This window comes from Leguminivora glycinivorella, chromosome 21 (genome assembly GCF_023078275.1).
Source record: "Leguminivora glycinivorella isolate SPB_JAAS2020 chromosome 21, LegGlyc_1.1, whole genome shotgun sequence".
Lineage (NCBI taxonomy): Eukaryota > Metazoa > Arthropoda > Insecta > Lepidoptera > Tortricidae > Leguminivora > Leguminivora glycinivorella.
In genome coordinates this window covers 3,355,491-3,643,848 of record NC_062991.1, presented here as the reverse complement: position 1 = coordinate 3,643,848, position 288,358 = coordinate 3,355,491, and the positions used below count along the sequence as shown (strand labels likewise).

General features: G+C 37.6%; 4 protein-coding genes, 2 long non-coding RNA genes, 2 other non-coding genes and 1 pseudogene across 11 annotated transcripts; 7 read left to right on the top strand and 2 right to left on the bottom strand.

Annotated features, from left to right (window-relative positions):
• The first annotated feature begins 21,778 nt into the window (after positions 1 to 21,778).
• Positions 21,779 to 22,251, top strand: LOC125237553. Its single transcript, XR_007178345.1, has 3 exons — positions 21,779 to 21,823; positions 21,901 to 21,986; positions 22,078 to 22,251. It is a non-coding gene; the product is annotated as an uncharacterized LOC125237553 (long non-coding RNA).
• A 2,574-nt stretch (positions 22,252 to 24,825) lies between these two features.
• Positions 24,826 to 25,297, top strand: LOC125237552. The gene is made up of 3 exons (XR_007178344.1): positions 24,826 to 24,870; positions 24,948 to 25,033; positions 25,124 to 25,297. It is a non-coding gene; the product is annotated as an uncharacterized LOC125237552 (long non-coding RNA).
• An 18,117-nt stretch (positions 25,298 to 43,414) lies between these two features.
• On the top strand, positions 43,415 to 75,074 carry LOC125237547 (annotated as a pseudogene).
• A 15,099-nt stretch (positions 75,075 to 90,173) lies between these two features.
• LOC125237497 (beta-1,3-galactosyltransferase 5-like) lies at positions 90,174 to 91,993 on the bottom strand. Its single transcript, XM_048144611.1, is given in 3 exon segments — positions 90,174 to 90,456; positions 91,087 to 91,611; positions 91,614 to 91,993. Coding segments are annotated over 3 exon segments (1,017 nt in total). The 5' UTR covers positions 91,831 to 91,993; the 3' UTR covers positions 90,174 to 90,181.
• Positions 91,994 to 96,307: 4,314 nt separating this feature from the next.
• LOC125237501 (glycine receptor subunit alpha-2-like) lies at positions 96,308 to 117,871 on the top strand. The gene is made up of 10 exons (XM_048144621.1): positions 96,308 to 96,416; positions 101,443 to 101,590; positions 102,431 to 102,513; positions 103,581 to 103,719; positions 104,696 to 104,783; positions 113,091 to 113,225; positions 114,293 to 114,393; positions 114,918 to 115,078; positions 116,292 to 116,364; positions 117,462 to 117,871. Exons 1-10 carry the CDS (start codon positions 96,340 to 96,342, stop codon positions 117,588 to 117,590), a joined length of 1,134 nt encoding a protein of 377 aa, XP_048000578.1. The 5' UTR covers positions 96,308 to 96,339; the 3' UTR covers positions 117,591 to 117,871.
• A 5,436-nt stretch (positions 117,872 to 123,307) lies between these two features.
• Positions 123,308 to 252,362, top strand: LOC125237376 (chloride channel protein 2). Of its 4 annotated transcripts, none has more exons than XM_048144389.1 (24): positions 123,308 to 123,868; positions 217,645 to 217,807; positions 218,325 to 218,447; positions 220,549 to 220,677; positions 221,288 to 221,421; positions 222,826 to 222,982; positions 223,686 to 223,774; positions 223,975 to 224,096; positions 224,418 to 224,516; positions 225,853 to 225,955; positions 228,825 to 228,953; positions 230,938 to 231,100; positions 232,066 to 232,157; positions 235,227 to 235,365; positions 238,579 to 238,682; positions 241,917 to 242,117; positions 242,900 to 243,002; positions 244,028 to 244,166; positions 245,199 to 245,328; positions 246,984 to 247,100; positions 248,324 to 248,422; positions 250,743 to 250,829; positions 251,756 to 252,017; positions 252,204 to 252,362. In XM_048144389.1, the coding sequence occupies exons 1-23, from the start codon at positions 123,800 to 123,802 to the stop codon at positions 251,915 to 251,917; spliced, it is 2,853 nt and encodes a 950-aa protein (XP_048000346.1). In that variant the 5' UTR covers positions 123,308 to 123,799; the 3' UTR covers positions 251,918 to 252,017; positions 252,204 to 252,362. The 4 variants fall into 4 exon arrangements, with proteins under 4 accessions (XP_048000346.1, XP_048000343.1, XP_048000344.1 ...); XM_048144386.1 differs by lacking the exon at positions 123,308 to 123,868 and adding an exon at positions 160,764 to 160,964; XM_048144390.1 differs by lacking the exon at positions 123,308 to 123,868 and adding an exon at positions 209,048 to 209,125.
• Trnan-auu lies at positions 201,292 to 201,364 on the top strand. Its single transcript has one exon. It is a non-coding gene; the product is annotated as a tRNA-Asn (tRNA).
• Trnas-gcu lies at positions 238,368 to 238,449 on the top strand. Its single transcript has one exon. It is a non-coding gene; the product is annotated as a tRNA-Ser (tRNA).
• Positions 252,363 to 258,145: 5,783 nt separating the features above from the next.
• On the bottom strand, positions 258,146 to 287,931 carry LOC125237377 (inhibin beta B chain). Its single transcript, XM_048144391.1, has 6 exons — positions 287,455 to 287,931; positions 261,960 to 262,066; positions 261,302 to 261,520; positions 260,160 to 260,319; positions 259,475 to 259,590; positions 258,146 to 258,389 (listed from the first exon to the last, which is right to left on the bottom strand). Exons 1-6 carry the CDS (start codon positions 287,741 to 287,743, stop codon positions 258,237 to 258,239), a joined length of 1,044 nt encoding a protein of 347 aa, XP_048000348.1. The 5' UTR covers positions 287,744 to 287,931; the 3' UTR covers positions 258,146 to 258,236.
• Between the last annotated feature and the right edge of the window lie 427 nt (positions 287,932 to 288,358).

Below are 288,358 nucleotides of genomic sequence, written 5' to 3'. Positions count from 1 at the left end.
TCTGTGTAAGGTGCCCCAATATTTATTTATTTAAACACTGACTGCAAGTGCAAGTAAACTGCAGAACTTTCAAATATCAAATTAACTACTAGGCCGATAGTCCATTATCATATGTTTATCATAGAAATATGATCATAGGTTTGTATGCCTCCCTTTTCCTCCAACGTGAAGAAAACGGACTTAGGTCGATAGTACACTATCATAATATGATCATATTTCTATTATGTTTATCATAGAAATATGATCAATTGATCATAGGCATAGCTGGGCACCGAACACTTTCGCAACCAGACTAAATTTCGAACAATACCCCAGAAACCGACAGTACCCGATAGTCGGGCAACGACGTGCAACTCAATGCCGGACGCCGCGAACCCGATAGTCGGGCAAGCGGCGGACGCTCAGGGCTGTGCCAAGTAACTTTCGTATACGTGCATAAAATGAAAGAGTGCGTAGCACAATGTCGAAAATCAAATGTTCTAAGTACGAAATTCCGAAAGACATGACATCGAAAATCAAAATTGCTAGTGTACGAAATTCCTAAATTCAACAGTGAAGTTAACTCCTCTTCGCGTAATTGTGGCTGAGAGTTGTGCTCATCAACTACTGCATCCTCGCCGAATATATTTATTAAGTCTCGCTCATTGTCATCAGGACCACGAGCATTCGCCATCGTCGTAGTAGAAACAACCAAATTAATTATCAATTCCAATCAGAGGCAAAACCACAAAGTCCAGTAAGAAAGCAGAAGTCACAGTTGTCCAGAAACAAGCCGATAGTCGTCAAAATAAAAATTAAGAGTCCGTCAATGTCAAAAAGTAGAAAATCGCAAAATTGGTAGTTTTCTACGTCTGGTTTTAGTCTCAGTATATACTTATTGATAAGAACAGTACTTGTTTTAAATAGCGCGTCTTCTTATCTACAAAATCAGTAGTTGACATCAAGGAAAAGTTACTCCCTGAATTAATTATGAGTGTTTTCCTGACGCTCGTTTAAGAAAACCCGCAAATAGTGGTCACGTCTGAGTGAGCTCAGCTCAATTCTGTATGCTTTAGACTGCTAGAATTGATGTCGTCGCATTATTTATATCCTAAACTAAAAATTCAGTAGTTTACATGTGTATTATTATGCTACTAAAATACAGTAAATGGAAGTTAAACGAAATCAATTTCTGTCTGAAAATACTTCGAATCAAATGGCAATTACTTCGAAAACTTTTTAGGCAAACAAAAGGCTTTCTTGATAATTATAAACTTTAAGTATGTGTATGCAAAATAGTGTGTAATATAAATCAGGAAACACTTCCAATTTTAGATATATACTTACTTAAAATTGTAACTAAAATGCGGTTGGCTGCTGTCGGCATCTTGATAAATTTGAATATGTACGACCGTCTTTTAGTTTTAAAATAATGTTATTCTATAAGCTACATAACTGGACTACAGAATTATTACCTTTTCATATTTTTTCCTCACAAAGAGAACGAATAAAATCAATGTTGAATATAAACTTTCGTAAATTTTCCATACAAACGTCAAAACTGCGAACAGATTCTATGGACTCAGACGCTCGATCGAGCTCGTTCAGAGCAGACGTGTCGCCAAATTTGCTCCAATGACATTTGTTTTTGACACTAGAAGTCATATACGGATACAAAAAGATTGCCAGTGCTATGAATGTGTTCAAAAGTAATAAGGTAAATAAATATTGTGACGTGTGAAAGAGTCTCGATTTAAAATTGTCTTTTTTTGTTGTTTACGACTTATTATTGTTGAGAAATTAAAAAATATATGTTACTTTGATAGAATTATAAGCAATTTAGGTATTTTTTTGTCTTCTAAACTTTATTAAAATGAAAAAGTTTTAAAATTAATTTTAACTCGTTGGACTTTATTTTCATTATACTGGTCACACTATTTAGTGTGTCAGTGTATGCGTGACACATTTTCTTCCGCGAAGAGACATTCAGTGTGGCGTATGAAAAAACTAACAGAATTAATCATTATAATTATATTCTATAAACGATTATTTACGTAAATGGCGATTTTATTAATTGTTCTGCCATTCTCTTATCACAAAATTGTTCTGTCAAGTAGTAATAAATGCTTTCGTTTGATATTTTTTTTTAATTGATGTTTAATTGTTTAGATTTTCTGTTCGAGTAATTATTTTATATCATATATCTCTGCTTTGACAGACATGCATTAAAAAAGTAATGCATTAAATAAGTGTATTACATTTTTCTTATGTTCAATATATTTTTTAAATGGTGTTTGCACACGATGCACGTAACCTTAGATTCAGACAACTTTAACTAAATTTCGAAAATTATTATTTTAATTCATGCGGAATAGGCTTTATAATTAGAATAAACGAAGCACTTTTTTTAGACCAGAGTTATACTCTGTCAAACAAGTCTGTCAGTAAATAAGAACAAAGAAAACTATAGGTATCCTTTTCTCTAGCACCCTAAAGAAAAGGACGCATATAGTTTTCTTTGTTCTTATTTACTGACAGACTTGTTGGACAGAATACATTTTGATTTTATATGGTGTTTGCACAAATAAATTTTGAAAAATAATCGGAGTGAATTCGTGTGATATGGTAACACTAGATTGACACTGTTCGCAGTCTAAACACGCGGCAGCGTATCAAGCCAAGTTCAAGTAACCGAACTGGCAGACAGCATCGTGTGATTCGTGTGTAATATTACACGAACCATTTGGAGCCTCTTTGGGCGCCCTCACAACTCAAAAACTATTTCACATAAACGTCTTAAATTTGGCTCTTATATTGATATTTGCGACATACATAATTATTATGTGCATATATAACATTAGGTGAATATAAAGGAAACAATCTGATATTTTTTTATAACTTTAGTTCTACTAAAAAAACTTTTTCACTTAACTGGTTCTATTAGGACATTTTACTTATACTTTGTGCCTGTAACGGGTCCATATCGGGTCGCATACCTATGTTTTAGTTATATCTTCCAATCGCATACCAACTTGCGGCATAGTCATTAGTGCGCACTGCGAATACATATGGAAAATCATATTTTTTTAGCCCTAGTAATTGGTTTCATACTCAATAGATGTCATTTGGAAAATGCATGTGCGCGCTACTGTTTCAATATTCCATCGAGAGCCCACGTGACTCCCTTCCTTAACCAGCATAATTTACTCAAAATGCTGCATCGTCGTAAGCTTCATTTGGCTTGTCTACTCTTCGGAGTCTTGAAGTATAAATCGCCTGCATATCTTTTTAATAAGTTATCTTGTATTAAGCTTCGCGACCGCCGTCAATGTTGAATCCATTTGCTGACGCCACGCCACGCTTCGGCAGCTTTCTGAGGAAGTTATAAATACCAAAGTTCGAAGTGTTGGAATAACATTCCGCCGCCCTTGAGGAATCTGCAAAGTATTCACACTTTCAAAACAAAGCTTATAGAATACTTGCACAGCCACCAACTTAACCAGGAAACCTGTATACATGACACAAGTTGCCTGTAGATTACCTATATAATATATAAATACTTATATACATAGAAAACATCCATGACTCAGGAACAAATATCTGTGTTCATCACACAAATAAATGCCCTTACCGGGATTCGAAACCGGGACCGCGGCGCAGCAGGCAGGGTCACTAGTAGTGACTAGTGACTCACTACCAACTGCCCTATGTAGCTATGCTGCTCCTATGTAGTTAAATGTATAATTTTGTGTGTAATTTGATAAAAATCCATTTTAGTTTTGCAAGAATTTCACCACCTCCTTTCTTCCCGTGTGTGTTGTAGAAGTCGACTGTGGGATACGGGTTAAATTGTGGCGTAGGCGAGAGGCTGGCAACCTGTCACTGAAATGTCACAATTTTCGTTGTCTTTCAACCCCTTTTTGCCTTGGCACTGAAATTTGAGTAGCACTGAAATTTGAGCAGAGTGGCACTGAAATTTGAGTAGTTCATGTGCTCTGCCTACCCCTTTATGGGATACAGGCGTGATTTGCAGTTCTTTCGACTTGTTTTGTTTGTCACGTTAATGCACGTAGCGTAGCATTACACTGTGGCGCAGCACGGGAAACATGGTCGCGCGATAAATGATAAAACATCTGGCCGTCCCTATCGCACTTACTAATAGTGCGATAGGGACGGCCTGATATTTTATCGTCTATCGCGCGACCATGCTTCCCGTGCTGGTTGCAATAGCTGGTTTAATGTTCAGCCAAGCGGTGTCTGACCCGATATGATGGTACGATACAAGTGGTAATATTTTTAATACCAGTTTTAGGTTAAAAATCCTGTAGTACTAGTATAATTTGTGTTTTTTTTTTATATAATGTAACTTGCTTCTATAATCTATATGCTTCTGTAATTTTCTATAATGTATGTTTTCTATAATTTTTGTGACCTATCGTGATTGTTTCACCGGATGGTCTGATCGGAAGATTAGACCATTTCGTAGCATCGTCTTCTTGTTTACGTCTTCTTATTTGTAACGTTTATTTTGTGTGTGTGTGTTAACGAATGAATGCATAAGAAATGATATTTTATGTTATCAATTGTTATAAAAAAAAATGAGGACTGGCCATTGAACTTGGCACCCTTTCGATCTCAATGATTTTGTCGTTTACGTCAACATTGTCAACAACCAAGGCATACTTATATAATATTGAACTTGGCTCACATTTCACATTAATGTTTTTGATGGGATTGTAACGTTACAACTGATCTTCAGTAAAACTATAGACCTGTCTTAAGTTCCTCTATGAGGGTCACTGACCTCTTCCAATAAATTGCGGTAGTGTGCGAAAAGTATGTTGGTGAGTGTGACGTGCGTTAGTGTGTGTAAATGGGGTAATTTGACAGATACTGAATTTTTACCCATCGAACCGGCCTCTTAACACAACACAACAACGTCCAAAGCACATCACAAACCATTACGGAATGGCTCGGATTGCAAATTTTACACCGTGACCGGTGTGAAAAACCCGAGTCGCAAACTTCAAATAGATAAGGGATGGTAAACAACATCTCCAGGGTTAAGTGTATGATCACAGTAACTACATTCTTTTGTCAAAGAAATTGCGACCTTATGGTATGTGTACTAGCGTACTAATTATCGTAACTATTCAAAGCTACTTGTTACGTTTTGCTTCCACGCAGTTGCAGTGCAGTGCTGTTTTATGACTGACCTATTGTCTTTTTCTGAGAACTGCCACTTAGAAATTAGAATGTTGTTAGGTTCTTAGTTGAATTTCTTGGTTTATTTTTCTCCGAATTTTGTTTCACTAAAATCATCCTATGAGTACCTACTCTATCACTCTTAAATATTCGTAAACACAAATTTAGGTTGTACGATTTACGAAAATTCTAACTCCTATTGATACATACCCGTGTATGCGATTTAACGTAACCAACTAATAAGAATTATTATTTTGTAATCGCATTAGGTAAAGTAAATAAAAATACAAAGTGAATTAATAAATATAATAATCAACTGTACCAACTTTTCGACCACATAAGTACATTATAATCAGAAGACAGTCAGTGGCAGCCCTGAGGTAGCGAAGATGCAAAGCTTGCCCGACTATCGGGTACGTTGGCGTCGCGTGAAGGTTTATAGCTCTTGCTCGACTATCGGGTATGCCGGCATCTGAGTAAAGTTTACGAGTACCCGATTGTCGGGTACGCGGTGTCCAATGTGTTAATCAAATAGTTAACTTAGTTAATCGCTAATCCGTTACTAAAAAAGTTAACTTCGTTAATCGTTAAAGCGATACATTTCGACAAATTTAACGTAAGTTAAAGTTAATCGTTAATCCGTTAACACGTGAAACAAAATTAACTTTTTTTTAAATATTTAGTTGCATCAGCGTATCCACTATAACGTATTATATTTCTGTAAAAGGCCGAAGTACAGCTAGCCTATTGAACTCTAGGCTGCACGTGGAAGGCAGTGATCGCCTGAGCTACTGCCAAGAGCTGTGTCAGGAGAGATGCTGGCGGTGACGGGACTGCTGTGGCACTTTGGGCGGTAGAGGCTAGGGAAGCGAATATGGTCGTAAATAGGGCTCGAATTTGCTGCCCTATCACTACAACAGTCGCCATGGTAAAGCTTAGGATTCACCGAATCAAAGTTAGTAAAAGCAAGTCCACGTGAAGAATACTTTTTTAGGTAATATTTCGGACTTTTAGCAATCGACATCGGTAAAACATAGGATTTACCGGCAAATCATAGGATTTTCCGTACTTCGGGCTTTTATAGTAGCGTTCAGAAGGTGTTTTTCGCAGCGCAGATGGCGCCTGTGCCCTACTAGATTAACGATTAACGGACTCGGAGAAATTTAACGGAAGTTAACGAGTCCGTTAACATTTTTTCAAGTTAACTTAAAAGTTAATCCGTTAATTGAAATGTTAACTTCGTTAATTAACGATTAACGGATTAACGAGTTAATGCCCAGCTATGATCATAGGAAGCATACGGTAAGTGTTATTCCTGCTTGAAAGAAAAAAACAAGACTTGTTTCATGCCATGCTAGTCTAGACGATTAAAATATGAATTTTTAAACATCAAACAGTTTAATTCAATTACTAAACAGGAATAGGTCGTGATATATGTTTATATGTCATAAATGTTAATGCATATATATTTTTAGGGGTCTTCGCATAACATAGTAAAACCAATTCCAATGGGCCTACCCTATCGCAAACACCTAAATTCGCAAAATATTCAAGAAAAGAGCGTAAGTACTCACATCTCAAAGGCCGGTAAATCACATACCATCCTTGCCACGGTTGTCCATGGGAGGCGGTGATTGCTTAAATACTTAAGCATCAGATGATCCGTCTGCGTTTCTATGGGGCCGAAACGATTTGTCCGTGCATCACTGTTAATTTATGTTTTCGTAGAAGTTTATTTATTCCTGCAGTGACCTGTGTGGTGATGGGTTAAGAATTTCACCACCCCCTTTTTAGAGTCCCATAGTCAACTAGGAACCCCTGATAGTTTCGCCGTGTTTGTCCGTCCGCGGATAATCTCATCTCAGTGACCGTTAGCACTAGAAAGCTGAAATTTGGTACCAATATGTATATAAATCACGCCGACAAAGTGCAAAAATAAAAAGTGGAAAAAATATGTTTTATTAGGGTATCCCCCCTACAAGTAAAGTGGGGAGTGTTTTTTTTTTTTTCATTTCAACCCTAGCTTGTGGTATAATTGTTGAATAGGGATTTACTAGTCATTTTTTGATAATGTTAATATTTTCGGAAATAATCGCTCCAGAAGAAAAATGTGCCACCCAAAAAAAGGGGAGGGGCCTCTAACTTATGAACCATAAGTTTCAAAAATATGAAAAAATCTCAAGTAATCAAGTAATAAAAAAAATCAAAAGTAGAACTTTATAAAGACTTCCTAGGAAAATTATTATGAACTTGATAGGTAGAACAGTTTTTGAAATAAATATGGGAAACTACGGAACCCTACACTGAGCGTGGACCGACATGCTATTGGCCGGTTTTTTTTAAATAATAATAGATGCAACCTGTTACTGCAATGTCACAGTTTCGTTTTCTTTTAACCCCTTATTTGCAAAGAGTGGCACTGAAGCTTTAGTAGTTTCATGTGCTCTGCCTACCCTTTTTTGGGATACAGGCGTGATTGTATGTATGTATGTATTTCCTGCTGGTAGGTAAAATACCATCATATTTCCAAAAAACGAAACGACAAAATAACGCATACTTCGTAGATTGAACCCCAAAATTATTTTTTTTTTTTTTTTTTTTTTTTTTTTTTTTTTTTATTATAAACTGGCCAGTGATTGACCTTAGTCGCACCTGATGGAAAGTGACGACAAGGCCGAGGTTGTAGCTCACTGGTTCAGTAACAGCCTATTCACTCTTGACTTGAATTCACCCAGATTGTATTCGCCCGGGAATACAGATGAGGGGAGCATGTTCCATTCCTTAGCAGTTCGCATTAGGAAAGAAGAGGCAAACCTCTTCGTGCGAATGAAAGGTAGGTCGACAACGTAAGGGTGAAACCGCTCCCCGCGCCTGGTTGTCCGGTGATGGAACGGGGAAGGAGGAACCAGGTCATGCAGTTCCTGTGCACACTCTCCAGAATGTATCCGGTAGAAGACGGACAAGGACGCAACTCGACGGCGATGCTCGAGGCTTTGTAATCCTGCCTTGCCTGCCGGAACGTCGCCAATGAGTCTTCGAGCTCGACGTTCTATTGAGTCCAAGGCTGCCAACTGGTATTTGGCAGAGCCGTCCCACAAGTGGCAGCAGTATTCCATACACGAGCGAACTTGCGCCTTGTATAAGGAGAGAAGTTGCTCCGACGAGAAATACCGCCTCACTTTAAAAAGGATGCCAAGTTTTTTTGCTGCAGTTTTAGCCTTGGACTCAATAGCAGAACCGAAGTTCAGGTTTGAGTTGAGCGTTAGCCCGAGTAACTCTAGGCGGTCCGTTACTGCCACGGATACATTCCGGAAAGTAGGAGCCAGGGTGAACTGACTCCGTTTGGCGGAGAAGAGACACGCCTGCGTTTTTGAGGCATTGAACTCGACTAAGTTGGCCTGGCCCCAATCGGATACAGCTTTCAGAGTCGAGTTCGTTTCCTCCAACATACCTTCTCTAAGGGATTGGGTTACGCTGGCACTGGCCCGTGCATCGGACAAATATCTCACCGTGACTGTGCTGTCGTCTGCATACCCCAAGATACCGGGCTTGAGCAGATCATTGATATGCAGCAAGAAGAGAGTCGCGGAGAGAACTGACCCCTGAGGAACCCCGGCAGTAATCTCCATAAGATCGGACGAGCAGCCGTCAACGACTACTCGAATGGATCGGTTCCTCAGAAAATCAGTGATCCAAGCGCGCAGGCCAGGAGGGAGCCCGTATGCGGAAAGCTTGGCAATAAGGCTGTCATGCCAAACCCTATCGAAGGCCTTGGAAATGTCGAGGGACACAGCCAAAGCCTCACCATGCCTTTCGATGGCTTCACCCCAAAGGTGGGTGGCGTAAATCAGAAGGTCCCCGGTGGAGCGGTTACGACGAAACCCGTACTGCTGGTCACTGAGGAGATCGTTACCTTCGAGATACGCCAGAAGCTTGGTGTTCAATACACGCTCCATAATCTTACAGAGTATGGAGGTGATTGCGATGGGCCTATAATTCGATGGGTCGGCACGACTCCCTTTCTTAGGGACTGGTTGCACATTGGCAAGCTTCCACGTCTCGGGAACAAAACCCGTATTGAGAGAAAGCCTAAACAGGCGCGTCAAAACAGGTGACAACTCTGGGGCACATGTTTTGAGCACGATAGCTGGAATACCGTCTGGGCCACTAGCTTTTTTGACGTCTAGGCAGCGCATCGCTTTCAACACCTCTTTTTGGTGTATTTTGATGTAATTATATTTTGGTGTAATTATATTTTAAAAGGTTTTTTTTTTTTTTTAAACACGCGTTGAGAGACTTGAGAGCAGAATGACAAAAAACAAGCGTGAACTAAGTACTTAATCTGCATCGATGATTGGCGTGACCTTGTAGTATCGATAATATGACTTTTCCGCATGTGTAGGTACCTTTGTTTAGTTTTGGTGCGTTTATGAAATGAAATATTTGAAATGAAATATTTGAAATGAAATATTTGAAATGAAATATTTTATTTAACATAACCATTTACAGACAATTAGTTCTATGGTCCCAAGCTCTGCTAACTAGAAGCGCTGGTAGCCTAGCGGCACAGTATAATGAAGAGTAGGTACTATCGTACAGTATGGCCACTCCCGCTCCCCGCTGAAAGTGCCGCCCACCCCCTCTCGGTTACTTCACAGTTACCGCCTGTCGAAACCGTGTGTGTCGACCTGTCATATTTCACTCATACAAGCATAGTACGCGTTCACCTACACGAGCGCCGCTTAGACTGTGTGCTAGGAACGCCCCTCTTTCATATAATTGTTTGATCGCCAGTGTCCGAGATAGCGGTAAGTACGTGCGACTTTCGTTCCGGAGGTCGCGGGTTCGAACACCGGCTCGCACCAATGAATTTTTCGGTATTTATGTGCGAAATGTCATTTGTTATTTGCCAGTCGCTTTTCGGTGAAGGAAAACATCGTGAGGAAACCGGACTAATTCCAATAAGGTCTAGTTTACCCTTCGGGTTGGAAGGTCAAATGGCAGTCACTTTAGTAAAAACTAGTGACTACGCCAAATCTTGGGATTAGTTGTCAAAGCGGACCCCAGGCTCCCATGAGCCGTGGAAAATGCCGGGATAACGCAAGGAGGATGAGTTCTATGGTCCCACACTTAGTCCCGTGGAAACGAAGCAATTATCAGGATGAGTAAGAAGCGCCTGGCAGCTGGCATCCCTTGGCTCGTTGGGTCGACCTCTGGATGAGACTAGCCCAGACGGCTTAGCTGAAATGTCAATATTTGACGCTAGATGCCGCGCCGATCGACCCAGTAGCACCAATACCACACACCTCGGACAGTGGCGATCAAATATATGAAAGAGGCGCGTTCCTAGCACAGAGTCTAAGCTTGTGTAGGTGAACGCGTACTATGCTTGTATGAGTGAGATATGACAGGTCGACTGTTCGCATTTTTGACAGGCGGTAACTGTGAGGTAACCGAGAGGGGGTGGGCGGCACTTTCAGCGGGGAGCGGAAGTGGCCATACTGTACGATTGTACTCTTTATTATACTGTGCCAATACGGAAGAGCGATAGAGATAGCGTAACGATAGCGATACTGTCGTAAGCGTGTGTACATTTGGCTACGTACCCCAAGCCCGGGATAAGTGCACAAAGGGAGGATAACTTTAACTTTGACATGTAAAATTGTTAATTTTATGAATAAATGAATATGAATATGAATATAGAGTCAGCAGTGGACGATTAACGGCTGAAATGATGATGATGATGATGATATACCGGGCCCTTGAGTTCGAGTCAAGCGCGGATCCAGCTTCGTGCCCAGGGGGGGTCATGTGGTAAAGGCCCAGGCCCCCCGAGGGGGGGGTCACGTGGATTTGTATGGCCAGCCTAGGCTCCAGGGGGGGGTCATGACCCCCATGACCCCCCCCCCCTGGATCCGCGCATGGTTCGAGTCCTTCTCTCCCTCACACTGAGCGTATGAGACGGGAGTGAGACGGGAAGACATTTTTGAATGACTGTATTGTTTTGACGATGGGGTACGGGTTCCTTGCTGACGAGACACGAGCCTAACGAGACTTACTACTAGAAACTAGAACCAAAAATTACATTGGTACATTTCCGTGACGAAAAACAGTCAAGGCAGAGGCTCATAAAGCTCTGCTCCCTGAACCTGGGTCATTTTTAACCGTCGCCTCATATCTCTCAAATAGGACGGTTAACAAGTCGTCTGTATGTTTTTTTTTTTTAATGTTTGTTCCTCGATTTTTGATTGAATTTCTGATGATGGGATCCTGGAGAAATCGAGGGAACTCCTCGAATCTGAAAGGCATACATATGGTGATTTTTATGTTTTTAAAGGAACAGCATGCATTTAGGTACGGAACAGTGACATTTGGTGCAGTGGAACTGCTGATGATGGCCGGAACGGAACTCCTCAAATCTGAACGGCACGCTTATAGTGACTTTGGTATTTTTATAAGAACAGCATGCTCTTTCGTCCAGAACAGTGACGTTTGGTGCAGTGGAACTGCTGATGATGGTCAGAACCAAACTCCTCAAATCTGAACGGCACGCTTATAGTGACTTTGCCATCTTTATAAGAACAGCATGCGCTTACGTCTAGAACAGTGACATTTGGTACAGTGGAACTTCTGATGATGGTCAGAACCGAACACCTCAAATCTGAACGGCACGCTTATAGTGACTTTGGTATTTTTATAAGAACAGCATGCACTTACGTCCAGAACAGTGACATTTGGTGCAGTGGAACTGCTGATGATATAGTCAGAACCGAACTCCTCAAATCTGAACGGCACACTCATAGTGACTTTGGTATTTTTGTAAGAAAAGCATGCATTTAAGTTGTAACAGTGACATTTATTTAGTTATTGTAACAGTCAAAAGGTGACCTACCTACCCTAGCCTATACTCTACCATAAGCACCCTATATATTTAACAACCCAAGAACCCATTAAGCTTAAGAACTACCCCTAAATTTAATCCCAATTTATTTTGTTTGTTTTGTTCTGCATTTAAAACGTTTGGCCATAAGAAAAATAATAAAATGTGATCGTTTAGTAAAGGTAGGAAGCCTAAGCTGTACGAAGTAACCACAAATCCTTTTCTCAAGTGTAGGAAGTTTCAACACACTGGATATTCCCCTAACATTCAGAAATTCTACCTCCTAGGTAATAATAGTCTCCGCTATTCTGATATTCCCTATAGATGAGTACCGATACATAATTTATTTTATAGAGCAATTACAACCAACATGTTCATTCAATTCTCAAAGTCAAATATACACCTTGTGAAGTAGAAAGAAATAAAATACAATAATTAAGGTGAAAATTTCAATTTATTTGTCAAATTTTTTAGGAATTTTATTTTTAAAGGTGTTTTATCCCCAACGCGTCCTAGTATGAATTACAATACATAGTCGGTAATACATACTAAGCTCTGACCATCAACGTAGAGCTATTTGCCAGTTCAATTCTTTCTTTGAATCGAAAATAAAATTGGAACGCTATTTCTATTGTTTCTATGTTAAATTATCAGTGAGAATCAGCGAAAATGAGAATACAACTTCACTATTAATACTATTCAAAGATAATTAAAGGAAAACTCTCAGCAATTCAAGAATTCCAAGAACCCTTTGTTTTATTTTGTATTTAGGGCTTTATTTAGGCAAATACCCCCTGGTTTGCGCATGAGGTATGGTCGCCTATTCTGTCATCTAAAATGCCAGGCCTTGGATCCTTTCCTAGAATCATCTTTTCTGGAATGTGAACCTATCAACCGGTTCTCTCAAAAATTTTGAACTTTATAAACCATAGAACCCCAGACTCTCCTCCAACATATCGACAAATGAAAATTACAATTACTGTATTTGAACAAGACAATTCCATTTAATGGCCATCATTGTATGTGGTAAGCTCGTACGCATTGCTATACAAGACTTGCCTCAACTGTCACGTTACGCTTAGCTGATATACTCAAGCCTGGACCTCCTGCCCAAACAAGCATCATAACTTCAATGCCAAGTAGCAAGAGAAAAGACCCGAGTCTCTTTAATTTATCAAAAACAAATCCGAAATAAAAATATTTAATTCAAACTGGCATTCCCGACAGAACCTAGTCCCTAAGCTCTTTAACTTTATTGACAAAATAAGTAAGAATTGTACCAGGAATTATTCAATCAAAATAATAAAAATAATTTTAAAACCAAACTGTAATATCTTCTTGTCTCATTATTTTTATTCTCAAAACCCAGCTATCCCATAAACTTTAGCAATTAAATTTCCATAAATATAGTCCCCATTAGCAGCTCTTTCTATAGATATAATAAAAATATAATATCACAATATTATCAAATATCCAGAAATAAAATAATCTTTTATTTCTGATTAATAAATAAAATATAAATTGCTTCAGTATTTTCTGAAGTTGATTAAGAACCTTAGTTCATTTAAAAGCAAAAGCTTGTACAGAATAACCATATAATTAACACATAAAATATCATTTAGTTTGCTTCAGAACTCCTTGGAATTAATATAAGACCCTTGGATCTCAAACACAAAAGCATGCAGTTAAGCATTGTTCTTCTGAAGTTGTTTAGAACCTTAGTCCATTTAAAGCAAAAGCTTGTACAGATAACCATATAATTAACATTGTAATAAGTTCTCATATAAAATAATTTAGTTAGCTTCAGCATTCCTTGGAATTAATGTAATACCCTTGGATCTCAAACACAGCAAATATGCAGTTAAGCATTGTAATAAAATTATAATATAATATGCTCTAGAATATCAGAGAATTATTTAAAATCCATAGATTATTCTAAGTGTATAATAAAAACCCCTAATAAATCAGTTATGTTTCAAAGTACCACAAAATAGTCATATAACAAAGCACAATAGAACATCATAATGAAATCACAAAGAAAAACAGTGATAAATATTAAAGAACTCACATGACTCCTTCTTATCTTTGGAGAGATCTCCCCGTGGCTGCCTCGACCCGCGACTCGTTCCTGAATCCCCCCCTGCGCCCCGTGTACTGGCTTATATAGCCCGCTCGGGTGACGGCCCCGCCCGAACCTGCCACGCTAGCGTCCCCCCGGAGCCCCGACGGCATTGCTCGCTTGTATTACCATATATGGGCATCCGAAGCGCACCCTCCAGCGCCGACGCGCTCATCTCGATCGTGATTGGTTGCGCACCATCGCCTGACGCCAAGTCGAGTTTCGACCTGTTTCCTAGAACTTTTGCTACCGATGTTTTGAATGATGTTTCTATTTGGAATGAAAATAATATTATATTTATGCATGCATAGGTTTGTACGAAACGAGATTATCGGATCGTCACAATTGCCCCCAACATTTGTCACAGAGGAAAGGTTTCGTAACCCTTGACTCGGAGCACAAATGTTCCCACTCTAAATCAGATATTGTTATTTAACCCCTTGATGTAAATGTGGTGTGTAAAGTGACCATTACTAGAAAGGAAACAAATTATCCGGCATGAAATTATAAACCCACAGAATTATGACCCATGAGTCCAATTGCTTTCAGACAGAATTTCCACCCTCCATGCGACACTTGGTTGTGAGGCAAGTGAGCCCTATGTAGCAAAGTCCTCGCGTTTCATCCGGAATCTACGACCGTAGCCATTGAGATTCCACCACCTACATTGCCCAGATGTCCAGAAACAACGAAAACCTCCTCATAAAGAATGGAAAAACCTTTGCGGTAACCTCCAACACTTTTTCCCAGTGGCAATAACTCCAGTCAATAACCCACACAGGACAACCGGTTCCTTTCTTTCTTGGCGTGATGTAGTACTCTATTTCCAAGCAAGAAAGCTAGAAGTATTTTGAATTCATATATATTACGTTATGGCTCAAATGATTTCCACTCGATTTTTTTTTTTTTTTATTCGTGTGGAACCCAAACGAACTCTAGATTCCTTATCTGAGGTTAGCGTCAGGATAGATGGACACGAAGTAATTCAAACATGTGTTTTAATTCACATGCTTGACCACCCCACATCACGTAAGCTCAGGAGTCAGCCAAATGGTCAGTTAAGAATGTAGAAGACATCCTTAAAAGTATTTGAAAGTCTCGACCGAGTTACTGGTACTACAAATGGACAGGAAGGAACTCCTGGACAGCATCAGCCTTGCTATTATATTAATAATAACTTTATTTTATTTTGTGGAAGTTATTATTATCATAATCCTACTTATGATGAAAAATTACTATAAAAATTATACATATCTGGATGTATATCGGCTGCAAAATGCCATACTAATCTACAATGCAATTGATTAAAAAAAAAATCATTTCTATTGAAAGCTTTTCAGTTAAATAGCAATAACCAAAACTGTCTATCAGAGGCACACATTTCTCTCCAAAGGTAGGACCGCCACGTCACTGCAGTTCAAACACATGGTTCTTTTTTTTTCCACGTGCTTGCTGTGCAGCCCGGTACCCCGGATCCCCTAAGATAGGTTAAGCAAACTAAATCAAAACACTCCTTCTGCAAACCCACTCGTTCATAGAGAGTGTGACGGACGAATAGTGATAGCTTCTTGTAGAGTATTGTGTTATCAAAAAGAATTTACCTATAAAAGGTATGACCTTAACCTAACACCAATATTCTCTTGATAACACATCTTTGTTCCCCTTTTCCCCGTTTGCAAATAACAATAACTGTTGTCAATATTTGATGATAAACAACTCTTAATAAACTCTCTCATACAAAATCATACTTCAATTCTTTCATCCATCCTCTCTTACATCTACACATAACATACATCATCTGAGTCGTACACACATATCATACATGTTCCATTCAATCATCTTTTATTCTTCCTCACTCGCTCTTTCATACAGTTTAATACAAAGTTGCAAACAATCAAAATATTGACAGCAAAAAAAGTTAATCCCATTTCCTTTTGAATAAAATATATATTGCATTGTGCTTTATATTGAAAAAATCTACATATTATACTATACTACAAAACATAACTTATAATTAAAGTTTACGCTTACGCTTAATGTTTAACGTAATTGGTTGAGACAAATTACGCTAAAAATAAATATAGTCAGAGCAACGTTAGAATTAATTCCTGATAGTCATGAATAAACCCTTACACATACGAAACCATGACTTGCTGTTCAACAAAAAGCCATAGCCCCGCACATGCACTGGCCATCCACAACCACCAAAAACCAATCCCACATCACTTCAACCATAAAAGTTACGCCTTATATGCTCTAAAAATTACGCTTGGTTACGCCTTATATGCTCTAAAAATTACGCTTAATCATTTACGCCAAATTGCAATTAAATATACGCCAAATGTATTTTACTTTACGCCAAATTAGTTACGCCAATTGCTTTAATCAAAATTACTACGCGCTATGCCACTTAACTTAGGTATTCTAACTACAAAATGGTAACATGCCCAACTAGCAAAAAAGTCTTGGATTACGCACTTTATAAGAGTGGTGGGCTTATATCACTCTTATAATTGTTTTGGAACATGTTACTGCTCTTATATTAGCCTTAGACAAGCTAGTACGGACTCTAGAACACTCTGTCTCATTACTTAGTCTCATATATGTATATAAGCGCATTTTATAATACTATTATAAGCCTCTTACTCCTACAATAACATTTACGTAGATTTATTGTTCTTGAGAGTAACTGTTCTTATAGTCCTCTTCTCTAAGTTTATTTGATTTTATAATGGTCCTGATAAATGCTCTTGTAAGAATGTCAGACTAATATCAGCATAACATAAAAACACTATAAGTACATACTTTTTTCATCTTATTTAAAACTATTATAAGGTCAATAGCAGTAGTTAAGTAAGATATTAGAGTGATATTGGATAATTTGATGTTATAATGGTCTTAATAAATGCTTATGTAAGAATTTCAGACTAATATCAGCATAACATAAAAATACAATAGTGCATCTTTTTGTGACCTTATTTAAAGCTATTATGAGATTAATAGCAGTAATTTAGTTATATATTAGAGTGATATAGGATAAACATACTTAAATAAACAATAGATGATATCAATATAAAGTGGTTTGACCTTAAATCAATTTTGGGAACACAGTTGTAAGTATACAACCATTTCACATCACCAACTTTGTCATTTAAATAAAAAGTAAAAACAATAAGTATACTTGTATTTATATGGTCAAGTGATATAAAATCAGGTCAAGATTAAGAAAATGAGGTTTTATATAGTTAAAGCAAGGAATCCTAAATTAATTAAACATGGCCGTATCATTGGTATTTAAGAACGCTAATATTATAGCAAATGATCTTATAATAATCTAATAGCGCACTGAGAAAATGCAACTATAACAATGGCGTCTTTTTACTGCAAATAAAGAAATAAAATAATTAACGAGGATACAAAATACTATTATTTGAGTGGGCGCATGAAATTTGAAGTGTAAATAAGGGTCTATTTTACAGTAAATAATATTTTCCAAATACTTACCGCGCAATATGAAGAAGCACCAAGGATAAGAAACACGTTATTATAAGTTTATAAATATTACTAAATGGTAATACTTAATTACCTTTAGTGTTTATTTTGTCACAACGTAGCCGTAGAATGTTTCAAATAATTATCGTGTTGTCGTACAAAAATCAAAATAAGCTTGTTTAGGCTCACAAGAGTCTAATGTTGGACCAAAATAAGCCTATGCAGGCTTATAAAATACTTACGTGAAAGCGATATTAGCCTAAGAAAGCTTAAATTAGTTTTGGCAAGATTACTGTAAAAGCGAACAGTATGCAATAAAAGTGATGTTAGAACGATATTAAAATAAATATGCTTATAATTGTGCCCAAATCCAGGCTTCTACGATGATATAGAATCAATATAAAACCAAAAAAATTTTGTCTTGAGATCGTTGTAAGCGCGACTTTTGCTAGTTGGGTGTTCATCTTACATTTGACCAGCCACAAATATCCTGAACCAAACGATTACCCACGTCTCATTCTTCATTATCCAGATCCTCTTCAGATGTTTTTGAACTTGTTTATTCTGCCGAAGTAGTAGATCCTACTGACTGCACAAATATTTTCTTGGAGGGGCTTCAGGCGAAGACAGCCACTTCAAATCGTAAATTTCCTACTGCAACTGCTGGCCCGTACTACTACTGCTGTCCCGTACAACTACTGCTGGCTCTGTAACTCAAAAGCTCGAAGCACGAAACGCGTCGAGTTAGCGTAATTACAAACAAAATATGAACTTTGGATTATCCTTTATTTTTTAGTTTCCCCAACACAACATTGCAAAATTAATACTGTTACAGTTACACGATATTTTTAGCTAGGTGGAGGATAAAACGACGGCTTATAAATGGATAACCCTTATTTATAATCAGTTTTACTTGGGAATAGAAAAACATGACTAAATCTATGCTTGATAAACAAAATAATAAATTTTAGTGTAAGTAGCTAATTGGTTCATCAAGCTAAGGTCTAATTAATAGGTTCTCGTACAACTTTCCAAATAGCGAGACTCGCACATAGTCATTACATTGTAGTTCATGGTTGTTAGGTCCTTGAATAAAATATTTCTATTCATTTCCCATCCACATGATAAGAAACATACTTTAAAGAACAATATTGTCATGTAACGATGCGTGAATAGATACTACTACGCTACCATAACTAGATATCCTAACACTAAACTTGCCCCCATGTCATTGCAAGTTTTATGCTATTGACTAACTCTGTAAATGTAAAACTATTAGATACTGGCTTCTAACCTTTGCCGAATTATGATGATGATGAGCACCCTCAGTTATTAATTAAGTTAATCGGAAACAAAAGTAACATACACATACACTTACAATTTAATTCATCTGTTGCTTACTCAAACTAATTACAATTTTACATGCTGGCACACGTGCCCCCCTGCGAACTAAACTTTTACATACTCAGTTGTGATAACCAAACACGGAATAACTCACAACAAACGTCCTCTTTAACACACGTCGTAATAATTACAACTCTCTTTACTCGCTGGCATACATGCCCCCGTGACAACTAAAATTTAGCGTATTCTAAAGGGTTCAAATTGTGAGAAGCTAAATAAAGGAAACAATTGACCAAAGTTTAATCACAAATGGATAACCTTGAACAATAAGATTAAAACAAAACTAAAATAAATATAGAGGAAGAACCTTAAAACTAAACTAAAACAAATTAAAAGGAAAAAACTCAAACAATAAAATACACAAAAATATTTCATTGCCGGGGTTCGAACCAGCAACCTGTCGCTTCGTAGCCACTATCCACTAAACTAAGTATGCTACGGCGACTATGGTGAGATAGGCAACGTATATCGACGAAGACAGATTGCCTTGATGTTTAATTTTCTTTCATTTATCTTTTCTGATTATTTTACCACCGTAGGAACAATTGCGTTACCAAAAGTTGCGGACAAAAAGTCGCACGATAAACATAAACGGACACTAAGCACATTTAGACCTAGTACTGTAATTACACGATCAGCTGCATAACACTTACCCCGCGACAATAACACACTCGCACGTACCGCTTGTACATATGATTACGGTATACACCGTCCTTTTCACGTACGTAAAACAATTAAACTTCCCAGTTTACATTTCTAAAATGACGGAATTTCTCATTGACCTCTCATCTTCTTGACGGTCCACTTCATTCTTCTCGCAACACCCTACATTTTAAAATAAAAAAATGTATGTTGTCACCAATCTACCCATTACCCTCTAAAGACAACAAATTGAAACTAGATGGCGTTATTAGGATCATATAATGTGATGTTATGCTAAAACATCATGTTTCAACCACAAACATTACCGTATCACTTGAAACAAGCGAATACTAAAATAACATACATACACATACCTACAATTACATTTAAAATACAAAAGTGTTCCTTTACATACTTGTTGGCCTACTTCAGGTCCTCTTTGCGAAATTAACTTCTCTTCATCTGTCACAAATTACACAGAAAAATTCTAAGATTTAGGTTTTGGTGATGAAAATGAATAGTGATTAATACGCTGAGTTTATTTCTCTTACTTTAGGATTTATTTACGTCAAACATTTTGGAAAAAGTTAATAAATGGACAGCCCTTAATTGAAAATTAATAACTTCTAAATAGTTTCGTAACAAACATACATTACATACCTACATTCAAAAACAAAACTATACATACCTACATTCAAACACACAACTACAGGTACATACATTCAAACACAACTATGAAAATTGAAATTAAACTTTAAGTGTGTTCTCAGTTCTCACACTATCCGATCCGACCGATATCGAATGCGAAAACTCCCTGAGTAGAGTGCACCTTTAACCTCTTAATGTAAGTTTATCTATGTATAATGATGGTAATGACAAACTACTTACGTCTTATTTCGTTAATCTGCTTATAATTAGAATACCTATTGATAATAGTTAGCTTATACATCACGCAAAATACGCGCAAGAAATCGGTTGCGGAAAATCGCCCGTACTACAATACAGTACAATACAATACAATAGTAAGTACATACTCTTACCCTCTGCTGACCATTACATTGAGTTGAAATTCGACGTACCTAACTTTTACTATTTCTAAAAATCACGTCTATGTTTTCAAAATCAAAATCAAACAACTAGGAGGTATAAATAGGTATATCTATGTTTATGAAAAACGTGATGAACTATCCCTTATTTACTGAATCGATACTATAGAATTGGAATGTAAAATTGGATTTAAACAATTGAATATAATAGACGCAGATTTTACTGAGTAGGTATGAAAAATAATTTTCCTTTGACATGCAATATTATGAATACCTACTTACATACCTACTTCCACAGAATATATAATAGAACAAATACTTACTACTTACTTGGTACTTACTTATAACTATTACTTACTACTTACTTGGCTGACACGATAACCCAAAATGAGTTTCGTCCTTCAACACAAGAACACACCGTTTCGTTCGGTTTTGAGCGGTATCGTTACCTCACATTCGCCTTGAGAGCATGGGAGAACGCCGTCCTGCTAGTCTCCCTAAATATCGTTGAGCGGATAGAGTGAACGTAGACCTCCGTGAGCTCGGCGTCGACGAAAGCAATACTATGAATACCCGACGATAATGGTAATCTACTAATATATTGTAACAATATTTTTTCAAACCTCGTAGGTATATTTTTATTTAGCTGATATTATACTCAAGTAACTATTGGTTTCGTACAGGCAGAGCCATCTATCGGCAGGATTGTATTGATAACCCAGTTTGCTGTTAGCTAGAATGACAAAAGATGGCGTGTCGATCGTCGTTAATTTATTTCCTTCCAAAATCCCTTTTGAATTTTCATTTATTAAAAATAAAACTCAATTTATTATTGTATTGTTAGTTTTCGTTCCTTTTTGGAAATATTTTATTACCCTCTTTAAGACAGAAGTTAAAGTTGTTGTCTATAGGCGAATGCATCTCGTCACGTATCTGTGGGCCGAGCTGTCAGCCGACACTTTGCATATTGGAAAGGATGTAGACGGGTGGTTTTCAAATTCTTCAGGGCCTATGCGCCACATTCTAATTTTTAAATCGCGAATTAATCGCATAATCGTAAGTATTTTCTTCCATATTCGAATGCAGTTTGTTGTGTTACGTTCAGTGCTAATTCTTGTGCCCATTATTTTCAGATGATTTTATTTTTATAAAATTACTGAGGACCCCTTCCATTGACATGATTGCACGGAACCACAAGCCGGCTTCTTTTCTGGAATGGGTACGTTTCACATTCGTTCGAGTAATATTTTAACCCTCGCTAAGGGTTGGTGGAAGCCTCAGGGTCATTGTTTTTTTTAAACCTATTTCAGGTCCTCAGATTTGGAGGTTAACGTTCGAAGACAGAGCAGAGCTGATGCTTCCCGAGCCTGGACCGGTGGACAGGAGGCTGTGACGATCGGTATGGAAGAGCTCCCATTCCGTGGCTGCAGCGGCCACCTCTCCTCAACTCGGTTAGACGTCCCCAAGGTCAGAGCGTTCCTCGTTTTTTTTAAAGGCGCCCAACATAAATAAATTTTTTAATTAATTAATAATTTACCTTTTACCCGGTCTTCCAGTACCAGAACTACTGACTCACCCCTATGCTCTAAATTTTAGGTATTTGTTTTTTTTTTAAGTAAATAGACTGAGCTAGCGATATAATTTATAATAAGGGTAGTTTCATTGCCTACCAGTTAGGCGTTACTAAGTAGTGTATTATTACGTTCGAAATTGTTTTCAGAAAGACAGTTAATTAAAAAGTTATTTTCTATATAAATACTTAGTTTACTTTATTTACCCTTAGGTAATCCCCAAAATTGTAACAGTGGCGCCCAACGTGGGGCTTTAGAGAGTTCAGACTGGAAGACCGTTGGTTGCGTAGGTACCTATTTATAAATTTTCTTAAACATAGTATTGGTGATTATTTACATACCTACCTAAGATTGTTGGCAAAATCAATTCCTTACTAAAAATAAAGGAAAGGTTTCCGTATTACTTTCTTTGTGTGTTAAATGTATAGTACCATATAAATAGATAATTATTACCTCTTGTTAGTTGGTGGGTACCAAATCTGGTTATTTTTATTCATTGCCAACAGTACTATATCTACCTACAAAACCATTTTGTCTCTTTATATTAGTGAAAAGTAAGAAAAATTTGCTTGTATTTAATTCTGAATAGTACCAAACGCTTGGTACCTACTGCATTTTGTAATTCGTAAATCAGGATTTTTTTTTACATTTTGATGTGAAAGGTGTGACTAGCAAATTAACTTTATTTTATATTGTATTTAACTAGACTACATATTTTTCTAGAAGGTGGTTAATTTTAATTGTTCATAGTTCTTACCTAATGATAATAGTTGAAGTAATTTAAAGTACCTACAGCCAGTCGTAATAATTGGTGTCTTGTTTTTCTAAATTACCTATTTTATTCTTCCTACCTTAACGATATTGAAGTTGGTGTTGTAAATTTAGTACAAATATTTATGTAGGTATTTTAATTGAGTTTTACTACATAAAGTTAAACATGTAAAGAGCATACAGGGTGATTAGAAAAAAAAAAATTAATAATAATAATTTAACCTAACTTTTATATTTAAATAATTGGGTGATTGTTTGGACCTTTTATTATTTAAATTAGTCCAGCGTGCACATTTAATATTTTTCGTGGGTTTCCTTTGTGGTTGAAAATACTTTAGAATAAATATTTTGTTGTGAAAGTGTTCGTGATCTAAGTTGTTTACGAGGCGTTATCTTTATTACCTACTTTCCGGTGGGTTAGATTTAACACAAGTTTTTCCATATTGTTGTTACGTTAAGGAGTAGGTATTCATTTATTAGCAGTTATCGGTGATAGGTAGTTTTTTTGTTTTGATGTATAGTAGGCGTTTTCTTTATGTGTTTGAAGTGGGAGTTAAGTACATTGTGTCCGGATGGTACTAATACGTCCGTACACAAGTATTACCTTTTCGATGTTTGGTGGTGAGTGGACGATTTAAAAGTTCTCTTCACGTAGTTTTCTGGGTGCTGGCGTTTTAAACCAGCATTTCAGCTTCACTGGCTGGTCGGATTCTTGCGGATTTAAACGGAGAATTCTTAATAGCAGTGTTGTACCCTTGTTGATGCTTTGCGATATGACTTAAATCATATGCGTGAACGTTGGCGTTCTTTTGTGTTGTCGGACCGACAGACTTGCGTCGCCTGAGACGCGGTCTGTACAGTCAACCCTTGTACTTATGTCTAATGTTGTGTCGAAACGTTCCGTCTTGTGTCGTACATAGACGCAGCCGGTATATACGCTTCGTTGTTCTGGTGTTATTGTCTGTTCTTTGTATTCTTAGCTGTCACCGATATTTGTTAGGGAAATTTCATTTAGCTATAAGCCGTCTTCCGTTATATCGCTTGGACGTACAGCCCGCTGTCTGGTATAGCTCGCTGTGCCGCCAAGAAATATAGACGATGCGACGTAATGTAGTAATTTACCTAAAAAAAAAAAAGGGGCTATTCTTATCTGGTTTAGTGCGTGGGTTCGATTTGGATGGTTTTTTTGTTATCGATTATAGATTTCGAGTTGTAGCTGTTATATTACCCATATTTCCTGTAGTTTGGAGCTGGGGACCAGCTCAAAATTTTGCCTGCGTCAAAATTTTCTCTGGGGAGGGGAGTACTGTAACAATATTTTTTCAAACCTCGTAGGTATATTTTTATTTAGCTGATATTATACTCAAGTAACTATTGGTTTCGTACAGGCAGAGCCATCTATCGGCAGGATTGTATTGATAACCCAGTTTGCTGTTAGCTAGAATGACAAAAGATGGCGTGTCGATCGTCGTTAATTTATTTCCTTCCAAAATCCCTTTTGAATTTTCATTTATTAAAAATAAAACTCAATTTATTATTGTATTGTTAGTTTTCGTTCCTTTTTGGAAATATTTTATTACCCTCTTTAAGACAGAAGTTAAAGTTGTTGTCTATAGGCGAATGCATCTCGTCACGTATCTGTGGGCCGAGCTGTCAGCCGACACTTTGCATATTGGAAAGGATGTAGACGGGTGGTTTTCAAATTCTTCAGGGCCTATGCGCCACATTCTAATTTTTAAATCGCGAATTAATCGCATAATCGTAAGTATTTTCTTCCATATTCGAATGCAGTTTGTTGTGTTACGTTCAGTGCTAATTCTTGTGCCCATTATTTTCAGATGATTTTATTTTTATAAAATTACTGAGGACCCCTTCCATTGACATGATTGCACGGAACCACAAGCCGGCTTCTTTTCTGGAATGGGTACGTTTCACATTCGTTCGAGTAATATTTTAACCCTCGCTAAGGGTTGGTGGAAGCCTCAGGGTCATTGTTTTTTTAAACCTATTTCAGGTCCTCAGATTTGGAGGTTAACGTTCGAAGACAGAGCAGAGCTGATGCTTCCCGAGCCTGGACCGGTGGACAGGAGGCTGTGACGATCGGTATGGAAGAGCTCCCATTCCGTGGCTGCAGCGGCCACCTCTCCTCAACTCGGTTAGACGTCCCCAAGGTCAGAGCGTTCCTCGTTTTTTTTAAAGGCGCCCAACATAAATAAATTTTTTAATTAATTAATAATTTACCTTTTACCCGGTCTTCCAGTACCAGAACTACTGACTCACCCCTATGCTCTAAATTTTAGGTATTTGTTTTTTTTTTAAGTAAATAGACTGAGCTAGCGATATAATTTATAATAAGGGTAGTTTCATTGCCTACCAGTTAGGCGTTACTAAGTAGTGTATTATTACGTTCGAAATTGTTTTCAGAAAGACAGTTAATTAAAAAGTTATTTTCTATATAAATACTTAGTTTACTTTATTTACCCTTAGGTAATCCCCAAAATTGTAACAATATCTAGTAAAACAAGTACTTACCAGTTACCTTGGTTTAAGAAACTAGTTAAAGTTAAGAGTGAAACGTTTCATAATACTACTTGACTCTATTTGACCTTACTTGAACCTAATATTAATCTGAAAGTTCTAATTTTAAATAAACGGAGTAATGTTAAAACTGACAATTACGGAGCAACATAATCTACAATAAAACTCAATGAAACTACGGTTGCACTCACGTTGTAATATCGCTACTGTTGCAACATGTCTCGGCCAATAAAAATAATCACTCAAGAAGATTCCAATTTAATTGAATGCATTAAGATTTATCTCGTCGAATCTATAAAGTTACATAGATAAAACACGAAGATTATAATATTTCAGACATGCTCACTTACCTCGACATAATATGAAACTGCTAACTGACTCTAACTAGTCTGACTTCATTTACCATTTTACTAATTTCTTCTACCACGTCGGTGACAAACAGGTAATTATACGGCCCGCCTGATGGAAAGCGGTCCCCGCAACAATTTTTTGAAACCTTTTAATATCTTCTGACTGATATGTATTCCACTGTACCTTGAGTCAATTCACATAAACTTCTAAGTTTACTAAGCTATAAATGGGAAAACAAAACAATGGAAATCATAACAGTACATAACAAAGGTAAATAGGATTAGTATAAAATAATAAAAAGGTAAATAAACATGTCAAATATGTCTCGCTTGACTTGTGAATCTTCATTCCTTCAATCTTGCTTACTTAAGTTTCCTAAGCTACAAATGAAAAAAACAAACAATAGAAAAACATAACAGTACATAACAAAAGTAAATAGGGTTGGTAAAAACAACAAAAGAGTAATTAAACATCTCAAATATATCCCGTTAATTTGTGAATCTTGGTTTCTTCCAACTTCGAACTTCCTGCATCTTCACGTGCCCCCCCTTATAGTAAAGTCTTGACCCACCATTATACAAGAACAAGATAAGTAATGTAGACCTAAAAATATAAAAACACAATGTTATAAGAAAAATAAAAATTATGCAACTATCGTCTACTTTTACTCTGATTGCAAACTTTACTGAAAGACTTGGTTGGACAAAAACCCGCCTTCAACAGAAGTTTCAGCCTAAACGTGCTTACATAATATCTACACATTATGTGACTATGTTTGGTAAAACATATAACTTTTTTATGGGGTAGGAGGCAAACAAGCAGACAGGTCGCCTACTGTTAATCGATCACTGTCACCCATGGACACCGGAAACACCAAAAGTGTTGGAGGTGCGTTGCCGGCCTTTAAGATAGGTGTACACTTTGAAGATTTCAAAGTAGTATCGGTCCGGTCCGGAAATATCACCGATGATGATTCATTCTACAGTTTAGCTGTATGGAGCAGACATAACAATCGAAGACATTTAAAACCAAGTTCGGCTTTGCGAGCCATACTTATACATATTCATAAAAGAAAGTTGTAAAAGTCGCTGACTTAGACTATATTTTATTCGCTTTTTAGTGATAAGACTGCCTACTGTTACCTATTTATACTCTCACTCAACATTATGTATACATAAATGTAATGTGTAATATGGTGCAATAAAGTATGTTTACATACTTTTAAGTGATGATGTTTAATGATATGTACTTAAAGTGTTAGTTCCTTATAACAATCCCTACAAAAACGTTCCTTCAATGTTGTTCTTGAAACCCTTTCATATTTCTACTCATACATACATATAATCACGGCTATATCCCATAAAGAGGTAGGCAGAGCACATGAACTACCAAGTTTCAGTGCCACTATTCATACGAAGAAAGCTGAAGTAATCTTTGCTTTAGTTGCTAACACTAAAACCTGACGTCATATGAACATTTTATAAACTATAATATGCTCTTCACAAAATCTGAAGGATTAAAACGAGCTTTGAGACTAAATAAGAACTAATATTTGTTAAATATTAAAATAAAGACTACATGAAACTTTACACTAGCCGTGTATATAAACAATGATATCCTAAATGTTGAGGACGACAATCGTTCACTACGTAGAATTGCTATTACAAAATGATAGGCGTTAAGTTTGTGCCATACTAACTAACAAAATCCAACTCACTAGACTATCCTGTTTGCCGTTGGTAAACACAAATCTATTCTATTTTAACCATCTATCAAATTATAGAACTTCCTACTCTAATGTTGATAACCATACAATAGACCTATACATATCAACACTAAGATTAAGTAAAGATAAAAGTAAATTAAGTAAAGGTAAGTTAAGAACATGTTAAGTTTTAAGTGAGAACCCTTATTCTATAGGATAAAGTCCTGCTCCTAGGTTTTCCAGAGCTCTCTATCTGAAGCTGTCGTCAACCAGTTGAGACTAGTCGGCGACGGCGGGCGGCGGCGGCGAGGCGGCGGCGCGAGGCGGACGCGAGGCGGCGGCAAGGCGGCGGCGACGGTAGGCAAGGCGGTGACGGCAGGCAAGGCGGCGACGGTAAGCGGTCTGACTAGCCCATGGCGTGTGACTAGGCGAGGCGGTGCATGAGGCAGCGGCGACGATGAAGCGAACTGACAGCGCGTGGCGCGTGACGACACGGTGAGGTGAGGCGGCGGCGCGGGTGCGAGCCCGGCCGTCCCTCTTCTCGTTTGAATCTCAAGATTTGGCGTAGGCACTAGTTTTACGAAAGCGACTATCGACTGATCTTACTACACGTAAAATACTAAATAAATGCTAAACAAGTAGGTATGCTGAAGTCATTGAAACTAACCTATTGCGGCTATGTACTTACAAAGTAAAACTTACAGAAATAAACTAAAACTACCTAGAAATAATATTTAACCTAGAAATAAAACTTAAAACAAGAAACTTAAGCTACCTAGAAATAGGTGAATATGATGTATTCTTTTTGAAATCTCCCTTTTTATTCTAAGTACTTAAGTAGTTTTTTTTTTCCCGCTGATCCAACAAAATCTATAATGGTCGTTAGAACTTTAAACTGAATCATTCATTACGTATCGAAACGTAGGCGTAACAATAAAACGGCGACAACTTTACAAACAATAGCATAACAGTATATTCATAAATTCTATAGATAATCAAAATCAAAAAATCAAAAATATAACTGTATATAAATATAAATTACCCAAATATCCTAGAAAAACAGGAAAAGTAAAAAACAGAAAAATTTGATTATCCCATCGGAGGTTCGAACTCTGGACCCTCGAATCACATGTCCGACGTACTGCCGCTGAGCCACTTACGCTGTTAGCATAAATACGAATTTGTTGACCACTATCCACCCGTGTGACATAGTTTGAAAACCCCACAATCCCTAAAGCTTTGATCAATTTTACCTATAAAAGATTTTAGCTTAAAATTAGCTCGCTAACATTACTAAACACTAAAACTAACTTTCCAACGCTTTCTTATGAAACATGACTAAGAACACTCCCGACTAATTCAGTTTTCAAACAAAAAATAAATATGTATAAGTTGGTTCCTGCGTTCGGGAGCTACGATAGCACAGACAAACACACACACAGACAGACAGACAGTCGAACAGACAGACAGACATACTTACATACAGACAGACAGACAGACATACGTACAGACAGACAGACAGACACACGGACAGTCGAACAGACAGACAGACGTACAGACAGACAGTCAGACATACATACATACATACAGACAGACAGACAGACACACGGACAGTCGAACAGACAGACAGACGTACAGACAGACAGTCAGACATACATACATACATACAGACAGACAGACAGACAGACGAACAGACAGACAGACGTACAGACAGACAGTCAGACATACATACATACATACAGACAGACAGACATACATACAGACTTATAGCACTCCGTAGCGCGTCGTTTTTACTCGCTACGCTCGTGGTTCAATACCCTACTATCAACTTTGGCATGACCGGTCAAACAACAAACCACTCGCTACGCTCGCGGTTCAATGCTGAAATTCCCCGCTAGATATTAAAATATCATCATTGGCACGACTGGTCAAACAACAAACCACTCGCTACGCTCGCGGTTCAATACTAGAATCTCTCGCTTACGCGAATATCAACATTGGCAAGTACGGTTAAACAACAACTTTGCCCCCTTATAAAATAAATAACTATGTATCTATTATTATTTATCTAATCCTAGTGACAATACAATAATACTAACTTAACCTACCAAACCCCTGTTTACAGTATAATATTGAACAATTTTGTCGAAAAAAGACAAAAAACCCTCTAAAAATCAAAATCCGTTTTGTGATGAAATTTTGAATCCCTCGTATATTTTCAACCTGAGCGCACCGTCTAGTAACTACATAACCCACCAGACTATACTCGCTCTGTCAGTGTTGCCCGCTAAAATTTATTGACAGTGACGTGACACTTTTTCTCAGTAGTAACAATAATCCCATCCCATAGTTTGTCAAAAAAAGCAAACAACTTTTTCCGTGTTTTCACTTGTTTATCAAGTTTTTAAAGTAATATTTATTCTATTATCAAGTGGAAATATATTCGCATACATAACAATCAATGAGGTAAAACCCCCGTACAAAAATAAGTGATAATTTAACCGCAATTCCACGACTATTGAAGCCGGCAAAACAACTTAACCTATCAGTGAAATTCATCATTTACTGTGAAACGAAATATAACAAATCTAGTTAAAATGTGTAATGTGTTAGATATTCAGTAACTACCACATGTTGTGTAAGTGATTTGTGGAATAGTGTTAAGTGATATGTGGAAAGAAAATGGTCAATCACCATTTATTGTCTTCAAACCCGTTGAATGCTGTAAGGTTAGTAATCAATTTATAGTTACACTGTATATAAATAAGATGCGTATAATCAAAACTACTCAAACTTAATACAATGAGTTGAAACTACAACTTGAGTCCTTTTTCACTGCAACAAATTGTGACATTAAAACATGTCACTTGCAAAACAAAACAAATACACTCTTAAATAAAACAAAGACATGAACAAATGTAAACAAATGAAGCTAACAACATTCTAATGTGGCAAACAACCACAACATGGCATACAAATGCCCATCCTGATCACAAATAGCCCGTGCTGGTCACGGCACCAAATTGTAACAGTCAAAAGGTGACCTACCTACCCTAGCCTATACTCTACCATAAGCACCCTATATATTTAACAACCCAAGAACCCATTAAGCTTAAGAACTACCCCTAAATTTAATCCCAATTTATTTTGTTTGTTTTGTTCTGCATTTAAAACGTTTGGCCATAAGAAAAATTAATAGTTTAAAAAACACTATAAAACACGCTTTTATAAATGCACGTAAAAGCCAAAAATAAATTATGGATCGTTCAAGTTGTCTCTATTTGTGAGCTGAAGTTTAAAAACTATGTGCTTTTAATTATAATATTTGATTGTAAAAGCGTGGGGCGCTGGAACAGGAAAGACTTTTTGTATAACTTGCTGATAAATCAAATTATGCTATGTTACGGGAAGGAGGTTACCACAGATTGACGCGCTAACTGGAGTTGCAGCATGACTAGTAGGTTCTACATTAAACAGTCAAATCAATTAAAAGTCAGTGTTCAAAGTAGGTACCAGTTTGTCGAACTCAGACAAAATATGCGCTAGTAGCGAGGAGAGTCGACAGTCACCGACACTTAGAACGCCGCTTTTTTCCGGTAATCAAAGTGCAAAAGGGGAAAGTGACAGGATGCACAGTTCTTGTTCATGGACGAGATATCTTTGGTTCTCTTTGCCCTTTCTTACATGGACGAGATATCTTGTCTTTGCTCTAACCCTTAGGCGGCATAATTATGTAAACGTTATGTTCTTATGCAACTTCATTCGCCAGGAAGTTCGGATTAGTATTTGTTTACAAGAAAGTCTTTCCTGTTCCAGCGCCCCACGCTTTTACAATCAAATATTATAATTAAAAGCACATAGTTTTTAAACTTCAGCTCACAAATAGAGACAACTTGAACGATCCATAATTTATTTTTGGCTTTTACGTGCATTTATAAAAGCGTGTTTTATAGTGTTTTTTAAACTATTAATTTATTTTATACTTTTTAGTCATTAATAATGAAATACTTTTAAGATTTATACATAAATTTATTTCAAGTAGACGGATTTTACATGCCATTTGTGGCTTAACGTGTACTTATTGCTAATTGCTACTTAATAATAACTAGCGGCTACCTTCTTATTACGGTATTATCATAAAAATATTTATACCAAGTAAGTTATCCGTAAAATATAGACAATATAGACATGTGCCATCGCGGACTTTTTGAAGACATTAGAGAGACATACTTTCGCCATACATTGTTTTGAAGCTCTCAGCTAGTGGGATTTTGTTTGACTCGATTAGAAAATATTGTCACATTTCAACTAATTCAAACAAAATTTAAGTATTTCTTTTTGCCGAGCCCCCTTATTTGCTCTTAAGGGTCACAGGAAAACCATTACCCAACTTATTTTAAATACAACGTTGATCTTTCTTTTATGCCCCCGGGGCTTCGCCCCCCGAGCCCCCCTTTGTTTGCTCTTAAAGGTCACAAGAAAACGCTAACCCAACTTATTTTAAATACTACGTTAATCTTTCTTTTATGCGGGGGGCTTCGCCCCCCGAGCCCCCCTTTTCGTTACTCTTAAGGGTAACAAGAAAACCCTAACCCAACTTATTTTAAATACAACGTTTATCTTTCTTTTATGCGGGGGGCTTCGCCCCCCGAGCCCCCCTTTGTTTGCTCTTAAAGGTCACAAGAAAACGCTAACCCAACTTATCTTAAATACCACGTTGATCTTTCTTTCATGCGGGGGCTTCGCCCCCCGAGCCCCCCTTTGTTTGCTCTAAAAGGTCACAAGAAAACGCTAACCCAACTTATTTAAAATACTACGTTGATCTTTCTTTTATGCGGGGGGCTTCGCCCTCTGAGCCCCCCTTTTCGTTACTCTTAAGGGTCACAAGAAAACCCTAACCCAACTTATTTTAAATACTACGTTGATCTTTCTTTTATGCGGGGGGCTTCGCCCCCCGAGCCCCCCTTTTCGTTGCTCTTAAGGGTCACAAGAAAACCCTAAACCAACTTATTTTAAATACAACGTTGATCTTTCTTTCTTGCGGGGGGCTTCGCCCCCCGAGCCCCCCTTTGTTTGCTCTTAAAGGTCACAAGAAAACGCTAACCCAACTTATTTTAAATACAACGTTGATCTTTCTTTTATGCGGGGGGCTTCGCCCCCGAGCCCCCTTTGTTTGCTCTTAAAGGTCACAAGAAAACGCTAACCCAACTTATTCTAAATACTACGTTGATCTTTCTTTCATGCGGGGGCTTCGCCCCCGAGCCCCCTTTTCTTTACTCTTAAGGATCACAAGAAAACCTTATCCCAACTTATTTTAAATACAACGTTGATCTTTCTTTTATGAGGGGGCTTCGCCCCCGAGCCCCCCTTTGTTTGCTCTGAAAGGTCACAAGAAAACGCTAACCCAACTTATTTTAAATACTACGTTAATTTTTCTTTTATGAGGGGCTTCGCCCCCGAGCCCCCCTTTGTTTGCTCTTAAAGGTCACAAGAAAACGCTAACCCAACTTATCTTAAATACTACGTTAATCTTTCTTTCATGCGGGGGGCTTCGCCCCCCCGAGCCCCCCTTTTTTTGCTCTTAAAGATCACAAGAATACGCTAACCCAACTTATTCTAAATACTACGTTGATCTTTCTTTCATGCGGGGGGCTTGGCCCCCCGAGCCCCCCTTTTATTTACTCCTAAGGATCACAAGAAAACCTCAACCCAACTTATTTTAAATACAACGTTTATCTTTCTTTTATGCGGGGGGCTTCGCCCCCCGATCCCCCCTTTGTTTGCTCTTAAAGGTCACAAGAAAACCCTAACCCAACTTATCTTAAATACTACGTTGATCTTTCTTTCATGCGGGGGGCTTCGCCCCCCGAGCCCCCCTTTATTTGCTCTTAAAGGTCACAAGAAAACGCTAACCCCACTTATTCTAAATACTACGTTGATCTTTCTTTCATGCGGGGGGCTTTGCCCCCCGAGCCCCCCTTTTCTTTACTCTTAAGGATCACAAGAAAACCTTAACCCAACTTATTTTAAATACAACGTTGATCTTTCTTTTATGCGGGGGGCTTCGCCCCCCGAGCCCCCCTTTGTTTGCTCTTAAGGGTCACAAGAAAACGCTAACCCAACTTATTCTAAATACTACGTTGATCTTTCTTTCATGCGGGGGGCTTCGCCCCCGAGCCCCCCTTTTCTTTACTCTTAAGGATCACAAGAAAACCTTAACCCAACTTATTTTAAATACTACGTTGATCTTTCTTTCATGCTTCCCCCCTCGAGCCCCCCCCCCCTTTTTAGGGTTCCGTAGTCAACTAGGAACCCTTATAGTTTCGCCATGTCTGTCTGTCCGTCCGTCCGTCCGTCCGTCCGTCCGTCCGTCCGTCCGTCCGTCCGTCCGCGGATAATCTCAGTAACCGTTAGCACTAGAAAGCTGAAATTTGGTACCAATATGTATATCAATCACGCCAACAAAGTGCAAAAATAAAAAATGGGAAAAAATGTTTTATTAGGGTACCACCCCTACATGTAAAGTGGGGGCTGATATTTTTTTTCATTCCAACCCCAACGTGTGATATATTGTTGGATAGGTATTTAAAAATGAATAAGGGTTTACTAAAATCATGTTTTGATAATGTTAATAGTTTCGGAAATAATCGCTCGGAAATAAGACTTTCTAGGAAAATTGTTTTGAACTTGATGGGTTTAGTAGTTTTTGAGCAAAATACGAAAAACTACGGAACCCTACACTGAGCGTGGCCCGACACGCTCTTGGCCGGTTTTTTTTTCTGTTCTTATCTTCCGGCACCATCATCAGGCCTTGAAACCTAATCGTAGTCATAGTTCATTACAAGACTTTTCTAAGAAGCCCAAAAACAGCTATGATACGAGATGTTCCATCATGTAGTTCCAGTTCATATCTTCCGGCTCCATCATCAGACCTTGAAACCTAATTGTAGTCAAAGTTCATTACAAGACTTTCCTAAGAAGCCCAAAAACAGCTATGATACGATGTTCCATCATGTAGTTCCAGTTCATATCTTCCGGCTCCATCATCAGACCTTGAAACCTAATCGTAGTCAAAGTTCATTACAAGACTTTTCTAAGAAACCCAAAAACAGCTATGATACGATGTTCCATCATGTAGTTCCAGTTCATATCTTTCGGCTTCATCATCAGACCTTGAAACCTAATTGTAGTCAAAGTTCATTACAAGACTTTTCTAAGAAACCCAAAAACGGCTATGATACGATGTTCCATCATGTAGTTCCAGTTCATATCTTCCGACTCCATCATCAGATCAGCTCAACAGTACCATATTATTGTATTGTCATCGGAACTACATATAGCTGCCAATTTTCATTACGCTACGACTCCTGGAAGATGGTTAAATTAGCTTCCTTAGATTCCATTACATACATAGTTACATACACGACGACCTAATAAAAGCGTGTTAAAAATAATAAAATGTGATCGTTTAGTAAAGGTAGGAAGCCTAAGCTGTACGAAGTAACCACAAATCCTTTTCTCAAGTGTAGGAAGTTTCAACACACTGGATATTCCCCTAACATTCAGAAATTCTACCTCCTAGGTAATAATAGTCTCCGCTATTCTGATATTCCCTATAGATGAGTACCGATACATAATTTATTTTATAGAGCAATTACAACCAACATGTTCATTCAATTCTCAAAGTCAAATATACACCTTGTGAAGTAGAAAGAAATAAAATACAATAATTAAGGTGAAAATTTCAATTTATTTGTCAAATTTTTTAGGAATTTTATTTTTAAAGGTGTTTTATCCCCAACGCGTCCTAGTATGAATTACAATACATAGTCGGTAATACATACTAAGCTCTGACCATCAACGTAGAGCTATTTGCCAGTTCAATTCTTTCTTTGAATCGAAAATAAAATTGGAACGCTATTTCTATTGTTTCTATGTTAAATTATCAGTGAGAATCAGCGAAAATGAGAATACAACTTCACTATTAATACTATTCAAAGATAATTAAAGGAAAACTCTCAGCAATTCAAGAATTCCAAGAACCCTTTGTTTTATTTTGTATTTAGGGCTTTATTTAGGCAAATACCCCTGGTTTGCGCATGAGGTATGGTCGCCTATTCTGTCATCTAAAATGCCAGGCCTTGGATCCTTTCCTAGAATCATCTTTTCTGGAATGTGAACCTATCAACCGGTTCTCTCAAAAATTTTGAACTTTATAAACCATAGAACCCCAGACTCTCCTCCAACATATCGACAAATGAAAATTACAATTACTGTATTTGAACAAGACAATTCCATTTAATGGCCATCATTGTATGTGGTAAGCTCGTACGCATTGCTATACAAGACTTGCCTCAACTGTCACGTTACGCTTAGCTGATATACTCAAGCCTGGACCTCCTGCCCAAACAAGCATCATAACTTCAATGCCAAGTAGCAAGAGAAAAGACCCGAGTCTCTTTAATTTATCAAAAACAAATCCGAAATAAAAATATTTAATTCAAACTGGCATTCCCGACAGAACCTAGTCCCTAAGCTCTTTAACTTTATTGACAAAATAAGTAAGAATTGTACCAGGAATTATTCAATCAAAATAATAAAAATAATTTTAAAACCAAACTGTAATATCTTCTTGTCTCATTATTTTTATTCTCAAAACCCAGCTATCCCATAAACTTTAGCAATTAAATTTCCATAAATATAGTCCCCATTAGCAGCTCTTTCTATAGATATAATAAAAATATAATATCACAATATTATCAAATATCCAGAAATAAAATAATCTTTTATTTCTGATTAATAAATAAAATATAAATTGCTTCAGTATTTTCTGAAGTTGATTAAGAACCTTAGTTCATTTAAAAGCAAAAGCTTGTACAGAATAACCATATAATTAACACATAAAATATCATTTAGTTTGCTTCAGAACTCCTTGGAATTAATATAAGACCCTTGGATCTCAAACACAAAAGCATGCAGTTAAGCATTGTTCTTCTGAAGTTGTTTAGAACCTTAGTCCATTTAAAGCAAAAGCTTGTACAGATAACCATATAATTAACATTGTAATAAGTTCTCATATAAAATAATTTAGTTAGCTTCAGCATTCCTTGGAATTAATGTAATACCCTTGGATCTCAAACACAGCAAATATGCAGTTAAGCATTGTAATAAAATTATAATATAATATGCTCTAGAATATCAGAGAATTATTTAAAATCCATAGATTATTCTAAGTGTATAATAAAAACCCCTAATAAATCAGTTATGTTTCAAAGTACCACAAAATAGTCATATAACAAAGCACAATAGAACATCATAATGAAATCACAAAGAAAAACAGTGATAAATATTAAAGAACTCACATGACTCCTTCTTATCTTTGGAGAGATCTCCCCGTGGCTGCCTCGACCCGCGACTCGTTCCTGAATCCCCCCCTGCGCCCCGTGTACTGGCTTATATAGCCCGCTCGGGTGACGGCCCCGCCCGAACCTGCCACGCTAGCGTCCCCCCGGAGCCCCGACGGCATTGCTCGCTTGTATTACCATATATGGGCATCCGAAGCGCACCCTCCAGCGCCGACGCGCTCATCTCGATCGTGATTGGTTGCGCACCATCGCCTGACGCCAAGTCGAGTTTCGACCTGTTTCCTAGAACTTTTGCTACCGATGTTTTGAATGATGTTTCTATTTGGAATGAAAATAATATTATATTTATGCATGCATAGGTTTGTACGAAACGAGATTATCGGATCGTCACATTATGTTTTCAAATAATCGATGGAGAGATCGAGTTCTAGTTTACGATTAGTTATGTTTGTTAAACATATTGAGTTTTCAAGTCAAAGTTTGTCAAGCTTCGATTTCTTATACAGTGAAACCTGGATAAGTGAGACTTCAAGGGACGACAAAATTTATCTCACTTAAAGAGGTATTCCACTTATTCAGGGTCTCAGTTAGATAGGTATAATACAAAGTTTGTCTCACTTACAAAGGGTATCACTAATAGAGGCCAGAATAGGGGGATGTGTCAGTAATAGAGGTGATAAGGTGTTTTTCATATAGTTATTATTAGTTGCATGCTAAATTATTTTTTCAAAGTTGTCCACCCCATTTTTTTTTTAATTTGGAAATTTTTATGTGGTTTCCAGTCAGGATCGCCGAGCTCTTTCAATTCTAATTCCATTTTTTCATACATTTTGTATGGCGGTAACGGAATGGAAGGAACGACAAAATGTATGGAATTCTTGGGACATTTTTTTTTCTTATCAGGATCGAAAGAGCTCTCGATTGAATATGAATCGATCGTAAAAAATACCCATGTTACAAAAAAAGTGGGGTGGACATGGACAACTTTGAAAAAAATGGCCTACCTACCTCAAGAATGGACTTCCATTTCTTCCGTAAATACTGTCACAATCAGAGATGGCACGGGCAGTCAAGCGTAGCGGACAGCGACCGACAGCCTTCGTACCATTTAGTTCGTAACTTCAGATATCTTTCGCTTCCGTTGTTGTCACGAGTTAGATCTACATGTATCCTTCTATTCGTCTAGTTGCCTCCCACTTGCCTCCCTCAGTCAGCGTCAATGTTTTGTAAAAAGTCGAGACGTCACAAGGGCGGATCCAGCTTTTGGCTCAGGGGTCTCGTGGTCATTGTCTGTGCCCAGCCCAGGTCCCAGGTCTCGTGGTCAATTTGCATGGCAATGCAACCTAGGCTCCAGGAGGGAAATAAGTCATGACCCTCATAACCCATGGATCCGTGCTTGAGACGCCAACGTTGACCTAATAATAATGGATAGAATTAGTAGGTAATTATAGGCAATTGAATCGAAGGCATGGAATTTATTGAAAAACAAACGATATTTATTTATCTAAACTTAATTGCACAAATTAACAATAAAAAGTACAAACGGCGTACTTAACGCCTTAAGGCATTCTCTACCAGTCAACCACTGGGCAAAACAGAGATAGTTTGGTGCACAAGATTATAAAGCCAGTACGAGATTAATATCGCATAACTTTGAACTTAGAAATAATCATAAATAAATCAGTTTTGCTACTCACATCAATATAATAGGGATGTACCGTTACGAATTTTCAGTAATAATCTCACAGGCAATATTTCCGGGAGAAATCGGGAGAATCAATATTGCCGATTTGTGAATATGAAAATATTGGTGTTGCAATGTAACACGATGCACGCTGGATTTTCGTGATGTAACAAAAAACAAATTATACAAGTTTTGAACCTAATATTGATTTTGCAGTGTTACGAATTTTTAAAACAGTCGAATAATGTTTATTAAATGACTCATTATCATGAGTCACGAGGGCTTTTTGATTGATTTCCAGACAGCAACTAGTTGCGAACTGCGGAAACGTAAACCTGTATTTTTAATTCTTTACAAGTGTTGTTCTTGACCGACTTTTTGACTGACGCGCCCATAAAGCAGTCGATACATGTCTCGGGCCATCCATAGACAAAGTTATGTTTTCTGTTCTTTTTGTCGCCGTCAACCGTAATTGGTAATTTTGTTACGTACTTTGAAGCCTTATTTATTAACAACAAAAAATTTTTAGTACTTTTATGTATATAGGTTAAATTGCTATGTAAAATAAACGGATAATGACTTAATTTACTTACTGTAAAAATATAAAAGGAACAAGAAATAGATATACCAACAGCTTTTATAAGTTTGCGCATCTAAAGAAGCAGTATTTCATAGTTCTGTTATATCACTAGTGTCGTTGCAGAAATTATGACGTTACCAGTTGCACAATGCAATGACGTGACGTGCCGGATAAACAAAATGTGCATAATAGATCTGTAGTGATGGGAAAACGGATTAATTGCATGTAATCGATAGATTTATGAAGATATTGATGTTGTATTGTTATTACTGCTTTATTTCTCTTTTACCTAATTCATTACCCATTAAAAAGTAATTGAAGCAATATCATTTCAACGTAAAATAGGTAGTAAGTAATTCCATTTCTTAAAAAAAAAGTGTAATAGTAAATACATACTTGTCATACATACATAAAAAAGTACATAAAAAAAGTGTAATAGTAAATACATCTTCTCATATAGAGCATTTATGTAGTAAATTAAGAGTCCTACTCGGTAGATTTTATCACCTTAGCTATAGAATACCAGCAAGCACCCTAAAATGTATCTATATATCTTTAGTGGAATCAATCATAAGTTACTCTCTGGACTGCTATGGCCTGACTTTTAAAACAAATTTGGAAAAAGTTGAAAAATTGCAAATTAGATTTCTCAAATTATTAGTGAGCAGTAAAATTAAGAATAAATATAAAAATGATTATTATAAGTTATTTAAATTATGTAAAATTCTTCCAGCCACTCTTAAACACAAGTATCTATTATTAGTTAATCAGCATGGCAATCAAGAGAGTAACTTATCTGAAATGAGCCAACAATATAACACCAGATCTGTAGCTGCAGGTAAATATGCTGTCCCCAGAGTAAGCAATTACTATGGGGATAGGCTCATTAAAAAACGCTTACCTTATTTACTCAACTCTTTACCTGTGGCTATTAGAACAGAGAAAAACAAAAATAGATTTAAGAGGGCTTTGTTCAAACACTACCTAGACAAAATTTAGATGCCTCATTTATTTGTGAACTACCTAACCATCTTTGGCAATATACTTATGTAGATCTGTATTCATTACCATGACAACTAATTATAATTATGTACCTTTAGACTCACCCAGATCCCACAGTCAAACTGTGTAAACAGTTTTGGGGGACATTGTATTTACATTTAAGTTCCTATGTAAGATGTTTTATTAAATAAATAAATAAAAAAATATTGTAATTTGCAGAAAATTAAAGGATTTATGGACATTTGAAGGGAATGTATTTCCTGACTGTAAAGTGTGTACCTACCTGTCCTATTGTTAGGATCAACTTTGGTAATGGTGTAAGAAATACTAAGTACCTACCTACTTAATGAAAGAGAGGCCAGTTAGCCAAAGAAGTGGTTTTCGACCTTATTTGTTAAAAATAAAATCTAAAAGTGGTAAACCACTTTCTACGCTGACCGTACAAGTACATACCTAAATAATTAAAAACGATCTTTGCGTCTTATGAGTCATCAAAAAAATGATTCTTAGGTAAGTTTTCTAAATATAACTGACCTAGTACCTAATCCATTTACTGTTGTAACATAAACGCCTATTATAACACTGCCTAAGGCTACAGAAGATGTAAGGCTACTATACTTCACATTTTATAAGCATGTTATAATTGATGAAACCTCTAGAAATTATCGCTTCGAGGCAACATAGCAAACAATATGAAACAAGACATAACAACTTAAGCCATTTTCACATTATATGCAGATCCGCACGCCGCTACGGTGTGCGAGCAGGACACCGCCGTATACATGAATAACTCTCTCTCGCTTACTCATCTAAACTGCAGGCGGGTCCCATAAGTGTGACAACTGCATTATGGTGACATAATGTTTGCGCAAGAAATGTTTAGAAGACCAAATTTGATGTACCAGTCTTCGTGTGTTTACTTTTTTCAAGTGGGTTGTTGGCGGTCAAATAAGGATAGTGCTAGGTTGGTAGAAATAAATATTAGACGTTTATATAAGCTTTTATCCTCTCAACTAACGAATGAATATGCATTAACCTAACTGATATTCGTTTCTTTTCATTACTTATTAAGAATGCCATTACTCCAATAAGAGCCTACAGAAAATTCGCGTAATTTTTTGGAAAACTTAAGTTCATAACTAAACTCATCCTTAACCATTGAATACATTTAATCCTTGTATACTTAATTGGCGTGGTATTGCAACGTCTATAGCCTGCTGTAGCTCCTTCCTTGCTGTATTAAGGCCAATCTCCTCTGACCTGTGTTAAAGCACCTACTGGCTAGTAGTTCGTCGTATAACCTGACAATTGGACAGTGTTATGGAATAAGCGATCAAGCGACAGTTAGTTGAAATCGAGAAAATGAGCTAGAAATATTTGAAATTTGAATCAGTTGTTGTAAGTTCATTTATAAAGTAAAAAAGTTAATTTTGACATTGAACCTATAAAAGTGTTCATAATTATAATAGATAAAAAAAATAACACCATACCTATTCAAGTTTCGAAGTTATTAACGTTTTTCCCTGATTATTTATTGAACTAATACTGGGATGAGGTTAATTTATTTCGTCGTAGCGTACTATGAGACATATTTTGTCGCTTGATTCTTTAATGCAAATTGTTAGAGGTAAAGTGAATACTGGAATAAAATAAAATTCCATATATTTGAGTAAATAGTGCTATTGTAAATAAATTCAACAATGTTTTTCCACAGGACTAATCCGTCTAACAATTTAGTTTTGTTCTCCAATCAACTTTTTTTAATAAATGTCAAATAAATCAGCATATATGGCAAAATTGGCATTGTAACTAATAATAATTCATTAGTATTAGCGGGAGATGGCACATAAGATATTATGATATAACAAAACCTCTTGATATTTATATTGAAATATCCTGCAATTTCAAATATGTGAATTAAACGACACTATTGGCGGATAAATCGATATTGCGTTTATAAATCATCAAAACTTTAAACCAAAACGAATTAATAACATTTTTATGGCGTTTAACTCGATTTTGCTATTTAGAATATACGCTTATTATAATTTGTAAAAGTAAATTTAGTTCAATTCGTTTTTACGTAACGATGCCATACAAATTTTAACGTGTCGCTTGATTCTACCCCTTAAAATAAGGCTGTAAGCATGATTTTTCAACAAAGAAATAGTCAATACTATAGATTATCACATTTATATCCGAACTGCATTCATAACTTTTTTTTCGGATTTTGGCGCTTAGTTCGCTATTCCATAACACCGTCCAATTCGCACCTTCTCTTTTACTTCTAACATCCGGTCCGATAATCAGTGGGCGCTTTACTTTTGTTGTATAGGTATATAGTACCCGATCATCTAGTGGATTATCTAACTGTCTAAACACCAATACCTATCCACTTACCACCAGTATGTCTTGTCCAATCCCATTCCCATCGGTCTTTCTCGCCAAGTGACTGGCCGACCTCCAGTTCAACTGTTTGCTTACCGTCGTCGCGACCGTCGCCCACGCAAGACACGGCGTTACGTCGTCCGACAGGTAGTGTTGGTAGTAACTATGAGTCTTTTGAGTCTGAATTTAAAGAAACAAGACTTGTTTTTTCTAGGTGTCGCGCTAAAATAATGTAAAAGACTTAAGTTCTAAGTAGAGTTCTTTGATATTGAGTCTACAAGTAAAGTTGTAAGTCTCCAAACAGTATCCGACAAAAAGTTTGTGTGGTGCATCAATACACTAGTGCAGTGAAAATATAAGTTATTGTAAGTATTGTGTGGTGCACTTGACGGATGGATTTTACATAAATATTTGTAAATCATAAGATGTTTATGATAAAGATCCGGCTACAAAATGGGAATCAAGATTCCCTGTAGCCGGTTACGAAATTTTGGCTACCAAACGGTATTAAGCCACAAAAAGCTCAACTGCGCCAACTCTATAACTTTGATAGTAAATGAAAAGACCTTGGAAAAAAAAGAAAGTGAACGAAGAAAGAACACGTGACACATTACCGCGTAAGTCACATCACTAGCGTTACGTAACCGCCATCGATGCACCGGCTCAGTCTACAGTATGCCGGGGAGAAATCGACCGACTCGATTACTTTCCCCTCACTATTTTGGCGCGAATTCGAAGTTTTGTCTGTGGTTGTAATTTTAAATTAATTCATTTTATTAATCAATACAGTGGCTTTAAATGTGAAATAAAATTTTTTTTGTGACTAAATATGTAGTTTGGTGTGCAAAATGGATTACTTGTGTATGAATACGTGAATTTTTGTAAGCATTAAAAAAAAGAAGAACAAGAGTATGTTGCAAATTTCTCCGAATAAAATAGTTTATTTTATTTTACTATTTAAGTAACATAGACAGTATAGCGTCGCTTCTTTCGGCAATATTTTCGCCAGCAGTATTACCGGAAAAAAATAATTAATAAGTGTCCCCCTAAAACGGTGTGTCGGTGGTAAAGAAACTTAGACCAAAATTATAACATTAAACAATTTTTTCTTGTCTTACGCTCTACCAATGCCATTTTAATCCAACATTTGTTTGGGTGAAACAAGTTTTAATTATTATTAAGAAACAGAGTGAATTCAACTGAATGTCTTTCTAGATCTAGAATGTAAGATAAATAAAATAAATAAATATTGGGGGACACCTACACAAATCAACCTAGTCCCAAAATAAGCAAAGCTTGTATTATTATAAATTAAAAAGTACCTACATTCAGTTACATGATCTTACTTTCGAAAACATACCAATAATAATCTCATTAAAATCTCTTCTGGCCTTACTCTAACTCAGCGGTTCTCAAACTTATTTTCCCATGGAACCCTTTTGGAAAGCAAAATATCTGACGGAACCCTTAAATTAAATAAATTAAAAACAATAGTTTATTGCGAACTTTACTTTACTACGTCTTAATCATAATAGTAAAATCTAATCACTAGATTCTAATGTGATGCAACTGTTTTTAGGGTTCCGTAGTCAACAAGGAACCCTTATAGTTTCGCCATGTCTGTCTGTCCGTCCGTCCGTCCGTCCGTCCGTCCGTCCGTCCGTCCGTCCGTCCGTCCGTCCGTCCGCGGATAATCTCAGTAACCGTAAGCACTAGAAAGCTGAAATTTGGTACCAATATGTACATCAATCACGCCAACAAAGTGCAAAAATAAAAAATGAAAAAAAATGTTTTATTAGGGTACTCCCCCTACATGTAAAGTGGGGGCTGATATTTTTTTTCTTTCCAACCCCAACGTGTGATATATTGTTGGATAGGTATTTAAAAATGAATAAGGGTTTACTAAGATCGTTTTTTGATAATATTAATATTTTCGGAAATAATCGCTCCTAAAGGAAAAAAAAGTGCGTCCCCCCCCTCTAACTTTTGAACCATATGTTTAAAAAATATGAAAAAAATCACAAAAGTGTAGCGCAGCTTTCTGAGTACGCAATGGTTAAATAACACGAGACTGTTTAGGTATAATTAAGATATATTAAGAAACGTGCATCCTAAAGTAAACAAACAAATCAAGTGACATGATATTGTCATGCAGACAAAAATAAGAACAGGCGAAATATAAAATTCAAATACTATGTAACATAGACATGCTTGCTTAACAGTAACATAATAGGTAACATGCAAATAGTAAGATTATAATAATACAATTACATTTAAATCTAACAAAAAGTAGAACTTTATAAAGACTTTCTAGGAAAATTGTTTTGAACTTGATAGGAGAGTTTTTGAAAAATAGAAAAACTACGGAACCCTACACTGAGCGTGGCCCGACATCAGTTTTTATTTTTACAATTGGCCTTTGGTTTTATGGAAGAGAGTTGAAGTCGCATATCAGTCAACCAAAATTCACACGGAGCCCCTAGAGAGGATTTGCGGAGCCCTAGGGCTCCGCGGAGCACACTTTGAGTATGGCTGCTCTAACTATTACTCTGAGAAGATCCTTCCCTTACCCTTCGGGTTGGAAGGTCAGATGGCAGTCGCTTTCGTAAAAACTAGTTCCTACGCCAAATCTTGGGATTAGTTGTCAAAGCGGACCCCAGGTTCCCATGAGCCGCAAATGGCGAGGAGGAAATGCCGAGGATAACAGCGAGGAGGATGATGACATCATAGAGAAGATACTCATCACCTGATCGAAATGTAGACGTATTCTTTGATGTTCTAGAAAAACTGTTAAATAGAATAAAAGCAAAAAGTTACAAGCATATTGTTATCGCCGGTGATTTTAATTTCAATAAATTTCAAAATTCACCAAACTACGAAAGGCTTAGTAATAATATGCTTGAGTTTAATCTTCACCAACACATAGATGTACCCACTAGAACAACAACGAATACAGCTTCCTGTATTGATTTTATATTTTCTAACTACAATAACTGTAATGTGTATGTAGAAGACGAGGGTCTCTCCGACCATAAATGCCTGATATATAAATTTAAGCTAAACACGATAACCTTTAACAACACCTACATTGTTAAACGTATTTTCAACACAAATAACATTCAAAAATTTAAAGCTGCACTAAATATAAACTGGGAAAATATTTTAATCCACCATGAAAACATTAACGCCAATTATAACATCTTCCATTATCACTTAACAAAATTACTGAATGAGTCATTTCCACTGAAAAAAACTAAATTAAATAGTTGCAAAAAAACTTGGCTTACTAAAGGGCTGAAAATATCATGTCTTCATAAAAGACAGCTTAAAATAATTGTAAACCAAAGCAATGACCATGTATTAAAATCCCATTTTAAATCATACTCCAAAATACTCCAAAAATGTATAAAAATGGCAAAGAAACTAAATTACATACAAAAAATAGAAAAAGCTGAAAACAAAACTAAGACCATGTGGAATGTAATCAAAAATATTACTGGAAAAAATGTTCAAACGCGTCACAAAAATATTGAATTAAAATTTCAAAATGATAAAGTTGAATGCCCACAAACTATAGCCAACACGTTTAACGAATACTTTGCAACAGTAGGACAAAATGATGGGACACGCGACCACAGCGGTCGCCATGGCCCAAACCCTGCCGTGAACTCCATCTTTCTTCACCCGGTAACCGAGCAAGAAGTCCACAACATCATTCAAAACCTCCCTAATAAACACAGTTGCGGGTTTGACGAAATCCCCCCCATCCTAATCAAGGCTTGCAACCATGAGTTAACCCCACCCATAACGTCGTTAATCAACCAGTCTTTTAACGAATGTTGTTTCCCTGATAAACTAAAAATAGCCTCCATCAAACCTATCCCTAAAAAAGGTGGCAAATTATATGATCTCACCAATTATAGACCCATTGCCCTTCTACCAACCATATCAAAAATATTTGAGAGATGCATGGCAGATCGGATCAATGCATTTCTAGAAAAATATAACCTACTAGACAAAAATCAATTCGGATTCCGAAAGAAACGATCGACCACTCTAGCCATTTACAACTACATACAACATATAACTAGAAAATATAAAAAACAAAAACTATTCCATAGGCCTACTGTTAGATATTTCCAAAGCGTACGATCGAGTATCGCACCCAATCTTATTAAAAAAACTATATGAAATTGGCATCCGAGGCAACGCGTACAAGTGGTTCCAATCTTATCTTAAAAATAGACAGCAATTCGTACAAATCGAACACCAATGTAAAAACTCAGGTCATCTGCAAAAAGTAAAATCTAAATGGCTAACTGTCAATACTTCCATTCCACAAGGCAGCGTACTGGGCTGTGTGTTATTTTTAATTTATATAAACGATCTCCCAAAGATTACCAACAGTAAATGCATAGTATTCGCGGATGACATCTCCCTCTTATTTAGTCATGATAATAACTCGAATAATTACTCTCATATTATACACACTTTTTATAACATATCAGACTGGCTTTTAGATCACAATTTGATCATAAATCGAGCAAAAACAAAAATTATACAATTTAGACCTCATCAAAAACGACCAACCGACATGACAACACTTTTACAGGACCTAAACATCAAAGAAGAATCAGAATGTAATCTACTTGGAATCACAATTGACAATCACCTTGACTGGAAAAAACATGTAGCTATAGTAAAATCTAAATTATCGTCCTTCCTTTTTGCATTCAGCATTTTAAAGTCCAATACACACACCCAGTGCGCTCTGTCAGCATATTACGCTTATGCACAATCCTGGTTAAGATATGGACTATTATTGTGGGGTCATAGCAGCAACGCACATGAGTTATTTATAACACAAAAAAAATGCATCCGTATTCTTAGTAATATTCCCCAGGAACCGATTTTAGATATATACAGAAGAGGTCCTTACTATAGAGCTATACAGATATATAACAAGCTACCTCACCAGATAAAATGTGTAGATAAAACTTCCCTATTTACTACTAAGCTCAAGAATTTACTATTGAACAAGGCATATTACTCTATCCAAGAGTATATGGAAGATACACACTTATAATAAGCCTAATTAGTAATTAAGTTTAAATAGTATGTATTAAAAATTGCCATACCCCAGCAGGGTGCCATGTGATCCTATGTACCTATATGCAAACAACTTTGTAACCATGGTTCGCAATAAATGATTATCTTATCTTATCTAATTCCAAATAATATTTACCTTAGCATAATCCCTATTAGCTGAATTGAAACACTTAGCACAATCCCTATTAGTTGAATTGAAACAAACAGAATATTGGCTTCGGTTACCGCGACAATATTCGATAGTTTTATTTCATGAAACAGATAGGTTTTCCTAAACAGATCCCGTTCACGAATAGGACGGTATCTTAGCCATCCAATTTATTAAGAACAATTAAACGAAAAAAGCAACTACCAAGTCTCAGTCATACCTAACACATTTAAAGATGTAACAGGAAAGAGGTAAGTTGTCCATACAAACGTAAGCAAATATGCCGCCAAAATAGGTATGATATTCAAAATTTATAGCAATTAGAAAAAGAAACTAAAGAGTCTGACACAGATTAGGTATGTCAGAGTTGTTATTCAGATTCTCAAATTTCGTTAAATTTTGGAGGAAAAAGATCTTTTTGCAATATGTTGACGTGACTTCAAATCTCAGACGAGTTAGTATTTTTTCCACTTTTAAATAAATATAATTATGCTACTTAATTTATGAAAATCATAATATACCTAGGTATGACATGGTGTGTACGCCCATTGACGTTCGTTTGTGACAGTTATGACATCACGCCAGTAAATGACGACTTTGAATAAAAAAAGTCCCTAAAGTCAATTTTTTGCAACACTCACAGGATAAGACAAAATACACTCTTTTTTGGACAGTCGAGTAAAATAAAATACAATGAATTCATGGCGTTTAAATAAAAAGTTATTAAATCCACCTAGATTTCAATGTACCAAATTGAATGACTTTGAATACTCTGGAGTTGTAGCTTGTAGGTATCCATGGACGACAGAATCGAGGAAAGGTAAGTTGACAACAATTTCGATAGCACTGCATCTGTAAGGTTAAGTAATCGTCATAATTTCATCGGACGTTTAAAATAACATCTCCACCGGCGATGCTATCAAAATATATCTTAAGCTGACTGTAGTTTTTTACCATCAATCGACATAAAGGCCATTTTTCCAATAATTATTACTATATTACAATATTTAATATTATAAAGATGGGCTTTTATCCTTATATAAAGTCCTAATTTATTAGATGCAGATATTTTTACAGCTGATAGTACCTACTCGGTCTCTGAGTATATTAAACCGTGAAACATTATAGTTTTTACGATGTTTTTTTGGAGAAAACGGAAAAACAAATTTGCTACGTAAAAACACCCTGTTTATGTGATTATTAAATGAAAACTCATTGAACAGATTCTAGTACCTCTTTTACGTACCACTTAACTGTAACTGGCCACTTCAATGACATGTGCAGTTTTCCCGCCGAACCTTTACGACATTTACAACAAACAATTGTTGACATGACAGACAGTGTTATTGTGACATGTGATAATGCACATGATGATTTTTTTTAGACGAAATTATAATTAATTTTTTTGTTAGGAAAATGAAATCAAAAAAGTTACATGAAAAGATTTCTTAATTTATATTTAAAGTTAATTATTTTAATGTAAAGTATCATGTGTTAAAATATCTGCAACTAATAAATTAGGACCGTAAGTATATAGACAAGGCAAGCAAGGTAAAAAAAAAGTATAATTATTTTCATTTATCATTATCAATATTGAAAGTTCCTTTATTATATACCTAGTTGAATGCAATAGTTAGTATTATACACTAAACAGATTACTCGTAATTAAGTCAAACAATTTAGTCACAAAGAAAAGGAGCAATACACAAATAAATATCGGTCGCTAACTCCGATTCGTCCGTCCAAAGAGCTCAAATATTTGCCGCTTTTTTTTCTAGTGACGGAAGTAATTTAATAGAAAATAATTGTCACCTTTTTGCAATAAAACCTTTCCTGCTTTAACACTTATAATAATTATTTCCTTAAAAAACATAAAAGACTTTCTTGATTTCCCATAATCACTACGTGATTCTATTTGCAGAAAACAACCAGGAAATCTAGGTCCTTTTTCAAGTTCAAAGTGTTCGTTAAGAAAGGCTAAGATACCATTGTCACGGTTGTTGAACTTAACAGTCTACCACCAGACTGCTTAGAGCTTTCTTCGCTTGCAAATGATTGGTAGACAAAGGTCATTATAAGATGGCTAAATAACTAGCACCCAAGGTCAAGATCGGCTGAAGTTTATAACAGAAACGATCTGTTTGTTCTGGTTTAGTAGTGCAGTGGTGTCCAGTGAGTGATGTGGGTCAGATGAGATTATTTGTGAGTGATGTTATTTTTCACTTGGCAATATTTCCGGGAATGGGAAAATAATTAACCATTGGCAATATTTCCCGTTTTTATTGGGTGATTTTGATTATTGCACAGGAAAATTAATAAAGTATCTCAAGTAAATAAATACCTACTTATGTAGGGTAAAGAAATTCCTTTTTTTTTCGAAAAATAAACATAAATTGAAGATTTAAATAATAAACGCACTATCGTGAAATTCTCGAAACGGCTACCTATAAGTAACTTTTCAAGAAGGTTGATATTGTAAACAAAATATGTGTTTATTTGTTTAGTTAATCCTACTTGCACAATACTCTATTAAATGTTCTCTACTAGTCAACTGAAGGACTAAAAAAATCAGAATTAAAAATAGTTGAAATTTAAAATGCACTAAGAATAATAATTAAATGTATAGGTAATTTATTAAGTAACAAGTGTACGGAATGAAAGTGAGTGATTGAGACATAGTGTATTATATATAAGTATATTAGTATGTATATCAAAAAGTGTGCTATAAGTGCGAACACCGAAATCACCGAATTGATCAATTTGCGGCCATCTTTTTCCGCCACTAACTTTATAGCAAAGATAACTCGGAAACTACGGAAACCTCGGTAAGCAGCTCTCAAAAAAGTGGCTGTTGCTTGAATTGTTTTACGATTACGACGAATTCTTTAAATTGCCGTTGACACTTTAATAGTACGATAAATATGTGATAAATATAAATAAATATACATAAATATAAATAATTATAACTGTATACTATAATTATAATATAGTTTAACATAGGTATTGTTTAGTTTATACCAAATGAAATAAATATATTTTGAGTTTAATTATACACAATAATAACATAATATACTATTTAGTACTGACATGTAACGATCTGTTATGAAATAAATTTCATTTCATTTCATTTCATTTCATTTCTGCAAACGTAGCAAGCACACGTAGTGTGCAGCCCGCTGGTAAATTAGTCCATGTGGATCACGAACCAAATTTGATTTCTTTCTTAGGAGTTTGGAGTGACATAGTCTACAATAACCTAACCACAAAATTGAAATTTTGAAAAAACCCCGACCGCGACATAGTGGATCGATTTTCATAAAACATGGCTAAGAACACTCCCGACTAACAGCTTTCAAACAAAAAAAAGGAAATCGAAATCGGTTAATTCGTTCGGGAGCTACTGTGCCACAGATAGACACACAGACAGACAGACAGACAAACAAACAGACAGACAGACAGACAGACATACAGACAGACATACACACAGAGACGAATAGACACACACACAGACAGACACGTCAAACTTGTAACACCCCGTCGTTTTTGAGTCGGGGGTTAAAAATAGTTATTTGTTATACAAGGGGGCAAAGTTGTATTTTAACGCCGAGTGTGGAATTGAAAAAAGAACAAGTGAAAGGATTCTATAGTTGAACCACGAGCGAAGCGAGTGGTTCGAGAATAGAATCCTGAACTTGCGAGTTTTTTAACACACGAGAAGTAAAACCTACTGCACCTACTTAATCTTTCGGTTTAGCCCATGGTTGACTGGTAGAGAATGCCATCTGGCATTAAGTCCGCCAGTTGTACTTTTTTATATTGTGCAATAAAGTTTAAATAAATAAATAATAAATAAAATACATTTGCACCCGAGTGTAACACAACACTTTTCCCCTCACTATAGCGAGGACACTACAACGCAAAAAATGCGTTTATCACTGCTTCCAGTAGTTCCGCAGGTGGTAAATCATCTTTATTACTAGATTCACCTACTTTAATCAATTTCAAAGCAGTTAATTTGACTTTATTCAAGGTCAAATTACTTTACCCACTAGTGGATAAAATGCGTTTTTACCCGCTGGTATTAAAGGACAAAACATGTGTTTCCGAGCTAGTGAGGGGAAAATATGTTTCTTTGCGTAGTGACTGTATTGTCTGTATTTCTTTCATACAGGGAATGGCAATGTTTTGACTCCAGAGTGCAGCACTATCACAGATACTAATCCATAGAGTAACTTATAAATTAAACTTACTAACTAAACTTAAACTTAACGTAACTTGTAAATTATTTAATAAATATAAATATTGGGGGACACCTTACACAGATCAACCTAACCCCAAACTAATCAAAGCTTGTACTACGGGTGCTAGGCGACGATATACTTAATTACATAAATAAATACATACTTATATGCACAGAAAACCTCCATGACCCAGGAACAAATATCTGCTCATCACACATATAAATGCCCTTACCGGGTTTCGAACCCGGGATCTCGGCTTAGCAGGCAGGGTCACTACGCACTAGGCCAGACCGGTCTGGTTTAGGAAATATTTCACTCTGAAATTTTATCCATCATTTGTTTTCCCGCATGAACTAGCCGTAACCGAGTTCGATGTGTTGCTTTCCTGTCACACTTATGTGCGAATTTACAAGTGCGATAAGGGGGCAACAGTCGAACGAATATGGTTCGCTGTAGACGCTGTAGTCCCTCAGTTATGTGCTAGAGGCGACCTCTGAACGAAGTTTTGTTTAATATCTCTTGAATCTCTTCTCTGTAGGTCTAACACGCTACACCGTTTTCTCAGATTGCTTGTTAATCCTTGCTATTGGATTTCCATTCATAATTTTATATATCTTAGTAACTATCTTAGCCCTTGTGAAATCATTTAATTGTTCTTGTCTAATGATAAAGTACAAAGCTGTTTGAACTTCAAGATGACATAAAGTGGTCAAGAGCAGGTCAAATTACTTTTAATTAGCTAAGATAACTTCGACAGATAAAATCTAAAAAAAACGCACCTAAGAACCATAAAGAAAAGTTTATGCCCATTTAGATGGCGCCACACTACTCCTTTTAGTCGATGCTCCATTAGATCAATTTAAACACATACTCGTATGTCTCGTATCAAACAACGGACGTAAATTATCAAAACGAGGGTTCTAAATGTGATGACAGATAGCAGTCAATGTAATTAACAAATTTTACTTATTTTATGGTGGCGGGATAAGAATTTCACCACCCCCTTTCTTCCCGTGGGTGTCGTAGGAATCGACTGTGGGATATGGGTTAAATTGTGGCGTAGGCGAGAGGCTGGCAACCTGTCACTGCAATGTCACAATTTGGATTTCTTTCAACCCCTTTTTGCCAAGAGTGGCACTGAAACTTGTGCTCTGCCTACCCCTTTATGGGATACAGGTGTGATTATATGTATATGTATGTATGTGTACTTATTTTATGCGGTTGAAAGCAAACGAGCAAACAGGTCCTGGTGGTAAGCGATCACTGCCGCCCTTGACATCCGAAACACCAGAAGGGTTGGACGAGCGTTGCCGGCCTTTAAAACTTAGGAACTTAGGCAGCATTTTATCTAACCGATCACCAGTCTTCTGTTTGTACAGTCAACCAATTGGTAGTGACGTTATAAATCAGATTGTAAGAAACCTCTTACTGCTTGTCATTTTGACATGATTGTAGAGTGGCCTAGCGTTCCAATTGGTTGACTGTACATTGTACAATCTAAACTATCGGCAAACAGGCAGCCTTATCCAAGTGAAAATGTCCAACGATTTCTGTCTCATTCACGATGCTACTAATGCTAGTCGCGTGGATAAATCTGCCTATAGGAATACATGAATGGTAGACAATGCTATAATTGTTTGATTACATTTTCACAATCTCGCGCACCGGCCACTGCGAAGCATCATTCTATTGTTATTTAATCGCGGCAGTTATTAGTGATTTAATAATCATTGTAGAGGCAGCAGACAAGACAACCTTTATGCTAATGCTTCTCGAACCTAGATCCAGGTTAGTAGCACAGATAGCTGAGAAGTGACTCTGGAGATCGAAAATGTTCTTGACCTGACATTTGTCTAACCCGAATAACAGGCAGTTGTAATAAAGTTGTATTAAACTCTATTCACAGCAGTCAAATTTAAATAAATGATTTTTATGATATGCACTACTTACGGATTTTCTATGTATTATATTTTTCCCCTCACTAGCTCGGAAACACGTGTTTTGTCCTTTAATACCAGCGGGTAAAAACGCATTTTATCCACTAGTGGGTAAAGTAATTTGACCTTGAATATAATCAAATTAACTGCTTTAAAATTGATAAAAGTAGGTGAATCTAGTAATAAAGATGATTTACCAGGTTTGGAACTACTGGAAGGAGTGATAAACGCATTTTTTGCGTTGTAGTTTCCTCGTTATATAGTGAGGGGAAAAGTTTTGTGTTACAATCGGGTGCAAATGTATTTTACTTCTCGTATGTTAAAAAACTCGCAAGTTCAGGATTCTATTCTCGAACCACTCGCTTCGCTCGTGGTTCAACTATAGAATCCTTTCACTTGCTCGTTTTTCAATTCCACACTCGGCGTTAAAATACAACTTTGCCCCCTTGTATAACAAATAACTATTATTTTATTCATTATCCTTACAGGTAAACCTGCCTATTCATAGATTTATAGTAATTTAAAAAATAATTATCAGTAATATCTACACATTATAATAATTATATCTAGTTATAACCAAAGGTAACATTAACTTTTAACACCAAGTAGTTCTCGAGATATTAAGCAATACGGAGAGACAGACCGACGGACAGAAATACGCCGAAGAGTTTCTGCTGTACTATCAGCTGCAAAAGTGCATGTAGAAATTATGAATTAATTTATTGATAAATTCGTCATGTAGGTATGGAATCACCAAACTAAATGAAAATACGTTTCGGAATCATCCTGCGGAAACTCACGTGAATATTACCATTTTCATTTAAGTTTTATTAGAACTCAGAGACTGTCGTTTTATTAGTAGGTAACCTTTAATAAGTTTTTTTTTATTCAAACACAAATTGATTGCCATTTTGGTTAGGTCCTAAAGGTATATTGTAGCGAATATTACAAGAAAACAAACAAGCGCTTGTAGCCTAGCGGTAAGTACGTGCAACTTCCGCAGGTCGCGGGTTCGAACCCCGGCTCGCCCCAATGAGTTTTTCGGAATTTATGTGCGAAATGTCATTTGATATTTGCCGGTCGCTTTTCGGTGAAGGAAAACATCGTGAGGAAACCGGACTAATTCCAATAAGGTCTAGTTTACCCTTCGGGTTGGAAGGTCAGATGGCAGTCGCTTTCGTAAAAACTAGTGCCTTAGGCTCCCATGAACCGCGGCAAATGCTGGGATAACGCAAGGAGGATAATGATGATTACAAGAAAACAAACAAGAGGGTGGTAAGAATACCTACTAGACAATAGGGATCATTAAATTGGCGTTTCTATTGATCATTACTATAACTTGAATACGGAAAGAGTTGAACTCTCATAACATTATGTCAGGAAACGGAGTTAACAAAGTTGATTGTTTACCAAACCGATCGAAACAAAAAACGTTTGTAACCTTTTTTATAACTAAGCAAAATCTTATTGTGCTCTCTTTAATCGATACGCTAAAAAACTTTTCGATATACTGTGCCTATTGAGGCCTATCACTTTTTATATTACATGTGTTAGTATATTTTTCTAACACGCATTTCGGCATGACCTTCAAACTCCTTTGTTCCCATATTAAATTCCGGGTACGCACTTGTGACTACTCTGGCAATGCAGGTTAAATCTCAAAACAGTAACTAGTTAATAATGTACATATATTGGATCAACTATCCATAGGAATAAAATTTAGTCATAGCTACATTATGCACACATTTTTTTCAAAGATATATTCCCAGCAATATTTCCCAATAAATTTAGAATTACTCCTGACAAGGCAATATTTCCCATTTAACTCGGGAATATTCTTTGTATTGGCGCAGCACTATTTTTGTCATCAATTTAGCACCTAATGGCACGGTGTTCAAAATTATGCATTTTATCGTGAGTCTCTCCATAATTATCTTATATCTAAATTACATTAGTTATTTGTTTTACAAGGGGGCAAAGTAGTTGTTGCGAGGGTTTCAAGGTACGAAGGTTAAACAAACTTTGCCACCGAGTGAAACAAAAACATTTTCACCACACCAACACGAACAAAATACTGACTATAAAACATGAAACTAAATCAAATCCATTAAATAATTCAATATTTATGATTCAAAATCATCATTTATAAGTAAAAACTACCAGCCCGCTTAAGACCTGAAGTTAAAATTTGTATGAAATTACTTTGCACTCTTGTGGATAAAATGCGGTTTTGCTATCTGTTTTCCAATAGCAAAGAAAGCCTTTATCGGTTGGGGTGGCGAAAAATACATTTTATATTTATAAAAAACTCTTTATTTACATGAACATATTTACATAATTTTATTATGGGGTCATTAGCTAGCTTTTAAGTTTAGTCTTAGTTTCTTATATATAATTACATTAATTATATAGAAATAGCTCTTTAATTATAATAAATTAATTAACATTTGCTCAAATTGCCCAAAAATATTCGATGCCAACTTTAGCTTGGTGTGAACAGACATCTTTTGGGCGAGCTCCCATAAGCCACGTCTTCGCCTTGGCTAGTCTCTTGCAGTGGACTTTACTATTTATACAAAATATAATTTTTAAGAAAAAAAAAACCGTGGCCTTTCGGGTTCTGGTGAAAGCTACTTGCGAATGTTGGATTATGTAGAAATGTGTAAGTATTTTTTAAAACTGCTTTTAATGCTTTAATTATTAGATGGAAACACGTATAACGTTAAGGTTTGAGGAGTTTCCTCAATTCCTCATGAATCCGATTATATTATAAGAAATCGAAGCTTGACAAACTTTGACTTCAAAACATATGCTTAACAAACATAACTAAATAAATGTCACTGTTCTGAACTTAAATGCATGCTTTTCTTACAAAAATACCAAAGTCACTATGAGTGTGCCGTTCAGGTTTGAGGAGTTTGGTTCTGGCCATCATCAGCAGTTCCACTGCACCAAATGTCACTGTTCTGGACGAAAGTGCATGCTGTTCTTATAAAAATACCAAAGTCACTATAAATATGCCGTTCAGATTTGAGGAGTTCGGTTCTGACCATCATCAGAAATTCCACTGCACCAAATGTCACTGTTCTGGATGAAAGTGCATGCTGTTCTTATAAAAATGGCAAAGTCACTATAAGCGTGCCGTTCAGATTTGAGGAGTTTGGTTCTGGCCATCATCAGCAGTTCCACTGCACCAAATGTCACTGTTCTGAACGAAAGTGCATGATGTTCTTATAAAAATACCAAAGTCACTATAAGCGTGCCGTTCAGATTTGAGGAGTTCGGTTCTGACCATCATCAGAAATTCCACTGCACCAAATGTCACTGTTCTGGACGAAAGTGCATGCTGTTCTTATAAAAATGGCAAAGTCACTATAAGCGTGCCGTTCAGATTTGAGGAGTTTGGTTCTGGCCATCATCAGCAGTTCCACTGCACCAAATGTCACTGTTCTGGACGAAAGTGCATGCTGTTCTTATAAAAATACCAAAGTCACTATAAGCGTGCCGTTCAGATTTGAGGAGTTCGGTTCTGACCATCATCAGAAATTCCACTGCACCAAATGTCACTGTTCTGTACGAAAGTGCATGCTGTTCGTATAAAAATACCCAAGTCACTATAAGCGTGCCGTTCAGATTTGAAGAGTTCCGTTCTGGCCATTATCAGCAGTTCCACTGCACCAAATGTCACTGTTCCGTACCTAAATGCATGCTGTTCCTTTATTAACACAAAAATCACCATATGTATGCCTTTCAGATTTGAGGAGTTCCCTCGATTTCTCCAGGATCCCATCATCAGAACTGGGTTCTGAGAAAAATGGGACCAATCTGTATGTATATACATTCAATCAAAAAAAAATTTTCAAAATCGGTCCAGGAACGACGGAGATATCGAGGAACAAACATAAAAAATAAAAAAAAAAAACATACAGACGACTTGATAACCGTCCTTCTTGAGATATGAGGCGACGGTTAAAAAACAAAACAATAATGAATCTCGTCACTACTTTGAACAAATCTCGTATCTCACGCTGCTCCTCAAAGTTAAAACGCAGTAAGTTGTCTATATGCATTCCATACATACTTACTACAATTTTCTTTTCATTGACAGACGAAGATACAAGTTTTTTTTAAAGTAGTGACGATATGCGTCTCTTAACAGATATACCTAATAGCGAAAAATTAAGTGCAATGTTATAACTTATTAAGTCTAATGGCGTCGTTTTACTTGGCCTGTTTGCCTAAATAATATATCGGTATTTACTCCGCCGAGCTTGACATCACGACGACGCTGTGTGCAAATTTTGTCTTAAAAACAGTGATCCGATTTTTTTAAACTAGTCTTTTTAAAGTCTCTCCACAGGGGCGGCTCACTCCGCGATACCTATATGCCGGGGGCCGCGAGTGCGCGGCCCATTCAGTGGTGACGACATTCGCGCCGGGCAATAGAAATCAATGTCTTGTTAATGTACCTAGGTAAGAATTTAGAATGGCGGCATTTTGTGAACATCAAAGGAGTGAGCCTTCTGTACTTGTACTATTATATATGTATTCTGTGGTTGAGGTTGAGACAGACATGACAAGGGGCAACCTTGAACTTGTTGGTATTGCTACAATAAATGTTATGTTCATTAAAGTTTTTCTTTGTCTATGTTATGTAATTGGTACTAATTAAACTGTAGGGATGTGCTAGAAGGATATAGACTACGAGTACCTTATATCTAGCCGATGTGTTATGCAACAAAGCAGTGAACTCAGTGAACACAAGTGAACTCACGTCTATCGGCGAAAAAACAATCGTTGACGCTAGACGCCAATCGAAACGCAGTCTGTCTCTGTCGCGCCAATACGGAAGAGTGATAGAAATTGCTAGTTACGATAACGTATCGAGGATTCGTAAGCGATTACTATCAGGGCTCGGATACCGGTAAAATTTTCAAACGGTTATCATGTACTTTGCAAAACCTTTATATTTCGTTTTCGCTCGAAAAACCGCTATTTTTAAACCGGTTTTTAGGGGAACGCTTTCATAAAGGTACATACATACATACATACAATCACGCCTGTATCCATAAAGGGGTAGGCAGAGCACATAAATTACTCAAGTTTCAGTGCCACTCTTGGCAAAAAGAGTTTCATAAAGGTTTCGTTCGATTAACCGTTTAGAACAAAATAAACCGGTCTATTCCGCAATATGATAGGTAATACTGTTCTAACCAAACAAAAAAAGTCGCTGCGTGAACGTAGGTATTTACGCGGCGTCGAATAAACCGGTTTATTTCGGTTAAAATAAAGTTCTCATAACGTTCGCGTTCTTTACAAAGTTCGGAGTAAAATCGAAATAAACCGGTTTTAACCGGTAAAAAATAAACCGGTTCCGAGCCTTGATTACTATACTTACATTTGACTACGTACCCTGAAGCTTCTACGATTTCTAAATTTGAAATGCGAGGTAATCGTTTGTCCCTTTGAACCCTCCTTACCACATTCATGAACACGTGTATGCTATAGCCTGCTCGAGCAGGCCTCTAACCCCCGCCCATCTGGGGGAGCATACACCTGCCGTGTGTGCGGACGAGGGATCCTCTCTCGAATTGGGCTGTACAGCCACGAACGTAAGTGTCGCAAAGATGCTGCTTGAATCATCTGTTATAATTCAAAAGCCTGTTATTATGCTATAGCATACGCGTAGTCATCTGTTTCCTTTGGCATATGACAGATGACGTCACTAGCCGTCCTTGAACGTGTTAACCTATAAACCTTCATGAAAGGGGTAAAACTTCAAAAAGTTATGACAGAGAGGTACAACTGCACTTTGTACTGACTGTGTTTTGTACTTCTGACGAGACATTTTTATGTATATAAAGTATTAAACTTTAATATAAATAAGTATTTGAATCGGCGGAAAAAATATAAATTAAATGCGTAGACACTTATCTATACAAAAATCTTGACAAAAGAAGTACAGATCGCTGAAATTAATGTTGATAGTAACATTAATGACGACTAATAATTATTTAATTTATAAATGACAATTCTATTTTATTTACACAAAATATACATTTAAATAATAAAAATAAATTAAAACTAAACTAAACCTAACTTAACCTAGGGGGACTACATTGTATCTACAAATGTCTCCCAAGTCGCTGCCAGTACCACCTAGTGTGCCCATAAGGCTGGCCGCGTTTCCTCGCTGGATAGCGATGCCAATGCGCTGAGCGAGGAACGAGCCAGCCCTACGGTCACCAGTTGACTTGATTAGGAGATATTTCAGCCTTTGGAATAATTTTAAGGCCTCCGGCCCCCATGGACCTAAGGTTTCCACAGCGAAGGCTGCAAAAACGTAACCGTCGCCAAGACATGCGTATTTTCGACGTTTTGCAGCCACCGCTGTAGCGGCAGCACTGCCTGCCTTCACTGACGTCGTGCCGAGGTGGGACGGCGCGAGGGTGTCTACGCAGGTTGCATCCCATATGAGAGGCCGTCCCTGTTCCCACGGCACGAGGGTCAACCCGTCGGGCCTCTTGCCGTCGTCGTATTAATACTTTACAAACATAAAAATTTAGCTTTCGCCCGCATGCTCCATACTCCATACAAACTTCCACCCCCATTTCAAGGACTTGGGGGTTTAGAAAGAGACAAAAATTAGTCTAAGTATGTCACTCTCCATCTCTTTGACTATGTCCACTTAATAAAATCATGTCATTTCGTCGCTCCGTTTTGCCGTGAAAGACGGACAAACAAACTGTGTCTGTTTGTTCACTTCAGTGTTTGCACACTTTCCCATTTATATTTAATATTGGTATGTAAGTAAGTATATATTAATCTATATTTCGATAACGGTTCCCGCTAAAGTTTTAAATTATCACTGATCCCAATAACCAGTTTTTTTTTTTTTTTTTTTTATACTACGTCGGTGGCAAACAAGTATACGGCCCGCCTGATGTAAAGCGGTCACCGTAACCTATGGACGCCTGCAACTCACATGCGCGTTGCCACCCCATTAGAAACTTGTACATTCCCTTTTGCTGTGTTAAGTACACAGTAAAAAGGAGTGTACAAGTTCTAAGGAGGGTTCGGGTTGCCGACGACTCAAAGGACAATAAACGGAACAAGTTTCGGTACAAGTTTCTATACTAAGTAAAGGAAAAACGAACAAACATACTGAAGTGAATACGATTACTAAGTGGTTCAGGTACACTCAAGCAAATAAGTAGTTCGTTCTAGATTTCCAAGTCATCACTGTGTAAAAATATCCTTTTCCCCTCACTAGCTCGGAAACACGTGTTTTGTCCTTTAATACCAGCGGGTAAAAACGCATTTTATCCACTAGTGGATAAAGTAATTTGACCTTGAATAAAGTCAAATTAACTGCTTTAAAATTGATAAAAGTAGGTGAATCTAGTAACAAAGATGATTTACCACCTGTGGAACTACTGGAAGCAGTGATAAACGCATTTTTTGCGTTGTAGTTTCCTCGCTATAGTGAGGAGAAAAGTTTTGTGTTACACTCGGGTGCAAATGTATTTTACTTATCGTGTGTTAAAAAACTCGCAAGTTCAGGATTATATTCTCGTACCACTCGCTTCGCTCGTGGTTCAACAATCGTTTCACGTGCTCGTTTTTCAATTCCACACTCGGCGTTAACATACAACTTTGCCCCCTTGTCTTGTATAACAAATAACTATTAATATTAAAAACCGGCCAAGAGCGTGTCGGGCCACGCTCAGTGTAGGGTTCCGTAGTTTTTCGTATTTTTCTCAAAAACTACTGAACCTATCAAGTTCAAAATAATTTTCCTAGAAAGTATTTGTAAAGTTCTACTTTTGTGATTTTTTTCATATTTTTTAAACATATGGTTCAAAAGTTAGAGGGGGGGGACGCACTTTTTTTTCCTTTAGGAGCGATTATTTCCGAAAATATTAATATTACCAAAAAACGACCTTAGTAAACCCTTATTCATTTTTAAATACCTATCCAACAATATATCACACGTTGGGGTTGGAATGAAAAAAAAAATCAGCCCCCACTATACATGTAGGGGGAGTACCCTAATAAAACATTTTTTTTCATTTTTTATTTTTGCACTTTGTTGGCATGATTGATATACATATTGGTACCAAATTTCAGCTTTCTAGTGCTAACGGTTACTGAGATTATCCGCGGACGGACGGACGGACGGACGGACGGACAGACAGACATGGCGAAACTATAAGGGTTCCTAGTTGACTACGGAACCCTAAAAAGACATCATCCTCCTTGCGTTATTCCGGCATTCGTCACGGCTCCTGGAAGCCTGAAATCCGTTTTGGCAACTAAACCCAGGAAAACCTGTAGCCACCAGTTTTAAGAAAGCGATTGCCGTCTGACCTTCCAACCCGAACCCCTTATTGGGATTACTCCGGTTTCCCGTGGTTTTCCTTCATCGAAAAGCGACTGGTATACCTAAATATCAAATGACATTTGGCTCACACTCATTGGTCGAGCCGGGGTTCAAACCCGAGTTACTCAGAGCATTTGAAGATCGTGCTTCGGCATCGCTCCAACGATACCTGGGTCGTCCACTCGGCCTCCGTCCTGCTGAGAAACCTAGGTATGTCCTGAGAGTTTTGAAAGATTCACGGTTATTTTCATTAGATGCATGCAACGTGTCGAAATATCGGGAGCTCGACAAAAATCAAAAAGGGAATCACCCTCTATATCCCCTTCAATATACTTAAGTATCCTAGTGTTGCCTGTGTGGTGACGGGTTAAGAATTTCACCACCCCCTTTCTTCCCGTGGGTGTCGTAGAAGGCGACTATGGGATATGGGTTAAATTATGGTGTAAGCGAGAGACTGGCAACCTGTCACTGCAATGTCACAGTTTCGTTTTCTTTCAACCCCTTATTTGCCAAGAGTGGCACTGAAGCTTTAGTAGTTTCATGTGTTCTGCCTACCCCTTTATGGGATACAGGCGTGATTGTATGTATGTATGTATATACTTAAGTCTAGGTCTACTCTAATATATGCCCTTTTTGCGCCGCGATCATCCTCCATTCTGAAACGTGAAGGCTAGTCAGTTGTGGGATGCGTAGTGATATCTCCCACGGGTTCCACTTACTTGCAGTAGGTATAGCTCCAGGCGTAGAAAGCAAACAAGCAGGATACGTTTTGAAGCTTTATTCTTGAGCACACACATGCGTAAGCGAACAGTTTAAATTTACAGAAGGGGAAATGCAAGATAGGCAAAGCAAAAGCACTTAAATGTATAAAGCGCGAGCGAGTGCACAAAGGAATGCGATTGGAATGCGACCGAGCAGCGCGGTGGCGTGCGCCGTGCGTCAGAGAGGCAGATAGACTGGTGAGCGCGGCGCGCGGGGGAACATGCGCGGGCGCAGGGCGGCCGGCTGGGAACCGGTCACGCCGCGACGTTATCAGCTGTGTGCAGTCGCTCCGCGCGCTAAACTATCTACTAATAACAAGAATCTGTTTGTCCGCTTCAACATACAAAACATTTTACATTTTATTTTCACATAATTCATAGTGCAGATTAATTAATTCATAGTAATGAATAAAAGGTTAAAAGGGTAAAATTCATTAAATGCTAATCAACAATTAAAATTACTGTACATAATCGTTAATTGAATAATTAGGATATAAAATAAATTCATTTGACATAATTAAATTCATTGTAAATAAATAAAATTAAAATGATTTGATATAAATAATTAATTTGAATTGATTGATGAATAAAAATTGTAAAAAGTAAAACTGTAAAATGTAAAACAATAAAAACATTAAAATTAATAAAATACATAAAATCTGTGGCAGAACGCCCACATCACCCCCTCCAGAGACCTGCTAAGGGCGATAATAGTCAGGGAAACGTACTACACGACCTGAACGCGTACGCTTGACGACATCTTCCTCATTCAAAGCTGAACTGGTGGTGGTTGTTTTATGTGAGTTGTTCTGTGTTTTATGTGTAGTGTGAGTGGTGTGTGTGTCGTGAAGTATGTAGGCTGGCTTTATCCGGTCTACTGATACCGTCACAGACTTACCATTAATGAGTACGGTATACACCTTCGGTTCTCTCTTCAGAACCTCATAGGGTCCCGTGTACGCTGGTTTTAGCGACTTGCATAGGGTATCGTCCCTCAGAAACACATGCGAAGACGTTGCCAGGTCATTGAAAACAAACGTACGACGCTGACCTACATGACGGGAAGCTGGTGTCGGGTGCAGGTTCCTTGTGAACGTGCGAAGCCGAGACAAGTAATCCGTCACATCTGGTAATGGATCAGCCCCTGGGTTGAAAAATTCACCAGGCATACGCAAGGGCTGACCGTAGACCAGCTCAGCAGAAGTTGCTTGGAGATCCTCCTTAAACGCGTTCCTCATGCCCAACAACACCAATGGGAGTGATTCAACCCAGGTGGAGGTGGCGTGACACGTGATGGCAGATTTCAAATGGCGGTGCATACGCTCCACCATCCCATTGCACGCTGGGTGATAAGCGGTGGTACGCTTATGTACAAACCCTGCCAGCTCGGACAGCTTCTTGAAGAGCGCAGACTCGAACTGACGACCTCTGTCGGTGACAATATCCACCGGGCACCCGAAGCGAGCTATCCAGCCATGCAGCAGAGCTTGTACGACGGTATCGGCAGACATGTCCTGTATTGGGATTGCCTCAGGCCATCTCTTAAAACGGTCAATAGCAGTGAGGCAGTACCTAAAACCTTGGCAAAGTGGAAGTGGCCCAATTAGGTCAATGTGGATATTCAAGAACCTGCCCTTAGGGATGGCAAACGATGACAGTGGTGCGGAGACATGCCGAGTGACCTTCGAACGCTGGCAAGCCAGACAGTTCCGGGTCCATTCGCGACAGTCTCTTCTCATCCCAGGCCAGACGTACCTGTCTGCCACGAGCTTCACAGACGCGTTCGCCCCTGGATGGCTAAAGGAATGCAGGCTTTCAAAGACCTGACGCCTCAACTCTGCTGGAATGTAAGGTCTGGCAGTTGAGGAGCTCTCATCGCAGTACAGCTCAGCATCAGACCCAGGCACTTGGACTTTAGTCAGGCGCAACGAGGTGTCTTCCTTGAGTAGCTGCTCCAACTCCGGATCGTTGCGTTGAGCTGCAGCCAGCTTGCTCAAGTCCACGGGCTGCGTGATCTCCTCGATCCTAGAGAGAGTGTCAGCTACGACATTGTCCTTACCCGAGATGTGCCTGATGTCTGTGCTGAACTGCGATATGAAATCCAGGTGACGGAATTGCCTGGGCGAGCAATTCTCCTTGCGAGAATGAAACGCAAAGCATAACGGCTTGTGGTCAGTGTAGATGGTGAAGTCACGGGCTTCGACCATGTGCCGGAAATACTTAATCGCCTCATAAATCGCAAGGAGTTCGCGATCGTACGGCGAGTATTTCTGCTGGGCAGGACTCAGCTTGCGCGAGAAGAAAGCCAGCGGCTCCCAGCCCCTCTCCTCGTTGAACTGCTGCAACACTGCCCCCATGGCCACATCTGATGCATCTGTGACGATGCTGAGCTTCGCCTGCGCATCCGGATGAGCCAAAAGAGCAGCTCGACTTAAGTCCTGCTTACAGCGAACGAATGCGTCCTGCTCCGCCGACGTGAAGTGAACCGGGTGCGAAGCCTTCACCGAACCCGCCAACAGAGCGTTCAGAGGAGCCTGGTTCTGAGCAGCATTGGGTATGAACCTGCGATAAAAGTTCAACATACCCAGAAAACGCCTGAGCTCCCGCACGTTCTTGGGTGGCGGAAAGTCCTTGATTGCGTCGACCTTGGACGGGAGAGGCCTTGTGCCTTCGGCAGAGATGCGGTAACCTAAGAATGTTACCTCTGAGGCTCCGAAGACGCACTTGGCAGTATTCACCACCATGCCATACTCCCGCAAACGGACGAACAGCTGACGAAGATGGGCTTCATGGGTCTTCTCGTTCTTTGAGAAGACTAAGAAGTCGTCCAGGTAGCTATAACAAAAGTCAAGTCCCCGCAACATTTCATCCACGAAGCGCTGGAACGTCTGCCCGGCATTTCGAAGTCCGAACGACATTGTACGGAAATTCGAAAAGACCGAACGGCGTGGTAATGGCGGTCTTCGGGATGTCGTCAGGGTTAACGGGGATCTGATTATATGCCTTAACAAGGTCAATGGTTGAAAACACGCGACAGCCTGTGATACTCTGCGCGAAATCCTGGATATGGCGAATAGGATACCTATCAGGTACTGTTCGCGCGTTGAGCATCCTATAATCGCCACAGGGTCTCCAACCACAACGTCGTGAAGGCGATCGGCGAGCTCTGCCAAGTCCTCCAGGGATGATTTTAACTGTGACGCGACAATATCTTGCGTCCGTTGTGGTAGCCGATTAACCCAGATGGAACGTAGAAAGTCCTCAGGTAGCCCAGGTCCCGCCAAGTTCTGAAGATGCCGAAGAAACTGTGAAGGCTTCCTGTCTCCCAGCTCTTCCAGGTTGAGGACCTGCTGGACCTTCCTCTCACGCGACGCAGAAAGTCGTTTAATGAGCTCCGTCTTGAGCTTTTCAAATTTGTTCTCCTCCGGTGGTGACGTAATGATGTCCTCTACCTCCGCCGCATATTGAGGCTCAAGTTGTGCCATGGCGTAATAAAATTTGGTCTCGTCCGTTGTAACACGAGACAACCGAAATTGCCCTTCCAGCTGCGCAAACCATAGCGCCGGTTTCTCTGGATAAAACGGGGGAATCTTGACACCAACCCGAAATGACTCAGCCGTTAACGGCTCGGCGCCATTTTGTAACGGTACTTCTTTGTCTTGCTCAGTGCCTTTGCCGTCTGTCATGCTGAAGTGATCACGTCGGGGTCACCAATGTGGGATGCGTAGTGATATCTCCCACGGGTTCCACTTACTTGCAGTAGGTATAGCTCCAGGCGTAGAAAGCAAACAAGCAGGATACGTTTTGAAGCTTTATTCTTGAGCACACACATGCGTAAGCGAACAGTTTAAATTTACAGAAGGGGAAATGCAAGATAGGCAAAGCAAAAGCACTTAAATGTATAAAGCGCGAGCGAGTGCACAAAGGAATGCGATTGGAATGCGACCGAGCAGCGCGGTGGCGTGCGCCGTGCGTCAGAGAGGCAGATAGACTGGTGAGCGCGGCGCGCGGGGGAACATGCGCGGGCGCAGGGCGGCCGGCTGGGAACCGGTCACGCCGCGACGTTATCAGCTGTGTGCAGTCGCTCCGCGCGCTAAACTATCTACTAATAACAAGAATCTGTTTGTCCGCTTCAACATACAAAACATTTTACATTTTATTTTCACATAATTCATAGTGCAGATTAATTAATTCATAGTAATGAATAAAAGGTTAAAAGGGTAAAATTCATTAAATGCTAATCAACAATTAAAATTACTGTACATAATCGTTAATTGAATAATTAGGATATAAAATAAATTCATTTGACATAATTAAATTCATTGTAAATAAATAAAATTAAAATGATTTGATATAAATAATTAATTTGAATTGATTGATGAATAAAAATTGTAAAAAGTAAAACTGTAAAATGTAAAACAATAAAAACATTAAAATTAATAAAATACATAAAATCTGTGGCAGAACGCCCACACAGTGATATAAATTGTGACTGAGTGTAGGTGCCAACTTAAAGGTCAACTTAATTATTTAGTCATAATTCTTTTAGTGTTAATGCATCGGTACAGTAGAACTAACTATAGCCGGTCAAACTACTTTGTCAGTAGAAAAGGCGAGGCTTACTTCGCTGTTCGAGAACAGATAGCAAAATTGCATTTATCCACAAGAGTGCAAAGTACATACAAATTTGAACTTGATGTCTTAAGCTGGCTGGTAGAATTTACCTCTAAATGATGATTTTGGATCATACATATTGAATAGATTGAGGGATTTGATTTAGTTCAATGTTTTATAGTCAATATTTTGTTCGTGTTGGTGTGGTGAAAGAATTTGTGTTTCACTCGGTGGCAAAGTTCTTTGCCCATATTATTAAACTAAAACGGGACTTAATCGCGTAAAACTTACGTTTTATATTTAACCCGACGTTTCGGACATGACATTACGTCCGTGGTCACGAGTAGACTGGCTGGGAGTTGTATCAACATCTTCTAGCTGTACGAGTTTTTCGAACTACCCGCACTTGATTGTCATCAGTCACTTTTACGCTAGTGACCACGGACGTAATGTCATGTCCGAAACGTCGGGTTAAATATAAAACGTAAGTTTTACGCGATTAAGTCCCGTTTTAGTTTAATAATATGAGTGAAGATCGTGTTAGTTTAAATCAATATAAAGTTCTTTGCCCCCTTGCAAAACAAATAACTATTACAATTTTTGACTAAGAAAAGAAGCTTCTTTTATTCTTAAAAAAACTATCGTCCGAAAACTATAACTGTTATAGAACTTTCAGGCAGTATATGTATGAAACTCATACTTCCTTCGAAATTGTAAAAGTTTGTATAATAATTATACATATTAAGTAATACACTTATCCATACTAATATTATCAATGGGAAAGAGTGTGTGTCTGTTTGTTGGTCCGTCTTTCACGGCAAATGCGACGAATTGACGTGATTTTTTAAGGGGAGATAGTTGAAGGTATGGAGAGTAACATAGGCTTCTTTTTCTCTTTCTAACGCGAGCGAAGCCGCGGGCAAAAGTTATTATATTATTATTATGAGTGACAAAGACATTCCACTCTATGCATCAGACGCACCAAAATAGCGTTCTCTAGTTTGAATTACATAAATATTTGCAATATTTACTTTACCAGTAGGCCTAGCACATGATTGCCGCGGGAGTATGTCGCCGCGAGATAGATCACACGTCTCCTTCTAACTGTATTAATGACATAAGGACGGGTAGTCTATCTCGCGGCGACATACTCCCGCGGCAATCATGTGCTAGGCCTACTGGTGGTTCTATAAGCTATGCAATATGTATACAATGTATGTAATGACGCTAATTGAGCATTTCTTTTTTTTTTTTGCCAATAAAAAATTTTTGATTGTTTTAGGGAATTTTAGGTCAATTGTACTCAGAATCACGAGTACTTTCAATCTCGATCACTGGGAGACAAAAAGTGTCCCAGAATTTCCATACATTTTTGTTACTTTCCTCTTTTGTTACCCCATTATAACATGTACGGAAAATGGTAACAAAATAAGAATCAATTGCGATATTTCAAGGTTGATTACAGATTCATATACAGTGAAACCTGGTTAAGTGGGACCTGGATAAGTGAGAAACCTCTTTAGTTGGGACCCAAGCTGCGGTCCCGACACTTTCGCACCGATTTACCTCTATTAGTGAGATAAAACAGACCTCTATAACTGAGATCAGCCTCTTCGATTTCATACTCACATTTCCCTCTATTAGTGAGACAGAGTGTGTATTTTACCATTTTTACCTCTGTTACTGAGACTATATTTCAAAGTTTAACTTCTGATTAGCAGAAACGTCTGCAATCGATGCCGTTAGGCTTAGAATAAATTTAAAAGTGGAAAATGTCTGCCTTGGGTGGGTCTCACCCAAGGCAGACATTTTCCACTTTTAAATTTATATTTTAAATGTATATTAACTTAATTGTTTTTTAAGAATTTTATAGGAATTTACCTCTGTACCTGAGATACAGTCAATCTATGACCTCTGTAACTTGGACTTTATTGAAAATCTATTTCCATATTTTTAATAATGCTTAGCCTATCTTTAAATTACGTGATTGATTCTCGTATTCTAGTGAGTTTGAGGGTTTTCTTGGTTATTTTAAGTAATTAAAGCTAAAATCTCGATAAGTAACATAAAAATAAAAAATAAAAATATTTTCATAATATACCTACCTATAAAATTTCTAAGACACCATGACGTCTTATACGAATAAGTCTTAAATTTGATTTAAATGCAAGGTCTATTTAAGTACCTTTTCTTTTAAGTAGTATGCAACAAATAATAACTACTACATATATGCAAAACACCTTATTTATCACCTCTATAACTGGCATATCCCCTATTCTGGCCTCTATTAGTGATACCCTCTGTAAATGAGCCAAAAATTTTATTATGCCTGTCTAACTGAGACCCTGAATAAGTGGAATACCTCTTTAAGTGAGATAAATTTTGTTGTCCCTTGAAGTCTCACTTATCCAGGTTTCACTGTATTACTTATTATACCTACGATTGTAACTTTTTCAGGGTTCCGTGTCTCGAAACGAAAAAATGGAACCCTTGGTCCGTTTTCACGTTATCCGATCCGATATCGGATGTCGGAAGGATTTCAATGAAAAAAATCCAAGATGGCGCCTGTAATGTATGGGATATCGGGAAAACGCACTTATAGGATGCACGTCCGTCTGTCACAGCCCATTTTCTCTGAAAACACTAACCCAATAGTTTCACGAAAGCGGGAACGATTGGAATGAACAAAACTTTGATTGTAAGTTTTAATATGTTAATTTTACATACATACATATAATCACGCTTGTATCCCATAAAAGGGTTGGCAGAGCACATGAACTACTAAGTTTCAGTGCCAAAAAGGGGTTGAAAGAAAATAAAGAAATCCAAAGTGTGACATTACAGTGACAGGTTGCCAGCCTCTCGCCTACGCCACAATTTAACCCATATCCCAAAGTCTGTTTTCTACGACACCCACGGGAAGAAAGGGGGTGGTGAAATTCTTAACCCGTCACCACACGGAGGATGTTATTTTTCTATTGTAAATACCTGAATGCTTAGGTACTAATTTCGAACTTTCTTTTCAGATCCCTTCATGACACTGTGGGACACTGGTAAAAATGAAACAATTCATCAAACAGGTATGTTATTATCTTAATTTAATATCTTCGCCTCGTCTCAATGCGCACAAAGAATAAATAATATATTTTTCACCACACTAACTGGTAAAGGCTTACTTTGCTATTCGAAAACAGACAGCAAAATTGAATTTTCTACACAAGAGTGCAAAGTACCTAATTTCATACAAATTTTAATTTGATGTCTTAAGTAGGCTGGTAGAATTTACCTATAAATGTGAGTGTGTACGGGAAAACGTCCCACTTTGTCGATTGCTATAAAGCCGCTTTGTCAGTTTATTCGTATTAAGATACACGTAAATCTTGCCTTAATGGTAACCGACAAAGTGGGACGTTTTACTAAACACACTCACAAATGATGATTTTGAATCATAAATATTGAATGGCTTTGATTTATCTGATGTTTTATAGTCAGTATTTGGTTCGTGTTGGTGTGGTGAAAAATTTTGTTTCACTCGGTGGCAAAGTTTGTTTAATCTTCGCGCCTTGAAACCCTCGCAACGCTCAAGATTCCAGTTTTTGATTCAATATTGGAATCTTTCGCTTGCTCGGGTGTCAATATTGGCACGTGCGGTTAAAATCACAATTGTAAAACAAATAACTATTAGGACATTGTGAACTGAGTCTTTTCTACTCTACTTACATAGAAGACACCCATGACTCAGGAACAAATATCCGTCACATAAATAAATGCCCTTACCTGTATCAAGATTTCAATAAAACAGACTTATAGATATTTTGTTTCTCATTTATACGCTAGGTATATTTAGTGTATAAATACATACATAGGTACATACATACAATCACGCCTGTATCCCATGAAGGGGTAGGCAGAGCACATGAAACTACTCGTTTTAGTGCCACTCTTGGCAAATAAGGGGTTGAAAGAAAACGAAATTGTGACATTGTAGTGACAGGTTGCCAGCCTCTCGCCTACGCCACAATTTAACCCATATCCCACAGTCGCCTTCTACGACACCCACGGGAAGAAAGGGGGTGGTGAAATTCTTAACCCGTCACCACACGGGCGTATAAATACTTACGACAAAATCTCCCTCACGGCATTTGAAAGTTCCACTGTCGATATAGTTTCTTACAATTCCCTATCCTCGTGGCACCCAACGTACTTTCTAAAGTACATAATAGTTTCAATGGAATTTTAATTTCATGTACAAATGAAATATAATTTCTTTTGTTTATAAATTTTTTCGAACAAATTAAAATGAATTCAAGCTCAAGTACAATATTAAGAATCAAAATTCCCTAGCAAACGTTTTGTATGGTGGGCGCTACGAGGCTGTGGCATTAATTCTATCGTCTTTTATTATCTACAGTGGTCTTTATATACATAATATATTGAGTTAATTTTAATAATCCTGCTTTTTCCAGGCATTCGTAGTAAGTGGAGCAGCGCTGAACATCGCCGGTCATGGCTGCGCGCACGGCTATCCGGCTGTCCTGTTCGCGCAACTCAGCGACACGCGACAACCACTGCACCTGACCGCACACGACATGTCGTGGATAGGTCAGTATCATCTATCGCAGGTGTATGGCTTTCACAACAATACGCACTGAACATCTATCGCAGCTGCATGATTTTTGCGCTCACGGCATATAGCTGTCCTATTGGCGCAACTCAGCGACACGCGACAACCACTGCAGCTGACCGCACACGACATGTCGTGGATAGGTCAGTAACTTCTATCGCAGGTGTATGGCTTTCTGCGCTCACGGCATAGAGCTGTCCTCTTCGCGCAACTCAGTGACACGCGACAACCATTGCAGCTGACCGCACACGACATGTCGTGGATAGGTCAGTAACTTCTATCGCAGGTGTATGGCTTTCACAAATATACGCACTGATCATCTATCGCAGCTGCATGGGTTCTGCGCTCACGGCATAGAGCTGTCTTGTTCGCGCAACTCAGTGACACGCAACAACCACTGCATCTGACCGCACACGGTATGTCGTGGATAGGTCGGTATCTTCTATCGTGTTTATTACGTATTTAGAATAGAACTATGCGTGGCGGCAGTGTTGCTGTTGAACATCTAACGCAGTCATATGGCTTTCTATCTAATCTCGCAGACAGCCAATCGTCACGACACTGACGAGCACACATGACGTGGATAGGTCAGTATCATTTATTACTGCCATATGATTTTCAGGACTAGTGATGTTAGGGCTACACAGTATTTGAATATCTATCGCAGTCATATGGCTTTCTGTCTGATCTCGCAAAAACCATTCGTCACGAACACAATACATGTCGTGAATAGGTCAGTATCTTCTATTGCAACCATATGATTTTCAGGACAATGACGTGAAGCGCTGCATAGTATTAACACTTTCGAAACCGGGCTCTACGCGGCGCTACGACATTTTCGCTACATACGGGGAAACCCATGTAATCGGCTACGCTTCTACGAGCGGTGTGCCCGACAGTCGGGTTCTTGGTAGCGAAAGTGTTAAACATCTTTCGCAGTCATATGACTTTCTATCTGATCTCGCTAGGCCGACAATTACTTACATGTAATCTGAGTTATCTGAGGCTTGTACTTTTCTATTCGACCGAGCCTTGAGCTTCGTTTACCGTAATGGCCGAAATTTGACGATTCCCAGACTGAGAACAGAAAAATCTACTTACCTCTAACCGAGTCGACATTGTCATTAACACAAAACCTTTTCAATTCCAGGGTCAGCAGTAGGGGCTATGGGTATCGTCGGCAACTTCATATCACCAGTGTTGATGTCTCGCTTCGGCCGCCAGAAGGCGAACCTGATCTCCATCGCACCCGCCCTCCTCGGCTGGGTAGTCTTCGTCGTAGCCAACAGTGTCCCCATGTTTCTAATAGCCAGGCTTCTACATGGCCTAGCACTAGGCCTACGAACCCCTCTAGCAGCCATCCTAGTAGCAGAATACACAGACCCTAAATACAGAGGCGCTTTCTTGGGACCTTGCCATATCTTTAGGTCTAGGAATATTCCTGTCACATATTTTGGGAGCTCATTTGACGTGGAAAGTCACTGCTATGGTGTGTGCCGTTTTCCCAGTTATAGCTTTAGCAATCATCAGTCATGTCACCAGAGTCACCGAGCTGGTTGGTGTCGAAAGGCAAATTTGATGAGGCTAAGAAAGCTTTCAGATGGTTGAGAGGCAATGGGGTGGAGCAACAAGCAGAACTAGAAGCTATGATAGAAGCACAGAAAAGAGAAGCACTAGTTTCGGAAGAGAAACGTGTGGAGAAACGGTTTTCAAAGAGATTCGTCGATTCTATAAAAGAGGTGTTGAAGATCTTCAGAAAAGTGGAGTTTTATAAACCTTCAATAATAGCTATAAGCATGTTGATTGTCTTTGAGTTTGGAGGAGCACATATGGTCCCAGCTTATGGAAATGAGATCTTGAAAGCTGTTTTAGATAAGGAAGACGCTAGCGAGGTGGTCTGGCAATTCACTGTTATTGATTTACTTAGAACAGTATGTGCGTTTTTAGCTATATTCCTTTTGAAAATCTTTAAACGAAGAACTATTCTTTTCACCAGCGGGATTACGACCGTGTTGTCTTTAACTTTAATATCAATATTTGTATATTTAAGAGAGGCTGATATCTTCTCGAATTCTATGATTTTAGATGCAGCTCCAATGACATTAATGATTCTTTATACTTTATCTTTTTGTTTAGGTTTAGTACCGTTAACTTGGGTTATATGTGGTGAGGTATTTCCGTTAGCATATAGAAGTTTAGGATCTACTTTATCTACGTCTTTCTTGACTCCATCTTTTGTGGTATCTATGAAGACAGCTCCACATTTATATTCCTCAATTGGAGTTCAAGGAGCTTTCTTAGTATATTCAGCTCTGTTGTCCGTGTGCCTCGGTATAATTTATGCCTTATTGCCAGAAACGAAAGATCGGACTTTGCAGGAGATTGAAGATAGCTTTAAGGGTAAGCGGAAGAAGGATGTTGAATCTGAAATGAGTCTTATGGGCAAAGATATGATCAAGTGAAACTATAAAAATATTGAGTAACAAAAAGACTACAAATGCCTTTCCCGTATAAGACATTTCTATTGATAAGTAACAAGTAAGCGATTTAACTACAGGGTGGCTAGCCGAATGGCACAATCGCTCACGAAACGCTCACGAAACGAAGCGCTAGTAGATATCTATCTCTATCGCGCTTGCGTATTGGCGCGACAGAGCCAGCGGCGTATCGCTTTCGTTTGGCGTCGGAGAAATGCCATTCGGCTACGGGGCCAGTTGATGCTTACTTTAGTTGTAACAGAAAAACTCAGCAAGATTATGCATGTACATAATATTGGTATGTTTAATGATATACTGATTTAGATGAACGAAAAAAAAAACAATTTTTGAGGAGTGTTTGTAGAATAAGTAAGTACATGAAACTTGAGTAAGATAAAATAAGAGAGTAGGTAGTGAAAGTCTCAAGATATTAAGATATCTACTAGAGGATAAGTCTTTTATACTCGTTTAACTTAAATATTTGTGAGTGTGCGCGTGTTTAGTAAAACGCCCCACTTTGCCGGTTACCATTGAGGCGAGATTTACTTGTATCTTTATATGAATAAGCTGAGAAATCGGGTTTATAGCAATCGATAAAGTGGGACGTTTCCCCGTGCACACTCACATTTTCCGAGCCTTATATGCTGGTAAAGTGATAATTAATAAACTTACTTAATGTAATAAATTTACAATTATAGGAACGAATAATTACCATTTTTAAGTACCTATCCAGTTAAATTAGTTACCAATTTTAGTTATAATATGAGGAACAGGAAGTTTGTCACATACAAATAAGGTGCCAAAGTTCTTAAGCAAGAAACAACATTAATAAACTTGCAGTCACATTTCAGAATAAATATAAATAAAAATAAATATTATATAGGACATTCTTACACAGATTGACTGAGGCTCACGTTAAGCTCAAGAAGGCTTGTGTAGTGGGTACTCAGACAACGATATATATACAAGGTGCTCGCGAGGAACCCATATAACTTTAACGGCATATTCTTGGTCACATTTTAAGACTAAAATGTCATATAAACTTTTCTAGATTTCGTCTAGTTTCAGAGTTATTGCCAATTTAAAAAAAAACATTTCCGTATTGTTACTCAGTAGAAAAGGTTTCTTAACGGCGCTGATGCGCAATTGTGGAGCATGGGCGGCGGTGATCGCTTACCATCAGGCGACCTGTCTGCTCGTTTGCCTCCTATCCCATAAAAAAAAAAAAAAAAAGTCTCACAGTAGTCATTGATAGATGTCAAAATGTGACAAAAACTTCCAAAAATTCCAAATAATTTGGTTTTTAAAATTCATATAACATTTTTTCTTTCTTTTTGCCTCAGAAACGCGTGGTTCAAGTTATGCGGGTTCCTCGCGAGCACCTTGTATAATATACAAATACTTACATAGAAAACATCCATGACTCGGGAGCAAATATCTGTGCTCATCACACAAATAAATGCCCTTACCGGGATTCGAACCCAAAATAAGTCCTAAAAATCTGCACTGAACCATAGATTAAATATAAAGATCATACCATCCCATACATTCAAATGCGACCGCCTAAGTACGCGCATACACTACACCACACATAGATGGCGCAACAAAAAATGTCTTGTAGTTTTCGATTATACTTGTAGATGGCGTTAAGTGTCACTTTTGACATCGTTTTATGGCTCGAAAGTGACACTTAACGCCAATCTACAAGTAATCGATGGCAACAAGGGATTTTTTTGTGGCGCCATTTGTGTGGTGTAGTGTATGCGCATCCTTAGTACGTTTTCACATTATCCGATCCGATATCGGAAGTCGGAAGGATTTCAATGGAAAAAATCCAAGATGGCGCCTGTAATGTATGGGACATCCGATACCGGATCGGATAATGTGAAAACGCACTTAGGCGGTCGCATTTTAATGTGTGGGATGGTATGATTTTATTATATTTAATCTATGACTGAACGTAGATCTTATCGAACAACCTTCGAATAAAGGGTGAACAGGCATCTTCTGGGCGAGCTCACTCCATTCTTTCTACGTCCAGTTCTTCGAACGACCACTGTGAAAATTCTTTGTTGGCTCCATTCCCCGAACGACCACCATGCAAATTCCTATATGGGCCATTTCTTGGTTCGGCCGTTTCCTTGTCCGACCATTTCCCCGATAGACCACTGTTGGAATTCTTTCTACGTCCAGTTCTCCGAATGGCCACTGTGAAAATTCTTTGTGGGGCCACCCATTTCCGGAACGACCATCGTTAAAATTACCAGTTTGTCTAATTCCTCGATCGGCCACTACAACATTTACTAGTTTGTCCTATTCCCCGATTGGCTACTTTTTAACCGCCGCCTCAAATCTCTTAAGGAAGGACGGTTCTCAATTCGTCTGTATGTTTTTTTTTAATTTTTTTTAAATGTTTGTCCTACGATATCTCCATCGTTATTGGACCGATTTTGAAAATTTTTTTCGATTGAATGTATATGCATACAGATTGGTCCCATTTTTCTCAGGACCCAGTTCTTATGATGGGATCCTGGAGAAATCGAGGGAACTCCTCAAATCTGAAAGGCATACATATGGTGATTTTTGTGTTTTTAAAGGAACAGCATGCATTTACGTACGGAACAGTGACATTTGGTGCAGTGGAACTGCTGATGATGGTCAGAACGGAACTCCTCAAATTTCTTCCAATTCAATAATTTTGTTTGCATTGTTATACAAATATATATTTTTTTAATTAATTCGTTTTGAGCTTCAAAATGAAACTGTGAATTTCAATTGAAGCCATTAGTTTGTTATATTTTTAGGATTCCGTAGTCAACTAGGAACCCTTATAGTTTCGCCATGTCTGTCTGTCCGTCCGTCCGTCCGTCCGTCCGTTAGCACTAGAAAGCTGAAATGTGGTACCAATATGTATGTCAATCACGCCAACAAAGTGCAAAAATAAAAAATGGAAATAAATGTTTTATTAGGGTACCCCCCCTACATGTAAAGTGGGGGCTGATATTTTTTTTTCATTCCAACCCCAACGTGTGATATATTGTTGTATAGGTATTTAAAAATGAATTAGGGTTTACTAAGATTGTTTTTTGATATTATTAATATTTTCGGAAATAATCGCTCCTAAAGGAAAAAAAAGTGCGTCCCCCCCCCTCTAACTTTTGAACCATAAGTTTAAAAAATATGAAAAAAATCACAAAAGTAGAACGTTATAAAGACTTTCTAGGAAAATTGTTTTGAACTTGATAGGTTCAGTAGTTTTTGAGAAAAATACGGAAAACTACGGAACCCTACACTGAGCGTGGCCCGACACGCTCTTGGCCGGTTTTTTACCACTAAAATTGAATAAAAAAAATTGAATTGAAAAAACAATTAAATTAAAAAAAATTAATTGAAAAAATAATTGAATTGACTTATAGCATGAAGTCCGCTTTTTTACTATAACACTTTTCCTCTTGAGCAAAAATGAATCCAAATTGTAAAGAAATCAATTATTTTTGTAGTCGGTACCAGCCCTGTTCCTCGCATAGGCAGGAAGTCAGTTTTTTTTTATGATAAAGAGTTAAAGTAAGTAAGTAAGTAAGTAAATATTCTTTATTGCACCACAAGGATAACAGATTACAAATAGCAGACATTAAACATAGGTAGCAACAGGCGGTCTTATCGCTGTAAGCGATCTCTACCAGACAACCATAGGGTAGCAGGAAATAAAGAATAGACATTTTGAAAATGGTAGTGCAAGAAATAATTAAAGGAATAGGAAAATTACACATACACTAAGTTAAATTAGTGGTGGTGGTCATTAAAAAGCCTGTTGAGAATGAGTTTACGAGGAAGGTTTTCAGATACATAAGTTCCTATTAGAGAAAGTGGGCATAAGAGGAACAGGCCGTTTGAGGAAGTGGCCATCGGAGGAAAAGGCCATGAGAGGAAGTGGCCATAAGAGTAACACTCAGGCCGTTTGAGGAAGTAGCCATCATAGGAAAAGGCCATGAGAGGAAGTGGCCATAAGAGGAACAGGCCGTTAAAGGAATTGGCCATAATAAGAAGTGGCCTTTAGATAAATGTGGCCCTTCGGGGAACGTTGTCACTAAGTGGCCCTTTAAGGAAGTGGCCTATCGGAGAAGTGGCCGTTCATAAAACTTGGCCTAAAAATAAAAGTGGCCCTAAGTGACCGGATCCCACTCCATCGTAGGCCACGGCTTTGCCTTTGGCTAGTCTGTGGCCAAGAGTAAGCCCATTTATAATAATAATAAAAAAATGGATACATAAATTCACGCTAGTATTCCCAAAAGGGGTAAAAGAATATGAAACTGCTTAAGTTACAGTGCTACTCTAAGCAATTAATGGATTAAATGAAACAGACGTTGTGATATTGCAGTGACTGGTTGCTAGCCCATCGCCTACGTCACAATCACAATTGAACACAAATCCCACAGTCGACTTCTACTGCACCACAGTATAATAGAGTACTATCGTACAGTTGACCAATTAGAATCCTATGCCATTCTAGAACCCTGTCGTATTGACACCGTGCTTTATTTGCTGTAGAATTCAGTTTTACTTTTACTGTGAAAGGGTTCTCCATGGGCCTAGGATTCAGATTAGTTGACTGTTACGGCACCCACGAGAGGAAAGGGGGTGGTGAAATTGGGCACGATTCTCCATATTTTTTGGTTATTGTAAAAATTTGAAGCAAAATAGAGATTTTTATACAAATTTTGATATGTTCTTGTTTTAATTTATACCTAATACCTATTACCTAAACTAGTAATCCGTCACAAAATCCGATATGCGTCATTTAATATTGTAATCGAATCTATAAAACATACATAACTCGGTCAAAGTCAATAACAATTACAGAAAAAACTCATTATCTGTTACTTCATACTAATTCTATTCGGAACAAAAACGTCTATGTACTTACATAACGTAACATTTGTGATGAAGTTTTTTTCTAAGAAAAACGGGGTCGCTTTTTACCGTCCCTTGTAAGGTCTGAGTGGACGCTAGGAGCGGAGCGTTTGGCGGGCGTGCAGCGTGGCGGGCAAGCGTGCGTCCACCCTATGCAGCGTCGACTCAGGACACCTGTATGAGCTTCAATTGTTTGAAATGCACGCTGCACGCCGCGCCTCGCTGCACGTCCAATATTAGCGCGCAGTCGGGCCTTACGTTTAGGAATAAACAATAAAAAAATTGTTCTGTTTTGCTCATTTATTTAATACAATGAAGGCACATCGATTATAACACTTTTAGCTACTTTTGTTAAAGCGCCCTCCACAAAGTTCCACGCCCGCCGAGCGCGAGTGTGGAACTTTCTGCGTATCGAATCCACACTCGCGTTCGGGGCGTCGCGCCGTGATTCGCGCGCATAGTCTGGAGCGGGCTTACATACCTGACCAAAATAAATATACTTTGGCAAAAATATGCTTCAACTATATCAGAGAAAGTGACGTGTCCATATTAGGTATAATGAGGAGGCACATTGACATTTTATCCCGCTAGGCGGCGCCTGTGCCTGTGCAAGGCATGTCACTGTCATTCATATGTGAGAGAGAGAAAAAGCATATCATGTTCTCGCTCTCAAGTATGGACTAATAGGGTGGCGCCATCTGTCATAACCTTTGAGTGTGCCTCCTCATTATGATACTTATAATAAAACACTAAGATCATTAAATGCTTAAGCTCAAAATGCCCGAACATAGTGTAGACTGATGTAGACACACAGTGATCATTCCTTCACTGAGAGAAAATACAACCAGTTTTCATGTTCGTTCAACAAGTTTTTTGGTTAAAATAGCGCCTACATGCTCTTTGGTTCAAACAACAAGCTACTTGTCATTTGAATCGGCAATATATTTGAATCAAGTCGATTTTATAAAAACAACCTGACACATATTGTTTTAAAAACATACGTTTGGCTGATTCAAACGGATAAACCGCAACAAGTCGAACTTGTTAAATTCACAATGCAAATTTCTCTCAGTGTTAGTTTAAAACGGCAGCAAAAGTTTCCGGTCAAACGGAGGGTTCAATAATATCCACACATAGCCATTTCTGCATAACAACGATATAATAGTACATTACGATACAAGTGCGTAAAAAAGTTCGAAACGAGTGGCGATAAATTAAAACACGACCAAAGGGAGTGTTTTAAATCGACACGTCACACGAGTTACGAATTTCCTTTTCGCACGTGTATCGTACGACGTATTTCAGTACAGATGGCCCTCCGAAGTTTCGACCTGGCATATAATGAACCACTTCTCGCACTAGTGCGTAAAAAAACACCATCTGTACTGAAAAAATACATATGTCAAATAAACGATAATCGATAACGATATCACACTAAAATAAATTTTATAACGGTACTTGTAATTTCATAACTCCCTCGGGAGAAAAACTTTTCTATAACTCCACACTTACTGAGCGAATGTGATGTAACTGATGAAAATAAGTTTAACATATCTATTATTTACCTTAAGGTTAGGTCTAGTAGAGATCGCTTACAGCGATAAGACCGCCTGTTGCATAAATATGTTTAATGTAATTCTGAAATCTGTTATCTTTGTGGTACAATAATAGTTATTTGTTTTTTTACAAGGGGGCAAAGTTTTTGTTTAACCGCACGTGCCAATATTGATACCCGAGCAAGCGAAAGATTCCAATATCCCGCTACGCTCGCGGTTCAGAAAGTGGAATCATGAGCTTTGCGAGGGTTTCAAGACACGAAGGTTAATCGAACTTGACTAAAAACATCAAACTATAATCAAATATATCAATTTATTCAATAGTTATGATTCAAAATCATACCCGAAGGGGTCCCACATATTTATTTTAAGTTAATTTTATTTTTACTCTTATTGTCAATTATTTCTCATTTATGTTTTAAGTATGTGTGGAACAAATAAAGCTTTTTTTATTTTTATTTTTTTTATTTTTTTATTTATGATTCAAAATCATCATTATTATTTTTAAAATCGGGACTTAAGTAATCGCGTATAACTACATATTAAACTGACCTGATGATGTGTAATAATCGTGAAAGTTTTAATCAAAATCATCATTTATAGGTAAAATCTACCAGCCAGCTAAAGACATCAAGTTAAAATTTGTATGAAATTACTTTGCACTCTTGAGGATAAAATGCAATTTTGCTATCTGTTCTCGAATAGCAAAGACTGGTATAGGTTTACCAGTTTGTGTAGTGAAAAGGATATTTACTTACTTACTTATTTTGATAAATTTATTTGTTCTTTGGTTTATACACTTAATATAATGACTGATTAAAATAGACAAGGCACTACTTTTTCACAAAAGTACGTACAGTCAGCCGAATAGTTAAAGTAAAGCAAATAAGTTGCAAAGAAAATACTACCTGTTGCTAACTGTACCTAGAGAAATCAATGTATTTATGAACTTGACAGTACACATCTTTTTAAAATTAGTAATTTTTGGAATGACCACAAACATATTCTCATCACACATCTTTTTAAAATTAGTAATTTTTGGAATGACCACAAACATATTACTGTTTTTGAGTAAAGTGAATTACTTAAGGTGGCTCGCTTTCCATACAAAAAACATCTACCATTTATTTAGTCACCGCACACTACAACTAAATAAAAATATGCGCATACATCTATTATACATTATCCGTCGTCGCGGTAGTGAATGAAATACATTGTTTCATACAGAAATCATGGACAAATCCTTGTGAATTTTTTATTAATTTTACGTAAATGTGCGTGCCAAATTTTGTGTACAGACACAGAGCCGTCATATTTCGCGCATTTTTAGTTGACATTGTCATCAGTGACATTTGGCTCTTGACAAGTAATTATTTAAAGATATTGGTTTAGTTAACTCAAGCAGACTCAGAAATAATGACGCATTTTGTCAACAAAGATACATATCGTGTATTTCGACACTGCTAATGTAAATCGAAATGGCGTCTCGGTCAAACGACTGACTATGATGCAGAAGATCGTGGGTTCGAATCCGAAGTTTTTTTTAATCATTTGAACTTTTATGGATTTATTAAGTATTTTTTATTTTTTTAATGGAATATTTGACTATTACTATATTGCTTTCCTATTTTTTATTTTCATACAAAAATACAATACAATCCTTTATTATGCCTTTGTTGATAAAATAAAATATTACATGTCTGGTATAATACATTATACATAGGTCATAGTGTGGGCATAGTATTAGTAAAGTATTGCATTTACTGAGCTGGTTGACCTATGTTATTGTTGTGTGAATGTTTTTCTTCAACAACTAAATGGTTATACACCGTGTTTCCGGTATCACTCAAAACCTCAGACACCCCAACTGATTTTTAATTTTTTAAACGTATCTACAATGTTAATTTTTTAATCTGATGATTATTATTTTTTTAAATTGAATTTTTAATTTTCTGTGCAGCTCTACTCGGCTTTTAACTCTACACTCAATAAAATAATTGCTAGCTACCATCATAAACCTTCAAACTGTTTAATTGTGTATGTTACTGCAACGACATAAGGTTTACCAATAGACAGCTATGTCACTGTAAAGCACTTTAACCTGTGTCACAGTAAACTTCAAATTGGACAGGTGACGCAGTAAGCAAATTTAAACCTAACATTCAAAATGACAAGGTTGTAATTAGGTACGAGTTCAATTTGTTATGACTTATGATAAACTTTAAAATTAAACTGACGCACAACGTCTATCTCGTAGCGGAAAAAATAATCGTCCAAGTAACCAGCCAGTATTAATACCCTTAAATACTGAAAAAGGTATACAACCTCTAACAATATGATATGCACAATGTAATGATATGTATTACGAATTTGTAGAATGGGCACGTAAACAATAACTAATAATACAAATTAAAACAAAAAATATTACCCCCATCAAGATATAGCTCAATCGATTCTACTCTCGATTCTGAACAAACAGTTTTCAGGTTTTTAGTGTTAAGTGAAACACGGTGTATACAAGAATATGGGTAGCTTTTGCACATTGTAATTTTTCCTCAGTCACCCGTTGACCACGAACGCTGTAAAGTGTTTGAAACATCGGGATGAATTTTAAACTCATTATACGCGATTTAATCCGTTTTCATAGTTTTTATTTCATGAGTAACTATCGCGGTAACTGAAGACAATATTAACTAAATGGTTACAAATAATAATTATCATCAATATAATCTGGTCAGGCCAGGGACCGGAACCGCTTACCATAACCGGGGTTTTTCATAGGCTTATTTTAGAAGTTGTTTTAAAAACCCCAACCATAATGGTAACCTTTTGTAAGGGTGACTGTTTGATAGGGTAAGCCTATCTGATACAGTTAACTTAATTAACCTCTAACGAAAACAAAACCCAGTCTTAAAGGTTACCCTATCATTTTAGTTATTAAACCGTTTAAGCAACTTTAATCTCTGCGCACATTGAAATTCAACTTATTATTGAATAACCATAGCGAGTACAAGCTCATACGTATCGTCTCTAAACAAGTTTATGTCGATTCAAATAACGTAGTTTTATGTCGATTCAAACAATATTGGACTTTAAAACCTTACACTAAAATTTAAAACATAACTGACCTGAATTATCATAGTGTGTTTTGGTATTGAATGCATTCGTAGCGCGCGCCGGGTCGTTCTATTGTTTATCTATCTTACCTGTGCGTTTCCAAACAATTCTAGTTTTAGCTTTTTAAAGATCAACCTTTTGTTTGGCCGTCGGACCATCTCAGCAAAGACGCTCATACTCGAGAGCAAATTTTAGTAAAGAACTAACTAAAAAAAATATTGTGAAAGAACAAAGCAAATAATTATATCGATATCTTACGATTAGATAATTGAAAACATCTTCTCAAATGGGCTTTGTTAAAAATGTCAAAATAGCTACTTATGCAACAAGTGCGGAAAGTAGGTGATTTCTGATGAGTGTCATATAAGCCGATACGAGTCGGAATTTCGGAAATCATCTTTGCGCACATGTTTCAAAGTTTTCAAACAATGCTTTACTTTGCATTGTGCGAGTAAATAAAAAAACATAATAAGACAAAATACTTTAGTAATTATTAAAATTAAAAGTTATGTTAGTACAATTTTCGAATTTGAAAGACATTGGTTTTATGGGACTTATAATAGTAAAGTTCAAAATAAAATAAAAAAAATGAAAATTAAAAAGCACTAGTTCGGAAAAGTATTACTTTCCACACGATTTTTATGGGACTGATAGTGACGTTAAAGTTAAGTTTAACTTCACTATCAGTCCCAGTCATCAGTTAAGTTAAAAACACCAGTGAATATTGTGGAAAAGTACCTACTTCTTTCCGCACAATTTTGCTTCATAGAAAACGCACTTTTCGAGCACATACATTCTAATAGCTATTTTTATGGGACTAATAGTGAAGTTCAAAATTTAAAGAAAAATGAAAAGTAAAAAGCACTAGTGCGGAAAAGTACTTTCCGCACGATTTTGCTTCATAGAAAACGCACTTTTCAAGCACATACAATGCTATTTTTATGGGACTGATAGAGAAGTAACAAATTAAAAAAAAAGTAAAAAGCACTAGTACGGAAAAGTACTACTTTCCGCACGATTTTTCTGGGATAGACAGTGAAGTTCAAAATTAAAAAAAAAATTAAAAGTAAAAAGCACTAGTGACTAGTGCGGAAAAGTAGGTACTACTATCCGCACAATTTTGCTTCATAGAATACGCACTTTTCGAGCACATACATTGTAATAGCTATTTTTATGGGACAGTGAAGTCCAAAATAAAATAAAAAAATAAAAGTAAAAAGTACCAGTGCCGAAAAGTACTCTACTTTCCGCACGATCTATAAAGTAATAGAAAACGCACTTTTGTAATAGCTATTTTTATGGAACTGATAGTGAAGTTCAAAATTAAAAGTAAAAAACACTAGTGCGGAAAAGTACTACTTTCCGCACGATTTTCCGGGGACGGATAGTGAAGTTCAAAATGTAAAAAAAAAGAAAAGTAAAAAGCACTAGTGTGGAAAAGTATTACTTTCCGCACGATTTTGTTTCATAGGAAACGCACTTCTCGAGCACACATTCATTATAATAGCTATTTTTATGAGACTCATAGCGAAGTTCATAATAATAAAAAAATTAAAGTAAAAAGCACTAGTTTGAAAAAGTACTACTTTCCACACGATTTTTCTGGGACGTATAGTGAAGTTCAAAATTTAAAAACATTTGAAAAGTAAAAAGCGCTGGTGCGGAAAAGTACTACTTTCCGCACAATTTTGCTACATAGAAATCGCACTTTCCGAGCACATACATTATAATAGCTATTTTTACGGGACTGATAGCGAAGTTCATAATTAAAAAAAAAAAGTAAAAAACCCTAGTGCGAAAATGTACAACTTTCCGAACGATTTTTCTGGGACGGATGGTGGCCTTCAAAATTTAAATAAAATTGGAATGTAAAAAACACTAGTGCGGAAAAGTACTACTTTCCGCATGATTTTGTTTTATAGAAAACGCACTTTTCGAGCACATACATTGTTATAGCTATTTTTATGGAGTGATAGTGAAGTTCAAAATTTAAAGTAAAAAGAACTAGTGTGGAAAAGTACTACTTTAAAAGTACCTACTACTTGCTGCACGATTTTGCTTCGTAAAAAACGTACTTTTCGAGCACATGCATTGTAAACGCACTTTTTGAGCACATGCATTGTTATAGTTATTTTTATGAGACTGATAGTGAAGTTCAAAATAAATAAAAATTAAAAGTAAAAAACCGGCCAAGAGCGTGTCGGGCCACGCTCAGTGTAGGGTTCCGTAGTTTTCCGTATTTTTCTCAAAAACTACTGAACCTATCAAGTTCAAAACAATTTTCCTAGAAAGTCTTTATAAAGTTCTACATTTGTGATTTTTTTCATATTTTTTAAACATATGGTTCAAAAGTTAGAGGGGGGGGGACGCATTTTTTTTTCCTTTAGGAGCGATTATTTCCAAAAATATTAATATTATCAAAAAACGATCTTAGTAAATCCTTATTCATTTTTAAATACCTATCCAAAAATATATCATACGTTGGGGTTGGAATAAAAAAAAAATTCAGCCCCCACTTTATAAAATCATTTATTCAGCAAATAGGCCACGGGGGCACTTTTACATGTCAACATTACAGAGTATTTATTAAAGTTAAACAAATGAAATTAATAGAAATATTAACTAAAAATATTAATCATACATGTACCTAGGGGGAGTACCCCAATAAAACATTTTTTTCCATTTTTTATTTTTGAACTTTGTTGGCGTGATTAATATACATATTGGTACCAAATTTCAGCTGTCTAGTGCTAACGGTTACTGAGATTATCCGCGGACGGACGGACGGACGGACGGACGGACGGACGGACGGACGGACGGACGGACGGACGGACGGACGGACGGACGGACGGACGGACGGACGGACAGACAGACATGGCGAAACTATAAGGGTTCCTAGTTGACTACGGAACCCTAAAAGTAGGTACAAAACCTTGCTTGCTGTAAAAACCTACTTCATTTTATTCCCTTATAATATACTGATGAGTACGAGTAGGTCAATAATTGTACTATCAAATACAGAAACTAAATGACGTACATGTCAAATGGTAATAACTACGCAAATTCGAGTGCATGCGTCTGAGACAAGCTCTATCTATAGCAAACCAGTTTAAATGTAGGAAGACAACAAGGAACGGATAAAGCTTACCATAACTCAATGAAAACAGGTTTTAAAAACCCTATCGCGATAGGGTTTCGGAGTTAACTTAGTTAGTAGTTATGGTAACCTCATAGTAACAGATTCAATAAGCTTACCGTTTTAAAAGGTTACCTTTAAAAAAGCTTACCATTTTATTTAGTAAGAAAATTGATTGGGTAAGCAAATTGATGAAGTTAAGCCTAAAAAGGGGTTTTCCGGTCCCTGGTCCAGGCAGGCAATTATGGTCGCGCGATAAATGATAAAACATCTGGCCGTCCCTATAATCGCACTTACTAATAGTGTGACAGGGACGGCCTGATATTTTATCGTCTATCGCGCGACCATGCTACCCGTGCTGTACTAGCTTTTGACCGCGGCTTCGCTCACGTAAGAAAGAGACAAAAAGTAGCCTATGTCACTCTCCATCCCTTCAACTAAATCCCCTTAAATAATCACGTCAATTCGTCGCTCCGGTTTTGCCGTGAAAGACGGACAAACAAACAGACACACACCCTTTCCCATTTGTAATATTAGTATGGATTTGACATTATTATTTATATTTAATTAATTATATATATGTATAGCCCAATTTCGTCGGGAACAGCGTGTTATGTAATGGCGTCGTTGGTGTACAGTCGTCTGTCACGCCGTGAAGGTGCGTTCGATTCCCAGGATTCTATAAACTTTTTGTATTTTTTTGGATATAAATTTCGTATTTTTTATTGACCGAGCAAGAATGGAGAGCTGAAGGTATCAATTTTATCTTAGAGAACCTATTGGTATTTTTATTGTCATTTTGATTTTCTATTTATTAAGTTGAGATATAAAACACAACTTTTAATACCCTCGCTAAATATAATATTTTATCGAAATTACTCCTTAGATAAAAAAAGTCCACTTGAGTTTTTAAAGCATTACGTTACTCAGTTAACTATTGCATTTTCATTTACTAATTTAAGATTTCAAAAGCGATTTGAATACCCTTGCTCCATCGAAAATAAACAATTAGAAAAAAAAATCATTCGAATCGTAGTTTAGACTCTAAAATTTATCTATACTTTTTTGGAATTCTTAAAAATATCAGATTAGGATAATTATGTTAGAAATTCTGAGTTCGACGAACCCAAAAATTATTACCATGTAAGAGAATAGGTTTTTAATCTTTTTTGTGGAAAACGCTCAGTAACTACTGTACGAGTACATATACATTTATGTATAATAATAAAACAAAAAATAGTGTCTCATAGTGTTGTGTTGTGTTCCTGCCGGTGAGTAAGGCTGCCAGAGCTCAACGAGGGTGTGGGGTGCTGACGACGGGAGGACTTACGGAACTAATTTGTTCCGTCTATTGTCCTTTGAGTCGTCGGCAACCCAAACCCTCCTTTGAACTTGTACACTCCTTTTTGCTGTGCACACGCAGCAAAGGGGAGTGTACAAGTTTCTAATGGGGCGGCAACGCGCATGCGACACTCTTTGAGTTGCAGGCGTCCATAGGTTACGGTGACCGCTTTCCATTAAGCGGACCGTATGCTTATTTGCCACCGACGTAGTATTAAAAAAAAAAGAAAAAAAGTCCTGGATTCGAACCCAGTACTTCCATGCAAATCATGCGATGGCACGTATTTACCGCAAGGCTATTTAAACAAGCTGTCGCCGCGTGAAATTATAGAAGGAATACAAAAACACTGTTTGTATGTGTGAGTGGTACTTAGAAATAGTGTAAAATAGTAAATTTATCTACATTAAGGGGATTAACGTTACAATGAGAAGTTGAATGTTTGTTATAATACGTCAATTTTAATATTAAATGTTCGCGAAGCATAATTGAAAGTATATAAATGCCTGTACGACTCCACAAAAAAAATAAGACTGGTAATTTGAAGATTAACGCCATCTAACGCAGCCTGAGCTTCGGGTAACCTAAGCGAGCCACCTTAATCTTAAACAGATACTTACTAGAACTATTCTAATTTAATACATATTCTTTGGTAAAATACATCTATGTGACCTTCAAACAACAAGCAATAAGGTTCCTTTTTATCAGAATTTCAGTTGGACCTTCAAATGAACATTCAGATGTACTGCGAAACGCTTTTCTTTCGTATTTTTCCGGAAACGTTCGTATTTGATATGCTACTTCAAAAGCGTGTCAGTATGTCTTGTACTGAGACTGACTGAAATAGCATGACTTATTTGTTTCCGTAAAACTACGAAGGAAAATCTTTTTGCACTACATCTGTACAGAAAAAGAAATATCATGCAAAAGGGACACAAATCTTGGGACAACAATATTATTCAGAACATGAATATAAGCTAAAAAGTACCTAGCATATACTTAGAATGACAAGGATACTTACAATCAGATTTATAACGTCACATGACAATAATAAAAGCGTGTCTTATGAGGACATAAAATTTACAGGAACAATGAACCGTTAAAAATTATTCCGGAATAGCTTTCCATATCTGTGAGATCTTACTGACACTAATATCTGGCGGTCCAAACAGAAACTTCCCAGCGTAGTCAGCTCCAAGCGAGGTGAGCATCGTGGCCCGGTTCCGAGAGAGTACCAGACTGGCCAGCGGAGTGCGAGCCACACCGATCTGCTGGGCGACCACTCCGGTGACGTGGACATCATCGATCCAGAAGTATGGAGTGGATTGGGCGGACTTTAGAAGCCTGGGAACTACGTCTTGAGAGTAGAGGATGGCCCAGCCTAAAAAAATTTGAAAAGGTCTTGTAATTTCTTTGGAAAAAAAAATTTATGTACACAGTTATCATGTTTTACATAATCTATAATAAAGTCTAGGTAAATTGGCTATTTGTATAATAGTAGTAACTTTTTATTTTAGTCAGTAAGGAGGCCTGCTTCAAAAAAGTTTGGGAACCCTTACATTAGAGTAATAACATGGAATATTTTTTGGAATACTTTTTTTCTACCAGGAGCTCTTTAAACCTACCAATTTTGCACTGTGACAGTAAAATAAAAGTAGCTCATGTGCAGAATGAAACCTTTTACAGTACATACAACAAGGACATTAAAACTATAACAAATTGGATGTAGGGTATGTTCAGAGTATTCTGAACAACCCTACATCTGACGCAACCTTGTACTTGTGTAGTTTAGTGGAGTGCCGCCAGTAGATGTTTGTAGTTTTAGTAATACTGTTTTTTTGCATATTGTGTAGTTTTAAGTTTATTACGAATAAATATTTTGATTGATTGATTGATTGATAGATACACAAGTATAGGGGCTTCTAAATATTATATTATTGGAGCTGCCATGTCAAAAAGACAAAAGCTCCTAAATAAATAAAGATAAAAAAAAAAAAAAACTATAACAAACCTGCACAATATGTTGGATAGTAATGTGGCTTATACTCAGCCGGAGACACTCTCCACTTGGACCGATGTGACCGTTGCACCAATGCATGCTCCAGCACCTGACATGTAATCAAGTCCTTCGCTCCCCACGGTGACAGCTCCCTCGCCAAAAACTGCCTCAGCGCATGAGAGTTCACCACAACATCATCATCCGTCTTCAAAATGTACTTCGCCATCGGACAATGATGAGACACCCACTTTAAACCCATCACGTGCTTATAAGTCATATTACGGTAAGCATCCGTAAAAATACCTTGCACAATATCCCCAAATATGGACGATTCATTCTGAATCTTTTGAGATATAGTCGCATTCTCTGACTCTCCCATTAAAAACACCACTTTAGTCGAATCTACGGAACGACCCCAAGTATTTCGAATAACCATTCTGTTATCATAGTTACTCGGATTCGATGATATTATTATGACCAGTAGTAGGCCAGCGGCGTAGTTTTGACAAGGCTGAGGATTCACTTTGAAAGAGAAATTTTTAAATCAATAAGTTGATCATACAGATCATCTACAGTCAGGTTTGGTTCTGTAGTATTGTATGGGCCTAGTAAAGCGAACTGTGGGTTCTGAATGCGTATTTCTATAGGCGTAGAGCTGTTATAGTAGTCGTATATCAGCAGAGCGCTGACGATGAGAATCGCTAGTTTGTGTAAGAACATCATTTCGCATTTTTCACCGTTTTGCCTTTCGAACATAGTAAGCCCTCGATTTTTTACACGAGATGAAACGAAAACACTACACTCGATCACGGTTGCAACATTTTGGTAATAATGTGGTTAAACGTTAAAAACGAGCGCCATATACTTTTAATTATTGGAATTAGAAGATTCCGACGGTCAATAAATTTCAATAACAGTACGCAAATGACGTCCTGCCACTCCTGTCAGATTGAATTGACATTGACAGCTAGGGCAAGGGCATAGAAGTATTTGTTAAACTTCCGTGGTATTTGCGGTGCGTTCTCTGTAGGATAAAAAAAAACATATAGACGGTAAATAAAACAAATCTTGTCACTAAAAAAAGGCGCGAAATTCAAAATGTCTATGGGATAAGAAACCTTCTCCAAATACATTTTTTGCCCCCTTTTTAGTGACAAAATTTGTTTGACCGTATATATTAGGGGATTCCCCGCGCCAATCCGAATATGCACAATAAATGAAATTATAACATAGGTAGGTAAATAAAACTAAAATCACGTCCGCACTTTCTATTGTTACTTTACGTCGCGAGGTTTTTTAAGCGATGTCCGCGTGTGGAATGGCTAATAATACTTAGTTAAATAGACATATTGAATAAAATAAATACCATAAGACATTCTTACACAGATCTACTATTGATTAAGTCCCACGGAAAAGTTCAATAAGACTTTGTGATGTTGGAACTTGAACAAAAATATATAAATACATTAAATATATGTCGCAGGGATTTAGTCAAAGACGTTATATTATAATTTCACTAGTGAAATTATAATTACACTGATTATTGTCAATCGTTTGCATTTCTCACAATTTAACGGGCTAGTTTCAGTGACATTATGATTTCACTAGACCGATACAGTGAAATTGTAAGACGGTGATAAATTGACAATAGCACTGGTTTGAGAAAGCCGTGAACCTAGGTTTATTATAATATCACTTATGCGGTCCAGTGACATTACAATATCACTGAAATAAGCCCGTGAAATTATGCGAATCTTTCGTTATTGACAATAATCAGTGTAATTAAAATTTCACTAGTGTAATTATAATATAACGTCTTTGACTAAATCCCTGCGACTGTCGCAGGGATTTAGTCAAAGACGTTATATTATAATTTCACTAGTGAAATTATAATTACACTGATTATTGTCAATCGTTTGCATTTCTCACAATTTAACGGGCTAGTTTCAGTGACATTATGATTTCACTAGACCGATACAGTGAAATTGTAAGACGGTGATAAATTGACAATAGCACTGGTTTGAGAAAGCCGTGAACCTAGGTTTATTATAATATCACTTATGCGGTCCAGTGACATTACAATATCACTGAAATAAGCCCGTGAAATTATGCGAATCTTTCGTTATTGACAATAATCAGTGTAATTAAAATTTCACTAGTGTAATTATAATATAACGTCTTTGACTAAATCCCTGCGACATATATACCTAGAAAGTACCCAAGACTTGAATATATAGTATAACATTTTATGTGACCTTAACTAGAGGACGTTTATTCGTATCCTTTCTCAAAGACCTCCACTGCTGCATCTTAAGTAATCCGATTTCGTTGCACTCAAGTGTAGCAAATACCAAATAGACCTCTCAAGGAACAAGCAAGTTCTAATAAAATTGCGCTACGGATTGCAGAGCGGAACAGACGTGCTCAAGTGGGGGATAAGAGCGAGCGAGAGGGGGGGATGGGTTCCGTGAGTACGCATAAAGTTCTTTTTTTTAATGAAGTGCGGAGTGAAGTACTTTCCGTCGGTTTAACGTAAACTTGAGTAAAATAGTTAGATAACGTAAAAACTCCTATTTTTTCAGGATGCATTCATTCGCTTGACATCATAAAATTTATAAAATATGAAGTTGTCGCGCTAGTTTTTAGTGCAAGTTCTGCCAAATAGATTTAGTCCAATTCAATTTGGTTTTTGCGAAGCTAATAACTACGGACAATAGATATAAAGTAGATTTCCGGATTTAAATCAAATTTCCGGGTGTGGGCCCATAGTAAAAGTTAACGAATGATCATACATAATAGTCATTAGACTTTAGCACAAACTACTAAGAAGAGACTTTAGTGAGACATCATAGTTACAGTACAGTCTGACCAAAAATAGTATAAATTAAAAAGTGGCAACATCGTAGTGCTGTTCCGTTTTCTCACGCACATATTGATTTGAAAGTAAGTATTATACGGAGGAATTCACGTTAGTAAATATATTACACCATTACACATACATTTAGCGCTGAAGACCCAGAGCGTCGACTCAGACAAAATCAAAAATACTAGTAAGTATCTAAAATGGTTTGAGCTTTGCGTAGGGCCGAAGACTGAGTGCTAAAACATTAAAAAACAACCTGTAAGTATATTTTTTCTTTTTGATAGGACCTGCATTTTTCTGCTGGCCCCTAACAATCGGTTCGTGTTCGAGGGCCGCCGAGCCAATAATAGGCCGCGGCTTGTACTGTGGAGCACCCTCCGCGGTGCACCAGCAGGGTTACAGGGACTCGCTATTCTAGGCTTCTGACTGTCCCTGTACGTACTCGGTGTAACAGGAACACGAAAGATTTCAGCCTAAGAGGGCTGGTCTTACTGCAATCAAACGCTTGATTTTTACGCAACTCAAACTTACTATGTAAGTTTTTATCATTATCTTATAAAGGGTAGGGCTGCACGGGAAGCATCCGCGGTCGCGCGATAGACGATAAAATAGCTAGGCCGTCCCTATCGCACTATTTGTAAGTGCGATAGGGACGGCCTGATATATTATCGTCTAGAATAGAATCGTTTATTGCATGTCACAAACCAAATAAGAGGGGTGGTCACTTGTTAAAATACGAAATACGCATGTACGGGTTATCATTGTCACACTATTTTCGCACAGCTTGTAATCGGTAAAAGTTACCAGAAGTTTTGTTTTATTTGTCAGACTGCTTCGAAATGAGCATTTCTTTTTTTGCCATTTTTTTATTTTGATTTTTTTAGGGAATTCTAGGTCAATTTTCCTTAGAATCACGAGTACTTTCAATATCACTGGGAGACAAAAAGTGTCCCAGAATTTTCATACATTTTTGTTACTTTCCTCTTTTGTTACCCCACACAACATGTACGGAAAATGGTAACAAAATAGGAAAACATCGTATGGGACAATTTTTTTAACTACTAGGATTGAAAAAGCTAATGATTCTGAGTAGAAATAGCATAACTGAAAAAAAAAATCACATTTTATAAAAGTGGCAAAAAAAAGAAATGCTCAAATTAGTCAGGGCATTTTCACGAGAACAATCACCAATATTAAATATTATAATATGTTTTTCAGTACAGACGGTGTTTTTTTTACGCACTAGTGCGAGAAGTGGTTCATTATATGCCAGGTCGAAACTTTGAAGGCTCATCTGTACTGAAAAACGTCGTACGACGTACGATACACGTGCAAAAAGGAAATTCGTAACTCGTGTCGATTAAAAACACTCCCTTCGGTCGTGTTTTAATTTATCGCCACTCGTTTTGAATGTCCTTTTTTACGCATTTGTATCGTAATGTACTATTTCCTACTCTGAATCACGAGTTCACGAGTCCTTTCGATTCAGGACAAAAACCAAGAGACAAAAAAAATGATCCCAAAATTTTCTATTATTTTGCATACTTTCCACTTTGTCGAGGTGGAAAAATTAATTTGGGACGCTTTTTTTCACCTAGAAGGATCGAGGGGGCTCGTCAACATCGAGACGATTCTAAGTAGGAAAAACATTGAAATTAACTATTTTAGAAAAAAAAAATGTTTTGAAACTTTTTTTGCGAAAAAAATGACCGTTAGACACAACGACGCACACATCAGACAACGACGAGAAAAAACCGATTCGGAGATCCATATACCTACAGTCAATTTCAACTCATAATAACCCTCCTTCATTGCGCAGTCAGTTGAATGGGTACAGTTGCCACCAGATATAACGGAACGCCCAAGGTGCTCAAAATATCTGAACAACAATAAAAAGGTGTGTTCCGGTATTTTGGCGCTATTCCGGCTTTTGACACAGCTAATGGAAGCCTGGTGTCTGCTTTGACAACTAATCCCAAGATTTGGAGTAGGCATTAATTTTACGAAGACGATTGCCATCTGACCTTTCAACCCAAAGGGTTATACTGGGCCTTATTGGGATTAGTCCTTGCAACAAATGCAACCCAAAGAGTAACTAGGCCTTATTGGGATTAGTCCGGTTTCCTCCCGATGTTTTCCTTCAGCGAAAAGCGACTGGCAAATATCAAAGGTCATTTCGTACATAAGTTCCGAAAAACTCATGGCGACTGTACCTAATCCCGAAAACAGTTTAAAATGATCTGCGCATGTCATCCGGTCAAGTTGTCCCCAACTGTCCGGACATCATAACGTCGTCGTGTCAGTTGTCACACGGGTTGCCGCCAATAACATAAAAAAAAAAATTAAAAATGTAGACAGACTTTTTAATCCAGTACCTGTGATGTAGTGCATTGTTTTTAAAAATGGCGGCGAAATTGTTGTGTTTAAGTACTTTTTGGCTGAGAGTTTGGCTGTGCGCGACTGATTTGTGTTATGCACAGTAAGTATTTTATTAATTAAACTTTAAGTAGGTAGATTGTTGAAAAATTAAAGAGTTCAATGAGTTATTGAAGTGATTTACATACATTTTCAGCACATACGGCTGTCGCGTCAGTTATCACACGGGTTGCCGCCAAAAACATTAAAAAATGTAGATAGACTTTTTAATCCAGTACCTGAGTGATGTGGTGCATTGTTTTTAAAAATGGCGGCGAAATTTTTGTGTTTGAGTAGGTACTCTTTGGTTGGGAGTTTGGTTGTGCGCGACTGATTTTGAACTAAGAGCCTAGGCCGAACTAGGTAATATGCATTCATTCATTAAACGTCGATACGGACTACATTATCCCAAAGTTTCATCTTTGAGAAAATGAGGAAGGTCTGGCGGCTCTGGGCTCTTAGTCCATTCGTGTTATGCACAGTAAGTATTTTTTATACACTGTGGGCCTGAATAGATTTTGATTTATAATTATTTAAGGCTAACACAAAGGGTTTAAAAATACTAGTTATTACTTTAACTTTCAGAATGGAGCGGATTCGAATCGATATTAAATAAATAAAATAAATAAATAATTAAATAAATATTACAGGACATTCTTACACAGATTGACTGATCCCACGGTAAGCTCAAGAAGGCTTGTGTTGTGGATACTCAGACAACGATACATATAATATACATACATATATACATAGAAAACATCCATGACTCAGGAAAGTCAGGAACAAATATCTGTTGCAATAAATAAATGCCCTTATACCGGGATTCGAACCCGGGACCGCGGCTTAGCAGGCAGGGTCACTACCCGCTAGGCCAGACCGGTCGTCAAAAGTTAGATAGATATTAAGGTATTAAGTAGCTCTGGCACTGAAGCTTTAGTAGTTTCATGTGTTCTGCCTACCCCTTTATGGGATACAGCTCTATTGGCTCATATGGGGTAGCTCTGTAAATCTTTTATTTTACCAATTAACAATAGGCTACTTGACCCTTTTTAGGGTTCCGTAGTCAACTAGGAACCCTTATAGTTTCGCCATGTCTGTCTGTCCGCCCGTCCGCGGATAATCTCAGTAACCGTTAGCACTAGAAAGCTGAAATTTGGTACCAATATGTATATCAATCACGCCAACAAAGTGCAAAAATAAAAAATTGAAAAAAATGTTTTATTAGGGTACCCCCCCTACATGTAAAGTGGGGGCTGATATTTTTTTTTCATTCCAACCCCAACGTATGATATATTGTTGAATAGGTATTTAAAAATGAATAAGATCGTTTTTTGATAATATTAATATTTTCGGAAATAATCGCTCCCAAAGGAAAAAAAAGTGCGCTCCCCCCCTCTAACTTTTGAACCATATGTTTAAAAAATATGAAAAAAATCACAAAAGTAGAACTTTATAAAAATTTCTAGGAAAATTGTTTTGAACTTGATAGGTTCAGTAGTTTTTAGAAAAATACGGAAAACTTTGAGCGTGGCCCGACACGCTCTTGGCCGGTTTTTCCTGATATAATGAGGTCGGTTCAAATGTCGTAAGTCGTAAACTATTGAAGTCGAATAGTCTTGATTTTATTTGGACGTTGTCTAACAATAAAATTGTATATTAAAATATTACTTGTTATGTGGGAAATTGATTGAGGGATTTAGTCAAATCTGTAGAGTTCTATGAATAAGATTTTGATGATTCAACTATTGAAAGTTTGTACGGAACGCTCGGTGAGCGAGTCCGACTCGCACTTGACCGGTTTTTAAATTTGTTGGTACTTACAGTCACAATAATATTAGGTAGGTACCTATTGCACAAAATACATAGAGGCATCAAAAGTAGCTTTTCAAACAGCTAAATATAAAGGTCTGAATAATGAAACATGTACACCAAACGAGTCCTTTTCACATAATAAAGCGTTTACATACATAATGCGATGTTGCCACGAATCGCGAATGTTGTATGCAAACAATCCAAATTTAGAACCCTGAATATTTTATGATTACTGCCAGAATTAGAAGCATTTCATAGTATTTTATACAATCGTGATATAATACAAAGCTTTTCAGTACCTTGGCTGCTTGTACACGAAGCTTGCTGAGTGGCCTAATATTACGGTACGAGAGTGAAAAGCTTAATTATATCACAGAATATGTAATAGTACAAGTACAGAAGGCCCACTGCTTTGATGTTCTCGAAATGCCGCCTTTTTAAATACCTACAAAATTCTTACAAGGAAACGAGCCGCACGTGCGCGGCGTCCGGTAATAGGGTTACCTATGGATCGATACGAATTAATACTCACATAAAATGTTATACTATTATATTCAAGTCTTGGGTACTTTCTAGGTATATATAATGTATTTATATATTTTTGTTCAAGTTCCAACATCACAAGTCTTATTGAACTTTTCCGTGGGACTTAATCAATAGTAGATCTGTGTAAGAATGTCTTATGGTATTTATTTTATTCAATATGTCTATTTAACTAAGTATTATTAGCCATTCCACACGCGGACATCGCTTAAAAAAACCTCGCGACGTAACAATAGAAAGTGCGGACGTGCATTCCGTGAGAACGCGCGCCACCCCTGAGTAAGCCGCGAACTCGCGGCCGCCAGAATGTACTTGTAGCGCGGCGATAAAATCGCGGAGTGAGCCGCCCCTGATTATATCACTATTGTACACAATATTTTTTCTATGAGTCATCATCTTCATCATCAATGGACGAAAAATATCATCATTCAAGTTAAAATGAATGTTAATGGCGTCGTTCACCGTTGTATCAACATCGAATTACTTGGCAACCAATTGTTTGTAATAACCGTCTGTGATAGGTCGATAACGCGAAAGATAAAAAAAAACGTGTTTAGATGCAGAACAATTTGCCAGGTATCGCAAATTAGGAAAGAACTTGTATGACGTTCTATTTTTGAAATTATTACAGTTAACTAAAAGTGAACTGTAATAGTATTTTATGCAACAGGCGTTTAAAGGAGGTCAAAAAAGATGAGTGGCGTGGGTAACAATTTGAGGCGAAGCCGAAAATTGTTATTGAGACGCCACGAGTATTTTTTGACTCAGTTAAACACCGTTGCATACAATACTTTTTCTACGACCATGCACTTAGTTTTTAATAGTTTTCTTGAATAACTTTCGTGAAATTCACACTGTTTCTTCTATTTTCACTCAAAGGTTTGCACTGTCAGCTCGGCTGCCCAAAGCCTTCCCGCGCACGCCCGCAGTGTCGTTATAAGGCGTTGCCATGGTTACAGAGCCAAACAATGCGTTTTCAGTTTTTTCGATACTGCGCGCATGCGCGGAAAGCCGGCGGACGCTGGCTTTGGGGAATAGACCTTTATGTAGGGTTTTAAAGATATGTGCACGACCCTGTAAATGACGAATAACAGTTCGGGAGTAGAAAAAGAAATATTATAGTTGACAAAATTTCAAAGACTACCTAACACTGAAAAGACAGCACTTATAGTTTAGTCTGTGGTGTCCTAATTGACAGATTAAAGTCGACGAGTAGAAAAAAAGTATTGGATGCTTTTGGTGTCCATAGGGCTGGCCAATATTTCGCTCAGCAAATCACCTATATAGTAGGGTGCGGCCTACCTGGGCAAGTGGGCACCCTACTGAATTACTAGGTTTAATGGCTGATGTGACGAGATGGTAATGAAAAACTAAAAAGCAGGGAGAATAGAAGTATAAAGGAGGAACATCTGTCGAAGTACAACAATCGCAAAAATGACCGGCTGGGGCCTTGTAATTGCAGTTACAAATCTCGCCGCTTGGAGCGCATGTCTCGCTCAATGATCAGCGATGTGACATGACATTAGACGTTCTTTTCTCTAGGCTGATTTCGTCAGACTGAGCAAGTCAAGACGTAGTCCCGTGGTAGTGCGCTGGCTTCGTACGCAGATGTTCTCGGGTTCGATTCTGACAGCGATCTTTTTGCTTTTTGTTTTTTTTATACATTAATTTTCTTTTTGTGTATTTTTATTTGTGTTTATTTATTGTTTTATTCAGACAAATGTTAATTTAAGCCCTTCTTAGGTAATGTTGTAAGTCTTGCGAATGAAATTTCTAATTAAAAATATTTTTGGACATTAAAAAAATAAAAAAAAATCAAGAAAAATATTAGTAGAAAAAAATAAAAAGATCTCATCAGGATTTGAACCCGGGACCTCTTGCTCCGTAGGCGGGGTCACTACCGAGAAGGCTAAGAGATTGTCAAACCCTTATCTCCCTGCTATTGCAGCGCCACCTATCTTCTCTTTTATATGTGCACTTCTGATACTTAAAGCTTTCGCTCCTTATATTTCTAATCTCCATACTAAAAAGTTTAAAACGTTAAAAGGACATATACCTAGTTCAGCCTTACTTGTCCAATATTGTAAACAAACACTGCTGGAAAACATTATCTCACTTTTCTCTAGAATTACACATTAACCATCACTAAAATGTTATTATACACTTAAATAAACTCACAAAGTATTGAAATGAATCAAAAAACCACTGAAAAATATCATTTCTAAAACGATTTTCATTAATAATTGTAATTACGAACGGATGACATCAAAAACTCCTGACATTACGAAGTCTAGATTATCTATGAGTCGTAATGTTGGGATGACAACTTAATCGTTATGAACGTTTGAGTTTGTATAGCTTGGAAAAAATGCGTTGATATTAATTACAATAATTTATCAGATTTTTAAACCGACTTCTTTGCGTAAAAGGAGGAGGTTCTGTATTCAGTTTCGTGTCTATTTTTAGGGTTCCGTAGTCAACTAGGAACCCTTATTAGTCTCGCCATATCTGTCTGTCCGTCCGTCCGTCCGTCCGCGGATAATCTCAGTGACCGTTAGTACTAGAAAGCTGACAAAGAGACTATTAAAATTCGAATGCGGCCGTATGTTTGTGCGAACTGTCAAATCGTATGGGTTGTCATGGAAACACACTTGTAATACAGGGCTTGTACCTTTCGAGAAACGGGCCCCAGACCTCACGCTGTATTGCCGATATTATCACCCCCTTTTTTCCAGGTCAACCGGTCTTACCTTCCAAGACCTGCTGCCAGATGACCCTCGATTATATGACAAGATGAGACCACCCAAGAAGAACGACCAACCCACCATAGTGTTCTTTCATGTCACAGTTATGGGACTTGACTCCATCGATGAAAACTCTATGGTAAGTATTGCTTTTTTTTAAAGTTGCTTAGGAGACATCAGCTGGTCAGTTCGTGTGATAGCACCATAGGTGTGACTCCATTAAAACCACCGTTTAGTAAGTTATTTGAGAAAATCTACAAAGACTTTAATGGTATGTAGTACCTTTAACAACAAAAACCGGCCAAGAGCGTGTCGGGCCCCAAGGTACGATCAGACGACCACCTAAGAAGAACGACCAACCCACCATAGACTTGACTCCATCGATGAAAACTCTATGGTAAGTAATGATTATCCAAAACGTTACACAGCAACTACCAGCCAAATATATCAGCTCATGTCATAATATTATCATGGGGTTTGAAACCATTACCAACCGCACCTTAGTAAGTTACTTGAGATATCTATAGGCACAAATACTTTAAAGAGTGTGTCAAGTGTGTGGTAATGATTTGAATGAATGAATGAATGGTTTTGTTCACAAGAACAAACACATAACATAAGATATAGATACAGAGCATGCACCATGCACTTATATATACTATATGTGAGTGTGCACGGGAAAACGTCCCACTTTGTCGATTGCTATAAAGCCGCTTTGTCAGTTTATTCATATAAAGATACATGTAAATCTCGCCTTAATGGTAACCGACAAAGTGGACGTTTTACTAAACACACTCACATATTCTGCCATTCGGCATGTGAAATTCGATTGCATTCATGCAAAAAAAAAAACATAAGGCCTGAGCTACGTTTTCGTGCACAAACACACGTTTGACATTGACCGTTGTCATTGATATACAGTTAATACCAAATCTAATATTAAAACTTAAAACTAAAGTATATTTATAATTTCTTGTAGACATACGCGGCCGATATTTTCTTCGCACAAACTTGGAAGGACTTCAGACTGAAACTGCCAGAAAATATGACTTCTGAATACAGGTAAAATATTATATATCTTAATATTATGTATATGTTAGCCCGATCATTTGTTTATTTTTTCGCCCTATTAAGTAACTATTTTTTTTATAAAATAACTATTATGTAGCGTAAACTTATAAGTATGTCAGTAAATGTATATTTTAAAACTAATCATCATCATAATCATCATTTAACTAACATTGGCGCAGTCGGTAGGATATTTCACTCTATATGTATGGCCTGTTTTCGGGTGAATACGTCAAAATAAACTAGTTTCCTATACTTGAAATAAAATATTTAATGCAGTGCACTAAATAAAGCACCACATATTTAGAAGAAAAATACGGACAGTGGTTATGTTTAAACATAATATCTATTTAATAAGTCAAAGACAAAGATAACGTTACTCCTCATTTTTTCATAGTAATTCCATATTAGCAAATCGTTTTGACAGTTCTTAAAAAGAAGCTGATTCGACTAGTAGGAAACTAGCCTAGTGCGATATGGATCGATGTATTAGTGTCAAACAATAAAATTGACTTTAACTAACACGACCTTCACTTATACTACATACTATTAAGTCCCGTTTTAATTTAATAATACAATTTACAGTGGATACGCTCTATATACAGAGTGGGGCCTGTAACAAAAGCAAAAAATTAAACTGTAGGCTATTCTTCTTATACTGATCAACATTTGTTCAGCGACTTTTAAAAATAACTTGTGTTTTGATTTTTATCACCCTTGAAAGTTTTTTCTAAGAGGTAATGTATTGCGAATTCTGTTAAGTCTAAAGTGTGACAGACAACGTCAATGACAACAATAATGGCGTACATTGAAGCTAATATTTATTTTGTATGAGAAATTAAAAATTTAAACACTTCATAATTTTTAAAACTCACTGAACAAATGTTGGTCAGTTTAAGGAGTATAGCCTACAGTTTAATTTTTTGCTTTTGTTACAGGCCCCACCCTGTATATCGCATGTACCAAAATGTTTACCTAATTAGAGGTATTTTTTAGATATAGGAGGACTTTACAACCTGTGTAAAATCCAACATTTGCTTGTAACGAAATCTTTTTTGCAGACTCCTAGAAGTGGATTGGTTGAAACACATGTGGCGTCCAGATTCCTTCTTCAAGAACGCCAAGTCTGTCACCTTCCAAACTATGACCATACCAAATCACTACGTGTGGTTATATAAGGATAAAACTATACTATACATGGTACGTGTGTAAAGATTAGAGATGTAACGGATATATTCGGAGTATCCGGGCTCATTTTACCCTTGTTCCTCGTAGATAACCAAGTTTGATAACTGGTTTTGTATGAGGAAAATAATTCTTCTTAGCTAGTTAGGTTATGAAATAAGATTTTTTTTTCCTAGTAGATAACCATTATTTTTTGTAGTTTTCATATTCACCCGAATGTGAAAACTGCTAAATAAGCTAAGAAGAAAAAAAACTTTGTAGAAAACTGCGTACAATAACGGTTTTCTTTGAGGAAAAAAAAATCAGGAAGAAGAAAAGGTCTTCATAGAAAACTGCATACAATAATGGTTTTCTATGAGGAAAAAAAATCCCATTTCATAACCGGGTAAGAAAAGAAGAAAAAATATTCTCCGTAGAAAACTGCAAAAAATAATGGTTTTCTACGAAGAAAAAAAACCCTATTTCATAACCCAGTTAGCTAAGAAGAATTATTTTTCCTCATACAAAACCAGTTATCAAACTTGGTTATCTACGAGGAACAAGGGTCGTTTTACCGACGAATACTGGATTGTTGAGTACAGTAGTTAGGGGTGAGTTTCGACAAAACTGACTTTCAAACCGCGATAACATTTTATTCTTACTCAAAACATGGAAACTAACAGTTTAGTTTGAGTAATGTGTGTAATAAAGTGTTCCGGACGTTTGTATTTCAGTTTTATTTTATTTTGGATAGTTCCATTTCATAACTTTGACCAAACAGGAAATCCCACCTCACCCCGAAGTCCCTTCGAAATGGGATTTTATACAAAGATGAATTTAGAAGACAGTTTGATCGATTTTTTTTTACGTTGCGATAGCTCAATTTTAAATTGGAATACATTATTTCTACAGCAGTAGATGTCCCATCTCACTACCCATTCACCCCCCTCGTTTCGAAGATACCCCTTTTTCGCACTTGTATCGTAATGTACTTACTAATGTTACCGGACAGGTGAAGCTGACGCTCCGGCTGTCGTGCGCCATGAATTTCCTCATCTACCCTCACGATACTCAAGAATGCAAGCTGCAGATGGAGAGCCGTAAGTTTTGTATTTAATATACTCGTAGTTAAAAATCTTCGAATTCGATCAGTTTGTACTCGACGAAGATACGTTTTGTGACTTGCTTTACGACATGCCGCTCATCATGTTTTCCATTTTGTCGCTTTTTGGTGCAAGGTGCTGGTGTTGAAGTAAGGCACATCTCGAAGATTCGATCTTCCTGTAATCACAAGAAGAGCTGTTGGCACCTAAAGAGGGCAGCATCGCTGCAATGTGAGAAGGAGTATATGACCGTATTTCAAATAGGCCTGTAAGGCAAGATGGCGCATGTCTCTGCCACAGGTAATACCTGAGACGAAAACATGGAGTTGGCAAATTGGTATGAAAAGTATAATATCGCAAGGCGAAAAATACGAAGTCGAGGTAGAAGTCAAAAATGTTTTCTATAGAAAAATTTGTCTTTTTTCCATTTATGTTTCCTCGTTTCAGTCCTATCAGGCACGTGCCAGTTTTCATAAATCAACATTTAACTAAATCTCAATAACGTATTGTACATTACGATACGTGCGTAAAAAAGGAAGTCCGAAGCGAGTGGCTTTAAATTAAAACACGACCGAAGGGAGTGTTTTAAATCCACACGAGTTACGAATTCCCTTTTCGCAAGTGTATCGTACGACGTTATCAGTACGGATGGCCCTCCGAAGTTTCAACCTGACATATAATGAACCACTTCTCGCAAACCATATGTATTGAAAACATTATTCTAGATCCGGTTTTTTATTCAAAATTATAATAAAGAAAATATAATAACATAATAAAACTACTTAAAACTAAAGACCTAACCTACTTATAAATAGAAAATTTAGCCCAAATCGCCGTCAATGGGCAAGGTGCCCAGAAGGCTGGCAGCATTTCCACGCTGTATGGCGATACTAATTCGTTGCGCAAAATACTGTCCAGCCCTCTGGTCGCCTGAGGTCTCTATAAGGCGAGCCGACAAATCTTTATACAAATGTTGTGCACTTGGCCCCCATGGCCCCAAGGTCTCAACGCCAAACGCCGCAAATATATAGCTGGTTCCTAGGGCGGCATCTAGATCCTAATATCAGAAAGGTATCTATTTTATAAAATTCAGCCTCTAACTATCGGCTGAAGATGGCGCTGTAATTAGTCCGTGGGGCTCCACAATGAATATATAACGAACGTCGAGGGCCCTCAACGCGTCCTTTGAGTCTGTCGAGGGATCGTCGCCAAAATAAAACTGCTTTTTCACGCGAAAAGGAGAATATGAATTTCGAGTTATGCTTTTCGGGGTGTGATGTGCGCCGAGGAGTTTTTGAGTGTAAGAATGTCCTATAATATTTATTTATTCCTTGGACGCATATACGTTACGAATGATGAACTTGATTTAATGGATGTAGTAAGAACTACAAATAACAACATTCAAAATCATACATATATACATACATATAATCACGCCTGTATCCCATAAAGGGGTAGGCAGAGCACATGAACCACACAAGATTCAGTGCCACTCTTGGCAAAAAGGGGTTGAAAGAAATCGAAATCGTCACATTGCAGTGACAGGTTTGCCAGCCTCTCGCCTATGCCACAATTTTTCAAAATCAAATCGGTATTTACCTAAAAATGTTACAAACACGATCCATGGAGAAGGTAATTTAGAACTATTAGCAACAATGTTTGTGTTACTATACAATTTTAAATATTTCCAATTATTTTATAGTTTTCTAAGAAAAGGAACAAATCGCATAAGGCCCCAGTATTTGAGTAGGTTATTTGCTTGCTACGGGTAGGTATGTCACAAATCCTTTGTGACCATCCTAACTCGGTATTTATCCTGTATATCTACGTTAGGGAATGCAAACCGGTTATAACCGTATGTCGTAACCGAAATAATCGGTTTTAACCGGTTATTTGACCATTTTTCATAACCGATTATTAAGAAACTTAAATAACCGGTTACAGTTATTATTTACATGAATTTGATCTTTTGTTGACTAGAAAATACTGTTTTTTTGCCTGTGACTATCATTTTTGTCATTCGTATACTTTAGTAACGAAAATATAACATATTTCTTCCCTTACTTGTGAACGATTCTCTTTGAATTTTAACCACGTCAAAGACCTTATTATCAATTTCACTAATTTGCGGGTTTCTTAAAAAAAAAACACCATTCTTACATTCTCTAATACTCGATTAATTGATTGAAATTTTACCACTTTTTATAGAATATAACCCTAACCGGCTATAACCGGTTTTCGGGCATAACCGAAACCATAACCGGTTATGAAATTTGGTCGGTTATTGCATTCCCTAATCTACGCACGCTCGGCTACGGCCACATAACCAATTATTCCTAAAAATCAAAGCTTCTATTTTCGTCCCCTATCTAATATTGGCGATCTATACAGCCTAAGTGAGGCTCGCGATAAAACCTGCTGACTTCACAGGCAGGGAGCCAAGGGCCCTTGCCCCACATTCTGAGGCCCCTTACTCCCCTCAGACATCAATTTCTTGGCTGTATCGGTGGTGCTTGACTCGAGTGTTTTGGAGCGTTCGTGTTGAGTGCTAGTAATTTTGGAATTGGCGGTTGATGGGTTTGCCGATGAATATGTTACGGTTCGTGCATGCGAGACGACATATATTATACTAGCTTTGCTTGCGGCTTTGCTCGAGTTAAATTAGAAAATTGCGGAATACTCCATACAAACTTCACCCCCCCATGTTAGAGAAGTAGGGGGTTAGAAAGATACAAACTGTAGCCTATGTCACTCTCCATCCCTTCAACTATCTCCACTTCAAAAATCACGACAATTCGACACGTTTTGCAGTAAAAGATGGACAAAAAACCAGACACACACACATTCCCATTTATAATATTAGTATGGAAGTATGGATTTTAACTAGTGCCTAACCTGCAGGGTTAGCACGTGATTGGCGCGAGAGCATGTCGCCGCGAGATAGACTCGTCCTTATGTCGTTAAAGGCACACTTGCACCAACCTCTTAACTCAGGGTTAGTGGGCTGTCATCTATCAAATTCCATATAAAATGGTGGGTTATCCCTCGGGTTAACCTCCATTTTCGGTGGTTCAAGTGGCCCTAATAGTATTAATACAGTTAGAACCACTTGCACCAACCCAGGGTTAGTGGGCTGTGATCTGTCAAATTCCATGTAAAATGGTGGGTTAACCCTCGAGTAACACATTTGGACATTTCTATTGTCATTAAGTATCGTGACTAAATAAGGTACCTAACGAAAAATCTTTCCAAACACACAAATACTAGTTTCTTTACCAAAAGTTACAATCAGGCAACGAAAAATTTTACCAAAGAATCCTTTGAAACCGCGTCAAAGAGCGTGGCCTTAAAGCCGGCGGTTACACTTGCACTATCCCAATTAGCGCGGTCGAGGATGCTCTCGCCCTGATTACACCATTTGCCGATTCCCACTGTTACTGCTAGAACTTACCGACTCTTAGGACAACCAACAATATAGTCAGACCTTCAGTTGACAAGACGCTACAGGAGCGAAAATGCTAAAATGAAAAGGAGCCGCCCTTTCAATTTGGGAATTTTAGTTAAATATACTAGTGGTATTAACTAGATTTATCGAAAAAAATTGTCCATTCAGAACAACTCAGTTAAAAGATATTGCGTAAAAATCTTTAAAATCAAGGTTCCGCTCTCGACTATTTCCTCCTTCAAAACTTAATCAATCGTAACGAAATTTCAGAATCTGAATAACAATGAAATAATCTGTGTCGGTCTGTTTAGTTTTTTTAGCTAATTGTTACCAATTTTGAATACCACACCTTTTTTTGCACCACAATTAGGGATTGCAATCCGGTCCGGCGGATCCGGTAATCCGGCCGGATCCGGTGCTTTTTTCATGCTACCGGATCCGGTGAAATTCGCCGGATCCGGTACCGGATCCGGTAATGTAATTTAATATGTTAGAATAGTGCAAAAAAATAACATTTACGCTAACATTTGAACGTAGCTCAAGAGGGGATTGCAATCCGGTCTGATTTCCAATCAAAAAATAATTTAATACGTACATTTTTTGCATTACTAGGCCGTTTGGAAGTAAAATAATATGCTCAAGTGACGCGTCAAACTTTCCGTCTTTGAATCTGTAGTGAAATCTGTGCAATTGTTTGCTTGGATGCAAAATGTGGAATACTTAATGGAGAGTGACAAAGGGCCATACGAAAAAAATTTCGTTAACATGTCACTGAGGTCGATCCTTCGCGTTTCCTGGCCAAACATTATCCAAAATCAAGACCTATTGAGTATATGCCAGCAAACACCCATTAGTGAGGAAACCGCGACACAAAAAGTACATTGGTAGCACACAATTCCAAGAGTTCCCTCTAACGAAATAACGCAACCATTTCTTTTGGCTGGAAATCGCCTGCCGCTGGAGCCTTGGCTCCGGGCGCCCTGTAAACTCATGGAAGCGGTCCGTTGAGGATGAACTACGAGCGACCGGGTCGAGCTGAAGCGAGGCCACGAGAGTAGCTGAAGATAGGAAGGCATGGCGCGAGCTTGAGAAGGCCCTTTGCATCTCTGTGGTGACGTAAGACTACAAGAACAAAAACGTTTTCAGCATGATATAAGAAGTATGAGGGCACATTGCTACAAGAATCATAAAAAAACAATTCAAAGCTTAAATATTGAACATTTTTAAAAGGTATCCAGTAAGATTGTGGTTTCAGCAATAGCAAATAATACTAAGGTCAATTACTCTTGATGACTTTAACTTAGCTACTGTAGTTTTTTTTAGTTCTTCTTTACGTGTGAGAAAAGTTAACTGTAAAATAACACAAAACATAATTATCTTTTTTTAAATAGTAATCTCATAATGCATGTAGGTAATGTTATAATGTTCGTTCTTAATTGTTTCTTAAAAGCTCTATAGGTATTACTGTAAAACAATACAGTAAAAATAATTTTGTTATCCTATGAAAGTTTAAAAAGAACGAAAGAATGTAAGTAGGTAAAAATTTTGATTTCTAAGCTTTCAATTTTTGGTTTATTAATCGTGAAGCAAAATACCATCTTATTTCTCAGATTATGCTAAAAACATACAAAAAAAGTTACTATTTGGGTACTTTTAATCCTCAAGGCCAATCCGGCCGGATCCGGCCGGATCCGCCGGATTGGGACCAAAATCCGGCCGGATCCGGCCGGATTGGATATCAGACCGGATTGCAATCCCTAACCACAATCAATAAGGCCGTTTTTGGAAAAATTTGATGGGCTCTAGCGTCTTTGAAAATAATAATATCAAAAAAATCAAAACTGTCCGACACAGATAAAAATAATAATAATCTGTGTTGAATAAATCATTGCTCTATCTTCAAAAACTAGGGAGGAAATAGTAGAGAGCGTTTGTATGGAGAATTGACCCCTCCTATATCGTCAACAACAACAACAACAACAAGAACAAGTCTTAAGTAAACATCATAAATGTCACAATACAGTGACGATGACTCTTTCATCTACAAAGGTTGAGCAGATTAAGTAACTATATATGTTGACCAACCGACAAAGTGATAGACTATAGATATTACTATGTCGCATGTGTCAATGCTGCAAGACTACAAAGAGCTATTGAATCCCCGTCAAAGAGCGTGGCCTTAAAAGCCGCGGTTACACTTGCACTATCCCAATTAGCGCGGTCGAGGATGCTCTCAACCTGATTACACCATTTGCAGAGGATTCCCACTGTTACTGCCAAAACGAACAGAGCTAACGCCTCTAGTAGATAATATTGTCTTCGGTTACCGCGATAGTTACTCATGAAATAAAACTCTCGCGATTTAACGGCTCAGCCACGACATTGGTCTAAGCGCGACAGCGGTCAGCGGCGGCCATACATTGGAGCGAGATACTGCGATGGGACTTTTCATTCGCACGTATGGCTGCCGCTCACCGCTGTCGCGCTTAGACCGCTGTCGCGCTTAGACCAATGTCGTGGCTGGGCCGTAATCCGTTTCCATAGTTTTATTTCATGCCTCTAGTAGAGTTACACTTTAGTTAGAACTTAGAATTAGTAGTATCAATTGTAATTTCAATTCAATTTTGAATCTTTTCTAAATATGTACATATACATGTGACGTGTAAAAGTGCCCCTGTGGCCTATTTGCTGAATAAATTATTTTTCCCTTCACTAGCTTGGAAACACGTGTTTTGTCCTTCAATACCAGCGGGTAAAAACGCATTTTATCCACTAGTGGATAAAGTAATTTGACCTTGAATAAAGTCATTTTTTCTGCTTTAAAATTAATAAAAGTGATTGAATCTAGTGATGACGATGATTTATCACCTGTGGAACTACTGGAAGCAGTGATAAACGAGCTTTTTGCGTTGTACTTTCCTCGCTATAGTGAGGGGAAAAATTTTGTGTTACACTCGGGTGCAAATGTATTTTACTTCTCGTGTGTTAAAAAACTCGCAAGTTCAGGATTCTATTCTCGAACCACTCGCTTCGCTCGTGGTCCAACTATAGTATCCTTTCACTTGCTCGTTTTTCAATTCCAAACTCGGCGTTAAAATACAACTTTGCACCCCTGTATAACAAATAACTGTTCTATTGATTTTGATTTTTTGATTTCAAGCCGACGGATCTTGAGCGTTGCGAGGCATTCTGGGTTAAACTAAAATATTGATTTGAACAATTACAATATTTAAGTTCCTTCAAGGTGATGTATGAAGAATTTCACCACCCGTTTTCCTCTCCAGGGTCTCGTAGAAGTTGACTGTGGGATTTGGGTTCAGTTGTGGTGATGGTGGGCGATGCTAATCCTTTACTAAATTTCGATTTCTTTCAACCCCTTAACTGCTAAGAGTGACACTGATACTTAAGCAAATTCATGTGGTCTGCCACAGCAGTTTTATTTGAATACAGGCGTGAATTTTTGTACTTATGTTTGTATGTATGTTATTTGGTTAACCTGAGGCGATGAACATGCAAGACACGGTAAATAACAGCTATCATTTTTTCGTGGCGGTCGTTAAGGTACAAAGGTTTATGCCTTGCTCATTGGGGCAAAATTCTGAACTAGTTAGTTTCTGCGGATTTTGCGACAAACTGAGACTATTTTTAGACCACAATGTAGCTTGGGGCAAAATTCTGAACTACCTAGTTCCTTTCTGCCAATTTTGCGAAAAACTAAAATGATGACGACAACGGAGTTCTAGGTAATAAATTTAAGGATTAAAAAACTTATAATATCAATCCTATCCGAGGTATAATTCTGGTCGTACAATTGGGAACAAGTTTATTTATTGAGTACGAGTGTATGGAGTTTAATTAATATATTTTAACTGGACTAAAGTTCTTAAAATGTCATAACTCAAGAACCATCACATAAAGGAACACGCTTGCTATATATTACACTAGCTACATTCCTGTATGATATTCCGTTTCTGTAAAACAACACTTACTTACATCAAAACACAGTGGTTTAACTGTGGATTAAATAATAGTTATTTGTTTTACAAGGGGGCAAAGTGATTGTTTAACCGCACGTGCCAATATTGATACCCGAGCAAGCGAAAGATTCCAATATTGAACCGCGAGCGTAGCGAGTGGTTCAAAAAGTGGAATTTTGAGCGTTGCGAGGGTTTCAAGGCACGAAGGTTAAACAAACCTTGCCACCGAGTGAAGCACACAATTTTTCACCAAATTCTATCAGCTAGCTTAAGACATCAAGTTCAAATTTGTATGATTACTTTGCACTCTTGTGGATAAAATGCAATTTTGCTATCTGTTTTCGAATAGCAAAGTAAGCCTTTACCCGTTGGTGTGGTGAAAAGAATTTAAAACCACTTTAACTGCCAGTAGGTATGATTTTGTCCCAAAATGAACACAAGGTATGTGTTGCTGGCAGTGAATGTGTAAAAAAAACTATCACTTTAGATAATCAGTTTTTCGAAGTTACTTACCCGATCGAGTTCAAAATTAATAGGTAGGTACGGTGAGGAATTGTGAAATCCATACTAATATTATAAATGGGAAAGTGTGTGTGTCTGTTTGTTTGTCCGTCTTTCACGGTAAAACGGAGCGACGAATTGTCTTAATTTTTAAGTGGAGATAGTTGAAGGGATGGAGAGTGACATAGGCTACTTTTGTCTCTTACTAACGCGAGCGAAGCTGCGGGCAAAATCTAGTTGATGATATTTATGTCTAGAATACCAAAAGAACATGTTGCAATTTTTTTAACCGATTTTTCCGGTTCCGGTTCTATTATGTGGAACAATCTTCTATCAATCTGCCACTATTCTTAATTTAATTTTGTTTCGTATGTATTCCAGTGTCCCACACGACAGACGACCTCATATTCCAGTGGGACCCTGATGTCCCTCTGGTTGTGGATGAGAACATCGAGTTACCGCAACTGGAGATCGTCCACAACCGTACTGCAGACTGCACTCAAGTCTATTCTACTGGTAAGTTTCCCAATCCAGTCTATATTTCTCTATATGGTCTATAGACAGCAATCTCTTCCAGACCTTTTGGAGAAAAGGCCTTAAAACAAGAAGATAATTATTAGTTATTTGTTATACAAGGGGGCAAAGTTGTATTTTAACGCCGAGTGTGGAATTGAAAAACGAGCAAGTGAAAGGATTCTATAGTTGAACCACGAGTGAAGCGAGTGGTTCGAGAATAGAATCCTGAACTTGCGAGTTTTTAACACACGAGAAGTAAAATACATTTGCACCCGAGTGTAACACAAAACTTTTCCCCTCACTATAGCGAGGAAACTACAACGAAAAAACTGCGTTTATCACTGCTTCCAGTAGTTTCACAGGTGGTAAATCATCTTTATTACTAGATTCAACTACTTTTATCAATTTTAAAGCAGTTAATTTGACTTTATTCAGGGTCAAATTACTTTACTCACTAGTGAATAAAATGCGTTTTTACTCACTGGTATTAAAGGACAAAACACGTGTTTCCGAGCTAGTGAGGGGAAAATTATATTTTTGTGTCACCGATGCTGCCCACGCTGTTTTCACGCCAAGAGCTAAGTCAAGTATGGCTCTTCGATTGTGGCTGGGAACGGCTGGGAGCGGTTTTTTGTTTTTTTTTATTATTTTTTTTTTTATTATAAATGGGCTTACTCTTGACCACAGACTAGCCAAAGGCAAAGACGTGGCCTACGATGGAGTGAGCTCGCCCAGAAGATGCCTGTTCACTCTTGATTTGAAGGTTGCCGGGTTATATGAGCTCGGAAATATAGCCGCCGGCAAGGAATTCCACTCCTTGGCAGTGCGCATAAGAAAAGAAGAAGCAAAGTGCTTCGACCGGCCGTGCGTCTAAGAGTCCGATGGTAGAATGGGGACGGTGGAATAAGGTTTTTATATTAAATCGTGAAAAAATTGAGGGTCGGTAATTTTAAATGTCATGTTAAGTACTGTAGGTGTAGAGGTATTATGTCGATTTAATACCTACCTACTGTTGTTGCGGTGTGCAACCTGGCACTGAAATAAGTTTGTGAAATTTCTATTTGCAGGTAATTTCACATGTCTGGAAGTAATATTTAAACTGAAACGCCGGCTGGGGTACCACTTGTTCAACACTTACATACCTACCTGCCTCATCGTCATCATGTCGGTAAGATTTTATCACTTTATTATTTTATTTACCTAGTTGCTCCCGCGGTACTAATTTTATTTTGTTTTCCAATACAAACTTTGGACCCCCTTAGGGGGCGAATTTTGAAAAATCCTTTCTTAATGCTCCTCTACAGCATATAAGGAACCTACGTGCCAAATTTGGAATCTCTAGGACCAGCGGTTTCGGCTGTGCGTTGATATGTCAGTCAGTGCATTTCTTCTTTTTACGAGCTTTTATTTAACTTTCCTTGTTAGTATGTTAGTTTGGGTCAAAACGAAGAAGCTAAATTTGACCCACTTCCCGGTTTCCAATTGAGCTGAAATTTTGCAGACATATGTAAATCACGTGACAATGCAATATTATGGTATCATGGAGCTGATCTGATGGAGCAGAAAGGTGGTCAGAGGAACTCTGTTATTATGTTTTGATTTTTATTGTAACTGTGACAGATTTTCTGTTTTAAACTATTAATATCTACCTCAAATTAGTAGTTATAATAAATATAAATTGGATAATTTCAGTGGGTATCGTTCTGGATAAAGCCCGACGCTGCGCCGGCGCGCGTGACGCTCGGCGTGACGTCACTCCTCACTCTGTCAACACAACACGCCAAGTCGCAAGCGCAACTACCACCGGTGTCGTATCTAAAAGCCGTGGACGCATTTATGTCTGTCTGTACTGTGTAAGTATTAAAAGTTGACGCTCTAGCGGAGCGTCAAGCGTCCTGATGAAACTAATGAAAATGTATGTGTTGGTCCCGACTTGACGCTCCCCACTGAGGCTATATAATACATGTATTAGTACCTACTGTGACGTCACCCTGTCAACACAGCACGCGGTTGTAAGCACAACTACCACCGGTGTCGTATCTGAAGGCTGTGGATGCATTCATCTGTCTGTACTGTGTAGTGTAAGTGAAACTATCAATAGTATCATAATTATCGTGTGCCCACATATAACGCAATATTGAGCGTGCTCGACGCTGACGCCGACCGCTTTCAGCTCCGTATTTGACCGGCTTCAGTATACACTGAACAAATTTCTTCGACACTCGACGCAACGCTGCGCGCTGCAAGCTATACACAACACACATACATATAATCACGCCTATATCACATAAAGGGGTAGGCAGAGCACCTGAACTACTAAGTTTCAGTGCTACTCTTGGCAAAAAGTGGTTGAAAGTAATCCAAATTGTGACGTTGCAGTGACAGGTTGCCACCCCCTCGCCTACGCCACAATTTAAACCATATCCCACAGTCGATTTCTACGACACCCACGGGAAGATAGGGGGTGGTGAAATTCTGAACCAGTCACCACAATGCTATAGTATTTAACGCTTGACGCTTGCGCTTGTCACTGAGGCCATTCATTGTACTGTGACTGAGACTGTGTTTTTGTACCAAAGACATTTTCAGCATCGGGATCATGAAACAGTGAACAACTTACTTTTCCCCACACTAGCTCGGAAACACGTGTTTTGTCCTTTAATACCAGCGGGTAAAAACGCATTTTATCCACCAGTGGGTAAAGTAATTTGACCTTGAATAAAGTCAAATTAACTGCTTTAAAATTGATAAAATTAGGTGAATCTAGTAATAAAGATGATTTACCACCTGCGGAACTACTGGAAGCAGTGATAAATGCATTTTTTGCGTTGTAGTTTCTTCGCTATAGTGAGGGGAAAAGTTTTGTGTTACATTCGGGTGCAAATGTATTTTACTTCTCGTGTGTTAAAAAACTCGCAAATTCAGGTTCAGGATTCTATTCTCGAACCACTCGCTTCGCTCGTGGTTCAACTATAGAATCCTTTCACTTGCTCGTTTTTCAATTGCACACTCGGCGTTAAAATACAACTTTGCCCCCTTGTATAACAAATAACTATTTTTTGACAGGTTCGTGTTTATGGCGCTGATGGAGTACTGTCTTGTGAACATTGTGCTCGGAGACGGCGCAGGAAAACCAAAGGTAACTTATGTCATATGCCAATCATATACTGTTGGGATATTAGTGCCATTGATAGAAACGACGCACAATTTTTCAAATGTGGTAAATTTTAAGGACACACTCGGGTAATACACAGACGTTGGATACATAGTTTTTAATACTTTATAGTATATTTAAATCAAATTTAAATAAACACAACTTTCAGATATTTTGTAACCAAGTGACACTTGACCGATGTTTGAGTCTCGCGCGTTCGAATTCAGAAAATTGTCACTGAAAATAATAGGCCAGTCACCGTTTTCAACCGGTATTTTAGTGACAAAATCCCGTATGCGAGATTCAAAAATCGCCCTCTAGGTTCACAATAAGAAGTAACCTGCCAGTACAGTATTTTTATGTATACATACTCAACAGAATGCAATAGTAGTTTATAAATGCCCCGTAGCCGAATGGCACTTCTACGACGCGAAACGAAAACGAAACGCCGCGAATGGTAGTCTGGCTCAGTCGAGCCAAATGAAATGAAATGAAATATTTATTTTCCAAGTAGGCATATTACAATGCGCTTATGAACGTCAAATAAAACTACGCCGGCTCTAACCCTACGCCTCAGCCTCGAGAAGATTTCAGTCCCCCCTCAGTTGGAAGGGGTATCCACTATGGGACCGGCAAGAAACTCGGCGGGCCACTTCTTTTCAAAACATTACATCTTATAATTAACATGCATTAAAGAAACAAGATACAATTTAATAAGCAAAAATATTCATAAAAAAAAATTAATACTCTATGGAAATTAATTTCAAGAAATTATATAAAGTACAAAGCTACTAGAAAAAAAAAACGAACTGATACAAATAAAAGATAACTAAAATAATAATTAGGTATAATTAACATGCAAAACAAAACAACAAAAATATCCATAAAAAAAAAAATTACACTCTATGGAAATTAATTTCAAGAAATTATATAAAGTACAAAGCTACTAAAAAAGCCAGAAAAAGAAACCGTTCTTTTGTAATCCTATGTTTGTGTTTCTTGCATCGTTTAATAGTTATCATAAAGTCTAATAAACCGTAAATAGTAACTATTTTGCAACCCTATATTTCTGTTTCTTGCAGGAGCCAGCAGAGGCCGCCAAAGCGCGCATGCGTGCCATCAACATAGACCGCTTCTCACGCGTCTTCTTTCCACTTCTCTTCTCAGTTCTCAACGCTACTTATTGGATCCACTTCGCTCAGTACATCTGACTGCCTAACTATGATTTCTTTAATATATTTGTCATGTTGTTATAGTGTAATTCACGTTATGTTACGTAAAAACGCTAAAGAAAAGACTTCAAATATAATCTATCGTCAACCCGGGTGACTTAAGAAAAATTTGGGGTTACTTTGATGACTTTGAACGGCTTTAAAATTAACATTATTCATTATTTACTGAAACTGTTCATGTTAGTTAGATCAATAAATTAATATTCTTGGAAATCGACCATAGAAAATCGCAAATTTACTTACAGTAAGTATGACTAAAACTAAATTTTCAAAGTCGCTCCTGTGTTTTAAAGCCACCCCGATTGGCCGTACCTTTTCAGTCCTTTTTCCATAATATTATCCGATCCGATATCGGATGTAGGAAGGATGTCAAATGACTCCAAGGCTAATGTCAAAGATGGCGCCTTCATATATAGGATATCGGTCCTACAACTAATGTCCAAACACACTTATTAAGTTACGTTACGGAACAATGAAAACTGGTACAATCATTACATGAGCATTTCTTTTTTTTTGCCAATTTTATGAAGTGTGATATTTTTGAAAAAAAAAATATGCTATTTCTACTCAGAATTACTAGCCTTTTCAATCCTAGTAGTTAAAAAAATTGTTCCCATACGATTTTTTCGTTATTTTGTTACCCTTTTTCATACATGTTTTATGGGGTAACAAAATGGAAAGTAACAAAAATGTATGGAAATTATGGGACATCTCCCAGTGAAATTGAAAGTACTCGTGATTCTGAATACAATTGACCTAAAATTCCCTAAAACAATAAAAAAAAATTATTGGCAATAAAAAAGAAATACTCACATTCCGGTAGCAAGGAAGGCTATTAAAAATAATCAGGCGCTTATGTTTTATTATCTTTATTCTTCACAACAACACAAAAAAAACATTACTTGCGACTTTCAAACCTTCTAGAAAACAGCGTACACGCGTCTTAAAGGCCGACAACGCACCTCCAACCCTTCTGGTATTTCTGGTGTCCATGGGCGGCAGTGATCGCTTACCATCAGGCGACCTGTCTGATCGTTTGTCTCCAATCGCATAAAAAACTTTGTTCTTTATATAGGTAGTTAGTTAAATTAGTGTAAGTATTGTAATATCCAATTTGCTTAAAAATAAATAAATTACCTATTTACTACTAATTCTACTATGTACCGTCTGTTTTTAGAATCCTAACACTCAAATGATATGTATAAGAATTACCTAACCACACAATTAAAATTAAAAAAAAAAAACCGCCCCGAAATAGTGGACCGATTTTCATGAAACATACTTAGCTAAGAACACTCCCGACTAATTCAGCTTTCAAACAAAAAAAAACTAAACCTAAATCGGTTCATCCGTTCGGGAGCTACGATGCCACAGACAGACACACACACAGACAGACAGACAGACAGACAGGTCAAACTTATAGCACCTCGTCGTTTTTGCGTAAAAAAAAATGGCGAAAAATACAATTATTTAAATGATTTCAATAATATTGGTGTACCTACCTAATGTATCTATAAATAAGAAATTACTTAAATAAAAAATAAGTCGCCGTCAATAGAACATGTGAAAATGTAAACAAAGCTTGTAGTGTTTACATTGTTGACAATTTCTATTGACGGCGATTTTACGGGAAAACGTCCCACTTTGTTGATTGCTATAAAGCCGCTTTGCCAGTTTATTCATATAAAGATAGTAAATCTCCGACAAAGTGAGACGTTTTACTAAACACACTCACAAATGTAGATACTTACCTAAGATAAGTATTGAAATTAAGAGTAAAAATACAAGAATAGATAGCTCAAATCTAAAATAGGCTAATCCGCGATGCTGGCGACATTTCCTCGTTGTGTCGCATTTTTCGGTCCAGACGCTTCACGATTTTTGCAAAAAAAAACTTGTGCGCCCTGAGACACACCTAAAGAGTAAGGTGCTTATCAAATGTTAAGAGGATACGGTAGCGAAAATGCTAAAATGGAAAGGAGCCCCCCTTTCAACTTGGGAGTTTTAGTTAAATAAGTTAAATATACAAGTGTTATTAACTAGATTTATCGAAAAAAAATTGTCCATTAAGAACAACTCAGTCAAAAGATACTTCAAGTGCGGAAAAAGGAAAAAATCGATAATTTTTTAAAATCGAGGTTCCGCGAAGTTTCTCGACTCTTTCCTCCTTCTTTAAAATCGAAAACTTAATCAATCGGAACGAAATTTGAGAATCTGAATAACAATGAAATAATCTATGTCGGACCGTTTAGATTTTTTGGTTAATTGTTACCAATCTTGAGCATCACACCTTTTTTTGCGCCACAATGAAAAAGGCCGTTTTGGAAATTTTTGATTGGCTCTAGAATCTTTAAAAAGCAGAATATCAAAAAAATCGAAACGGTCCGACACAGATAAAAATAATAAATATCTGTGTTGAAAAAATCAAAAACCAGGGAGGAAATAGTCGAGAGCGTTTGTATGGAGAATTGACCCCTACCGTATCGTCTTAAATACCTAGCTTAATAAAAAATGGTACCTACTCCCTAAGCTTCAAAATTGTATTTTTTGTTAATTCTTAACGAGTTTTTCTTAAAGTCAAATGTATCTTTATGCCAAATAAATATTATCTTTCTTTTTTGAAGATAAGAATCTTTTTCTTTTTTTGTTTAACTCTCGTCGAAAAAAAACGATCGATTTTCGATCGAAGATCGACTTGGACTACTTACTGGAATAGACCGATGTATTAGATTGATAGATTCTACTAGACCAATCGGTCAAACAACAAACCTACACTTACCAATAACATATCTAACATAATTATTAGATTGTTTTCTTGAAAAACATTTTTTTTTAAATTATTTGTTAGCAAATCTACAGAAATATAACAAAAGTTGTTGTAATGAAATAAATAAATAAATAATGATTCGTTTCGAGGTGTTGTTTTATTTCGCCGACCAATATAGGTGTTTACCTACTATAAACAGAAAAATAAATAATTATCTAAATGCCCTATTCGAATTAGGCATCGTAGACATAAGTGAGATATCACACGTTTTTTGTTTGTATACTTTAACGTCACTTTTGATGTTGACACTGACAGTGTTGATACCATATATATCTTTTGAACGTGTTAAATTTGTATCGCATACCCCGGATACACATGCTTGTAGCACGGATTATTGAAATTGTAATTTTTGATCTTAGCCAACACATAACCACGCTGAGGGATCTGTCCCATCGTTCGGCGATTGCTTCACCCAGATGTTTCACAAAGGCAGACATTTGAGGTGCGAAGATACCATCAACGGATATTACGAGGGGGGTAAATGTTGCATGTCGTTTTTCACAAGGGAGCAGATATTTTCGTTTTTTTTCTTCTTCGGCGGATTGAAGTATTGTTGCTACCGGACGTGAGATGTATGAGGGAGCGTCAGTGTCTACGACACGGATATCAAATAACGCCTCCCTCTGTGCATCCCAAACGCCGCGGCAGCAAAGGTCTCCTCGAAGTCCGCAGTCGCCTTCCGTGATGACGGGCTCCTTTACTTCGTTTCCCACCACCGTTAAGAGGTTCGCCTGTATTAGGTTTACACCCTGTATATGTATATATATATACGTGATATACGAATAAACGTCACATATCCGATCCATATCGCATCTAGATCTTAATATTCGACGTAAAGTTATTGGTCGAATCGGGCCATAAGTAAATTTTTTAATGCTGGCAAAAACTGCCTAAACACGGCAATAGGCAATTTAAAATGAATAGATATAATAAACTATTCAACGCCATACAGTTCGTATAATCCTATCGACCTTGTATCTTGACGCTCACTAGTACGTGCAAAAATAGTGACAATTCGACATGTATAGGCGGGGTGTCGCTACTCTTAGTTTATGTACGAGATTGCAAAATATTTTTAAATTTCTATATACGCTGGGGAAACCTTTATAAACATCCCACATAGCCCGTATTTCGACACTATGATCGGTGGGTAAAAAGTACTTTTTTCTATTATCCCTTACAATTTTTTACATTTTGCTTATACTTATCGCAAACGTAATTTTCAAGCAAGCAAACAACGATCGTCTTAGAGCACATTGATTGTAAGAGACCGCCGACCGATTATCCGTATCCCGCTAACGATACCCATACTATCGCTATCCCTATCGCTATCCCTATCGCTATCCCTATCGCTATCACTATCGCTTTCCCTATCACTATCCCTATCGCTATCCCTATCCCTATCCCTTATCAAGATGTTTAATGATATAACACTTTAAGTTCTCGCGCTTTGTACACATATTTAAAGTCACATACATGTCGAACGCGATTAATTAACATTATTTTTACCTTTTTTCCCAACGTTTCGGCCAGGTTGCACTGGCCGTGGTCGCGGAAGACTGACGTCCCAGCAAAATGTCAATTGCAAAAATATTCCTCTAGATTACCTACTTATAGAATAGGTACTAGTTTTTCCGCGGTTTCGCTTGAATTCAAAAATTGCGGAATGTTCCATACAAACTTCCACTTCCTTCTAACCCCTACTTCCCTAAAATGGGGGGGGGGGGGCATTTTAGGGAGGTAGGGGTTAGAAAGAAACACCACTAGAAACCCTAAATAGCAAATTTTGTTAGAAAGGCCCTATTAATAACTGTATCCATAATTCCATACTAATATTATAAATGGGAATGTGTGTGTGTCTGCTCGTTTGTCCGTCTTTCACGGCAAAACGGAGCGACGAATTGACGTGATTTTTTAGGTGGAGATAGTTGAAGGGATGGAGAGAGACATAGGCTAATTTTTGTCTCTTTCTAACGCAAGCCGCGAGCAAAAGCCGGTCTACCTATAAGTAGGTATCCATTTGAAGGCTCTCCTTCCTTTCTTTCAACTTTATAATTTTATTAGGTGCCTACCTAATTACATAGATACATTGTTATTGATTGTAGAAGTACCAATAGCCGTCACCATCAATAAACCTAACGTAAGTTAACCTAAATAAGTAATGTATAAGAAAGCTGTAACTGTCAGTTACTAACTGACCACGTTTAAGAGTTCAGTTCAGTTATTAGTTCTCATGGCATTGTCCATTGGGACAATTTCGCCAGCGTCTAGGTTGTGGGAGCAGAGAATTCCTTTGAAGGTCTTGATCGTTTTCTATCGAGTTCTTGATCGGTTGAGAGAGCTATAATCCTAAGGGAGGAAAAAAAAGAAAAGAGCCAGAGTTATATAGAGGGAGAGTTGGAGCCCTTGGGACAATAACTTAAATATTTTTAGTTACTCAAAAGAGAGAGGGAACAATATATCATGAATGACCGCTAATGCTTGCTCCATTTAAACCGCGATTAACCATGAATATTCATAGCCAGTAATGCCCGTGGACATTAAAATAATGAGCCGATTACTCCGAGACCAGGCCGAGATGTGCTACAATCGTGTGACGAACTAATATACAAAAACAACTCGCCAAAACAATGGTCACATTTGTTTAAATCTTTCACACCGCAGTCTTATCCTTCCGGCATAGTTACCTATTGTTTAACAGTCAAACGGATTAAAGATTATAGTCACATGATTTTTTGCAAACTTTCTGTAACTGATAACGTTCTTTCTTATCAGACATCGAATAAATGATTAGACAAATAAAAGTCATTGTCAAGTCGCGCGGAATGAAGCGCGCTAATCAAACTCAGTCGCGTTCCGAAACGAACGATTGTATGTTGTCGCGACACTTTTTTATTTTATTCTGTAAATAGAACAAGCGATTTAAATGCCTATTTTACAGAGTCAATTGCGTGTTAATAATACAAGCACAAAAACTGTTGTTATAAAGTTCAAGTTCAGGGACGTTGTCTTATAGTGGGACTTTTCAAACGCACTACGAACTGTCACCTCGTTTGACAACTTCAGTCGGTCACTGGTTGACAGTCGGTTTAAACGTGTGTAAATAAACATATCCGGTCCGAGCGCGCCATCAATTTGCATTAAATCGCGTTTATTCAATTACATAAACTTATTACAGACGGCCGGTCCTTGTTTGAGCCACGGGGAGACTGCAGACCATGTGACCATGCTCGGACTCTGATCGCCGGCGGATTAAAAAAAAAGTTTAGTTGATCCGCGAGTGAGCGATTCACCGATCTCGTTCGCATTGTTTCGCAAATTCAGTGTTTGTGTGTTAAAACTATAAACTTTACTGTTCAAAATGAAGGAAATACACAGGAAGGAGGAGATTTCTGATGATGAGTCGGGACTGGGGTATCAGAACACTTTGGTAAGTTATCGATGTTTGTTAAACTTTCTATTTTCTAGAAAATTTCTTTGGCTAGACGACAACGGTTTCCTGGTTCACGTATCGCGTAGGTATGTGTTACCACACATAAACAGAATAATTGTTATTTGATTAAGTGCTTTGGCTTATCTGTAATGAAACATAATTACGAATTTCGGAGATATACTCGCGTACATACATTCTTTGTTAAGGTCTATTTACATAATAGACCAGAAACTACTAGATATGAAATTTCGAGCGCATTGATATGTAAAACAAAGCTGATATTATGTGGCATTTAAAATCTCTTATTATTACTTGTTTTCATTATAGGTAGGTTACTTACATACATAGTCTACTTAGGTATGCACTAAACTGACGTAACATACCTACATACCACTCATATATTGGGTCATTAATATTATATGGTACCTATATATGGCTATATGAATATTGCATAGAACCTTTTATGTGTTAATTTACCTCATAAAAAATATTGTTTAAAAATGTTAAAAAAAAAAAAGTTTTATTTACAGTATTATTATACATACATACATACATACATACATACAATCACGCCTGTTTCCCAGAGGGGTAGGCAGAGATCACGGATTTCCATTTACTACGATCCTGACAAACCACTTTCGCTTCACACACTTTCATAACATTTCTCATACACGCTCGTCGGTTTCGAGTACTTCTGACCTGGCCTCTTTGCAATATTTCCCCGATTTGATCAAGAAAAGTTTGCCTAGGTCTTCCACTACCAACTGACCCTTCCACTCCTTTTTCATATACTTTCTTCGTTAATCTCCTCTCATCCATCCTCTCTACATGCCCAAACCACCTTAACATACCCATCTCAATCTTTGTCACCACATCTACATCCACTCCACACTTCTCTCTTATCACGCTATTTCTGATCCTATCACTCAACTTTACACCAGCCATGCTTCTTAACGCTCTCATTTCTACTTATTATTATACTTAATCCAATAACATGAAGCCCTTTATGTTACATAATTATTATTTCCTATCATAAACTTAACTTTTAGAGGATCACATAAACAATCATAATTATTGTATTTAATTATTAATTTAAGAAATTTAGGAAAATCTTATACATTACTGTAACTAGTAATGCATTTAACTACTTTTATAAAACACCTACATTCTCCTAAATAATATATTATGACCTACTAATAGTGATCTATAGATCCATACATTTTCTTCCATAAATTTTTCATAACTTTTCTATTACTGAACTACATATATTTAATAATTTTAAATAATAAATTAATGTTCCAGAAATACAATAACATAAAAAAATTTATGCAAATATTTTTTATCAGTCTCAAATAAATCATGTGTAAGTATCATGTCTCTTTTATCTATAACAAACATATCTCTGGTTGTTATCAATAATACCAAAATCAAAAGAAAATGAGATAAATATTATGCAAAAACATTATAAAGAGAAACTATAAGTAGTCATCAAGTTTTGAACTCTTGTGGAATGAAGGTTGTCTGAGCTCAATGAGAGTGTGGTGGTAACAGTCAATAGCACACATTGTACATATGGCATTGCAGGTGTTGTATATTTTACGGTGACTGCTTACTAGTGGCGGCTGGTGAAAATTTCTGCTAGGCAACACTGAGCAAAAAAAAACCTACCTTAACATTAGGTACCTTACTAGTAGTCAATTTTAGGCAAGCCGGTGGGAATCGGCTTGTATGGACCAGCCGCTGCTGCTGTTTACTGTCTGGTAGGCTGCAGGCTGTTGTTATATAATATAATGGACTCGGGCTTACAGGCAAGAAAGCCTTCAGTTCTTGGGAGGCAACTTGGCAATAGTTTTTACTGGGCCGTATTAGCATGTTTTCCCCACTACTTTCTCCTCCAGTGATTAGTGACTAGCAAATATATACCTATCCGAATTACCTATATGCCATAAATTTTACAAAAGGTACGAGCAAGGCAAGGATTTGTACCGGCTATGTTTGGGTTCAAAGTTACACTATTTTAAAACTATTTGGACTGCTGCTTTCCAATGATTTCATATACATAATATTATGAGCATGTACTGGTATGTACCCAACTTAGTTTAGAGAGAAAAAAAAACAAAAAAACGTCTTAGTAGTAAAAATCGATGTCTTAGTTTTTTTGACAAGTTGTTATACAATTTTAAAACTATTTGGACTGCTGCTTTCCAATGATTTCATATACATATGAGTATGTACTGGTATGTACCCAACTTAGAAAAAAAAAGTCTTTGTACCTAGTAAAAATCGAAGTTTTAGTTTTTTTGACAAGATGTATGTTGTTATACAACATAATTAACATAACTAATCAAAGTGGAGGGCACTCATACAAACCAGGCCGTCTGTGTACCTTTCACATTATCTTATCTCTAATTGCTAACATACAACTTCGTATGTTCAGATTGAAGTACCTACATGACATATATGACCAATGTACATGACTGAAGTATGTGGGTTAATCTGTCTGTGATGTCAAGTATATAATTCTAAATAATTGGTAATTAACAATTAATTAATTTTATATTAAAATTAATTCAATTCCTACTCTTTTAAGGACTCATGGTCACTACTTAAGAAATCACTATTTTAATACTTATCACTATTTTTCTAAAGCAGAGTATTTTGTACTGTGTCAATGGCAAACAATTTTACGGCACGCTTGATTATAAGCGATCACCGTAGCCTATGGACGCCTTCAAATACAGAGGTGTCGCATGCGTGTTGCTGACTTAAACACACTGAACTGCACTTTAACCTGGCATAGCAATTTACGTATTCGTTATAAATACTAGAGTATAAACAAAGATTATTTTAGAAGGTATACTGATATTGCTAGGTTGATATTTTGGAAGGTCTTCCAAGAAAGTCGTTTACGGGCATTATCACGAGAACAATCACCAAAAATATTTTTTAAAAATATTTTAATTTTATGTTTTTCCTACTCAGAATCACGAGCCCTTTCGATCTAGGACACAAAACAAGACACAAAAAAATGGTCCCAAAATTATCTATTAATTTTCATACTTTCCACTTTGTAACCGCTGTTCAAAGTGTTTGAAAAATGGTAACGAAGTGGAAAAAATAAATTTGGGACGCTTTTTTCCGCCTAGTAGGATGAAAAGGGCTCGTAATTCTGAGTAGGAAAAACATTAAATTTACCTATTTTAGAAAAATAAGTTTTTGAATCTTTTTTCGCGAAAATGCCCTTACAACTTTTCGACTCTTTTTATAAGCACATAAGGTCGAAAAGTGGTAAACCACTCTTTTGGCTGACTGTACCTACTTTTTTGGCAATCTACCTATCTATCTGGGTGGCTCACTTCGCGATTCTATCGACGCGCTACAAGTACCTGCCGGTGGCCGCGAGTTCGCGGCTCATTGAGTGGTGCTGGTGGCGACCTTCTCGCTGCGGTCCGTTTGTTTTAGAATGCGGCATCCTGTGAACATCAAAGGAGTGAGCCTTCTGTACTTGTACTATTTATGTATTCTGTGACTTTATAGCAATTGAGGCTTGCAGGTTACTGTACTTAACCATTCACAAAGATCATAATGACTTAATGACATTAACGACCCAGAATAAAACCAATACGACATGTTTACAAACAATTTGCTTATCTGTTTACTATTGACACTATATTACATTGTTAACCTCATTTATCGTACAATTTGGAACATTTGCGGATGTATTATGGAGATGGCGCCATTTTGCAGTGCAACTACTTATTCACTTTGTTCACAATTAATGTAGGTACAAAAAATTAAGCCAGCGTTCCCACTTAAGCGTCGCGTGTCTCGGGGCGCGCAACGGACGTCCGCGCCACGCCACCTGAGTGTAATTCAAAAAACGTCTCCTCAGTACATTTTGTATAGGAAGGACGTAAGACGCGCCGCCAAGCGGCGCGGCGCGCGCCACGCCGCCGCCACGCCACCTGGGGCGCGTCTTACGTCCTTCCTATACAAAATGTACTGAGGAGACGTTTTTTGAATTACACTCAGGTGGCGTGGCGCGGACGTCCGTTGCGCGCCCCGAGACACGCGACGCTCTGATGTGGCCGGTCCCTAAGATTTATCGACGACCGGTCTGGCTCAGTCGGTAGTGACCCTCCCTGTTGAGCCGCGGTCCTGGGTTCGAATCCCGGTAGGGGCATTTATTTGTGTTATGAGCAACAGATATTTTGTTCCTGAGTCATGGATGTTTTCTATGTATATAAGTATGTATTTATCTATTAAAGTATGTATATCGTCGGTTAGCACCCATAGTACAAGCTTTGCTTAGTTTGGGGCTAAGTTGATCTGTGTAAGGTGTCCTCAATATTTATTTTTTATTTTACATATGTCTTTGCTATTAAGTACTTAAATACATTACATGATCAGAAGTTCTTGAGACGTGTTAAATAACTTGTCACGTATTTCATTGACACAGTGTATACTTAAACTAGGTGACGTACCGTACGTCATAGCTTCATGTTCCACTTTTTTATTACATTTACAAACCATAGATGGAACAATCGATGTTTTTATTTAATGTGCGACTTCATGCGATATTTAATGTGCCATGTGCGATTCATAAGGGTGACTAATCAGCACGGAAAGAAAGCGATCTGTGTGACTTCTATGAGTTCGCAAAAACGACGGGGTGTTATAAGTTTGACGTATCTGTCTGTGTGTGTGTCTGTTTGTCTGTGTGTCTGTCTGTGGCATCGTAGTTCCCGAACGGATGAACCGATTTTGATTTAGCACAAGCCTAGACGTATCTGTCTGTGTGTGTGTCTGTTTGTCTGTGTTTTTTTGTCTGAAAGCTGAGTTAGTCGGGAGTGTTCTTAGCCATGTTTCATGAAAATCGGTCTACTATGTCGCGGTCGGGGGTTTTTTCAAAATTTTAATTTTGTGGTTATTAGTTGCCTACGATACGATAGAAGTTTCGACCTGAAAATAAATGAATCCCTTTGCTCACTAGTGAAAAATATGTTATTTACTTATTCGGTAGCCATGAATATGTATGTAGTGCTTGATTATTATAAAAACCAAGATATCTAAGTATTCAGAAAGTTTGTTCTTTTTGACTAACACGAATAGTTACATAATACAACCATACCGGGCTGGCAAGTATGGTCGGGCGATAAATGATAAAACATCAGGCCGTCCCTATCGCACTATTTGTAAGTTCGATAGGGACGGCCTGATGTTTTATCATTTATCGCGCGACCATGCTTGCCTCACAGGTATTCATTTATTTTCGTACTGTTTTTCTATCACTTATTGTAAAGTGCCGACTAATTGGCCTTTTTTCCGACTAGTCGCCGACAAATCGCCTACTAACTAGCTTTTACCCGCGGCTTCGCCCGCGTAATAAAAGTATTCTTATTGAAACGTTTACAAATAAAAAATAAGATTTTCATTTGGATCCGTAGGTTTCTTTGTAAAATACATCATCATCATTCCCTTGCCCTTTTCCCATTATTTGGGGTCGGCGCAGCAGATCATCTTGTTCCATTTCTCTCTATCAACCGTCATTTCCATACTAATACCTTTCACTCTCATATCATTGTTCACACATTCCATCCATATTTTCTTAGGCCTTCCACTACCATTGTATCCATCCACTTTCATATTTACCACTCGTTTTATAACATTGCTTTCATCCCTCCGCATTACATGCCCATACCATGCTAACCTACTTCCTCTCAATTTCTCTGTCACTGGTGCTACTTTCAGGCTTCCTTTTATATACTCATTCCGAATCCTATCTAGTCTTGTCACACCACACATCCAAATACATCTGTCCGCGATTATTTCGATTAAGGTAAAGCGGGGCAATTCTCGACTGGGGGGCCTTTGTAACTGATCTATTTGCTGTACGGTCTGGTTTTGGCTGACTGTACCTTACACATATTACTATTGTTTTAAATAAATTCTTGCAATAATTGTAGAATTTTTACACAGCGACCACAGCGTAGGTAGTAGGTACGAATATTGTATTTTACATATATAAATATTTATACTGGGGAAACTTCATACAACCCACATAGCCAGTATCTCGACGCTATGGTCGGTAGGGTAAAAAGTACTTCCTTGCATTATCGCTTAAAATTTTTTCCATTTTGCTTATACTTATGGCAAACGTAAACATATAAAAGGCAAGCAAAACAACGATCTTCTTACAGCACATTGAATGTAATATGCAGGATACTCGCCGATGCCTACTTACTAATCCCTTCCCACTGAGCCACCTGCATTTTACACTGCCTAGATATCGATTGCCGACCGATTATTCCGACCCCAATCCCTATTCTTATCCCCGTCCCTATCTCTATCTTTGTCCCCGTCCCCGTCCCGTCCCTGTCGCCGTCCCTCCCCTATCCCTATCCCCGCCCCCGTCCCATATTTTTATCCCTATCCCTATCCCTGTCCCTGTCCCTGTCCCTGTCCCTGTCCCTGTCCCTGTCCCTGTCCCTGTCCCTGTCCCTGTCCCTGTCCCTGTCCCTGTCCCTGTCCCTGTCCCTGTCCCTGTCCCTGTCCCTGTCCCTGTCCCTGTCCCTGTCCCTGTCCCTGTCCCTGTCCCTGTCCCTGTCCCTGTCCCTGTCCCTAACCCTAACCCTAACCCTATCCCATTCCTGTGCCTGTCCCTGTCCCTGTCCTTGCCCCTGTCAAATTATCATGCTAGGAGGTGAACTTTGAAAAATCCTTTCTTAGTGCTCCTCTAAGGAACTTCCGTGTCAATTTGAAATCTCTTGAACCAGAAGTAAATATAAAAACTAAAGCTATACTTATGGCTATTTTGGATATTTTAACCCCATTGCACAACAACAGGGGAGAAAATTTCTTTTCCACCTCATTAGATTTTAAAATAGTTGTATTTATCGTGATCAGCGACCCGATAAACCATAAAAACGATACCCATATTATGTTTTTGACTTTACCCCTTTAGGGGTCAAATTTTCAAAAATCAGAAACATGTATTTAGTCATATGTCTTTAGGAATCCTCCTGTGAAGTTTCAAATAAAATAGTCAAACTAATCTTGTTTCCCCATACAAACTTTGAACCCCCATTTCACCCTTTTAAGAGGAGAATTTTGAAAAATCCTTTCTTAGTGCTCCTCTACGCCATATAAGGAACCTGTGTGCCAAATTTAAATTCTCTAGGACCAGCGGTTTCGGCTGTGTGTTGATATGTCAATCAGTCAGTCAATATCTTCTTTTATATATTCAAACCCCATTGCACCACAACAGAGGAGAAGGTATTTCACTTCCGCCTCGTTAGATTTTAAAAACGTTGTATTTATCGTGATCAGCGACCCGATAAACCATAAAAACGATACCCATATTGATTTTTTGACTTTATCACCCCCTTTTCACCCTTTCAGGGGTTTAATTTTCAAAAAACCTGAAACACGTATTCAGTCATATGTCTTAAGGAATCTTCCTGTGAAGTTTCGAATAAAATAGTCAAACTAATCTTGCTTCCCCATACAAACTTTGAACCCCCATTTGACCCCCTTAGGAAGTGAATTTTGGAAAATCCTTTCTTAGTGCTTCTCTACACTATATAAGGAACCTACTTGCCAAATTTGAAATCTCTAGGACCAGCGGTTCCGGCTGTGTGTTGATATGTCAGTCAGTCAGTCAATATCTTCTTTTATATATTTTTTTGATATTTAAACCCCATTGCACAACAACAGGGGAGAAGGTATTTAACTTCCGCCTCGTTAGATTTTAAAAACGTTGTATTTATCGTGATCAGCCACCCGATAAACCATAAAAACGATACCCATATTGATTTTTTGACTTTATCACCCCCTTTTCACCCTTTTAGGGATTAAATTTTCAAAAAACCTGAAACACGTATTCAGTCATATGTTTTAAGGAATCTTCCTGTGAAGTTTCGAATAAAATAGTCAAACTAATCTTGTTTCCCCATACAAACTTTGAACCCCCATTTGACCCCCTTAGGAGGTGAATTTTGGAAAATCCTTTCTTAGTGCTCCTCTACACTATATAAGGAACCTACGTGCCAAATTTGAAATCTCTAGGACCAGCGGTTTCGGCTGTGCGTTGATACCCTTTTTTGTAAGTTTGTAAACATGTCAGTCAGTCAGTCAGCTTCTTCTTTTATATATTTAGATATGAAAAATAAAGAAAATTACTTCGCTGAATAGATAACTTGCTACAGATGTAATGCAAAAAGGTTTTCGTATTTTTCCGGAAACGTTCGTATTTGTCATGCTAGTTCAGTCAATGTCAGTACATCTTATACTGAGACTGACTGAAATAGCATGACACGTTCGTAATGTTTCCGTAACAATACGAAGGCAAATCTTTTCGCATTACATCTGTATGACAACTGAGTAACTTGTGTTGCATCTCGGACCGTCAACATCTCCATTTCCTGAGGATGCCTCGTAGAGAATATTGTATTTTTGGGGATTTTCAACTGATCGATTTTTCCATGTTTAAGGGACTATCTACACACAGGCGACGCATGTCTTAAGACGCGGAACGGACGTCAGCGCCACGCTGCCCGAGTGTAATTTAAAAAACGTCTCCTCAGTACATTTTGTATAGGAAGGACGTAAGACGCGCGCCCAGGAGACGCGGCGCGCGCCTTAAGCGACGCGCTTCAAGCGTCTTAAGACATGCGTCGCCTGAGTCTGGGTTACGTACGAGAACTCGCGTACGAGTTTTATTACATTGCGGTATTTGATGGCTGTGCAAAATTGTAAGTAATTGCAGCTTGCAGCCCGCAGCAATGTAACTAAAATCGCATGCGAGTTCGCACACCGTCTAAATCAGGTCTTACACTATTAACTTGAGCTCCGTCTGTATCCGCTGAACACGTGTGACCAGTGGACACCCCCAGTCGTAATTATCCTGCTGTACCTTACAGCAGCGGCTGGTCCATACAAGCCGATTTCCACCGGCTTGCCTAAAATTGATTACTGGTAAAGTACCTTAATGTTAAGGTTAGGCTTCTTTTTGTTCAGTGTTGCCTAGCAGAAATTTTCACCAGCCGCCACTGGTACCTTATTTATTTTACTGATTTGTGGTGTCCACAAGTCTTCAAAAACGTTTGATATCGAAGTCTATCTCCAAGGTTGAGATTGAAGTGTCTTCTATATTCAGCACCTAATAAGGGAACTGACGGCCACTTGAGACACATGGGGGGAGTTCAAGTCGAAATAATGGGATCACTATTATATTATATCTTCAATTTAGTGTAGTGCGTATTACATAGGTACGTCATATCAGTACGAAACGTACGTCATATCAGTACGAAACGTACTGATATGACGTCCTAAATTTTTTCCTCGGATAGCGATGCCCTCAGAATCCTAGGAAACCCGAGCTTTAAACTTTCCCCAGTACAGTAGTAGGTTGTTGTAATGAAAATAATGTATAATATTAGTTAATGGTTTTCTGGTACAATTTACCAGGGTAACAATAATCTACTCGTGTAAAGTAAGCGCATTTATTTGTGTGTTATCATTTTATCATGAAACATATTTATTTTCACGTCGTCACCAATATTTTAATTGGGATCTTGACCAGTGTCCAAATATTTATTTTTTTCACGTCACAGATTCGGCATAGCCAATTTCTCTGCTTTACCCGGTTGACTTCGAAAGAATTCTTTATAGCATTAACCCCTGGAACGCCGTTGTCCAAATTTTTCTACTGAATTAATAACCTTCATATTCATATATTCATATTTTTTTACTGAATTAATAACCTTCAGTTTGTTAGTTACAGTTTAACTTGTCTGGGACAGATCTGGAACGTGGCGTTAGCGGGTTAAGATTTTTTTTTGTATACTCGTATAATAAATCAAAATACCTTTTTCTTCCTTGCTACTTTGACCCCTTCGATCAGTCCCGGATCCCCCAGAAGGTATGAAAGCACTTTTCTGTCCTAGTACTTTTATCTTACGACTGTACTAGGAAGTATGCAGGCAATGACATTGGATTTATTATCTTATTTATTATCCCTAATCTTATCTTTTATATTTTATCCGTTTCGCCCAACTACCGTGAACACCGTGATACAAGTCATGTGTTCACAGTTTCACATTTCTCTACGATAAGGTTTATCTGTGTTATGCTTTTTAGGGTTCCGTAGTCAACTAGGAACCTTTATAGTTTCGCCATGTCTGTCTGTCCGTCCGTCCGTCCGTCCGTCCGCGGATAATCTTAGTGACCGATAGCACTAGAAAGCTGAAATTTGGTACCAATATGTATATCAATCACGCCTACAAAGTGGTAAAATAAAAAGTGGAAAAAAGTGTTTTGTTACGGTACCCCCCCTACATGTAAAGTGAGGACTGATTTTTTTTTTATTCCAAACCCAACGTGTGATATATTGTTGGATAGGTATTTAAAAATGAATAACGGCTTACTAAAATCGTTTTTTGATAATATTGATATTTTCGGAAATAATCGCTCCTAAAGGAAAAAAAATGGGTGTCCCCCCCCCTCGAACTTTTGAACCATATGATGTGTTTAAAAAATATGAAAAAAATCACAAAAGTAGAACTTTATAAATACTTTCTAGGAAAATTATTTTGAACTTGATAGGTTCAGTAGTTTTTGAGAAAAATACGGAAAACTACGGAACCCTACACTGAGCGTGGCCCGACACTCTCTTGGCCGGTTTTTTTTAATTCCCGATGCAAAAACGACGGGGTGTTATAAGTTAGTTTTTTTTTTGTCTGAAAGCTGAGTTAGTCGGGAGTGTTCTTAACAATGTTTCATGAAAATCGGTCTACTATGTCGCGGTCGGGGGTTTTTTCAAAAAAAAAAAAAAAAATTTAAGTTGGAAATGCTGTTAAGTATAATTTGTTAAACAAGAGGTGGGTAGCATTTATGTGTAGAGTATCATACTAAGTTGCAATTGTGAAAACTTGTTATATATCCAATGAAACCATTTTTACATATCTTTAGCATACCTAAGATAGCATTTAATTCGCTATATTTATTTTATGACATACAGTTACAAAAATAAATATTTTTTTTTATAAAATATTTTAATAATCCAAATAATGTAATAGTAGTGTAGGTATACACTCAAGAATATCGAAAATTGGTTTTATTTTTTCTTATTTGAATCTTTTCCGTCTTGCTCTACTGTAGAATTTACAAATGCCTATATAAATTTCTGTATTTAAATAAATTAAAAACACACAAAATAAGAAGAGAATATACGTCATTTTTCTGAAGAAGAACAGTAAAATAAGGAAACACAGTGCATGAACTCATGCAAACATTAAGTGCATCGTAAATCTGTATTCACCATGAAATGCATAACTGATTTTATGATAATATGCACCGTCGAGTTCACAAACATCTCCACATGCCAACATGTCAAAAACATGTGTACACGTCTCTAAGAAAAAATATTAAGTCGTGTATACATATATTTGGAATGAAGGTTTGTGTAGATGTTTGTGAAGGTGGTTGGACATAAAACATATCTCAGTACTTAATAAATCTGAGGTAAAACCGGAATCAGCAGGAAGTGGGTCAGCATTGAGCGTGGACTTCAGAGCGGTTTACACGAGGATAGTAACATTGGTTGGATTGACGAGAGATGTGTCGATCACTTGTTGTGTTCATTCAGCCCAGTTCCCTGGAGTTGGAGCCGCAGGTTACTGTTCCGGCAGCATTCCCCCACTTCCTTCTTCAAGTCTTCTTGGTTTTCCTGCAAAACAAAAGGACATCTTTTAGTTCGACATCCTTGAGTTCTTCTACTCCTAGTCTGTCTCTTCCGAATGTATTGCCGCATAAGTAATACATTCCTCTAACAAGTGTAGGCTTGTTTCCTCCATACCACAGTGTGGACAGGATTTGTCATCTCTTATTCCTATTACCTTGAGGTGTCTATTGAGAATGTTGTGTCCAGTAATTATCCCTGTCAACGTTCTCAGACTGCTCTTACCTAGATTCAGCAGATACCAGGTTCTTCTTTGGTCCATGCCTTCGTTCCTCGTAGTCGCCTTCCTGTATAAAGTTCCCACTTTCGCGTTCAGTACCTCATCTGGAATATCAGTGATATTGGGAACTAAGGGATTAGTGAACGAAGGCATGGACCAAAGAAGAACCTGGTATCTACTGAATCTAGGTAAGAGCAGTCTGAGAATGTTGACAGGGATAATTACTGGATATCGCGTTCAGCCGTCCAGGTCAGCCGATCGGCTATGATCGTAGTACTGCAAAATCGTTGGTAGCGAAATCTGTATAGAAATTTTAGGATCTGCTTTACGCCCTTTTCATAAGATCCGCAAATGTCCTTTATTAATGTACCCATTCTTTCGTTTGGTGACTTCTTTATGAAGCTCACTAGCCCGGGAAAGCCAATATGTGTGACTCCTTGAAGTGTTCCGACTTCTGACGCTTACTTTTGGATAGGGTTTTGGGAACTAAGGCAGACCTCCGCTGCCCCGCAATCCAAGGCCTTTTAATTTCCCCCTAGATTAACTTAACCTGATACTAATTTAAAAGTAATTTATTCAGAGACCATATTCTTAAATCCGCAACGCATACTACGTCAGCTGGATACAAACTTCGTTATTAGCTACAAGCTACATCAAAAAACCTAAAAGTACATACTTAAAAAAAAAAAAAAACATAACACAGACACATACACACCTACAACTCAAAAACACCCTGCTACTTACATTTAAGTAAGTATAAATAGGTAGAGAAAAAAACTATTAGGTTATCAACTCTGCTAAGCAAATTTTTTTTTGTTGCCTGTGCCTTACTCGCTCCGTGTAAACTCGGCCTAAAGCTTTTGTACTCATACACACGTTGCATAATTATCCTTTTTTGTACTGCCTATGTCCAAGTGCAAGGTTAACGTGGACAAGGTAACTTTACTTCGTTTAAATAATTTCACGAAGCGTGGAACGAGTGTTTTATGTTCGTAACTTCGTACTATATTCTGTCAAACAAGTCTGTCAGTAAATAAGAACTAAGAAAACTATAGGTATCCTTTTCTCTAGCACCCTAAAAAAAGGATGCATATAGTTTTCTTTGTTCTTATTTACTGACAGACTTGTTTGACAGAGTATAGCTTTTGCTGGGCTTCGCTCGCGTTAAATTGGATAATTGCGGAATCCTCTATACAAACTTACACCCCCCATTTTAGGGAGGTGGGGGGATTAGTAAGAGACAAATAGTAGCCTATGTCACTCTCCATCCCTTCAACTATCTCCGCTTAAAAAATCACGTCAATTCGTCGCTCCGTTTTGAAGTGAAAGACGGACAAACAAACAGACACGTCACATACTTTCCCAATTCAAGTTTTCAAATTTGACCCTACCGAATTTATACCTACCACGTATACACCGTGTCTCGAACCTTCTAAAAGTTCTAACAAATGTGTCTTGTACCTACCCTACATGATAGTACTCTTTATTATACTGTGCTATACTTTTGATATCATGTCGTCGACTTAATTTATTTATATGTACACTATCACTCATAAATCTCATAATATAGGTATTATAGGTATCATACGCATTTCGTATATTATCTACGATATCGTCACTACTTTTAAAAAATCTCGTATCTCACGCTGTCCCTCGTTTTTTTTAAAGTAGTGACGATATGCCTAATTATATAATAGTACATTGTGCAACAAGGGGAGGAACTTGAATATTACTAACGAGAGTAAGTTAAATCGCGACGGCTTGCCGGAGCGATTTAAAGACTCGAGTTTGTAATATTCATACTCCCCTAGTTACACACAATGTTTTTCATCACACTTGCAATATTAAAATATGTAGAACGATAAAAAAAGTTAAATACGATAACTAGAAATTTCATAACTCCCTCGGGAGAATGATTTTACTATAACTCACGCTCCACCTACGTGCAAAATCACATTTAGTGTGCGAGTGTGATGAAAACAAACAAAAACAGCAACTGTCAAAAACCTTTTAAATTATGATAATCCCAATAAATTAGAGGTAGAAATTTAATCCAGTTTATATTGCGGTTAAAATCCCCCAATGCCGTCACCTTTTTTGTTTGTTTACGTATGTTAATTCGCAAACTTGTATTTTTTCAAATCCTGTTTTTTTGTGAAATCAAGTTTGTAAGGGAAAAAAATTGGTTTTTTGGTGATGTCACAGTGGACTGTGGATTATGAATGTTTTATTGTGCCCATTTGGTTTTGGCCCTTTACCGGTATTTCCCTCCGATCTCCGCACTTTTTTTTTGTTCTTCTCTGTTTGGCGTAAAGGTTAGAGAGTGCCATGTAGCATTAAGTCCGCAGTTACAGTAATTTAAGATTTAGATTAAGTATATAGGTATTAAGTTTAGATATAGATTTTACCTATCTCATATCTTTGTATTCACTGTGTTGTGGCAATAAACGAATCTTCTTTCTTTCTTTCATTTTGTATCTGTATATGTTTACTGTGCAATAAAGTTTATATAAAAAATAAGACTCCTTGCTCGAGCAAAGCCTAAGATCATGGGAAACCAAACCAGTAATGACCATCTGATACTATTTTTATTTGTTGAATTTGACATATCGCCTTCGTTAGGCTCATTAATAGTTTTTTTCATCAGATTCTTTCTAATTGAAAAAAAAGAATCTTAATAATCATTAGGAAGTAATCAGGGTCATGGTACACTTGTTCAGTCATTATTATTAATAACAAAAATAACTCAATAACGGTTAGAGTTAAGTTTCAATACTAGTTTCTTAGAGAAATTAGCTTTAAATTACCTGAAAAATCTCCTGTTAAAATAAACGGAAATTAAAAACAACACAAATGTATACAATTTTACGGTTTTTCTTCGGTAGATTATAATATTATAACGAAAAAATTAAATAGTCTGTTAAATTGTGAATTTTACGTTGCGGTTCACACTATTTCGTCAGTTTATATATTATAAATATAAATAAATATTGAGACACCTTACACAGATCAACTTAGCCGCAAACTAAGCAAAGCTTGTAACTATGGGTGCTAAGCGACGATACATATACTTAAATAGATATATACATACTTATATACATAGAAAACATCCATGACTCAGGAACAAATATCTGTGCTCATCACCCAAATAAATGCCCTTACCGGGATTCGAACCCAGGACCGCGGCTTAGCAGGCAGGGTCACTACCGACTGAGCCAGACCAGTCGTCAAATCTCCTAGTTAGATTACAAATTAACGAATTTTACGGTGACAATACATTTGACATAAGAGATAATAAGGATCAATCACGGATCCAAATTACCCGGAAGTCGAATACGAATTCTACATATTACTTGTTATAAATACTACCAAAATAAACAACAATTTATCGTAATCTTAATAAAATTCTCTCTTAATTAGCGCATTACGCTCGTTTAGTAATCCCTGATAACGATGGATTAAGGTTGTATGGCTGATGAAATTCAACCGTCTGACCTGAATACTCGTAAATTGCGAACGGACTTATGCAGATTAAAAATTGTTGAAAGTATTATAGTACGGGTCCTTGTCCTAACAAAAATCTTTTTTATGGTCCCATCCGGAAAAAGCATGAAACTTGGCATTAATGTAGCTTTCATATCAGGGATGTAACGGAGCTCTGCTTCTGCTTCCGTTTCTGCGGAACTTCCGTTTTGTTTTACACATCCGCTTCTGTTCCGGTTCTGTTATTTTTCAAACGGAAGTTATAGCGGATGTCGGAACCTAGCGCAACGGTGGGACATGAGCGGCGTACATCAAAGACCAACAGGTCTATACCTGTCATTCGCTCATCTCTCCGCTGCCACGTGCTGCGATATCAATCGCTTCATTCCATTGCGCGCTAATATTTGTCCTGTCCACCTAGTTAGTAGCGAGTGAACAACTATTCAGTGGTGCAGGGCTTATTTACGATCCCCTTAGAAGAAAACTGCCGGGAGATAAAGCTGCTAAGCTTTTGTTTATTAAATACAGTTTACTTCTTTTACAATCACTCCATTTAATTTAAAAATTTAATTGTGTGCTAACAATTAGGTACATATATTATTTTTACTGGTTAGTTTTGGATTGTATTATACTACCTACGAGTAAGTTTTCTTTTCGTTTCTAAAACCTTTTACGGCATAATAAAGGTTTAAAAGGATTCATATGTGATTTTTAGTGATTACCTAAACAATTAAACATCTTAAAGTTCAAGGTGATTTAAATTTTTGGATTGTAATGAATGATATACTTAAATGAATGATATACTAAAAACCTAAGTGGGCCTAAAGGCTGATTACAGGCTGAACAGTAAACACCTAAAAGTTCTAGGTAATTTAATTAGTTTTGTTTTTTTCATTTTTTCATTTCGTTTTTAACATCTATAACTTCCGCTTCTGGTTCCGGTTCCGCTTCTGCTTCCGTTAAACTAAATTCAAAACTTCCGCTTCCGCTTCCGGTTCCGTTAAAACCACATCCGTTACATCCCTGTTTCATATATGTGGTCCAATGTCGATATGGAAGCACCCTGAAAAGTTAACCTCCAAATTGCTGGGAGGACAGAATGCCGGCGAATCTTCATCAGCGCCAAGTAACTGGCAGGAAGCTGCGCAGGATCGAGACAGGTGGCACGCTTTTGTTTCGGAAGCCAAGATTTAAGTCCAAAGATATTGCGAAGATTTACCTAATGCGGTCATCTAATGGAATGTATGAGTTTGCGAGCGACTCAGTGTAATTGCCGCTTAAAAATGTTTATAATAGGCAATGACCTCTTGTGTGTACCACTTGTACAATGAGCTGTGTGCGTAGCCGAATGCACAAACGCTCACGATAATATCCCTTTCGTAGATATCTATCTCTATCGCTCTTGCGTATTGGCGCGACAGAGCCAGACTACATTTCTGCGGCGTTTCGGTGGCATTTCACGTCGCAGAAATGCCATTCGGCTACGGGGCCTGTGCTCCGAAGAACTGACATAATACCTACAGGAATTTTCTACTAGTGTCAGGGGCGGCTCACTCCGCGATTCTATCGCCGCGCTACAAGTACATGCTGACGGCCGCGAGTTCGCGGCCTAATCAGGGGTGGCGCGCGTTCTCACGGAACGCACGTATGCACTTTCTATTGTTACTTTACGTTGCGAGTTTTTTTTAAGTTTTATATGCGATATCCGCGTGTGAATGGCTAATGCTTAGTTAAATAGACATCATGAATAAAATAGGAGAATCTTACACAGATCTACTATTGATTAAGTCCCACGGAAAAGTTCAATAAGGCTTGTGATGTTGGGACTTAAATAAAAAATATAAATACTGTATATATACCTAGAAAGTACCCAAGACTGGAATATAATAGTATAACATTTTATCTGAGTATTAATTCGTTTTAATCCATAGGCAACCCTATCGTCCGAAGCTGCGCACGTGCGGCTCGTTTCTTTGTTAAAATTTTGTAGGCATTTAAAAGGCGGCATTTCGTGAACATCAAAGCAGTGGGCCTTCTGTACTTGTACTATTATATATTCTGTGCTAGTGTACCTCTCGCCGTCAGCAGGTTGTTTAGCCGCCATCAGATATATGGGGGCGATCAAGATGCTCACAAATATCTAAATACTCTTCTATTGATAAGGCGTGTTAAGATGTTTTTGCGCGCCCGGCCGCTCAGATATATCTGATGGAGACTATTCAATTGTATGATTAATCACAATGCAATCAAAATGATCTCACACCTTGGAACCTAAATGGTAGTGTATTGTGTCAAGATCAAAAGGAACTTGCTCAGTCGCCGAGTCTGTGGAATAAGCTATAAATAAATAAATATTATAGGTATAATATTTTTGGTGAATACTTTTGCATGTTAAATTGTATCTTGTTTTTTTAATGCATGTTAATTATAAGATGTAATGTTTTGAAAAGAAGTGACCCGCCGAGTTTCTTGCCGGTCCCATAGTGGATACCCCCCTCCAGCTGAGGGGGGACTGAAATCTTCTCGAGGCTGAGGCGTAGGGTTAGAGCCGGCGTAGCTTTATTTGACGTTCATATGCGCATTGTAATATGCCTAATACTTGGAAAATAAATATTTCATTTCATTTTTCTTTTTAACCCCCGACGCAAAACCGAAGGGGTGTTATAAGTTTGACGTGTATGTCTGTCTGTCTCTCTGTCTGTTTGTCTGTCTGTCTGTGTGTGTGTCTGTCTGTGGCATCGTAGCTCTCGAACGGATGAAGCGATTTAGTTTTAGTTTTTTTTTCTCTGAGTCAGTCAGTCAAACAATTATAAACAGGAGTACGTCAACAGGCCTAGCACACACTCTAAAAAATGAAGACCAACTAAGAGCAGTTTTCTCTTAGTTGACGTTAAGTTAATCACTACAATTACGATCTTATATAATTCAAATAAAGCTGATTACTAAAAACAACAAGGGAATGTATGATTGAACTAATTACTTAGTTGTTTTGTTATTCCTAACCATTGTACACCTTGAATCAATTATTAACTTGTTAGCCATAACTATGTAACATAGGTTGATTCAATCCTTAGTTAAACTTACGAAGGTAATTTAGTTAGCGTAATTATTTTTCATGGAATTATTGAACAAGATCTTAATCGATTCAGTTACGTTGCAAAAGTAAGAGCAATCAAAATTACCTTATTTCATTTGTCTAAGATCTTATCAGGCTCGTATGGAATCAAGATGCTTGACTACGACTATCAAAATATTGATAGGAGCAACCAAATTTTTTTTAGAGTGCATGATGGCCGCGGGAGTATGTCGCCGCGAGATAGACTACCTGTCCTTATGTCATTAATACAATTAGACAAAGACGTGTCATCTATCTCGCGGCGACATACTCCCGCGGCCATCATGTGCTAGGCCTACAAGTAGGTATATAATTAAAATTACTTTCTAACTGTGGTTCAGTAAAAAATAACCTGTCCATTACGTTCACCGTTGAATAACACAAATAACATTCACACAAAAAATTGTACGTCTAGAACTAGATTTGCTTTTTGTCTAGATTCTATTCTAAGATTCAATTTACTATTGTACAAATAGATCCAACATAGTTTATTTTATAGGCAGAAAAACAGTATACATTGATCTGGCAGGCAAGCATGGTCGCGTGATAAATGATAAAACATCAGGCCGTCCTTTTCGCACTATATGTAAGTGCGATAGGGACGTAGCGATGCGATAAAGTTTATCGAACAGCCGGCCTACCATGCTTCCAATTTTATCACTTATCCACGTGGATAAGACATCTGTCACTCTCACAGTGACATACTTGCTAAAGCGTGACAGACGTCTTATCCACGTGGATAAGTGATAAAATTAGAAGCATGATACGCCGGCTGGTGTGCTACGCCCGCTGAAGTAATACAAAAATCTGAAAACGCAGGTACATTTGTCAAAAAAAAATCGTACAGGTTCAGGTGCGAGTCTGATTCGCATGTCCGCTTTTTTTAAATACAGTAGAGGTAGTAATATGTGAATTCCTATTTATGTAAAGGATGGTAAAGGTACCTGAATGCGAAGTACAATACGAACGTTTCTTATGAATCCAAATAAGATTAGCACTTATTCGATTTAGGAACGGGATGTGTTAAACCATACCTACATATACTGTGACCAGTCTGGTCCAGATTAAATGATACTATAGGTAGGATCACTTTGGAAACAGAATTCACGTGACTTTACTCAATCATTGTAAATTGCGGATAAGACACATTTTGGCACCTCTGTAGGGTAACAACATTTATAATGGGGCATTTACGAGGTTTTAGGAATACGGAACTTGATCAGATAAATATAAGAAAAATATGGATAAAGTAATTTTTAAATCCAATTTATATTTAATAACATACATACATAAAATCACGCCTGTGTCCCATGAAGGGTAGGCAGAGCACATGAAACTAACTCAGGTTTCAGTGCCACTCTTGGCCAATAAGGGGTTGAAAGAAAACGAAACTGTGACATTGCAGTGACAGGTTGCCAGCTTCTCGCCTACGCCACAATTTAACCCATATCCCACAGTCGCCTTCTACGACACCCACGGGAAGAAAGGGGGTGGTGAAATTCTTAACCCGTCACTACTCTGTATTTAATAAGTCAGGTAGAAATATATAAAGTAACTGAGTTGACCGTGACGTCACTCAATTCGATTTCATATTAATTCCTTATTAGCAAGACGTTGAAATACGTTTTGACAGTTCTTAAAAAGAAGCTGATTTGACTAGGAGGCAAGTAGTCTATTGTCACTGTTCATATTATTTGTACAAACGTTGAGTACATTTCCTCGAGGTTTTCGAAGCTGAAATGAATGTTTTTCAAGTGAGATTTTATTGGGGATTATTTTCTAATGATCTAATATTTTATAGCCATGGACCATCTTTCACATTATTTTTTACGTAAGGTAATTTACACTTAGGTTTAGTCCAATAGGCTAGTTTCCTACTAGTCAAATCAGCTTCTTTTTATGAACTGTCAAAACGATTTGTTAGTATAGAATTACTATGAAATACTGAGGAGTGACGTCACGGTCAATTAATTTACTTTATATCTTTCTCTTTGACTTATTAAATAGAAAATATGTTTAAAAATAACTGCTGTCCATATTTTTCTTCTAATTATGTGGTGCTTTATTTCGTGCACTGCATTAAATAGTACATTACGATACAAGTGCGTAAAAAAGGAAGTTCGAAACGAGTGGCGATAAATTAAAACACGACCGAAGGGAGTGTCTTAAATCGACATGAGTTACGAATTTCCTTTTCGCACGTGTATCGTACGACGTTTTTCAGTACAGATGAGCCTCCGAAGTGTCGACCTGGCATATAATGAACCACTTCTCGCACTAGTGCGTAAAAAAAACGCCATCTGTACTGAAAAAACTTCGTTTTTTACGCACTTGTATCGTAATGTACTATTATTTTATGTATAGGAAACTAGCCTATTCTGGTACTATAAGATAAGTATGCTTACTGAGCTTATAGTAAATTAACTACAAACTAGGTACTGCATCTGGGACCCCTAAGCGATCCGTGGACTGCACTTTAAGGAACCTAGTTAACCCTAGAACCTAGTTAAGGAACCCACCACTACGATACTGAAAACCTTGGTCAAACTATAAACAAAACATAAACATAATTTTTATTGAAAACAAGTATTGCATATTTACAATACATCCAACAAATACTTAAAATGTTCGATGATTTACATTTGCCCGAACTAGGGAAACCCTGTGTTTCAGGCGAGAGGTACGGCAAAACAAGGTTCAAACTTAATTTAATTCAATTTTAATGTTCACTTACAAAATGTATTTATTTATCTTTTATTCATTTCACTACTTAAGTTATTTATATAATATAACTATTTACATTATTATTTGCTTTGACTGACTCTAATTTGATTATTAAGTTTTGACACATTTATTTTTAATTCACCGTCCATTTTTTTTATGCTGTTAATAAGACACATAAGACCAATGGTATGTGCGCAAATGTGTACCGTTTTCATTGTTCTCATCTCCAGAGACCGGTTATATTGGTTAGCGTAGTATGCTTAATCATTTCCTTACACTGTTGTGTTGTGATCAAGAAATGATCTTCGTGATCTCTCTATAGTGATCTATCAGCGTTGATGAACGCTCGCGTTTTTGATTTTCCTCTTTTTTGCGATTAGAAAAAAAAGTGTTACAGAAAAAAAAAACTTAGGTAAATAGCAAATTTTTGAATTTAGACGTCTTACTTTTTAAAAACCTTTTAAATACACGAAAAGTTTAAATAATTAAAAATAAAACTTTTTTTAAATGTAAAATAATTAAAATATAGTTCCCTCAAACATGAAATTACCAAGCTTTTGAAGCAATTTCCATATTTTTAATTTTGTGCATTTATTAAAATTTAGTCTTAGTGAATTCTAGGTCTAACCTAGATTTTTTCTATAGAGCGAAAAACTCTGATTTATCCATACTAATATTATAAATGGGAAAGTGTGTGTCTGTTTGTTTGTCCGTCTTTGACAGCAAAACGGAGCGACGAATTGACTTGATTCTTTAAGGCATATAATTAACCGGGCAACTAAAATATTAAACGGGAAGTTATGTCGGGCATACAATAATATAATTTGGCTGTGTTTTAATATTGTGGCGACAGAAAAAATATATGAGCCTCAAATATTAAGCATCATTATTATTGAAAAAACGGCAGCAAATTTCAAGCGACAAAAATATTGCCGAGGAACATTAGACAATGCTTTGGCGACTAAAATAATAATTGGCACCTAGTATTGCCGCGTAAGCGTAAGATTTTTAATATTTGTAGTCATATACTTAGATGTTAGCACCTAAATAATTATACTTAGCTCACCGTTTAAAGTAGTATTTAAATTAAGGAGGCAATTAAAAAAATATTGGGAAGTATTTTTTTTAAAACACATAAAATCGTTTCTTTATGGAAACGATGGTCTCATCGGAAGATCAGCGCTGGAAGTCACCAGCAGCACGCTGAGGTGAGGCCATTTCGTGGCACTTCATTCCTTTCTGTCTTGTGGTTATTATGTGTATTTTGTCTTGCCTGTGTTCACGAATAAATGTTTATTCTATTCAAACATCGTATTTGCGACCCGTAAACCACGGGTAGTATTTAAATATCTCACATCTATTTTCGAGCGAGTTGCAAGCGAGGGAAGGCGTATCAAATCATTTTATAATAAGTACACAGCAAAAAGGAGTGTATAAGCTTCTAATGGGTTGGTAACGTGCATGTGAAACCCTTTAAGTTGCAAGCGTCCATAGGTTACGGTGACCGCTTTCCATCAGGCCGATCGTATGCTCGTTTGCCACTGACGTGGTATTCAAAAAAAATGCCATGATAATCGTATAGTATAATATTACAAGAGCAGAATTATTTTTAGTAGAGGTAGAATATAAGTCCTACCAAATCTTCTAAATATGGCATAATTCTTAGGTACTTTGTATGAACAAAACAACGATAGCACAAAGGAAATGAAATACAGTCCCAGAGGCATGCACCCCCAACACACATGACTCGCAACACAATCAAAACAGAAATAGGAAGAAGATGGACAACTTTTTACCGCCTAAAATTACGGAAGTACTCTTAATTTAGAAGATTATTTTGCTCATGAACATTATGCCAGCATAAGATTCGATATTATAAAATCTGCGGAACGATTTATGCCAAAGCATATTCTGAGTAAGTTTTTCCTGCCAAAAAATAATCTTTCAGAGTGATGTTAAGACTGCGTAAGGCCAGCCTTAGATTCGATAGAGTAAACGTCACGAAAATTTAAATTAATTGTATTCGAAGTTGCCAGCACCCCCAAACACCTAATTTCTTACCCATAAGTATAATATTTTGTCGACCGTTATATTTTATAAGAATCCTTTTTTGTTATTAAAATGACAGCTCAGGTGATGAGTGCCGATGTATAAATTTTAAATGTACTTTTTATGTTAATTTGCTATATAAATATTTTAAAAGAACTGTATATTTTATATTAATAGACAGCCGTTTTCCTATTAAACTGTATCTCTTAAATTGTTTCCAATATAATAATTCAGTTGCCAAATAAATAGTTGGTACTCGCGTCTGAATAAACCGTAGCCATAATGACATTAAAATGCTACCTCATATTGAAATATTATGAGGCCCCATTTTAGTCGCCAAACTATTATTTTTGATACCCATTTCTATGGTTATTTAGTCGCCCGGTTAAATACGTGCCATTCTTTAAGTGGAGATAGTTGAAAGGATAGAGAGTGACATAGGCTACTTTTTGTCTCTTTCTAACCCCCCATACACTTTCCTGAAATGGGGGTGGAAGTTTGTATGGAGAATTCCGCAATTTTTGAAATTAACGCGAGCGAAGCTGCGGGCAAGAGCTAGTTAAGTAATAAATAAAAGCCTTCTAAAAGGCTTCAAGGTTGCTACTTAAGTTTATGGCAGTTGTCCCAAAAAAGCGATACGACTTTTTAAAATCCGTTTTCTGAAGTATGTTCCATTTCTTTTACTACAAATAACCCAACAAAATGTTATTTCTTCTATCTAGTTTTTGGTTGTTTATAATAAGCTAAACAATAATCGTAATCTCATCGGTAATCTTCTCTTCTTACTACAGAATACAGATTCATTAAGTACCTAGGTACTTACATTATATCCTTTGATCAAGTTAGACATCATTTTATTGGAATTTTATTTGAAAGATTGTATTTTTTTATTTTTTTTTACATAATTGTAACAGTATTTGACAGTGTATGATTAGTACCAATAAATGTATCTACCTATCTATCTATCCTTTCGTGGCAGCTATGCGGAAAACGTACACAGCGGGAATTTCAAGTTGCAAAATCTTTAACTTTATATCAATTGCATAAATTTCTGCCCAAAGCGATACGTATCTTAACAACTTCTGACGTAGATAGAGGAAATTGCACACATTTAAGAGTTTACCTTATAAAAGTCTTTTAGCAACCGGTCACCGACCACTAGTTAAGAAAATAACACTCGTGCGGTTTTCCTCATAGGTAACTTGCGTTTTCCTCGAGGATATACATTATCTGATCAAATGATTTTGTAATTATATTCATTAAGTGGATATGATAGGGAGGAAAAGTCAGATAAATCGTAAAATGTACAGTTGACAATAAAGGTGTTTAGGTTTAAAGATATTTTTCTCAAACATGGTATGAAATATTGATGTTATGTGCCTTATAATTGGCAGCGAAGTATGACGTTGCAGGTGCGGCTAGAACGATTGATAGATAATGGAATTTCATACAAACCTTGCAGGCCAAGGCCGGCAAAGTCCTCTTTTTTAATTTCCAAACACAGATAATTGTGACATAACATCCAGGTATTTAGCCAATTAAAAAAAAACTATAAGGGGCTTTATAGACGTGCCGTCTCCAATTGGTACGGGCCCTAGACAATATTTGATTTTGGGTGCGTTTTCATACAAAAAAAAATTCTTTCGTTTTTTTTTTAATTTTTTTTAACTTTTTGTTTTTTATAAGCGTATACGGGGTATCAAAGGGGAACGAAAATTCGATTATTTTTGCGCTACGACGCACCGTTTAGGAGATAAAGCCATCCAAAGTTACTATTTCCAGTAGACTTTATTTATTTCATACCATGTTTGAGAAAAGCACTATACATACCTTTGTCCCGGCCTCTGTAGTAATGTACTATTTATTCTCATACATACAAGTCACTTACACGAGAACAGAATTTCAAAGTAAAAGTAATCTTATTTACGGTAGCATACAAAGTCGCTCAAGTCAAGATGTACACGCTCACGCAACTTTTTTAAGGTGGGGTTCGTGTTTCTAATAAATGTATCAAAGACATATATAACTCCATCTAGACAGATAAAGTCTAAGAAAAAAACGTACCTCAGTACCATACAGAAAAAGTTACGGTGGCCTAGATGGCGTTACACCTTTGGGGGACGCTCAGCTAGATGGCGCTAATTTTTTTTATACTACGTCGGTGGCAAACAGGCACACGGCTCGCCTGATTTAAAGCGGTCACCGTAACCTATGGACGCCTGCAACTCAAACAGTGTCACATGCGCGTTGCCACCCCATTAGAAACTTGTACATTCCCTTTTGCTGTGTTAAGTACACAGCAAAAAGGAGTGTACAAGTTCTAAGGAGGGTTCGGGTTGCCGACGACTCAAAGGACAATAGACGGAACAAGTTAGTTCCGTAAGTCCTCCCATCATCAGCTCACCGCACCCTCGTTCTAATATTAATATTTGACATTTTAACATATATTAAGCTAATAATATGGGCCAAATTGTCAAAACTGAGGTTCAACAGTTTTTAGCTTTTGTCAAGAGATGGCAGTCTATGCACTGTGATTATAAATTTTACTTCGACAGTAACTCTATATAATACTTACTCGATCCTCTTTGGTATGTATATACGAACACTACTACTACCTAGACCTACTCACGTCTGTGTACGCTCTTAGTAATTAAGGGGTTGAAAAAAAAAATTGTATTATTGCAGTGACAGGTAGCTAGACTAGCCCATCACACACCACAATTGAACATATAAACGCGTTTATCAACTTACGACACCCACAGGGGTGGTGAAATTCTTGGGCACTGGTTCCACCAAAAAAAAAATTATAGGACATTCTTACACAGATTGACTGAGGCCCACGGTAAGCTCAAGAAGGCTTGTGTTGTGGGTACTCAGACATCGATATATATAATATATAAATACTTATATACATAGAAAACATCCATGACTCAGGAACAAATATCTACCAAAAGCGAGTAAGGCACTGATCCCACCGCGAGCTAGTAAGCTATCGGCTATAAAAACGAACAAAAGATAATCACTCTCGTGTAAATAAAAGAGACACGGCGATGTTTATAGTTACTCGCCCAGCGGTGAGCTATCAATATCGCCGTGTCTTTTTATTCGCACGGGAGTGATTGTCTTTTGTTCATTTTTACAGCCGATAGCTCATAGCTTACTAGCTCGCGGTGGGACCAGTGCCTAAGCGATGAGTTATCGGTGGTAGAAACGAACAAAAGATACTCGCTCCCGTGTAAATAAAAGAGACACAATGATACCACGAGCGAGTTATAGTTCGTCGCCGAGTGATGGACTATATAAATCCCAACAAAAACATAAATGTGAAATGAGAGCAAAGTTCAATAATATGATATAAAGTTGCCGTCAATAGAATTTGTGAACAGTCAAGTGCAAAAATACGTATCGAAATAATCATCTCATAAATATGGTACTACGCTCGTAATACACCGGACTAAGATGCTATAGGACATATTTTTGAGTAAGATGTGTACACATATTTTTACACTTGACTGAACAATGTAAACAAACCCTGTAGTCAAAATGTCTTTCATTTCCATTCTAACTCATCAGATACTGGCAAAATTTGTTGCGACATGTTTCGGGCCAATTCGGAGGCCCCTCTTCAGGCATATAGGAGTTCACGCGACGGCTAAACTCCGTGTGGTCACGGCCCGAAACATGTCGCAGCAATAGCGATATAATAACGTAAGTACAACCGTAGATTCATTAATTATTTGAATATGTCTCACGAAAGTTTAACGTGGTATCATGACAGTCAAAATGTATGAAACAGCCAAAAATTTTTTTTGCGGTTTCGGCATTGGTCCTATAATAAACGTATTTTATGTTGTTATAAATAAATTTCAGGACACCAGTGACCAGTGCCATCGGTGTACTGTGGCTTGATATTTAAATCACGTGTGACTTTTCCTGCATTAGGCTATCACGAGTGAAGGAGTCGGCATAATGGGCAATTGTCTCTGAAGGGGACGGCGGGTCTTTGTCCATTGTATCATACGATACGGCACGAATGGCACGATTTCGTCGACGGCCGGTCTGCCGGCCTAGCCGAAATGACAATCGTTGTCGCTAAACGCCGATAGAAACGCAGTCTAGGATACCGTGTTTGTGTATTTGGCTCCGTACCCTGGACTATAACCAAAAAAATCGCAATAGGGATGACGACTACATAAAAAAATGCCATTCTGTTCAGTCAGTCAGTTAGATCGTCCAAAAATACTGAACACATATTTTTCGCTTTTTCTAATTAAAGAAAAAATACAAAGATGTTATAGAGCATCAAAGTTCCGGAGTGGGGGCTTGTGACGTCACTTCTAAGTAAAAATTATCGCCACGCGTGACGTCACGCGAAACTTGAACGCACTGTACCGTCGTCATTTTTCGTTTACGAGAAAAAAGAAAAATTCTTTGATAATCTAACTGACGGCCTAATTAATTTTTTTTAGTCGTCTTGCCTATTCTCAAATTCCAAGGATCTTTCTCTAACACTTTAATAACGCACTTATTATGTTGGGCTGGAGCGAGAGAAATGCTTCTTTGCATAGTGCGTGATTCTGCTCGCGTTAATAGGCGATGGTGCTGGGCTTTGATTCGATTTCTGGTAAGAGCATTTTTAGAGGAACTGGAGATGTTTGCTCCTAGGATCCTGAGTCATGGTTGTTTTCGATGCATATATCATCATAGGCCACAGGATCTTTAACAGATGATTTTTGCAGCGACTTTTACGAGGTATGTGCGCCGACAGAGATCTGTGTGATGAGCACAGATATTTGTTCCTGAGTCATAGATGTTTTCTATGTATATAAGTGTGTATTGATCTATTTAGGTAAGTATATCGTCGGGGCTAGGTTGATAAGGTGTCCCCCAATATTTATTTATTATTTATTTATTTATAGTTTGTCTCTTATTCCTATGCCAGCAGTATAGAAATACAAACGTTTTGAACACAACTGCTGTGTCGGCGGCATAGGCCGGTAAAATTGTCAGAACACACATTTCCTATCTCCTATGCCAGTGGGCATAGGAGATCGATTGGTTTTGATCACACACCTTGTGTCAGCGGCACCGAACGTGTTAAGGACATTTATGCGGACATTGCGGACATAGTTTCTTTGGAGATTGATAATTTTAATTCAATTAAGTACTTTAACCGACGACAAATAAAGAATATTTCATCAGATTGGAGATTCAGAATAGCTGATTCGATCCCGACGATAAAAAAATGTGTCCAAATTTTTTTTCCTTTTACGTCACGATTTTAGTTTAACTTACTACGAGCGTCATAGGAAACGAATATGGAAAATAGGACACATTTTTTTATCGTCGGGATCGACATTCGAAAATCGAATCGCAAAAATGTCGAATATCGTGACCTAGGCACGGCAATGGACACAGTCCCCGTTCACGTCTTCCGTATGTACCTAACCAACACCATATGAACTAATACAATACAATGATTATATTCAGTACCTTGACTCTGTAATTCTGCGCCTAACACGACATTTGACGTAGAACATTGGACACAGTCCCCGCTCAGGGCTTCCGTAAGTAACCTACTCCATATGGACTAATACAATACAAGTGCCATTGTATTCAGTACCTTGACTCTGTAATTCTGTACATTACACGACATTTGACGTGGAACAATGGACAGAGTCTCTATGGACTCACGGTCGCACGCTTCCGCGCGTAACCTACTCCATATGGACTGCACATTATAAGTATTATATTCAGTATCTTGACTTAAGTATAAATTAAATTAAATTGTAGTTTATTATAATTTTTTGTAGCACCCTTTTCGATGCTCAGCATTAGACAATGACCGTCAAACTTTGTTTCGTAACGTGACTGCAAAGGTTAATATAAAATTAATGAATACGTGATAGGATAAATAATAAAACGATAAATAAAAATATCATTAATATGTATCAGATATGATTATTATTTATTAATTGCTTTTAGTTGGTAAGTAGTACCTAACAAAGAGTTCAAAAATATAAAAGATAGCCTCAAAAGCTCTTTCATAAGTAAAATTAGAGTTTTAGGTCACATCATCACATGTGTAGCTCATTTCACAAACAATAGCAAAGGGTCTTCCTCGTTTCAACTTTTATACACGATCATCATCATCATCATCATCCTCCTTGCGTTTTCCCGGCATTCGAGCCTGGGGTCCGCTTTGACAACTAGTATACACGATATTAGACAGAGATACTGAGACTTCCACCTGTATTTTTTGACTTACTGAAATGTGTGACAGTTAATATATAGTATAATTTGTATGAAGTCCAAATACTGTGTTATACTCGTACTGTGCTCTCAGCTGTTCTACACGTCAGAGCGTTATCTCAGTAGATAATGGAGCTACGTCAAAATTGATGATAGTCAAGCTACTTCATTTTTATCATCATGTGGTTCAAGGGAAAATAATATACATTACGAAATAACGAAACTTTTAAGCGTATGTTGGGTAGATATTTTCTAGAAATATCTTTCCCATCACGGAACAATGGTATTCCGGACCTTTGGGAGGCGTGCGCAGGGCCGAAGCCAACGCGTAGAGTTCGACACTTTAATGAAATGTAAGGGGTACACCGAGCGGATGTTGCTCTTGCCCATATCATGGGACACACGCAGAGGCAACACCCGCCAGGGTGTAAGGACTATTTGAGAGTTAATGGAATCTAAAATGAACTGGTCTATTTTGATGAAAGTGATGGACTAAATACTGGGCTATGGATAAAAAACCGGACGCCTGCCTAATAAAACGGTATCCAAAGATCTTATTATTACGACATATATGTATATTTTCACTTGTTACTGTGTATCTGGATTGTTGTATATTACTATTTAAGTATGTTTATGTAATTATATCTATATTCTCTTGTATGTATATGTTTATTTAATTTGTGTGTTGGAATTTAGAATTATGTTGTTTTTTTTCGCAACACCCTTTTTGATTATGTTTTTCTATTTCCGCTACCCAAAGGTTGTCTGGTAGAGATCGCTCTTTAGCGATAAGACCGCCTGTTGTCTGCTGGCCGCCTGTTGGCTGATTTATAATCATTTGTTTTGCTATAAATAATCTTACGTCAAATTCAAAAAGTAGGTACAAAAACATACATATGTAATTGTATATGGCGTTCCTAAAACCTAAGACCTTCATCATAAGACGTAATGTACCTAATTTATTTTATTACAGATAAGTATACCTAAAAAGTTTTTTCGGAAAACACTCAAAAGGTACTTAAGTATCTTTATTATAAAATTTGCACCGTAATTGATCAAAATGACCACAAAAACAAAAAACAAAAAAAAAAAACTACAATTTTGTGTCCAAATCTCAAAAGTAATAAAAAGTTCTAAATAAGTGGTCAAAAGATAATTATTTAAAGTTTTCAAACAAAAGGGGACTTTTTTGTCGGTTGTCAATACCTAAATGCATTTTTATATTATCCGATCCGATATCGGATATACATTTATAAATATTATAAGTTAATTCTCGAGTAATATGAATTACTTAGTTTAATGAATGTTCATGTTTCTGACGTGTAGTGTATATGTGCAATATCATTAAATATGAATATGAATCCATACTAACATTATAAATGGGAAAGTGTGTGTGTCTGTTTGTTTGTCCGTTCTTCACGGCAAAACGGAGCGACAAATTGTCGTGATTTTTTAAGTGGAGATAGTTGAAGGGATGGAGAGTGACATAGGCTACTTTTTGTCTCTTTCTAACGCGAGCGAAGCCGCGGGCAAAAGCTAGTATACTATACATTGAAGGCGCCATCTTTGACGCTTGACTGTGACATCCGATATCGGATCGGATAATGTGAAAATGTGAGAATCTCATAAGTATCATCCTAATCGACTATTTGGTGCCTTTTTTCGAAGACACCACATTTACAAGGATACAGATCCTTTGATGACAGCATTTGAATGACCTTCGGGAACAAAATGATATAACTCGTTTTGAAATCCTTCAAATTATGAGACGTAATAAAAACATGTTCAAAAAATTCAACAGTTTTTGTGGTTTTAAATAGTGACCCAAAGTCGCGTAAGCTGAAGGCCCGGGTCCTGTTCCCGGTTTCGCCACCAGTGGACTTGATCACTTTTTCTTTGGTGTGGTGTAAGCAAGCTTAGATACCTATAATATATAGAGAATTACTTACTGTCAACTTACTACTACTTTAATAAGAGCCCATACTGTCCCACTGTTGGGCAAAGGCCTACCTCAAAATCAAACCTTATCGATATGGAAGTATGAGACGCGACGGCGACGGTCGCGCGACCGTCGCCCACGCAAGACACGGCGTTACAGTGAAAATTATAAATTTTGAAAAAACCTCGGCATAGTGGACCGATTTTCAACAATTAATAAATGATTTGAAAGCGCGAAAGTTCTATAAGGGGCCGTCCATAAATTACGTCATTCTAAATTAGGGGGGGGGGGGGGGGGGGTTGGTCTGCGGATGACGGTAAATGATAGATGGGGGGGGTTGTTTCGAAATTGACGTCATTCTTATTTATTTATTTATAGTTTATTTTTCACGTACAAAAAGATTATTTCTAAAAAGAAATTTCTTCCAGCACACCTAGTAAGTGAGACTGCAAATGTGAGAGGCGGCTAAGGCGCATACAATACTAAAATAACTCATAATAAACATACATAAGTAATGCAACATAGATGTACACAAATACAGTAATAACTACAGATAAAATACTCTAACAATAATATTACATATAATACTAGCTGCCCGCCCCGGCTTCGCCCGTGGTACTTAAATGTATTATACATATAAACCTTCTTTGAGAATCAGTCTATCTATTTAAAAAAACCGCATCAAAATCCGTTGCGTAGTTTTAAAGATCTAAGCATACATAGGGACAGACAGCGAAAGCGACTTTGTTTTATACGATGTATTTATATTATATTATAAGTAGTTATATTATATCAATGATTGTTGCCAAAGTAAAAATAATAAAAGATGATTCTATAACCAAGTGTTTTAATCATATAATACCCTATTTTTCTCAAATTTGCAATGTTTTATTTTGTCAAACTGGTAATGACGTCAATTTTGGGAGAAGGGGGGGGGGGTCATTAAGATATGACGATAGGATGATTATAGGGGGGGGGGTCTAAAATCTGAAAAAATCGATGACGTAATTTATGGACAGCCCCTAACAAACGCGCGGGCAGAGTTCCGATTTGATCTTACAAGTGTCCTGCTTTTTTTTTTCTTTTATGTGTTACCATGTACATACTTGTAGTGTCTAAGATTTGTAAGAACCTCTTTTTGACACATGACAGCGTCCACAATACGTAAACTCGCGCAACCTAATGAAATTTTAAATAAAATCCTGTAATAATATTTAAAAAAATCAAGTACTTAAAAACAATATTTCGCTTACTTTAAACATAATCTAGCACATGTTACATTTTTGCGGATCTTCGTTAGTGAGTATTTTACGATATTAATTTATCATGCAGGATTTACTTATTATGTCATTTATCATTCATTTTTATTTTTAAACTAGTGCTGTGGCAGTCTGTCATTTCGATTCAAATGACATTTCAGTAAGTTGATAGAAATCGTATATTTGTTGTTACATAGGTACAAGGAGGCGCTTAAACAATCCTAATCGATTCAACCAATTCGAAATTAATCGTTAGATTTGGCAAACGATACGTCTTAGCCACATCGCAACATACTTCAAAACAAATGTGTCAAAAATGTGAACTTACAAATCCGGGACAATAGTAGACCCCTAAAATACATTGTTTAAGGAATTTTTTTCGTCCGCTATTAATTATAATGATATTCCTAAGATCATGCTTCGCTACCCCTTTTTACAAACAAAATGTGTTTAAATTTTGTTCAATTAAAATTAAAAATACATTACGATAAGGCATTGACCGTTGTTTAGCGAAGAGTTTGCGAAAAATCACATGATAACTCGTGAGTGGAGATTTGCGCGTACAATTATCCACTCGTTAGTGTGATATATCGATAAATATAGTGGTGGGACGATTGTCGATAAACGGACAACGGAGTTTAGGTAAAATGATGTCGGGGCTAGTTATGTCGCCGTACCTAACGCTGTTTATTGCACTAATGCAGGGAAGTGCGGAGTGGTGGTGGTGAAGTGTGAAAAGCGCCACGGCCCCTCGTCCCCACCTACGGAACTAATTGTTCCGTCTATTGTCGTTTGAGTCGTCGGCATCCCGAACCCTCCTTAGAAATAAGTACACAGCAAAAAGGAGTGTATAAGTTTCTAATGGGTCGGCGAAGCGCATGTTACACCCCTTGAATTGCAGGCGTCCAGGTTAGGTATATAATATATAGGTTACGGTTACGGTGACCGCTTTCCATCAGGCGGACCGTATGCTTGTTTGTCACCGACGTGGTATAGAAATAAGTACTGTAAAATAATATCGTAAGTTTTTTTTTATATAATTGAAAAGCTACTTATATTGTATCCAGCATCTGTTGTTGTGCGATTTGAATAAAAACTTCAAGCTTCTTCGTACATAAATATGATCGATATCGATATTCTTATTAATTAGTTAGTTCTCTTCCCTAGGTATCTCATTATCGACATTGGCCATCATCAGAAACTAGAGCTCATGAGACTATTATGATGCTGGAGGCAAAAACTATGATAAATTGATATGAATGAAATTGAATGTAAAAATTAAAATTCATGAATAAAAATAAATATTAACATTTAGGAAATTAAAATAAAGAGTTGAACAAAATTTCCTTTACATTTGCCTTACCTAAGTTGTTTTATATTTGAGTAATTCCACAGAATATATAATAGTACCTGTGCCTGTGTGGTGACGGGTTAAGAATTTCACCACCCCCTTTCTTCCCGTGGGTGTCGTAGAAGGCGACTATGGGATACGGGTTAAATTGTGGCGTAGGCGAGAGGCTGGCAACAGTGGCAACCTGTCACTGAAATGCCACAGCTTCGTTTTCTTTCAACCCCTTATTTGCCAAGAGTGGCACTGAAGCTTGAGTGGTTTCATGTGTTCTGCCTACCCCTTTATGGGATACAGGCGTGAATGTAGATAAGATAAGATAAGATGTTTATTTGTATAAGTCATGTACATAGGATTTTAAAATTTTACAAATAGCTTCCATGACACCCTGTCAGGGCACACAAATTACTTATATCTAGCTTAATACTAAGTTTCAGGCCATGTAGTTAGTTAATAATTTGGATAGGATAATAATTTTTGGATAATAATTTTTGGTCATAGCATAATATAATTCGAGTAATACGATTTAGGAATAAATGATTTCAATTAAATTCAAAATATATGTAAAAAAAAAAATAGTTTTTTTGGAAATTTTAAGTTAGGTACTAAAAGGTTTCGTCATTAAAAAATGTATGTATGTATGTATGTATATAATAGTATAAGTAATTCCCAAAAAGTTCGTACATTTGGATCACGTCTCCGATTTTGATAAAAATGGGTATGCTGATAGTTCATGATGCTGAGCAAGATCCACTAGGTTTCCCAAAATGACCCCGGTAGCTTGAATGCAACCTTTCTTTTTTGTTACCAGATTTCTATACATTTTCGGTACATTTACGTACTTCCCACTTTTACAGTAACATAAACAGTATAAACATCGAAATGCACAGGCATTATACAAACTACTTTTTTTTTTTTTTTAATTTATTATTCACAACAACATGTACACTTTTACAAATTTTATATATCTCGCCAAACTATGACGTTTGATGGCGAGTTAGCGCTCATTTTTATGCTTATAACTTAACCTATTTACTTAATTCTAACAACTTGTTAATAGTTTTACTTCATTTAAACAAACATTTAAGCATGCTCAAAACGTACTTAACAGATTTATTATTATACACGCTCTTTTCGGTCGAGAAATATTTAACCGAGATAACTACTGCTAATATGCCTACCGCTTACTTCAGAAACGTCACAAGTAAACAAAATAAGTACAGAAAATACACGCATAAGACATTTTAAGACTAAAGTAAGCCGTATTTTCTAAGGACTGCTTCGCACTAGCACTTTTACAACGCGGGTCAAAAAAGCGTTTGTATGGATAGGTTAGAAAAAAAAAGTTAGCTTGCGGAGGAGTGCCGAAACGTGCCTGCGACCTCGTCCTATAGCCTTGAGGCGGCAATCGAGGGGTTTAGTGGGTAAACCATGGGTCTCATTAGCCCATATCAGGGGCGGCTCACTCCGCGACTCTATTGCCGCGCTATAAGTACATGCCGGCGGCCGCGAGTTCGCGGCCCATTCAGTGGCGACGACCTTCGCGCGGCGCAATAGAATTCAATGTCGGCTGCTCGCGTGCGGTCCGTTTGTTAATGTAGGTAAGAATTTAGAATGGCGGCGTTTTGTGAACATCAAAGGAGTGACCCTTCTGTACTTGTACTATTATATATTCTGTGCCCATATGGGAGTCCCACATAACCATCCCAGGCCGGTCCCTGCGCCTGGGATGGTATTTGTAAAGCATTTCCCCTCGTTTAAAAAAAAGGGTTAGCTTTCTCTATATATATTTGTAGAACACTACAATCCTAAAAACCCTTTTGCAATGAGTATAAGCCTTATATAATTTTTGCTATGTTTTAAACAGATTCATTCACACGATGACGCCGACGCTTTTTTTACAGACGATTCCTAGTTGACTTTTCGACTTTGAGAGTGCACTCAGTTCAGAAAACGGATAAAAATATTGAAAATAGTACTTAGCACTTTTTTAGATCGTAATCCGACTTCCATAAATCATAAATCTGTGGCCCTAGTGAAAAAGGGTATAACTCAAATTGACTCGGTGAACAAGGTCACAAGTTCGAGATGGAAATGACGATCGGTCTGGCCTAGCGGGTAGTGACCCTGCCTGCTAAGCCGCGGTCCCGGGTTCTAATCCCGGTAAGGTTTGAAGAATTTATTTGTGTGATGAGCACAGATACTTGTTCCTGAGTCATGGATGTTTTCTATGTATATAAATATTTGTATATTATATATATCGTTGTCTGAGTACCCACAACACAAGCCTTCTTGAGCTTATCGTGGGACTCAGTCAATCAGTGTAAGAATGTCCCATAAGGTGTACTCGGGTAATTCCGAACGTCGAAAACCGTCGGAAAATTCCGAAATTCACATGATAATCACCCGTGATTCCATAGTAATAAGGGTCCCTTTTCGGAATTTGCCGACGGTTTTCGACGTTCGGAATTACCCGAGTACACCTTAATATTTATTTATAAATTGCGAGCACAACTTTCGTCAGGTTTCAACGATTTTTAAACTCCCGTGCGTACGAGACCTTAACCTACCCTACTCATTACACGTCATTACAACTCTAATATCCAGTAGCGTAGATTCCATAATTGCGTAAACACCTCTCGAGGAGCTATTTGCCCGCGTGTGCGCAGCCTTTTCAGCTTCACGCGCAGGAGTTGATTATTAGTGCAGTTTACCTGGTCCAGCCGGCGGGTACTAACCGACTTAGTATTTAAAAAAAAACTTAAGAAAAAAATGTGATTTTTAATTTGCGACTAAATTAAAATTTCGATTAATTTTTTTTTACTTTTTGACTGAATTAAAAATTTGATTAAAAAGTGTTTTTTTTTAGTGTTGTGTTGTGTAGCCATGAGATTTAAGAAGCAGACTTTGGTATCGGAAGATACGTCGGAGGATGAGATCGGACATAGCTACTTAGGGACTTTGGTAAGCATTTAGTATACTTTTTTTGTCAAGGGGATTTATATAAATGCTGTTAGGGGTTGTATTATCTTCTTAATGACTTTTTATGACAAAAATTGTCGCTAACTTCATATTGATTATGTTAAGATAAAACTGTTTTATTGGTTGCGGTATCCATAATATAAATTTGAGTTACTTCTATATAATATAAAGCTACAACCCGACTGACATTTTTCCAAAAATGGGCAGAAGGAGTTTTTGCAGGTGGCAGTGTTTGGTGTGGTCGTATAGAGTTTGGTCCTGCGACCCCGGATAGATCAGACCGTCGGTCTACCGGTTCCGGGTAAAAAAATGTTGGACGGCCTGGCCAAACGGCTGGAGTTAGCCGGGGAGTGTTCGACCAAATGTCATAGAGGACCCTGGGCAGTTTTTGACGCCGCCATTTTTTTTTCAAAATGGCCGACTTTTTTTTTTGACGATTTTTCAAGTTTGTCGTAGAGAGCTCAAATTTTGGTCATAGAATCTCCAAGTGGCCTTGATTCGAATGAAATAAAAAAAAATTGAACAATGCTACAAATGTGGGAAAACTGGCCACTTTTATTTTGTATGGCAACTTTTAAACCGTAAGAGATAGCCGGAGGGTGCTCGACCAAATGTCATACAGGTATCCGAGTAGAAAAAAGTTGCATTAAAAAAAAATCAAAATGGCCGACTTTTTTTTTTGAAAATTTTCAAAATGGTCCTAGCGCGCTGAGATTTGGCACACGGGTGGACGGTCACGCCAAGATTAGTATTCAAAAAGAAAATTTTGAAAAATTCAAAATGGCGGCCTTTGAGGGCCAATTGAAATTTGAATGGAGGTTTTTCTTTTAATTACCATAGCTCCGTAACGGTACAAAGAAGTGAAAAGTGCTCAAACAAATGTTATACAGTCACCCGAGGTCCATCGAATGGCATTAAAAAAAAATCAAAATGGCCGACTTTTTTTTTTGAAAAATTTCAAAATGGTCCGAGCGCGCTGAAATTTTGCACACGGGTGGACAGCCACCCTAAGATTAGTATACAAAAAGAAAATTTTGAAAAATTCAAAATGGCGCCCTTTGAAGGCCAATTGAAATTTGTATGGAGGTCTTTTTTTTTAATCCACATAGCTCCGTAACGGTAGGGAAAAGGTTAAAAGTGCTTGAACTAATGTTGTACAGTTATCTGAGGTCCATCGAATGGCATTTACAAAATTTCAAAATGGCCGACTTTGAAAATTTTTTTTTTTATTTTCGGTCCGAGCGCGTTCAAATTTGGCACGTGGTACGAGCGGGGGCCAAAAATAGAAATGAGAAAAAAAAAATTTGGAAAAGTCAAAAACGGTGGCGAGAGGGGACAAAGTCAAATTTCCCTACCAGTTTGTATGGAGGTTTTTTTTTAAATCCCCATAGCTCCGTAACGGTAGGAGAAAGGTTAATAGTGCTTAAACTAATGTTGTACAGTTATTTGTGGTCCATCGAATGGCATTTACAAAATTTCAAAATGGCCGACTTTGAAATTTTTTTTTTTATTTTCGGTCCGAGCGCGTTCCAATTTGGGACTTGGTAAGAACGGGGGCCAAAAATAGAAATGAGAAAAAATTTTTTTTGGAAAAGTCAAAAACGGCGGCGAGAGGGGACAAAGTCAAATTTCCCTACCAGCCTGAGGGAGCGTTCCACAGCCCAACGGTCATTGCTCCGGTCCAGTGCTCCCAAGCAAGAAAATATAAGTAAAAGTGTCTAAAAAGCGACGCGGCGGGCCGGAGGTCCAACTTCCCTACAAATCCTACAATCCCCACAGTAACTACGCGGAGGACCGAAGGCCCGGAGCGTGTCTGACAGGCTCCCAAGTACGCGAAGGCCGCAGGCCGAGCTGCGGGCAGAGTGCTCCCAAGCACGCGAAGGCCGCAGGCCGAGCTGCGTGCAGACTGTACTCCCAAGAAAACAATAACAAAAAGTATCTAAATAAGCGAAGCGGCGGGCCAAAGGCCCGACGCGGAGCTTCGAAACCCAGCGAAGGCCGAAGGCCGAGCTCCGCGTAGGGCCGAAGGCCCGGAGCGTCCCTGATCGGCTCGCCGGCGGACCGGGAAGTTGGAGCTTAAACACGACCCAATAGTAAAAGTGTCTTAGAGAAGCGAAACGACGGGCCGGAGGCCGCAGGCCGTAGACCCGTCGTGAGCTTCTCAAGACACTTTTAATATTGGGTCGTGTTTAAGCTCCAACTTACCTACAACTCTCACAGTAACTACGCGGAGGGCCGAAGGCCCGGAGCGTGCCTGAGAGGCTTCCAAGCACGCGAAGGCCGCAGGCCGAGCTGCGGGCAGAGTGTTCCCAAGCACGCGAAGGCCGCAGGCCGAGCTGCGTACAGACTGTGCTCCCAAGCAGAACGATAATCAAAGTGTCTAAAAAGCGACGCGGCGGGCCGAAGGCCCGACGCGGAGCTTCGAAACGAAACCCAGCGAAGGCCGAAGGCCATGAGCGTCCCTGATCGGCGCGCCGGCGGACCGGGAAGTTGGAGCTTAAACACGACCCAATAGTAAAAGTGTCTTAGAGAAGCGAAACGACGGGCCGGAGAAAGGAAAAGGTTAATAGTGCTTAAACTAATGTTGTACAGTTATCTGAGGTCCATCGAATGGCATTTACAAAATTTCAAAATGGCCGACTTTGAATTTTTTTCTTTTATCTTCGGTCCGAGCGCGTTCAAATTTGGCACGTGGTAAGAACGGGGGCCAAAAATAGAAATGAGAAAAAAATTTTTTTGGAAAAGTCAAAAACGGCGGCGAGAGGGGACAAAGTCAAATTTCCCTACCAGCCTGAGGGAGCGTTCTACAGCCCGACGGTCATTGCTCCGGTCCAAGTTCCGAGCTGCGTACAGACAGTGCTCCCAAGCAAGAAAATATAAGTAAAAGTGTCTAAAAAGCGACGCGGCGGGCCGGAGGTCCAACTTCCGTACAAATCCTACAATCCCCACAGTAACTACGCGGAGGGCCGAAGGCCCGGAGCGTGTCTGACAGGCTCCCAAGTACGCGAAGGCCGCAGGCCGAGCTGCGGGCAGAGTGCTCCCAAGCACGCGAAGGCCGCAGGCCGAGCTGCGTGCAGACTGTGCTCCCAAGAAAACAATAACAAAAAGTATCTAAATAAGCGAAGCGGCGGGCCAAAGGCCCGACGCGGAGCTTCGAAACCCAGCGAAGGCCGAAGGCCGAGCTCCGCGTAGGGCCGAAGGCCCGGAGCGTCCCCGATCGGCTCGCCGGCGGTCCGGGAAGTTGGAGCTTAAACACGACCCTATAGTAAAAGTGTCTTAGAGAAGCGAAACGACGGGCCGGAGGCCGCAGGCCGCAGGCCCGTCGTGAGCTTCTCAAGACACTTTTACTATTGGGTCGTGTTTAAGCTCCAACTTCCCTCAACCCCCACAGTAACTACGCGGAGGGCCGAAGGCCCGGAGCGTGTCTGAGAGGCTCCCAAGCACGCGAAGGCCGCAGGCCGAGCTGCGGGCAGAGTGCTCCCGAGCACGCGAAGGCCGCAGGCCGAGCTGCGTACAGACTGTGCTCCCAAGCAAAACAATAATTAAAAGTATTTAAATAAGCGAAGCGGCGGGCCGAAGGCCCGACGCGGAGCTTCGAAACCGAGCGAAGGCCGAAGGCCGAGCTCCGCGTAGGGCCGAAGGCCCGGAGCGTCCCTGATCGGCTCGCCGGCGGACCGGGAAGTTGGAGCTTAAACACGACCCAATAGTAAAAGTGTCTTAGAGAAGCGAAACGACGGGCCGGAGGCCGCAGGCCGTAGGCCCGTCGTGAGCTTCTCAAGACACTTTTACTATTGGGTCGTGTTTAAGCTCCAACTTCCCTACAATCCCCACAGTAACTACGCGGAGGGCCGAAGGCCCGGAGCGTGTCTGAGAGGCTCCCAAGCACGCGAAGGCCGCAGGCCGAGCTGCGGGCAGAGTGCTCCCAAGCACGCGAAGGCCGCAGGCCGAGCTGCGTACAGACTGTGCTCCCAAACAAAACAATAACAAAAAGTATCTTAATAAGCGAAGCGGCGGGCCGAAGGCCCGACGCGGAGCTTCGAAACCAAGCGAAGGCCGAAGGCCGAGCTCCGCGTAGGGCCGAAGGCCCGGAGCGTCCCTGATTGGCTCGCTGGCGGACCGGGAAGTTGGAGCTTAAACACGACCCAATAGTAAAAGTGTCTTAGAGAAGCGAAACGACGGGCCGGAGGCCGCAGGCCGTAGGCCCGTCGTGAGCTTCTCAAGACACTTTTACTATTGGGTCGTGTTTATGCTCCAACTTCCCTACAACCCCCACAGTAACTACGCGGAGGGCCGAAGGCCCGGAGCGTGTCTGACAGGCTCCCAAGCACGCGAGGCCGCAGGCCGAGCTGCGGGCAGAGAGTGCTCCCAAGCACGCAAAGGCTAAAGCAAAAAAGCAAACAAGCATAGCTCAAAAACAAAAAGCATAAGCATAACTCAAAAACAAAAAGCAAAAGCAAAAAACAAAAAGCAAAAACAAAAAACAAATAAGAACACCGCGGGGCCCTCGGGCCCCGCGCACCTTTAAAAAACTAGTTTAAGTTTTCTAAAACCGTAGCATTTATATATCTGATTAATAAATGTTTACGATCAAGCCTTTTAATCAAAGCATTATAAAATACTTATGATAATTATAAAAAAAACTGTTTAATTAAAAGAAATTTAAGAAGCGCTGGTACCTAGCCTAGCGGTAAGTACGTGCGACTTTCGTTCTGAAGGTCGCAGGTTCGAACCCCGGCTCGCACCAATGAGTCTTCCGGAATTTATGTGCGGAATGTCATTTGATATTTACCACTCGCTTTTCGGTGAAGGAAAACATCGTGAGGAAACCGGACTAATTCCAATAAGGCCTAGTTTACCCTTCGGGTTGGAAGGTCAGATGGAAGTCGCTTTCGTAAAAGCTACTGCCTTCGCCAAATCTTGGTATTAGTTGTCAAAGCGGACCCCAGGCTCCCATGAGCCGTGGCAAAATTCCGGGATAACGCAAGGAGGATAACGATGATGTTTAATTAAAAACTGTAGTTACATGTTTTAATCAGCAGTTTGAACATATTTAAATCCAAAAACCACAAATTTTATACAACCGGTAGCTGACGCAAATAATATATTAAGCCAACTGTCAATATGTGACTTTTGCGGCCTTACAGTTGATCCAAAACGCTTACAAGAAAGATAACAGGTCGTAATTTTCAATTTCAAATATTTATTCAAGTAGGCTTAATTAAATAAGCACTTTTGACATGTCATACAAAATATTAACAATTACAGCTTAAGAATTACAGATAAGATAAATGAACATCTGCAACATAAACTATCTCTGAAGGTCTACAGTTCTGCAAGGATTCGCTTCTACTCATTTCCTCAAAGGTTGACTGGAAGAGATCCCATTAAGGGATAAGTCCGCCTACATTGTATATTACTGACTCTGTAACTGTGTCTCTTTTGTTTCCTTTATGTACAATAAAGCTTATACATACATACATACATTTGCAATACGTTATACAGATTTTTTTATTATTAATATAAATGGGCTTACTCTTGGCCACAGACTAGCCAAAGGCAAAGACGTGGCCTACGATGGAGTGAGCTCGCCCAGAAGATGCCTGTTCACTTTCGATTTGCAGGTTGCCAAAAACAAACATCAAAAAACATCCTGCAGTAGAGCTACCTACTCGGTTACAGACCGGTTAAACCAACCCTTTATACACCGTGTTTTTTTGGTTTCCTTTAAATTCGACTCGTCGTTAGGTTAGTTATCAGGAACCACTCTGTATATCACTTTTAGTTAAATTCGCAAAAAAAAAAACATCGTTTTCATACATAATAAATGATTTAATTAGTGTGAGAGACCCTTAAGAATAATATTCAACTTAGTGTCACGTGGTTGACGGCACATGTCAAAATCATATAGCATTCGGAAGTGGTTAGGCTGTCACACACGTGTTCAGTAATTATTTTTATTTTTTTAATAACTCGATAACTGTAAGAGTTAAGACGCTAATTTCTTAGGCCTAATACTTGCACCAACTACTTAACTCAGGGTAGTGGGCTGTCCACTGTCAAATTCCGTATAAAATGGTCGGTTAAACCTCGGGTTAACCCTCCATTTTCTTTGGTGCAAGTGGCCCTTAGAGAAATTAATTGTATTTGATCAAAAGAACCATTCTTTAAAGTTCACGGAATTCAATATAAACAGGATGTATATGTTGGGTTTAGATTGCAATATTCATATTTAGTCAAAACAATCAAGTTTTGATGGTAACCATAAGAAACCAGTGAATACTTAGGTGGTATACATATAGTTTTTAGGTTGCTTTAGGTGCTCGAAGGGAAAAAAAAGTTTAAACCGGACCTTAGTAGACAAATAACGAGAAACGATATGGTCAATATGCCTACCTTGCCTGAGCATATGTTACAAACTAAATATATCTTTTTTTAAATGATATCATTAACCCATTCACTGCCAGTGCGAGCTACGCCATCGCGCTACGAGCGTAGTCATAAGAAATACGAATGCGGCGAAAATCGTCTCCGAAAAGTGAACCCGTCTAGCGGGTCGCAGTGAAAGTGTTAATAAAAAGTCACCTCGCTACATCTTTACTAATAAAAATCGCCTCATATAAATAGCGAAGATTCGGTAAAGGGCACATTGTGTACGTAAAAGGAAGGATTGTAAAGAAAAACTTTGAAGGAAAAAGGCACATTGTGTACGTAAAAGGAAGGATTGTAAAGAAAAACTTTGAAGGAAAAATATTTTGACGTGACGTGAAATATTTTTTAGTGCACCACAAAGAACAGATTTAGAAATAACAAAATTACATTAAACATAAAGGTAGCAACAGGATTCTGTAAGCGATTTCTACCAGACAACTAGGGGTCTAGCAGGAAACATAGAATAGAAAATTTTAATTTTTTAAATTGTGTCTCCTTTGTATCTATTGGAGACTTTATGGAGGGCTGATATATAGGCAGACGTGGTTGAGCTCCCATAATATAATTGTTTCATGACCAATTCCCGAAAAGATTGTACATTTGGATCACGTCTCCAATTTTGATAAAAATTGGTAGACTGATAGAGCCCATGGTGCTGAGAAAGATCCACTAAGTTTCCCAAAATGTCCCAGGTAGTTTGTATGAAACCTTCCTCTTTTGTTACCAGATTTCTATACATTTTCGGTAGCAAAAAAGGAAAGTTTTATACTAACTACCTGGGACATTTTAGGGAAACCTAGTAGATCTTGCTCAGCATCATGGACTCTATCAGCCTACCAATTTTTATCAAAATCGGAGACGTGATCCAAATGTACAAAGTTTTCGGGAATTTGGGGTAGCAGGCAATAAATAATATGAGTAGAATATGTGTCTCCTTTGTATCTATTGGAGACTTTATGGAGGGTTGGTATATTGGCGGACGTAGCTGGGCTCCCATAATGTAACTAGCTAACTAATATGGCTCTGCGATCCAAAGAGAATCTTGGCCTCCAAAACGTGAGCACGCCACCTATCCCGACCTGGGCAGCTTCCTGCCAATCATCGGCTTGTAGCTGACACAGATCCGCCATCACACTGTCTCCCCAGCGGTGTCTGGGCCGACCCGCCGGGCGGCCACCAGTTGGTCTTCTCAGATACGCTCTCTTAGCAGCCCGATCCTTTGCCATTCTTAGGCCGAACCAGCGAAGTCCAATCCCATAATGTAAATGTTTCATTATCTCTTGACGGCGTCTATATTTCCCAGCTCGTATAACCTTCAATCAGTGTGAACAGGCACCTGGGCGAGCTCGCTCCACCGCAGGCCACGTCTTCGTCTCGGCTAGTATGTCGCCATGAGTCAGCATCATCCTTGCGTTATCCCGGCATTTGCCACGGCTCATGGCAGCCTGGGGTCCGCTTTGACAACTAATCCCAGGATTTGGCGTAGGCACTAGTTTTACGAAAGCGACTGCCATCTGACCTTCCAACCCGAAGACCTTATTGGAATTAGTCCGGTTTTCTCACGAAGTTTTCCTTCACCGAAAAGCGACTGGCAAATATCAAATAATAATAAATATCTGGCAAGTATGTCACCATGAGTACCATGTATAATAATTAAATAAAAAATATATTTCTATGGTTCTCTATTCGCATCACAATACGGAATTGTATATTTCCAGAGAAAGGTGTTTTAATAATTAATATATTTACCAGACTTCTGAGGAAGGTTAAGCTATAAACAAATAAAGGGTTCGTTGACTTTATCTGTTATTTTATTTCCAACAACAAACGTTTAAATAGCATTTAGATAACTAGGTCTCGTTACAAAATAAACAAAAATAACTGCAACAATATGATAATTATTTCTTACTGTTTATTCTGTAATGCAATCAAGGAGACACACGTATTTGATTTTTCTTGAGTAGGTAACTTCATTATTGGCTACGTGCACGACAATTACGCCACCTACCATGTATTCGAGTGGCAAAATGTCATAAAATGACATGTAAACAAACATATATTTTAACGATTATTCGTTAATCCATACTAATATTATAAATGGGAAAGTGTGTGTGTCTGTTTGTTCGTCCGTCTTTCACGGCAAAACGGAGCGACGAATTGACGTGATTATTCAAATGGAGATAGTTGAAGGGATGGAGAGTGACATAGGCTATACTTTTTGTCTCTTTCTGATGCGAGCGAAGCGGCGGGCAAAAGCTAGTTTTAAATAAATCGAAATCATGTGGGACGGCTCCTCAAACGATGGAGCACATGCTGTCCTGTCCAGCGTGTCCGTACGCCTGCTCTCAACAGGACCTCCGTGATGCGACAGACAGGGCGACAAATGTCGCTAACAAAAACGATTTTAGTAAACCCTTATTCATTTCTAAATACCTATCCAACAATATCACACGTTGGGGTTGGAATGAAAAAAAAAATCAGTCCCCACTTTAGATGTAGGGGGGGTATCCTAACAAAACATTTTTTTCCACTTTTTATTTTACCACTGTCGGCGTGATTAATATACATATTGGTGCCGAATTTCAGCTTTCTAGTGCTAACGGTCACTGAGATTATCCGCGGACGGACGGACGGACGGACAGATATGGCGAAACTATAAAGGTTCCTTGTTGACTACGGAACCCTAAAAAATGGTACAAACCTTTGAATACCTAATAAAATATGACTGTTCCAAAGCTCTTCGTGAAACTTTGGGCCTTCATTCCGTACATCATTAGCGTCCACAATATCAATGACGTGTTTTACCTAATTCGTCGAATCATTGCCAATTAGACGGTAGTTTGTAAGCCTATCATGTGCCTTCGTAATTTGATTAGCGGCCCTCGTGAGCGGCGAACGAGGGTAATTGGCCAAATAGGTGAGAAGTAAGGTGTTTTACACTCTTAAACAATAGTACAGATAAAAAAAAAAAATATTGGGGACACCTTACACAGATCAACTTAACCCCAAACTAAGCAAAGCTTCTACTATGGGTGCTAAGCGACGATATAAATACTTAAATAGATAAATACATACTTATATACATAGAAAACATCCATGACTCAGGAACATCTGTGCTCATCACACAAATAAATGCCCTTACCGGGATTCGAACCCAGGACCGCGGCTCAGCAGGCAGGGTCACTACCGACTGAGCCAGACCGGTTGTCAAAATGTAGTGCGAAAAGGTTTTCCTTCGTATTTTTACGGAAACCTTCGTATTTGCAAAGAGGATCGAGTTTCTAGAGAGTTACTGCCAAAGAAAAATGTGTGGTCAGTCTCTCGACACAGGCTTAAAACTTTTGAACCTCAGTTTTGACAATTGACCCATATTGTATGTCTTAAAATGTCAAATATCATTATTAGCTCCATCTAGCCGAGAGTCCCCCAAAGGTGTATCGCCATCTAGCCCACCGTACCTTTTTTTTCTATGGTTCTGAAGTACGTTTTTTTCTTAGACTTTATCTGTCCTTACGGAGTTACATATGTCTGTGGTGTTTGTCATCATGTTAGTTCAGACAGAGTCAATACTTGTACTGGGACTGATTAAAATAACATGACATTTTCGTACGTTTCCGTAAAAAATACGAAAACTGGAAAAGGTCCAAAAATGACACACACCACTTATTAACACTTTACTATATTACCACCACTCGTTACTTAACTATGTATAACACTATGTATAACACTCACATATTTATTTACTGGTTTGAGAACTGATTTGGAACTGATGACACCTTGTTCCCCGGACCTTATATACGAATGCTAAAAAATCTTAACACCGCGATTCAGACTTGCGTGTTAGGAACAAAAAGACATCTATTGAGTGCAATATGAATTAATTTTTAATAACAAAAAGATATGTTATTTGTGCATGTATGCTTAAAGAATCACATCCAGGTTGTTTCAAGTAATTCTAGAAGTATTTTAATGACAAGTTTCAGCCAAACATTTGTTCGCAGACATGAAAATACTCACACTACCCTCACAATTCATATTTAACATCGCAAAACACGTACACACACACAAACACACCTTTGCAACGAACAAACTCACTCGCACTCGTTTAGGAAGCCGAGAACGACTGCTACCAGCCTCCCACAGACTAAGCAAATCTACCAAGACAATGCATGTTCTAGGTCCTAAAATTTACAATGCGCTGCCTAATGACATAAAAATGTTAGAAAGTAACAATATGTTTTCAAACAAACTTAAAAATTGGCTAACCAATAAATGTTTTTATACTGTAACGCAATTATTCGACATTGACATATCCACTAAACAATAATTTATTAATAATCCTTGTACTATCATATCAATTTCATTCTCAAAATATTCTATTCGAATTGTAATTTTATTTAAATGTAACCTACATAATATATCTTATTGTAATATTGACTCTTAATTTTATAGATGTTACAAATATGTTTTGAATTGATGATACAAAATAATTTATTCCCTGTTGTTGACATGTAATATTTTAAGAATATTATGAATAAATGAGTATGAGTATGAGTATGAGCATCTAAATAAACCAAAATAATATTCCAAAATCGCTACCACTAATGCCATCTATTGTCGAACTGAACAAACCGTAAAATACATAAAAAATGTATGAAATAAAACTATACGGCGTCAACAGAAACTCTTTTCGCACTACATCTGTGTACATACCTACTTATGGCCCATACAGCGTTTTCAAAGTTTTTCGATAATTTTATGTAAAACAGCTTCTTGAGTTTCTTGACTAATGATTGGCTCTTGCAGACGTTTCTGCTAATCAGAAGTTAAAATTTAGCATGGTTAGCGCATCGTAACTGGTGAATTTCCAATATGACTTGGAACTCCGGTTGCCGTTTAAGAAGTTTAACACTCTTACGGTAGATGTCGCTACGGGTCCCATTGACCTTAGTAGTGGAAAATTTCGCTGGCTTGGTTGAAGTCTTGGTGGCTCAGTTGGCAGAGCGCTGGAGTATCGATCCAGAGGCCGTGAGTTCAAGTCTCACCCAAGGCAGACATTTTCCACTTTTAAATTTATTCTAAGCCTAGTGGCATCGATTGCAGACGTTTCTGCTAATCAGAAGTTAAAATTGGCTCTAGAGTCTTTAAAAAGCAGAATATCAAAAAAAATCAAAACGGTCCGACACAGATAAAAATAATAACAATCTGTGTTGAAAAAAAATCATTGCTCTATCTTCAAAAACCAGGGAGGAAATAGTCGAGAGCGTTTGTATGGAGAATTCCTACCGTATCGTCTTAAAGTTGACATGCAAACTAACATACACATAATGTGTTAACAAATCGATAAAAACTAATCGTCTTAATGTAACCCCGATTAACCTACAAGTCTTGTGACTCACAACTCTGTTTACATACAAATTTACATACATACAAATGATCGCTACGTCAGCCGACCAGTCATGTGACTGATAAAGCTGTTAACATAATATTTGTTTTATTCTAATTTACATTTTGTGACGTTCCGTACAAAAAGGCCTATCTATACCTAAATTTATAAATGGGAGAGTGTGTGCTGTGTGTGTCTGTTTGTTTGTCCGTCTTTCACGGCAAAACGGAGCGACGAATTGACGTGATTTTTAAGTGGAGGTAGTTGAAGGGATGGAGAGTGACATAGGCTACTTTTTGTCTCTTTCTAACGCAAGCGAAGCCGCGGGCAAAAGCCAGTATACTGATGATGTAATAAAGGGCGTCATGTCTGAAATCTTAAGGGTGAGACCCAAATATATATATATATCGATGCGGAATCGGCTTACGCCGACTAAAAATCTCTCGTTAGGGCATTTTCGGGCCCTGGGGGGCTACCATGAAGTGCTAAAGCCGTTCAGTTTAGGTTGAGAGAGAGGGACGGAGCTATGGAACTGCTATAGCTTCGTCCCTTTCTCTCAACCTAAACTGAACGGCTTTAGCACTTCATGGTAACCCCCCTGTTTTGTTTACTCGGTCTGAATAGGTTAGATATGGGTGAATTCCAGTGTATTTTAGCTGAGCCTACGTCAGTTGAGGCTGAACAAATTTATTTATTTGTGCTAGACTATTTAAGTAGATATAAGACTATTCCATAAAATAAGTTGTAATATTGATTAAGGTACAATGGGGCTGATATAATCATTAAGGATTGTAAGTCCCTAGTTAAATAAATAAAAAAAAAAAGGGCATTTTCAGAATTTGGGACCTCCCAATTAGCGTAAGTTGTTAACAAAAATCAACTCTCTGTCAGTTTTGTGACGATGAAGCATGAAATTTCTATAAAAATATTTTTTTTTGTGTTAATTACATAAACTTTAATCTACATTGAGAATATGAAAAAACTGACGATGATGATTGTATGTGGAGTGATTATTTATCTAAGTGCAACAATGTTTACTATTTCTTAATAATCAGTTTGCAAGTAGAAGAAATGTTTTGAATTTACTAACAGATAGCATGGTGACAAAGTATTTCGTATATTTTTATTATACTATTGTAGTAAATGGGTATTTCGTCACTACTTTTCAAAAAAACTTGTATATTCGTCTGTTAATGAAAAGAAAATTGTAGTAAGTATGTATGGAATGCACATAGACTTACTGCGTTTTAACTTTGAGGAGCAGCGTGAGATACGAGATTTTTTCAAAGTAGTGACGATTTTCAGAATTTGGGGCCTCCAAATTAGCGTAAGTTGTTCACAAAGTTAACTCACTGTCAGTTTTGTCACGATAATTAAATCATAAGGAACATTTTTTGATTGAAAGCTACATGTATATTGGGGTCGTGTCACATATGATTATGACTGTATACGAGTGATTATTTATCTAAGTGCAACAATGTTTACTATTCTTTAATAATCAGTTTGCAAGTAGAACAAATGTTTAGAATTTACTAACAGATATTTCTGCAGACGTAGAAAGCATGGTGACAAAGTATTTCGTATATTTTTATTATACTATTATAAAAATTGTAGGGCATTTACAGAATTTGGGACCCCCCAATTATCGTAAGTTGTTAACAAAAAATAACTCACTGTCAGTTTTGTGACGATAATTAAGCTTGAACTTTCAATAAAAATATCGTTTTTGTGTTAATTACATAATTTTTAAGCGATAATCTACATTCAGAATGTGAAAAAAGTAAGTTTTTAGACAGATTTTATGCTTAATTGTAGTCACAAAATTGACGAGTTAATTTTTGTTAACAAGTTTTGCTAATTGGGGTGACACAAATTCTGAAAATGCTCAAATACCATACATATTTATTACTCATACTAAATAATTTAGCAGTCGAGTCGGAAAACGAGAAAAGTGCGTCTATACAGGGTGAAATAAAAAGGTCCGTTCAAACTTTACATAGTGAGTTTTGAGGTCTTAATGATATTTGTATGTGTGAAATAAATAAATTAAATTAAAAAAAAAAAATAACAACTTTGACTATGGGGCCAATGCTGAAATCGCGAAAAAAAAAAATTGGCTGTTCCATAGAAATGAGCGGCATCATGACAGTATTTTTTTTTTTTGCGTTTTCACCGTGTATGAAATATGATAAAATATTATTTTATTGCTATAGCCGGCCATAAATTTGTTAGGTATTAGAAAAATACGCATAACCGTTCACTCCTAATTTTTTTTGACGGCTTGTCAGACTATAGTTATCTGATTCAGACGGCTAACAGACGGCGCGTGCGTCGATGGCGTGTCAAGTTCATGCGTTTTCGCTAACGACACGGTAAACGGACAATTGCCCTTCCGACTTTGCAATGCCTCAAGTGTGCCCATCTGCCCATTACAGTTACACAATGCTTTGCCACGTCGGTGGCAAATAAGCATACGATCACGGTACACTGAGAGAAATTTGCATTGTGAATTTAACAAGTTCAACTTGTTGCGGTTTATCCGTTTATCGTAGGTCTAAAAGACTTGTTGACGCGATTCAAATGACAAGAGCTTGTTGTTTCCACACGTAGGGCTATTTTAACCAAAAAACTTGTTGAACGAACACTGGTTGGGTAAGCAGTTATGTAAGAACGCCCTCCAGCGGGTTTTGAAGAACCCTAGCGGTAAAAGCGTGCGACTTTCAATCCGGAGGTCACGGTTCGAACCCCGGCTCGTACCAATGAGTTTTTCGGAACTTATGTGCGAAATATCATTTGATATTTGCCAGTCGCTTTTCGGTGAAGGGAAACATCGTGAGGAAACCGGACTAATTCCAATAAGGCCTAGTTACCCTTCGGGTTGGAAGGTCAGATGGCAGTCGCTTTCGTAAAACTAGTGCCTACGCCAAATCTTGGGATTAGTTGATGATGATGCTTTTGATCTAGGTATCAGTTATTTGAGCCGTGGCAATGCGGGATACCACAAGGATTGTTTAATGCACGTGACTATATTGATCGAGCAAGTGAAAGATTATTCGTTTGGGATACATTGGGCCAAATTGCATAACAATTTACAACTTGTATTACAAGTGAACTCTCTTTCTTATAAAATGAATTGGAGGGGGACTACCGCTTGTAATATGAGTTGTAAATTGTTCTGGGATCCCATCATCAGATCATGGCATGCTGACAGTGGAACCATACCTCTTTTGATAAAAAAATAATTTGCCTAATTGGTCCAGGCGTCTTTGAGTAATCTTGTAATCCTGAGTAATGAACCTCCTTTTTAACCCCCGACGCAAAAACGACGGGGTGTTATAAGTTTGACGTATCTGTCTGTGTGTGTGTCTGTTTGTGGCATCGTAGCTCCCGAACGGATGAACCGATTTAGATTTAGTTTTTTTGTCTGAAAGCTGAGTTAGTTGGGAGTGTTCTTTGCAATGTTTCATGAAAATCGGTCTCTATGCCGCAGTCGGGGGTTTTTCAAAATTTTAATTTTGTGGTTATTTGTAGTCGATTTAAAAAAAGTAATATTTTTTTTAATAATTGATCTCAGCCACAAGTAATTCATAAGAAAAATCATCTCACGTTGCTTTTACGTAACGTCACGGATACGTATCCTTCAAGGTGGTAATATAATATAATAACTGCAACCAGATCCCCAAGCGATTATGTAGAAGAACAATAGTTTACACCTAACAATAACTAGTCGTGGACATAGACCACGACATGAGATGTATTTGCGATTACATAAGAGTGTCAAGCACGAGTTAATAATACGTTTCTTGACGGTTCTTAACTGTCACTAAAAAATTGAAATTTTGAAAAAACCCCGACCGCGATATAGTAGACCGATTTTCATGAAACATGGCTAAGAACACTCCTGACTTACTCAGGTTTCAGACAAAAAAAAACTAAATCCAAATCGGTTCATCCGTTCGGGAGCTACGATGCCACAGACAGACACACACATAGACGGACACGTCAAACTTATAACACCCCGTCGTTTTTGCGTCGGGGGTTAAAAAAAGTAGGAAAAGATGCCGTTCCTCCGATCTCTGTCGGCCTCGTGAAACGCCACTGCAAAAATCATCTGTTAAAGTTGCTGTGACCAATGATGTTTCTTCCTTCGTACGTCAAGTGTAAAAATATGGGTGCGTACAACTTATCAAAAATATGTCCCATAGCACTTTATGTCGGCGGAATAAGGTCTCGGTACATATTTTTGAGCGGATAAAATCGATACGTATTTTTGCATTTGACTGTACCAACAGCAAAAGCAGTCGATTTAAATGCAGCTGCAGTAGGCTAGCACATAATTGCCGCGAGATAGATGACACGTCTTCTTCTGTATTAATTACATAAGGACAGGTAGTCTATCTCGCGGCAATCATGTACTAATCCTGCTGATTAGGTGAGACAGAGCATAGTTTTGGAAAGCGGCAGATAGTGTACAGACCGATTTTATTCATAATTGTTTTGATAACCGAAGAGTATACCATCCCTCTCTATCCTCTTAAAGGGCCTACTGACGAGACTTTTCTCAGGTCACTACTTGTTGTTGAAGTAAAAACTGTTGGACCAACAGGCCGTTGGTGTCTGGTCTGGGGGACTGATCATCAGGACCCCTTTAAAGTGCATTTGACAACATACCTTGCCGCATAACTGTTCCTACAATTGTGTGACGAATCACCTTTACGTGTTGTGCTCATCTTGACAAATTAGTGTGAGAAACATTAATTGCACGGAATTCTGCAGAGAGATAACTTCCGGTGGTTACACAGATAAAAATCGCATCAGTCATTGAGATAAAACCCTGATAGGAGTGTTATTTTTAGCATAGACCGGCAATTAAGTGAAATAATAAAAGAGTCATCTGAGGTTATGTGGAAAAGACCATGTAAAATTTTTGATTGATCCCTTTCACGAACTAGTGGAATAGCATGTCTATAAATGCAAGCAAGAGAGAAAAAAAAACAATAAACCCAGGTATCGGTGGGAGTATGTGTGGCGGCGGACATGCGTCAGCTTCAAGTCTGGCAAGAGGCTGCGCAGGATCGTAACAGGTGGCGATCTCTCAATTCGGCGGCCAAGATTCACTTTGGATCACTAAGCCAAAATCGTTAGTGATTGAGACTTAGCAAACAGATTTCAATAAAGACAGAGATTGGGAAATTTTTGTAGTTATTTGTTTTACAAGGCATTTTATACCAGAGCAAGCGAAAGATTCCAATATTGAATCACTCGCGTGGAATCTTGAGAGTTGCGAGGATTTCAAGGCACGAAGATTAAACAAACTTTGCCACAAAATTTTTCACCACACCAACACAAACAAAATATTGACACGAAATATTCATCAAACTAAATCAAATCCATCAGTCTATTCAATATTTAAGATTCCAAATCATCGTTTATAGGTAAACTATACCAGCCAGCTTAAGACATCAAGTTAAAATTTGTATGAAATTACTTTGCACTCTTGTGGACAAAATTCAATGTTGCTGTCTGTTTTCGAATAGCAGAGTAAGCCTTTACCAGTTGGTGTGGTGAAAAAAGCTTTTCACACACTTGTATAAATAGATAGCCGAGGAATCAATGAAGATGAACCAAGGCACAGAAGGAGAAACCAAATAGCGAAAACGTCCCATCCGCAAAATTAATGTTGTCACTAGATGGCATTGCATGACAACCTGATTAGATCGGAAGGCGCGTGGGCCCATCCTGTAGGAAGCACGCGACATGGACCTTGAATTTGAACCAGTTTTAAACCTCCCGATCTGAAGGTTTCTATTTATGAGGACTACTTGAGTCATTGTCAGTGTAATTTTCTCGTCACTGCTCAAGTGCCGAAGGTGATGAACACTGTTTTGGATGGATGGATGTGTGACATCTCACATTAGATTCGTCTTAGTTCCCTATTCTCTGAAAGCCATACGAGTCAGATAATATTAGGATTTTGTGTTAAGAAAAGGTAGCATGCTAAGAAGACAGCCAAGTACTTACTAAGAGCGGATGTATCCGTTAGAAGTTAAACGAGTCGTCCTTTAATGACACATATTTCAATAGTTCACTGTTAAATTGGTGACCAAGACTCGTTAGGTTTTATTGTAAAAAAAGTTATCACATCGAGGCAAAAAGAGAAGGTCCCAATCCCGGACATTACTAAGAGTATCTTTACATTTATTCTTTAAAACTTTGGCCTTTGGTAATTCAGTCTTCTCAGTCGTTCCCTCATGGCTGAGGATCGTGACCAACAGTGATTTCTCTCCACTTGACGCGGTCTAGGGCCATATGGACTGCCATCTGCATGGAACCACAAGCTTTCTTCACGGTGTCAGCCCACCTTAGCGGTATTCCACCCCTGGAGCGTCGGCCTTCGACTTTGCCGAGCATAATTTTCCTTTCGAGAGTGTGCTGTTTAGAACGCAAATCATCGCATGTTTGGCCTTTGGTAAGCCAAGCTGGCAAACTGGCTTTTTCATTAGCAGTAAAAATTCACACTTGTAAACTAAAGTCCGGGCTGAAAGGTCATTAATCATTATCCATCTAGCTAAACGAGTGCAAAGTGAAACTCCGGTTTACGCAAATAAACCAATAGATGACGACTACATAAAAAAATGGCATTCTGTTTAGTCCGTCAATTAAATCGTCCAAAAATACTAAACATGTATTTTTTACTTTTTCTAATTAATAAAAAAATACAAAGATATAGAGCATTAAAGTTCCGGAGTGGGGGCTTGTGACGTCACTTCTAAGTAAAAATTGTAAAATTGTAAAAATTGTTCAACGCACTGTACCGTCGTCATTTTTCGTTTATGAGAAAAAAAGAAAAAATATGTATCCAAAATTCTTTGATAATCTAACTGACGGAAGTGACGGACTAATTAGTTTTTTTTTTGTCGTCTCGCCTATTGCCGGCTATTCCTTTTAAGAAGTGTTTTCATTTCAGAATAAATTAAAATATCATCCTTACAAGTCTAAATGTGTATATCCTTTTTAAAGTGCGTATATCCTTTAATACCACATTAAATACACCTGTAATCGAACACCACTAAAGTGGGCAAACAGTCAAACAATCCACGCAACTCAACACCTGCTAATGCCCACAATTGGCCAGGTTGGGCGTGGGCAGAGGAAGCCGGTGATTGGGCGAATTTCCCAGTTAGCTGCAATGGAGACTGTAAATGTAAGGAACGGGGGTAATGAGGTATGCGATTAAGTGGTTAGGTCAGGTCTTGACGCGAGCGGCGGCAAATCAGAGGCCTGAGTGGACACTGACCGGATTCGAACAGGCGTCTTTAGCAATCCGGGCTAACGCCATGAACCCCTAGGCCACCCCGTCACAGTAGAAAAACGCCGACTACTACATACGAGTATACGATTGATGTTGCAGTTCTAACCTAACCGACATTCTTGACAAAATGTTGTATTTGTTGAGCTCGCAGATAAAATCAATCGGCGAAAACAGTATTACGCGAACTTATTTTCGAACAAAGTACTATTCGTATTATTTTAGATAATGACAAATAAGTTTTCTGGCAAATTGACATTCGTCGAAAATCGATTATGCGAAGTCTGTTATGTGAAAATCGTTTCGGATAATTTAAAGGTGTGCCTTTAAATGTGCCTTTTTTTGATAATACTTACTTACTTCACTGGCTCAGCGACCCAAAAAGGACCATGGCCTCCGACACAAGAGATCGCCACTCTGCCCTATCTGATAATAAATAAATAAAATAATGAGTGAACACGTAAGTTCTACTTCAAAAGCTGAGTTTAGACGTGCAAGTTATTGCTGCAAGTTTTTTAGACGCAACTATAGGTAAGAGTGAGTGGCAAATATCTGCATCTCTTTCTTGCATATACTTCTGTCTCAAAACTTGCAGCAACAACTTGCACGTCTAAACTCAGCTAAACGCCATAGTCTTCGCGTCGCATATATTAATGAAGATCAATTATAAACATACTTGTCTGCAAATAGAATGCGGTCCATACGAGATGATCTCACGTGTGAACCGAATAAGTGACAATAAAATGTATGGCTGTGTAGCTTGTGTTAATAGTTATTTGTTATACAAGGGGGCAAAGTTGTATTTTAACGCCGAGTGTGGAATTGAAAAACGAGCAAGTGAAAGGATTCTATAGTTGAACCACGAGCGAAGCGAGTGGTTCGAGAATAGAATCCTGAACTTGCGAGTTTTTTAACACACGAGAAGTAAAATACATTTGCACCCGAGTGTAACACAAAACTTTTCCCCTCACTATAGCGAGGAAACTACAACGCAAAAAATGCGTTTATCACTGCTTCCAAGTAGCTCCACAGGTGGTAAATCATCTTTATTACTAGATTCACCTAATTTTATCAATTTTAAAGCAGTTAATTTGACTTTATTTACGGGTAAATTACTTTACCCACTAGTGGATAAAATGCGTTTTTACCCGCTGGTATTAAAGGACAAACACGTGTTTCCGAGCTAGTGAGGGGAAAAATCATTTACATTTTACTCTAACCATATGAGTACCTTTTTTTAAAATATTTTTTTATTTTTAATTTTTACCCAGGGGAATCCAGTATGGATACCACTGGCCCGAGAGAGCCAGTGGGTATGTCCGACTCCCACGGATTAAACCCCCTATCAAGTTGGTCTACTAACCATATTAGTACCCTGCACTAACTTGATCTTTCGGTTTAGCCCATGGTTGACTGCTAGATAATGCCACCTGGCATTAAGTCCGCTATTTGTACTATTTTTTTGTCATCATTCGCTTGTCCTTATCCCAATCACTTCTGTATTGTACAATTGTATTTTTTTTTTGTATTGTGCATTAAAGTATTTTTTTTAATGTGCATTATTTATTTAAATATAAGTCGAGTTCCCTTCTCTAAATAAGTAGTTCTCGAGATATTTAATAATGTGACAGACAGACAGACAGACAGACAGACGGACAGGGCGGCGCCATAAGGGTTCCTTTTGTACCTTTTTGGTACGGAATCCTAAAAATGCATCCAAAGGGCAGTTCCATGTTACTGTAACGTAAGACCACTTTATTGCATGTTTAATTATTTATGAGGAATTAATTTATCTCTAGATAAGCTATCCTATGACATAGGGGTGCATTGGGGTAATTTCGAAAGTCACATAAAAATCACCATTATTTCCATCATATCAAGATTCCATTTTCGAAATTACCCGAGCATTTTTGTTATTCGAAATTACCCCAATGCATTATTGACACTTTTTACAGCATTATTTATTACATACTCATAATGCAACAAGTATACAGGAAATAATTTAATTTCGTCTAAACTGATTTCAGTTTAGATTATTTAATCGCAACGTTGTATCGTAAATGATGACGAGCCCGATTCGAACTTTAATATATAACAAATATTAGATGTCGATACGATACCATGACGCAACAAAAGTTAATATCGGCATCATCGTACTCACATCTTATAGCATTATTGGCATGACATTGATAAATCTGTGTCATATCGCATTGACATCTCATTCACATCTTATTATGCATTGTTTGAATACATCAGATTATTAAATTGAAAATATCATGTCGTGCACTAAACAACATAATTGCGAATACGGAACAAAAACAAATAATATTGTAATATGTTTGCGTTTGCATGTCTCTTAGAAAAAATAGCGGCCATTTTCAACATCGAAGGTACTTCCGTTATTTCTGTTTTCAGTTTAGTTTATCGCTGACTGCACTTTTCTGCCCACGTGCAATGCAGGTGACATATTTCTAACAACCACAAGAGCATTTCTTTTTTTTTTGCCATTTTTTTTATTTTGATTTTTTTTTTTAAATTTTAGGTCAATTGTACTCAGAATCACTAGTACTTTCAATCTCACTGGGAGACAAAAAGTGTCCCAGAATTTCCATACATTTTTGTTACTTTCCTCTTTTGTTACCCCATACAACATGTATGGAAAATGGTAAGAAAATAAGAAACAATCGTATGGGACAATTTTTTTACTACTAGGATTGAAAAAGCTAGTGATTCTGAGTAGAAATACCATATTTTTTTTCAAAAATATCAACAACAACAACATACAATCACGCCTGTATTCCATAAAGGGGTAGGCAGAACACAAAACTACTAAAATGCCACTCTTGGCAAATAAGGGGTTGAAAGAAAACGAAATGACATTGCAGTGACAGGTTGCCTCTCGCCTAGGATTTATTATCCCATAGTCGCCTTCTACGACACCCAAGGGGTATATAAATTCTCTCCAATTTTGCAGTCTTCCAGAAACAAGTTACTTGAAATTCTCAGCCATCACCATCGCCGTAGATCATTTAGTTTCCATCGCCATGTTTTTATAACTTGAGTTTGGCCTCTCTTTTCACTTCTCCCGGTCCTGTATTATGTGTTTTTCGGATGTCGTCGACCCAACGAGCCAACGGATTATTGATTTATTGTGTTTTTAACCCCCGACGCAAAAACGACGGGGTGTTATAAGTTTGACGTGTCTGTCTGTATGTCTATCGGTCTGTGTGCGTGTCTGTCTGTGGCATCGTAGCTCCTGAACGGATGAACCGATTTAGACTTCGTTTTTTTAAAGCTGAATTATTCGGGAGTGTTCTCAGCCATGTTTGATGGAAATAGGTCCACTATGTCGGAGATTTTTTCAAAATAATTTTGTGGTGACGGGCACCCCCTTTCTTCCCGTGGGTGTCGTAGAAGGCGACTGTGGGATATGGGTTAAATTGTGGCGTAGGCGAGAGGCTGGCAACCTGTCACTGCAATGTCACAGTTTCGTTTTCTGTCAACCCCTTATTAGCCAAGAGTGGCACTGAAGCTTTAGTAGTTTCATGTGTTCTGCCTACCCCTTTATGGGATACAGGCGTGATTGTATGTATGTAAGTATGTATTTGTAATTTTGTGGTTTGGTTGTCATTAAGTTCGAACTCAGTTCGAAGTCTGTACAATAAATAAGATCAACGTGGTTCTCGCTAACCCACTCATGCGCATATGCATTCAATGCACGTGGCTCCTCGTGTGCTACTCGCATGTGGCATTGGATCCGATTATGGCCTATGCAGAAAAGGCCACTGCCAATATCAAACTCAAGTATTTAAGCCCGAAAAAATGTGGCAATTTAAAAAAAAATTGGAGCTGGCAACACATTGATAACACGGTTTCTTTTTTATTATTTCTAATTGGGTAAGTAATACGAGATATAAGAACGTATCGTATATTACTTATAAAATATACGCTCACTTTGTATAAGCTTGTTCAGCATAACGTTCACTGGATATAATGCTCAAAATCGATAATAGCAAATCATCTAATTTCGAAGTGGATAATATTTATTCTCTATAATATCAGTGTATATAAAGATTAATCTATATAACGTTAGGGATACCTAATATTTATAACATATATTAATCAATTATTCTAACATCAAAAGGTGTAATGTTCATAATATCTAAGATCTATGTTTATAACGTTTGGGATACCTAATATTAATAACATATATTTTTCAATTAATCTAACATCAAAAGGCGTAATGTTCTATTCATTCTGTGTGTAACATTTTAAATGCATAATAACCTAACCCACTTTCTTAGCAACAGTTTTGTGTGCGGGTCGCAGTTCTAACCCAACCTAAACCTACTTTCTTAGCAACAGTTTTGTGTGGGGGTCGCAGTTCTAACCTAACCTAAACCTACTCTCTTAGCAACAGTTTTGTATGGGGGTCGCAGTTCTAACCTAACCTAAACCTACTTTCTTAGCAACAGTTTTGTGTGGGGGTCGCAGTTCTAACCTAACCTAAACCTACTTTCTTAGCAACAGTTTTGTGTGGGGGTCGCAATTCTAACCTAACCTAAATCTACTTTCTTAGCAATAGTTTTGTGTGGGGGTCGCAGTTCTAACCTAACCTAAACCTACTTTCTTAGAAACAGTTTTGTGTGGGGGTCGCAGTTCTAACCTAACTTAAACCTACTCTCTTAGCAACAGTTTTGTATGGGGGTCGCAGTTCTAACCTAACCTAAACCTACTTTCTTAGCAACAGTTGTGTGGAGGTCGCAGTTCTAACCTAACCTAAACCTACTTTCTTAGCAACAGTTTTGTGTGGGGGTCGCAATTCTAACCTAACCTAAACCTACTTTCTTAGCAACAGTTTTGTGTGGGGGTCGCAGTTCTAACCTAACCTAAACCTACTTTCTTAGCAACAGTTTTGTGTGGGGGTCGCAGTTCTAGCCTAACCTAAACCTACTTTCTAAGCAACATTTAAATGTTATATATGGAGAACGGTATGGTATATAAACTGATATTAAGCTAATATAATCGTTATATTAAGTAATGTTATTTATGGTAGACGGTATACTTAGTGTATGGTATATAAACTGAAATTAGCTAATTTAAACATTATATTAAGAAATGTTATGCATGGTGAACGGTATACGTAGTGTATGGTATATAAACTGAAATTAAGTAACGTAAACGTTATATTAAAAAAAGTTATGTAAAACTAATATTATGGCAATTCAGCGTTATTTCTTACAAAAGTATTGATTTTGGTGTTATATCTAACGTTCATTATTGCTGCTGAACGTTAGTAACATGAAATTATATATATTAACGTTATATCTCGTGGGACGCACCCTTTCTAATTTATTTACAGCACTCTTTTTACTAATTTTTATGGTATTATTCATTATTATTTATAGATTTCGGTGTTAACTTTTTCCGAAATTCGTTAAAGTGACAGTCACACTGACAGATGACAATCGATGATATGACATCCAGAGTTGCTGTTTTAAAAAAATACTGGGTTCAACTTTCACTAGCCAGACTCTATACACCGTTATATTGTTTTTTTATTTTTTTTATTCAAGGAACTGTCAAATACAATTAATCGTACTAAGAAAGTAGTCTCCGGAAGCTGCAGGAATGTCTATTTAGATTCCATATTTGGTAGGATAGGCCAACGAAAAAAAAAGTGTCCAAGGAACAACTCCCATAGGTAATTTATTAATTAACGACCGGTCAGGCTCTGGCCTAGCGCATACTGACCCTGCCTGCTAAGCCGGTCTTGAGTTCGAATCCCAGTTAGGGCATTTATTTGTGCGATGAGCACACTTATTTGTTTTCTATGTATATAAATATTTGTATATTATTTGTATCGTTGGCTGAGTACTCACAACACTAGCCTTGAGCTTACCATGGGACTCAATCAATCTGTGTAAGAATGTCCTATAATATTTATGAATTATTTCATCACCCGGGTAATGAATTATTTCATTACCCGTGTGGTGACGGGTTAAGACCCGTGTGGTGACGGGTTAAGAATTTCACCACCCCCTTTCTTCCCGTGGGTGTCGTAGAAGTCGACTGTGGGATACGGGTTAAATTGTGGCGTAGGCGAGAGGCTGGCAACCTGTCACTGCAATGTCACAATTTTCGTTTTTTTTTTTCAACCCCATTTTGCCAAGAGTGGCACTGAAACCTGAGTGGTTCATGTGCTCTGCCTACCCCTTTGTGGGATACAGGCGTGATTGTATGTTATTTCATCAATCCCCTTACGAAATGTAAGGGGTACACCTAGTGAATGCTACCCTTGCCCATCACGGAAACCATGTATTCTGGACTTTTGAAAGGCGTGCGCGGAGCCGAAACAACACGTAGAGGCCCTTTTGACACTTTAATGAAATGTAAAGGGTAATACAAAGTTAACAGTATTATTAACTTTGTATTTCAAAATAATCGTATATCGGAAACGATTATCGATTAATCGATACGATTACACTTCTCATTCTCACATCGATAATTGACATAATTGCAGTTATTAGCAGTTATTATGCAGTGTGCAATAAAATGTATGGCTGTTGGCTTGTCAATATTGCGACAGGATTGGAAGCTTGGACGATGCGACATTTTGTTATCATATTGAGAAACAAATCGATTGTGAACTAGGCGTGTCTAGTACCTACACTAATAGTACAAAAGACACGAATCCCTGCACTGTAAACACTATAATTTTAAGGACTGTAAAGCGCGATATGGCAGCTTTTAACATAGATTATAACTCATGGGAAGACCTTGCAGCAAACCGCGTCGAGTGGAGGGCCAGCCGTTTAAGAGGTCGTGAAGTGAAACCCATGACAGGTCCTGGTTTCAAAAGTTAGCCCGACAACGGGCAATAAGGCACAATGAGGATCGCACTCGTGCGGGCCCTAATTCTAGTTTTATTTGTGACTGATGTGGTAGGTTATGCTGATCACGAATCGTGTTATACGGGGTGTATTTTGATAGCGGGTCAGTAACGGCAGCTATGAGATCCCGTAGTCCTACGTAAAAATGGTCTAAGGAGACCATCCATCGATTTCAAATTGATGATTTTTCGTCAATTTTGGGATCTCATAGCTTAGTGCTGCAAAATACCTCTGTATAGCCACAAGCGGCGCTGTCGCTAGATCAGAGACGCTGCTTAAATCATCTGTAAGGATGTACAAGGACTAATGATGATGACTAGACCGAACTATTTTTATTTATTTTGTAACTTCAAAAATTAGTAAATTTGTGAATGTGAAAGTAAAATACTTATTATCATTTTCACTGCCACTATTTTAACGGGCATAATTATTATATTGAATAACGAATGATTTTGCTCAATTAAAGTTTGCTAACGACTATTGTTTCGTATATTATAAAAACGGCCAAGAGCGTGTCGGGCCACGCTCAGTGTAGGGTTCCGTAGTTTTCCGTATTTTTCTCGAAAACTACTGAAGCTATCAAAACAATTTTCCTAGAAAGTGTAATAAAGTTCTACTTTTGTGATTTTTTTCATATTTTTTAAACATATGGTTCAAAAGTTAGAGGCCCCCCCTCTAACTTTTGAACCATATGTTTAAAAAATGAATGAAAAAAAAACTGTCCCCACTTTACATGTAGGGGGGGGGGTACCCTAACAAAGCATTTTGTCCACTTTTTATTTTACCACTTTGTCGGCGTGATTGATATACATATTGGTACCAAATTTCAGCTTTCTAGTGATAACGGTCACTGAGATTATCCGCGGACGGACGGACGGACGCACGGACAGACAGACATGGCGAAACTATAAGAGTTCCTAGTTGACTACGAAAGTTACGGAACCCTAAAAAGAGCACTAAACGCTTTGCACTTTTAATAATAATTTGAACTTTGTATTCAAATATTTACAGTTCAAATTTAAATAATAAAAGTCTGACTAAAATATGCAAAAAAATGTGCATATTAGGAAAAATAAATCATCACTCAAAACGAACAAACTTAGATAAATTTCAACTCTGTGTAGACTTAGGTACTTAAGGTTTAGATTTACTCGTTGCTGTCATAAAATGTTCGCGCATTAGTTAAGAGTTGTATAATGACAGTCGTCTATTATAAGTGAGTACATAATTCATATAATCGCTACTATTATGTGTTTATGGGTGCACATAAGTTCTTATTTCGCTTATTTACGCAGGTAGGTTGTTATGCACTGGTAGACACATGGTAAAATAATAATATCTAGTTATCTACTACCGCCTCTTAGGAGTTGCGGACGGCTATATAAGCTACGCTGATTGCTCACTATGAGACAGACCGTTTGCTTGTTTGCCACCGTGTATAAGAAAGTTATGGCCAGTAAAAACCGATGACACCGGTAGCCGGAAAAAACCGAACAGCAAGTTCGCAGCTCCGACAAAATTCAACGCATCCAGTGTGCACAAGCGTTTTCGCAGATGCAAAAGCGGCTGTAAAAGAGGGCGCCTTAGTATGGATATCGGTTGTTCGGTTGTCGATAGTCGATTTTGACGACCGGTCTGGCGCAGTCGGTAGTGACCCTGCCTGCGCTGCGGTCCCGGGTTCGAATCCCGGTAAGGGAATTTATTTGTGTGATGAGCACAGATATTTGTTCTTGAGTCATGGATGTTTTCTATGTATATAAGTATTTATATACTAGCTTTTACCCGCGGCTTCGCCCGCGTAATAAAAGTATTCATTAAGATTTTCATTTGGATCCGTAGGGACCGTAGGTTTCTCTGTAGGTATATTTATCTGCGATTATTTCGATTGCACATAATACTTTTGCTTGCAATGATTGTAGAAATATTACACATCGACCACAGCGTAGGTAATTCTATATACGCTGGGGAAACCTTTATAAACATCCCACATAGCCCGTATTTAGACACTATGATCGGTGGATAAATAAAAAGTACTTTTTTCTATTATCCCTTACAATTTTTTACATTTTGCTTATACTTATCGCAAACGTAATCTTCAAGCAAGCAAACAACGATCGTCTTAGAGCACATTGATTGTAAGAGACCGCCGACCGATTATCCGTATCCCTCTAACGATACCCATATTATCCGTATCCGTATCCGTATCGCTATCGCTATCGCTATCGCTATCGCTATCGCTATCGCTATCGCTAACGTTATCGCTATCGCTATCGCTATCCCTATCGCTATCCCTATCGCTATCCCTATCACTATCCCTGTAGTGTACCTATAGGTGTCTCGAGTACATATGGCAGTCGGTCTCCGAGTGAGATAGAGGACGGACGTGCGGTGTGTATTGGCGAGCCAACCCAATGTATATAGCGTAATAGAGAGACATTACAAGTGGCGACGAGGATAAAAGCAAGTACTTACCACGTGAATCTAGTATTCGGAAAAGATGGGATAGAAACATAAGTAACATAACCTATAAAATCGAGTAACGATGCGCCATGATGCACCGTTATCTTTTTGTAAACAGGTTTGGTTACCTGCCGTTTTAAATTACTGGCATTCTTAGTAGTTTCGAAACGTAATGAAGCTAAATGAAAGTGTTCATTAAATACTACAAAGCGAAATGATTATAAAGGCAGTTTTTCAAGAATTAAGTCAAAACCAAATAAAAATAAATGAAATGTTATTTCTTTCAACCGTGCGAATATAAACCTTAAGCAGGTAACCGAACGATGCAATTAATAAAACGTTTGAGGTAATTGTCAACATACGGCCAGCCTTCCTAGATTGTCATGCCTATACAGGTGTTGATGTGTGGCTCCTACCTACCTAGTAAACAGTTTGGTTACCTATCTAGATTGCAAAATGTTTTTAGGTACCAAAATGTTATTTCAGTTTATGTGTAGTGGGTTTATAAAATTGATTTATTACATAAATCACAGCCCGGAATCATTACAATAATTTCCGTCCAACCAAAAGAAATGATATTTATTTTTAATTAGTGAAGTTATCATCTACCTGTTGGTTGGTTTAATACACAAAATTATGTGATGTTGCTAAATTTATGAATGGTTAAGCTATTTACCTAAATAAGGCATTTACTTGAATGATAAAATGTTACATACAACCATCACACTTAAATGTCCTATGGTAGCATTAGTCGATGTTTGAGAGTAAGGTGAAAACCAAAACAAACTAGATAAATACTTACCTAAGTATACTTCCTTACAGGGGTGAATTTACGTAAAAGTAACGTAAGTCACGACTTCATTAAGTGGTTATTTGAACTACATCTGCAAATGAAAGGATCTATGCATATGTCGGGAAAGTAACACTTATTTAGAGATAGATTATCACTTGAACGTGAATCTTGAATTGATTGAACATGCCATAAAATCGTGACTAATACTCTTGTCGCGGATTGACTTACGTAAACATTCCTAACGCCGATTTCGAGCAGTTTTATCTGAGTATTTAATTACTTAAAAACCAGAAAACCAGATGGGTTCACTTTAAGTGCTAAATATACCTACTTATAATAAATAAAGAAATATACACCCTGTTGTTATTGGATTACGTTAACTTAAAAAAAAAAAAAAAAGATTCATTACATCAAATACAATTAATTTATCTAAGAAACTAGCGTCGTAATTCTATCGTTTATCGAGTTAAAAAAAAGTGCTGAACACAACAATTCCTAATGTTATTTGTTTTGACATATGCAGTCAATCACTTGACTCTAACTTAAATGTTATTCTTAAGGGTCTCTCACAATAATAAATTAATTTATTATGTATGAAAAGGATGAACATTTTTTATTGCATATTTACCTAAAAGTGATATACAGGATGGTTCTTGATAATGAACATAACGACGTGTCAAATTTAACGGAAAAAAAAAACACGGTATAGAACAAAAAAAAAAACACATTTTTGAAGCACTTATGATAAGCAGTTTCCATCTGAGTATTAAATTACTTTGTCAGTAAAGTCGGCAGAAAAAAAAAGATGCATTAAACGGAGGTGCAACTCTGTACATTCAATTGTATCGACCATTTAATTGGCACCTAAGTACTATGAAATTTTATGCCATTCGTGGCTGAAAATAAAGCATTAAATTGCGAATTTGGAAACAGCACATGGAGGTGCACTCTGCACATTCAATTGTATTGTTTAGTATCGACCATTTAATTGGCATCTAAATACTATTAAATTTTATGCCATTTGTGGCTGAAAATAAGGCATTAAATTGCGAATTTGGAAACAGCACATGGAGGTCCACTCTGTACATACAAGTTTGTACTTGCACTGTTTAGTTTCGACCATTTAATTGGCACTTAAATACTAAGAGATTTTATGCCATTTGTGGCTGAAAATAAGACATTAAATTGCGAAGTTGGATACAGCAGATAATACTGATCATTAAATTGTTATAAACAGTAGTTAAATAGCAATACGAAAAAAAAAACTGAACATTGAATTGTTGCAAATATCAGCTTAATGATAATAACCTAAACACGAAGTAAATTACGGTTATACTGGTTGAACGTGCGCTTAATTGACGCTTAGATCAGATGATAAATACTATCTGAGCCTTCAATTGTCATAATAGTAGATTGACGTCGGTCAATAAATATCATTAAATTGAAACCGAAATAAATTACACATATGAAAGAAAAAATACCAAGGCCTCCAGTGCCTGAGAGTCTGAGACAACTACCCCAGTAAAACACTCAAGTACAATGACTGAGTACTTTGAGATAGCATAAGTTGAAATATTTTCAATAGTATATAGGTATTTTGACTTGTGTTAGTTAGAATCATTAAATTGATTGGGTACAGGTTGCCCCAAGAAAGTCCAGTATGGCATATTAATTGTCGTTGGAGGCATTTGACAGCGAAGGTGATCCTACATCAGTAGGAGTTCGGTGGGAGCGCTGGAAAAGAGCACTCTTTATATACCTAGATGCCGCTAACGTCAATCAGAGTGAAAAGAGTGAAAAAAAAAAGACAGTGCATTGGTTTGACATTGCATTGTATATAAAAACACGTAGTGGTGCAGCTGAATTGAATAAAATTAAGCGAACGCTTGATACATTTCAACAACGCGGAAAAAAAAACAAGTTGCTAACTCTGCTTACAGTCAACAAGGCTTTGTCAGGTATGGGTGACCTCAAGAGAAAGACATGCCTATTTAAGTTGATCTATGATAGATTTTCAAAGACAATCTACGTCAGTTGAAAATCATTACAAAAATATATTGCTACTGAAGGTACTCGTTATCAGTTAGGGTAATAGGTACATACTGCAGAGATTCATGTAGGTGAATCTCATATAAGTCAGGTGTCCAGTTAAAACAAATAAACTAATGGATCTCTGAGCCTCTATTGAACTAATATAGAAAAAAAAATGCTGAACTTGTTTGCGTAATTTCACGGGAGGATATTGAAATGTGGTCTCTCTTTCGTGAATACATATTAAAGATTTTCCAAGCGAACTAGTAACCTAAGTTTGTAAATTTATAAAATAAATCTCACTAGTGACCTTATTTCGTCTGGTCAAGAAAATGAACAAAAGGACAACAATCAGCGGCTGAATCAGCTTTGTCTGTAGTGATTGTAAAATGTTAAATAATCACAAATTTCAATGCTTCACGTCAATTATCTAGGTACCTAACTACCTACAATGCACATTATTTAGAGGTTAGGGAACATGATTCTATATATAAATGGATTGATAGACGGATGTGAAGTTAAGGGTACAACTGAGAGAAATTTGCCTTGTGAATCTAACAAACTCGTCTTGTTGCGTGTTTATCTGTTTGAAACAATAGTATTTTAGTAAAGGGAATAAATCACAATATTGATGATACAAGTCGAATTTGTACGACCCAAACAACAAGGTCAAACTTGTTAAAATATATTTTATTGAATCAGCTAAACATATGTTTAAAACAATATGTGACATGTGCTTTTACAAAATCGACTTGTTGGTTTAAATAAAACATTGGTTCAAAAAAAAAAATCAATAATAATTCCTCCCACGAACGCTCCGGCTGTGGAATGAGCTATGTCAAGGTATTCCCGATGAACTACAGTATGGGGTTCTAAAAAAAAAGGAGTATACAAGTTTCTAATGGGTCGGCGACGCGCATGTGACACCCCTTGAGTTGCAGGCGTCCATAGGTTACGGTGACCGCTTTCAATTAGGAGGCCCTATAACTGTTTGCCTTTGCCACCGACATGGCATTTTAAAAAAAATGTAGAAGGTAGTTACACTTAACAACATCAAACTTGTAGTTGGAATAAAAGAACACGTAGGCGCAATTTTAACAAAAAAAATAAGAAACAGAAATGTTGAACGAACATGAAATCTAGTTGTTTTTCTCTCTGTGTGACACATAAATAAACGCTGAGTCTGTCAAGATATAACATCTTCTGCAGGAATTTAAAGACACAGCTGCAAAAACAAAATCAAATCGTGGTACCTTGGGAGAAACACTGTGCTTACCTACTAAACTACCTCGTAGTTCGGTGAGCTGTATAAGTATTCTGTTACTCCTGTTACTCCGGTCAATTTCAGTATGACTTGATGCCTTGTAAATGGGCATGCTGATTTGTTCGGTTAACAGCGCAAAGAAAGTAAATCAAGAAGATAATATTTGGGTAATAATTTAGATAATATTTTATCAAAGGAATGGAATGCACTCCCACCATAGATGTTCCCAGAAAAATACGACCTCGGTATCTTTAAGATAAAAGTGAATATGCTAAGTATTACTGAATCGGTGAGCTCCATCTTCGACTATGTCTTCACCTTCCATCAGGTGTGACTATGGTCAATCGCTAATCAACAAAAAAAAAAAAAAAAAAAGTGGTTTTGTAATTTCTTTAATAATCATATTATAAAATAGCCTAGCCTAAGAGTTAAGATCTTAAGATAGATAAAGAGATAATAATAATAATAAAAAGATGTTAATAAAGTACTTTAAAAGAAAAGTGTTATCTAAAATATATACATACTGTGTAGATATAAATCGGATGTTAGTATAATTGGGTCAATTGGGTCCAGATACATTAGGTTCTATAACTAAATACTTACATGTACTATTTACTAGTTACTAGCAATAATAGGTGCATATAATGAAGTATAGGGCCGATACAATCAGTTATCATCAATAATTACCTAATATACATTAGACGCCTGACAAGCGACCTATTAAAAAAATGTAAATCATGAAAAGGTATGAAATTAGTGAAATATTATTGTACGAGCCGTACACCTTAGATGATATGATTCTTGATGGTTGATTGTAGTCTTGACAGAAACACTGATTTTTGATACACTTATAAATTTATTGATAACCAAGGTATACTGAGTACTAGCTAGGAGCACGTAAAAACGTAAACTAATGCATAAATCGATGTATAGCGTAATCGTAAATACAGCAATCAATCAATCAATCAATCATTATTTATTTGCAATAAAACATAACTAAATGCATGCAAATGCAATCAAGCAATGCAAAGCAATTCTAATCAAGTCATAATTATATTAATTTTAATGCTGACGCGAGAAATGTGCGATGCTTGCATTGTACAATTATATTGTATGCTATTGAAGAAAAAAATAACACTCATATATGTATATAAATATTTAAAAAAAATAATAATGTACTAATCTAGTTTTCAAAACAGTCTGAATTGGAAAAGGTAACAGACTTAAAGAAGAAAGAATGAGACTGACATCTAGGAATTGTAGTTAATAAAACACACAAGTATGTTTGAGTATACACTGCAGGTGGTGGTGCAGCGTCCGCTCTGAGTCAACCCTCAGACCGGAATGTCCTAAACATATGACTAAAGATAGAAAATTAATCCCTAATTATAACACTACTTCACATACAGTACTAAGTGGTAAAGACGGAGATGATCAAGTTAGGAATGACGAAAGTGGGCAGACAATTAGAAGAAAAGTAGTACATTAAAAAAAAAAAAAAAAAGATACACGGCACAGCATGGCAAGTATTTGAATTAAAACTAAATTGACCTATTATTTAAATATTTATAAATAAAAAAAATAAATAAAAAAAATTAAAACAAGAAAGGGATGTAGTGTACCTATAGGTGTCTCGAGTACATATGGCAGTCGGTCTCCGAGTGAGATAGAGGACGGACGTGCGGTGTGTATTGGCGAGCCAACCCAATGTATATAGCGTAATAGAGAGACATTACAATCCCTATCCCTTATCAAGATGTTTAATGATATAACACTTTAAGTTCTCGCGCTTTGTACACATATTTAAAGTCACATACAGGTCGAACGCGATTAATTAACATTATTTTTACCTTTTTTCCCAACGTTTCGGCCAGGTTGCACTGGCCGTGGTCGCGGAAGACTGACGTCCCAGCAAAATGTCACCGGAGATGTAAACAACACAAAACTACCCGATATTAATTTATATAAATATTCGGGGTAGACAAATAAATATAATCTACCCGCTTTTAGTTAATGTTTATTTCCCACCATGTTTATTTTAAAGGTAAAAATAATGTTAATTAATCGCGTTCGACCTGTATGTGACTTAAATATATGTTTAATGATTTCTTATCAAGTGCTAAAATATAAAGTTTCATGGTTTTATCATTTAAAATTAAGAAATCCCATACAAACTTTCAACCTCTTTTTCAACCCCTTCATCCCTTTTTTTCGAAATAAAAAGTAGCCTATGTTCTGTCTCAGGGTCTAAAGATTGTCTGTTCCAAATTTCATCAAAATCGGTTGCGTGGTTTAAGCGGGAAAGCGTAACAGACAGACAGACAGACAGACAGACAGACAGACAGAGTTACTTTCGCATTTATAATATTAAGTATGGATGGATTATATAAGGTCCTAATTTATTAGATGCAGATATTTTTACAGCTGATAGTACTCGGTCTCTGGAGTATATTAAACCGTGAAACATTATAGCTTTTACGATGTTTTTTGGAGAAAACGGAAAAACAAATTTGCTACGAAAAAACACCCTGTTTATGTGATTATTAAATGAAAACTCATTGAACAGATTCTAGTACCTCTTTTACGTACCACTTAACTGTAACTGGCCACTTCAATGACATGTGCAGTTTTCCCGCCGAACCTTTACGACATTTACAACAAACAATTGTTGACATGACAGACAGTGTTATTGTGACATGTGATAATGCACATGATGATTTTTTTTAGACGAAATTATATTTAATTTTTTTGTTAGGAAAATGAAATCAAAAAAGTTACATGAAAAGATTTCTTAATTTATATTTAAAGTTAATTATTTTAATGTAAAGTATCATGTGTTAAAATATCTGAAACTAATAAATTAGGACCTTATACAACGTGTTTCCGGTATCACTCAAAACCTCAGACACCCCAACTGATTTTTATTTTTTTAAACTCATCTAGAGTATTCGTATTTAAATCTGATGTTTACTTTTTTTTAAATTTAATTTTTAATTTTCTGTACAGCTCTACTCGACTTTTAACTCTACGCTCAATAAAATAATTGCTAACTACCATCATACACTTTAAAACTATTTATTTGTGTACGTTACTGCAACGACATAAGGTTGACCAATAGACAGCTAAGATGTCACTCTAAACCACTTTAATGCTTTGTCACAGTAAACTTCAAATTGGACAGGTAATCGCGGTAAGCAAATTTAAACCCAACATTCAAAATGACAAGGTTGTAATTAGGTACGAGTTCAATTTGTTATGACTTATGATAAACATTAAGATTAAACTGACAAACAACGTCAAACTCGTAACGGAAAAAGTATCGTCCAAGTAACCAGCCAGTATTAATACCCCTAAATACTGAAAAAGGTAAGCAACCTCTAGCAATGCGATATACACAATGTCGCATTACGAATACAATAAAATGGGCACGTAAAAAATAACTAATAATACAAATTAAACAAAAAATATTACCCCCATCAAGATATAGCTCAATCGATTCTACTCTCGATTCTGAACAAACTGTTTTCAGGTTTTTAGTGTTAAGTGAAACACGGTGTATACAGGGTGCCCGGTAATTAATGGACAACCTTTTAACCACCAAGAGGGCACCTTATACTGGTCCAGAAAATCGACTTTAAGGTTTAGTAAAAGTTGCCTGGTTTTCGAGATTTTCACACTTTTTAAAATTCTAATACTACCTGAAATTTTAAAAAGTGTGAAAATCTCGAAAACCAGGCGACTTTTACTAAACCTTAATGTCGATTTTCTGGACCAGTATAAGGTGCCCTCTTGGTGGTTAAAAGGTTGTCCATTAATTACCGGGCACCCTGTATATAAGGTCCTAATATATATATAGTAAAAATATCTGCATCTAATAAATTAGGACCTTATATAATATATAAATACTTATATACATAGAAAACATCCATGACTCAAGAACAAATATCTGTGCTCATCACACAAATAAATTCCCTTACCGGGATTCGAACCCGGGACCGCAGCGCAGGCAGGGTCACTACCGACTGCGCCAGACCAGTCGTCAAAATCGACTATCGACAACCGAACAACCGATATCCTATACCTACTAAGGCGCCCTCTTTTACATCCGCTTTTGCATTTGCGAAAACGCTTGTGCACACTGGATGCGTTGAATTTTGTCGGAGCTGCGAACTTGCTGTTCGGTTTTTTCCGGCTACCGGTGTGATCGGTTTTCGCTGGCCATGACTTTTTATACACGGTGGCAAACAAGCAAACGGTCTGTCTCATAGTGAGCAGTCAGCAAAGCTTATAGCCGTCCGCAACTCCTAAGAGGCGGTAGTAGATAACTAGATATTATTATTTTACCATGTGTCTACCAGTGCATAACAACCTACCTGCGTAAATAAGCGAAATAACAATTTATGTGCACCCATAAACACATAATAGTAGCGATTATATGAATTATGTACTCACTTATAATAGACGACTGTCATTATACAACTCTTAACTAATGCGCGAACATTTTATGACAGCAAGGAATAAATCTAAACCTTAAGTAAGTCTACATATAGTTGAAACTTCTCTAAGTTTGTTCGTTTTGAGTGATGATTTATTTTTCCTAATATGCACATTTTTTTGCATATTTTAGTCAGACTTTTATTATTTAAATTTGAACTGTAAATATTTGAATACAAAGTTCACATTATTATTAAAAGTGGAAAGCGTTTAGTGCTTTTTTTATAATATACGAAACAATAGTCGTTAGCAAACTTTAATTGAGCAAAATCATTCGTTATTCAATATAATAATTATGCCCGTTAAAATAGTGGCAGTGAAAATGATAATAAGTATTTTACTTTCACATTCACAAATTCACTAATTTTTGAAGTTACAAAATAAATAAAATAGTTCGGTCTAGTCATCATCGTCAGTCCTTGTACATCCTTACAGATGATTTAAGCAGCGTCTCTGATCTAGCGACAGCGCCGCTTGTGGCTATACAGAAGTATTTTGCAGCACTAAGGGCAGCTATGAGATCCCGAAATTGACGAAAAATCATCAATTTGAAATCGATGGATGGTCTCCTTAGACCATTTTCACGTAGGACTACGGGATCTCATAGCTGCCGTTACTGACCCGCTATCAAAATACACCCCGTATAACCCGATTCGTGATCAGCATAACCTACCACATCAGTCACAAATAAAACTAGAATTAGGGCCCGCACGAGTGCGATCCGCATGGGCTAACTTTTGAAACCAGGACCTGTCATGGGTTTCACGACCTCTTAAAGGCTGGCCCTCCACTCGACGCGGTTTGCTGCTAGGTCTTCCCATGAGTGATCTATGTTAAAAGCTGCCATATCGCGCTTTACAGTCCTTAAAATTACAGTGTTTCATCATCATCAGGCCTTGTACATCTTTACAGATGATTTAAGCAGCGTCTCTGATCTAGCGACAGCGGCGCTTGTGGCTATATAACCCGATTCGTGATCGGCATAACCTTCCACATCTGTCACAAATAAAACTAGAATTAGTCTCTATCTCTACACGAGCGCGATCCTCATTATGCCATCGTTGTCTGAGTACCCATACCCACAACACAAGTTTTCTTGAGCTTACCGTGGGCCTCAGTCAATCTGTGTAAGAATGTCCTAAAATATTTATTTATTATGTGTTGTTTATGACATTAAAGGTTTTGAATTGAATTGAATTGAATATTTATAGTTGTCAAAGTGGACCTCTGGCTCTCATGCCTCTCCTGAGCCGTGGCGAATGCCGGGATAACGCAAGGAGGATTACGGGCCTACGATTCCCACATCCGATATCGAATCGGATCAGATAATGCATCGGTGTGAAAATACTAAGCGGTAAAATCCGCGTGACTCTTAGCAGTCTTAACTCTACCGATTATCGCTGTCATTATGTAATATGTAAATATTATGTAAATACTTCCCGCGTTCAATCGGCCACAAGGTCGTTTAGGATTATCAGCTGATTTTGTTTTCAATCGAGTTAACAGTACTCTTTATTTTGTTATTAAATACTTATGATGCTGATTTTCTCTTTGGGTTGAAGCCCCGGCGCAAAAACGACCGGGTGTCTCGGTTATAAGTTTGAAGTGTCTGTGGCATCGTAGCTCCCGAACGGATAAACCGATTTAGATTTATTCTTTTTCGTTTGAAAGTTGAATTAGTCGAGAGTGTTCTTAGCCATGTTTTATGAAAATCGGTCCACTTGGTCGGGGGGTTTTCAAAATTTTAATTTTGTGGTTAGGTTATTAGTTTTAGTTGAGCTCGCGATATTTCGACGCCGTTGCATGCATCATTTTTTTTTTTTTTTTTTCAAAACTTAGCTTATCGTAATGGACTATTTTTCACTCTTATCCTAAGGGGCATTTTTGAATTATGGTCCCCCCAATTAGCATAAGTTGTTAACAAAAATTAACTCGCTTTCAGTTTTGTGACGACAATTAAGCATAAAATCTGACTAAAAATTAACTTTTTTTCGCATTCTGAATGTAGATTTTCGCTTAAACTTATGTAATTAACACAAAAACAATATTTTAATTGAAATTTAATGCTTAATTATCGTCACAAAACTGACAGTGAGTTAATTTTGGTAAACAACTTACGCTAATTGGAGGGTCCCAAATTCTGAAAATGCCCTAATGCAATGTGCAGTATGCAAAAGTCCAATGCAACTATTAATGTAACCTCAGTTGCGTGATGCAATCAGACTCATTAAGGAGTTAAAGACTGTGTCTTGTTCAACGTGCATATCCCGTAAATCATCTTACCAAGCCAGTGTAAATGTGACTACGAGACCACAAATGTAGGTAAAACAAATCGAAAAGCAAAATTACCTTATAAAGCCTAAACAGAAATATACACTGAGAGAAAAAACAACCAGTTTTCATGTTCGTTCAACATGTTTTGGTTAAAGTAGCGCCTACGTGCTTTTTGGTTCAAACAACAAATTAGATTTTGTTAAGTGTAACTAGTACATTCTACAAGTTACTCGTCATTTGAATCAACAAGTCGATTTTATGAAAACAACATGACACATATTGTTTTAACCATATGTTTGGCTAATTCAATCAAATATATTTTAACAAGTTTGACCTTGTTGTTCGAACAAATTCGACTTGTATCATCAACATTGTGATTTATTCCGTTTACTAAACTACGCGTTATGTTGCAGAATTAAAAAAAAAACTATTTTCTCATATTATATTGAACTGTCACTAGATACATGAAATTAACAGCGCCCTCTTGACAATGCAATGCAAATGGCAATTTTTTTCTTTTTTTACATCTAGCGACTTGCGAGCGTAGCGTCGGATCGGGCCAACTGCATGGCAAAGCCTGACGCCGCGTCGACGTCGACGCGGCGTCTTTTTCGATACAATTTGCCCGACGCTACGCTCGTGAGACGCTAGATGTGAGGAGGCCTTAGTGTCACTGCGATCTAGGGATCAAGATGAATTCGATACATATGTTGGTTCGATCTTTTGTGAACTAGATGCTCTGAAGCGTGGGCGTGGCTATTCTTAGCGGTGCATTCCCTAGGGCTTAATATAGACTAATTAGGACTAGACCCGGTCCAGACTGGTGGTGGGAGGACTAACCGGAATGAGGAAGTTTTGAGTGGAACAGCGGGATAGTACCAATGCTTGGAATGTAAGATAATTAACACTCTTACGGTAGATGTCGCTACGGGTCCCATTAACCTTAGTAGTGGAAAATTTCGCTGGCTTGGTTGAAGTCTTGGTGGCTCAGTTGGCAGAGCGCTGGAATATTGATCCAGAGGCCGTGAGTTCAAGTCTCACCCAAGGCAGACATTTTCCACTTTTAAATTTATTCTAAGCCTAGTGGCATCGATTGCAGACGTTTCTGCTAAACAGAAGTTAAAATGTAAGATAATGTTGTCCGTCCGTCCGTCCGTCCGTCTGTCCGCGGATAATCTCAGTAACCGCGTAAGCACTAGAAAGCTGAAATTTGGTACCAATATGTATATCAATCAAGCCAACAGAGTGCAAAAATAAAAATTGGAAAAAAATGTTTTATTAGGGTACCCCCCCTACATGTAAAGTGGGGGCTGATATTTTTTTTCATTCTAACCCCAATGTGTGATATATTGTTGGATAGGTATTTAAAAATGAATAAGGGTTTACTAAGATCGTTTTTTGATAATATTAATATTTTTTGAAATAATCGCTCCTGAAGGAAAAAAAAGTGCGTCCCCCCCCTCTAACTTTTGAACCATATGTTTAAAAAATATGAAAAAAATCACAAAAGTAGAACCTTATAAAGACTTTCTAGGAAAATTGTTTTGAACTTGATAGGTTCAGTAGTTTTTGAGAAAAATACGAAAAACTACGGAACCCTACACTGAGCGTGGCCCGACACGCTCTTGGCCGGTTTTTTCTTCTTTGTAGAGCGTTGTCTCTTTCTTGCTTATGTCACGTTAATTGTCTCTTTCCAAAGACCTATGGAGAAGATTTATGGCCGTTTACTGTGGGTCTATTTATTTAACAGGGACATGATTGGCGCTAGATTAAATATGACATATAAGAATACCTAGGCATGGTATAGTATGGGTTATGGGAATAATACGTAACCAGACAAGTTACCTTGAAAACTGCATTATGGTTGTCTGGTAGAGATCGCTCTTTAGCGATAAGACCGCCTGTTGTCTGCTTCTATTTGTAATCATTTGTTTTGTCTTCACTGTATCTTTTTTTTGTATCTTTTGCTGAGGTGTGCCAATAAAGAGTATTCTATTTATCTATGGTTGTCGACACCAAACTGCTAATTCATATCGCTCATAGACAATAGACATAGAAAAAAATATCTCTTCTTTAAATCCTGTTACCCTCTGCAGGGGTACGCCTTGAATTATATTCCTCCATTGACTCCGGTATCGGGTAGCTTGGTAACCTCCTCCCACCCCTCCTTAACACCCTGAGCAAAAAAAAATTATAAATCGTCGGTGGCAAACAAGCGTACAGCCCGCCTGATGGAAAGCGGTCACCGTAACGTAAGCCTGCAACTCAAAGAGTGTCACATGCGCGTTGCCCCATTAGAAACTTGTACACTCCCTTTTGCTGTGTTAAATACGCAGGAGGAGCGTACAAGTTCTAAGGAGGGTTCGGGTTGCCGACGCCTCAAAGGACAATAGACGGAACAAGTTAGTTCCGTAAGTCCTCCCGTCATCAGCACACCGCACCCTCGTTGAGCTCTGGCAGCCTTACTCACCGGCAGGAACACAACACTATGAGTAGGGAGAATATAGACCAAGTACATTAAACAGAATCCTAATAATCTTATGCCATCCTGTACACTTTCATGAAGCATATTATCGATCTTCAAGGGCCATTTTTTTTTTCAAAGTTGACCACCCCACTTTTTGGATTTGAAAAATGTGGTTTCCTCAAAATCGCGAGCTCTTTCAATACCAGTGGGAGAAAAAAAGTGTCTCAAGGTTTTTTCCCCATTCCGTTACCATTCTTTCATACATTTTGTATGGCGGTAACGGAATGGAAGGTTTGGAAAATGTATGGAAATCTTGTGACATTTTTTTTCTCCTATCAGGATCGAAAGACCTCGCGATTCTAAGTATGACATACATACATACATACAATCACGCCTGTATCCCATAAAGGGGTAAGCAGAGCACATGAAACTACTAAAGCTTCAGTTCCACTCTTGGCAATAAGGGGTTGAAAGAAAACGAAACTGTGACATTGCAGTGACAGGTTGCCAGCCTCTCGCCTACGCAACAATTTAACCCATATCCCATAGTCGCCTTGTACGACACCCACGGGAAGAAAGGGGGTGGTGAAATTCTTAACCCGTCACCACACAGGCGACCCGTCACCACACAGGCGAATCTAAGTATGAATCGCGCAAAAAATACCCATCTTACGAAAAAGGTAGGGTAGACAACTTTGAAAAAAATGGCCTGGCCTGTGGTGTTTTTTCTCTCCAACTTCATTAAAATTATATGATTTTTTAATGAACAATTGGCTTTGGTAGTGCCTTGAGGCCGTGAAGGGGTTTGCTGCATATAAATGCCTTATTGGTTTCGAAGAGCAACGAGTCACGACGCAAGAGCTCCGTGCTCTTTATTTAACAACATTTCATAGAGTTGGGTCATTTATGTCATTTATCTAGTCAGTTATAACCAAAAAACAGAATTTGCTAGTACCAAAGACATATGTAACTCCGTATAGACATATAAAGTCTAAGAAAAAAACGTACATCAAAACCATAATGAAAAAGGTACGCTGGCCAAGATGGCGTTACACCTTTGGGGAACGCTCGGCTAGATGGCGCTAATAAAAATATTTGACATTTTAACATATATCAAGCTAAGAATATGGGCCAAATTGTCAAAACTGAGGTTCAAAAGTTTTAAGCCTGTGTTGAGAGATGGCAGTCTATGCACTGTGTTACACATTTTACTTTGACAGTAACTCTCTATAATACTCAATCCTCTTTGCTAGTACCTACATTATCTTATACTTTTAAACGAGCAATTCTTGTATATTTATTTATTTATTTATATATATATTTATTTACACTGACGATCTCGGAAACCGCTCTAACGATTTCGCAGAAATTTGTTATGTGGGGGTTTTTGGGGGTGAAAAATCGGTCTAACTTATCCTTAGGTCCCGGAAAACGCGAATTTTCGAGTTTTCATGCGTTTTTCTTCGCGCGCCATCTCGTGTGCAGTAGTTGTACTGTTAAGACAGAATTCTTTCGGTCGATGTAAGTACTGTTTATTGCAAACACTAGATGGCGACACAGGTCAAGGCTAAAACGAATAGAAAATACACTATTTGAGTTTTTGTGGCGAAATGCGCGCCATCTCGTGTGGAGTAGTTGTGTTGTTAAGGCTGAGAATTCTTTCGCTCGATGTAGGTACTATTCATTTTTGAACTAGATGGCGACACATGTCAAGGATACGAAACAGAACCGAGCGAAGCTCGGTTGCCCAGATATTGAACTATAAAACCCCAAAACTATCTTTATCTGTTTTTCGTATATTTCGCAACAGTTCCTCGCTTTTATATGACGCACTACTGGAAGAGCACATAGTATATTTACACCAAGGACCATTTAATGCGCTTTAAAACTAGACGCTAGCGCGTGACGTCCAAGGCTCAGGATTATGGCTATTATGAGATTATCTGTGTAAACAGTGAAATACGGCCTTATTTGAGAAAACCCGTCCCTTGAGATAGCTGTAATCCTTGGTTGGCCGAACACTTTTACAGTTTGTCAATATTTAAATGCATGGTTGCCATAGCTGAATTTTACTTTGTGTTTGACTTTTTAGAATCATTTTTAGTTCTACTTCTACTAAGTAACCATTTGGGGGCGCTGTTCTCTTTTTCCGTTTAATAAATGTATTTTTAGTTACATTTTCTATGAACAATATTTTAGTTTATTTCTGACCTTCATTGTATTCTCTTCTCAAAGGTTAGCTGGAAGAGATCCCTATAGGGATAAGTTCGCCGTTGTACCTCTGTTCCTGTATATGGTATATTTACACCATATAAATCTGTTATACACAATAAAGTGATTACTAATAAGTAGGTACTACTATAGAGGCTCTCAAAGAATACCTAAACATAACCTTACAAAACCCATAGATTTAGATATATTAAGCTAGATTGAGTTGTTAGGCCAAAAAGTGTGTCCACATGAGAGGGTAAAGTTGGGGCTTGTGTCCCTCTCGCACTTATTGCCACTGTCAAAATCATTTGAATGACGTCATCACTGTCATACTTAGGGGATACCAGTCAATATTCAAAGTTACTACCAAATCTACTAATACCCAGTTAAAGGTTTTTTTTAATTGAGCAAATCTTTGGTTTTATGGCTTCATAATAATGACTTACCAATTCGTTACAAGGTATTAATACCCTTGCCTCGATATAATACAAAAATAATTTATAAACTCAGTTATCATACAGGTAAAAATACTACTACTATAGTAATCTCTTTAACACTGGTCACACGTGCGAGAGGGACAACAGCCCCAACTTTGACCCTCTCATGTGGACACACTTTTCTAGTCTGACAAGAACGCCTTTGTGCACCGGTGATAAAGTTCAATTTAGTATGACAAAAAAAGTGTGAGCTCAGTCCCTATTGAAAGTCCATGACAAAACCTTAGTAGTCTTAGTACAATCAGACTCTAACTAAGTTATTTAGCACCATATCCTCTGCCTTGACATTGAACAGCATACACTACTCCCTTTGATCGCGTGTTTTGATATGCTCACTATATGGAGCCAGAGATGTGTAACATAACGTTCGTTCCATTATGTACTTGCTAATTTCTGAATTGAGGATATAATGGAGGAGACACGAATAATGAAGGCCCTGAAAATTGATACTGGTTAAACTGGTTTTTTCGTACGCGTATGAAAATGTTTTACATAGTACATATGGATACATGTGTCGCTTAACTTCAAACCTGGGTAAATCCATTCTGCTTTAGGGTTGAATATATAAAAAATACAATATGATCTGAAAGATAATCAACCTTATAGCAGAATGGATTTACCCAGTTTTGAAGTTAAGCGACACACATATCGTCACTACTTTTAAAAAATCTCGTATCTCACGTTGTTCCTCAAAGTTAAAACGCAGTAAGTCTATATGCATTCCATACATACTTACTACAATTTTCTTTTCATTGACAGACAAAGATACAAGTTTTTTTTAAAAGTAGTGACGATATAACTTCTTGAATAAAATTGTTGAGCGCCTATTCTGTAGACGAAGCTTTCTGGCTTTCCTCTGTACAATCAGGTCAATTCGACTATCTTCATTTTTAGGGGTCCGTGGGCAATTACTTCAACTAGGAACCCTCATAGTTTCGTCGAAAAAATGTTTTATTAGAATTTATTTATTTATTTTTACGGCCCGTCTCCATCCTTACTTGGTAGATATTCCTCGAATCCGCACGAAGCGCTTTGCTTCTTCTTTTCTTATGCGCACTGCCAAGGAGTGGAATTCCTTGCCGGCGGCTATATTACCGAGCTCATCTAACCCGGCAACCTTCAAATCAAGAGTGAACAGGCATCTTCTGGGCGAGCTCACTCCATCGTAGGCCACGTCTTTGCCTTGGGCTAGTCTGTGGCCAAGAGTAAGCCCATTTATAATAGATAAATAAATAAATTTCCATACATCTCTTTCACCTGTCATCTCATCATTAACTTGCTTTCGTTTCATAATTATCATCTCTCACACAGTCCAACCACGTCTTCATTGGTTACTAGCTTACGTAATACGTAGGTACTGTATTGCTTTAAAAAAATCACAGGGTTGATTTTGAATGGAGCCCTATTTCATGTATTTGGTTTAAAAGTGGTTGTTCCTAGATTTATTACACAACCCCCGTTGACTCGTAACTAGGATATAGGTATTGACTTATATATACATGCCTTTGTACAATCTAATCCATACTTCCATACTAATATTATAAATGGGAAAGTGTGTGTGCCTATTTGTTTGTCCGTCTTTTACGGCAAAACGGAGCGACGAGTTGAAGGGATGGAGAGTGACATAGGCTACTTTTTGTCTCTTTCTAACGCGAGCGAAGCCGCGGGCAAAAGCTGGTATAGGTATATCTTACACAGATTGACTAAGCCTTGTGTGAAGTACATGGACAACGATTCATATATACAAATACTATCTAATAGGCCAGACCGGTCGTCAGTATGACTTACATACATGACTTTGTAAAATTTAATGTATAATCTAATTAAAATAAATAATTAGAAAGTCCTATTTCCGTATAATTGTTACTCATTGTTTGTTGTTCCGAGTAGTTTAAAGCGGATACTTTTTATGCATCAGCATTTTTATTGGATGAGGCCGTTCCATTAATTGGTAGTAATATATGCTATTCTTGCCACTGTATCTCAGTCCTGAAAGGTATCTCGGTACTGCGTATATCTTTCAGTATTTAAACATACTAACAGTTCTCCCGCGATTTCATTTTTGCCTTTCTTTGTTATAAATCGTGAAAGTTGCAGTGATGACCGCATTTTTTTAAACGACTGTAAAAAAGTTTAAGAAAACCAGTTTTCTTAGTAATTTTCTAAGTGTTGTAATTGCTTTAAGTTTTCACAATACATTTTCTATAGTTTAGTGTGATATTTTTAGAATGACGATTGGTTAGTGTCAATAAAGAGGTTATTAAAATGCTATTTTTAGAAACACTTGGTGATGACTGATATATTAAAATATCTTCAGGTCTGACTTTTGCGACTGAAGTGAGACTAGTCTTTATGTTTATAGTGTTTTTTAAAGTACGTGTGTGAAAGGTTTTACAATACAATACAATACAATACAAATACTCTTTATTGCACACCTCAATACACGAAACAACATAGCAAGTATAAACAACAACTTAAGAGTTTTACTTAAGAAGTGGCGTATAGAATTGTGTTTCGGTATCTGAGAACTGGGTTAAGGATGACGCTTAAATTTATAGCCTGTTTTATGGTAAGTATTCAAAAAGACTTAGGTACAATTTGAAAAAAAAAAAAATGATGACATTATTTGTACCTACATATCACTTAACAATATTATCCTTATAATCCTTCTGATGTACTTACAGGAGAAGCCTTATCCGCGTTAGGATAGGCCATCTTCCTTTTTCAAATTGTAGTAATTAAAAAGAGCCTGGGTAGTATCTATGTCTTGCGGGAAAGATACAGTGCCTCCATTTCTGCGATAGGTCCGCTGGAGAAATCAATTTCAAAGACCGCTCGCGCAAAACAAACTAGATCCAAAGGCTAGACCACAACTATAGCATTAAGAAATAAGATGTCTTAGGAGTGCCTACAGGCTTCCGAAGGTTCAACGCGTTCACCAGTAACGTAGACCTAGCTTCTAAAAATCTCAAGTATCCAAAATTACTATAACCCTTCTGTCCTAGAGCCTTGTTGACACAGCAATGTTTGGTTGCTATAAATAATTACTTAGGCATTTTCCAATTATCTCTGTTTGCCTTAGATAATCTGATATCTATAGCAAACAGCAGATTCAAGGCTGCAGAAGATTAAGCTTCATCTTCAGTAGCTATTAGACTTTCTTACTCTTTTATACTATCGTTAAGATTATCCAAAACTGGTGAATGTGGTACAAGTTGTTTTATGAAAATAATACTATATTTTATCAATAACATGCGAAGTCAGCGACAAAATTCGACTCGATAACGAAAAGTGCTAATCGATGAAATTAATACAGAAAAAGTTGAAATAAAAATGCAAAAGTATGAATTTAGCCAAAATGATGAAAACAAAAAAACTACTAAGTAACAAAAGACTGTGTGTATGCTATTGAAGATTGAATGTGATATTTTTAAATTCAGAATATCTTTCCAAATTATTTTAAAAACTGAAAAAGATTTCGGAGCGAACCGAGAGCAGAATCTTAGCTTTACGTACTAGTATATGAATAGTGCAATAAGGGAAGAATTTTACCGACTTTTGCCTCTTTGATTGAGAATCCTGTAAGAACTATGATGGATCAGGATGAAATGATTGAAAGAGGGAGCAGAGTGTTGGTATGTGTTCGTTATAAATCGTTTTTTTAATTAACCTTTTAGCCATTATTTTCTGAATATTAGAAAAAATATCGTTGTACATTATTTAGTAAATATTTATTGAATGTAAATTGTGACATTGGTAAAAAAATAAACTTTAATAATTTTCAAAAACTTCAAATCAAGGGTCAACAGGCTTGTGGGCGATCTCACTCCATCGTAGGCCACGTCTTTACCTTTGGCTAGTCTGTGGTCAACAATAAGCCCATTTGTAATTTAAAAAAATGTTTAATACTCATTTAAAGTTTATCCTTTTCTCCAGGATCTATTACGCTTATCTACGCTGTATTGAGTTACTAAAGATTGTTAATATTACCTTGTTCCATAATAACACCTTATACATTTTATTTAGTCTAAAATGCGACTGCAAAAAGAAGCAAAATTAAGTCAAACTCAAAACAAATAGTTGACTCGATCTCAACCAATGTGCGTCCGTATTGTGTCCTGATAAATGATTGCTAATATAATAAGTTAATTTTCTACGAGCAAGCACTTACTTTGAAAGAAAATTATAAATTCAACAAATACCTACTTTCAGTGATCTTAGTTATCTAGTGAACCACCTACCATTTTGAATATGCAGTTTGAGTGCAAACATGAAAATAAAACTGTCTATGGTATGGTTCTCTGAAACCTGGCCACTAAGACGAATCGAGCCGCGTCGAATCGAGTTCTCATACATTTGAATGCGATTCGACGCATCGCCAATGAACGCAGCAGAAAACGAACGAGACTCGACTCTGCGAATGCCAGGCTTTATCTGACATTCTAAGGTTGGCAACAATGTATTTCATACAATATTTTAATTTTCTACGATGAAGTGAGTGGTTTGTTAAGTTGGTAGCAATGTATTACAGAACTTTAACACCTATAACGTGCTACTGCTACAAAATGTTTTCAGGTTATAGACTAGATAGACTTGTCTTGACATCTTTTATGTAGGGTTTTAAAGTTCTATGCACGACCTTGTAACTCACGAATAACAGTACGGGAGTAGAAAAAGTTAATAAGCTCCTGTCACCATCCTATTTATAGTGTGTGCTGAAATCATAAACTCTTATAACGGCTTTAAATATTCGGGGCAGTTTTATTAAGCCTCATTAATATGTATAACAATATTAGGTTTTCTGTGAACTTGAACCAGGAACAAACGATTCCAAAGGAAAAAGGAGAATGGCTAGATTTTAACATTTTTAACAAGGATACAACTATTCATGAAAATTTGAAGAGCTAAGTGGGCCAACATATTCAGGAATCTAAATCTTCCTACCGCCCTTTATTATAACTTATTTTATTAGATAGCGGATGCCACATATAGCTTTGTGAAATGGCCTGGGCCACTGAAGTCTATTTATATTATTGTAGTTACTTCCGACGTTTAAAAGTATTGTTGGATATTTGCAAAAAAGCTTTACAAAAAAAATCTTTGAACCTTTACACACTTATTAGATTTGATAATGGACTCAAGAACTACAAAAAGTAACCATATATTATGAGCTCGGTAGTAGGTACGAGTTTCTTAGTTATGTTAGAGGGCATTTTCGCGCGAACAACCACCAACAATATTTTTTCTAATGTAGGTAAATTTTGTGTTTTTCCTACTCATAATCACGAGCCCTTTCGATTTAGGGTAAAAAAACAAGAGACAAAAACATGGTCCCAACATTTTCTATTATTTTGCATACTTTCCACTTTGTAACCGCTGTACAAAGTGTTTGAAAAATGGTAACGAAGTGGAAAAATTAAATTTGGGACGCTTTTTTTACCTAGTAGGATCGAAAGGGCTCGTGATTCTAAGTAGGAAAAACATTAAATTTACCTATTTTAGAAAAAAAAGTTTTTGATTCTTTTTTCGCGAAAGTGCCCTTTAGTTGAATTGTCTTGATGACTATTGAGTTGCCTGTTCAAAGAAAAAATCAGTTCGTTATTAGACGGGGAAGACAAACACTCATACTGTTGTTATTGTCCCAAGTAGGTGGGAACCTGACCTTAGGCACTGGTGCCACCAAAAACGAGTAAGCGATGCGCTATAGAAACGAACAAAATATAGTCTCTTCCGTGTAAATAAAAGAGCTCTCGCGCTCTCGGCGACGAACTATAACTCGCTCACGCTATCATAGCGTCTCTTTTCTTTACACGAGAGCGACTATCTTTTGTTCGTTTCTATCACCGATACCTCCTCTCTCGTTTTGGTGGGACCAATGCCATAAATTATTTTATTTAAAATGTATTATTATCGAAGTCTAAGGCCTGAGACGGCGTGCGAACTCGCATGCGATTTTAGTTACATTGCGCCCAACAAACAAAATATCCTTATAAAATCAATCTATAAGGGCTAAACACTCATAGTAGTTTTAAAATAGCATTCATTATGCCAGAGTTCCTTATAGCGGCTCATTATAAGAGAATTTGGCCTAATAGTACATTTACTCTTATAATTTGGCCATGTACACGTTAATAAGTCAAATTTATATGACTGCAATAAGGGTTTAAAAATATTTACTCTTATAGTAGCTTATTATAAGAGGATTTGGCCAATAGTACATTTACTCTTATAACTTGGCCATGTACACGTTAATAAGTCCAATTTATATGACTGCAATAAGGGTTTAAAAATATTTACTCTTATAGTAGCTCATTATAAGAGGATTTGGCCAATAGTACATTTACTCTTATAACTTGGCTATGTACACGTTAATAAGTCCAATTTATATGACTGCAATAAGGGTTTAAAAATATGTATTCTTATAGAAGCCATTTAAAATGCCTTTTCGCTGTATAATATTCAAAGCACTATAAAAGCTTTTGTTATGGCCAATTATTCTTATAAAAGTAATGCATAAGATAACTATGATGCTTTATGCCTCATTGGAGCATATTATAAAACGTCTATCCAGCAAACAAATTATAGCATTTTATAAAGTGTTTAAAAGAATTAAAGCAATACATTTTCTCTTATACAATAATTATAAAGGCATTATTCTTGAAAGTGTCGTATTAAAAGTTTTTATAAAACTTGATTCGTCATTTTGAAAATCCAGCGAATGTGAACAATCTGATCCCAACTTATCGATTAGTGGTTCCGTAGAGGATGCCATTATGGAATAATTATAAGAATATGCAGGCAAGCAGCAGTGACAGTAATACAGGTATATCGTTAAATGATGAATTGAGTTTGGATTTAGCTTAATAATTATATTTTTTGTTCTTATTTAAGGTGTCTGTAGCTCTGCGGTGAAAAATGTTAAGGTATATACAGCGGGGCCGCGGGGCAGATCTCGACTGGAGGGCAAATGTAACTGGTCCATTGTTTCCATGTTTTACAATGTTTACATTAGACTTATAACAAAACTCAAAACTCTTAATGTTTACATTTTTAAATAGAGTGTCCACCGGTTATACCAGACTAGCATGCACTCGGAGGTGGCCAATTATACATAACTGAGCGTATAAGAGACTATTACCAAGGCACTCAGTTTTTTTATCCATCAGTACCTACTAATATTAATTTTTAAGATTAACTTTATAAGAATAAGTTCCAAAAGTGTATTCCTTACTTTATGGACTTTAGTCTGAAATAAAAAAAAATCTTTTATTGCGGATTATCATTGTGAATGTTGGATGATCTGAATAAGTGAATACAATGTTCGGCTATTTTAAGAAGAAACCGATCTTATATGTAGTCCTTTTGGGACTAAGACAGATTAAAATTGAGGACAAATAAAGACAAACTCACTGTTTTTAAGATATTTATTTATGTGCAACGAAACCAAACCGATACAAGTAACTTTATAAGATTAATATTTTCAGTTCTATTGCTCACGATGTTGCTGTTTCAATGAGTCTACATACTTCAAAATATTAATATATTCTTCAGAGCGCCTACACGGTGGTAGAAATTGTAATTAACCTATCAGTAAATTTCCAAAATAATAAGTAGTTTCTTTTATCGAGGTCTTCATCAAATTCACAAAAGATATATTGATTTTCGTTTTCTTGTTTTGAATTATCAGCGCCATCTTTGCTTGGTGTGATTTTCTTACAACCTAAACTATTTCCTGCGTCCTCTTCCATTTTGCATGTTTTTTGATCCACCACTCCGGGCTTATTTTTGGGTGTAAGTAATGATTGTGACTGATTTTCTCCATCAGAATATGTGCCGTTTTATAGTTCATCTGTAATAAAAAAAAATATGTATTTGAAGTCTTAGGCTAGGCTGTTTATAGTTATCGACACAAAGTCCATTGTGATGGCGGTACTGAAATCGTCTGTGGTTTTCAATAGCACTTACTTACTAAGAGGAGGAGAAGAGTTGTCATCTTCACGTCACTAAAAACGGCTGACTATGTATCTCATCCACAGATTCTGTAACAATAACCATAATAATAAATATCAAATAGAGTATTTGACTCAGCATTTACAATAAATCAATAGGAAGTAATAAAATAAGGCACCAGAAGATTAAATATTCCGAAGCACAAGTTTGTTTTAAATTGAAAATTCTAGGTATAACTTCCTAATGAAATATTGAAAATATCAGTATTACCTGACATGCTGCGGACTACACGGTTTTATTTTGTTCTATGCCGGTTAATCGAACCAAACCTTTATCAAAGCGTTCCCCAAAATACCGGTTTAAAAAGAACGGTCTTTCGAACAAAAATGCAATTTCAAAGGTTTGCGCCAAGTACATGATAACTAGACAGCGGATTTCAGGTAGCGATTTAAATATTAATATGGATATGACTAGTGCAATTTTTTAAATACATGTCATGTGGTTTATAATCTACTAGCTTTTACCCGCGGCTTCGCCCGCGTAATAAAAGTATTCTTATTGAAACGTTTATAAAAAATAATATTTTCATTTGGATCCGTAGGTTTCTTTGTAGGTACATCTGTCCGCGATTATTTCGATTAAGGTAAAGCGGGGCAATTCTCGACTGGGGGGGGGGGGGGGGGCATTGTAACTGATCTATTTGCTGTACGGTCCGGTTTTGGCTGACTGTACCTTACACATATTACTATTGTTTTTAAAGAAATTCTTGCAATGATTGTAGAATTGTTACACAGCGACCACAGCGTAGGTAGTAGGTACGAATATGTATGTATTTTACCTATATAAATATTTATACTGGGGAAACTTCATACGACCCAAATAGCCAGTATCTCGACGCTATGGTCGGTAGGGTAAAAAGTACTTCCTTGCATTATCGCTTACAATTTTTTCCATTTTGCTTATACTTATTGCAAACGTAAACCTATAAAAGGCAAGCAAAACAACGATCTTCTTACAGCACATTGAATGTAATAGTTATTACGGATGCAGGATACTCGCCGATGCCTACTTACTAATCCCTTCCCACTGAGCCACCTGTATTTCACACTGCCTAGATATCGATTGCCGACCGATTATTACGACCTCAATCCCTATTCTTATCCCCGTCCCTATCTCTATCTTTGTCCCCGTCCCCGTCCCCGTCCCGTCCCGTCCCTGTCCCCGTCCCTCCCCTATCCCTATCCCCGTTCCCGTCCCCTATTTTTATCCCTATTTCTATCCCTTTCCCTATCCCTGTCCCTGTCCCTGTCCCTGTCCCTGTCCCTGTCCCTGTCCCTGTCCCTGTCCCTGTCCCTGTCCCTGTCCCTGTCCTTGCCCCTGTCAAATTATCATACTAGGAGGTGAACTTTGAAAAATCCTTTCTTAGTGCTCCTCTAAGGAACTTCCGTGTCAATTTGAAATCTCTTGAACCAGAAGTAAAGATAAAAACTAAAGCTATACTTATGGCTATTTTAATATTTTAACCCCATTGCACAACAACAGGGGAGAAAATTTCTTTTCCACCTCATTAAATTTTAAAATCGTTGTATTTATCGTGATCAGCGACCCGATAAACCATAAAAACGATACCCATATTGTGTTTTTGACTTTACCCCCTTTGCACCCCTTTAGGGGTCAAATTTTCAAAAAACCTGAAACATGTATTTAGTCATATGTCTTTAGGAATCCTCCTGTGAAGTTTCGAATAAAATAGTCAAACTAATCTTGTTTCCCCATACAAACTTTGAACCCCCATTTCACCCTTTTAAGAGGAGAATTTTGAAAAATCCTTTCTTAGTGCTCCTCTACGCCATATAAGGAACCTATGTGCCAAATTTGAAATCTCTAGGACCAGCGGTTTCGGCTGTGTGTTGATATGTCTATCAGTCAGTCAATATCTTCTTTTATATATTTAAACCCCATTGCACCACAACAGGGGAGAAGGTATTTCACTTCCGCCTCGTTAGATTTTAAAAACGTTGTATTTATCGTGATCAGCGACCCGATAAACCATAAAAACGATACCCATATTGATTTATTGACTTGATCACCCCCTTTTCACCCTTTTAGGGGTTAAATTTTCAAAAAACCTGAAACACTTATTCAGTCATATGTCTTAAGGAATCTTCCTGTGAAGTTTCGAATAAAATAGTCAAACTAATCTTGTTTCCCCATACAAACTTTGAACCCCCATTTGACCCCCTTAGGAGGAGAATTTTGGAAAATCCTTTCTTAGTGCTCCTCTACACTATATAAGGAACCTACGTGCCAAATTTGAAATCTCTAGGACCAGCGGTTTCGGCTGTGTGTTGATATGTCAGTCAGTCAGTCAATATCTTCTTTTATATATTTTTTTGATATTTAAACCCCATTGCACCACAACAGGGTAGAAGGTATTTCACTTCCGCCTCGTTAGATTTTAAAAACGTTGTATTTATCGTGATCAGCGACCCGATAAACCATTAAAACGATATCCATATTGATTTTTTGACTTTATCACCCCCTTTTCACCCTTTTAGGGGTTAAATTTTCAAAAAACCTGAAACACGTATTCAGTCATATGTCTTAAGGAATCTTTCTGTGAAGTTTCGAATAAAATAGTCAAACTAATCTTGTTTCCCCATACAAACTTTGAACCCCCATTTGACCCCATTAGGAGGTGAATTTTGGAAAATCCTTTCTTAGTGCTCCTCTACACTATATAAGGAACCTGCGTGCCAAATTTGAAATCTCTAGGACCAGCGGTTTCGGCTGTGCGTTGATATGTCAGTCAGTCAGTCAGTCAGTCAGTCAGCTTCTTCTTTTATATATTTAGATTATTATTACCTACATCGCACACCACAAACTTCACTGAATAATTAGATTAAATTAATGTTATTTTTTCAACAAACTACATTTAAAAAAAAGTATTTTATTCTAAATAATGGACTTTCAATTTAAATATATATAAGAAGCGAATTACTTTCATTTCTATATTCTTTGAGCCATAATAGAAGTTTTTACTGTGCAATGCGCAGAAGAAATATTAAAGAAATAAGTATAAATAAATATTTTTTTTATTTTTATTTATTATCATTATAACTTTTGCCCAATATTCACAAAAGCATCCAAAAAGGGTTTTACTTTTATGTTCCCATACATTTTTTCGTGTGTAGAAAAAATAATAAATATTGTATGCGAGTCATATTCATATTAATATTTAAATCGCTACCTGAAATCTGCTCTCTAACGATAACGTTATGAATTTTTAACTGGTATCCGTTACAAATATTTAACTAGATGGTAAGGTTCGGGATTTCACTAATTGTGAGAAGGAACCCTAAAGATATATAAAATGGCGAATCATAAGTAACACCGGTGGCTATTATAAAGTTTTTACGCTTATAGAGTATTTGTAATTGATGTGCTTACTGCTTTTACTCTTATAACAGCCTTGCTCAAGACATGTCAAAATTAATTAACCGCATTTTTAGTACAAAACCGTTGAAATACAAGGGCGCATTAATAATACAACACATTTTATATCACATTTCACCATGAAATTGGATTCCCACACAGTTTTCATAATAAATAAGCAAATAATTGTAATATGTAAAAGTTAACTTACCGTTTACTAACTTGCAAAATGGATGACTTGATGATGATGTACACATAAATCACTACGAAAAGCACAATAAACTTTTAAAACAGCATCCTGTTTCACCGTTATGAGTTTTACTCCCTTATATCTGATGATCACAAAACGTGTACAAGAGCTATTGCCCTTATTAAAGCTTTGAATATGATTCTTACAAGTATAATTGCCTTTATTAAAGCTTTAAATATGATTCTTATTAGTACATTAGCCTTTTAAAAGCACTTTTCTTGCCATTATAAGATTAACTTTCTTATTGCATGCCATTATAAAGCACGTACAAGATAAGAAAGCTAATAATATAGCAACTACAAGGGGGATATAAGGTTTTTGGCCTTATAAGGTGTGCCCAAATGCCCTCTTGTAAAGGGTTTACAAGGTTATTATAAGAGTACTATTTTTGGCATTATAAGCCACTATAAGACTAATTTTTGTTAGTTGGGCGGGCTGTTGAGGTCACATACAATTTTGCACAGACATCAAATACCGCAATGTAATAAAACTCATAAAACAAATCATCTTATTTTCCAGATGTATGGCCGCTACCAACGCGACCTAAGCGAAGCGGCTCGCGAGGAGGCCCGCCGGCTGCGGCGTCTGCGCAAGCGGCGGCGGAAAGATGACAAACTTAGGCAGAAAGAGTTAGAGGCTACGGGGAAAAGTCGGCCGAGGGGGAAGTTCGTCAAAGTACTAGGTGAGTTAGATGCTAGATTGTAGAAGATAGTTGTAGGTGTAAAGCTCAGTGAAGTGGCGGCGGAAAGGCAACAAACTTAGGCATAAAGGGTTAGAGGCCAAGGGGAAAAAGTCGGCCGAGGGAGAAGTTCGTCAAACTACTAGATGAGTTATAGAGATTGAGAACGATCTAGCAGATGACATGAAGATGACAAACTTAGGCAAAAGGAGTTAGAGGTGACGGGAAAAAGCCTAAGAAAAAGATTAGGAAAAACTAAGAAGGATGATGCAATGGAGATGAAAATAAAGCTGAGACGGAGGGAGGTGTAGGTCAGAGGAACGCACCGATTGGGGGCCAAAGTCACCGAGCCTTCAAACTAGTACTATTTGTGTAATACCTAGGTAAGTGAAGTGGCACGTGGATAAGCCCGCTGGCTTCAAAGGCGGGAGAAGATATAGCAGAAGGAAAGAGAGGCGAAATATTTTCTGAGTATCATCAAAAAAATCTGGATTTAATCTGATCTGATGCTTTCTTTCAGGTTATATATGGAGGCATACGTTCGCCCGGTTAGGCGAGGACTGGGTGTTCTTAGCAGCTCTGGGCATCATCATGGCCGTTCTCAACTTCGCGATGGACAGAGGAATCGCCATCTGCAATAATGGTAACTAATCATTGATTATTTATTTTACATTGAAAAAGGAATGTAAAGAGTGTAAAACCACCAAACTTTTTAGCAAAAAAATCGTTGACGGATGGTATACATAGAATGAATAAAGGCATTAAGTCTGCCAAGTGCATTAAAAAAAATAAAAAAAAAGTCTTAATAAACAAATCAATAATTTGTATGTCTGTTACTTCTCCACCACTTTTTTTAGACGAAAGAAGAAATTCGGAATACATTTTTTGTGTCAAACAGGTCTACAGTTCCATTCTACTCGTATCCTAATTCTTGGACTCAACTGTCTCATAAAATTAAACACGAATATTTTTATCATATGCTTTCCAAAGGATGTCAGGTATAGTACAATTAGACAACACGACATAATATATTTTATCTTGCATTTATTGTGCCTATAGTTAAAGTTTGCAAACCGCATGATACTTGATTCTAAATTGCGTAGAAACAATAAAGTAGATTTGCTTAAATCGCCAGTGTCAGTGTCCGTAAACAATATATCAACATACTCGTATATGTATACGCTTTAATTTGTCAAGACTGACGCTTCTATTCGCTTTAATTTGTTAATTATCTTAGTAGTAGTAGTAAAAACCCATAGGGATTTATTGGTGATATTATAGAAATACGAGAAAGACATCTAGACATTGCTCACATCATATCATCATCGTCATTTTAGCCATTAATCGCCCACTGCTGAGCATAGGCCTCCCTTCGTGTACGCCACTTATCCCGGTCCTGGGCTAATCTCATCCAGTAGTGCCCCGCAGTTTTTCGAATGTCGTCCACCCAACGAGCCAACGGATGCCAGGCGCTTCGTACATCCGATAGCGGCTACCATTATTCGGTCGAGAGCCCACGATTTTTTTGGATATGTTGTGTTTCCAAAACTCCCTTGGCATGCTGTTTAAAGTCTTACACAAGATGAGGCTTACTAAAACCTTTCGGAAACATTTCGTCACGTTTTCGAATAAAACTTTAAAAGTTACTTATGATATTAAAATATACGGATGTACTGACTTTAATATAGGTACTTATACGTATCGCGATTGACGATATGTTTCAAGTTATATAGTGCACGGACTCTAGCCGCCGCGAGCAATCATACCTCTGATGATGGGCCTCCGTATATTTACATACATATTTGAATATGTCTCACGAAACTTAAACGTCTACAAGTAAATACGGAAGGAGTGTACTAGTTTCGGGTCGATGGGTCGGCAACGCGCATGTGACACCCCTTGAGTTGCAGGCGTCCATAGGTTACAGTGACCGCTTTCCATCAGGCGGGCCGTATACCTGTTTGCCACCGACGTGGTATAAAAAAAAAAAATAGGCACAGATGTAGTGAGAAAATTTGCCTTCGTATTGTTACGGAAACATACGAACGTGTCATGCTATTTCAGTCAGTCTCAGTACAAGATGTACTGGTTTTGACTGAACTAGCATGACAAATACGAACGTTTCCGGAAAAATACGAAGGAAACCCTTTTCGCACTACATGTGATTATTCTTTATTGTATTGCAGTCATGTTCATAATACATTAGGTGTTACACATTAGAAAGGTAGTATGTAGGTACATGACACCCTGTAGGTACTCAATATTTCTTAGGTCTAGGTGCATGCATTTTTTACTTAATAACTATAACTAACTATAGCAATCCATACTAATATTATAAATGGAAAAGTGTGTGTGTCTGTTTGTTTGTCCGTCTTTCACGGCAAAACGGAGCGACGAATTGTCGTGTTTTTTTAAGTGATGATAGTTGAAGGGATGGAGAATGCCATAGGCTACTTTTTGTCTCTTTCTAACGCGAGCGAAGCCGCGGACAAAAGCTAGTTTGTATATAAAAACGCAAAACAATACAAAAAAATATATAAGTATAGACACATTATAAAAAACATAACCTAGGGTGCCGCCAATAGCGCGACATAGCCCAAGCTGCCGGTGGTTAGGGCTGCAGAGAAAGGAACCGTCGGACTATCCGTACCGTGCCAGAACTAGCAACCACCTATCGAGAGTCTCTCAAGATGTTGGTCGAGACTCTAGGAGACTATTATTATTAATCAGTGATTTGTTTTCAGCTCGCATGTGGATGTACAACGACCTGGCCACGTCTACATTCAGCCAGTACGTCGCGTGGGTGTCTCTGCCGGTGTGTCTCATCTTGTTCGCCGCTGGTTTTGTGCATATCGTCGCTGCGCAGAGTATAGGTAACATATCATCACTTTACCTCAAAACAACCGACGAAAAAGAAGAATTTGATACATTTCTATGGATTGACGGAGCAAAGTGCCACGGCGCTGAATCCATATGTACTAATATTTTAAATGGAGAAGTGTGTGTCTGTTTGTTTGTCCGTCTTTCACGGCAAAACGGAGCGACAAATTGACATATTAGTAGAAGGCATGGAGAGTGACATAGACTACTTTCGAACCCCCCACTTTCCTAAAATGGGGGGGGGGGTGATTGTATGGAAAATTCCGCGGTTTTCGAAATTAACGCGAGCGAAGCCGAGGGCAAAAGCTAGTAAATAATATTTCGATCAGCCAATCCCATTCTGATCTATTTGTAATATAACCCAAAGAGCACTGCGTTTTAACCCTTAAATGCATGACCTTGACAAAGATTTATTAAAATGCATGATGCATATATACATCACTATGCATTTAAGGGTTAACCTACGTTTTGATAAATCTTCATGATTCAAATGTTTTGTAAGAGTACCTGTTAGAAAATAAACCTTTAAACATCACGCTATCAAAAATAAAACGGTTGTTTTTTCTTGCATAAAACATGAAATTATACCGTAATTTGTTTCAGGTTCCGGTATACCGGAAATGAAAACGATACTCCGAGGGGTTCAGCTAAAAGAGTATCTAACATACCGAGCGCTCATATCCAAAGTCATTGGCCTCACTGCCACGCTTGGCTCCGGGCTGCCTTTAGGAAAGGAGGTAACTTTACTTTCACACTTACCTCAGTCCTCACTTACCAGTTTTTCATAGGGGGCGCCTATATCTCCAAATTTCTAACAACCTTAGCATTATAAATTGAAATAGATATCATACACGAAAGAAAAAACGGCAAGGCCCACTGGTGGCCGAGCCGAGAATCGCGCGGGCGGGCGTGTGGTCTAGTGGTAAGGACGTTAGCCGCGTAAGCTGAAGACCCGGGTTCGATTCCCGGCTCGGCCACCAGTGGGCCTTGCCGTTTTTTCTTTCGTGTATGATATCTATTTCAATTAATAATTTATATATAGTAGTGTGACTACTTGAAAAAAAGAACAAATCAAAAATATTCAATAAAATAATTTGATTTGTTCCCTAGTTGAACCTTAGCATTAATTTTCTAATGGGTCGGCAACGCGCACGTGACACCTCTTGAGTTGCGGGCGTCCATAGGTTGCGGTGACCGCTTTCCATCAGGCGGGCCGTATACCTGTTTGCCACCGACGTGGTATAAAAAAAAAATCCATAACAATATTATAGATAGGAAAGTGTGTGTATATGTTTGTTTGTCCGTCTTTCACGGCAAAACGGAGCGACGAATTGACTTGATTTTTTAAGTGGATATAGTTGAAGGGATGGAAAGTGACATAGGCTACTTTTTGTCTCTTTCTAACGCGAGCAAAGCTGCGGGGAAGAGCTAGTTAAATATAAGAAGATCATACCATACATATAAACATTAACACTTTCGCTACCAAGAACCCGACTGTCGGGTACACCGCTCGTAGAAGCGTAGCCGATTACATGGGTTTCCCCGTATGTAGCGAAAATGTCGTAGCGCCGCGTAGAGCCCGGTTTCGAAAGTGTTAATATGCGACCGTCGAAGAACGCGTGTATGCAGAAAAAAAATGTCTTGTAGCTTTTGATTATACTTGTAGATGGCGTTAAGTGTCACTTTTGACATAGATTTATGACTTGAAAGTGACACTTAACGCCAATCTACAAATAATCGATGGCAACAAGGCATTTGTTGCATCGTCTTATATTTAATCTATGACCTTAGGCAACTGAGTCACTTTCCGTACCCTTATACGCTTCATTTCGCTTCATGACTAGTGTATTTTTTTGTTGTGCTCTATTCTCTATTCTCTTCATCTAAGCACTTTCCGCAGAAGAGCTCAAAATCAGGTTTTAGAAATCTCATGTTCGAAACGTCTTTTAAAACATAACTTTGCTAGTAGCTAGGCCTAAATCTTAAACCCAGAGTGGAAAGCACTGCAGCTTGGGAAGAATACAGGTAGACAGTCCTAAAGTTAGTATTTAGTTCCAAGAATTTAATTGGTGTGATTTGTAATCCAGCTGCAGTATTCTCTTATTTCTAGTCAACCAGCACTAACTATTGGTTTTCCCCAGGGTCCATCAGTCCACATTGCCTCCATGGTAGCACAATTACTCTCCAAACTAGTAACGACCTTCCAAGGAATCTACACGAACGAGTCCCGGACTACAGAAATGTTAGCTGCCGCCTGTGCCGTGGGTGTAGCATCTTGCTTCGCAGCTCCTGTTGGAGGTAATATATCATTAAAGTAACTACAATAATTGTGTTTTCATTGCTTTATATACTACAAGTAAGGACTTGGTATTCGGGCGCCAAATATGGTGCAGTAACACCGTTTTGCAGCGTGGACACTAACGTGTGATGCGATCTCTCGTCAGCCAAACGCGTTGTAGCGTTCCACCAGGGCGCATCAAACGGGAATATTCAGAAATGATTTACCTTATCCTCATTTTTGCAATCGATGTTTGCATTGGTTTTAAACAATATGCGCCAATCTTAACTATTTTTATTTTGAAATTTGGGACACATATGTAAACCTGTGACCCAAAGACGGACATGTATTTAATTTAAATTAAGAAAATGTTATTATAGGGACCACTTTTGGGGCGTTAAAGTGAAAATTATAAATCAAAGTTTTTTGAACTATATTGTGTTATATATCGTCACTACTTTTAAAAAATCTCGTATCTCACGCTGTTCCTCAAAGTTAAAACGCAGTAAGTCTATATGCATTCCATACATACTTACTACAATTTTCTTTTCATTGACAGACGAAGATACAAGTTTTTTTAAAAGTAGTGACGATATTAAATTAAAATTGTGTGAGCGCGTTTGAATATTACATATCAATTCATTAAACTCGCACTTGTTTTTTATTTTAAAATTTTCTATAGGAAGTTAAAGCGTCAGATTTTCTCATATGTTTTTTTTTCAGGCGTCCTGTTTTCGATCGAAGTAACGACCACATATTTCGCCGTGCGCAACTACTGGCGCGGATTCTTCGCTGCTTGCTGCAGTGCCATTGTGAGTTGATATGATATCCTTACAAAGACAAGAGGGTGAAGTGGGTTAGCAATGAAATCGTCGGGTCGGATCGGATAATGTGAAAACGCACTAAGGGTGCGGCATAATGTAAAACAAAAAAGATATTTTCAATAACATATGTGCCGGCATGGTTGTCAAAATCTATACCATGCTATAGTGTGAATTTTCTTCTCTTCCAGATGTTCCGGCTCCTTTCGGTATGGTCTGGAGCCCTGCCGACTGTAAAACCGCTGTTCCCCACAAACTTGCCCCAGGACTTCCCATTCGACCCTCAGGAGTTCGCCGTGTTCGTCCTTTTAGGGTGAGTCATGCCCTGGTGCCTTACTTACTCCTACTTACTTTGTTGGCGCGACGACCCAAAGTGAGTCTTGGCCTCTAACACAAGAGCACGCCACTTTACGCGGTCCAGAGCGACCTCTCGCCAGCCCTCGTTGACGCCGAGTTCACGGAGATCTGCCTCCACTCTATCTGCCCAACGATATTTAGGATGGCCAGCGGGACAGCGTCCAGTTGGACAACCCAGATAGGCTCTCTTGACTGCCCGATCCTCACCCATCCTTATAAGATGGCCAAGCCAGCGGAGACGATGTGAAATCCATTTTAATACCATGATTTTTTTCAGGATTGTATGCGGGCTATTGGCAGCTCTATGGGTGTGGTTACATCGACAATACGTACTTTTCATGAGGAAAAAACATATCAGCAGTTTCTTACAAAAGAAGTAAGTATATGATTTGATTACGGATATACTGGAGAATTAGAAAGAATAAATGTTATGAGATTAAATAAATAAATAAATATTGGGGGACACCTTACACAGATCAACCTAGCCCCAAACTAAGCAAAGCTTGTACTATGGGTACTAGGCGACGATATACTTACTTATATAGATAAATACTTACGTATATACGAGTACATAGCAGAGGCGGCTGGTGAAAATTTCTGCTAGGCAACACTGAGCAAAAAGAAACCTACCTTAACATTAGGTACTTTACTAGTAATCAATTTAGGCAGGCCGGTGGGAATCGACTTGTATGGACCAGCCGCTGCTGATACATAGAAAACATCCATGACCTTGGAACAAATATCAGTGCTCATCACACAAATAAATGCCCTTACCGGGATTCGAACCCGGGACCGCGGCTTAGCAGGCAGGGTCACTACGCGCTAGGCCAGACCGATCGTTGATTGATACATACATACATACATACAATCACGCCTGTATGTATCACGCCATGAAGGGGTAGGCAGAGCACATGAAACTACTCAAGTTTCAGTGCCACTCTTGGCAAATAAGGGGTTGATAGAAAATGAAACTGTGACATTGCAGTGACAGGTTGCCAGCCTCTCGCCTACGCCACAATTTAACCCATTGATTGATTGGTTGATTGATGAGGTTATATATAAATGCAGCTTGAAAATAAGATAACCATGTTGTGAAAAGTTAAGAATGTCTGTCGTAAACGTCGTAGAAATCGACTGTGGGATATGGGTTCAATCATAAAAAAAAAATACTCATACTCATTTATTTATAACTAGCGTTTGCCCGCGGCTCCGCTCGTGTTAAATTCGAAAATTGTTCCATACAAACCTCCACCTCCTATTTTAAGGAAGTGGGATTAGAAACAGACAAAAAGTAACCTATGTCACTCTCCACCCCTTCAACTATCTCAACTTAAAAAATCACGTCAATTCGTCGCTTCGTTTCGCCGTGAAAGACGGACAAACAGACACACACACTTTCCCATTTGTAATATTAGTATGGATATTTTTTTGACGACCGGTCTGGCGCAGTCGGTAATGACCCTGCCTGCTGCGCCGTGGTCCCGGGTTCGAATCCCGGTAAGGGCATTTATTTGTGTGATGAGCACAGATATTTGTTCCGGAGTCATGGATGTTTTCTATATATATAAGTATTTATATATTATATATATCGTTATCTGAGTACCCACAACACAAGCCTTCTTGAGCTTACCGTGGGCCTCAGTCAATCTGTGTAAGAATGTCCTATAATATTTATTTATATTGAATAACTTTATCTATTGATATTTTTGCAGCCGCTTCATCTATCCAGGGTTCATGACGTTGGCAGTCATGTCGATTCTGTTCCCTCCCGGCATTGGAAAATATATGGCGGCCGATCTGGGCAATCAGGAGCAGGTAATCATTTTCACACACTCACACACACACACACACACACACACACTGCACACCTAATAGGTAACTTGACTGTAGTTAAAATAATAGTACATTACATCAGAGGCCGGGAAAATGAGGATTTCCGGCCAAGTGGGTATATACGGCCGAGCGAGCGTGCGAGCGAGGCCGGATAGGAATACGAGGCCGAGGCATGTACAGTGCTTTTCTCAAACATACAATGAAATAAAAAAAAATGCTCTAAAGGACAATATTTTATAAAAAAAAGTTACTTTGCAGGCCTAGGCCTAAAAAATAATATGAAATCCCTTTACAGTCCTCTCGAGTTGTTGCGCCCAAAAAGCGATACTTCCCAGCCAATTTTAAGGAACGTAAAGACAATATTTCATTGCATGTTTGAGAAAAATATTTTTCAGTACAGATGGTCGTTTTTTTACGCACTAGTTCGAGAAGTGGTTCATTATATGCCAGGTCGAAACTTCGGAGGCTCATCTGTACCATAAATTAAATATAACAAGATCATACCATCCCATACATTAAAATGCGACCGCCTACGAACGCGCTTACACTCCACCACACATAGATGGCGCCACAAAAAATGCCTTGTTGCCACCGATTATTTGTAGATTGGCATTAAGTGTCAATTCCGAGCCGTAAATCTATGTCAAAAGTGATACTTAACGCCATCTACAAGTATAATCGAAAGCTACAAGACATTTTTTTTGTGGCGCCATCTATGTGTGGTGGAGTGTAGGCGCGGTCTTAGGCGTTCGCATTTTAATGTATGGGATGGTATGATCTTCTTATATTTAATTTATGTCTGTACTGAAAAACGTCGTACGATACACGTGCGAAAAGGAAATTCGTAACTCGTGTCGATTTAAAACACTCCCTTCGGTCGTGTTTTAATTTATCGCCACTCGTTTCGAACTTCCTTTTTTACGCACTTGTATCGTAATGTACTATTATACCATGCACGAAATAAAGCATCTGATAATTATAAGAAGAACATGGACAGAAGTTATTTTTAAATCCAATTTCTATTTAATAAGTCACGTAGAAATATATAAAGTAACTGAGTTGACCGTGACGTCACTAAAGAGAAAAAAAAATCAATTTCGTATAAATTCCATATTAGCAAGTTGTTCAAATTGGTTTTGACAGTTCTTAAAAAGAAGCTGATTTGACTAGGAGGCAAGTAATGTTAATGTATAGGCATTAACCATCATCATCCTCCTTGCGTTATCCCGGTATTTGCCATGTCTCATGAGAGCCTGGGGTCCGCTTTGACAACTAATCCCAAAATTTAGCGTAGACAAGATTCAAGATTCAATAGTTTATTCATGATAAACACATACATTATTTACGATAGTAATTCATAATCACAAAAAAATAAGAAAAGAAAAAAAAAGTACATTTGTTTTACTAAAGCGACTGCCATCTGACCTTCCAAGGCAAAGGGTGACTAGACCTTATTGGGATTAGTCCAGTTTTCTCACGATGTTTTCCTTCACCGAAAAGCCACTGGCAAATATCAAATCACATTTCGCACTTAAGTTCCGAAAAAGTCATTGGTACCGGGGTTCGAACCCGCGACCTCCGGATTGAAATGTGCACGCTCTTATCGCTAGGCCACCAGCGCTAAATCGCTAAAATAAATAATAGCAATGAGGATCGAGTATTATAGAGAGTTACTGTCAAAGTAAAATGTGTAATCACAGTGCATATATACGAGTATACTGCTATCTCTCTACACAAGCTTAAAACTTTTGAACCTCTGTTTTGACAATTTGGCCCATATTCTTAGATTGATATGTGTTAAAATGTCAAATATTAATATTAGCGCCATCTAGCCGAGCATCCCCCAAAGGTGTAACGCCATCTAGGCCACCGTACCTTTTTCTGTATGGTTCTGAGGTACGTTTTTTTCTTAGACTTTATCTGTCTATACGGAGTTATACAGGGTGCCCGGTAATTAATGGACAACCTTTTAACCACCAAGAGGGCACCTTATACTGGTCCAGAAAATCGACTTTAAGGTTTAGTAAAAGTCGCCTGGTTTTCGAGATTTTCACACTTTGAAAATTTTAATGGATATTAATGGACATGGACAACCTTTTAACCACCAAGAGGGCACCTTATATTGGTCCAGAAAATCGACTTTAAGGTTTAGTAAAAGTCGCCTGGTTTTCGAGATTTTCACACTTTTTAAAATTTTAATACTACCTAAAATTTTAAAAAGTGTGAAAATATCGAAAACCAGGCGACTTTTACTAAACCTAAAAGTCGATTTTCTGGACCAGTATAAGGTGCCCTCTTGGTGGTTAAAAGGTTGTCCATTAATTACCGGGCACCCGGTATATGTCTTTGATAATAGTAATAAATAACGTACGGAAAGGACACTTTCTAAAAATCCGAAGTTTGACTGCCGCCGGCCGTTCAGGGTTGAATTATGTTGACCCTTTCTAATGCATTGCACTATCCCTTTCGATTATTAAGGGTTGTCAAAATCAAGTAATCCTCTTTATTGTGGCAACAATAAATAAATAAATCAATATTTTGGACACCTTACACAGATTAACTTAGCCCCATACTAAGCATAGCTTGTACTATGGGTGAGGCGACGATATACATACTTAAATAGATAAATACATACATAGAAATCCATGACTCAGGAACAAATATCTGTGTCCATCACACAAACACATGCCCTTACGGGATTCGAACCCAGAACCGCGGCTTAGCAGGCAGGGTCACTGTCGACTGAGCCAGACCGGTCGTCAATGGTACAATCTTGTAACTTATTCTTGAAAACAGCACAAAAGACTTCGATTAAGTGTCCTAAAGTTTTTAATAATTTATTATTTCCCAGGTGTTATCTCTCTTCGCAAACTTCACCTGGTCGGACAACCTAACAGCGGAGCAGGCCTCGATGGTTGCGCACTGGGAAACCCCTGAAGTCAACCTTTATGGTTGCTTATGGATCTTCTTTCTGTCTATTGTGAGTATAATCTCTTTCGTTCGGTTAATAAACGTTATGGTTAAACATTATGTAATATTTTTATACTTCGTCGGTGGCAAACAAGCATACGGTCCGCCTGATGGAGAGCGGCCCGCATGTTTGAAAAAGAATAACAACCTGTATGGATAACCCTAGGAATAGACGCTAGGCAGAAAAACTGCAAATAAAATTAATTGAGTAAATGAAACAGGTTGATATATAATATTAAATTCATTATGGGCGGTTGCAAATTAAACAAATCCACCTGTGTAAACAGACTGAACGAAATTCAATACATTGGCAATTATGCTATAAACTTATTTAACCATTTTGTTAATTGTTAAATGGCTCAGTTGGTTAAGTATTGGGTGTAAATTAGCAAAATCGGTGTTCTGGGTTCAAACCTGAAGTTAATTCTTCGAATATCTTTGTTTAAGGATAGTCGAAGAATTTTTGTTGCAACTGTTGCAAGACACATTTCGTCACTACTTTAAAAAAAACTTGTATCTTCGTCTGTCAATGAAAAGAAAATTGTAGTAAGTATGTATGGAATGCATATAGACTTACTGCGTTTTAACTTTGAGGAGAAGCGTGAGATACGAGATTTTTTAAAATTAGTGACGATTTCTTTTTAGGAATTTTTTTTTTCTGAGTTACTTAAGTTATTTATTAGTCTAATTTATTTTATTTTTATACGCCTTATGCCGATTATGATTTTAACAGTTCAAAAATAAAATGTAAAGTTAGAGCAGGTCAACGTCACTCGCTCGCGGTCGCGCGTTAAGTACCTACACGCTAGCCGTTCATTCGAATGAACAAGTGGCCGAGGGGCGATCACGCCCGCCTGTGTAGTCGCGTGGCACGTACCTACTATTCTTCTGAGTTTTACGTAGTAACTTATTAGCAGGGAGCGTACTTTTCGTGCCGATGACATCAATTTGACGTCACACTCCATATAGGGTGATCACAAATTGTTTTATTGTAAATAGTTAATCATTAGTCATTAATCATTTTAAGTTATGAATTTCTTTGCATGGTAATGAATGCAAGAAGGATGGTGTGCCTTACGTTAGAGAGGAATTCTCTTTTCTACGTATTTATTGTAATGTGTTGTTAACAATACTATTTAATTAAATTTATGTATAAAAACAAATCAAATAATTTTATTCACGTTTCACATTTCAAGTAGGTATTATTTATGCCACATGTAAATGGACTACTGTATTTGAAGTAATTTGTACACGATTAAAATGATTGACGACTAATGATTAATAATTTACAATAAAACTATTTGGGATCACCGTATACGGAGCGTGACGTCAGATTAATGTCATCGGCATGAAAAGTACGCTCCCTGCTTATTAGTATTAGTTAGATAAAGCCTATTTGTCGTTTTGCGGGCAAGTGAAGGATATGTTATGTTAGTAACTTATTAATAGGCAACTTGACTGTACTTAAAATAAAATATTTTATACCGTGCATGATATAAAGCATCAGGTATTTTAACTCCAATTTATATTTTATAAATCAGATATAAGTAGAATGTATATAAAGTAAATCGGTTGACCGTGACGTCACTCAATTCGATTTCATATTAATTCCATATTAGAAAGTTGCTCTAAATCGTTTTGACAGTTCTTAAAAAGAAGCTGATTTGACTAGGAGGAAAGTAGCCTATAATCTGTGGTTAAAGGTCATCCAGAAATTACATTACACAGCTGAATGCGTACATGATAAAGTCGAAAAAGTACGTGACATCATCTCCATACAGACTATGAATGACACGCCATAGAGTCAAAACTACTAATTGTGAATAATTTATTTTAGTAACTAAAATAAAACAATAAGGATCTCTTCCAGTTTTTAAATCCAAACACACCTCATTGTATTGAGAATCCATTCATCATTAAGAAAACCTGCGCCCCAAAAAAAAAAAAGAAAAAAACAAAGAAGTTCTGAATCTAAAATTGTCTTTTCTTTCCAGTACTTCCTAAGCATGGTATCCTGCACTCTTCCCGTGCCGGCCGGTATCTTCGTACCGGCGTTCAAAATGGGGGCCTCCCTCGGTCGACTAACTGGGGAGCTGATGCACTACTTCTGCCCACTTGGAGTAGCCTATGGAGGGCATATACAGAAGATTCTACCAGGTATTGTATTGCTTCAACATAGGGATCTCGTTCAATATTGGGGCCTCGCTCAAAATAGGGGCCTCGCTCAAAATGGCGGCCTCGCTCGGTCGTCTAACTGATGAACTAATGCACTACTTTTGTCCCCTGTGTACGGAAGCCCTGTGTAGTGGCGTACGGAAGAGATATACAGAAGATTCTGCCAAGTATAGTCATGGTTCAAATTAGGGGCCTAGTTTAAAATGGGGGCCTCGCTCTAAATGGGGCCTCGCTCGGTCGTTTAGCCGGTGAATTGTTCCCTTGGAGTGGCTTACGGAGGGCATATACAGGAGATTCTGCCAAGTATAGTCATCGTTCAAAATAGGGGCCTTGCTCAAAATAGGGGCTTTGTTTAAAATGGGAGAATCGCTCGTTTGTTTGACTGGAGAGCTGATGCAGTACTCTGACCCTTTGGGGTGACTTACGGAGGATATATACAGAAGATTCTACCAGGTTCAAAATAGGAACTCTGTTCAAAATGGGGGCCTCACCCGGCCGACTGACTGCAGAACTTACGTAGCTATGATTTTAGTTTCTTTGGCATACGGGGAATAGAGTTACGTATTATATAAGATTGTGCCAAATATTAACAAAGACATATATAACTCCGTATAGACAGATCAAGTCTAAGAAAAAAACGTACCTCAGTACCATACAGAAAAAGGTACGGTGGCGTAGATGTCATTACACCTTTGGGGTACGCTCAGCTAGATGGCGCTAATATTAATATTTGACATTTTAACACATATCAAGCTAAGAATATGAGCCATATTGTCAAAACGGAGGTTCAAAAGGTTTAAGCTTGTGTCGAGAGATGGCTGTCTATGCACTGTGATTACACATTTTACTTTGACAGTAACTCTCTATAATACTCGATCCTCTTTAGTATTAACAAATAGACCTCAAGACGGGTACAAAATTTGGTCCCCTTTTTTGTTATTTGACAGGTGGCTACGCGGTAGTTGGAGCAGCCGCCTTCACGGGTGCCGTGACGCACACTGTGTCAACCATCGTCATTGTCAGCGAGATGACGGGACAGGTAATTATAACTACATACCGTCGCTGCGCGTGCAAAATTCGCTATGTGATTTTTAGCGATTTTTCGTTTTCAATGCCATTTTAAACCTTATTTCTAAATACATATGCTCCAAAAACAGCGTCGAGCTCATTTCAGTATTACAGGTTTTATCAAAAGTAGATATGTGATGCCCATACATTGAATGTTCTTCCTATAATCGCTAACTGCAATAAATCACATAACTACATTATCTTCTTATAACAGCAGTTTTGGAATTGCGCCTGCTATGTGAATTATGACACATAGCTATATTTTCGGAAATATTGTATAAAAAGATGTGTTAGATGTTTGTGCCCGATTTGTACAATCTCATACATAGCGATAATTTTGTACTATTTGTAGAAATCGTGAATGTTTCCAGATCGTGTGTTTTGCGTCACATAGCAGGGCTTTTCTTATAAAAATCTAGCCTACTCTCTTAAAACTTGTTTAAATAGTGTATGGTAGGTGGGTTTGTCGTTAAGTATAACCTCTATAAATGAGGCAGAGAGTGTAGTTTCCCTTTTTATTGAGACTATGTCTGAAAGTGCTCACTCTGATCGAATAGTTATTTTTTAATATTTGTTAAAAATAAATCATTTCAAATTGATTTTTAAGATTAACTGGTAGAAATTTATTAGTGTTTAGTATACTGACAAATTTCGTATAGGGTTCAGTGTGTGTAAACGTACTTATATTACAAAATATTGAAATAAGATAAATTTATGCTAAGTAACTCAAAAAAACAGCAAGTGATTTAACATTGCCTTGAAGTGGTAAGACATCGTTTTGTATGAAATTTTGTGTGATAAGATCTATCTATCCTTTCTGGAAACATTTTAAAATAAATTAATGAAAATGAAATGTTTAATAAATGAAAAAACGCTGACTTGAGAAATCACATAAAGTTTTGAATGACAAAGATTTTTTATCTTTTTCGGATCAAAAGGGAAATATGGAACCCTTATACAATTGTGTACTTTCTTGTCAATCCGTTTATCTATTTGGCAATATTCTTTATTTCGGAAAAACCCTATACTCAAGTGTACTGTACTGTACCGTTCCTTGAAGCTGTAAAAAAGCCTCATTTTTAAGTAGGTAAATACAAAATAGGTTGATTGAGTTGAAAAAAATACTACACTCTCAAGGAAGTCAAAATTAATAGGGTACTTCCGGTTGACCTAAACTATGAAATTTGGAAAATAAATCGTATTACACTATACATCAGTACATGATTATTAATATAGTTTTGAGAAAAAAAATAGTAAAATGTACACGTAACCTTCGGTGTTCGAGCCAGACTAGCATTATCCGGTTTTTTCAAGTTAAACATGCATAATGAAAACTTATTCAATACATAAATGTTTTCATAATACCGCATTGAGCAACTTTGTAACTGAAATAACCACCATTCATAAAAAAATAATGGAATAATTTTTTTTAACCTTATAATAACTAAAATATAATTTCAAGTAATTTCTTAATGTATGCAAAAGTGAAAATACTTATTCCATAAAAATATTGATTTGTTTATGTTCAATAATTGCCGAAATAAACAGTTTTTTGTGTCTCCTGTAAAGTAGGTTAAAAACACATAGCGAACTTTGCACGCGCAGCGACGATACTTTACCTTACTCTACTGCTACAAATGAACTTAATTTAGATAGAAGAAACAAATTCATATATTTGTATAGGGGCCGAGCGTGTCAAATTTTGTACTGAAGTTGATTCTTGCCTGTAATTTTAAATATGTCTCAGGCTCTTGATTGTTCATAATTTTTGCGTTGTTGCAATTGAATATCACGTAACGAGGCATTTTTTATGTTTTGGTTGACATCAACTTACAAAAATTGACGCCCGAAAGCTGCAAGCTGCGAGTAAAGACGGACAACTCAGTGGATTTCACTGAGTTCATTTGACACGCTAAGTAGATACGTTTGCTTGATCTATGGTATATATGACATCTGTGCTCTTATCACTAGACCACCAGCAAAACAACAAAATATGACCTCTTTAATTTCCAATAATTAATTTGACATGTGTTTGGGGGCGTTGAGAACGAGCTGAGGGAATTTGGACTGAGCTGGAACGAGGCCAAGGGGGTGGCTCAAGATAGAAAGGCGTGGAAGGATCTTGTGGAGGCCCTATGCACCTATGGGGTGCTTTAGGACATACAACAACAACAACATTTGGGAAGGGATGCGCCGCTCACAACACACTATCCTTTCATCAGTGTGTCGCAACACTTGCTGTAATTTTTTTAGGCATTGGCTTTCTGTGCACCGAGACAGAACAAGAAATAGTGTACTTACTATTTAAAATTGTTTAACTTTTAAGTTTTATTTTATTTTAATATTAAGTATTCCTTTTGGCTAAACATTCTAAATTCTATTGATATGGCTGTACAACTGTAGGTACGTGTTGCCTGACAAAATAAAACTCCTTGTGTTTTCCCGGCATTTGCCATGGCTCATGAGAGCCTGGGGTCCGCTTTGCCAACTAATCCCAAGATTTGTCGTAGGCACTAGTTTTACAAAAGCGACTGCCATCCGACCTTCCAACCCGAAGGGTAACTAGACCTTATTGGAATTAGTCCGGTTTCCTCGCGATGTTTTCCTTCACCGAAAAGCGACTAGCAAATATCAAATGACATTTCGCACATAAGTTCCGAAAAACTCATTGGTGCGAGCCGGGGTTCGAACCCGCGACCTCCGGAACGAAAGCACGTACTTACCGCTAGGCTACCAGCGCCTGACAAAATAAAACTTTATTTACATACATACATACAATCACGCCTGTATCCCATAAAGGGGTAGGCAGAACACATGAACTACTAAAGCTTCAGTGCCACTCTTGGCAAATAAGGGGTTGAAAGAAAACGAAACTGTGACATTGCAGTGACAGGTTGCCAGCCTCTCGCCTACGCCACAATTTAACCCATATCCCATAGTCGCCTTCTACGACACCCACGGGAAGAAAGGGGGTGGTGAAATTCTTAACCGGTCACCACACAGGTCTTTAAACTTTATTTATTTTATTTTATTTGCGCAGGTGACCCACATCCTTCCAATAATGGCGGCGGTTCTGGCAGCAAATGCGGTCGCAGCCTTGCTGCAGCCATCCTGTTTTGACAGCATCATACTCATAAAAAAACTGCCTTATTTACCAGACTTGTTATCTTCAGCTAGTCGTAAGTATAAAACTTTTTATTTTTATTAGGGTTCCGTACCAAAAAGGTACAAAAGGAACCCATATGGCGACGCTCTGTCTGTCTGTCTGTCACATTTCTAAATAATATCTCGAGAACCACTTATGCTATCGATTTGAAATTTGGAACAGTTATGAACATTTTTAAACTCTACAAGCTGAAACTATTATTTTTAAAAATATATTAATATTAATTATAGAAAATGGCCAAAATGGATGTCAAGTGGGGTATCGTTAGAAAGAGCTCAAATTGTACATATCAAAACTATTTTTTATAATTTTTTTGCTGTGGAAAAAAAAAATTATGAAGGAAAATGTGAAAAAATATTCCGTCCCCAACTTTCGACGAGTCCGTCGCACTTGGCCGGTTATTTTTTTTAAATTATATACTGTCCAGTGATTGACCTTAGTCGCACCTGATGGAAAGTGACGACAAGGCCGAAGTTGTAGCTCACTGGTTCAGTAATAGCCTATTCACTATTGACTTGAATACACCCAGATTGTATTCGGCCGGGAATACAGATGAGGGGAGCATGTTCCATTCCTTAGCAGTTCGCATTAGGAAAGAAAAGGCAAACCTAATACACCGTGTCGTTATTGAATTCCGTTAACGTTAAGGGAAGATTCTCTAGATGAAATACAATTAATTTCTTTAAGAAACTAGCGTCTTAACTCTTACGGTTATCGAGCTATTAAAAAAAACATTCAGTCGAATTGAGAACCTCCTCCTTTTTTGAAGTCGGTTAAAAAAATAAAGATAATTACTTAACACGTGTGTAACAGCCTTTACCAATTCCTAATGTTATTTGTATTGACATGTGCCGTCAATCAGTTGACACTAACTTGAATGTTGTTATTATTAAGGGTCTCTCACACTAATAAATTCATTTATTATATAAGTACTTAAGTACAATCCAGGTCTCTTTAAAGCAAGAGTAAATAGGTATCTCGTAGGTAAGCGTGCTCCACCGTAGACCGCATCATCACTTACCATCAGGTGTGATCGTGGTCGAACGTCTACCTATTCATACTAAAAAAAAAAATATATTTCATCCTATAATTTTTTTTTTTGCGAATTTAACTAAAAGTGATATACAGGATGGTTCCTGATAATGAACCTAACTACGTGTCGAATTTATTGGAAAACAAAAAAAACGGTGTTTAAGTACTATACACGGTGTTTCCGGTATCACTCAAAACCTCAGACACCCCAACTGATTTTTATTTTTTTAAACTCATCTAGAGTATTCATCTTTTAATCTGATTGTTACTTTTTTTTAAATCGAATTTTTAATTTTCTGTACAGCTCTACTTGACTTTTAGCTCTACACTCAATAAAATAATTGCTAACTACCATCATAAACCATAAGACTATTTATTTGTGTACGTTACTGCAACGACATAAGGTTTACCAATACACAGCTATAAGATGTCACTGTAAAACACTTTGAAGCTTTGTCACAGTAAACTTCAAATTGGACAGGTAATCGCAGTAAGCAAATAAACTCAATATTCAAAATGACAAGGTTGTAATTAGGTACGAGTTCAATTTGTTATGACTTATGATAAACATTAAGATTAAACTGACAAACAACGTCAAACTAGTAGCGGAAAAAATAATCGTCCAAGTAACCGGCCAGTATTAATATCCCTAAATACTGGAAAAAGGTAAACAACCTCTAGCAATGCGATATACACAATGTTGTATTACGAGTACAATAGAATGGGCACGTAAAAATAACTAATAATACTAATTTAAATAAAAATATTACCCCCATCAAGATATAGCTCAATCGATTCTACTCTCGATTCTGAACAAACTGTTTTCAGGTTTTTAGTGTTAAGTGAAACACGGTGTATATTTAAATACTAATTGAAAATTCTTACGTAAAGTATAGACGTCCCCATATCAAAACAAGGCCCGAATACTACATAGAATATCCAATTTCGTGGCAAGTACTTACAGCTACAAGTAGGTTAGACAACCGCCTTCTGATCAAGAAACTACCGGGCATTTTCAAAAAGATTCAAAAACTTTTTTGTTTAATTTAATGTTTTTCCCACTCAGAATCACGAGCCCTTTCTAACCTACTAGGCAGAAAAAAGCGTCCCAAATTTAATTTTTCCACTTTGTTACCATTTTTTAAACACTTTGTACAGCGGTTACAAAGCAATTAAAAAATTTGGAACCATTTTTTTGGTCTCTTTTTTGTCCTAGATCGAAAGGGCTCGTAATTCTGAGTAGGAAAAACAAAATTTACCTACCTTAGAAAAAATATTTTTGGTGATTCTTCTCGCGAAAATGCCTTACCCTATCTACCCGACCTATCTTCAGCTAGTCTTATAATAATTACTTGCGTCTCTATTGCTCTTCTGTACTAGTGAGTGTAAACAGGCAACAATACGCTACGGCGTGTGAATGATTGACACCTTGTCTACGCAGCCAGGTGTAAACTGACAAATAATACTTTTGTTACCTGCTGTTCTATTGTACAGTCAACCAATTGGAACCCTAGGCTACTGTAGAACTATGTCATAGTGACGTTATAAATTAGATTGTTAGGAATCTCTTACTGGTTGTCATTTTAACATGGTCGTGGAGTGGCCTAGGGTTCCAATTGGTTGACTGTACCTTCACATTAGCATTGTGTACCCTTTGGAAATTACAAACAAACAACCCTAAACCAAATTAACGGACAGATGAAACTGTTATTGTCGTATAATTAATTCAATGTCTTAACTTTTTTATTCTACATAGGTAATAAAAAAATATAAATGCACTAGATATTTGCGTTCATAATGCCTACTAAAATACTATACGTATCATTTTAATCACAAAATATCAACTCATCAAAATTAGTCACGTTCTATAAAATTATTATTACAAAACATGCGAACGCTACTTAACGGGACCCATCAGAACATATGCTTATTTAAAAAAAACGTCCCAAAGATGTAACGCGTTATTTCGCCCGGCCCACGCATGACGAGGTGGCCGAGAGGTTAAGGCGTTGGACTGCTAATCCAATGTGCTCTGCACGCGTGGGTTCGAATCCCATCCTCGTCGGTTACTTTTTGCTTTTTTTATTCTATTTTGTTATGTGATTTTTATTTTTAATTTTTTTCAGATTTTCTTTTGTTGAATTATTTTTTTTTGAGTTTTTTCTTTACGTTTTTTTTTGTTTTTTCCTGACAGGAATGTATGACATTTGCGTGGAAGATTTCATGGTGCGAGATGTCAAATACATATGGAATAGGATGACGTTCCAGCAACTAAAAGATTTATTGAAAGAAAATAAGGTAAATGTCAAAAATATTAAAATATAGGTACTACTATTATCTATGTTTTTAACTTGATGTCATGTTTTTTTTTTCGATTTGTTTTTATTTTTATTCATACATCGCAATGTAATTTTTTGTTACATATTATTATGATGTTTTTTCCGTACTAGTTCGAAAAGTACATTTCTTGTCAAGTCGAAACTACAAAGAATCATATGTACTGAAAAACGTCGTACGATACAGATACACGTGCGAAGAGGGAATTCGTGACTCGTGTGGATTTAAAATACTCCCTTTGGTCGTGCTTTAATTTATCGCCACTCGTTTCGAACTTCCTCTTATCCGCACTTGTATCGTAAGGTGCATATGCATTAATAATCATAATATTATAAATAATATTTTTCTACTCCCGAACTGTTATACGTCATTTACAGGGTCGTGCATACATCTTTAAAACCCTACATAAAAGTCTATTCCCAAAGCCAGCGTCCGACGGCTTTCAGCGCATGCGCGCAGTATCGAAAAAACTGAAAACGAATTGTTTGGCTCTGTAACCATGGCAACGCATTGTTATAACGATACTGCGCGCGTGCGCGGGAAGGCTTTGGGCAGCTGAGCTGACAGTGCAAACCTTTGCGTCAAAATACAGGAAACAGTGTGAATTTCACGAAAATTATTCAAGAAAACAATGAAAAACTAAGTGCATGGTCGTAGAAAAAGTATTGTATGCAACGGTGTTTAACTGAGTCAAAAAATACTCGTGGCGTTTAATAACAATTTTCGGCTTCGCCTCAAATTGTTACCCATGCCACTCGTCTTTTTTGACCTCCTTTAAACGCCTATTGCATAAAATACTAAAACATGATAGTTGTCATGTAAAAAATCGGATCGATAAAAACAGAAATAAGTCACGACCATTGTGAGGTCAATGAACTTTGTTATCATCGCCTTAGCAAAGTCAATAAACTCTGGAATTAATATTAATTAAGTGGTTTTTGACCTCTTAATAGACAAGATCCTATCAAATCGGGTCAATTTAATTTTTTCAACTGTCAAAACGATTGTTATTATGCACAAAGTCCACAAAGACATGTAATTCCGTATAGACCGATAAAGTCTAAGAAAAAAACGTACTTCAAAGCCATAGAGAAAAAGGTACCGTGGCCTAGATGGCGTTATACCTTTGGGGGACGCTCGGCTAGATGGCGCTAATATTCATATTTGACATTTTAACACATTTCAAGCTAGGAATATGGGCCAAATTGTCGAAACTGAGGTTCAAAAGTTATAAGCCTGTGTCGAGAAATGGCAATCTATACACTGTGATTACTAGGCTTGGGACTTTTGGATGCTCGCTATGGTTCTGGCATCCGCAGAGTCGCAATTATGTTAAAAAAATTTTTTCGAAGTCAAAGTCAAAGCTTGGAAATAAAACATGTTAGATGTCATGATCTATACGTATACCTATAACAATATGCAATAAATTTTATCACAAATCTATTACACACACGTTCACAGTTGACGCGATATGCATAATATATACTATATACGTACCTACGATTTACTTTACTATGCATCCTCTTTGATACTTGTGTTTTGTTTGACAGACTACTGACATCTATTTCAAATAAAAATAAAAACACTTGAGTAATAAGTTGTCAGTTCAGATGAAATATCGTTTACGCAATTTGTAACAAAATTTTAAAATGAATAATTTTACGACTTGCGAAATTAAATCCTGGTTAGAGCCGTATCACGGTATCAGGAATTAAAATATGATGAAGAAAAGTCTAGTATATTTTGCTCTTTATGTGATGTTCATTTCAAAGCCGGAAAAAAGTATTTATTGCTAACCATATTAAAAGTGTATCCCATCAAAAAAACTGTGGTGAATATAGCTTGTTGTTAGATTGGATAGAGATATTGTTGTTAGATATTTTATTTCCAGGCTTTGACTTTGACTTCGAAAAAATTTTTTTAACATAATGGCGACTCTGCGGATGCCAGAACCATAGTGAGCATCCAAAAGTCCCAAGCATAGTGATTACACATTTTTTAACCCCCGACACAGAAACGACGGGGTGTTATAAGTTTGACGTATCTGTCTGTCTGTCTGTCTGTTTGTTTGTCTGTCTGTGGCATCGTAGCTCCCAAACGGCTGAACCGATTTAGATTTAGTTTTTTCTGTCTGAATGCTGAGTTAGTCGGGAGTGGAGAGCCATGTTTCATAAAAATCGGCCAACTATGTCGCGGTCGGGGGCTATTTCAAAATTTTAATTTTGTGGTTAGGTTATACTTTGACAGTAACTCTCTATAATACTCGATCCTCTTTGCTATGCAGTCAGGAGAATGACAGATGACTTGGAAGCAAGGATTATTTTATACTATCTTTCGCCCGCGGCTCCGCTCGCGCTAAGTTCGAAAATTGCGGTCTGTTCCATACAAACTTCCCCCCCTCCCCCCATAGAAGACGAGTGTAATAACCTAACCACAAAATTAAAATTTTGAAAAAACCCCCGACAGCGACATAGCAGACCGATTTTCATGAAACATGGCTAAGAACACTCCCGACTAACTCAGCTTTCAGACAAAAAAAACTAAATCGAAATCGGTTCATCCGTTCGGGAGCTACGATGCCACAGACAGACACACACACAGACAGACAAACAGACAGACAGACAGACAGACAGACACGTCAAACTTATAACACCCCGTCGTTTTCGCGGGGTTAAAAATGGACATTTATGCCGTTGTTGCCGCTTGTCACTTAGATTGCAAGAAATAATGATATTTTCACTTATATAAATTATAATTAGACTGAATTAATCTTAATATAATTGCTGTTAAATAATTTTATTGATGAACGTGTAATATTTATAATATTATTAATAAAATGTCTATGTCTATAAATAAATAAATATAAATATTGGGACACCTTACACAGAATCTGTGTATTGATCTGATCAACTTAGCCCCAAACTAAGCAAAGCTTGTACTATGGGTGCTAAGTGACGACGATATACATACTTAAATAGATAAATACATACTTAGATACATAGAAAACATCCATGACTCAGGAACAAATATCTATGCTCATCACACAAATAAATGCCCTTACCGGGATTCGAACCCAGGACCGCGGCTTAGCAGGCAGGGTCACTACCGACTGAGCCAGACCGGACGTCAAATATCTACGCACGACATAAAGGTGCATTTTTGAGAATGAGAAATGAAAACTCGTTTATTTTCCAGGCAATAAAAAGTTTCCCGCTAGTGGACAGCCCGACTTCCATGGTCCTCCTAGGGTCCATCCACCGCTGGGAGCTAGTCAAGGTCATAGAACAACAAGTCGGTAGAGAGAGACGGCTGCAGGTGGCAGCGTTGTGGCATCGCGAGGCTGAGCTGAGAAGGAAAGAGACGGAACGACGCGCGAGACGACCGTCCCGATTCGAGGTAAGACCAAAGAACTAATGATGAGTGCGTCGATGTATATTGTAGTAGGTACAGTCAACCAATTGAAACCCCAGGCCACTCTACAACCATGTCAAAATAACAAGCAGTAAGAGATTTGTTAAAATCTGGTTTATAATGTCACTATGACATAGTTCTACAGTGGCCTAGGGTTCCAATTTGTTGACTGTACATATTGGCGAGTAGCAATTTTACGAGTACTTATTTTAACCATGATTATTGATTTCTTACATGTTAAATTGTATTTTGTTATTAAATGCATGTTAATTATAAGATGTAATGTTTTGAAATGAAGTAGCCCTCCGAGTTTCTTGCCGGTCCCATTGTGGATACCCTCTCCCTACTACCCTTAGTAGGGAGGGGGTATCCACAATGGAAATGGGTACGCCTCAGCCTGCGAGACTGAGGCGTAGGGTTAGAGCCGGCGTAGCTTTATTTGACGTTCATAATTATGCGCATTGCAATATGCCTATTGGAAAAATATTTTTTTTTTCATTTTACATACATACATACAATCACGCCTGTGTCCCATAAAGGGGTAGGCAGAGCACATGAAACTACTAAAGCTTCAGTGCCACTCTTGGCAAATAAGGGGTTGAAAGAAAACGAAACTGTGGCATTGCAGTAACAGGTTGCCAGCCTCTCGCCTACGCCACAATTTAACCCATATCCCATAGTCGCCTTCACGACATCCACGGGAAGAAAGGGGGTGTGGGGGTTTTAATTTACCATTTTGTTTGGTTCACAAAATATTTGTTGTTCAGGTGACACCGGCGCCGGATATGCTAGGCCTGCGGCCGCCCGGCGCGCCTGGCATGACGAGAGGGTCGTCGCTCACTACCAAGGACCAGGAGGGACTTATACCAGGTAACTATAGTTTTTTTTTAAGAAATAAAATTTAAATTTTGAAATACAAATGACATAGTTGATGGTTGCAAAAAAGCCAGGTCAGAAGTACTCGAAACCGACGAGCGTGTATGAGAAACGTTATGAAAGTGTTTGAAGCGAAAGTGGTTTGTCAGAATCGTAGTAAATGGAAATCAGTGATCTCTGCCTACCCCTCTGGGAAACAGGCGTGATTGTATGTATGTATGTATAGTAGATTGATTTCCATCAAACATTGGCTGAGAACATTCCCGACTAATTCAGTTTTCAAACAAAAAGAAAACAATTCTAAATCGGTTCATCCGTTCGGTAGCTACAATGCCACAGACAGACACATCAAACTTTCGTTTTTGCGTCGGGGGTTAAAAACATTAAATTATATATTTATTTCTTATACATTTGAAATGCATTGTTAAATTACTTTTTCAGTGCCAATCTCTAAAAAAAGACTCCGTCAAACTCATTGAGGTTTAGCGATTCTTTTTTACTTATGAGGGTTATAAAATACATTTCGATACAAGTGCGAAAAAGAGAAAATTCGAAACGAGTGGCGATAAATTAAAACACGACCGAAGGAAGTGTTTTAAATCGACACGAGTTACGAATTTCCTTTTCGCACGTGTATCGAACGACGTTTTTCAGTACAGATGGACCTCCGAAGTTTCGACCTGACATATAATGAACCACTTCTCGCACTAGTGCGTAAAAAAAACACCATCTGTACTGAAAAAAAATATTTATACAGATGCGAGAAACAACACGTGTAATGAACAGTTAATCTTCAGAAGACAAATGTAAAAATTTTAATGCATATGCATGCATGCATATAATCACGCCTGTATCCCATAAAAGGGTAGGCAGAGCACATGAACTACTAAGTTTCAGTGCCACTCTTGGCAAAAAGGGGTTGAAAGAAATCCAAATTGTGACATTGCAGTGACAGGTTGCCAGCCTCTCGCCTACGCCACAAAAATTTAAATAATTTGCAAAAACGTATTTATTTCTAGCGCCTGGACAACTATTCCGCCCGAAGTCAATCCTGAAGAAGACCAATTCCTTCACACTGACCCGCGGCTTAGGGTCGCCTCAACCGCTCACGCCAACAACTCCATCCGTCTACACCACCGTCACTGGCGCCGAAACTCGGTACGTGTTCACAACTTTTGATATAGAAATGATATAGGCAGCAAGCGAGCAGAGCAATTTTTGTTAACTTACGCTAATTGGGGTGTTCCAAATTCGGAAAATTCTCGTACACCACCGTTACTGGTGCCGAAACTCGGTGAGTACTCGCCTCTTGTGATGCTCCACCGGTCTGGCTTAGTGTAAGGGTTGTGTGCTCGCTCATATTGGGCGTGCAGTGAGGCGGAGTGTGCGGCGTGCATATCAAACAATAGAAGCTCGTACAAGTGTCCTGAGTCGACGCTGCATAAGGTGGCCGCACGCTCGCCCGCCCCACTGCACGCCACGTCGAACGCTCCGCTGCGAGCGTCCATTCAGGCTATACACTTAGGGCCCATTTATATTTTTAAATGCCACGTCGGTGGTAAACAGGTCCACCTGATGGAAAGCGGTCACCGTAACCTATGGACGCCTGCAACTCAAAGGGTGCGCGTTGCCGACCCATTAGAAACTTGTACACTCCTTTTTTGAAGAACCCCATACTGTATTTCATCGGGAATACCTCGGCAGGGAGCTCATTCCACAGCCGGCGCGTCCGCGGGAGGAAATTCCTCTGAAACCGCACGGTGCGCGACCATTTAGCTTGCCCATTTAGACGGTACGAGAACTCGTATACGAGTTTTATTACATTAATGGCTGTGCAAAATTGTATGTAACCTCAACAGCCCGCAATGTAACTAAAATCAGACGCGAGTTCGCACTCCGTCCAAATCAGGCCTTAGTGTATAGATCGGATTCTATAAGGCATTTATTTGTATATAAAACACAATTTTTTTCGAACACACGAATTTTTGTTCGATTTCCTTTTCTTTGTCTTTAACTCTTAGCATGCAGATTGTATGTTGCCGTTTAAAAATCATTTTCAATAAATTATGATTTAAATTAAAAAATAATGAAAAAAAAAACACAAATAGGACTCGAACTTTTTGGAACGTCTAAATTCTGGGTTTCTGCTAGATATTTTTTTTCATTATAAACATTTAATAATGTTCACAGAATCCGTGCCGCTTTTGAAGCTATCTTCAAGCGATCTACGCTTCTTCAAGATGTGGAAGGTGGTTTAGAAGGCGGCCAGCTCTCTCCAGGACTAGCCAGGAGTCCCAGCATCAACAAGAAAGTACAACTGGTACGTAATATCTTTAGCTGAATGCAGAAACGCTCACGATAATATCTCTTTCGTAAGCTATCTATCTTTATCGCTCTTGCGTATTGGCGCGACAGAGCCAGCCTATCGGCCCAGCCACGACATTGGTCTAAGCGTGACAGCGGTGAGCGGCAGCCATAAGTGCGAATGAAAAGTCCCATCGCTGTGTCTCGCTCCAATGTATGGCTGCCGCTCACCGCTGCCGCGCTTAGACCAATATCGTGGCTGAGCCGTAACTTTCTGCGGCGTTTCGGTGGCGTCGCAGAAATGCCATTCGGCTACGGGACCTGACTAAAAATATGACTACGCGCCATGTTGCATAATTTCATTAGAGCTATTTTGTATTTAAAACAATATCTGGGCGACCGAGCTTCACTCGGTTCTATTTTAATATATCACGTCTTTAGATAAAAAAAACTCTTATAAATACAAAAACAAAAAAAAAGACAAAACAAAAACTTAATTTCTGGCCGGGATTCGAAACCCTGACACCTACGATCTATCTGCGTACTTTAGACCGACCTCGTACGACTGAGCTAAGCGGAATCGATGCGCGCGCGGCGAAACTAACGACCATATTTTACGTTTACTAACGCGAAAGAAAAACTCATGAAAACTCGAAAATTCGCGTTTTCCGGGATCTAAGGCTACGCTAGATCGACTTTTCACCCCCGAAAACCCCCACATAACAAATTTCAGCGAAATCGTTAGAGCGGTTTCCGAGATCGTCGGTATAAATAAATAAATAAATAAATATACAAGAATTGCTCGTTTAAAAGTATAAGATAAATGAAACTCCAGTTTTAGATTTTAAAAATACTAGTTCTATGTACTAATTTTTTTTAAAGACCATTTGTTTCTTTCTTAAATAAATAAAACAAAAACTATTTTCTTCAACTTCCTTAATGAGGAGCCACCCTGAAAGGTTATGACCACACTACCTTAAGACGACTTTTGCACAGATAAAGAATAAGACTGCTGGATTAGTTGTCAGAGCGGACCTCAGGCTCCCATGAGCCTCTCGTGAGAGCGAGAAGATATTTTTTCTCCCTCTCACATATGAAATAACGTTAACCTATTAATAGTGACAGGTTGTGTTGTGAATGACAGTGACATACCTACGCCACACCTCAGACACTGGCGATCAAATATATTATTGAAAGAGGCGCATTCCTAGCACCCAGTCTTAGCTCGTGTAGGTGAACGCGTGCTATGCTTGTATGAGTGAAATATGACAGGTCGACTGTTCGTGTTTTTGACCGGCGGTAACTGTGAGGTAACCGAGAGGGGGTGGGCGGCACTTTCAGCGGGGAGCGGGAGTGGCCATACTGTACGATAGTACTCTTTATTATACTGTGCCTACGCACTTGCACAGGCGCCTCCTGGCGGGATAAAATCGTCACTACTTTGAAAAAATCTCGTATCTCACGTTGCTCCTCAAAGTTAAAACGCAGTAAGTCTATATGCATTCCATACATACTTACTACAATTTTCTTTTCATTGACAGACGAAGATACAAGTTGTTTTTAAAGTAGTGACGAAATGTCAGTGTGCCTCCTCATTAACGAAATATACTTAATATAAAATATTCACACAATGAAGATATTGGCTTAATTTAATAATTTTGTTACTTTTAGCCCCGTGAACGAGTGTGTGACATGTCTCCCGAAGACCAGAAGGCGTGGGAACAACTAGAGATGGGGAAGGAGATAGACTTCGACCGCATGCTTCAAATTGCTCGTAAGAGAGATATGGTAAGTGTCACTTTTGACCCCACGGACATGTTACTTTTAACCCGATTAATCTGTTCATTACTTATAACCGTCGTTAATATATGGAAACAACTGAATATGTGCAAATAAATAGTTTTAAACACCGCGTAGTAACTAGGCATTTACAATAGGCTAGTTTCCTATACTTAAAATAAAAATATTTTATGCAGTGAACGAAATAAAGCACCATATAATTAGAAGAAATATATGGACAGTAGTTATGTTCAAACATAATTTATATTTAGTAAGTCAAAGAGAAAGATATAAAGTAAATGAATTGACCGTGACGTCACTCCTCAGTATTTCAGAGTAATAGGCTACTTGCCTCCTAGTCAAATCAGCTTGTTTTTAAGAACTGTCAAAACGAATTTGAACGACTTGCTAATATGGAATTAATATGAAATCGAATTGAGTGACGTCACGGTCAATTCAATTACTTTATATATTTCTATCTGACTTATTAAATAGAAATTGGACTTAAAAATAGTTTCTGTCCAGGTTTTTCTTATAATTATCTGATGCTTTATTTCGTGCATGGTATAAAATATTTTATTTTTCACTACAGTCAAGGTCCCTATTTTATATTAGAAAATCTTAGTAAATGTACAGCGTTTGCTTAAGCTGCTTATTACATGTAAAAAAGCTCTGATGTACAGCCCCAACCTTGTACTGAACAGATCCTGATTGTCTTGGATACGACATTCTCCAGGTACTGCCCGCTTCTCGATTTCTCGGGAAATCCCGGGGATTTCGTGGTGGCGAAGTTCCAGTCCCACTTAGATTACAAATTACAAATCATTTATTCAGCAAATAGGCCACAGGGGCACTTTTACACGTCAATTTACAAGTTGAACTGAAATTACATTTAGAGATTAGAACCGGGAAATGAAATTCCTGGAACCGGCACTGGTTCTTCATGCTCTAGTCTCCCCCCTCTAGCACAGCTTGCCTTGTCGCGCGTGAGTCCATACTTGAAGTCGCGCTTGATCTATGAACTCGCGCGCGACAAGGCAAGTTGTGCTCATGTTTTCTAAGTCGTTCCCTCAATGCTGAGGATCGTGACATCATGTCATTCTGTTGAAGACTAGGTCCCTCCATAGGCGTCTGTTCCTCGCCAAGCGCATGGCCTCGTGCAGTTTTAATCGCAGCAGTAATTTGAATTTTATCATGTTTTATACTGTATTCATTTACCTATTTCTTTACAGCAATTGGACGAAACGGATTATGAGGACGAAACTAGTCTCTACACATGCCATATCGACCCTGCGCCCTTCCAGCTAGTCGAGAGGACCTCCTTGCTCAAGGTACATTACTCATTTTATAAATCTCGTTCAATCAAACATTGAATAATACGGATGTGCTCACGGTAACGGCCCAGCCACGACCTTGGTCTAAGCGCGACAGCGGTGAGCGGCTGCCATACGTGTGAATGAAAAGTCCCATCGCTGTGTCTCTCTCCAATGTATGGCTGCCGCTCACCGCTGTCGCGCTTAGACCAATGTCGTAGCTGAGCCGTAAGGGTCGCCCCAAAAAAAAATCGACGCGGAATCCGCTTTCGTCGACAAAAAAATAGCTCGTTAGTATAAACAAGCACGTGAGGAACGGAACTCTTCTCTTGGGTCTATGGTTCTAGACTTTACAGAACGATGTGAATGTCAACCGAACTCATTTTTTTTTTATACTACGTCGGTGGCAAACAAGCATACGGTCCGCCTGATGGAAAGCGGTCACCGTAACCTATGGACGCCTGCAACTCAGAGTGTCACATGCGCGTTGCCACCCCATTAGAAACTTGTACATTCCCCTTTGCTGTGTTAAGTATAAGTACACAACAAAAAGGAGTGTACAAGTTCAAAGGATATGCCGACGACTCAACTCAACTCAATAGACGGAACAAATTAGTTCCGTAAGTCCTCCCGTCGTCAGCACCCCGCACCCTCGTTGAGCTCTGGCAGCCTTACTCACCGGCAGGAACACAACACTATGAGTAGGGTCTAGTGCTATTTGGCTGCGGTCTTCTGTAAGGCAATTGTTTTTCATACACAGTTGTCATGTAGCTTGTTACAAAATGATATTGAATAAATATAGTTAATTAAATAATTACTAGTTTCAATATATAACAATGCATATGGACGAGTAACCGCCTTCATACTAGCGAGCGATTTTTGGCCCTCTAGAGCCGATTGTGTATCAATGGGTTTGGAAAAACTAGGGTTGCAAATAGAAAAAAAACCAAATGTTTTTTTTTTCAGAATTATGAAAAAAAAAACATGAAAAAAAACCAAGCACCATGGTTTTTTTTCTAAATATGGTATTTTTTCAGATGATCAAATAATACGACAATAACGGTTTTTCGTGATTTGTAACGTTTCAATAACAATAAAGTATATTTTAATTCGATAAACATTCAGTATGCAAACGTTTATTGGGGAATCCCCGATGCGGCGTGGAGCGTGGAGAGGCGGTGGTGTTGCCAACAGTAAATAGCGACAACTACTAACTACAGATTGTGTAAAAGTTGGTTTTATAAAACCAGAAATTAAAGTTATTAAATTAAATTCGTTTAATAGTTAACATAAAGTCTAAAAAACCGTATAAAAGTATTAACTGTTTTGAAATATTTGAAATTTCACCCTTTAGAAAAAAAACATACTCCAGAAAAAAATTTTCTTTCACGGTTTTTTTTCATGTTTTTTTTCAAGCCAGAAAAAAAACCGTTTTTTGCAACCCTAGGAAAAACCCTACATCGCGTATACTATATACATGTTTCGAGTCATTTTGGAGACCCATCATCAGGCACGGAGGGTCTCCACTCCAAATGATTCCAAATATGTCGCTCGAAACAAGCAACACAAAAGTTTAACGTCTCGTTCAATCCTTAGAAATTAAACTACGATTTTTTCAACTTTGTATTTATATTTTGACGCATAGGCAATTATCTCTTTTTAGTAGTTCCTTAGAAAGCTACTAAAATAGGAGCTTATTATCCAATGGAATACGTAATATCTTCATTAGTTATGTACTTTGTTTATTCGGTAAATATTCGGCAATGCAACCGAACTATTCGGCCGAATACGAACATTGAAAATCTTGCCGAATATGCCGAATACCGAATATTTACCGAATATTCGGCCCATCTCTACTTAGAAATTGTGAATCGCGATTCAGAGGGTAATGAAAAGCGTGATTGAGAATGAAATAATCAAACTTTTCACGACTCAGATCGGCATACGTCAAAAAATTCTGTCACGTTTGGTTTTGGAGTACCTTTATAAGAAAAGCTGTATTAATTAAGACTGCGTCAAGAGGGACTTGGCAGCCTTTAAAATCGACTACCAAAACTGGGAGAAGCTTGCGGAGTGGCTAAAGTGCGTTAGAGATGGTCGCAAGTTCGTCGATGAGACCTGGTTTGCGTCACTTGCTGACAAGAGGGAAAGAAGACACCATTGCGGAACGTCGCAATCGGTTGCAAGCTTCCCTTGTCAGCTATGTGGTAAAATATGTCGCTGTCGCATAGGTCTCTTTAGTCATCAAAAGCGATGTCTCTCGGACATTGCACCATAAATCGTCTGAAATAGACGCTAAGGCCAGTAGTAGTAGTATAATTAATGTATTGAATTTCAGGTCCACTCACTGTTTTCGACGTTGGGAGTGAGCAGAGCCTACGTCACAGCCATAGGCAGGCTTATAGGCGTCGTCTCGCTACAAGAGGTAAATTACCTTTATATTCCCTCATGCATATTATATTTTTCATTGCTCAAGAATCGGTTCAGAAGTTACTTTTATAACCCCCGACGCAAAAACGACGGGGTGTTATAAGTTTGACGTGTGTCTGTCTGTCTGTTTGTTTGTATGTCTGTCTGTGTGTGTGTCTATCTGTGGCATCGTAGCTCCCGAACGGATGAACCGATTTAGATTTCGTTTTTTTTTGTCTGATCGCTGAGTTAGTCGGGAGTGTTATGTTTCATGAAAATCGGTCTACTAAGTATGTCGCGGTCGGGGGTTTTTTCAAAATTTTAATTTTATGGTTATTTTTACAAAAGACATTGTTACAATATTATATCTACCTATCTATAAAACTCCCGTGAGACTCATACATATTTAAAAATATTTTAAGCGGGTTACTCACGTACGTGAGTAAGCTTAAAATATTTTTAAATATCTACCTATCTATCTATAGCCTTTAAAGCGCCCGTCTTCGGACATAGGCCTCCTCTCCATTCCTCCACGTTTTTCGGTCCATTGCCATCCGCATCCAGTTATCGCCAGCTAGTTGGCAGATGTGATCTCTCTTAAATTAGTGTGAAAATAAAATAGTGGAAAAATTACCTCGAGATTTGAACATGCCTTGACTTCAAGTCATACTTAAAGCAGTATTTTTGCCATTTCAAATTGATTCTGAGTTTCTGTTTACTAAAAAACTATTTGTGTAAGAATAAATAATAAAAATGTTTATTTCAAAAAATAAGTTTTACCTTTTATTTATTTACATTATTTTTTGCAGCTCTACGCTGAAGAAACAATAATGACTAAAAATTATTTAAGACGTAACCAGACTTAACAAGGGTAACACGGTTAATCACAGTATAGTTCAGTAAGAATATGTCAATAATAATTATTTATTTACTATTTTGCAGCTCCGTAAAGCCATAGAAGACGTAAACTCCGGAGTCCTAACACTGGCTACCCGCCCCGCGCCCCCCACCACTCCTCCCCCCGCCATGGTCCGCGCGGGAAGCGAACCCGCGCCCCCCAGCGACAGTGAGACGGCCAAACTCACCACTCAGGACACCAAGTGAGAAACTATCTAATAAAACTAGTGAGAAAGTTTCAATACTAGCATCTGTTGCCAAACCAGAATAAATTGAGGTTATGTGAAATTGACAGCAGACGGTTATAGTAGCGTTTTTTTTTTTATTATTATAAATGGGCTTACTCTTGGCCACAGACTAGCCAAAGGCAAAGACGTGGCCTACGATGGAGTGAGCTCGCCCAGAAGATGCCTGAAATAAAACTGCAAAAAAAACGGTTCAGTATTAACCGAGTGCTAAAGAACTAATAAAGGATTTGGGCATACTACGCATCGTACCTTCGTTTGTTAGCGACATCTAGTAAACACTATCATAACTACACTATTGAGGACTACAATGTCACAGTATAATAAAGAGTAATTGTTCAGTATGGCCACTGCCGCTCCCCGCTGAAAGTGCCGCCCACCCCCTCTCGGTTACCTCACAGTTACCGCATGTCAATAACGCAGACAGTCGACCTGTCATATTTCACTCATACAAGCATAGTACGCGTTCACCTACACGAGCTTAGACTGTGTGCTAGGAACGCGCCTCTCATGTATTTGATCGCCAGTGTCCGAGGTGTGACAATGTTCAAAGATGTTTCGGGGGTACGTTTTTCTTAGATTTTATTTATCTTATAGGGAGTGATATAGAATTATACAGTGGTAGGGGACCCTGCTGTCATTTCACAGTTTACAAAAATTGGTGATCGATGATGATCACACAAATATCCAGGTTAATGACAACAGATAAATAAATAAATATAATAAATAGCTTGTAATATTTATTCATAACTATAGCAATGTTGTGGCTTATTCCGATTTCATTATACAATGTCCATTTTGTGGTTTTGATATTCATATTTATTGAATAATTCACCAAATGCGATTTTCTTTTTTAAACCCTTTTATTTTATGACTTACAGTATTTTTTAATTAAACTCTCTTGATTTTTCTTGTATGTAGCACAAAGTAAGTCTTCCGGTGCGCATAAATTGTGACAAATGTATCTATCCCATTTTTTTTATATTTTCCATATATTTCAATGAAGTAAATATATCAGAAGAAATATTTGGCTGAATAAAACTATATTTATGCCTCCGGAAAAATTTCAAAATACGTACCGTAATCTACTATGAAGTAATCTGAAATATTTTTTTTTATGTGTAGAAAATAGAAATTTCAGTTTTTTTTTTTTTTTTAATTTTTTGTGTGTTTACACATAAAAAAAATAGAAATTTCAGATTTCTGAATTTTTTTGTTTTGTTTCCGACTCATAAAAAATAGTTTTCTTATTTTTTAATGTTTTATACAAACCACAACTTGCGCATACTGTAATATAGGCACTAGTCCCACCAGAAGCCAGTAAGCAATGAGCAACGGCAACCTTCAAATCAAGAGTGAACACGAACAGGCATCTTCTGGGCGAGCTCACGCCATCGTAGGCCACGTCTTTGCCTTTGGCTAGTCTGTGGTCAAGAGTAAGCCCATTTATATAAAAAAAAAGCTATCGGCAAGATTTTAGTTCATCGCTCGGCGACGAACTATAACTCGCTCTCGCTATCATCGTGTCTCTTTTATTCACACGGGAGCTACTATAATCTGTCAAACAAGTCTGTCAGTAAATAAGAACAAAGAAAACTATAGGTATCTTTTTCTCTAGCACCCTAAAGAAAAGGATGCATATAGTTTTTTTTATTTTTATTTACTGACAGATTTGTTTGACAGAGTTTGTTCGTATTTAACGCCGATAGCTCGTCGCTTACTCTGGTGGAACCAGTGGCATTTAAAACTGAAAACCACCTTCAGTATTATAAGATTTAGGCATAATTTAACGCTTTATCACTGCTTGGACAGTAATACATAATATGTAATATTTTGCTAGAAGAAGCCATTTTTTAGTCAAAAAAAGTTGTACAATAAGTTGCACGTAAAATAATGATCTAGTCAATTTTACACATTACAAAAAAAGTTAAAATGTATTCTTATAAGAAAATAAACCTATTCCGTAGAAAAACTAAGGGCCAGTTGCATCAACCACATTAACGGACACATCATCGTCACGCAGCAGATAAGGTTTATGGAACTTCCCATACAATAAAATTTAACGAATGCTTTAACTGTGACAGACGGTTTGGTGCAAACGGCCCTAAAAGAAAAGTTAAAAAAACCGCGTATTTATTTATTGAATAAGTTAAAAGTCCAGCAGTTATTTTTTATATTAGTTTATTTATGACCAATAATTTTATTTTATTTTTGATATTTTGAATGTGTTGAATGAAAAATGGTGCTTTTGGAATTGACGTATACGAGTATACAGTTTAATTTATTTTAGTCTTATTTATATTTAACTATATATTTCTATGAAATTTAGATAGGTATAAAAAGACGTTTAAGTTTGTTAGACAACTTTATACGTACAATTACTATAGTTTAGATGGATGTAAATATTTTATTATTTTTTGTGAAATTATCCGTTAATTATTTAATGAGCTATATACAGAATGCTTCAGTTACATAAATTTTATAAAAAATACTTATGACTATTGAAGCATACTGTAGTTTTTTTTTTCAAATATCAAGGCTTGTGATTTTAAATCATTCCAAAAAAATATTCGCAGCATTTAAATATGTAAGTTTAGTGAAACTAGACTATAATTTAAAATTTAAAAAAATAGGTGCCATCTTTCGGGCACTTTTCAATTTATTTTTGCAGCAATTTATCACTATTTTGTGTAATTTTTACTGGAAATAATCATAATTGCTGCTTAAATAATTGTTATTAAAATAATTGCCCCCGATGTTTGTGATTTTACAGAGTGGGGCCTGTAACAAAGGCGAAGAATTGAACTGTAGGCTATTCTCCTTATACTGATCAACATTTGAGTGACTTTTCAATTCTTCGCCTTTGTTACAGGCCCCACATTTTATATGAAATTATTATATATAATATTGGGCTCAAAGTTGAGTGGTATTTTAACCACAAAATTTTTAAGTAAAAAATCATCCTGCAATTCGCATTTTCCCAAAAGTTTTTGCGGGTAAAAGGTTAAATTTTAACTTACACACAAATAATTTCAGTAAGTTACGAATATAAATACTATACTTCCGTCCAATATCGAGACGGCCATATTTTGTAAGTCACTGAGAAAAAACGGAACCTTAAAAAACGATATTGTGATACCTGTTTTAGATTATATTTTGCGCTGATTACTAATAAATATGTTGCGTAATAAATGTTGTAAAATTATCATGTCTGGAGCAAATCCTTATTTGTATTTGTTTAAATAAATATTCCTTGAGTGATTGCATAAATACGCTTGCTTTTACAATTTTATTATATCGCCCGCAGGGCTCTGTCAGTGTGATCTGTTGCTTTTTGAATACACGATGTTTTGTGACGTTTTTATTGTTGTTTTATTTTTAACCTTTTAGACGGTTACATGGTACTTCGGTTGAGTTGAATAGAGCCAAAATCCTTTTCAGAAAAAAAAATAGTTTGATTCCGTCAGAATCAAGTCAGAATGCTTGTCACTCGTACACAGAAAAAGTTAAATTCTTAAAAACTCAGTATTTTGTGATAGATAACAACCTTTTAATTATAATTACAGTATTGGTGAGATAAGCGAATCTGTAAAGCAAAATTCTATCTAAATTATTATTATACATATCAACTTTAACTGACCGCTTGCTTCTAAATTGTATTTTTTCTCCGACCGATCGGCTCAGTCGGAAGTGACCCTGCCTGCTGAGCCGCGGTCCTGGGTTCGAATCCCGGTAAGGGCATTTATTTGTGTGATGAGCACAGATATTTGTTTCTGAGTCATGGATATTTTTTATGTATGTATATATGTTGCAGGGAAATGGCCAAAACAGAGATTTGATCGAATCTCTAAGGGATATGATCAAATCACGCAGGATGTCAAAATGGCGAATCCATTTCATCATTTCTCTAGAAAATTTCAGTTTTGACATCCTGCGTGATTTGATAATATCCCTTAGAGATTTGATCAAATCTCTTTTTTGGCCATTTCCCTGCGACATATATAAGTATGTATTTATCTATTTAAGTATGTATATCGTCGCTTAGCAACCATAGTAGAAGCTTTGCTTAGTTTGGGGCTAAGTTGATCTGTGTAAGGTGTCCCCAATATTTATTATTTCTGTAACTCGATTGAGCTGTCGCGAAATTAAGGTATTTAAATAAATAAAACAAATAATTATAATTCTATGTTTTTACTCTTAATTTAGAAATTTATCTTATTTCTATAATACTTAGACACCGTATCAAAAACATGATTCTACAACGTTCAAATCTACCTTAAGTACATTTTGTGTGTGAATTTAATCAGATCAGTGTCTTTATACTAAATCAATATTTACATAATGTTTTCAAATGTACGATTGTCTAAAGCATTTTAAATTTTTATCTAAAACAATGAAAAACTTAAAAAATATATATCTCAAACGTTCTAAAACTGTTCATTTTCAAAATCAGTTAGCGCCACTCGGCTTAGCAGGGCAGTATTTTTGTTTATCAGTTTTTTTTTCTTGGTTTGCTTTTTACCACCAACAAAATATATTAAAACTATAGGAACAATATTTACAATAAATTTAAACACTTACGTAACAGTATTTGATAATTTATCATACTTACAGTTACAATATAACTTTTATTTTAGTCATACATTTTAATATGTTTTTTTGGAAATGTAGCGTGACATCTTCATAATTGATGTGTAAAATAAAATTCCTGTAAATATATTTATTTTTATTATTTAATAATAACTGTGCTACATTTTCCAAACAGCATATTAAAATTTTTCACAAACGCGCAGCTATGAAATCGTACAAAAATATTTATAAAAAATATAAATGCACCGTAATATATATAAAAATAACTCTACAATATATTTGAATATTTCCTTTCAAGGACGAGAATAAAAATTACGAACTTCTTACATATAAAATTAAATTTCAGCACTAATATTGATTGAGTAGCAAAAAACAATTGGAAATAGGTACCATTCATTTTAGTGCCTACTTTACTACGGTTTCATAGCTGCTTCGTAAAAAAATACCCACATGGGCAAAATCATCACAAACATATTTAAAATCTTAAATAATAATGCACATAATAGTATTATTTAAATATTTGATCCTTAGAGACCATATACATGGAGTTTATCGAAGTGGTACCTGCCACAGTTCAAACATACCTCGCACATACGTTCATCATTGTCATATGTCATATCACATTACGCTTAAGTAGTTATTGTAGAAATCTCTCAAAATGCTTGCGCTCATCTTCTTTCTAATATATTAACGATAATATACAAATAATTTTCTCAAGTACAAGCGGCATTTTTACACAATACTTGTTTTTGAAAAAAAAATCTCTAAAAAAACACTTCAAAAAAGATTAACCGTGTATCTTACAACAAAAAAATACAAGTAACGATTAAAATTAATATCAATTTTAACTTGCTTGGAACATCAATTTTAGCAACAATTACAGATACGGTGACATGGATAGAAATAAATATTGATAGGATTCTTAAAACGATTTAATATTTCTAGATAACTTGCTGTCATAAAAAGTCATACTAAAGTAAAATTGGAACGATTTTGACAGCCCAGCTGCACCGCCAGGTGATATTATAGCCCTCAAATCTTTATAAAAATATGACGTTTACTTCGTGCACAGACAGGCTATCAAAATCGTTTTCACTTTAGTTTTATTTTACTCTATTCTTAATTGAGAATTCATCTAAATGCATTACGTAACGTGGATTCTCTTGTTATTTCCAAATTTATACCATTATCAAATATTACGACGCAACGCAAGGTTTTTAAATTCCTAAATTGCGTTAGACATAATTGGCTTGCATTCATTGCAACTAGATTTGACACCAAAAATCACCTACTGGCCAACAAACAACTAGCTGCGTTATTGTATGGAGAAATTATCGATGAATAATATCTCCATGCAGTTTTGCAGCACAATGTACCTCAGCAGTTCTCAAAAAGTTTGTATGTACAATAATTAATGAAAAAGATAAATTTGTTTTTTTTAATTCCCATTTTGTTACCAAGATTTTTTTGATGAATTGAAATTTTAGTAAGTTTTATCTCGTCATTAAGATTCTCTAGTAGGTATATATTTTACGAAAGTCGACTTATATTACTAAATATTGGTAACAAAATAGGATCAATTAAAATTTGCTGACGTGGCTATGCACCAACTTTTTGAGAACTGCTGACCTACTGTCTCCCTTACGGGTCTTTACGAAGTTCTAAGACTCAAGACTATGATGTACTTATCATCACATGCACCCACAAGTTTCGACCACCATATTAGGCAAGGTTTTCTGCGTCACAGTGTTATTGGAGTCCATATACAGAAGCTGTAGAGAGCTGAACGTGGTTGGTGCGCAGCAAGGCTTGAACTCTGGCTTGCCCACAGTGTAGAAATATTTCTGGAAATAAAGGGGCAGTTAGTTTAGGTTTAACCTTTTCACCATGAATAGCGACATCTGTTGGGAGAATTGGTAAACGAACATTGGACCTGAACTTTGCTTTATCTGTTTTTTAGAGGTTAAATGCTGGGTGGAAAGATAAGTGAGGCCCTGGGAAACTAAAAGCGAGTTTTAGAAAATCTTTGAATGCAGTTATGTTTCTTTTTAAAAATAAAGGAATCTTTAAGTAAAATGAACCAGCTTACAAGATTTAAGGTAGGTAGTTTCTCTCCAAGGCCCGACTTATCATTCCATATTGTATATCCACATTAGGAAAGTATTTCGTAGAATCGCATTCTCGAAATTTCCATTTCATCCGTAACTATCTACTGCTTATCAAAGTATCTACTAATTAAGTATTAATTAAAGAGTTAGTTCTATTGGCTCTTATACCTAGCTTAGAGACAGATGAGCCCGGTATCGAGAAGATGGCATGTGGCATTTATTTCTGAGAAGACTGAAATAGGGCAAAACCTGTTTTTGTATGCGTAACAGGTTTTTTTTTCATGTTTTGAGTGAATGTTACGTCAGTTCTACTCAGAAATCTCAGAATCACAAGCACTTTCTATCTCGGGAGGAGTATCCCAGAAATCCCAGAATGTCCATACCTACATATTTTTTACTTTCCTCTTTTGTTACCCCATACAAACTATATGGAACATGGTAGGTGACACAGTAGGAAAAAAATGTATGGGACACTTTTTTAACCATATTAGGATTGAAAAAGCTAGTGATTCTGAGTAGATTTTTTTATGCGATAGGAGGTAAAAAAGCAGAGGTGGCCTGATGGTAAGCGATCACTGCTGCCCATGGACACCCGAAACACCATAAAATTTATCAAAATATCACACATAAACAAAAGTTGATAAAAAAGTAACGCTTTAAATAGTGTGAAGATAGTGTTCACCATATGTATTTATCTATTTAAGTATGTATATCGTCGCTTGGCACCCATAGTAAAAGCTTTGCTTAGTTTCTAAGTTTCACCAATATTTATTTATTTATATAGTATGGACGTCACTTAAGAACTGTATAATAATACTTACTCTAATTATATTATTGTGGTAGCTCCCCGTTTGCGTGACAGCGGAGATGGGCGCGCAGTTCCCCTTGCAGAAATACGCGTGGTAGCCCGCTGGCTTGATTATCCAGTCTGCCCAACCTGGAATTACAAATTGTAAATTACAAACTCATGTTACACACGCATTTGTGCACACAGTCACATTTACAAGTTTCATGCGGGTTTTGTTAGTGGTTGTCAATTAATTGAATTCGTGATGCGGGTATAGCTTTCGAGTTAGCATTGGTCTGCAATAAATGATTTTTTTGCATTTTAGGTTTAATAATTGCAAGATCATATTTTTGAGGAGTCCTCTATACTCAAATTGTAATATTGACAGCAATTTAGTTGCTTCAAAAGCCTGAAACACCGGGAGAACGTTGCCAGGCTTTAAGACGAATGATCGGTTCGGACAAATCGCCAACAGTTAATCTTTGTTCCACTGTTTAGCTGGGCGAGGTAGAAAAGTTTCTAAAGAAAAATGCAGTTGCGGATTGCCATTACTGCCAAACGTCAATGTGGTGTGAAGATGGAAATGTTGTCTCGTAGGGCGATGGAAGAATCTGTGCGGAAAGAGAAGAATCGTGCAATGTATCTCATGGGCATGCATGAGCTCTCTTTTCCTTCCGCACAAATTAAATCAAACCATTCCTCGGTCAAGTTTAACTTACCTATAGTTTTAAAGTCGACATAGAGCGGTTCTCTGCAGCAGTCTGTGGTGCCAGAGCCACACTCTAGTGCGCGGTTTCTTCTTCTTTTTCCGGCATACTTCGTGTATAGCACGAGGAAGGGACGCCGCTTCTCGTGGAAGGAGAGAGGAGACCGGCGAAGCTGTGGACAAAAGTAACTTTACATTAGAATAGAATAAGAATAAACATTTATTCGTGAACACAGGCAAGACAAAGTACACATAATAACAACAAGACAGAAAGTAATGAAGTGCCACGAAATGGCCTCATTTCAGCGTGTTGCTGGTGACTTCCAGCGCTGATCTTCCGATGAGACTATCAAGTGAGAAAGATTTACGGAGGGTAACAGACAGAAAAAATTCAATACACGTACAAGAAAAGTGGTTTCTCATTAGAAGCCTCAATACGAGAGGACATTTTTGTAAATTTCAGAGTGCTGGTAAGTCCAAAAGTAAATTATCTTATTTCATTACAGCTTTAAGGTATTTGTCAGCTAATTGCCCATCAAAAAAGTTTTAATTGTGCGTTTGGTAATAATTTATAAATCCACATGGTGACGCGATGGTCGTCCTTTTTTGTAAAGTTCACTTACAATACCAAAGGGTCTGGTCTTCTTATTCTGCTCTTGGAAGTGTTAAAACAATTCTTCACTCACTGACCCTGCAAAGAGTTTAGACGCGCAGGATCTTGACAAGCCACATAAAGGTTAAGAAAAAGCTAATCTAGGACTTTTATGTCCAAAGTTCATGTTCTTCTCGCTCTAGGCCAAATAGAATACATAATTATGGTTTGTAAAAGTCAATAATTCTCATCTGACAAGTTCTGGCATGGGTCTGGACTTCTTGATCTACTGTTAGAAGCCTTCTGTCCAGTGTTCAAAAGGTTCTACTCCGTATTCTATACGGATCTTCATAAGCGACTCAGTAAAAGAACTATCCTTACCTGACAAGTTTTGCAAGTCACGTGTAGGGTATCTATCTCTAGTCTCTCCCTCTCTTCTAGCCACACTCTGATCACCCACACTAGCTCCACTCTGACCTGTTGGGTCTTATTGTTGGAAGCCTTCTGTCCAGTGTTCAAAAGGATTCTACTCAGAAACGACTCAGTAAAAGAACTATCCTTACCTGACAAGTTCTGCAAGCCACATGAAGGGTATGTAACCTCTCCCTCTCTTCTAGCCACACTCTGACCGCCCACGCCAGCTCCACCCTGACCCATCCCTCTCCAGTGTCCGTCTCTTTGATGGCGATGGGTCTGGTCTTCTTGAACTGTTGCTGGCTGTCCCAGTGGGCCGCTTCGGAGATCACGAACGTTTGGTTGTACTCGTCTAGTGGATCGGGCTCCTGAGAATGGAGAAAAATTATAATTAGCTATATGAGAACTTGAGGAAAAACATTCACGGAATGACATCTTCACACTATCTGCCTATGTATAAAATTTGACAGCTGAAGTGTCTCACACTTGTCTCACGCGCACTAAGATAATGTCCTTGACATTATTTTAAACAGAATACAACAGTCAAGTAACGAATCTATCAATAAGTACCATTGCAGGACAGTAGATGTCACGAGTATCCCTACAAACATGCTACAAACAGAAAGTCTAGTCAAGAAATTTTTATGAAGAAGTGGTTGTCACAAATGCAGTCTATTTTGAGACTCTTATGAAATCAAAATTCATGCTAGCAGTGGTCGATGGAACTAATTTGAATCCCACAGAAGGTAGCACAAACTTAATTTTCAACTCATCAAAGATACGTTGTATGGAGACAATTTCCCTTACCTTAAAAAACCAGAGCTCGACGACTGTAACCTCCTCCGGCTCCAGATCCGGTGGTAACTCAAACTGCAGACATGTGAACGGGTATCGGCCCGATGTCAGGCACTCGCCTGAAACGAACAAATAAACTAAATTAATTTCAATACAGATTATACACATAAACGGGCTGATGATGGTTGCAGGTGGCTGCTTACATATGCCTTTGCCTTTGGCTAGTCTGTGGTCAAGAGTAAGCCCATTTATAATAAATAAATAAATAATAAAGCGCTTGGCATCTGTTGGCTCGTTAGGTGGACGACATCCGGATAATTGCGGGTCACAACTGGATCAGACTTAGGACCGGGACAATTGGCGTACTAGAAGAGAGGCCTATGCTCAGCAGTGGGCGATAAATCGCTGATATTAAACTATAATAAATCGCTGATATTAAGATTATAGGCATGAGCCTATATTGCCAAAAGGTGTACTTGAAACTGCCCAAGTTTCACTGCCACTCTTAGTAATTACAAGGTTACAAGGTCAGGTCAAGGTAATTCTTTTAATTAAAAGGTTGAAAGGAAACTAAACTGTAAAATTGCAGTGACACTCGGGAAGAAAAGCGGTGATGAAATTCTTAGACCGAACCACACGGGCAAAAAAATAAATTGTTGCTCCCAACAAACGCTCAAGTCTTGGGCAAATAATGAATTACAGCAAATATTTACAAGCAGTTTTAGGCTAATTGGGAGTATTATTAAGTTTAAAAGAGTAATTCCCAAAAGTTTATACATTTACCTACTTAAATCACTTCTTCGATATTGATAAAAAATAGTTAGCCTGTTAAGAGTTCATGATGCTGAGCAAGATCCACTAGGTTTCCCAAAATGTCCCAGGTAGTTTGTATGAAACATTCCTTTTTTGTTACCTGATTGCAATACATTGTCGGTAACAAAAAAGTAAAGTTTCATACAAACTTGGTACCTGGGACATTTAATTAAGAAATCTGATTTATGGATTGAGAACTTTATCCTAAATCATTTTAATTTCATATTCTTTCGAATTAATTACACGTAGATATAAATATATTCTGAATATTAGAAGTCTAGCCCAGAAATTTATCCTTAAATATGTTTCAATTGTAACTTACTTTTACTTAGGGTAAGTAAAGTAAGTAACTAAATATATGTATAAATACTAAGGTATGTGTAATGTGTATTTAGGAAAATTACTATTTACTACAATACAACTGTTTTCCTGTAAAGGCCAGTTCAAATTACAAGGACAATTAGTTACAACATCAATTACTTGTAAATGTTTATGTTTTCATACCGTGTGTTTATTTTTCTTGATAATCATTAAAACAGTTATGTATTAATTGTATATCCTGTTTATTATATAGCGAAAACATATTTTTTACGCGTAAATTGTATCACCTATTTAAAGAATATCAGTAGATATTGTGAGCATAATATTTACGTGTGATAAGTGATGAATGGATACCATTTTAGTTATTCACGTAGAAATATTATGCAATAAGGAAAAGTGATACGCATTTGCAGATTCTAACCCCCTTATTCATAAACGTACTCTAAAGTTATCACGCCGATAAAGTTCGTTTGTCCCTTTCGGAAGTATTGGTGTGATAGAAAAGGACAAACGAACGTTATCGGCTGGATACCTTTAGAGTACGTTTATGAATAAGGGGGCGAGGAGGGGTGGGGGGTTGGGGGCTGGTTTAAATATTTTGAATTAGCATACAGCTTTATATATATATATGCCATAGACGCAACGATCACCGATGAATGCGATCACGGAATGTAGATATAATGGCATAGGATACCACTGCGACTCTGCGTGTACCGCTAAAACAGTATTCACTACATCAGTTATCACATTTAAAACGGTGTGCGTCAATATAAGTACTTAGAAAATAAGTTGAGCGTTTCTTTTTTTATCACTTAATTCAAATGTAATATTTTTGATAACATTTATACTATTTCTCTACTCAGAATCACTAGCTTTTCCAATTCTAATAGGTAAAAAATGCCATACGATTTTTTCTGATTTTCTTACCATTTTCCATACATTTGTACGGGGTAACAAAAGAGGAAAGTAACAAAAATGTATGAAAATTCTGGGACACTTTTTGTCTCCTATTGAGAGAGAAAGTGCTCGTGGTTCTGATTACAATTGATATAAAATTCCCTAAAAATATCGAAATTAAAAAATGGCTAAAACACATTTATAACTTCAACTACAATTATATTTATCTACGCATTTTACCTCTATGACTCGTCCGTAAGCATATAACGACATATGGACAGATATAGTTGACCCTAAGCTAATTGGAGCAAGGAATCACCCCTGAGGCCGCTGATAACGAATACGATACACATTACACATGATAGGTTGTATATAAATCAATAAATAATAAATAAAAATAAAATATTAGGGGGCATCTTACACAGATCAACCTAACTCCAAACCGGGGATGTGAGAACGACACAGAAAACACTCATTTAGGAAGAAAATATTTGTAATCGTCACAAAAATAAATGCCCTTACCGGTTACCCAGAACCATCGGCTTCACAGGCAGGGGACACTATTACTCAGTGGGCCAGACTGTCGTCAGAATGGATAGCTGTTGCTTTGTAGGTCTGTATTAATGCACACTAGCACATTTATCAAGATAGACAGACGCACAAGAAATTGATCTAAAAAAGGAGACCCTTTTTTCCTTTTTGAGGTATGAGTCCCAAAAAAGGTACTTAGGCTACTCGTTCCCGAGATAAAGGGACTGTCAGAAAGAGGGGTAACAAAGTGATCATACTTATCTCCTGTGCAGAAATAAAAGAGTTTTAGGAAATTTGGGAGCTCACGCGTTTCAGGATACTTCTCATTCAGAATTTTCCATTTTGGGGTAATTACGACACCGTAACAGCCAAGTAACAATTTATAAATAAGACGACCGTCCTGGCATACGATAGTATTCTTTATTATACTGTGGTCCTGGCATAGTTGGACCCTGCCTGATTAGCCGATGACCCTGGGTTCGAATCCCCGTAATTTTTAATCCCATTATTTGTGTGATGAACACAGACATGATATACCTATATGTCTATGAGTCATGGATGTTTCCTATATCGTTGTCTGAGTCTAATTTATCTATCCCACAAGCTTTCATGAGCTTACCGTGGGACTCAGTCAATCTGTCTAAGAACGTCCTATAATAGTTTAACGTTTATACTTCGTCATACTTATTCTCATCAGGTGTGAGTAAGTCTTCAGGCCAATTAAAACGAAACTGATAACATCCCGACCATCTGACACAAGTATCGTCGGCCAAAGTCTCATTCTCCACATATCTACAATAAGTATTCTACTGTCGAGAACAGTCAATAATTTACTTATCCAGATTGTATTGGATTCTGTTTTTCCTAGAATTCATTTTGAACTCGGTTCTTTCTAGAAGATAGTACCACTGGTGTTGGTTTTGAAAAAATGTCATGCCTTTTTCACTAGTCTGTTTGAAAAGAGAAAACTAAAAAGTCTTGGTAAGTATGGGGGCCGCATAAGTACATTCTAAGACTCTTTAATTTCTGCGCAGATTTTACCTTAGGTGAGGATTTAAAAAAAAAATCGTCCAGGTAAGTAGGCATTTTAGGTAGGCGTATTACAAGCGCTTATAAACGTCAAAACAGCTCTAAACTTACACCATTGTTCGAGACGATTTATATACCTCCTGAATTGAAGGACTTAAGGAACGGCCAGAAATTTGCCGGGACACCTTTGGTGTCGCAACTATGATAAATTCTTGTTCGCCGCTAACCTTTTTCGTATAAACTCGAAAGTTGACTAACTGGCCATTGATACAAGACACAGACATTACGCATACATGACTGAGTGACATAAAATTCATTAATTATGGATTGAAACCAAATTGAAACTAATATTTCATCCACCAGTGATTGGAAAACTAATTACAAATAAATCATTTCGCTAAGTCAGGTACCTGTCGGCGGAAATTCGGAAACCGTTGAGACGAGGATAAGTCCTCTTTGAGTGCCAATGTCTACTGGATTCATTGTTGGCTCCAATCATTCAGTAACAGTAACAGCGTTGATCGTCGGGCCAGTGGAGGGCCATCGTAAAAGAGCCGGATTACCCATGCGCTGGTTCAGCACAATCATGAAGGTCACACGCGTTGGGCTGCAGGGATCCTTTAGGAAGGCAAATGATCGGCCTGAGTGGAGAGCACTGCAACGTACAGGGACTTATGGTGGGCACTTCAGTCATGACACTCATGACGTTTCGACGAAGAATAAGAACATAACAGTAACTTGCTCAATTACTGGCTTGGCAGGTACAATCAATAGCTCTATGTATAGACATGAATGGGCAGAAACGTTCATAATTTAGATTGTTCGGTATCTAACGCATGGCCGTAAATGTAAACAAATTGTTATCTCCGAAGGCTAGGGTCGTGATGCTTCCTCTATCTAAAGGGTTGGGTTCTAGGAATCTAAGAGTTAATTGTAGGCGTAGTATCAGTCTATACGTGAAATCTGTCGAAATGCCCGTATTCCGTAAAGGGGTAGGCAGAGCATATGAAACTACTCAAGTTTCAGTGCCACTCTTGGCAAAAAGGGGTTGAAAGAAATCCAAATTGTGACATTGCAGTGACAGGTTGCCAGCCTCTCGCCTACGCCACAATTTAACCCATATCCCACAGTCGACTTCTACGACACCCACGGGAAGAAAGGGGGTGGTGAAATTCTTAACCCGTCACCACACGGGGCATACTTCCCACAATAGTCTAAAATCTCTTTATTTAGGAAATCACGCATCCATTCCATGCCCACAATAAACCATTTTTATATTATTTTGGTCCAAAGTTCATCTGCATTCCTTCACACTATCAAGACACTTGAAGTCATCTCATGTTATAAAAACATGAAGCACGTCACCCTTAACTTCTTCGATATAAGGTTCATTATACGCTATGTTGATATATCGTGTTCCAAAGCTCGTTAAAAATTAATTGTTTGATAAGGTGTATAATAATACGTAGTTACTCCGATGTATGTATGTATGACTGTACGTATGTATGTACTCCAATGTATAAAGGCGTTTGTAACTTTATCTGTCACGTAAAGTGTTATCTTTACCTCATGTAATGGGGGTACCAACGTTTTTGCTTCGAATTTCTTCTGAAATACTTGATTAGTGCCTACTCTAACCGGATATAAAACTGGGCACATGTATTCCTATATTTATAGGTAAATTAGACTAGTACCTACTTTTTTTAAGTATTTTATTAGAAACAGGTGATTTGACTACAATCTCAGGTACCTATGTCATTATAAATTGAAATAAATGTGAAATACAAATTTTCAGATATGTAAGTAAAGAAGTATTCGTACATATCAGAAGCTCAGAAGTCCAAACTCGGGTTTGCCAGAGAGCTATGGAGCGCAGCATATTAGGTGTGAAACTAAGGGATCGAATCCGAAACACCACGCTGCGCTCAAAAACTCGGATAATTGATGTAGCTCGAAAAGCGGCCAAGTTAAACTGGGACTGGGCTGGACATGTCTGCCGTATGCCGAAGATAGCCACGGAATGGGAGCCCCATGAGTCGAACAGAGGATCCGGCAGACTTCGCCGGCGATGGCGGGATAACTTGGACTCCTTTTTGACAGACTGGCCAGTTTTAGCTCAAGATCAAGAAGAATGGAGAAAGAAGGGGGAGGCCTTTGCCCAGCAGTGGGACACAATAGGCTCATAATAATATAAGTAAAGCCTCAACAGACCTTGGGCCCGTTTCTCGAAAGGTACAATACAAGCCTTGTATTACAAGTGTGTTTCCATGGCAACCCATACGATTTGACAGTTCGCGCACTTGTAATAAATACAAGGCTTGTACCTTTCGAGAAACGGGCCCCTTGTAGTAGTTAATAGTTATGTTATGCCTACTGAGAAAATTTTATTAAGGGACCAACTGAACAGGAAGTTTGTATGAAACTTTCGTTTTTTGTTACCAGATTTCTATATATTTTCGGTAACAAAAAAGGAAGGTTTCATACAAAGTTCCTGGAAAATATTGGGAAATATAGTAGACCTAGCTCAGCATCATGAATTACCAGCGTAACGAATTTTTGAGAATTGCTCACCACTGGAATCGCGAAACAAAATAAAATACTGCTAAATTATTGTAATTTTCATATTTTATAAATAGATGTCACAGTTTCGTTTTCTTTCAACCCCTAGCTTATTTGCCAAGAGTGGCACTGAAACTTGAGTTGTTTAATGTGCTCTGCCTACTCCTTCATTGGATACAGGCGTGATTGTATGTATGTATGTATGTATGTATGTATGTGTATAAATAGGTGTTCCCGTGTGGTGACGGGTTAAGAATTTCACCACCCCCTTTCTTCCCGTGGTTGTCGTAGAAGACGACTGTGGGATATGGGTTAAATTGTGGCGTAGGCGAGAGGCTGGCAACCTGTCACTGCAATGTCACAGTTTCGTTTTCTGTCAACCCTTATTTGCCAAGACTGAAACTTGAGTAGTTTCATGTGCTCTGCCTACCCCTTCATGGGATACAGGCGTGATTGTATGTATGTATAAATGCGTACACATCAATAAGTATAAATACTGTCTTAAAAATAAGAAACTTAGTTGTAAATAAAACTAGAAAGTCCGTACTAACTTAATATTTCACTCTTGCGATAGTTATGAATGTTATGATTGAAAACAAGCGTACATTAAAAACAAGTACTACAATGTAACGGACATAGTAATACAGCTTTTATGCGTAATTATAGGTGCCTACTCGTATTTTCATATCTGGGTGGCTAGCCGAATGGCACAATCGCTCACGAAACGCTCACGAAACGAAGCGCTAGTAGATATCTATCTCTATCGCGCTTGCGTATTGGCGCGACAGAGCCAGCGGCGTATCGCTTTCGTTTGGCGTCGGAGAAATGCCATTCGGCTACGGGGCCAGTTACGATTTTGTCGTTAAAATCTGCGCCAGCGCACTCACATGATACGCGCATGATCAGTCTTACTTACCTATAAAAAAATTTAACTGACGACCTACCCCAACATAAGACTTATATTGACGGGGATATATAGACCGTGATTACCTTTTTGATTTTATTGAGGTCCCGATATTTCAACGCAGTATCGACCTCAATAAAATCAAACAGGTAATCAATCAATGTATATGTATATATGTACATTTCATAAACACATTATGCTATACACTATTTACGTGAAATTTGTACCATAGTCAAGTAAAGATCACATTTTTAGAGGTATATAAATATTTCGTTGCATTAAAATATGAAAGCTAAACGAGATATAGGCGTGAATAGGTTATCACACACCCACTAGCCACGCCCTAATATCAACGAGGCACACCTTTATTGGGGGCCTTACGTCATGTTAGTAAATTAGTCATTTTGTTGATGTGGAGCATAGAAGAATAAGTAAGGAAAGAATACAAAAGTCTTGGCAAAGAATACCTTTTTGTACCCTTTGGTGTAGAAACTCTAGGTCCATGGGGCCCCAGCGCGAACAAGTTGTTCACAGAAATCGCGAAGCGTCTGGTTGAGGTAACTGGTGACCGAAGAGCTGGCGACTTCCTCGCACAACGTATCAGCATTGCGATACAGCGAGGAAATGTCGCCAGTATCCTTGGTACAATGCCTCAAGGGCCTATTTTAGACATTAGCTAGCTTTTAAGTTTAGTCTTAGTTTCTTATATAATTATGTAAATATGTTCATGGAAATAAAGAGATTAATTTGTTTGATGTTTTAGGAAAGAGTTGTAAGTGTTGTAACTCCATACATCAGTAGTGACATCTAGCGTCATTCATGCGTCAATCACGCGTCAAATAGCTTAAAAGCCCTGGCAGATGCTTCTCTGACACTTTTTTTTTGTCTGAAAGCTGAGTTAGTCAGGAGTGATCTTAGCCATGTTTCATGAAAATCGGTCTACTATGTCGCGGTCGGAGTTGCTGATAGAAGAAACAAGTTCATCTATTTGTATGGCGGCCGAGCGTGTCAGATTTTGTACTGAAGTTATTACTTGCCTGTGATTTTAAATATGTCTGAGGTCCTTAAGTGTTCATAATTTTTGTGTTGTTGCAATTAAATATCACGTAACGAGGCATTTTAACCCCCGACGTAAAAACGAAGGGGTGTTATAAGTTTGACGTGTATGTCTGTGTGTCTGTCTGTCTGTCTGTCTGTTTGTCTGTGTGTGTGTCTGTCTGTGGCATCGTAGCTTCCTAGGATGAACCGATTTAGATTTAGTTTTTTTTTGTCTGAAAGCTGAGTTAGTCGGGAGTGATCTTAGCTATGTTTCATGAAAATCGGTCTACTATGTCGCGGTCGGGGTTGTTGACTTCAAGCTGCGATTAAAGACGGACAGTGGATTTTACCGAGTTCATTTGACACGCTTATAGATACGTTTGCTTTGATCTATGTTACCTGGCACATGTATTAAGGGGGTGCAGGGTTTTATTAACATACGCTTTTCTTCCTCACACCTTATCTATTCACGTGTCTCCAGAGTCCCCAGACACGCACTGGAGGGCTGTCCGATAACGTTTAGCGGGGTCACGGTGCCGGGCCGCGGGCCGCTTTTTATTACCGCGCCCCAATTGTGCTGATACGAGTTCCGCTAAGTATTAAGGATGTACCGACTAGTCGCCGACTAGTCGCCGACTAGTCGGGAAAGCCGACTATCCGGCCACATTTGTAGTCGGCGATTAGTCGGCGACTAGTCGGCAAAAAGGGCCGATTAGTCGGCACTTCATTAGTGATAGAAAAACAGTACAAAATTAAATTACCATCTGAAAATTATGGTTGTATTATGTAACTATTCGTAATTCCTGTTTTTTGTCAAAATAACAAATATCTGTATTTATCAGAAATAAATATCCTACTCGGACCTAGGATTATCAACTTCATAGGCAGGATCACTACCCACTAAGCCAAGCCGGTTGTCAAAAATGGAAAATGTATATATATTGTCATGAACCTTTGAACTTGTAAAAAAATCATGAAAAGCGCGTTTGAAGGACCAAAAATGACATTCAAAATGTGAATTTAGTCGAAAATTATGTTTTGGCCGACTAGCCGACTAGTCGGCCGACTAATCGGCCACCCAAGCGCCGACTAGTCGGTAGTCGGCCTAGTCGGCCAAATCAATAGTCGGTACATCCCTACTAAGTATTATTAGACGCGTTTCTTCGTGTACAAAGGTGCTTTTGGTTGCTCTCAACGTCTTCTGCTTAAAGCTCGACCACAACCCTGAAATTCTTTGCTATTTCGCTTTGTTGTAGAATATATACAGGGTGAAATATATAGGACCAGCCATACTTTGCATAGTTTTTTTTTTTTACTACGTCGGTGGCTAACAAGCATACGGCCCGCCTGATGTAAAGCGGTCACCGCAACCTACGGACGCCTGCAACTCAAATAGTGTCACATGCGCGTTGCCACCCCATTAGAAACTTGTACATTCCCTTTTGCTAGTGGCTTTAGACGTCAAAATTGGTGTGGGCAACCTGTACCTAATTGAAATATTACGATTTTGGTATCTTTCAACCCCTTATTACTAATAGTGGCACTGAAAAGAAGTGGCAGTTTCATGGGCTCTGCCTACCCCTATTGGGAAAACAGGCGTGATAAATCCCATTGGTTGATTGGTAGAGAATGCCTTGAGGCATTAAGTCCGCCATTTGTACCGTATTTTGTTGTGTGATCATCATTTGCATAAGACCATCAGGGGCAGCTCACTCCGCGATTCAATACAAGTACATGTCGGCGGTTCGCGGCCCATTCAGTGGACGACCATCGCGCGGCGCAATAAAATTCAATGTCGGCTGCTCGCGTGCGGTCCGTTTACTGTTAAGGGGCTGACAACACCCAACTGCACAAAATTGAAGTTACTTGCGCAGTTTTTAAAGACAAACTATTAGTTTCAGTAAAGCAAGTAAATTATATTTTCCCCTCACTAGCTCGGAAACACGTGTTTTGTCCTTTAATACCAGCGGGTAAAAACGCATTTTATCCACTAGTGGGTAAAGTAATTTGACCTTTAATAAAGTCAAATTAACTGCTTTAAAATTGATAAAAGTAGGTGAATCTAGTAATAAAGATGATTTACCACCTGTGGAACTACTGGAAGCAGTGATAAACGCATTTTTTGCGTTGTAGTTTCCTCGCTATAGTAAGGGGAAAAGTTTTGTGTTACACTCGGGTGCAAATGTATTTTACTTCTCGTGTGTTAAAAAACTCGCAAGTTCAGGATTCTATTCTCGAACCACTCGCTTCGCTCGTGGTTCAACTATAGAATCCTTTCACTTGCTCGTTTTTCAATTCCACACTCGACGTTAAAATACAACTTTGCCCCCTTGTATAACAAATAACTATTTATTATTCATTACATTTCAACGAACATAGCCGTACTCGATACACGATTTAACGAAATCGGCTCGATAGAAAAAAATTGCAAAGATTGGTCTCGAGTTCGTCATTTAACGGTTCTATGTCGTTCAATAATTCACTTAGTTGTCTTTAATTAAAATTACAATAACAAAAATATACATATCTAAAACACTAACGAAACATATTGCACAAATAATGCATCTTTCTATTTTATTTTAATATTTTTCCGTACTTTTCGTACCTAGCCGCCCTCTTTTAGTGATATCGCGCTCTCACTTACTCCCATGCGAATAGATAGTGTACGCTAGCGTCAAGGTCATTGGTTGTTGTCAGCGTCTTAATGTAGGTAAGAATTTAGAATGGCGGCATTTTGTTAATATTAAAGAAGTGTTCCTTCTGTACTTGTACTATTATTTATATTCTTGCCGGTCCCATAGTGGATACCCCCCTCCCAACTGAGGGGGACTGAAATCTTCTCGAGGCTGAGGCGTAGGGTTAGAGCCGGCGTAGCTTTATTTGACGTTCATATGCGCATTGTAATATGCCTACTTGAAAAATAAATATTTCATTTTCATTTTCATTTTCATTATTCTAAGACTTAAATTTGACCAAACCCACTCAACTTCTGAATGCCTACTGACCACAGTAACTGATAAAGATCTTATCAACATGGGTCGCTGGCTTTACTTTAAACTAACATGGTATTGATAAGTTTGATAAAAGGCACACGACCGAACCAGCGTGATAATACAATCTGTACTGCTACCATGAGTTGACATTTACCATTTACGCTTGCGACTTCGTGAAATCAAATCGATCAGAGTCCGTCTTGCGCGTACTGAAGTAGCGAATGTAGCGATACAACGAAATGCTGCCAGCATCCTTGGTATAGTCAAGTGACAGAACACAATGCTTTACAAATGCTTTTATTCTTTGAATGATTTTATGCACTATTCTGATAATATAAATGTATGAATTTAAATTAATTTTGGAATGCTATTTTAATGCTATTATTTAATGTTTTTCTTTTTGTAATTTCATTTTGACCTTTCTTATTAAATGCGATTGTGTATTATTATTTATTAAATGTAATTATTGTTAGTTAAATGTGTTTATAATGTATTTATATTGAAATCTGAATTGCGTGTGATTATGTGCAATCTTTATATTTTAGTTTTAAGTTAATTTGCATGCCATATTTGTTTTGGCTAAGCATGTGATACAATTTAATTAGTAATTACTTTAAACATCTGTATGCAATTACCATGTTTAAGCAAATAAATATTTTCTTTCTTTCTTTCACAGTCAACCAATTGGAACACTAGGCCACTTTACGCCCATGTCAAAATGACAAGCAGTAAGAGATTTCTTAAAATCTAATTTATAACGTCACTATGACATAGTTCTACAGTGCCCTAGGCCACTTGGTTAACTACCTTTTCACAGTAAACGCCAAAGTGACTTCTATAGCAAATGAAGTACGTTGTCAAGAAGACAGGGTTCTAAGTGTATAGGGTAGTAGTAGAACGTAGTCACCACAGTCACAGTATAATAAAGAGTACTATCGTACAGTATGGCCACTCCCGCTCCCCTCTATAAGCGCTGCCCACCCCCTCTCGGTTACCTCACTGTTACCGCCTGTCAAAAATGCGAACAGTCAATCTGTCATATTTCACTCATAGGTACAAGCATGGTACGCGTTCACGTACACGAGCTTAGAATGTGTGCTAGGAACGCGCCTCTTTCAAATATTTGATCGTCAGTGTCCGAGGTGTGACGTAGTGATTATATTCTCTTTGGGTAATAGCAAAGACCTATATAACTCCATCTAGACGGATAAAGTCTAAGAAAAAAACGTACCTCAGTACCATATAGATAAAGCAGTGGTGACCTAGATGGCGTTACACCTTTGGGGTAGGCTCAGCTAGATGGCGCTAATATTAAAATTTGACATTTTAAAACATATCAAGCTCAGAATATGGGCCAAATTGTCAAAACTGAGGTTCAAAAGTTTTAAGGCTGTGTCGAGAGATGGCAGTCTATGCACTGTGATTACACATTTTGCTTTGACAGTAACGCTCTTTAATACTCGATCCTCTTTGGTAATAGTAACCTAGACCTAGACCTAGCGGTAAAGGTCTTACCTAGTGTCATCTCATTTATTTAAAACTAGCTTTGGCCAGCGGCTTCGCTCGCGTTAAATTCGAATATTGCGGAATGCTCCATACAAACTTCTACCCCCCCCCCTCCTCCCCCATTTTAGGGAAGAGGGGGCTTAGAAAGAGACAAAAATTACCCTATGTCACTTTCCATCCCTTCAACTATCTGCACTTAAATAATCCGTTTTTCCGTGGAAAGGACAAACAAACAGACACAGACACTTTCCTATTTATAATATTAAGTATGGATACATGAATCTCGGCTTTCGTAAAACTAGTGCCTACGCTAAATCTTGGGATTACTTGTCAAAGCGGACCCCAGGCTACCATGAGCCGTGGCAAATGCCGGGATAACGGAAGAAGGATGATGACTCGAATCACTTGTGTTGTGAATTAAATAAGTGTTACAATTATAAAAAAAAAATATTTAATTGCTATTAAATTTTTCTGCTAATTGAAAAGTGTTAGATCTACTTATATTTATTTAGTGGCATTTTCCATGTGTGTTATTAATGTTGATAGCACGAATCAGCCTCATATCACGGAAGTTTATAGTTTATACAAATTAAACTAAATATTTATAAAAGTGTGAATCTAAACGAAAAAAAAGTTGATATAAAGCCTGTCAGCGTCATACGTGTGACTTCGAGAGATGACCTATATAAGATATATTATATAACATAATGCAAATCTTTTTTGTGTGGTGCCTATCTCAGTTTACGGTATGATAATTAAACAATACATACAATGTACATACATATTGTACGATTATTACATGACTGATACGATCGTATATAATTTTATGAAACAGGCGTTTAAAGGAGCTCAAAAAAGACGAGTGGCGTGGGTAAACGCCACGAGTGTTTTTTGACTCAGTTAAACACCGTTGCATATAATAGTTTTTCTACGACCATGCACATAGTTTTTAATAGTTTTCTGAATAACTTTCGTGAAAATTCACACTGTTTCCTGTATTTTGACGCAAAGGTTTGGACTGTCAGCTCAACTGCCCAAAGCCTTCCCGCGCACGCGCGTAGTACCGTTATAACAATGTGTTGCCATGGTCACAGAGCCAAACAATGCGTTTTCAGTTTTTTCGATACAGCGCGCATGCGCGGAAAGGCGACGGACGCTGGCTTTGGGAAATACAAATACAAAATACAAAATAGAAAAATTGTATAATGGTTACTTACGCAACTATGGGAACAAATCAAATTATTTTAACAAATATTTTGATTTGTGTTTTTTATGTAGTCACACTACTATATATAAATTAAAAATCGAAATAAGATGATATACATACAATCATACAATCACGCCTGTATCCCATAAAGGGGTAGGTAGAGCACATGAAACTACTAAAGCTTTAGTGCCACTCTTGACAAGTAAGGGGTTGAAAGAAAATGAAACTGTTTGCACCTGTGTGGTGACGGGTTAAGAATTTCACCACCCCCTTTCTTCCCGTGGGTGTCGTAGAAGGCGACTGTGGGATATGGGTTAAATTGTGGCGTAGGCGAGAGGCTGGCAACCTGTCACTGCAATAAGATGATATATTAAAGAAAAAATGACGGACACCACCTGCGAAGGCCGGAATCGGAAGGTTAGCCCGATTGCTAAAGACGCCGGTTCGAATCCGACCTTCGCCACTGGTGGTGTCCGTAATTTTTAAATAATCTGTGTCGGACCGTTTAGTTTTTTTTTTTGGCTAATTGTTACCAATTTTGAATACCACACCTTTTTTTGCATCATAATCAATAAGGCCGCTTTTAAAAAAATTTAATGGGGCTCTAGCGTCTTTAAAAATAAGAATATCAAAAAAATCAAAACGGTCCGACACAGATAAAAATAATAATAATCTGTGTTGAAAAAAAAAATCATTGCTATATCTTCAAAAACCAGGGAGGATAGTCAAGTCGAGAGCGTTTGTATGGAGAATTGACCCCTCCTGTATCGTCTTAAGTCCCGTTTGCAATTTTAAATAAATTTAATTTGTTTGTTGCCCCTAACCTATAATGAGTCCGAGGATATGCTACCCTAAGTGCGTTTTCACATTATCCGATCCGATATCGGATGTCGGACCGATATCCCATACATTACAGGCGCCATCTTGGATTTTTTCTATTGAAATCCTTCCGACATCCGATATCGGATCGGATAATGTGAAAACGGTCTAATGGGTAATGTTTTTGGTATTTCGATGTCTCCAAGGTACTAAAAAAGTTTGTCAAAAATGCCCTTTTTCTCGCACCCTGAATGTTTTTTCCAAAATCTGTAAATGCCATTTTTCATCAATTTGAAATTGATTGATGGTCCCCTTAGACTATTTTCATGTAGGACTACGGGATCTTATACCGGCCTTACTGACCCGCTATCAAAATACACCCTGTATAAGTCCTCATAGTAAAAATTAAAGAAATTTGAATGCACTTTTACTAAGTTTTGAAAATAAAATAAAGTCTTCTTTCAGCAAAATATGCTATCTACGATATTTAAGGTACTTCCCCTCCATGTGGCATCGCCGTGGGACACCCTGTATATCTCTCCTTTTGTTCAAGTAAATGATTAAGAAATATGTGTCTGTAATATTATATTATGATTATCTAATGACTTAATTATGTATTTATGTGTCATCACAGACCTAAGTAATATAGATATTGTTATAGATATGTAATTAGTTTTAATTGCTACCATGTGCAAATATTATCATAAATATAATATAGTATCTCTACCGGTTTAATTATATCTTAGTAGTAGTTTTTTTTTTCAAGATTTTTTTTTTAAAGTTATGTACAGATTAGCGTTGAAAAAACCGGAAAAAATCAAATGTTTTTTTCAGGAGTTTATGAAATTTTCGTTTTTTTCGGTTTTTTTCGGGTTTTTTAGGAAAAAAACGAGCACATTATTAAAATAAGTATTTATTTAGTCACTCAAATCACTGTCACTCTCATCATATACTTGTTATTTCTTCTTCCATGTGGTCGGTGTAGTCCGTTTGTAGGTGCAAATTCGCCCGAATAAAGATTAATTTATCCCATCAAAAACGTAAATGTGAAATGAGAGCCAAGTTCAATAATATGATAAATGCCTTGGTTGTTCACTTCGACGACTTTTTTCGTCGAAGTGAACAACCACTAGAGAACGCTTATTAATTAATATGTCTATCTCGCATGTCTCAATATATGAGCCAAATTTGACACGTTTATGTAAAATAGTTTTTGAGTTATGAGGGGGTCAAAAGTGGCTCCAAATGGTTCGTGTAATATAACACACGGTGCTGCTCGCCAGTTCTGTTACTTGAACTTGGCTTGACACGCTACCGCTTGTCTAGATTAAGACGCTTTGGCAATAGCCGATTTCTGTCTCTGGTGTCCGTCCAAACAATGACCAATTTCTCTCAGCTGCGGCGGACGATGGAGGAATACTGAGCAATCTAACCGCAATATTTGACAGCAGTTTGGTAGAACATAACCCTTTCCACCAACTCAGTGGGGTTATGTTCATGACAGGCCACCAAATAACTTCATTTGCCCAAAAGCCTTCTTTTGCTCTCTGCATACTCGGCGAATTCAGCCATCAAATACCCGTCAGTAGTAAAAAGCAATGTGTAAAGGTTTCAAAACCTTTAAAAAGTCAAGTAAAGCATAGTTAACATAGTATTGGCACGCGTTTAGCGACGAATAAAAAAAAATATATTTAAAAATTAAAAAAAAACTGATAATGACATCTTAATTTTAATACGTTGATAACTCTATATTAGAAATTTGGTTGATCTAACTTTTTGCGTTTGTAAGTTATTGATGATGGACGTTGACCGGCGAAAATGCACTGTGAACAAATACGTGAAAAATCCCCTTGGTCTGGGTCAATGATTGCTAAATTGTTGAATTTCCAAAAACTACTAGGCAATAATTATTGCCCAAATCATTATTTCATTAAAGGACAATCAAATAATAGTGGCAAAATAATTCAAAATATCCACTCCTTGCGGTCCACACGGAATCAACAGACAAAAAAGATGGATGAAAATCTTGTTCAGAGGATGATGAATACTATTTTCAGAAAAGTCCGTAATTTTGTGCATAAACATACTGAATGATTGAAATATATGTGACACGCTATAAATTAATAAACGATCTTTTATATTCTGCAATAAAAAATATTGTTTACTTTTTTCTTTTCATTTAAAAATTAAATTCCTCCCATCGCGTACCAATTCTAAATTAACTATGCTTTAAATACTTTTTAACTGAAATTTTTAAATTGAAAACTGCATTCGGTTTTTTTCAATTCGTTTTTTTCGGTTTAAATCGTTTTTTTCCGAAAAATACGAGCCGAAAGTTTCGCGGTTTCTTTCTATAAATTTCTGAAAAAAACAAGTGAAATGGAAAAAAACCGGGAATTTTCCGGCTTTTTTCATCGCTAGTACAGATGTAGTGCGAAAAGATTTGCCTTCGAATTGTTACGGAAACGTACGAACGTGTCATGCAATTTAGTCAGTGTCAATACAAAATGTATATGACTGAACTAGCATGACAAATACGAACGTTTCCGAAGGACCCTTTTCGCAATACATCTGTATATCTTAGTAGCATATATAACTCCGTATAGACAGATAAAGTCTAAGAAAAAAACGTACCTCAGTACCATATAGAAAAAGGTACGGTGGGCTAGATGGCATTACACCTTTGGGGTACGCTCAGCGAGGATTTACTGGTGAAACCCGATAAGTTGAGCAAAGTGGTTTTTGAAATTCGAACTAAGTACGTGCAATTTCCGCAATGTTGTTATTTCAAGGACAAATTACATATCTCGATTTATCGGGTTTCACCAGTAAACCTAGCTACGAGTAGATGGCGCTAATATCAATATTTGACATTTTAACACATAGCAAGCTAAGAATATGGACCAAATTGTCAAAACTGAGGTTCAAAAGTTTTTCCTGTGTCAAGCGATGGCAGTCTAATGCACTGTGATTACACATTTTATTTCGACAGTAACTCTCTATAATACTCGATCCTCTTTGCTTAGTAGGTAGTAATTGGTTAAATTAAACATTATCTTAAATTAAATAGTGCCACGCACGTGATAAAAATCAGCTGAATTGAAAATTATAACGTCAACTACAAACTGCTAAGTTTTAAAAGACTGGTACAAAGTCCATTTAAAATCTCATTGAGTAATATAGGAATAGAAAAAATTGCCATCAAAGCATAACAATCGTTTAAATATTGAAGCATTAGGTCCAAGGTTCAGAAAGTAGCTTATGATAAAATGAAATGTGTTACATCATTTATAGTGCCATTAGCGAAGACGCGTACTGTATGTATTATTAATATTTCTCAGTATTTATTTTGTTTCTTAGGCTAGGCTGTTTATAATATTAATATAAAAGTAAAATACAAAAACACATACAAAAAAAATATAAAAAACATATAAACACATTATAAAAAACCTAACCTAGGGTGCCGCCAGCAGCGGGGCAGGGCCCAAGCTGCCGGTGGTTAGGGCTGCAGAGAGAGGAACCGTCGGACTATCCGCGCTGTGTCCAAGATCACCGCCTTCTGCATCTGGCCCTTGATCCAGCCACCTAGCGAGAGTCTCTTAAGATGTTGGTCGAGACTCTTCGCTATGAGACCGTTCGCTGAAACGACTATCGGAACAATGATCGTTGATTCAACATCCCACATGGCGGTTATCTCACGTATTTATTATATATTATTATTAAATATGTATGTATTATTAAATAGACTAAGAACCCAAGCTACGTAACCGAATGGCACAAACGCTCACGAAACGAAACGCTCGTAGATATCTATCTCTATCGCTCTTGCGTATTGGCGCGACAGAGCCAGACTACCTTTCGCGGCGTTTCGTTTTCGTTTCGCGTCGCAGAAATGCCATTCGGCTACACCAGAGCCGCCAGACATTCCTCATTTTCTCAAGGATAAAACTTGGGATAATGTAGAATTCGTATACCCTATTACCTAGATCGGCCCGTCGGCCATTTTTTTGCTATAAAGTTTTTTTTAAACACTAGCTATGCTTAAATTCTCAAGGCTGAATTTTATGTGTTTAACATAATTATTATAAATTCATAGTTGTAATATATCTTATTTAATTTTTAGAATATTCATAGTAAATCAATTTATTTATTTATTTTTTTATTTTTTTTTATTTTATTTCTTAAGAAACAAACAGTCTCATATTATGACAATTATTACAGTGTAAATTACTAATATTGTAGACTTACAGTTTCCTTAATTTAAATTTATTTGTGTCCCTTTGTTAAAAAAAACACCACCCCATTCCTCCCGAGGATATTGTAGATGTCGACTGTGTGGGCTCCATTGTAGTGTAGTCGATAGCAACTTGTCACTGCATTATCTCAATTTCGTTATCATTCAACCTTTTTATATGTGAATAAACGTGAGTTTCATATGCTCTGCATAGCCCGTTTAGGAAGAAATACAGCTGCAGGCATGATTCCATATATCACGTTTATACTTATGTCTGCCTGTCTGTGTGTATGCCTGTGTGGTGACGGGTTAAGAATCTCAACACCCCTTTTCTTCCCGTGGGTGTCGTAGAAGGCGACTGTGGGATATGGGTTAAATTGTGGCGTAGGCTGGCAACCTGTCACTGCAATGTCACAGTTTCGTTTTCTTTCAACCCCTTATTTGCCAAGAGTGGCACTGAAGCTTTAGTAGTTTAATGTGTTCTGCCTACCCCTTTGTGGGCGTGATTGTATGTATGTATGTACGTTTATATGTACGTATTAGAAGAAAGAAAGAAAGAAAGAAAAGACGTTGATTAGCACAAAATACACATACTTATAACTAGCTTAATCTAATAATTGTACATAATAGTGGATTGCGCTAAAAGGTCAACTGGGTGTCTCGACGTGAGCCACATGGCCCACTCCGCGACGCTGATTTTCAGTAAGGACCAGCGGGCCGATTTTTGAGTCTCACGCGTTCGAATTCAGAAAATTGTCACTGAAAATAATAGGCAAGTCACCGTTTTCAACCGGAATTTTAGTGACAGTGAGACTCAAAAATCGGCCCCCAGGTCCCGTAGCCGAATGGCATTTCTGCGACGCGAAACGTAATCGAAACGCCGCGAAAGGTAGTCTAGCTCTGTCGCGCCAATACGCAAGAGCGTTTGTGCATTTGGCTACGCACACAGGAGTTGGACTAGGTGGCACTCAGTAAATGGACTATACACACATTCACAGTATTTGTGACAATCCTCTTGCAATAACCTAGCTAAAACCAATTCTCACATTCACCGAGTTGAATAATCTCCACGACGACTGATAACTTGTTTATTTTCTTTTAATTAATCGCTTTATCTCCTGACCCCGCCATTTTCCGTGAGAACGACACTTACTACGTAAATGAGCAATTATCAAAAAGATTGTACCTACATTTGGATCACGCCTTCCATATTTAAAAATAAATGGTAGTATCCTACCATCCTATCGTAGAGTATAGAGATGGGCCGAATATTCGGTAAATATTCGGTATTCGGCATATTCGGCAAGTTTTTCAATGTTCGTATTCGGCCAAATAGTTCGGTTATATTGCCGAATATTTACCGAATAAACAAAGTAAATAATAGCATAAGTTTTTTCGTAATTCATCGGATAATGACATCCTATTTCAGCATTCTAAGAAACCACCTAACGGATTTAAAAATGCGTTAAAATATAAGTACCTACAATAATTAATTACATACAAACACGCCTGTATCCCATAAAGGGGTAGGCAGGACATTAATTAATTATGTTAAAAATTTAAATAACATAGCTTAAGATACAAACCCAAATTTTTCTTATGCACTAAATTATAGGAACATAAGAGCCTTAGTACCCATTACTTACCAATCATTGAAAAGTTTTTAACTCTAAGTCAGGATTTAAAATATGGCGGAACCGAATATTCGGCCGAATGTTCGGTTCGGTAACAACTGAACCGAATGTTTGGCCCAAATATTGGTATTCGGCAAAGTCCGTATTCGGCCCATCTCTAGTAGAGTACTTACATGATTGCTAAGCAAGATCTCCCAAATTTCCCAAAATGTCGCAGTAAGCTTGTATGAAACTTTCCTATTTTGTTACCGAAGAGGTACAGAAATCTGGTAGGTAACAAAAAAGAAAGTTTCATACAAACTTCCTGGGATATTTTGGGAAATCTTGTAGATCATGCACCATGTATTTTACCGCCCTAGATTTTTTTCACAATATCGAATAGGTCTACATGTATATTATGTACAGACATTTTGAGAATTGGTCAAATAAAATTAGACTTTCGTAGGACCTATATCTATTAAGGATTATATTTTTAATGAATGTTAAAGTTCAAAGATCATTTAACACGCGCATAGAACATGATAAAATAATTGGGATCATTTTTACTCTGAGATAATAATAAGTTTGTGTTTTGAGTGATTAAGAAATAGACGTAGGCGCCACTTTATGTAAACATAATTAAGTTTATCTGAGTAAATAGTCATTTTCTCACGGTGATGTATATTTAAGACGGTAGGTAATATCCATACTAATATTAATCATTTCAGCCGTTAATCGCCCACAGCTGAGCATAGGCCTCCCTTCATGTACGCCACTTATCCCGGTCCTGGGCTAATCCCCGCAGTTCTTCGAATATCGGCCACATACTGATATTATAAATGGGAGGTGTGTATTGTTTGTTTATTCGTCTTTCACGGCAAAACGGAGTGACGAATTGACGTGATTTTTTAAGTGATGATAGTTGAAGAGATGGAGAATGACATAGGCTACGTTTTGTCTCTTTCTAACTCCCTACTTCCCTAAAATGAAGGGTGGAAGTTTGTTTGGAGCATTCCGCAAAAGCTAGTAATATAATAAATGGGAAAGTGTGTGTATCTGTTTGTTTGTCCGTCTTTCACGGCAAAACGGAGCGACGAATTTACGTGATTTTTTAGTGGAGATAGTTGAAGGGATGGAGAGTGACATAGGCTACTTTTTGTATCTTTCTGACTCCTGAAATCCCTAAAATGGGGGGTGGAAGTCAGCATTCCGCAATTTTCTAATTTAGGCAAAATCTAGTATAAAGCAATGTATCAAAATCTGTAACATTTAATAGCAATAAAGAAAATCTGTAAATCTTATCAGGCCCCGTAGCCGAATGGCATTTCTACGGCGCGAAACGAAAACGAAACGCCGCTAAAGGTAGTCTGGCTCTGTCGCGCCAGTATGCAAAAGCGATAGAGATAGATATATAATTACAATAAACTAAAGTAAAGTAAATGGCAACGTTTGTGCATTCGGCTACGCGCGCAGATAATGCTATCCTACAAATTATAATCTATAGGCATATTTGTCTTGATAATATTACTTATATGTAAAAAATGAATAATATATGTCATACACGGATATGAGTAACCGGATATTATCCGCGTATTATGTCACCTTTAGATTTAATCTAATTAGTAATTAGATTAATTTTAATTAATAAAATGATATGAAAAGAACGAAGGGTAAAGTGCCAAAATAGGTATCGTGATCTTCCGTAAGATTAAGCCTGCTGGGATTATGATAATCCTGATAATACAAACCTTGAAAACTTATATAATTAAATTTCCATACATTAAATGGGCCAATTTTTTCAAAGTTGTCCCCCACTTTTCTTGGATTACAATTTTTTTTATGTGGTTTACACTCAGAATCATTTTTTTTCCTATCAGAATCGAAAGGCCTCGCGATTCTGAGCATGTCCTCGCGATTCTGAGCACGAAGCCACAGAATATATAATAGACGAAGCGCGTAAAAAATATCCACGTTACAAAAAAAGTGGGTGGGAAAACTTTGAAAAAAATGGCCCAAATGTAACGAAAATGTAGGTATGTAGGTAATTTTTTGGCTCAGTAATAATCGTTTGGGGCCGTTCATTTTCTTCATACAATAAATGTAATTTTCTGAGACGTTTGAGTAACTAATTTAGGGTCTATTTATACGGTTCGTAAACTTTCATACGATTTTTTATTACCGTCAGAATCAAAAACAGTTTTGTATTAATTCACGGTTGATAAAAAAAAGGTCAATGAAAATTCATTAGACTTATATTGACCGGATATAGACCGTAATCATGATGCGTGCAACTGCGTCGAAATATCGGGAGCTCGACAAAAATCAAAAAGGCAATCACGGTCTATATCCCGGTCAATATAAGTCTGAAGGTCAGCATCAAAAGTAGTGGATCAAACAACGCTTCAAAAGTAAGTACTATTCTGTAATCGTTAAACAAAAAGAGATTTTTGTCTACACAAGTACACATGGAGGAATAATTAAACATTAAGAGGGCCCCCGCTCTGAATCGTTTTTGGTGCAAAAGTTATCCATAGCCATCCAAAGGGGTAACGCCATAAGTATTATGGGTACTTTTGCGCCAGAAACGATAAGGAGCGGGGTTTAATAGTTAATTTATTTGTAAATATTTATTTTAAGTTACCTTTTATTAAAATGTTGTAGTTTCTTGGAATAAATTTCGCGAATAATATTAAAAACAAAACATTTGATACTTAATTTTCGAGTTAAATGTAGGTGAGAGGCTGACAATCTGTTACTGCAATGTCACAATTTTCGTTTTCTTGCAACCCCTTAATTTTCCAAGAGTGGCATTGATACTTGAATAGTTTCATGTGCTCTGCCTACCCTTTTATGGGATACAGGCTGCGTGATTGTATGTATGATGTTTCTTAACAAAAACAGTATGGCACGCTTGTACAGTGGTTACTTATGGAGCTCAAGTTAATAATGTAAAACATGATATAAATCGATCAGTTGAAAATTGCCCCCAAGTTGAAATGGCCCCGCTGTACCTTACGCCCTTATGACTGATGGGAAAAAGCAGGTCGATTGGATAAAAAATATACGATTGAACTAACGACTATTTAATACGGGAGCACGTTAATACACATTAAAAATATATATATATAATTGGTAGGCATCATCAGTGTAGTTGTGCAATTCCCGTTAAGTTTGTACATTTGGATCACGTCTCCGATTTGGATAAAAATTGGTAGGCTGATAGAGTCCGTGATGCTGAGCAAGATCCACTAGGTTTCCCAAAATGTCCTATGTAGTTTGTATGAAACCTCCCTTTTTTGTTACCAGATTTCTATACATTTTCGGTAACAAAAAAGGAATGTTTCATACAATCAACCTAGGACATTTTGGGAAACCTAGTGGATCTTGCTCAGCATCATGCATCAATTTTTATCCAAATTGGAGACGTGATCCAAATGTACAAACTAAACGGGAATTGCTGAGTTATGATAGTATACAGAGTGGGGCCTGTAACAAAGGCGAAGAATTGAACTGTAGGCTATTCTCCTTATACTGATCAACATTTGTTCAGTGACTTTTAAAAATTATGAAGTCTTTAAATTTTTAATTTTTCATACAAAATAAATATTAGCTTCAATGTACGCCATTATTGTTGTCATTGACGTTGTCTGTCACACTTTAGACTTAACAAAATTCGCAATAGGTACATTACCTCTTAGAAAAAACTTTCAAGGGTGATAAAAATCAAAATACAAGTTATTTTTAAAAGTCGCCGAACAAATGTTGATCAGTATAAAGAGAATAGCCTAGAGTTCAATTCTTCGCCTTTGTTACAGGCCCCACTCTGTATAATAGGTTTCGCTAAAAAACTGAGGTATGATTCTTAGTATGAAGTTTGTAACTCCTATAATATATGTATATCCTCCTTGGATTGAACAGTAGATTAAAGTTTCACTAACAACACAAAGGTAAAGTTTACAAACAAATAAGCAATGCGCTTGCGACCTTCGTACCTGTTTGTTGAAAGGCTTTTCACCCCTTTATTTACTTACTTTCACCCTTATCAGTATTATAATTAACTAGCTATTATAATATATTATTGCATCTTAGTAGATACCTATATGCATTAAATTTCTTGGGAGAAACATGTCGCTAGGGAACTGTGAAAATAAAATATTCGTATTTGGCTCTAAGCTATTGTCGCGAATAAAAAAGTCAGGAATGAAGGAATCAAAAAGTATCTGTATGTTACCCTATACTTTTCACGTAGATAATACACATACATACATGCATACATACAATCACGCCTGTATCCCATAAAGGGGTAGGCAGAGCACATCGAAACTAGTAACTTAAGTGCCACTCTTGGCTAAATACGGGTTGAGGAAAGTGAAACTGTGACATTGCAGTGACAGGTTGCCAGCCTCTCGCCTACGCCACAATTTAACCCATATCCCACAGTCGCCTTCTACGACACCCACGGGAAGAATGGAGACGTAGATAATTAGGTACATAATACATATATCGATAGTTCGCAATTTCAAGTTCTACATGCGGCACTATTCGAACTTAACATAAGTCCAAAATTTGCTCTAAATACGATGTCAATGAGGAAAGTGACATTACTTCACACTAAGACTCTCGTTTAGACATTTACGTATCCGATAGTCTGATAGACTAACAATTAACAAAGAGTTTGAAAAGTTGAGTTGAGTTGACGGTTTTCTGTGTAAAGTCACCTACAAGACTGAGCCGGAAATTTCAGCGCATTTTTTTTGACTAATTGTCCACACAGTCATGCTTTTGACCAGAGGGCCGATTTTTGAATCTCGGCCATTCGATTTCGTGAAATTCGTTCAATAATATCTCCACTACTAGCGATTTAAATTCTATTAACAGAATCGAAAACGAGTGGTCATTACCACTAGTTTTAAAATTACTAGCCGTCCTTTTTCAAAAATAGCATTACGTCGTTTTCCACAGACTTTCGAACAGCGAATTCGTGCGTCTCAAATTCAAAAATCTATCTCCATTACCCGGTCGAATCATAAAGTAAAATCTTACCTTCAACAGGAAATATGATCTTCTGTTCCGTTCGTCCATAATAATCATCAAACTCAGGTGGCTTATCCGTGCCCTGGCTCAGAGTCTGCCCTTGCGCCACCGGCATAGGCAAGCTGTTCACCGGCACAGCCACCGACGGCTTCTTGCTTAACCGCAACTTCTTCAGAATCTGTCTCTTAACAAACTCCAACCGCACATCTGTGAGGTCGACGTCGCTCGCGCAGTTTGCGCAGAAGGCGTCCGTCAGGTTCAACGCACTGAGAGCACACACTAACACGAGGATACGCATCGCGGCGTTGCGCGTGCGCGCTGGCGAGATGCGCGGAGGTCTGCGCGCGAGTGGCGGGCCGGCGGCGCGCGCGCATATATACCCGGATGTTTGGGGGTCCAAGGCCGTGGTAAGGGGTGATGACGGCGTGTGGACTTTGGGGTGGGTTAGATTTATGACTCTAAGGGCCAGTTGCACCAACCACTTAACTCAGGGTTAGTGGGCTGTCATCTGTCAAATTCCATATAAAATGGTGGGTTAACCCCCACCTGCTGCCTGCTGAGCCGCGGTCCTAGGTTCAAATCCCGGAAAGGGCATCTATTTGTGTGATGAGCACAGATATTTCCTGAGTCATGGATGTTTTCTATGTATGTAAGTATGTATTTATCTATTTACGTATGTACCTATATCGTCGCTTAGCACCCATAGTACAAGCTTTGCTTAGTTTGGGGCTAATATGATCTGTGTACGGTGTCCCCATGAACTATTTATTTTAACCCTCGGGGTGCCCCCCATTTTCGTTGGTTCAAGTGGCCCTAAGGGCCAGTTGCATCAACCACATTTGACGAACACATCATCCTCACGCAGACGTCTATGGAACTTCCCATACAATAAAATTTAACGAACGCTTTAACG

Bases quoted from the DNA above. Each gene is read 5' to 3' on its own strand.
- LOC125237501 (XM_048144621.1), top strand. From the start codon at position 96,340: ATGGCGGCGAAATTGTTGTGTTTAAGTACTTTTTGGCTGAGAGTTTGG. The intron at 96,417-101,442 runs GTAAGTATTTTA...CCTTTTTTCCAG, and splicing joins ACTGATTTGTGTTATGCACA to GTCAACCGGTCTTACCTTCC. The intron at 113,226-114,292 runs GTAAGTTTCCCA...TTCTATTTGCAG, and splicing joins CACTCAAGTCTATTCTACTG to GTAATTTCACATGTCTGGAA.
- LOC125237376 (XM_048144386.1), top strand. From the start codon at position 160,887: ATGAGATTTAAGAAGCAGACTTTGGTATCGGAAGATACGTCGGAGGAT. The intron at 220,678-221,287 runs GTAACATATCAT...AATTTGTTTCAG, and splicing joins CGTCGCTGCGCAGAGTATAG to GTTCCGGTATACCGGAAATG. The intron at 242,118-242,899 runs GTAAGACCAAAG...TTTGTTGTTCAG, and splicing joins GACGACCGTCCCGATTCGAG to GTGACACCGGCGCCGGATAT.
- LOC125237377 (XM_048144391.1), bottom strand. From the start codon at position 287,743: ATGCGTATCCTCGTGTTAGTGTGTGCTCTCAGTGCGTTGAACCTGACG. The intron at 260,320-261,301 runs GTAAGGATAGTT...TTTTGTCCACAG, and splicing joins TGGCTTGCAGAACTTGTCAG to CTTCGCCGGTCTCCTCTCTC. The intron at 259,591-260,159 runs GTAAGTTAAACT...TTGTAATTCCAG, and splicing joins TGTCGACTTTAAAACTATAG to GTTGGGCAGACTGGATAATC.